Below are 261,384 nucleotides of genomic sequence, written 5' to 3'. Positions count from 1 at the left end.
AATTAAGTACTTCACACTGCCTCAGCCTATACTTGCAGTTGGCATAAAGAAAGAAGTTAATTCAGCAGTCATGTGGTAATGCCCCTAAATACCAGCTGCTTTCTTTTGACCAAATTCATTGGACCAGTGTACGTATATAACTGGATAGGCTTTATTCTCTCTCTCTATGCAAAGACATTGCGCCTCTTTGCGTATTCTACAAAGTGTACCGTGAAGAATTATTCGGGTTGATCCCTGCTGCTCTGTTTCATGACTGAACGAGTGTATAATTCCAGTTTTCATCTGCACCACCTTAATGGCTGGAAATCTTTGGGTCCGCTTCACAAGGCCTTTCCTTTTCCGGCGAACTTTGGCTATTCTTACGAGAGCAACCTTCAATTGTATAAGATGAGAGTCTACTTCTTCCTCAAAGGCAACACACTAAAACGGTCCATGGGTTGCGATAACTGGCTCACCTGTAGGCTTTGCTTTCCTATCTTATAAAAAAACTGATTTCGTTCTGACTTCGTTCCAATGCTTTTCCCGTGTGGATTTAGTCGTTAGCTAATCTTATAGGTTTCCTATAAGAATAAAAGTCAAGATCAGTAACAGAACAAACTGTTGTCTGAAGTCAAAACTCTGCTACGTGGAGTCGTGTTCCGGGGTCGACTAAATCTAGTTCAATTTAACCACTAGAAGACAAACTACTCCTTCAAGCCACAGCCAGCATTGGAATACTGGGCGTTGACATATTGTACGACGTTCAGTTTTGCAGTCATTTGGAGGGAAAGGCTAAATTAGCCTTAAAGAAGCTCGCTGTGTTCAGGCAAGATAGTACTTTACTTCGGGCCATCGCTTGCAGTTGGAGAAAGCGCTATTCAATGAGAACTGTTCACCCCAGGACCAGCTCCTACCACTATTATTACTAGTAGTAGTTTCCGAGCGGTTTGAGCCCTTAGCGTTACGTAGAGTTGTCGGGTCCCTCTGTATCTTCTACCGAATTTACCATGCTCTTTATATTGAGAGGAGTTGTTCGGATAACGATTCACTTTTATCATATTGGTATAGACTGCAATTGACACGACAATCAATTTTGATTCCCACAGATATTTTTGTCTAAAATTGCTAATCATAATTTTGTCTACATATAAAAATATTACTGTATGTATATACTGTACGTACACAGGGTGTCACGTGACTACTAGTTTTAAAGCCGGTCTTCTAAGTTTGAACAGTAATACGCAAAATTAGCCTAAATTACACATCTTAGCGTACAAACGCGCCAGCGAGTTATTTGTATACTATGTAGTGATACATCAACTTTTTTACTTATAACTAAAAGTTTATATACGTACAGACGACAGTAAAATAAACAAATCGCACCCTTTACTATTGTAAAATATAAGACCTCGGACGATAACCACTCATTTAGAAGTTCAATAAAAACTTATCACGACTGAATATCGCTTAAACTGTTATTTCGTTTCGCAATCCCGCAGCAAAAAAGTTCACTAGCCAGACTCAAGTCAGTGACTTCTTCTATAAATACTATATTCTTTGCAATCATTTGAGGATCTTAATATATTGTTCTATTTACAATTATGACACTTTATTGACAGATCCTTAGCATGTTCATAATTAATTGTGTGTCGCCTGGCGCTACATATGTCTCGTCAATAATTAGTTGGGTACTAAAGTTTATTAATCATATATCTATGGCATACGAAAGGACAGACTGAGGTGGAAATAGAAAGGATTAAGTCTGTAAGGAAGCTGGTATTTCTATAATAAGATTATCCTACTTTGCATACTTACAGTATGGACAAAAAATTCTACAATAAAGGCGCAATTTTCTAGTCTACAAGATTTTACAAGTCATTACAGATTATGCAGTCTTCAGTGAATTTTTTTAAGCTTTGTGACTAATGGCCTATGTTTAGACTACGGTAGAATAAAGACAACAACAGAGGCCATTCATTTAATTTCATTCTTTGACCTTATTCGAACTATTCTGTAATTTCCAATTGGTTTTAGTATTTAGATTCGAATTATAATTAGATTCTACAGTAGCACTCTTAATTTCTGAAGGTTAGTGGCGCTGCACAACGTCCTCCACTCTCGCCTGTCTTCGGAAAGCCTCTGCGCCTTACTTGATCGCTCCAGCGAGTAGGAGATCAGCCTGAAGGTCTTGTGATATTTAGCACATTTATGACGCTCTAACCAAAATTTTGAGTTGATATATTATGTACATATTAGTGTCATGTATATATCACATACCGATATCTTGCCGATTTGCAGAATGGATGGACCAAATGGTTTCTCTGCATTATTAAGATAATGCATAGGATATTATTGGATTAGTCCTACTTGCAGTAACTATAGACTACGTATAGAAGTTAAAACATCAAAATATTCAAAGTATAAGTATAAACTTTTTTTATATTTATGTAAAAACATCAACATTATTTAATGAATAACTTAGCATATTATAGGCATTTTCTTAATACAATTTTCGGGTAGAATTTGACATATAGTTTATTTTTATGTCGTGCCAAATAGCTTTAAAATTCGGCGTTGAATGAAAGGGTATCAATTTTTTTAATCTTAGAAGCGTGTATGTTATGACCTCATAAAATTTGGAGTTATCTGTAATTGCCTTTAAGTGTTTCAAGATCTCTGTTAGCGTTGTCTATGTTATTGTTATATTCGCGCGCAAACGTGTTTTGTTTAATTGACATTACGTTTGATGGGGTCAAAAAATTACAGCGTGTTGTATACATGGCTCGCCAGTGTTATAATGGTTCACGTTCCTCACAGCAACACCAACTATGCAAAAAAACTCAACGCAACAACCACTATTTAGGCATCGACTTGCATAAAAAGAGTATTAAGAATAACCATAGTTATATAATATGTACCGTAAATATGTCCCATAAACACACCCTCACGTACTCTCACTTTGACACCATTATACAATACACCCGAATTAGGTATTACTTAGTTAAATGTATTTAATCATTATTTTTTTTTTACTTTTGTGAATGTTTTCTTTGCCTATGTTTTTGTATAATTGTTTTTTGTTAATATATGTTATACGATTACGAAATAAATAAATTGAGTCCCAATTTGAGTCTTGGGATTTAATGCCTTTATTATTTAAACCAAATTAAAACATCATTTCTTTATGTAGCCAACTTGATGATTATAAATGTCAGTAAAAATACTTCTCGAGCGTGTGGGAAGGACGAGAAGAACTGGTGATAATGTTTTAAATCAAGGTTTACAACATCTTTCTCTTTCAGATTTTCTTTGTAATTAATTTGAAGAAAAATTTTGCTCCTTAATTTATGTTTGACACACACAGCGCCTAATGTCTTTCTTAAATTGCCAAGGTTGTTTACATTTCTCTAACAAAATGATTATACTACTGACAAAACTTAGTTATTTATTGCAATTAATTAAAAGAAAGAAAATGAATGCTGCTAAATTTCTATTTACTGCCAGTTCACAAAGATTGTAGAACGGATGAGAACAAATGGTGTTAATGTCACTCTTAAATAGCCAAGGTTGTTTAGATCTCTCTAAGCACCCGATTTTTCTCCTGACATATTAAAGCAGTTATTTATTGTTATTACATATATAAAAAATCGCTATTGAATATAAATTATAAACACGTGTAAATTGTGCCAGCTTTACTATCTTGTCGGCGTTCACTTCAATTTTAATGATAAACAGCTCGTAACTGACATGTGGCGCCATCCGACATATTTGGGGATCGCTTGAGTATTTAGGTTATTGATTTATTTCAGGATAATTCGCGATTTCATTATACTACTACTACTACGATAAGCTATACAATGTATATATACTACGTAGTAGTGTTAGTGAGATATAAAACAAAAGACGACCGGTGAATTTGGTTCCTATGTGATTGGTCAAGATTTGCAACTGTTTTTGTTTAATTGTCTCACCTCCCTGATCATGTCCTTCGTAGCTAAGTGATCAACACACGCGATGCTGTTTACCATTTACGTAGTACAAAAGACGGTCAATTTGGTTTCGTTGTTATTGCTCAAGGTCTCTGATAGTTTTTGTTTCTCAGTCTCACCTCCCTGATCACGTACTTCGTAGCTAAATGACAAACACAAGTAACTCAATGGCCCGAGCTACCGGTGATAAATTATTTTAAAAAATATAGATGAAACAAGACGAAAATATAGTTATAGATTATCCACAGCTTTTTTAAAGATAATATATGTATTTTTTAAAATTATAAATAAAACATTATATATCTACGAAGCAACAGAATTTACTAATAATTTGTTGGTTAGGGTGTGTGTGGGAATGTGTAATGTATGAGGGTGTGTAAGTGTAGGTGAGTGTACGTTTTAATATTAACCAGGTCCCAGGTTGGTTTCTGAACTTTAAAAATATTGACCGTTACCATCCGAAAACAATGATTATAGTGGAACTCTTAACCTTGAAGTGAATCATCTATAATATATATGTGGAGAAATGTTGAAAATTCCATAGACGTTAGACGCTAACTAGACTTATCAATTTGTGTTATCTTAATAAGCCATTTACCATTGCCCCAATTTAACAAAATATGATTTATTAAGCTGTATCATTGTTAGAAGTTCATTTAAGATATAAAATATTCAATGTAATAGAATAATTACTTTATCATAGACTATAAATAGCGTACGGACCGATTATACGGACATAAAAAAAATACAATAATTTGGGATATCACCAATTTTACTGCTTCAATAATGTGTTTTTACTCCATTTAACATACATTTTTGTTCTCACTAAAACAAGAAATAAATCCAGAGATTACCCCCTACAACCTTACAAACTTTACCTCGTTATAATAAAATGTATTGCTAAAAGAGAAAGCCCTAGAACCTACACTAGGATTCACTCTGCCGTGGGCAGGTAGTCTATACCATTGGAATTTAATGAATTGAAGTACTTGACATAATATATTCTACATAACACTTACAATTTTATAATAAAACTACTTTTGTACAATAAGAATGAAGAAAGAATAATAATGAATACTTTCCGTTTCAGTACAGGACAGGTTGAGAACATATTGGTTTAGATTGTGAATGAATCTATAAAGTTTTGAATCTGTAGTGAAACATTGGTTTTAAGAAAATGGTTAAAGATGAAAGGTCCTCTGAAAGAGCAAAAGCGTCGGGCGTAGAAAGTGTGTTTTGTAGGTAATATATATAATATATTAGTAGATATATTTTAGGTTTAGTCTATGCCAAGTGAACGAACGAGAGACTAAGCTGCGAATTTGGCGCAACCTTACGGACAATCATAGAATTAAAAATACAGAAAACTCATCATTTATCTAATTAAGAATAAAGAATGATAATGTCACATGCAAATAAATTTTTAAATGTTTTCTTACGCTAATAAATAAATAAATATTTAATATTAAAACTTGTATTTTATTGTTATATTTTACTACACATTCAATTTTATGTTTCTTGCAGTAGCTATAATTTTTAAACATATTCTTATGATTGACACTAAAACCTTTTTATATCTTCACAGATTAGTAAAAAAGTTTTCTCTACAACCAATAGACAACAGAGTTTGAAAAGAAAAACATTTCACCCCTTCCTGTTGTTTAGTAACAAATTCACGGACCATGTACTTTCTAACTAAATATTTTCTATGAAAATTGAATCTAGGTCCTCCGAAATAAGCATTTAAAAACCATACGCTAGCCAGAGATAAAAATAAAATCGTCAATCGCATTTAAGAAATAATTTAATTATAAGCAATACATCGCGTAATTTCTAGAATATGACAAGGCCAGCCATCACATTTGTTTCGTGCATCAATTAATATCAAACAAGGACGCATTAAATGCAACAAAGATGGAAATTGCTTAGCAACTGCCCTCTTGACTCTGATTTTGCTTATAAATAGAATAGATTTTCCTTATGTCGAGCGCTTTAAATTCTTTTCTAAGACAATGTTGAACCAGGAAATATTCTGGAAATTATCCAATTTGAAAAAAAATCTAGCCAGCTCAACTCGTGTGACTACACTCTAGACAACTGTCTAAGTAAAAAGCCTCAGTGTTATTAACAAGGGCGTCCAAAGCAATCCTTTGGTAAACTGTATAGAATGATTGAATTTTGTTTCGAATTCTTTGCGAGTTTAACGGATTAAACAGTACTTATCCGGTATATTTTGTAGTTGGCTGATCGGTTTTAAAGAAAGCATTTGCTGGTAAAAAATCTACTTAACAAAAGTTTCAGGTATTTTTATTCTATTTTATTTTATATTGTACTAGAGGACCCGACAGACGTTGTCCTGTCTTAACTATGAATATTGATTTCGAATTAGTATAATGAACTAAAAATGCTTTATGATATACAATATTCTTTGTTTGTTTTTCTGTCGGGTATATAATTAGTTTTGTTAGTTTTGTTTTGGTGAAAAACATGGATTTTCAAGATTAATGCCACAAACAATTAGCGACTGTAATTATTTTATATATGTATTTTATCAATATAATAACTCCGATCGAAGCATTTGTTTTAAACGATATTCATTTTTCTTACATCCTCTTTGATCATATTTGCAACACGCATTCTGTCAATATTATGTCAAACGCCATAACATGAAAAGTTTGAATTGTAAAAGCGCTATGCACTGAAAAAATAAATATTTGCTATCGTAACTAAAGTCATGATTACTTAATATGGTGGTTAAATATTGTAATTTTCTTATATTTTTCTGACAATAACTAATACAATAAAAAAAGAATTAGCGAAATCGGTCCAGCCGTTGACGCGTGATGCCGTGACCAAGGGAAATAGGGATTAATTTTTATATATATATAGGTATTTAAATATTTTTTTAAACATTTATGTTTACCTAAATTATCATACATTTTGGACAAAAGAGGTTGTAATTAAATGTAACAAAATACCGTAGATTAAATAATATTTATGATGTGATAATTAACGTGTATGGTATTATAGGATTGACATAATATAGGTGATAGATTGTATAGATTTGTATGTTTGTAATAAATGAATCCAACAACTAATGAGCCGACTACAAAAATTAGTGGTGGTGTGATGTGGTGGTACATTTTTTTCTATGTATCTGCAATGTACAAATCTCAATAAAATCTTTCAAAAGGGAAATAATTTTATACAATTCAGCGAAAGCTACAAGTATAGCAAAACTTTTTGTTTATTTAGTACAAACACCGTTTTAGTCATTTACGAGTTTATTTTGAGCGTTTTAATGTCTTTTTACTTTGATGTGTTTTTAAACTTAAGATTTAAGTATCTGTAGTATATGTTTAAGATTAATCTAGACTTTATTAGTCAGGCAGAAAGGAAAATTAGAAAAAAAACATAATTTTATTAATTAGCTTTTTATTCCGGTTAGACCTAAACAATTTAACTGTTGTTCGTAGTATGTCCCTGAAGTGAGCCATATCTATATATTAAGTAAACACTTTTTAAACGGATGGAAGCCATGTATTATTATTATGAATATATATTTATAATACATAGCTTCAATCCGTTTAAAAAGTGTTTTCTTAATGTGTAAAAGCCATATTAACAAAAGACAATACGATATCTATATATTTTATGAGTATTTAAAAGAAAGTCGTGTTAGTTTCACTATTTATAACTCAAGAACGGTTGAACCGATTTGGCTGAAATTTGGTGGGGAGATCCAGGAGACAGACATAGAATGATTATGTGTAACGTGACATAAACGCAACTGACAGCTAAATGTTGACATGACAGTAATGTTGTCTATGGTTTAGTATGATTGAAACTTTAACATATATAAGTGCTGAAATTGATCGGTTGATGTGTTCATTTCGAGTTTCTATATACTTATCGCGCCGATTATCATTAACAATGCCACTACCAAGAAGATCGAATCTTCCTCAACAAAGATGTAATGCAATAAATGATTCGAGAATAGTTCAGATTATTTACAATTAGATGTATTATGTGTAAGGAGAATCGGTTGGGTCCTCTTAGTAATTTATATATTCGTAATACGAGACATGATGTTGCCACCGCCCAACATGATGTGGATTGCCCGGCTCGTGAGTACTGCATTTTTAAAATGTATGCTACGATTTTTCCTTGAAGTCAAATTGGTTCGGAAATTCCGCTATGGGCAAGTGTCCTGCTACGCGTCAATTCATAATTTTAATTAATTAAAGTATTAGATATAACAATATAACTTATAATATTAAACGCATTTTTTCTTATACTTTACAAGGAACGAGTATTAGTAAGTTTAGTTATTCATGTCGAAGAAATATTTAGTTAGTTTATTTATGGACCAGTTACAAGGTAGTGCATAAATAACAGATTAGGTTTATAGAGCAAATTGCTGCAGCAAAAATAGGTCTGAAGATTTCTTGATTGGTTTATTAGTTACGTTGGTATTTTAAAAGATTCCTGGACCCGGGGTTTAAAGTATATTCAATTCGTTTATTTAAAAATTTGATCTGATCTGATAGATAGATAGATTTAATGTATTTATTTATTAAAGCTTGCCAACGCTCAGTACACTGATGCATTGGTACAAGATAAATTAAAAACAATACCTAACAAGCACTTATAGGCAAACATCGAACACGCAGAGAGAATGAAAATAGTAAAGACAGCAACAGGCAACGTATATCCAGACCTAGCAGAATGTTCAATATAGGTGTATTGTAACATTTTCTGTGACCTCATTAACAATTATTATATTTCAGGCTAACTTAAGAAAAAAGAACATTATCCAGGTCTGATGAGTTGCCTGGATAGAACGGCTCAACGGCTGGGATTCGGTCGGTGTCAGGGTCCAGGGAAAGGTTTAATGTTGATTATTAAGTTTAACCTGCGTCACCTGCATTTATTCTTATTGTGAAAGGTATGTTTAAACCGGTAAGTTAAGTTGAAACATCGATACGATCTCCTGATAATATTTTCGCAGCAACTAATATTTTTATTTTATTTTCTAATAATTTGATAATATGATGTACACAATTAATCTATCTTAAATTTTTTCACTTAGTAAATGTAATTTTTTGAGTAAAATAATCTTTGAAATAAAATTATTATACGATTGAAGTTAAAAAGTTTAAATAGTTACTGATACAAGCCGCCGACTTTTAGGGTCTAAGACAAGCCAGTTTCTTCGCGATGTTTTCCGTCACAGTTCGAGCGAATGTTAAATGCCGGGGCTGATCGATCCTACGTCCTCAGGGATAAGAGTAGCACGCCGAAGCTACTGGGCCAACGCTGCTCTATGAGAAATATAAACAATACTTAATAATCATAAACCCCTTATAGCAAATTAGTTATATTATATATAAATTAATTGTTTAGAATTACTGTCTTGAGACCGTTCTCTCGTCTTTTATTATCTTTAGTAGACAGAGAGTATACGCGGCAGTCTATAAATAACCTATTACAATTAATATTGACTAATATTCGTTACTGGATCTTTAATTTTATGTTACTTATAACTAATAACTAAAGATTAAACTATTTGTTCAAATTGTACTTTGACGTAATAATTTTGAAGTTTACAAACCTGTGAATGTGGAATTGTGTGTGTAACATATTATCAAAATTTTAATAGATTTTCATCAATATGTGCTTTTAAAATTAACGATTTTTTTGACACAAATTTTGACAAATAAGTATCGCAATACAACGAGGAATGCTGCCAGCGTAAAGGGACAACTTATTAAATTTGTTTTTTTTCTATTCATTATTATTATTACTATGTACGCCTAGAATGTTGTTTGATTAAAGATATTCGTTTCTCCCACCTAAAGTAGGTGCGAGTCCATAGATTTGACCCACTTTTGTTTTAATTTGAGATAACCTCTTACCCAGCAGGAATGGTCTTTGTCTGTGATTTATTACCAAGATTTCACCGTTTCTAAAATAGCTGTCTGGCTGCAAACTGTCATGTTCCAGTGTTGCCAATTACGGTAGATTTCCAAACATCTTTAATATCTTTTTGTATATGATTTACTGGAGTAATGTTTTCTATGGATTTATATAAGGTTAATAACGTGATTTACTGTTTAAAATATTAAATAATAATAGTCCAGTGGCGCTAAAATCCTAATTGGTTGCTCCAATTTTTAGATTTTCATTGTCATTTTGTAGACAAATGTGATCACACATGTTGATTTTTGGGGTGGGCCTGCCTCGCGATGTTTGACTTCAAGTAAAATTGTCTAACAAGCTTTCGGATACGGATCTTAGCTTAAAAAATTATATTTCATATTTCTTTTTGTATATTATATGTAAATAAGATGTGGACAAGTAAAGGTTTATTATTATTATAATGACTCTTGTCAATTCTAAAAGTCCGCACTATCAACCACACAAAAATAGGCATGCAAATGTTATATTAATTTTCATTAAGACATATAATAAGAACATTAACATAATCTCATATTAATAAGTTAAGATATTTATAATTGTTGTCAAAATTTGGTCCTTGCCCGGGCTAGAAAAGCCTTTAAACCTATTTACTTGGCAATGTCAAATGTATTTGATTGACAACATATTTATACACATAATGCTTAACAATCAGGTACCTATAACGAGAAATTATAAAATTTGGTAAACTAAGATCAACTGCCTAAAAATTTTTGAACAGTTACTAGCAATTATGCTCTCAAAGCATTCAGATAAATAACTTTTATTACAGTAAATCTACTGTATTAGCAGCTCAGCATATGTGCCCGAGTTGTTTGTACGAGTGCAGCAAACTCGTGGGCAGCGAGAGTCAATAAAATATTCATTACTCATGTGTCAAAGCGGCATCCTATAGTGGGAACGTAGTTATAAACGACAAATGCATTGTTTTTGTACTCCATTGTTACATGATTTCTATACATTGTACGCGCCAAGGCTAAATATAATGTTTGCCTACTTTTTATTAGTCCTAAGTGGCACATTTATTAAAATTTTTAAGAATTTATTTACGAAGACAGTAGTAGAAGGGTTTCGAAGTTTGTATGACAGTATTGGACAGACAGGACTCATTCGGTAATCGTACACAAACACAGATATATGTGTCATGAAGTATATATATATATATAAGTATATATATATATATAGTTATTCATGACACTTTATGCTAGCTTTATGCTTGCTGTATCTGGAGTCACATTCTCTGATTCTGCACTTTTTCTTTATCATGTCCTGTCGTCCTGATCACTATTTACATAGCTTTAATTACTTTGTTTTGTTCGATTAGTTTTGTCTAAAAAACTATATGTTTAATGTATATTTGCACTCCTTGCTTACTTTATCTAATTTAACTGGATTGTCTGGAAGAGATCGTTCGAAAGCTATACGCCGCAAGTTCCTTTTCATTGGATTATGTCAATTGTATTATATTTGGTTTGATTGGTAAGCAATCAAAAATATAACATTAACAATGTAAGAATTCGTATATATAACATTAACAATATATAGTTGATATGTTTTGGTGCTCTGTTTTCAAGCGCGTTTTATCTCTAAGAATTGCTGCTTACATTTATTATTATTGTATTATTTTTATGTTTAGATTGCTCATTATTGTTAAGCCTTTATTGTATATAAACAATTGTTAAAGTTACATAACCTAATTTGAAATTTAATACATCAGATATGCTGGTTTTGTGATCAGTGTGTCCTGTGACATTGCCACGTGCATATGCCTCTTCTAGCATCCATTCATTTCTATTGTTAGCTCTTCTTGTCCAAGTTCTGGCTCCTATTATTTTTATATCTTGTGCCCATCTCTTCCTCTGTTTTCTTCTTTTCGTTTTCCATGTCGTGGTTTCCATTTTGTTATTATGTTTGTCCATTTTTATCAGCAGGTTAGAGAGACATTAGAGATAACAATCTCTCGTCATGTGACCAGTCCAGCGCCATTTTAATTGCCTTATTTTCTTTATAATGGCGACTACTTATAGGGCCAGATTTGGAAGTCTGGAGACCTCAGGGTAACAAAGGAGTGGAGGCTCCAAATGTATGTAAATGTGTAAAAATGTAAAGATAAAACAGCGAAAAGGAAATATGAAGAGTAAAGTTACTAGTCGGAATTTTAAACATTTTTTTTCCGAAGTCTTTATTGTGTAGAACCAGTTACCCTCCCATAACTCCGGTCCTGTCTACGTTGGTCGTTAATATTATCTCTTCTCCACTTTTGTGATTTCCCAAGTTAGTGTACTCATACTATTAAATAAAACTTATCTGTGAAACAATTTAAGGATATATTTTTTACATATCTTGTAATTGTAATATGTCTTTCATGTTACTTATTGGTAAATAAATAAATAGAGACGTTTTGTCAGAGTATGGCCTCTTGCATGTGGATTATCTGCTTTTTATGCAGAGTTTTATAGAGCATTGTTGGCTAGTGGCTTCAGCGTGAGACCCTCACCCCTGAGGTCGTTGGTACGAACCCCAACTGTGCTCTAATGGACTCTGTTTGTGCGCGCTCGTACAGTGAAAGGAAACAAAGTGAGGAAACCGGCATGCCTTAACTCAAAAAGTCGACGCCAGTGTGTAATTATTATTAGAAAGTCTATTGGTGCACAGTTGGGATGAGAGTCACACGTGGAAAACACTAGGCCATCTGATCAGTATAACTGTATAGGCAATATATATGTGATACACAACTTTTGATTTTAAGACAAATAATTTACAATTGGTTTTTTCTGATCTTTCGAGCACTTTACAGCAATCATGGCCACGGGTTGATTGACATCATGTATCGCGTCGGGTCGGTTTTATGTAAATTTAAAAATACATCAGACATTGTGAATTATAAATTAAAACTGAGTGACTGACAGCGATCTATTATATCAATATCAATATTGTACCAACTGTGCAAAAAACTGCGTTTTGAATCGCTCAGTCCGGATATACAACGAAAACTATTTAAGCCCTAACTTGTCGAAGCTATCGTAGAATATTATGGAGCATGAATATCCATAGTTAAATAACTTGCATCAGCACACATACACACCCTCACTTTCACACCATCACACAACACACCCGAATAAGGTACAACTTATTTTGATGTATTGAATATTTTTTTATATAGTTTATATTAGCTGCAGGACTACTAAATAAATATGTTTATTTTTTATCTAATACTGCTAACATAAATGAATATAACAAAAAATAATAACTAACCTTAATTTAATAACTAAAATATATTATTAAAAGGCAAGGCTCCGAAGATGGCAGCGTTCCCACTTTGAACAGCTAGACTTATTCTTTATACGAGAAAGCTGCCAGCACTTCGATCTCCTGTGATGTCGAGTAACCTTTTTGCTGTTTCCTTAAAAAACCATTATAGCGCTAGGAATAGAAATTTTTAATTATAGTTTAATCTTACATGCCAATGTTAATAAATAAAAGTTTTGTGGACGCTTGATAATTTTTTTTTATCAAAACCTGTCTTGAAGTCCAGTCCTTGTCTTGAAGTTACTGTCGTCATCATTATTCCTTTTTAAACAGCAGCAGTCATAATAAATGTATGATAAACCAAATTGTTTGAATATATATTTTTTTGTTTTTCCAGTGATTTGAATATTTCATTTTAAGTATTTGTTACATTTACAACTATTTATTATATTGTAATTTAAACAACGTATACCGAGGACTCTGGAGCGTAATTTTTTTTAAACACAGATTTGTTATTAGATAAAATTAATGTGATTATAGTACCGTAACAGCCTAATTTATAATTAATAAGAACCGTGAGAACCGTTTTGTGTGCAACATCCTTATTCAGTACAAGTACATTGACAATTGCGTTTTGTTGACGACACTCAAATGCAATTGCAGTTAGAACTACACAGTAACCGAAGATATAAATAGACCACGAGTTAATATGGGTTAGACGTCGCGACCCGGTTAATCCTTCAACTAGTCACGTGGTCAGCTTGTAAACAAACAAATGTTCTTAAATTTTCTTTATAAAACAGGGAGCAAATGGAAGGCTCATCTGATGTTAAGGATGGATGGACACTCTCAATGCCAGAGGGCTCGCGAGTGCATTTTAAGAATCGGAACGATTTTTTCTTGGAGGACCCTATGTCTAATTGGTTCGGAAGTGGGAAGTTTCAATGGGTGCGTGGCAAAAATGGAACGACGGACGTCGAGGTGATACGTGTACCCAATGCTGTATACAAGAGCTCTGTAATAATACTCCAGTAGTGCTAGATCCATTTCGGATACCTCAGATTGATTAGTCACGATCGTTTTTATCAGCGTTCTGACTTGATTTTTGGGTTTTGATACATTCCGATTTCCATTCGATGTTTTGCTTTACAGTAAGAGCGAGTTTTATATATCCATACTGTAACCATTATTGTTTCGATAAGAACATAATTAAGAACATACATATGTGTGTGTTAACCATACGTACATATCGGGGAAATTTTATATATTTAAAGTGAAACTTTTTTATCGGCGTTGGAAAGAAATTTACCGTCACATTTTTCCGTTACGCGCCATCTTTTTCTTGTCCCTACCACGGTTGATTCGAAGTGATTCGTAGCCATTCATAACAAAAATATATAATAACGATAACAATGATAGTAACAAATCTATTACAATTATTGAAATTCTGTAATAATCTTAGTAGTAATAAAGTAAAGTGAAATAATTTTATTATTTGTATTCATGTCCATGATAATAAAGCCTTTTGTTAAACTTTATCTAATTTAACTGTATATAACCAATTTCTGTAAAGTTGCATTTAGTAGATAATTTATCGTTAAAAAATTCATAAAGAAGTTTCATTTCTTACGTGTGTACACTAGTACACGCACATATTTTTTATTTATACATGTATCATATATGCCTTGGTTTTAATATCATTGCGGGATTTTGATTCTGATAAAATACATTTATACAGTTGTTACTGAAGTAAAACTTTTTTGGTTAAAGTTACGAAAGTTGGTTAAAGTAAAGAATTACGTCGTATTTTCCGCGCCTAAAACTTTCAATCATCTTTGTCAAGAGGAGACTAATATAGTAGGGAAATCCGAAAGTCTTACAGTGAAGAAAATCTTGTATACATTTTTAGTTAGTAAAAAAAATATACTTCAACGGTTCATATGGCTGAAAATTTGAATAAAACTTTATATATATTACAATAACCATTAAATATTACGCAAATATCGCCGATCACATAGTAAAGCCCCACATCATCCCTATGACAATAATGTCAGGCCTTTGACCATGGACCATCTTTGTTAGGCAAGTAACAAAAATCAATTAATTTTTTATTTCTTCCACACTCTATCTTACGAATGAACTAAGCTATAAGCCAGACAGTTTATTAAATGTTGTAACAAACGCTACGGCTGAATGTCTTTCAGGCCGTTTAGTTAAAAGGCTAAGCTGTTGATTGATCGGCTTATTAAGCTAGTTGGCTGCGACAGATAAATGCGAACCTAGAGGAACCAGTGAAGCATTAATACTTAGAGAAGTTTCAAGAGTTTCGAGATAAGGTTAAAAAAATCATTTGTATATGCAGCATATGGGTATATGTAAGATCAAGTGTGATGACTATAATAGCCTTTAAAAGCCCACCAGAGCATAGTGTTGATCTATTGGCTACACCATCCGACTCACATCCCTGAGGTCTGACCCCAGCTGTACCACTGGACTTTCAATCTATAATCTAAAATTATTTCCAATCCAGATTTTCGCAAATTTAGTTTTGATAAACATAAGAAACGAATTGAAATATCAATCTCTAGTAGTAAATTGGATTATTTAATCAATTACCGTCTAACATTCGTAGTATTAGCGCGTTTAACCAATTCAAAATGTAGGCTGTTAGGTGTGAGGTAATATTCTTACCTATTAGAAAAAAGAAATGATCACGAAACAGATACTAATAATATCTCTGTGTTCCAGACCTAAACGGGTTATAGCTTTTTTAAATTATTAAAAAAATATCGCACAATTCCCACCGCAGCCTATTTTCTATACTGTTATATAATACATATACTGTTGTATATACAATAGTAAATATATATATATATACTATTTCGCAAGTAATAAAGTACCTGAGCTAAAAGTACTCAGTGGTACAAGCTAAATGAAGTCGATTTCTAAGTCGCTGTTATATTAAGTGGTCTTTAAGTGTAAGCGCTTCAATTACATAAACCAGTACGCTAATCATACTTTGATGGGTTTGTTAATACGTTGCAAGTATAAGTACCTACAATGATGATCATAAGGCTGGCCGCAGATATGCGCGAAGAACGGAATAGTAAGAAACAAGAACGTAATCATTCAAATCAGTCAAAAGCAAATCATTTATGGCCAATTAAAAGGCACTTTTGAAAGTCAAAATTACAAGTTGAAAATATTAAAAAAATGACTCTAGTGGCCCCTTGAAAAAAAGAGAGTTTCACACGGAGGAGAACGGGCAAGAAATTCAAGAAAGAAAAACAAACTAAATTATTATGTAGATAAACAATAGATTTTAATACTGTTTATAAAAAAAGAGACATTTAACATACAGTCAAACAGTGCGTGATGTATGAAAGTTGATTTAAAAAGGAGAAAAATAACAGCAAATATAAACCTATATATGTTGTAGTAAAGTAGTTAAATCAGAGTGTTAATTACTTGTTGTTAACTATTGTTATAGAAATAAATAGAGCAGCGTTGGCCTAAGTGGCTGCAGCGTGCGACTTCACCTCTGAGGTCCTAGGTTCGACCCCGGCTGTGCACCAATGGATTTTTTCTATGTGCGCATTTAACATTAGCTCGAACGGTGAAGGAAAACATCGTGAGGAAACCGGCTTGCCTTAAACCCAAAAATTATACGGCGTGCGTCAGGCACAGAAGGCTGATCACTAACTTGCCTATTCGATTAACAAGTGATCATGAAACAGATACAGAAATCTGAGGCCCAGACCTAAAAAGTCGACGGCGTGCGTCAGGCACAGCAGGCTGATCACCTACTTGCCTATTAGATTAACAAATGATCTTGAAACAGATACAGAAATCTGAGGCCCACAACTAAAAAGGTTGTAGCGCCATTGATTTATTTTTTATACATTTACATTATATACTAGGTCGTTACATATGAAATTGACCTTTTCTCGTCACTTTGACCTCAAATATGTCCTCTTTAGTTAGGAATTCCAAATTATTTTTTTACATTTACATTATTAGGTCCTTACATATGAAATTGACCTTTTCTCGTCACTTTGACCTCAAATATGTCCTCTTTAGTTAGGAATTCCAAATTATTTTTTTTACATTTACATTATATACTAGGTCCTTACATATGAAATTGACCTTTTCTCGTCACTTTGACCTCAAATATGTCCTCTTTAGTTAGGAATTCCAAATTATTTATTTTACATTTACATTATATACTAGGTCCTTACATATGAAATTGACCTTTTCTCGTCACTTTGACCTCAAATATGTCCTCTTTAGTTAGGAATTCCAAATTTTTTTTTTACATTTACATTATATACTAGGTCCTTATATATGAAATTGACCTTTTCTCGTCACTTTGACCTCAAATATGTCCTCTTTAGTTAGAATTCCAAATTATTTTTTTTACATTTACATTATTAGGTCCTTACATATGAAATTGACCTTTTCTCGTCACTTTGACCTCCAATATGTCCTCTTTAGTTAGGAATTCCAAATTATTTTTTTTACATTTACATTATATACTAGGTCCTTACATATGAAATTGACCTTTTCTCGTCACTTTGACCTCAAATATGTCCTCTTTAGTTAGGAATTCCAAATTATTTTTTTTACATTTACATTATATACTAGGTCCTTACATATGAAATTGACCTTTTCTCGTCACTTTGACCTCAAATATGTCCTCTTTAGTTAGGAATTCCAAATTATTTATTTTACATTTACATTATATACTAGGTCCTTACATATGAAATTGACCTTTTCTCGTCACTTTGACCTCAAATATGTCCTCTTTAGTTAGAAATTCCAAATTATTTTTTTACATTTACATTATTAGGTCCTTACATATGAAATTGACCTTTTCTCGTCACTTTGACCTCAAATATGTCCTCTTTAGTTAGGAATTCCAAATTATTTATTTTACATTTACATTATATACTAGGTCCTTACATATGAAATTGACCTTTTCTCTTCACTTTGACCTCAAATATGTCCTCTTTAGTTAGAAATTCCAAATTATTTTTTTACATTTACATTATTAGGTCCTTACATATGAAATTGACCTTTTCTCGTCACTTTGACCTCAAATATGTCCTCTTTAGTTAGGAATTCCAAATTATTTATTTTACATTTACATTATATACTAGGTCCTTACATATGAAATTGACCTTTTCTCTTCACTTTGACCTCAAATATGTCCTCTTTAGTTAGAAATTCCAAATTATTTTTTTACATTTACATTATTAGGTCCTTACATATGAAATTGACCTTTTCTCGTCACTTTGACCTCAAATATGTCCTCTTTAGTTAGGAATTCCAAATTATTTCTTTTACAGCTATTTACTCGTACATTTGTTTTTCTAGTAATTTTATTTTAATTAATTCCATTTTTAATTATTTAAGAAAAAAAAGTTCTTTATCGGCGTTGTAAAAAATTAACCATCTCATTTTTCGGTTACGCGTCACATTCTATGTTCACGGTTATTTCGAAGAGATTCGAAGCTACTAATAACAAAAATATATAATAACGATAACAATGATAGTAAAAATTCTATTACAATTAATGAAATTCTGTAGTAATCTTAGTAGTAATAATGTAAAACTATTTTGTATATTATTATTATACTTTATTTAATCAATTTCTGTAAAGTTGCATATAGTAGATCATTTTCGATAAATAAGGTCATAAAGAAGTTTTACTTCTTACGTGTGTACACTAGTAGTACACGCACACATTTTTTCCTTGTGTCATTCTATTTATAAAATGGACACCATGAAATATCGCGTTATTAACGATTACGAGACTACCGTGGCACCAGTGCTGCAGGAATGGCTCTAAGAATTAATGATGTGAGACGGTGGATGTTAATGTGGTGTCGCAAAAGAAAACACAAGTCTTTCAAAGAAGCTCAGGTGGCAAATGTCCATAGATAGCAATAGTTGTTACTTTGATCAATTAAATATATTATATTTAAAAAAATAAAATTTTCAAATGAATGCTTCAAATTGAATTAAATTTGAAATATACCGTATCAGGCTGCTAGTTTTATCCACAACAATGTTATAACGGGCTTTCATATGCTCAACTATTCGAGAAAAAGATTGCCTTGACAGGGGAACGCCAGATATATAAATGTAAGTTGATGTTATACGTTAAAGCCGGAATTACATTACGAAATTAGTGGCATGAAATGAATTTTGTGACAAGTTTTACCAACAGCTTCACGTGCAATTCAATTTCGTAATGCAAATGAGTTTCGTGTCCTACGCGGTTTTTTGGTGAAAATAATTTCATGCAACTAGTTTTATGATGGAGATGCGACGTGAAACTAGTGTCGCGAAAACACCTGTGCTGTGCGGACGTGTCTATTGATGATGCCACCCCGAATTTCGTATGATAGACTTAAAACTATTTACAGTTGCATTATATTGTTATTCGTTGGTGTGCTGAGTTCATGCGAGGAAGAACATCTATTAACGACGACTCCTGGATGTCGCCCTACATAGTACTGACTGAACAAGTGATTAAAAAGTTTAAAATATTGTCTGGGCGTGTCGTTGTGTCGAATTTCACACAGCTGTTTGTTACAACAAGACCTAGATCGATTTTTGGCTTTAATAATAACTATGGGCGAAAGATGGTTTCACCATTATGAACCGTAAAAGACAGAACAGCTCAAAACTTGGAAGAGACCGTCATTTCCTACTTAAAACTTAAGGCGATTCCATGAAATCATGAGCTGTTTTTTTCTGGAACTTTTTGTTTTTATGATTATAAGTTAACATCTCTTCTATCGAGCTTTAAATACATCAAACCAACACAAAACTGGTGTACTCTGAATTCTACTCTGAGGTCTTAGGTGTGGTCCTCAGATTTTCATATCTGTTTGGAGATCATTTGTTTTTCTAATAGGTTAGTGATCAGGCTTGAAACACGCCGTTGAATATTTGCAGGATTCCTCACGATGTTTTCCTTCGCTTTACCAGTGCATAGACAGTAAGGGCACAGCTGAGAATCAAACCTTATTGGCTCACGCTGAAATCCACTAGACCAACACCTCTTTATTATGTTTTCGGAAGACATGTATTAACGAACTTATGAACGCGAAACAAATGGACCTATGCCACGGTGCAGTTTTATACAAATTTGTATGTTAGAATTCTGTTCAGCAGTTGAAGATCATTCACTTGCTGATATACATATGTACGGTGACTCTAAAGATTGGACTTTGTATCACAATGTTACAAGATTGAGTGATTATTATTTATGAGAAGGGCGTTATGTTGAGGTATAAATGCAGACGTGCTGCAGGGCACAGACGTTGCAACAATTTGTACTTTTATTGCTGACTGGTTCTGTTGAAATAGATTCTATGCTCTTTTCCGGAAACTCATTTGTATCAGTCAAGCATTTACGGGGTCGACACAGGAAATTCTAGATAATCTTCTTATATGAAACATGTTTTTATTTAGTTTATTCCGATTATTTTTTATAATAATAATTAGATATAATTTATTTATGATTATACAGTATTTACAATTTAACCTATATAGGTAATAAAAAACAAATGTAAAACGTTTGGTCTCTGTTGCGGTATGCCTTTAACGCTGGCAGCATTTCCTCGCTTATTTATTGCGATACTTATTCGTTGAGCGTGAAAAACACCAGCTCTGGAGTCACCAGTACTATCTACCAGGTGCCAACTAAAATCTTTAATTGGCGCCGTGCACTTGAACCCCACGGGCCACGAGTCTCTACTCCAAAGGGAACAAAACAGACTTATAACTTACTTGTTCAACAGCGACCTCTACTGTGACAGAGACTAAACTTTAAAATATAAAGTGTTTTATTTACTATCTACAGCTTAGCTATCTTATAGTAAGTAATTAATTACTTTTATTAAATAATAATCTATGAATATTGACCGCGGTTGTCTTAACTTCAAAATGTAATTCTCCATGCTCTTTGTCCTTTATTACATAACGAGGTTTAAGTTTTTAATGCAATCTCTATGATGTACTGTACCTTTAAAGCATATTGTTTTAGAACTAATAAATAAATGTAATATGCAAAGTCATAATTATGATTACACTGCCCACTTTACGAATGTGTATAGAATGTAAAGTAATGAATATTTGCTGAGTTTTCTCAACGGACGTCGAGGCAGAATACGAAATTCCATCCGTATCACCTCGACGTCCGTCGTTTTCTAACATTTTTGTAATAGGTATTGCTTTCTCTTACGTAAACATATATTACTAAACGACATAAAATTAATCTATACACGTGGTGTGATCTTTGACCCTCGTAAATGAGTAGTTTTCCATTTTAGTTACTATGATGTGTTGCCTACCTAGACTTTAATTTCTCTTATACATGTATGATATCTGTGCGACTTGCATTATTATTATTAGTCAGATATAAATAAACGAACCTCCTTCGTTATATCGAAGCAAAGGCACTGGTATCGGCTGCCACTTTCATTATAATTTAATAACAAATTAATTCAAAACAGTTGTAATATTACTTGATTTGCCAATATTAAGAAACCTACAAATTGAAAGAAAACAATTTTTTAACTGGATTAAAGCTATTTGTATTATTATAAACTTATAATTATTATACATAATTTCAAATTTAAATTTTTTCTTTAATTATAAGCTATTAAAAGCTTTAATTCGATTTAGAAATGTTTTCTTTCAATGTGTAAAAGCTATGTTAACCAAAGACAATACAACCTACAAATTAACAGACTTTTTGATAGTCTGTAGTAATTTCATAGTCTTTAATATGTATGTTGAAGCAATGGTGTTACTGTCAGCTGCTATTGTCATTATCATTTAATAACTTCAACGTCAAATTAATTCAAAACCGTTAATACGAAAGTTTTCTATGACGTTCTCCCCCCTAAAGTCTCCCGTCCGTAAGTGTTATGTCCGTATGTTTGTGTATATGTATAGTCCATATTGTAGATTTTTATGTAAATATATAAAAAGCAATAAAATTAAAAAAATATTTATAAATTGTTCATAAATAGGAAATAGTATTTAATAATGTTGTTACTCATATTTGTGTTGTCTGTGGTGTCTAAAAACCAATAATCAAATTTCAACTATCATTTTTAGGTGTATAATCGAAATTAACTGAATTATTATTTTTACCGATCAATCTCCTTGGCACTGGGTACAAGACCCATTTGGCACAAATAAAAGCCATAAACAAGAATTGAATTCAATACAAAAGGTTTATTTAATTTGTCAATATTGCTAGATCTATAAATTAACGACTATTCAATGGTCGATAATAATAATATCAAGTCTGCAAGTAATTTGTAGATTTAATATTGGTAAAACAAATAAACAATATAACTACATATTTTAACTAATTTGACTTTGATGTTGTTAAATTATAATGAACATGGCAGCTATTTTAATCGCGGGTCACAGTGTTTATAATCGAACCACACCAAAGACTTGACATGTGTCAATAGGTTGTAAAATATATTTAACCAAATTAGGTGATTAAGTTTTCAAAAATACTTAGTTATCACAAAAGCCTTTATTCGACTTTTGGCGGATGAAAACGCGAAGCAAAACTATGACAAAGAACAATGTAAATTAATGTACAAAACATTAACGTTTTGAAACAAAATATGTATGATATATAAACGTTGCGTAGAGACGCAAGAGAGTAATTAAATTGAAAGTGAATTAAAATGTTATGGCTGAATAAATGTTTTTCTTTCTTTCAACGAAATTTCCCTGCCTGTTTAAGTAAATTTAACCATCCATGAAAATTTTATCCTTATTACGAAGAATGCTTGTGCACTGTAATAAAAATAAGAGGGAAGATAAAGGAAATATTCAAGTTAAATATTTGGTAAACAGCTGAAAAAAGCTCGATGGAAATTGTGTAAAATGTACATTTTTGTTAGCTGCAATAAATTTATTTTTAACAAAGCACTAGAAGGTGAAATATTTATTGTACTACTAAGTTAATGAAATGTTTATTATTATTTTAAAGATATTACAATTCTGACTTTGAAAGTCCAAAAGTTCAGTAAAACTTTTGAACAGAAACAATAAATCATTCGCATTCCCCAATACCGAAATGGTATACAAAAAGTCGGTGTCAGTATCGCCCTTGGAATTTATATAGTTTAAATTTTTATATACATTGATTGTTAATGATAGTTTTGTTATGAGAGTAATTTACATAAAATATACATAAATTAAAAAGCGTTATGATTTAAGTTAGACACGGTTGTTTATGTGCATTTGAGTAAATTAAGAATCATAATTAACACGTAAAAATAATTATTTGTTTACATGTTAATCCGTAGGTACGTCAAAGGGACTGGGGTCACGCCTTCCTGTACGAAAAAGCGTTTGAAAATTTAATTATAATTTCTAAAGCCAATAATGTAATTAAAACTACATTTGTGTACTAATAAATGTCTTTCAATGGTAATTTATATCTTTTCGAGAAGTTACTGGAAGATAAACTAATACTAATTATCTTTGTTTCGTACTCTCCTCACATCATTTCTTTTTTATGTTGTATGACTGTAAATAGACTCTACGAATCCAAAGAAGTAGCAGATATAAAACTATGAAAATATTGTATAATCATACCTGACAAAAATTTATATCAAACTAGATGACCCGGCAAACGTTTTGCCATGTATATTATATATAGGAAACATTTTTTTAGTTCAATAAAAATAATTATCTACTATAATATAAAAATAGGGGGTTGATCAGAGAGGGGTGTCAATTCGGGGTTGAATTAATAAAAACAAAAAAATTGTCTAAAAAAATAAAAATAATATTTGGGTTGGACAGCCCTTATCACTTAGGAGTTTGAAATATAGATGGTAGCCGATTTATCCGAGTCTCAGACTTACTGAATATGCATAAAAAATATCATAAGAATCGGTCAAGCCGTTTCAGGGGTGTATGGGAACAATTATAAGTGTACAAAATATCGCGATAGTTTTAATTTGTCTTTTAAATAATAGATAATAGAACAATATATTTAATTTAATATGCATTGGAACTATTTCCTCTCATGGCAACACTCATTCTTCTAATAGGCGTATTTGATCCAGAGGTCGGCGGATGCCTAGACCTAGTAGGCCGTGGTGGAAGCCTAGAATCAGTACTTGCTCTTGCTCTAAACTGATCCACGTTTTCACAAGAAGAGTTGGAGTCGCTACGAGTAACACCCTCGATCTCTTCTCTTTCTTCTTCAAAGTCAAATTCGGTCCAGCGGCGACCTGGAATTATTTTTGACATGATTAAAAAACGTTAACAAAAAGTATTATTTAATACCTATAAATAATAAGAAAGCCGTAAACATGGTCAGGCATGTTCCCAATTAAGAACGACAGTGCCCAATGAATAATAATATTTTTTTTTATAAAATAGGGGGCAAACTCTCAGGAGGCTCATCTGATGTTAAATGATACCGCCGCCCATGGACACTCTCAATGCCAGAGGGCTCGCAAGTGCGTTTCTGGTCTTAATATTTTTATTTGTAAGTTTCTTAATAGAACAGGGGCAAACGGGCAAGAGTCTCACCAGATGTTAATTACGCAGGTGGTAATGCGTTACTGGCTTATTAATTTTATCTCGAAGGACACTAGTCGAATTGATTGGGAAATACCTCCATGGGTAGCAACCCAGCAGATCCTATCGAGGTTCCTATCCTATCGATTGCTACGCTCTTTATGTATAGTACTCGTTCGTATGAAATGACACGTGGAGGTGTTTTAGAGCCAAAAATCGACACCTACTTGTCTTTAAAAGCGGAGGATTAAGCGCCACTAATAAGAATAAAATACTGACAATTTAGTATTGTCTTTTGTTAACATAGCTCTTACGCATTGAAAGAAAACACTTCTTTACCGAACTGAAGCTATGTATTATTATAAACTTATAATTATTTTACATAATCCCAAGATTTATTTCCCATAACCAATCCTAAGATACGCGAAGCCATTGAAACAAAAATACGGGGTGTATTTTTATTTCAATGGCTTCGCAATTTCAATAGAGAAGACGGCCTAAAATTATCAAACACCTGGGATTCAAAAACCCGTTCAACACCTCTTCAGTCTTCAGTCACCGTGACCACGCACGCTGTAAAGCACGCAAAACGTCGTAAAATTTAAAATTATGTAAAAGTTTATATATAGTGTTGTTATATTATAAGTTTAAAATAATACATAGCTTCAATCCGGTAAAAAAGTGTTTTCTTTTAGTGACAATTTATTTTAATTAGTTATACATTTGTTGAGCAGTTTTGGCTTTTCTTTGTCCACACTTAACATTCGCTCGTACGGTAAATGAAAAGAGGTTTCCTCATGCTTTAGACCCAATGTTGACGGCGGAAGAAAATTAAATAGTCACGCCACAGAAGAGGTCCAGACCTAAAAGGTTGTACCGCCACAGTTTTCTTTTATGTTTTTAGTTTGTTAAAGTAATATTTAATTCTATAATGTATTAAGTAATATCCTATTAAATATTGTTATCATCATTTTGATGATGATTCCTAGTAAAAAATTTAAACCATGGTATGAAAGTCTTGAGTTCGAATCAGTCTAATTAGCATCATCAATCATAATGATTATATTACATAATTATCGAATACTATTTAAGCTCAGTAGCCAAAAATACTAACACAACGATGTAGCTATGACAGTGCTGGGGTCTGTGGTATCGGAAGCTGCTCGGGAGAGAGGCCTCGTCAGTGCTTTGGTGATGTCTGACTCGCTTCTGCCTCTCGACCACTTGCTGCCCACCCGCCAAAACCTACGTGCATCCCTGAAGACTCCGTATACCTGAAATTGTAAGAATTCTTTTAGATAGCTTTACGTGACTTGTCAGCGATGGAATTGGTATCAGCAATAGCCAAAGCACAGTGTGCGACTCCCATCCTTGAGGTCGTAGGTTCGATCCCCGACTGACCAACTTTCTTCTCGACTTTCTATGTGCGTATTTAACACTCGAACAGTGAAGGAAAACATCGTGAGGAAACCGGCTTGTCTTAAACGACGCGTGTTTCCGGCATGGGAGGCTGATCACCTACTTGCCTATTTGATTGACAAGCAATCATCAAACAGATACAGAAATCTGAGACCTAAAAAGGTTGTAGCGCAACTGATTTATTTTTATTCATCGCTATTGGAAATTCTAAGTTCCCACGCCCGTCAGAATTTAGAAGAAATTAATGGAAATATTTAGAAACGAAAACTCTTAGCCTAGTTCTCAGTAAATCCGGTCTAAGCCAAAGCTAAGTTTATAAATATTCTTAATAGGTGTTTTTTGTATGAGTAAAGAGAAAACGTTTTTATTAATCTGTGAATCCAAATAAAAATTGCATTGCATTGCTTTTCCATTACTCTCGTGTCAGTTTAAGCGTAAATAATTCATTTACTTACAGAAATTTAAAAGTATAAGAAACAAAACTGGACCAAATCCAGGTCTAGAGAAGGAACACGTTAAAAGTAGCTATAACCGACGAGCATGCATGGTGAATGTTATGAAAGTGGATGATGCGAGGTTTGTCTGGACCGTAAGAGATCCGATGTCTAAGGAAAAGGCATGAAAAACATCAATGACGCAAAAAAGAATCAAATCAAACTTTTAAAATTTGTTTCAATTTTCTTTTAATTAATTTTTAAATATAAAAATATTCTATTTATATTTCTATTATTACTATGTAGGTTAAGGAAATTGTAGATACTGTATATTTGATTGTTTGTTTAGGTTTTAATAAACGATAAATCTATATTATAAATTATTATTATGAATATAACGAAATTTCACTTGATGGTTACATGTTAGTGGATAAATTATGTACCACAAAGAACGGTTCGCTGGCCGTCGATACACAATCTTATACTAGAATAATAAGTCCTGAGTACATAACTCGTTACAATATCTTCTTACCAGCAAGAAAGGCACCCAATATTATCAGCCGTAAGGATTTGGAGAAATTCTACTAGTTTGGGAACAAAGAGAGGTTGGACTGATATTAGCTAATACTTTGCCTCACGATAGTTCTCAAAAACGCATTAAACATTCACTATAACATTCTAAATAGTGGACGTAACTATTATCAATTATAATTAACAAAAAGTATATATCAAAATAAAAATGTGTCTAACGTAACCCGAGTAAATCTCAACAATGACTCAACTAACAAATGTGACGATCGGCCGAGAAAAAATATTTGGGACCACCCTCATCAAAAATTATTAAATTGAATTTATCTATTTCGAACATATTATTTAAAGATACACAAGAAAATGTATTTTCTTGGCTGTAATTCATGTTTAATCATTAAATATAACTACGGGTTCCTACGGAGACATCGCTTGTTAGCAATCCATCTTTCGATTTTTCTTTTTTGCTTTTAGAATATTTATGTTTTGTTATTGTAATACAAAGGTAACAAGAAAAACAAACATTATAAAACATATCATAAGATCCCCCGTTTAGGTATAAAAATAAAAACGAATCGCTGCCGAATTTATGTATGCACTTACTGCAACAAATTGCTACAAAAGAATGCGTATATGGGAAACATTATTTATGTTAAATATGAAACGTAAATAAGACAAAAATCGAGTCGTCGAGTTAAGCCTCCTCCAACAGATTTGATGCTGATTAATAGTGATTAGCCAATATATTAAGAAATTATATAGTCTCAATCGCTACGAACGAATCAACGTGAACATGCAGGGCACTAGTATAAAAAAATATAATACGCCTCTGACTTTAAATCTAATTGGACACAATTTATTTTATTTATTAAAACTTCGTTACATTACAATATAAAAAATGAACATAATTAAATTAAAAGGAGGGCAACTGGCCGCCTAATCGCTTTCGAGCGACCTCTTCCAGGCAACCACTGTGAGTAAAGAAAAAAAATGTATTAAATTACATAAGGTAGGCAAAGTGCAAAAATACAGTGCAATAGTTATAAAGAAGAAACTAAACAGGAACAAAAAATAAACTAAACTGATACTGGATACATGAAAAACAAAAAGTAAAAAGTGGACATGAATCACGATAATTCAAGATCAGTCTCACGTCAGTTAGTACGAAAGTTAGGGTAATTTACACAGATTAAAGCTAAAAACAGGACCCGTGTGTGACTGTGAGGAAAGAACCCACCAAGCGGTGGTCCAGTTACTTGTTGACTGTCCGACTTTCAAGCCAAGGGCGGTCTGGAACACGAGACTGGCATGAGGCTATCTCGTGATGGGCATGTTGCTCGAGCACAGATCGTAGCTGACAATTCTGCTAAGAATTAGCAAATATGTCAGTAAATGAATAACGGAAGAGGTGACGAGGGTATGTGAGCGGGATCCGACTCACACATAAATATCATGAGGATATTTCCGGAGTAGTTCTCGCTCACTCTCGGCGGAAGATGCCAAGCCCACCAGACCTAGTTTAAGAAATTAAGACCTAGTTTAAAATTTTAGGATAGGAGATTTGGCACTTTCCTGCGGCTCATCTTCTCGGCTACAGATCTGCCTGATAGGCTATTACAGGTTTTATGTAAAAAAAACTTTAATATCCGCAGTAACTTTCGGCTTGAGAGGCCTTAAAATAAACTCATAAATCGTGACGACGCGGAGACCCGCGATCAAGTTATAAAAACAAATCTGGCCTATTAAGTAAAATATTTTCCTTTGTACCTTTCCGCAGTAAATTGCCAATTAATTTACACAGAACCTATTCCTTGTTGCATTTTACTAGCGGTTTCTTCAATCGAAGTTTAATAACTTGTAAATGAATTTATAGGTAACTCGGGTTGACTGTTTGAAGAGTTTTATGTGAAATAATTTTGTATTAAAATTTTTAACCTGGTATAAATGTTTTATTATGTTATTGTTTGATTAAAAACGTTATCTATTTCTAAAGTGACTTCAATTATTTCGACATCCCCTGCTGAACATGGTCTGGATTTACAGCCATCTGAATCCAACAGCTTCCTTTCTAGGTCATCTGTACATATGTACATTTAGTACTCGGGACATAATATTTTGTCGTTACGTCATCGTAATAAATAGAAGATTGTGAATGAAATCGTTATAAAAATAAAAAGAAAAAGCAAAAAGAATTTTAAATTTCTGATATTTAAATTCAAGAGATTTTTAAACTGTTAATATAAGATAATTTTCTATAATATTTTTCTTATAATACATGAAATTAATTAATTTATTAAGTTCCGATTTTAGTGCACACAAAAGAGTCTTGAATAATAAAGGCAGTAATAAAATAATCTAGAGCAGTGTTGGCCTAGTGGCTTCAGCGTGCGACTCTCATCTCAGGACGTAGGTTCGATCCCCGGCTGTGCACCACTGGATTTTCTTACTATGTGCGCATTTAACATTAACTCGAACGGTGAATGAAAACATCGTGAGGAAACCGGCTTGCCTTAGTCGACGGTTTGTGTCAGGCACAGAAGGCTGATCACCTACTTACCTATTCGATGAACAATCATTAATCATGAAACAGATACAGAAATCTGAGGCCCAGACCTAAAAATCTATACTTGTTTTACATTACATACATTAAATTATTTATTGGAAAACCCGACTTATTTTTTTTTAAATAATTTGGTGCCAGATCCTCTTCATCTTTGTTAGACAGATACCGATCCAGACCTTTAATTGCGACATTGAGTGTAAGAAAGTTTAACAGTCTATTTCAAATAAAAAAGCCTGTTAATAATATAAATAAACTGGTGGGCTTGCCAACTTCGTATGGAAACGGAAAAACACAAATATTGACAGTCGCGTAAAAAACACAAATATAAATCTGTCAAGAATAATGTAGCTAATATTGTTTTTAGTTTGTGCGAGTACTACACATTATTATTATTGATGGTTATAAAGGAGATTTAAGTTTTAAAAATAGATGACCCGGTGAACTTCGTACCTACATATGTATGTGTTAAAACTTAATGCAGAATTTTTAAAACAGACCAAAGAGATACCTCATACTACATCTATGAAACACAAGCTTATATAGGCATCATTCATCATCATTAAATATGTATATAGCAACCAAGTCACAATTTTTATTTCTCGATAAAAGACAGCAAAATTTCCCGGCTAGGAACAGTTTATTTTGGATTTTGATTTGTCGTTTTCAGTATTTTTATTTATTATGTTTACCACCGTTAAACCTTTCCTGAACTTTCACCAATATTTAAATATCGGTTCAACCATTTTCGAGTTTTAGCGAGACAAACGAACAGCAATTTATATATATAGATGGTGTCCAGATTAAACACTAGATATATACGCTATTTTTTATGACGTAAAACTCCTGCTTAACATTGTAAATTTGCGACACTAGATGGCGTTAGTAAGCCAACGTTTAATAGACTATAATCAACCATAACAAGTTATCTGTCAAATGTCAATGTGACAGTCACTCCCTGACTACGTTGCTGGGTTTTGGGAAAAAATTTACGATACAATTCCATTTAAGAAGTATAATTCAAATAGTTTTCAAATATAAGTGTAAATTACCTGATCAATACTCTCTCTCACGGAAATTTCATGAAAACAAACGCAACCGATTTCTTTACTTCGTCGCTGGCCTTCCTCAGTCGTCACCATACGATCACCAACCTGATCCACTTTATTACCAACTAGCACTACGGGTGTCTCGTGAATATTATCCTAAAAACATTATTATGTATAATATAATATGCAAGTACTAAATATACAAATAAAAACATTGTCAATACCAACTTCGCGGCAGTATATAATTGTTAATTGTCTCTGGCTGAGAACTATTTAAGACTTCGAGAAATTTCAGATGCGCACTCAGACACGTGAAACAGAAATGCAGTAACTGTTTCATTAGCAAATTTTGGTTTTGTCGGAAATCGAACTCAGAACTACGTAATATGAATATAAAAAATGAGGTTGGCTGTGTCATGCACACGGTCGTGTGTTGTACGTCAATACGTGTTTGCTATAATCGACAAGTTGATAAGTTGACGACAGCTAGTGATTATAACTTAAACGAACATCGAAGCCGAGGCAACTGTTTTTACTAATAGCAAAACGACCTCAAAATGGCGGCGCTTCCCCCTCCACCACTTATCGCTTATCGCATGAACTTTTTTGATTCTTTAGCTCTCCAATGGTACAATTTAATCTTGTAGAGGATAGTTTGAAACTGTAACGCCAAAATGTTTCCCCCGATTTTGTTATCATTATGTTTTTTTGGATTGCCCCCGTATATAGGTACATATAGTATGGTTATATTACATAATATCACAATGTGAATATAATAGCATATTTCGTAGTATATGGCTCATTGATTCTACCAAAATTAGTTCAATTTGCTTCAGTGCAATACCCAGTCACTAGTTCTTAGCCAGTGTTCAAAACTAGACATAATGAATATTTCCTCGGTAATGAAACAAAAGCCCCTTCTCCTCCAGGGAGCTTCAAACTAACAATAAAATAAATATTCTCCAAATATACCTATTGGAAGTCTTATAATATTTTGAAATTAAAACCTCGGAAAAGTTTTCCTCAAAGTTGGGAAACAATGGAGATTCGAGCTCTGTTGTGTAAATTGAGCCAAAGGAATTTTTATCCAATATATATTTAATGAAAAAGGTTATTTCGATGTAGTTAACATTCATATTTTTTATTTATTTATTCACACTTCGTTACCTTATACACAACATACAAGCAGGTTACTTTAGTAATTAGGCAACGGGCCTTATCGCCATCAAGCGATTTCTTCCTTAATATTATATTTTGTAATCCAGTGCATAGTAGCTTTTAAAAGTGCAAAGCATTTGCCTAGTCTTAGGTGAATTTTGTTACTAAAATGACATGAGAGACAACATTCGAAACCAAAAATAAAGTATTTTCACCATTTTTGTTCCCTTGGGAATAGAGACTCTTGGGTCATGGGGTTCAAGTGTACAGCTAATTCAAGATTTAAGTTGGTGCCTGGTTAGTAGCGGTGAACCCAGAGCTGCTACTTTCCGAATAAGTATCCCAATATAGCGACAGCATTAAAGGTACACAGCCACAGGGACCAAACTTTTAAAATGTTATTTAATTTATCGCAATACAGCGAGCAAATGCTGCCAGCGTTAAAGGAACACTGCCACAGAAGCCAAACTTTTTAAATTTGTTTTAATTTTCTTGTTATTAATTAATTCTATGATTATTATGTAGGTTAAGAGTATTGTAAATTCTGTATATTTTACTGTTTTAATAAACGATTATATGGGTATAGTTCTGCCGTAGAAATTACATTTAATAAATGAATTTAGTTTAGTTTCCTATTTATCCAAGTTTAACAAGTTTTATTTAAATAAATGTACGTAATAAATAATCTTGGACATACATAATCTATATAAATAATAATGAATCGCAAATAAGCGAACTCGGAGACGGAAGGACCAATTAGAGTTTTTTTTTATTATAGATTCCTTGAAATCTCAAAGGTTTTTATCAAAAGAATAATAAGAAAAAAATGTTTAATTTCTTACATAGGGTAATCGTACATTCTGAAAAAAGCGAACAGATTGTATGGGGTAGCATACAAAAATGTTCCATATATTGGTATGGCTCACCTGCTGTTAAGTGCCCATGGACACTCTCATTGCCAGAGGGCTCGCGAGTGCGTTGCTGGCCTTTTACTGTTACTATGTTTTAATAATAATTTTATATAGGACAAATAATTTCATGTATATTTAGATATCATGCCCTCATAACATATTAAATGCGGTGAATACTTAGATAAAAGATAAAAATAGATTGTTTTATTATTAGAAGGCGCCCTTCTATGTTATATCCATATGAAATAGTAACGGTATAGTTTTATATAGTAACCATATCGCTTTATAGTATACAATATATTTGGTTTCTGCGTACTACGAAAATTAAATCAATTAAAAGAGAGAATATTAAGACATTAGGGAGATGGATTTAAGCTGTGACTTTGGCAACAGGAGGTTAGTCACGTTATTATTTGTAAGTTTAATTTAAAAAAGTAAAAATATCTTAAGTTCATTACCGACCAACTGTGGTTTGACCGTGTGTGTGGTTTTAGTAATTTATAACAATTACCAGACTACACTTCCCGCGTATTATTACACGATTGTATACAGATTATATCAGAAAATTAAATTAAATTTATCTAACTGAAATCGACCTTACGTAATTTTACTTAAGTAACCGTTTTTTAGCAAAAGAATTTATATGACCATTAAACTGGATGGTAAAGAATATATTAGTTTTTCTTTTTTTGTAAATCACAGTCAGGGATTAAAAGCCTGCTTTATGTGCCATTGGAGGAATCCTATGCTTTAAATATGCTGTACATCTTTTTATGTTACAGAAGGCAAACGGCCAGGAGGTTCACCTGATGTTAAAGAAGAATTGGTACGCTCAGATCTTGAAGGACCTTAAGTGGAATTGGTTTGGAAATATTGCAGTAGGCAGTTGGTTCCACAGTGGTGGTTCGCTTAAACTATTCTACACATAACTTTTATTCTTTATATACGTGATTGACTCTAAAACAGTGAAAGAATAGCTTGAGGAAATCCAAATATCGTAAATGGCTACTCGTCTAAAGTGTAATGAAAAATACATCAAATGCAATGTGCCTGCCGTGGTGATAAGGGGCAACGTAGCGCTTCTGACGTAATTTAAATACCAAACCTTTGCATTAATTAAATAACAAATAAATGAAACAACTTCTGACTCCCACAAATTCTGTAATATTTTCTGTTAATGAACGGATGTTGGCTCGGTTATATACAGACTTAAATATCTATTCAAAATGTAACCCCAGCGCTTTGGATATTGAAATAAGCTTAGTGGAACTTTATTTAAAAGATAGATAGTATTAGTCATCATAACAATCAAATATACAGTATTTAGTATACTAAAAATAATGTAATAATAATCAACTAAAACAAAATTAAATTTCCTCTATTCTATATATTATAGAGATATTTATTCGTTGAGCGAAGAAAGCACCAGCTCTGGAGTCACCGGTACTATCTACCTCTATCTTAAATCTTTAATTAGCGCCTGTGCATTCGAACCCTAAGGCCCAAGGGAACAAAAGCAAATGAGAAAAGTCCCAAATATTAAAATACATTTAAAGTACACAAACATTTTTGTTGGGTATCGCTTTTGCAAGTTATATAGCGCTTGACTGCGAGTACGCATCGTCCAATGTCTACGCTACGTTGATAGGTGACTATGACAATTGACATTTACAGAACCCATTTCTATAAATGTCAATTATCCGGGGCTGTTTTAGCCTTTACCCACAGATATATATTTTAAAAATAGAACAAAAAGTTTTCTAAGTTGTAGGCTAGGATAACCTTAAAAATTATGAATTAATAATCGTATTAGATTACTGACCTTTAGCGACGAAGCGAGCCTACGCCGCCTCTTATTATAGTTTATTAGAAATTTTAGTCTATGACACTCGTCGAAAGAGCATTTATCTGTCACAGAGTATACCAAGACAAATGCCTCTGCCCATTTTATATGGTTTTCCAAGCTTTCGCATTTCTAGAAAAATAAATCAGTTGATTTAGGTGGTAATTCACATCGTCTGTTCGCAATTAAACATATATTTTTGTAGCTGGGACGGTAGAAGTCGTTAATGGTATACAAAAAAAAACTAGTTATTATAAATTAAAAATAATTATTAAATTTTGATAGAATAATTTGATAAACACGATGAACGGTGGTATCTCGTCATACGTATCAAGTCAATGGATCTTTCCTCCTACCTACTGGCTCGGTAAAGGTAATCTTTGATAAACTCATAATATGTCTGTGACTAAAAAATTCACGAGATGTATCAGGCAGAGAAGGCTGAACACTTATAAGTGTGAATATGTCGTAGCACCACTGGACTCTGTTGTATTATTATAAGGATAATTCACAGTGAAAGAAAATACCTCAGCAATAGTAGACAGTGTTCTGTTCGCAAAAACTTCGCTTTAATGATGCAAGAGTTTTAAATATTATTTTAATTACTATCGCCCTAAATAACATTAATAAGAAAACTTTATATAAACCAAGAACTTACTTGAGGGTCGCCTGCAGAGTCAAGTATCTCAAAGTAAACCATTTCGTTATCAATTACCGTTTGAAAAGTGTATATTTTCTCCAAATTGGGATCATATTCGCCGATGAATCGTCGTGTAATAAATCTTACCACCAAGGCTGTAATGCAAAACACGAATGAACATAGTTTTGAAGTAACTTTCGGGGTTTTGAAAACGTGTTAAATCGTGCTCATAAATGGACTGGCCACAAAACCACCTGATGTTCAGTGAGATGCAGCCTATTGGAGGGCACACGTCGGTAGGAAAGATGGAAGGTGGAGTTCCACTCCTGAGGATGTCGACAACGAAGGGGTGAAACTCTCGTGATTCTGGACTCTCTCTTAGATAATGCGAGAATGGCCTTATGACTTAAATATTACGGCTGATGTCCACTTGCACCTCTTGTATTATAATTTTCTCATATAAAAATATGTTTCGGTATCAGAAATAAAGTTATTTAAACGTTTCGTAATCTATAATAGAAATACATTATTTAGATGTAATATGATTGTTTGGGGATGTCGGTGTGCATCCTGATGATGGACCCCACCCTGCACTGGTTACTTCAACTTTGACTTCAGTTTCTGTATCACGCGAGCTCAAGTGCACCACAGCACAACAGATAAAAAAAGCTTCCTCTCTTCCAATGGAGTCAAACGCCGACGTTTTTGGATGCAGAAGTCGATATCGTAATCGCTACAGATAACCATTGGTATTCAAATACAAGTCAATAAACTGAATTTGGTATAATTTTGGACCTAACAATTCGCAATTCATTGTTGTCATTCACTAGGGTCCCTATAGTAAGTTGTTTTGCGTTAACACTATATAAAGAACTTATCCCCAAAAAACCTATTCTTAATGCTGTATTCTTGAGTATCTGCTTATCTAGGTTCATAGGTTTAAGGATTTTGTCTTCATGAGATTTTATCTTCGTTTCTTTTGCTATATGCTAAAGATCTTAATAATATAATATTAAAGCAATTGAAAATCTTAATACGCAGTGTTGGCCGGCTTCAGTGTGTGACTCTCATCCCTTAGGTCGTAGGTTCGATCCTCGGATCCACCTATGGACTTTCTGTCTATATGCGCATTTATCATTCGCTCGAACGGTGAAAGAAAACATCGTGAGGAAACTGGCTTAGGTTAGACCCAAATGGTTAACGGCGTGTCTCAGAATATCAAGTGAAAAAATCTTCCGACCAGAGTTTTTAAAAATCGACTTAATGTACATAACCACTCGAACTCAGTTTAATTGCATAAAATGCTTCGAAGAACATTTTACAGGAAAAATAAAAAAGTCGCTACATATACGACGAATTTATTGCATGGAGAGAAAAGAAAAAGCAAATAGTTTTATTAAATTGCTTAAATGTTGTTCAGTACACGTGTAGAACCGTCATTGCAACGTGTTCCGACTGTCAACCCTCGCACATCAATATACTATTAATTACGTTTGTACCCTTATACCTTTTCACCAATAATTATGGAACAAATACAGAAATCTTAGGTCTAGAACTAAAAAGGTTGTAGCGCGCCTCATAATGTATTTTTTTAATAATATTTATCAAATTTCATAATTACCAGATTTGCCAACTCCAGACTGTCCTAGGATCATAACTTTAAACGGCTTGACCTTTGGACATAACACAAGTTTAGCCAACGAGGACTTTGGAGAGGTCATCGAAAGCATGACAAACCTGAAAAAAGTTTTAAATTTTTACATAAAATTTGACTTTATAAGATAATTTCGTATTTTTCATGTCGTTACATACATCAACAGACTGTAAGTCAAAACTTCAAAGTAATTTTGTAAATTTCATATTCAAATTGTCATAATTTTACGAGTAAAATTTTGACAAAGCTTTATTTACGGCATCTTTATATCATAATATGAATATATATAGGAGTTTATTCATATATATATATATATATATGAATAAACTGAAATGAAAAAGGTACTGGCAGGCATAGCCCAGATATAATAAAAAAAAGTAATCAATAATACTAGCGTGCAGAGTAGCATTGAGATGCTGGCTTCAAATTGATGAAACATTCTTTATATATGTATCTAGCACCTAGCCATTTTTACCTATCTTCGCAAACATTTCAGGGGCCACTTGAAGATGATATTAAAAAAAGCCTAAGTAATAAAGTGGTACTGTTGAAATATAAAATAACAATTAATAAAAGATATTACGTGATGCTCATCACATTGGACAGTACAAAACGTAGTTGATGACTCAGAAGTCACCACTCGAGTAAACAAATGTAACTTATATCGCATTGCATAGGTATACTAAATTATTATAATTTAGTATACTAGATTACTGTCTAGATTCTAGACTAGATTCTGTCATAGCATGGGTTCAATATAATTCATAGAGATCTTATCCCTGAGACATGTGATTCATGACCATAGGCCTTAAACCTATCCCTTAGTCACTATAATGAAAAAGTAGTTGTAGTAGACGGTACAGTAGACCTATCCTATCATCAAAATAGGAGTTGCAACCTTTGATTGACATGATTTCCCTGCATAACAGAGTTTATCCCACACATTACTCCAGGCAGGGATATTTGCTGCTATGGAAGCCTTGAGCAATAGCCAGCTCGATTGCCCCTTCGATCTTTACCGATTTTTCTATAGTACCAAGATCAGGCATGATCGTTACTTTAAAATTTAAATATCGTATATCAAGCGACGCAAGTGGAAATCCATAGGCCAGACACTCCGAAGAGATTCCAATTATATCCTCAGTCGTTTGATTGGAACCCGCAAGGAAAGCGGAAACGTGGACCTAAGCAAACCTAACGGCCTAAAGATGCAAATGTGACAGCGAGAGCCGGAAAGACTTGGAGCGAGGTGAAATACGAGGCTATAGACCGAACGCGATGGAGACTCCATCTAGGGGTTATACAAATACATAATAAAAATCATAATACCAAACATAAGCTAAAGCATGCAAATACAGCGGTCTAGTTTCGGGGTCGAGACCCTTGGTCCTAGCGCTATAAGGCTTTTTAAGAAAAAAGCAAAAGGATTAGTCGACATCACAAGAGACCGAAGACCTTGGGCAAAGAAGTCTACCTACTGAAAGGGGGAACAGTGCCAGTATTTAAAGGGACTCCATTTAAAAATATATTTTAGTTATTGTTTTTTGTTATATGAATTTCTGTTAGCAATGTTGGTTGTATCTGCATTTTCCGTTTATACATGAAAAATAAATATTGTATGTGTGTGTCGTGCTTTAAGAATAAAAAATACTTTGCCCTATACCCATCGGAATTTAGATAAATTAACCCAAACTGTTTATATCGTGCTACTAATAGCTATAAAATATTAAAGCTATCTTGATTGAAGTGATACAATTTACTATGATTTTTATCGTTCGATACGATAACATTATACATCTGCTCAATTCATGATACTACATCGAATATTAGTAATCGAACTATTTTTGACTCTGATATGAAAACGTCTCGTGCGTAGAATATATTTATGAAGATATATATAACTGTGAGATTAAAAACCTAAAAATACAAGAAACAATTTCGTTATATAAATCTACATATTTAGTATATGTACCAGAATATGTTCTGGTTTAGCGTTCCATGACAGAATCATGCTATTCCAGGTATTTCCTAACAGCTATGACAACGACCTACAAGAGAAGAGCTCACCATTCTTAAAGGACGGCAACGCACTTGCAAGCGTTGCAGGTGCCCCTGGGTAAGCACTCAATTCTAACCGGAAAATGAGGAGCGTTAGCCTCCAGTCGCATAAAAAAAGTCTTCATAGCTATTTTGTGTCCGTTTAAGAAAAAAAATCATCCTTCTCCAAAACGAATTGAGTGTTTTCATGTGTTTTTACACATTAGACTCTGCCATAACTCAGAACTAATATTGTTTCACAGTTCTGTATTTGATTTGAATGTGTTATGCTTAATAATAATGTAAATACATTTAAAATTATTCTGTTTATTACGTACGAGACTTTGTTGAATACGTCTGTCTTTTATATATTCGAGAAATCCGATCAGACTGAAGCTGTTAAAAATATTATGCGTTTCACAAAAGTACTTATAATCGACAAAGAGTCGAGAATAAACAGCTCCTGGTTCTGTTGAAATTACTATTTTCGCGTCTTTAGTTGGAATCAAAACATAATTCAGAAATATTTATTAATACGCACACAATACATTAACAATGAGAGATAAAAATCAATATAGAAAAAGTGTTTGCCGCAGTGTTTGGCCTGACCCACTATGTTTGCCGTGCACACTGTCCTTATGACCACAGCACTGATGATGAGGAATGAATAATCTAATGGAGTATTGAATATGCCCATGGGGAAGGGCTTTTAGTCACACTCGTATATACAGTGAAGAAAAACTTCGTGAGGAAAGAAGATCGGGAAAAGAAACTCTAGTTAATACTAAAAAAAAATGTGTCCGTATTCTAGTGTACATACGTAAGAAGTGAAATTTCTGACCTTATTTTTCGAAAAATGATCTACTATGGAAATTTACAGAAATTGGTTAAATAAAGTTAAATAAGTTAAAGTTTAACAAAAGGCTTTTATTATCATAGACAAATAATACAATTATTTCATTTTACCTTATTACTACTAAGATTATTACAGAATTTCATTAATTGTAATAGAATTATTACTATGTTTGTTATCGTTATTATATATTTTTGTTATTAATGCCTTCGAATCTCTTCGAATCAACCGTGGTAGGGACAAGAAAAACAAGGCGCGTAACGGAATAATGTGGCGCGTAACCGAAAAATGTGACGGATTTTTTTTTCTACAACGCCGATAAAGAAGTTTCACTACAAAAATAAGAAAAACATCTCTTTAATTTTATCTTAATATCAATCTCAAAGTTATGACACGTCAAAATGTTTAAAACTTTTAATAATGGTACCGTGAACTGTAAGAAAGTTGTTTACGGCTTCAATGCTGCAAATAGTATATAAAATACAGCAGTGTTATCTTAGTGGTGAAATGTGTGGCTCTGGATTCTAAAGTAGAACGTTCGAACCCAACCTGGGTTTTCTTTTTTGTAACTGCGCAATTTTTGAACGAAAACATCATGATGTCAACAAAAAAATCAACTGTATATGTTGTAACAGATGCAGTAATCTGTTAGATACATATATGAAACTGTAAGAGGTGTTATTCCATAATTTATATTATTTTTTAATGCTTCACTAATCGTAATATTTAAAAAAATACTATTCGGTATTACGTTGCATGCAAAACTATACAACTAAGTTTATAAATAATAAATATTTGTATTTTAGTATGTTTGTAACAAAACCCATGTCACTAAAAGAATGCCCCAATATCCCTGAATATTAATTTCTAAAATATTTTATATAAAAGTCCAGCCAGACGAAGCTAATTACAAAACAAAAACCACAGTGAAGCTTTCATTTACATTAATAAACACATTGCCAGTAACTGTAAAACTTGTAAATAAAACACAAATGTAGAGACATCTAAACAATACAAAGTACATAATATTAACTTACCATTTAATTAATAGGCGACTTCGAATATTTTACGTAATTGAATTTCTAGCTACGCAAAATATTACGGACGAGTGCGAAGCGTGCGTCTCTGTAAAGCTACCGTAAGCTACTGAATTTACCGTAGTCCGTGGTGCTTTTCTAAGGGCTTTAATCCTAAGTTTAAATAACCATTGACGTCAGAAACACTTATTGAAAGATTCTACAAGATTGAGACATTTTATTAGTTTTGGCTCATTAGTGGATTTAAAGAGCTAATACAAAGATTTTTTTTAAACTTTATTTTACCTAAAGTCCTCCGTATGTTCCTCGGCCAATAATACTGTTGGTACAGGCTGGTGAACTTGTTCTATAAAAAAAACAATACAGTAACTTAAGTAAGATTTCATTCCCATGTGCCTTCGTGCATAGCTAACAATTTCATAAATTTACACGTTTATTAGTAAATCGTAACTGGGGCCTTAGTCAAGATGCGTTAACATTAGTGTATGTAGAAAGTCGAAACAAGATTTGTATGAAAATGACAATTAGTTTTCGACGGTACATGTGAACAGACTGTCACTTTTTAGATTGTAGGGCGCGCATCATAGTGAATATTAAGCGGACATTGAAACTCAATGAGATATGAAGTAATTTAATTAAGTGTTTCTGCCATTATATTAAGGCGGGGAAGAATGATTATTCGAATCCAATTATTATGAATCACCTGGATTTGGAGCATATGGCAACGGAAACTGCGAGCGGTTCACGCGGTGCCAGAGTTGACACCTAACCAAGTCAGAGCTCACGTTCGCCGCAAACGAAAGTACTTGGTGGGCCCAGCTGTGACCAGCATATACGTATATCATGCGTGATTGCTGATCACCACTGGCTGAACCACTGGCTTATTAATATCGTGCGTTGATAATTATTACTTCCTAGAGTGCTGGAAAACCACTCAGTGGAGGCATAGTTTGCCTAGTGGCTACAATGTGCGACTCTCATCGCTGATGTCGTAGGTTCGATCCCGACTGTGCACTGGCACAGGAGGCTGATCACCTACTTGCCTATTAGATTAAAATGATACAGAAATCTGAGGCCCAGACCTAAAAATATTGTAGCGCCACTGATTTTTTTATATTTTAATAATGATAAGATTCTACTAAAGCGAAATGTAGAAGACTCCTTCAAGAAGAGACAGACATGATTTGGAGCTAAAAAATGAGCTCGAATTGAATAGCAATAAATGTGCCACAATGATAGTCAGTCGTGTAACATCTCTGATGCCTATAAAGAATCATCGGAAATAAAGAAAATATCATTGCGAAATTGTGGAAGAACAAATGAATGCACAACTAACGTTCCCGACACCACCACCTTACACAAACTATAAAACGCTTATGAGAGATCAGGATCAGTCATTTGGAGGGGATCAACGTACACCAACACGAAAGCTATTTCAAGCCTGTATAATGCATTGATCGGAAGTATACTTGACTTTAATTCATCAGTCTGGTCTCCGCATAAACATCAAAAACTCAGTTCATATAAAGCAAACGGCTGTTTAAGACGGCGGACAGGAATCTTATTTGCGATCCCTGGGGAAAGAATATGTCACGAGGCCCCGTCACAAAGAGATTGCTCGCGCTTAATACTGTCTCCAAATTATCGACATCTTTGTAGGGTGAATTCGAAAAAGCAACCTCGTTCTGTTAAGGTATATACATTATGTATAAATAAGTTGCAGATATTTAGCATATGCCTATTTAATTATCTTAATATTACCCGTAATAAATATAAAATAAATGATACTTTAAAATATTAATACATAAACTGATCGTGGTTGGCAACAAATAAGGCAAGACCCCGAGGCCGTTCACCAACCAGATTCACTGATCAAGTAAAAGATTCATCGTCCTCGGAACTGTACACTGTCATAAGAGAGGCGCTGGATAGAAACCGGTGGAAACACATAGTCCGTTCCAGATGCCAGGTGCTCCCATGCTTCCGGTTGTCTCTCTCCCTAAAATATGGCGAGGGGGCCGATGGCTGGCCATGCGTCATACTCGTGAACGGGTGCTACTTGTGGTGACTGGTCATACCTGAATTCGTGTATTCGGTGATCGTGGTGTTCCCACGAGAATGTAAGTGCGTGCTCCTATTTCACAATGCCTCCTGCTGATGTCATGTGGAACATAGTGTAATGGTTGCAGCTCCTTACAAACGTTGTGTAATACAAAAAAAAAACTTGGCGATTAAAAAGAGTGAGAGTTTATTGACAGTTCTTCTCTTCCGATCTACGCCCTTGATTTGAGAACTGGCAGTAAATGTAAAAATAGAAGCATTTAATGTATATATCTCTTTTATTGATGTTCATAAGTGTACATTGTGTTACCTATATGAATAAATGATTTTTGACTTTGATGCTTCCTTGCTGACGCTCAGACATGAGCTGTTTAAAGAGAGAGTTAAATATCGATTAAATATTTAAATTAGATCAATTAATGAACAATTATTTTCCCTTTAAACATTTGGATACTACACTTTTTCGTATTATTAAATTTTATAATAAAACTAAGGTAGATTGTACTTTTAATATAACTTTATGACCTAATTGTGGATAAAATGATATTATCAGGTGTTACTGTCCCACGTATAGCCCACTCGTGATAATAAAAGAGCAGTTTCGCGTGGCACTTCAATGTACTAAATAAATCGAATTAGGGCCATCTGTAATAAGAACTGCATTTATATTAAGTCGCGACGACATATAGATGATAGTTTTTAAGCAAAAATATACACGTTATAAATTGTACGTTTTAGTCACTATTTCATGTAAAAAAAAAATTCTTATTAATCAGTTATTTCTTAAAATCTTTTTAAAAGAGATGCTACAATGACGCGTTCTGTTTGTGATTGGTCAATAGCCTCTTTAAGCCATGCGACAACATACGTCATTAAGTTTGACAAATTACATGATTGACTCCCTTTGTTACTTATAATTCTAAATTTTAAACAGTAGAATCCGTTTAAGACGATCACGCTTAATACGATTTCACGCATAATATGCCACTTTACGCCAGTCTCTGCAACTCCAGACATATTTTCAAACATTTCTTAACGCTTAATACGATTCATAATCCCGTTTATTACGCCTAAGCCCTAGCCGAGAGGTTTAACCGAGCGCTCTAATGCGAGCCCCCAAAAATTCCCCCTCCCGCACGTGAAGAACCCGAGATACTGCAGCGTTATCCTCGATATTCTTCCATTGATGACAATGTAGCACCGTACGAAACTCAATCAATTGAGAATGTGAATAACACACAAAACGAGGCCCTGAGTGATAATGATGAAGACGAAGATGAGTTAACTACGGTTTTGTGAAACGCCCAGGCATTGTCAGATTTTAATGATTTATGACGCTATGTAGCTTCTTTGGATCAAAGCGAAGATGAACTGCAAATTTGAATTATTTTGAAAATCTTTTAATTGCTAATGCATCAAAATCTTTCTGTCAAACCAAAATAAGTGATTATTTAAAATAATGTAATTATAATTACAAAACGTATTTAATGTAATTCATAAATATATAATTTAATACCTATATATACCAAAATTAGAACATAATACATACTAGTACGTAGTACGTTTTATTTTTTCTATCCCGTATAATACGCTTTCTCGCTTAAGACGCGTTTTTGGTAGGGTCCCTTAGAAATCGTCTTAAGCGGGTTTTACTAATTGTTAAATTGTCATCTTCATAAACTTCATTACTAAAGGTCCGGCGTGATTTGAAAACTATATCCTCAAATTGTAATAGTACTTGTATAAATTCGGTGTAGTGTGATTCTTTATTATAGAAAGTCTCTTAAACATGTGTTAATATGAATTTTGTTGCCTATTGAAATTAAATCATTGTTAGGCCAATGACCATTATTGATCCGATGCGGCCGGCCTTACTGGAAGTTAACCCTAGTTCCTGTTTTAAATATTATTTACAAACAATTAATCTTGGTACAGAAAACTCATTTAGTTTTTTTTATTTATACCTCGTCATACGTCATGGAACATATAATATTATTAATTTCAATTACTTGTTTTAAATTAAGGTTCTTTGAATACTTACATTATATTTAAATTGGAATAGGGAGATAGGTCGCGCTACAATAAGATCTTCGTCAAATTCGTTTTGTTTTTATTAAGTATTTCTATATATATATGGATAAACTTATGGATTATATTCGACCATTCAAAATGGTCGCCATTACACTATTGTTTTCCGATATTTCATTAAAATTAATGGCCTCCGTTATTTATGTCCGCGTCGTTATCTTAATAACATATATAAGAATTTTCCACCCTAATTGATATAAAAAGTTGTAAAAATACACCAAATATCTATGTACTTTATTGATATAATCTTAAATGTTGATGATATTATAACAACTGACAACGGCTGATGTAAAGCTATCGAAACATCAAGAACTAAACATAAAATTAAATGCACTTAAATGGTTTCAAAATGGTAATTCGTTGTGTGTGCCATAATTTGACAAAATAAAAAATGTATTAGCTTACTAGATCTTAAACTAATATTTCGTTTGCGACATATTGTTGCAAATGAATCTTATCAGCTTTGCCATATTTTAACGAGATCACTGAATCGTCACACTAATATCTAATGAGACAGCCTAATGCAATTTGCATAATTTGTTCATCCACTTAATTTAAAAGACAAGAATCTCTCTCAATCTCCTGTCTATGTCAAATTGAGATAGTCCACTCACGTCATTTGAATTAACTGTATGGTATTTATCACGTATAAGGCGTGAGGTCCATACAATTTTTAATCACGCTTTGGTTGACCTATAATATGTAATATATATGTAATATCGAACTATTAGTAAAAATCTATCGTTTTTATTTTATTATATTATATTATATATGTACTTTATTATATTCAAAGATTTCTGAATAGAAAACCAGAACTGATCTGTAGTAAACTACGTTATTTTAAAATACAAATATAAAAAAAAAATTATATTTAAACTCACTTATCATAAAAATGACGGTGTTTTTCGCCCTCAAGACAACCAGACATTTTTGTACATACAAGCAATGCCTGCTATACTTGCCATTTTTGTTATAATAATAATATACACACTTGATGTAGGCCGAGATTTCTCTCGGCTTTTCAGCCGGTGTAAAAAACTCGGTACGCTTTTAAAATAGCAAATCATCAAATAATATTTATTTTAAAACAAATATCGCAAATTAATTAGAAGTAGCCTGTCTAACACTAGTCCCAGGCCCTTTTATCAACTAAATAATCGATAACTTTGTAAGCCTTTTTACACAGCCTTTCTTTAATGCATTTCTTAGAATTTATTAAAAGGCATAGATAAAAGAGCTTCTGGGATTTTATTAAAAAAGAGTATCCCTTTTCCCAAAAAAGAATTACTAACTTTAGATGGGGAAATTGCAGACTGCGTTTGTTCCGAGTATTAACATTGTGCGTATGTTCTATTCTAGTAAACTTATCATATTTTTTTTATAAATACATAATATTTTCATAAATAAATTGCGAGGGAAAGGTATATACTTAATATTAATTTCCTTGAATTTATCTCTCAGAGATTCCCTACCTTTTAAATGATAGATTGCACGAATAGCTCTCTTGTGCAGGATGAAAATAGTTTTACATCAGCAGCATGACCCCATAACAATAAGCCATAAGTCATTAAGCTGTGAAAGTAACTAAAATTCCAAGAAATACAATTGTATCATACAGATTCAATTCCTCATCATTTATAATTGGTCTAGTATCCATAACCCTTGCATTTTTTGCATTTAGTTTTTTTTATTTCATTAAGTAGAAGGTTATTCATACTAAACCAATGGACAATCGAAAAGAGAGCCTTGTTCACATCGTCAAAATTTGTTATATGTCATTTGATTTAAAAATCAAGGACGTATCATCAGCAAACAAAACTATTTGATGTTTTTCTCTACCATGAAAGGTAGATCTTTTATATAAACAAGAAAGAGGAAAGGCCCAAGAATTGAGCCCTGTGGGACCCATATCTACTGCTGACCCAGAGGACCTCTTACCATTCTCTACGACCTTCTGAGCTCTACCGTGTAAATAAGAAGTCAAAGTTTCAGTGCGGTATTCTTGATGCCATAGTGGCGAAGTTTCCCAATTAATGTCTCGTGTTGGACACAATCAAATGCTTTGGATAAGTCGCAGAAAACACCTAATGCGTCATGTGACTACTTCCAAGTCTTAACGATATATCTATATAACTCAACACCGGCATCAGCTGTCGAGCGAACCTTGGTAAAACCGAACTGATTATTATGTAATGACTTATTAGTTGATTTAAAACAGTTTTTTCAATTATATTACTACATGTAGGTAGTACGGAAATTGGTCTAAAGTTACTGGGGTCGGTCATACTACCTGCTTTAAATAATGGAATTACTTTACTATGTTCCATTAAACCGGGAAACTCGCCACTTTCAATACAATTCACTTTCACGTCGTACGGTCGATTGCTTACTCTGGTCTGTGGTATTACTTTTTCACGGATGATTCCTTCTCCACCATCACAGATTTCGACGACCTCCTGAACATGGTGGCTTTGGAAAAGTTTATGCCCTATATTTTTAAAATAAATTTAACATCCCGTTACTAGTAATACGATGATCTGAATCTGAAAGAATATTTCATGGTTCGTGTAATTACTTACAAAAGTCTAGTCTGCGTAAATATTCTGAAATCCACACTTAATAGTTTGGCTCATGATATTGATATTCTGTTACAATAAACAAACATACAAAACGTGCAGTGACTTTTATGCGAATCATATGTTCACATCTATGAGAAAAACGACCTCGAGTTGCCGCCGTTAACCGACCGATGGCGTTGTTCTTAATGTCTATGGTTCTAAATATTCTTATAAGATAAGATATATAATATATATCCTATAATATAAGATATAATTTCGGTTTTATAGTAAGCGACTATGGTTTACCTACTATCGGTACGAATGCGGTATGCCCCAATGCTAATTGTAAAAATTGATGTCAGATAGACTGCTGAGTGCTGACTGATGACTGATCATTTCTAAGTCAGATGTCATGATTGATACCCCGCAGTCCCGGTCCTCGTCACTGTGTAGACTGTACTCTGTAGAAACTATTTTATTTTTACATAAGTCTATATTTAGTTATATTAGAAATTAGAAATTTATTCAGTACTTTGAACTAAAATGAGTCCTGAAGAAAGTATAGAAAATTTTAAAAAGATTGGTTTAAGTGAACAAAAAGCAAAAGAAACCCTTAAAAATGGCAACGTAACAAAATTTCTTCTACTAGTAATAAATGAGGTTAGAAAAACACCGCAACAGCAAATAAAAAAAACCTTCCAAGTATTAATATATTAATTTTATTAGCTATATCATTCTGAGCACATATTGGTTTATTTCTAGGTCGACGTAGATAATTTGCAACCTGGAGTGGGTTTACTATTGTACCATCTGGCTACTAAAATCAAACCACAAATTGCTGGTAAAATTTCCTTTATTTCTAAATATATAGCAAGCGGAAAATTAGACTCAACATTAAGAATTGATGCTGCATTAGAATACGCTTTGAGCCATGTTAATGAAGAGAGTTTGAACATCAAGGAGTTTGAAGAGGCGTGTGGTGTTGGAATTGTAGTGACACCAGAACAAGTTGAACAATTTGTTGAGAAACATATGGCCAAATACAAAAATGAATTGATTGAGAAAAGATACAGATTCAACTCTGGGATTGTTATGCAAGCTGTCAGAGCTGAGTTAAAATGGGCAGATGGGAAAGCAATTAAGAATGAAGTTGATGTTCAGGTAAAAAGTTCTATTTAAAAGACAAAAAGATAACTCAAACAAAATACAGCCCAATCTTTTTGACCTAGGTTTACAAGTTACTTAAACTCTTGACTTTGATTCCATTAAAGGGAATCTTTGTATTTTAACATTTCCTATATATATAAATTATAAATATCAGTCCTCAATACTATGTTTATAAAATAATAATGTTATGTTGTTATTGTCAGAGTCCTGGATTCATAAAGTTTTCTACTGGTTGTGATTATGGGATCTGATACTTCATATTGTTAATATTAAATGTAGGGCATGCATATAATGATATAGCTTAGGCAGATAATGATTGCGTAAGATAAAGATGTCGTGTAATAATAGAAATACATTTAATAGTCATAAAATAATAAAAATCAATTTGAAAAGAAAATCCCTAACAATAAAAATAAAATTCCAGATATTGGATCTGTTGGGGCCTAAAACAGAGGCTGACCTAGCACCTGTACCTAAAGTGAAAAAAGAGGCAAAAACTAGTAATGAAAGTAGTAAGAAGCCCAAAAAGGAAGAATCTCGGGGTGAGTTATGATTTTTATTAAAAATAAATAAATCAGTATAACATTTTCAACTTCCATAGATAGAAAACCATGGTCTTGTCAGTGTATTTTTTTATTATTCATTGTAGTATATAGTAGTAGGTAATGCACAGTTTGGATGTGATTCCCAGTAACTATATTTTAGTACATAAAAAGAGAAATTATATAATATTATATTGTAAAAAAGAATGCTCATTTATTGTGAATTTATTACAGGTACTAAAGTGACTACAGATGCAACTGATATTGGAGGAGCTGCCTCAATATCTGAACTAATGAAAAAATTACCATTCCATGCTCCTGGTGATAACTTTAAAACCGATGGCTATGTTGTTACTCCAAACACCAAGAAACTATTAGAGGATCATCTGAAAATAACTGGAGGGAAAGTACGTACAAGATTTCCACCTGAACCAAATGGTATTTTGCATATTGGCCATGCTAAGGCAATAAATATAAATTTTGGTTATGCTGCAGCACATGACGGTATCTGCTTCTTAAGATATGATGATACAAATCCTGAGAAGGAAGAAGAAAAATTCTTTGTTGGAATCAAAGATATGGTTGAATGGCTGGGTGAGCTATCTTTTCTATACTAAGGTGATAAACATTACGAGTTTTTGAATGTTCTAATCTCAATAACTGGTTCTAATTGATTCTAATGTTGGTTACAGAATAACATAATAGACAGCACGGCGCAGATATTTATAAATATAATTTTTTTTTGTTACTTGAGTTTAATATTTTATGTTATATATTGTTTTGTAAACAACATTGGTTCTGGTTACGCACCCTGACACAGTTTCCCAAATGATTGAATATTATTATTATTATAAAGATTCAGTTTTATATTCTATTTTCAGATACGAAAATAATTGAATATTTATACTAACATTGCCAATAAAATTTTCAGGATACAAACCATATAAAATAACACATTCATCTGACTATTTCAATCAGTTGTATGAGTGGGCAGTGAAATTAATAAATAAGGATATGGCGTATGTCTGCCACCAGCAAGCGGAGGAAATAAAAGGCTTCAACCCACCTCCGTCACCATGGCGCAACCGACCTATTGAAGAAAGTCTACAATTGTTTGAGGTTATTATTTCAAATTTGCAAAGCTTTAGATAAGTGTTTCTATGAACCACTGAACCAATTTCAGTTGCTGCAGTTGCAGTGTTGTCACTTATGTCCCTTAACATCAAATAAAAATGTAACTAGGACCTAAATGTGTTCGGACATGTTAATTAAACTCAAATTTTAAGATTGTTGGTTCACAAGAGTGCCATGCCTTACATTCTGAAATAGATTAACTTTGATCAGTTGTGTAAATATGAAAATATATTAAAAGTAAATTTAATATCCGTTGATGCAAATGCCTAAATTGAATTGTATATTGTATCCTATACCTGAAATACAACGTCAGGCACGAACTACTACATATTACTTATTACAATTAACCAGCAACTATCCCAGCTAGACATGTTTTGTCTTAAGTTATAGATGCTGGTTATCAAGGTAGAAATTAAAAAAAAAATATTTTGAATTTTAGACCAAATTGGGTTGATGTACTAATATTATAAAGATGTGTAATTCTGTTGTATCTGTAACAAATAAAGCTAACTATTGGACCAACCCAAAAATACCATTAGAATGCTACATCATAATAATATTTAACCTAAAGCGAAAATACTTTAAAAATAAACATCCACCTCGACATGAGTACTGAAAATGTTATTTTTAAATAACTTCATAATTATAGCCCAAGAATTAGGTTATCTTTTTTGATATATTTTTACATTAATTTATTAATTTCTAACACACAAATAAACAGTACTTACAATATTCCCAGCCTTTATAGTAATAATAATAAATAGAAAATTAAACAAATTTAAAAAGTTTGGTTCCATCTGGCAGCAGTTAAGAGAAGAAAGCACCAGCTCTGGAGTCACCGGTACTATCTACCAGCTTTTTTGCTTGTTTGAGGGAGTTGAGACGGGGTTAAACATAACTTTAACATTCAACCCTCATTTAGTTTAATAAACAATAAAATTATTAACATCTAATAACAAAAAACTAAACCAATTTCTTATTGGCACTGGAAGGAACTAGCGTTTAAGATACAGGCTAGGCCTAGTTTAAACGCTAGTGCTCATAGAAGCATATTATGTGTAAGGTTAACCAAAATGAATATTGTATCTAAACGTTTCGTTGCCTATTGTATGTTTACCTTTAAAATGTGAGTTCAAAATGTAATGTTTTTTTTTTTACTTAACGTTTTCCTTCTCATTACAGGATATGAAAAATGGAAAAATAGATGAAGGTGATGCGACTTTAAGAATGAAAATAACACTGGAGGAGGGCAAACAGGATCCCGTGGCTTATAGGATAAAATTCAAGCCACACCATCGTACTGGCAACAAATGGTGTATTTATCCAACATATGATTATACACATTGTCTGTGTGATAGCATTGAGCATATTACACATTCTCTGTGCACCAAGGAGTTCCAGTCCAGAAGGTAACAAGTAATTTTCAATATAGATAATTATTTTTCTGAATCAAGTCGTTAAATTGTTTATATCATTAGGAAGTTATGAAAATACTATTGTCATAGTATTGTCTTTTGTTAACATAGCTTTTACACATTAATAAAAACACTTTTTGAATGGATTGATATAACACTACATAGCTATGTATTATTATTAAAAACTTTGTTTACATAATTTTAAAAAAAATATATTCATATACAGTACAGTTGGTGATCTTCTGTCTGACATGTTTTTTGGCTTTGCTAGTTTCCTCACGATATCCTTCAGCCAGCGAGTGTTAAATCCGCATAAAGAATGTCCATTAGTACTCTGTTGGGGCTCCTCCTGAGGTTGTGACCTCTGGTACTAGAGTAGCACTCTGAAGCTGCACTGTTTGGACGTAACTTAGATCAACTCGTGCGAGCGAGTTGTAAAAAGAAGTTGTCGAAAGTAGCATCAGGGTTTTGTTTGTTGTCGCTCCTCCGCTATGCTCACCAGGCAGTTCACACAGCAGCAGTTGAGTTTCCCATCGTTAGGACACAGCAGCTCGCCAGTCTCAGTGGGACTGTTTTAAGCGGTGCTAGTGTTTCAAGAGGCATTTTCCAATTCCTGACATTACTATGTCAGGATGTTGTTGTCATATCACCTTTAACCTTTTGTTTGTACTTCATGCAGTGTCTTAGTTTTTTTCCTTAATTGCGTCGAATCGCTTGTTTAGCGATAACGCTGGGGCCTCTTCCATTGTACTCTTGAAGCTAATGAGGTCATAATTATTTTACAATATTTTAGATCATCCTACTACTGGTTATGTAATGCGTTGGATATCTATTGTCCGGTTCAATGGGAATATGGACGGCTCAATGTGAATTATACAGTTGTGTCAAAGAGAAAAATTGCAAAACTAATTGAGGAAGGATTTGTCAATGGTATGTTGTACCTTTTGTTACATATTATAGTATACAATTATATTATAAAGAAAAACTTAATATTTAAGCTCAAAAACAGTTTGGTTACATTAGCTTGAATTTGATGCATTAAATGTAAAGACAAAAAACAAATTCTCATTCTCACATGCACACACACACTGACCACACTCCACATAGCACAGTAATTGTGTTAACATAGGAAAAGCTAGTTTTCCCAATACAAGTATCCATTGATTACTTCAAGTAAGCCTCAACTGAACTGTTATGAAGTTTACAGAATATTTGGAAATAGTCTACTAAAATTAAAACATTTATATTCATCTGTTAAAGAGGTTTTATTACAATTTGTGATACATGTTCAAGTCAAAGACAATTAGTTATTTATATGTATTTTTTTGTATTGTTTTTGGTCTAGTTTGTCTTTTAATTTTAATGTTTAAGTTATTATCTCTTTGTCATTGTAATGTTTCCCTTTAAATGTTGTGCACACTTGTTATTGCACAACATTTAAAGCATATTGCACATGTATGTATCTTGTTTTGTATGGCATGTGTTTTCTGTAATGTTTGTATGTGTTTCGTTAATGTGCATTTTAAAATAAAATAAAAACAATGTTAATATTTGTATGTGCTTAATATATAAATAACATATATGGGTTAAGAAATTGTGATTATTGTGATATTCTTAAGAATCTTTTCCTGACTTCTTTTGGGGTCATTCAATCATTTTATTTTCATTAATTTGGATATTTATTAACATGGATGAAATTTTTTTTTAATAATTGTAGTTTAAAGGCGTTCCTGTTAAATTTTGTGTTAATCACGTCACATTTTTTCTGCTCAATTTAGTAAATTCGCTTGTTTTTTAGCAAAAGTTATTCCATTTGATTTGTTTTTACAATCTTTATTTGTGCAACAATCCCATACTCTGTGGCTCATCATTCTATAGAAAATTAACTATTATAGTCTGTGCACAGTCACAGACTATACTCCTTCCAAAATAATAAAAAAATAAACGAAATCGAACCCATACATTTTTTAAATAAAAATGAATATGAATCTTCTAAATTTGACGTGGTAAATTTAATATGACTATTTTTTTATTGTTTGAAAAGAACTGTCGCAAAAATTAATTTCGAAGACCTGTGTAATACATTTCAAGTATGTTTACGTAAGTGTTATGTATGTTTGCATGTTCGTTCGCAGACTAAAGATCATGTGGAAAAAATGGGCCCGCGCAATTCTTCAGACATGTTTTATATTGGTTACTTATGGACACATGTTCTTGGATGATATTTGATATATTGCTCATTTTGTTATCTTTATATGACTATCATTTTCACACAAATCGAGCCCAATACAATTCAAGTAATTTTGAATTTCAGACTGGGACGATCCTCGCCTATTCACATTAACCGCGTTACGTCGCCGCGGGGTACCATCAGCCGCTGTTAATGCGTTCTGTGCGGGTTTGGGTGTAACTGGCGCAGTGGGCGCCGTTGACCCCGCGTTGTTGGATGCTGCTGTGAGAGACCATCTCAATACTTCTGCACCTAGGTATTTATTTTATTTATATACAAATCCTATATATTATACCCTAAAGATCTTATATATATCCTTTTCAGCCAATTAGTTGAATAAAAATAGAAATATTGCTGATAATGTTCGAAGCTTATTTTATAATACAAAAAATTATAATAACTTTAGGCTTAGGTTGTCGAATATGTCAAATTTTATGCTTTTGAAAGAGAACTAGGTTGTCAAATATGTTAAACTTCATACTTTTAAAAGTAGATTTGGGTTGTCAAATATTTCCTACTTCATGCGTTTCAAAGAAAACATGGTTATCAAATATGTCAAAGTTCATGCTTTTAAAAGAAAATTTGGTTGTGAAATATTTCAGACTTCATGCTTTTGAAGAAAACTTGGTTGTCAAATATGTCAAAAGTTAAGTTACAAAAATACTCTCTCACTTAAAACAAGACATAAAGTACATTAGGGCTCTCAATTACCTAAATAAGAAACAGTTATTGGCATGTCTTGACTTTCATTTTGTTTCCAGAACAATGGTAGTTCTAGACCCACTTAAGATCACAATAACAAACTTCCCAAATCAAGCTATATCAGTGAAAGTTCCCGATTTCCCAAACGAACCAGACAAGAGCTTCCATAACGTCGTCTTAGCTAAAACGCTATATATTGAAGCAAACGACTTCAAAGAACAACCAGAAAAGGGTTATAGAAGATTGACACCAAATCAAACAGTTGGATTACGCCATGCTGGATTCATTATTAAGGTAAGATTTTTACTTGAGTACATTTGGCCTGTCGTAGGTTGTGCACATGAGGACGTTCCGTTCATTCATTCAATCATTCATTCATTCATTCAATCATTCATTCATTCAATCATTCATTCATTCAATCATTCATTCATTCAATCATTCATTCATTCATTCATTTATTCAATCAATCATTCAATCATTCATTCATTCATTTATTCATTCAATCATTCATTCATTCATTTATTTAATACCGTACGAGACAGGTACAGTGAAAGGAAAAATTCTGGCGCATGCCTTAAATGGCGACGTGTGTCAGGTATAAAAGGCTGACGCCGTATTGTTTAACAAAATTGGGTCACAACACTGACACATATCTGAGGGCCAGACCTAAAAGGTTGTACCGCTGGTTATATATTTCTTAACTAATTGTTTCTGTATTTTGGTTTGTAAGTCTGTTATAAGCTTTACGTACAATGACCTGAAATTGGATATTTATAACGGTCTATTAGGTTCTGTGTGCTCATGAATTTTAGAATTAGAAAGATTAGAATTAATAGGTTTAATAGGTAAGGGATGGGATTTGGAGAAAATTTCGACAGATCAAACTTTTCGCATGACATAATCTAATAGTTTTTATTACCTTTAATTGTTGAATCTTATAATCTTAACTGACATTAGTCTTTTAGAGAAATTATTATTGTCATATAATATCATTGTAATTAATGTCGGCGCTTTGGTTGACGGAGAAATTGTATTTGTGTTGCACCGTTAGTTAAATGTGTGTGAGTTAAATAACTTTACCAGTGTGAGCTTTGAGTGCAGTTCTCTATCCGATAAAAGGTGCATTGTAAAAAAAATAACAAGTGTGCTTGTAAATTAAAAGATAATCCTGCATTTAAGTTTATCAAATTCTTGAAGATGTGGTGAAGAGTTAGTCCTTGGGTTTAGCATACAAAACCCTGATTCAAATACAAATTATAAAGAATCTCTGTTTTTTTGGAGGTATCTTATATAGTAATACTCGACGGACGGTTAGGTCTGTGCTGTCTGTCTATGAAATATCAATCTACTTCGCTCACTACATACTTCGCTCACTACAGTGAGCTTCCGTCCTGCCCTTCAGGCGATTGACCACCCCGCGACGGCCCAAGCCGAGGTTCGAGTCTCACAGGAGACGCCCTTGCGCTAGCCGCGGGAAAACAAGCCATTCTGGCCGAGCTACGCTCGCCAAAACAGCCCGAGCTGAGCTGTAAAGGCCCTTAAGGCCAACAGCGAGATTCCATTCTAAAAAAAAAAAAAATATTTTTTAATAAAAATTACATTAGTGTTCATCACTTGGTGAACTTTTAGGTTGGCAACACCTTTTCATCTTTCACAAAATAAATATCCAAAGTATTGAATTTTTGGTCTGCAACAGCCTTTCGTACCTCATAGATCAAATTTTATAGGAAGCAATCATTAAATGTCAAATTTCTTTAGGTGTCCAAAGTGATCAAAGACAACGGAAAAGTGGTAGAAGTGGAATGTACTGCGGAGTCCACTGACTCGGCAGAAAAACCGAAAGCCTTTATTCATTGGGTTTCAAAACCGATAGCTGTTGAAGTCCGATTGTATGAACCTCTGTAAGTATTTTTACCTCTGTAAATTTAAATATGTGTTGCTTCAGTCTGGATAAATCACTATTTACCCTGTGTAAAATCTGTGTAGTGTTTGATCGTGCGACACTCTTTATATACGCCTCCGGTTATGTTATATGTATAAATTTTCTGACCTTGTCTCTTAAAAGCATAGATTTTTCGTTTTGTGATTTAATAAAAACTCCTACTCTTAAAAGAAAATAGCGTGTCAATTCTTAAAAAGTCGGCAAAGCACTTGCGAGCTACCTGACAATGTAAGTATTCATGGTCGGTATCACTCAACATCAGGCAATCCCATTTGTTACATAAAAAATAATACATAAATACAGATTTAAGTGGGCTATACGTTATTATAATCAAGTATGTTTAAATAAATTATTGTTATTTACACGTATTTTAGTATAGTATATTATTTATAGAACAACACAGACAAATATTTATATTTAAAAATAATTAAATTTATTTCAGATTCAAGCACAAAAATCCAGAAGATCCCGTAGAAGTACCGGGAGGCTTCTTGTCCGACTGTCGCACGGATACGTTGAGCGTCGTACGCGCGTACGCAGACGCGTACTTAAAACGCGCTCAACCCCACGACAAGTTCCAGTTTGAGAGAATTGGATTCTTCTCTGTGGATTCGGACACTAATGCGTCAAATGTAAGATTTGTTTAATATTATAAATATCAAATATTCACTTAATTAAATTTAAAATGTTTAGTTTGGGTTATTATGTAGAAACAGTGTTAGCCTAGTGACTCAAGCGTGCGTCTCTCATACCTGAGGTCGTAGAATGAACGAGCGTAAATGCATACGTAAACTACGTACGCTCGCTCGTGCGGTGAAGGAAAAGATCGTGAGAGATTTAGACCCAAATAGTCGGCGCGTGTCAGATTCAAAAGGCAAAGCATCTACTTGTCTATTAAAAAAATTGATACAGAAATCTGAGTTCCAATCCTAAATGGCGGTAGTGTCTGATTATAAACCCATGTGAGGGTACACTACATTTGAATTTCCTTAACTTTTGCCTATCCAAAAGCTATATACTTTGATAAATATGTAGACATTATCAGCAATTAAAACCTTCGTATACACAAAAAAATGGTTGTCTGTAATCGGTTTACGAACGAAAGTGTTGATGAAATGATTGCATACTTTTATGAATAAAATTGAATTATTTTTAATGAATTTACACTATTTTGTATGGATAAGAAGAAAAGTTATTCTGACGCATAAGCCAATCAAGTGGGAAAGAGATAGATAAGGCGTAAGCGTACAATGAGCGTAACGGGACAATGAGCCACGCTTTTACGCGAATTTTATTTTAATTACGGACGGTTGGGTAACAACTGACTTTAATGGTTTAAAATATGAGGTTATAACAATAAAAAAATTAAAGACTGGGTTGCGATGCTAACAAAAGAAATTTGGCTTATCTAAGAGTTCACAAATCTAAAGGACACTTATGTTATTGGACATTTTCGGAAATGATAATGTTAAAATACAATTTATGAGTGTGGTAAAAACTAAAGGGTTTTTCTTGGCTACAATTGTGCGATTATTGTATACATTTTGATTGCGCTTCTAATTATTACCTATATGTTATAAAATATTTATATGTAACTTAAACGTCAAACGTCAGGTCGAAAATATTTCTACATACTTTATCTATATTATTCAATTTCAAACGAAGACTACACGCATTAACCAGGCACTGACATAGTATTGTCTTTTGTTAACATAGCTTTTACACATTAAGAAAACACTTTTCAAACGTATTGAAGCTACTATTTACATAATTTTAAATTTTTCCGACATTTAAAAAAAATATAAGTTTTTAATAATAATACATTGCGTCAATCCGAATATCTCTATATATATAAAATTCTCCTGTCAAAATGTTCGTTCCAATAATCCTCCGAAACGGCTCGACCGATGTTTATGAATTTTTTTAAGCATATTCAGTAAGTCTGAGAATCGGCTACTGTCTTCATTTCAAACCCCTAAGTGATAAGTGTCCACCTCAAAAAAAATTTTTTTTTTTGTTTTTATTTTTTTATGATACAGCATACATACATACATCCCTGAATAGTCACCCCGTTACGATCAACCCCTACTTGAAATTATAGTAGATAGTTATTTTTATTGAACTAAAAACATGTTTCCTTAAAATAATATACATGGCAAAGTGACGTTCGCCGGGTCAGCTAGTATAATATATGAAAAACTATCGTAAAAGTCATCCAGAACAATAATTTAATAAAATTTGGGTCATTTATCCAATGACTACTTAGTTTATAAATTAGAATATTTAATTATATTAAAAAAAAATATGGTTATAGACAATTACAAAGTTAAAGTTTTTTTTTTCAGATCGTTTTCAACAGAACCGTGTCGCTGAAGGAAGATAGTGGAAAGTAATGATGGATATGCAATAAAGTTTTATAATATTTATACGAAATAAATTATTTGTTAAATAATAGTTTTTTTTAATACCCGTAATACAAATATTTTTAAATGACATCCAATCCAGGTGTATTTTTAAATGAGCGTCATATAAAAATTCTGCACATTCTAAACTTAATAAATTTCTATAAAAATTAGGAATGGAATATTAAGAAAAGCCACTTTATGACCGGATTAATGCTATATATTATTAAAACTTATCGTTATTTACATAATTCTAAATTTTAAATTTTTCAAAAAGTGTTTTTCTTAATGTGTAAAAGCTATTTTAACAAAAGACAATAATAAGATAATATTGGTATTCCAGAGACGGTAATTGGCAAACGTATATATTTACGAGTAACTCAAAAAAAACATATAATAGATATCCGTATATTAAAACTCTCGTTAAACGTAAATTAATTAAGCTTTTTATGACAAATATTTAAATTATTCTAACCATTTGCTCCAGTTACAAATATTCTGCTCTGCCTAACAAACAATGTGTATGACAGAAAACTTGGCGATTAAAAAGAGTGGCGGAGAGTTCCTTGCCAGTTCTTCCTGCCCGCTCTACGCCCTTGACTTGCGTAAAAGTAAATTTAGAATCAATTTAACTTCTTTTCTGACGTTCATAAGTGTACCTGTTTTCGTATATGCATAAAGTTTATATATTCAGAATAAGAATAAAGAACAAATTTAATAGGCGGCAGAAACGCTTCGTAGCAATTACGACAGGTATTTTACTTGTTCTCAGTTCGAATTACCTAGTAGTCGGTTCCATATCTCGGCAAAAAGTGCCTTAAAGTTGCTTAGTTATGAAACAGTTGATGCGAGTGGAATTAAGAAGGAATCGTAACTTGCCTCGAAGCGTAAGTCTTCTAACGATAACGTAAATCAGGAACTTTCAATCTTTAGTTTAAAACTTCTGCGTATTATAATAAAGTTACTTATTATTAAGCAACTGTCAGTGGCTATATTTAACTAATTGTAACCTGAAGTATCGAAAATTTTAGATACTCAATAAATAAATTCTGGTATAGCTTAGTACAGTGTATTTCACATAGAGGCCGCCACATTTCGGCCCTCAGGGCGCAAGGGCGGGCTTATCGAGCGTGGGCGGCGCGCAAGTCATTTTCACAAACTACATTTGCACTACGCGGCATCTAAAATTCTAACCGCACGCGAGCGTAATGCCGCTAGTTAACTCGTAGGTAAGTCTTTAGCGATTAAGTTTATTTATAAGTGCCATTTTTAACAAAATTTTACTTTTCTATTTCCGTAATTGTCGATATGACGTATGACATTTAGATTATTATAAAATTGCAATATGTAATAGTTCGTGCGTAGACACTTAATGAAGTGTAAATCAAAAATATATCTTAAACCATGACCTTGATGGTGTGCTAGCCGTATGCGGCTCATCTTTGATCTTGTCTAAGTATCTATTCCATCTATATATCTATTAGCTTGTCAAATTGAATTACAGACTGACGTCGTACATTTAATTTTACAAAAAATACTATATTAACTATTTTGGGAAAATTAACATAAATTGTTTGTAGTTCAATGTATACTTACTATAGCTACAAATTTATCAATCTGCTTGTTACTTATATAGCGAATATACTTGGTTATAATATTTATCTAATAACACAAAAGACTTGATATTGTCTACAAAGTTGCCAAAAATTTCTGGTAAATCAATAACGCTTCTAACGAAATTGCTCTCATCTTTTCCGCAAGGAATGAACGCCTAATTGATAAATTAATTGGCTCCATTTAATAAGAAATTGAATTATAAGTACAATTAGTATGAAGAGGTTAACATTTGTCGAAAAAATAACTTTTTAGCGGATATTTTATTTATTATTAATTATGTGATTTTGTGACAAACATTAATGTTCATCGAATCACAAATTTATATATATTAAAACTATTCACCTGTACAAAGCATTGATTAATTTCCGCTCATTATAAATATCATAATTCTGTAATAAAATCCACAGCACTATCGTATGTACCTACAATAAATTCTGAAAAATTTGCTAAATAATCTTTGCATTGGGAAGCATTTTTTACAAACATTAAGTGCCGCTGACGTAAAAGACTTAGTAGGGCTGCTTATCTTACAGTTACGAAACTTTTACTTACAAAGAAAACCAATCAAGCCTGTGGTACAAGTTAATAGGTAGGTAAGGCAAGCTTGATAAATTAAAACCGAATAACATTTTTTGTTGACGCATTTTAAAACAGATAAAACCTTCCGGTTGTTACCGTATATCACTTATCTGCGTGCGTTGAAACCACAATTGCGATTACTCAAGTAGGGCAAAATTAGCATAACATTTATTTTTAGTTTAGGCAACTTTTCTACTATGAAGGACGTATATTTTTAGTTGATCTGAAATTTGTGATATGTAATATCCAAAACCGATTTCTCTAGTATAACTTGCACCATATTGTTTGACAAATGTTTATAATAACGTTTACTTCGAGAGAGTTCTATAATTGTTCAATTTTGATAATAAAATACGTTTTCTAAAATATCTATAGGAAGCAGTATTTCCTGTAAATCTTGACTTTACTTAATCTCTTATAACCCCTAGATGGATAGAGGGCGTCCACAGTGACTCTCCATCGCGTTCGGCCTAGAGCCTCGTATTTCACATTGCTCCAAGTTTTCGGATTTTGCCTCATTTTCAACTGTACGACGCCAGGTCTGCATGGGACGGCCTCGCTTCCACTTTCCTTGCGGGTTCCAAGCAATCGCTTGCTTGGGGATATAATTGGAATCCCTTCGGCGTCGCCTATTCCACTTCCATTGTTCTGCTGGCTAATCGGTGTTTCACGGTAGCCCTCCAGAGAAGCTCGTAAATTTCTGTACAAGACTACTCTTTACAATAACGAATATGTTCGATATAGAAACTAGCGGAGATAATGTAAAAAATGTTACGTGTATTGCAATTTCAGCTGGAACAAATTAACAATTAAAATTGCCTTTATTTTGTCTAATACTCCAGAAAGTCAAGTTGAGTGGAGTAGAAACCGTTTCTTCTATGTTGTTCTTTCTATGTTGCTCTTGCGTCATAGATCGTGAGGAAACTCAGGAGGAGGAGTATTCTGATCACCTACTTATCAATAAAATGACCAAACCAGATTCAATCAGAAGTCAGGACCTGAAGGGTGCGTTGAGACGTGGAGTGGATTCTCTCGGCATCTTCTACTTTATTTATAATGACGAGTGCTTAGAGGAGTTGTACGAATACCTGTAACTGAGTTTCGTCACCGGACGTCAAGGCAGAATACGAAATTCCACCCGTATCACCTCAGCGTCAGTCGTTCCACAACTGAGCGTTCAGGCAGGCTATGGCAATGTGGAACCGGCTGCCCACTGAAGTATTACCGAACCAATTCGATCTGGTTCAAGATATGAGCTTACCAATTCGTGCTTGCGAGCCTTCTGGCTATGTGAGTGTACATCGTATTACTGAACAACAAATGAGCCACCTGGTGGTTTGCCCTCTGTACTATAAAAAAATAGTTAATACGTATAGGTACATTGATTTGTGTCCTTAAAACACCGGTCCGACTCGAATGTTTTGAATAGCTTTTAAAGACGGTTTTGATTAAAACTTGAGTTGTAAATTTACCTCGAACGACTCGATACACCCACATTGCCAGACGTCATAGTTATACAGTGACACAGCGTGGCTAATCGTGTGGATTGTTTTCACTTTATCTCGCCTATTGACGTATAAATACTATGGATTGACGTCAATCGATGCATATAGGCTTTATGATGGACCTAAATATGTTTATTGATATATCATGTATGTATTGTATTTATATATTTAGTGCTAAACGTCTTCAGAGTATAGAACTGTGTGTGTATAGGTATTTTCAGTTACAACGATAGTGATTTTGGTTGTTTGATTTCAGACAAAATACTGCTTGCTTATGAATCTTTACGGTTCCTAATATTCTAACTAAACTAACTTTATTTTCGCAAACAGTTATGGCCGTAATCGTCCTGTCAATATCGCACCAAATTAAATTCACACATACGAATGTAAACAAAACATAACATTATAAAATTAATTTTTGATCCCACAAGCAAACTTCGTTCATTAAAAAATATTTTTGTGAAAGAAATTGATCTGATTATTAAACACGCCTTCAAGCAATACAACGATTATAGCGGTCATACAATTTTTCGATACCATTTTTATATATACGATTTGACTTTAGCCACAAAATAGGCAAGTGTCGGCTCTGAACGCATTTTATTTATCACTAAAAAAAATTGGAAAATTAACCCAAAGTCAAAAATCATTCATTCATATAGGTAACACAATATACACTTATGAACGTCAATAATTTTACATTTACTGCCAGTTCTCAAATCAATCTCAAAGGGCGTAGAACGGACGAGAAGAACTGTTTGTAAGAAGCAGCAACCATCACTCCTTGTTCCACATGACATCAGCAGGAGGCATGGTGAAATAGGAGCACGCACTTACATTCTCATCACTGCAAATACGAATTCAAGTACGAACATTCACCACAAATAGCCCTACAGCAACAATAAGGGTTCACCTTGAATGGACGCGCAACTTATAACTCACAGGATGTCTTCATTAAAAATGGTATAATCTTGTTGACTGCGACATAAAACATTTATTGTAATATCTTAACTTTAATAACACGGTTTATGGCACGTTTACGGCCACTGCGGAGTATGGATCGTAAAGTATCTAATAAACTCAATATCGACCTGCGATGTTAAACTATTGGTATAGTCTTTAGTCAGGCGAAAGCGTTTCGTCCCAATGGCTATTACGAATTTAGTCCAAGGACCTGTTTGATATTTTTTTGGAATTTTATAGGTATACTATATCTAATAACTGTATATAAATAAATCACTGGCGCTACAACATTTTTACGTCTAGGCCTCAGATTTCTGTATCTGTTTCATGTCAATCTAATAGGCAATTACTGTGACTGACATATGCCGTCGACTTTTTGGGTTTAAAGGAAGTCGGTTTCCTCACGATGTTTTCATTCACCGTTCGAGCGAATGTTAAATGTACATAGAAAGACAGTCTTTTGGTGCATAGCCAGGGATCAAACCTACGACCTCAGAGATGAGAGTAGCACGTTGAAGCCACTAGACCAATACGACCCAATTAATGATAATTAATGTAATTAATTCACGTTAATTGGACTTTATTGGGTATAATGAAAAATCCATAATTGCATTATTGCTCACATGCACTTAACCAAGGATATGCGTATATGGGTTACTTAAATTATTCGATTTAGGCTCATATCCCGCACACCGGTAGGGGACGTAATTGGGTCAGGGAAATTGGGCCAAGGGCAGGTTGCCGTTCAATGTTATAAGGGTCGTATTTCGAAGAATCAGTTTGTATACTACGGCATATATTTGTTTAAACTTTGGCAACTTTAAAGTAAAATATGATATCTAGGTATCTAGAACAAACAATAAAGTACAGATAACTTAATAACTATTACACACTAATACTTTAAATATTTTTCGCAAATTGAGTTAAAATTTTGGTAGTAATTATAATGGACTAACATTTTAAGTGAAGTATGTTAAAAAAGTATTTTTTATAGATCGATGTGCTTAAGAAACGAGGTTTAGAAATAATAAATATCATCTGTATCTTAAGGCAATTTTTGCCGTTTTTGCAATTTTTACCAGCACCATGTGGAACCAGCTGTCCACTGAAAAAAAGAAATCACCTATTTGAAATTCATAAGAGTCCCCGGGTAGGTCTGTACCTGGAAGATCTTTTTTTGACTAATTAATTAATTTATTCTACAGAATAATGTTATCTAAATCATGGTATTTGAAAACCACTGTGATTTGTATTAATGTAAAAATAGCAGTTTGTTGGAGCGTTCCAATTGCATATAGAATTTTCCAGCCAATATAGCCCACCCAAGAAGATTAAGTTACCAATCCAATAATAGGCTGACTCTGAAAAATTATTCTACATACCAAAAATTATAGAGTTAAAAAAAACAACAAAACTCAATTTGTACAGCTCATAAGATTTCTTCCTATGACACAATTTATTATTAAAAAAATTACGAAACAGCTATTTAATCTTACAAAAGACCCCTTTCCCCCAAAATGGATTCCAATAACAATTTCATTACAATACTTCAAGAAGGCTTTAGACGACGCAACATTCAATTTATGTTATAACGAGTTTACTTTGAATTTAAGTGGAATCTCATTTTATTGGGCATACATTTTTATATAAAATAATTGAAATTGAAAATATCAATTTGCTTGTGATTGTTTTGTATTTAAAATCTTGAACCTAGAACATAGACTTCAACAACATGTCTGCGGGCAATAAACTTAGTTTGTTATAATATTTTTTTTATTTGATTACCAGTATCCTACAATTACATTAATATCTACATTTACACAATACATTACAGCCAAAAACGGAATACTAATTGAAAACAATAATAATATTTTAAAATTAAACATTGTAACAATAATTAATATACATTTTATCGATTTCCTTTTTTACTAGTAGATTAAAGTATACTTTTACAGCCTATTTGAAATATATGCACAACCCACATACACACGCTCACTATTAACACCATCACACAACATGGTTAGAGAAAGTTAAACTTTGTACAAACTTTGTTTCTGTATATTTTGTTGTTGTATATAATTCGTGTTAGCTTACGAAATAATAAATAAATATTTTCCACTCGACATTTGACACACGACTATGCTGCAAAGCATTGCATAGATTTGATAAACTCTAAATAACTTTATACATATAGGTAAACAAGTACATTTATGAACGTCAGAAAAGAAATTAAATTAATTGTAAATTTACATTTACTACCAGTTCGTAAGTCAAAGGTGTAGAGCGGGCAAGAAGAACTGGCAAGAAACTTTTCCCCACTCCTTTTAATCGCTAAGTATTGAGACAAATTATTTGAACTGGAGCAAATCAATCCCAAGGATTAGGATCATTTTATATCAGTAATATCTTATTTTATACACATCATATTGTGAATTAAAATTGTCCAGATCGTATCCCTAACTTTCATTACTCAACTAACCAAAATTATCGTGTTTTATGTTTTCATCGTCGAGATAAGTTTTAATTGCTTTGTTTTGGCCAAGTAGTTTTATATCTTATGTAGTTTTGCACTTCTCGCGATTATCTCATTTTATTATTTTCACCTTTTTATTTATTCTCATTATAGTGGATGCCTGAAAGAGATCGCTGGAAAGCGACGAGGCCTTCCGCATAATTAATGATTTGTGTAAACGAAGTGTAAATAAATAACTTTGATGTTACGTTGATTATAAAGTTTGTTTAAATCTTTTTCTCCTATAGTGGTACCAATCCAGTAATAGTACATTTCTTCCAGGTATTCCAAGACAATCATGAAAAGCAATATTTAAGATATGACTGCAGTAGCTAGACGGAAAACACAAGAAGATGGACGTCCAGAAGCAACAATTATGCCCTCGGCTTGTGGACTACTTGACAATCGTCGGGGCACGACCATATACCACTGGGAAGGGTATGGCTCCAGTTCAGGTAATAAAGGTCAAGACGGCCTCGTCGGTTCTATTGATAATGGCCCATAGATGGACTCCAAAATGGACTAAACAGTATTGAAGAACAATACTTCTTATTTGTATTGATTTACTATGAAAAAAACATATATAATTACTTTATTTATATACGAGTTATAAGGATCTTTAGAAAGACGGAACACTACAAAACCAACGGGACTAATTCGCTGTAAACACGAATCATTTGATCTTTGTCCACGGACGGGAGAGCTGTAATTGAAAAATATACATCAAATAGTAAATCTCTTTTTGAAATGTTAATAAGCTATCCTTAATTCTCTAAATAAAGCTCGCTCCGTTATATGTGTTTAACCTGAGTCTCATACTAAGTTAGCCTGTAAAAAATATTTTCTAAAGAAATTGCTACAGAGAATTTATATGCCAGCATAAAAATCCCTAACAATAGAATTGTATATTGTCTGGTCTTGACATTTATATTGAACAAGCGTTGCAATTTCTTTTATAAAATTTCTATTGATGTATTAAGTCGTAACTATTTTAAACTATTTCTTTGCTTTCAACTATCGTCACTTACATTATATATTGACTTAGGGGCCTGCAAAAGAATACCAATCCTTCAAGTTCGGCAACAAACCCCTTAACCACCACCTTATTTAAAGCCTGCCTGATAATTGCACTATCATACAAAATAGGATACTTTTAAATTATTCCGCGCACTAAGGAATAACTAACAAATGAAACGCTGTTTAAAAACAGGATCTACAATTTCAGTTGCGTTATTTTGCTCGTAGCGGTGAACATTACCTTCCTGGATGAAAAGGCTCTACACTTATCGATTCGAAGTAGTTTGTTTAATCGATTTGAAGTAACAAATTATTAATTTATAAAATGAGTACAACTTAATTTATATAAAAAAAACGTGTGTTATGTATGTATTAGAATTTATACTTCTTTGGCTTCTTTTGGCTATTAAAATGAACTGCATATTGGACCATTGGACACAAAAATCTCTGTTTTCGGCCTCTCGTTTTTAATCGTAATATAAAAATATTTTAAACAGTGTCAAGCAAATAAAGATGAATTCTTACAAGGACAATTTCACAGGCCCCAGAGCTGTTGCGTCGCTACCCGTTAACAAATCACGACGACTTTCCACTTCCCCTGGACATGGTGTACTTCTGTCAACCCGAAGGTTGTGTTTCCGTAGCTCAGCGAAGGCAGTTGGCCCATTTGTCTGCTAGAGATACCACTTCTTTCGTCTTCACGCTTACTGATAAGGATTCAGGTAAGGTTTAACATATTAATAACTGGAAACTTAACCAAGCGTTTTATGAAAAATAACTTGCTGGCAATAGAAAAGTCGCTACTAAAAAAGGAAAAAAAAAACACAATAGTTTTGATTAAAATAATTTCTTATCTATAATACTGTGGATTTCGGGTTTAATGACAGTGAAGTTACTCTAATTAAGTCGTTATATCCGGGCGTCGATTAAGGCACAGGTTTTCCGACATATTTTCTGAGTAGGAACACAGTTGCTATTTGTAATATCACTTTGTAACTGGACCTATAAACGCAAAGTACAAAAGATAAGAAAGCTCTATGGCGCCCCATCTCAGTGGAATATCTGTTTGGAATTTATATGAATTTATTACAAATGATAAATTTAAATATGTCGCATGTTTAATTACAATACTATATGCTTTAAATTCAAGACTTCGATTTTACGTCGGCGTCACTATACCTAAATAATGGCCGCTACAAACAAGGTCATCAATAAAATCCTGTGTATATAATAATAATGTTTTATTAGTAACAAAATACTCATCTTTGTTCGTGAGATCTACTAAACTATGTTTTTAGTCAAATTCATGTAGATATTTTATAAATGTCTCTACTTCGCGCTTCTATGTACCAGTGTCTAATGCTAAAGAGCGAAGTCATTTACAACAAAATTCTTTGATTACAAGAATAATAAAAAGTAGTTAAAGAAAATAGAGATAGGTGTTCTGGTGAGCTTTCTTGATAGAACTTTCCAAGGCGATAGTAACATAAAACTTGATGACTTCTTTGTAAAAACTTTGAACAAAGTTTATACTTTGAATGTCTAAAGAAATTTCTTTCCAAGATAAAAAGAAAAAATCAAGTCAGAATCTTTTACGTAATAATGTACGTACATCGTTACACAAGCGAGAGTTTCTTGAGGCAGTTTTTGCGCACCACCACTGTGTGGAACCAGCTGCCCACTGAAGTATTTCCGAACCAATTTGACTTAGGGTCCTTTAAGAAAAGAGCGTAACTGTTCTTACACTTGCAAGCCTTCTGCCAATGGGTGGCGTTATCACTTCTGTTACAGAATATATTAGATTTTCTTACTTCTGTGTATATCTAACACATTTTATTTTAAGTGACTGAGCTTTGTAATCATTAATTTAACGAATGGGTTGGGTTGAATGACCTAAGACATTTGTCTGCTACTACCCACAGCGATACCGATTTCATGAATTAGTTTTTGTACCACACTATGGCAAGATTTCGGAGCAGTGTTGGTCGTAGCGTGTGACTTTCATTCGTGAGGTCGTAGGATTGATCCACCGGCTATGCAACAATAGTCTTTCGGTCTATGTGCATTTAACAATCGCTCGAACGGTGAAGGAAAACATCGTGAGGAAACCGGCTTGTCTTAGACCCAAAAAAGTGTGCGTGTATCAGGTAAGGTAAGGTACTCAATTTCCGCACTTAGACGCGTAGTCGGTCCATTGTGCGTAAAAGCCCTGGCTAATTTAGTCAGCCTAACTCCTTCCAGAAGCACAGAAGTGCTTCCCGGGCACTTCACAGGCTTCGCGGAGCGACCTCACTGTTCCGAGGATTTTTGTACGTTGATTAGCCACAGCCTCGCATTCCAGGACTACGTGGCGTGTATCAGGTATAAAAGGCTTTTCACGGATACGGATATTTGAGGCCCAGACTTTGAAGGTTAAAGCGTCAGCAGATTTTTTTAAGACCAAGGTTGGTTTATCAGCGCTATCGGGATCGGTATTGCTGTTGTAATTGGGAGTTACAAAGTATGGTAGCTGTCCTCATTGCAATGGAATATCAAATCAAATGTGTTCTGGTCTCTTAGGAAGAACGCGTTACGGTATATGCGTGAACTTCTACCGAGCTGTGGAGCGGGCTCCCGTCCCGGGTCCACGAGACCGTGGTCTTCTGAGACGGGAGTCCTGGCGGAAGTCGATGGAGAAAAGTTCAGACTCTGCCTTTTCCAGGTGATCATTTATTTCTACCATATACCTATTAATTACTATAAACATTTCTTAATTTGGGATGGTTACCAACATTATTTCGGTATGATTGCTTTCTTGACTTGACTTGTTGTGACTTGATCTCTTTAACCAAAACAATTTTTAAAATCAAGTAAAAATTCAGTTTTAAAGCATATTTCCTGTTCTATGAACACTAAAACTTTGTTGTAAGTGGTTTTTTGATGGTGACGAATGTAACTTTAAAGTAGATATTCGTTTGAATATATGATCGCATCAGAATTCCAAACTAAATAGGCCTGCTAATTCGTTGGTTATCGCTTTGTTCCAAATATTGATGTATTACAAGAAAAGTTATTACTTTTAGAATAAATGAACGAAATGTCTCTTACTGTTATTTTCTAAGAAAAAAAACCTTCGAAAGGTGCTTGCTCAATGAAAAGCAGATACTTATCAGCTAAACAGTCAAAGACAGTGATGACCGAAGTGGTCTCGCCTCTAAAATCAAACCTAAGGCAAGAACTTGTTCCAGTGACTATAGGAGCAGCAATTTAGCGCCGAGTGATTCGGAGAGAGAATGCAGTGCACCACGTTTCGCACCAGCTCCAGATTCTGAAAGCGGTGGAGAACATACCCCAAGCCCTAGAGCTACCAGGAAACGACAGGTATGTTAATCTGCTTTTGTTTCTTCTTAGGACGGTTCAGACCAGTGGTTGTAGAAGAAGTTTAATGGACTACAACTTGAAATGGAAATTAAATCTGGTCTTATTACAGCAGTGATGGATTAATGGCTTGAGCGTACGATTCTGAGGCCATATCTTCTATCTTCGAACCCTGGGCGATTGTGCTCCAATGGACTGTTCTGTTAATGTGTGCATTTAACTCCACTGTGAAATCGTCTCCCGGTGAGGTTCTTCCCTGAGATTCCACCTCCAACAGTTTTAAACGGACCATACGTAACGCACCTTCTAAAATGGATGTCCATGATGGTTGCCTTTTTGGGGCATCCCGTAGGCTCGTTTGCCTATCAAATTTTAATTTAAAGATTTTAATTTAAAGGCCTTTAAAATAAAATCCTCGCTTATATGGTGAAATAAATGAAACCGGCTTTCCTTAGACCCAAAAAGTCATCTGTGTGTCTGGCACTTATCTATTAGAAAAAGCTAATTATTACAAAAATACGTTGAAATCTGAGGCTGTGAATGAAGTTAGGTTGGACAATTAGTATTTTAAAATCTATTCTCTAAGCAATACTATCTTAGGGCGAAGCAGACTAACGTATTTTTCTGCGCGTATACGGTCGTTACACCATACGAGCTTACACGCGCGCTACAATACGCGCTCCAAAAAACCGTATGCGCGTAAACTGGCATATTTCAGCGTGTTAGCTTCAACCGGTAGTGGCGTCGTGTCAGATACTAACACGGATTCTGACAAAGAAACGTTGCTATTTGCTTATATGAGATTAGAAGCTCGTCAATGCTGGTACTAGTTGAGCGTGTGCCAAAAGGCGCGCCTTTACGTGCGCTCTTAAAGACGAGCTTATACGCGCGTAAAAAACGCTAAGCTGTGACCGTCCTTGTCGCAAATAATCAAAACCGTTGTTTGTTTAAATATTTGCATAAACTAGGTCACCCTGGTAGTCCTGATATGATTGCCCCATCATATGACAACGGCACGCGATTTGGCATGACGTAACAATTAAGTGATTCGAAAATATAATAGTAAAATCGAAATCTCTATAAAAGCTTGCTTTCTAATGGAGTTATTTTTTCAAATATTATAAAGATAAAGACTAAAGAGACGACCTGGTATTTTACCCTTTTAGTATGAAGTAGGTGTCTGATACAACTGTCCACTTCTTGGCATCTAAGGCAAGCCAGAGCCGGGGATTAATCCTACAAAAGCGATGTTTTCCTTCACTGAGCGACCGAATGTTAAACACCCACATAGACAGGAAGTTCATTGGTGCACAGCAGAGGATCGAACCTAAGCCAATACTGCTCAAATGTAATATGTGAAATATCATAGATTATTGGCGGCTTTTCTACATAAAAGTGAAACTGTCTATTGTTTCAGCGTATACGAAACCATTCCTTAACCTCTCTCTGCCTCCTGTCCCATCATCCCTTCTTTTCCACGTTCCGCGAGTGCCTCTTCATCCTCAAGAAATTGATCGATGCCTGCAACGAGTCTTCCAGTCCACGCCGCGTTGGTGCGTCCAGACAAATATTTAGGTAAGTTAAAAGTGATAATGACTATGACGTAATTATCTTTTATCTTTTAATAGTAGCTTCATGATTAAGATCATTACTAACCCTTGGCTGTCCCAGCTGGCCTTAAATTACCTCGGAGATGGTGATGACAGTCGTACGAGTCATCAGATTGTTTTTTCGATTGCGGTTCATAATGGTGAAGCCACATTTTGTCCATATTTATGAATCGATGTAATGCCAGCCATGATCTTGAAATCCAAACATGTTTGTGAAAGAAAACAATTTTTTAACCGGATTAAAGCTAACGAAACGTCGGGAATTTTTTTTTTCAATGTGTAAAAGCTATGGTAACCAAGGACAATACTATGTTTGTGAAATTCAAGTTTGTATTGGAGCGTCAGAAAGTAGTCTGGACACATGCTCACCTCCTATAGAATTTTTTTTTAAAGAAAATTTAAGAAAACCTTCGATACTCAAACAAATGACTACTATTTATAAAAAGTTAAACGGAATTGATTGTTTCTTTTTTTATTATTATATCTAATGTCTATGCTATGTCTGCCAGTATTTATTGATTTTCCTTCCAAGGAGAATGTATCGACATATCACTATTTATAAAACACCTATAGTATGTAACATAAACACGAATTCTATGGTAATTTCCTCAGTACGATAATGACAGTTTAACAGCTCAAACGTAGGATTTTACAATGCACTTAGTCACGAACTGTATTCGTTAAATGTATCTTTATACTTACAAAAACACGCGGTGCTGTTTCAAATAAATATATACATAATAATAAATAAAAATATGTACTCCATTTAAATCAATACATATTAGTAAAGGTGGATCGCGACCCAAATGAAAGAAAAATTACATTTAGAAACTTGATCTTTGACTCCAACGCTGTTTAATTGAAATACTTTTAATAACTCCTGTAGATCATATACGTATTGGTTTCAACCTATATTTACTTCAATTAAATTTTCACAACTATGTTTAGATAACATTAGAGGATAATAAATACTGCCGTGCCCTAGTTGTAGGCTGTAGCCAGGGATCGAACCTACGACTATTTTCCTATTTGCTACTTATTTATTGAAATGAAACTTCTTTATCGGCGTTGAAAAAAAATTACCGTCAAATTTTTCAGTTACGCGCCATCTTTTTCTTGTAGGGACAAGGTTGGTTCGAAGAGATTTGAAGCCATTAGCAAAAATATATAATAACGATAACAATGATAGTAATAATTATATTACAATTAATGAAATTCTGTAATAATCTTAGTACTAATAAGGTAAAAAGATATAATTGTATTATTTGTATTCATGTCTATAATAATGAAAACCTTTTATTAAACTTTATTTAACCAATTTCTGTAAAGTTGCATATAGTAGATCCTTTTTCAAAAAAAAGGGCATAAAAAAGTTTCACCTTCATGTACACTAGTACACGCTCACGTTTCTTTCGTAATCCAGCAACTAACATAAAATCCTACAACTAATATAAGACAAAAAACAATTATACTAAAGATATAGTCAAAGATGGAAAACACAATGTATACAAAAAAGTTCAAACATCAGTAAAATTATTCAATAAATTTGACTAACAATATTTTGTTCTTATGTTACTTACACTTTCCCTCTGCAATGTGAGCGTACATTATGCTTGGGGGCGAATCTATACATCTTTCAGAAAGCTCACGTATTAACCGAATCAATTGCGAGGTTTTCTCGTAGCCATACATACTCTCTAACTAAAGAATAAAGCAAACATTATTAAAACCTAAATCATAAAAAAATCAGTATATACTATTTTCTTAACCTACATAGTAATAATAAAAATTCAGGAAAAAGAAAAACAAATTTAATTATTACTGTCCCGAATTTAATGCTTGTCCCAGGGAGGTAAAATCCTTAAGAATTGAAGATCACAGATTTTAATTCTTTCAGAGATACAGTATGGTCAGTATTAACGGGCCAAGCGTACGACAATACACCTACAATAGTATTACACGATGTAAAAGAGATAGAGACGTGGATTTTGCGTCTTCTATCGGCACCGGTACCAGTTCCAGGAAAAACAAGAGTGGAGCTAGAGGTTTTATCGCCGACTGCGCATGCGCCGCTAGTATTTGCCCTGCCCGATCATACCAGATTCACCCTTGTGGATTTTCCGTTACATTTGCCGTTGGAATTACTGGGTACGTACTACAAATTTTAAGTAGCGAGCAAGTTCATTATTAGATTGTGAACCAATAGATATTGTTTATCTCTAGGTGTAGACACCTGTCTGAAGGTCCTCACGCTGATAATCTTGGAGAACAAAGTGGTTGTACAGTCACGTGACTACAACGCTTTATCAATGTCTGTGATGGCATTGGTATCTATGTTATACCCACTTGAATATATGTTCCCGGCAATACCATTGTTGCCGTGTTGTATGAGCTTTGCGGAACAGTTGCTATTGGCGCCTACGCCCTTTTTGATCGGAATACCAGCGACATTTCTCACTTATAAGAAGAATTTTAGGTAAGTATTAAAATAACTGTATGTTCGATAGTATCAAATTAGTCTAGACACTTAGTTACATATATAATATATGAAAATGCACCAGGCACACGCCGTCAAGTTTTTGGGTCTAACAAGCCGGTTTCCTCACGATGTTTTCCTGCACCGTTTCAGAAAATGTTAAATAGGCACATAAGTGCCCATTTAGATCACTTTAGATCATATAGAGAAGATACAAACTATAATAATAACAAAATTCCAAAGATTTTTGTATATTGTTAATACAGACTAAAAATAACTGGATTTTAATGCAGCTTTCATGTAACAATAGCATACTGTTAAATATAAATGGGATTACCGCAAGGGTCTAATAATTTTATGATAGTCCATCTTTGTTTCATGCATATAAATAAAATAAATTATAAACTTCTATTAACAAGATTACCTGACGATATCTGGCTGGTGGATTTAGACGCGACAAAACTAACCAGTCCCACGGGGGATGATCAAGATTTGCCACCCCTACCGGAACCAGAAAGCTCAGTTCTAAAAAGCCATTTGAAACAGGTATGACTTCATAATTAGCCCATATTAATAAACATAGTTTAAGCTAATACAGAGTCGCAATCAATGACTCACTAATGTCAAAAAATTGTTAATTGTCAATCCTGACAAATTTGACAGACATTAAAACTAAGGTGTAGACTAAGTATTTGGGTCACATTTAACATCAACATAAATGTTATTTCAATCAAAAATTTATCAATGAAAACTATTTTAAGTAGAACTCCTTTTTATGTAATCATTGTCTCTGTCACTCTGTCATCTCCAACACTGTATCCTCGGTATGCTGTGTTTATGTATAGAAGATTTATAACCTATTTTCCTCAAGTATTTTTCTTATACAATAATGAATATTTTTTTAATTATTACATATAGTAGCGTGTTTAATGTGGCATTATACACATCAAGCTGAGCCCCACTAAAATTAGGACGCCTGTCCGATTGCGACGAGCATAAAATATAAGTTCTTTAAATATCAAAGATCAGTAAATTGTTGAAACCTTTATAAACATTTAATGTCAAAACACTTTAAAAGTTTCTGTATGTAAAGTCTTAATTCGTTGTAAATCTTTTAATTACAAGCTAAATTCATAAAATTGTTGGTGAACATAAATTGTTAACATGTCTTCTGTGTAAACGTTCTATTTTTGAATTTGACTGAAAATATAAAAATCATCTAAATTGACACAGACATTTAATCTATTTTCCTAATTTAAATTTGGAATATCTTTTGAATCAATGGTATAGCTTTATTAGTTTGAAAGAGGCGTCTCGAATCATTTTTGACAAAGAAGCTAATTACAACGTTCTGCGACCTGTTACTTTCAAATACAGAACACGTGTACCATAGTTTTAGAAATATAAAATATTTTTTAAATTGATACAGAACTAGTATCGGTAAGAAAAATAACTTGAGGTATCTTTTCTGGCATTCTCTTTCTTGACTCACTAACCAAACACTTTCCTATCGCACTAGGGTATGCAACTCATGGGGACAGCTGGAACCGGAGTAAATATCTCTATTTTTACATGCACACTCACTTTACCTAGTATACACTTGCATTGTATGCCAGTTAATATAACAAAAGCAACTAAAACTTAACTGAAATTGATGTCTTTAGAGATTGTATTGTTCAAAGTAAAGACTTAAAAAAACTATGTAAATATAGGAACGTAAGTTTCTTATGCTTGCCTTACACCTAACTTAACAGATAAATTTAAAAGACCTATAATTTTTCCACAACTGCAAGTGTAATACACAATATAGCAAGCTTACTCCATATTAGCGATTCGAAATATTAAATTTTCTACCATGAAAATCCTAGTTTGCGACAGCCCTAAGAATGTCTTATAATTTTGGTCAGTTACGCGACTTCCGTCAGACCAATCTTCGAACTTCCGTCTGACCAACTTTGACCAAGCCCGAATTTCGTTTAAAGACTAAAAGACATTGATTTCAGTATAAAATAATACATAAGCATGTAAATAAATATAATTATACGCGTTAAAGTATATTTTGTTAAGTTTAATATGTAGTCCTACTTTTATAACGTAGGTAAGTAGATTAGCATACATAGCTATATAAACTATAAGATTATGCTTTGTTTGTCCCATGCCCCACTGGGGACAAGGGATTTAATCATCATAATGTTTTTCATAGAATGCTAGGTTACAATAAATAATGATACTACGTTAATCTAATTTAGGTATATTTTTATATATTTTAAACGAAATACAGTTTTCACACAAATTGTTTGCGTGATATTATGATGATGATATTAATTTATCCCTAATAGTAAAGGCAAAGGACTTTAGACCATACATCCAGGTCTTGTTCTAGGTAATAATTGGAGAATTTTGGTAGGTTTAAAGCCACGTATTCACTGTTCTTGATCAAAAGGCCGAAGCCATGTCTTGTCTTATTGTTGTCATGTCTTATTATTCTCGGTCATAAGGCCTAAGCCACTTCTTCGATGTTTTGATTTTTACGTGATAGATTACAGCGTTAATTGTATTTTTTTGTATAAATTAGCCCCTATTCGCCAACGTCAAGACAATAATGTCAATCTGACAGTTCGAACGCTTATACGATTTACAACACGGAGACCAATGTCATTTGAATAATAACGTCCGTTTAGTGTCAAATACTATTCGGTTTGTCGTGTTATATCCGAAAACTGTATTTCGTTCATTAATATAATACGTATAAATACTTATATAGTTTTTAATATAGCATACAATGTTTGCGCTTAGTATGCAAGACTGAAGTTTCAAAGTAGGCTTTATGAGCTTGTTTGAGCTATTTTCAGTCAGAATTTTGAATACAACAGCGATGACGCTTTGCCTCGTGTTCGTAAACTGGACGAGTGCGCAATAATTACTCGGCCCCAAGTCTACTATACGGTCTGGTAATATTCAACGTCAACAAAACCAATTGTTCGTAGTTATTAACGACGTTTAAAACATTTTTTTTATGGTTCTTATAATATAAGATTGAGCAGGTCAATTGTCATAGTGATAACTGCTTATCAACCTGGGTAACATTTGACAAATCAAATGTTTATTATTTATATTATATTTTATCTTTAATAACTCGGCATACTTCAATTGCGAATCCGATACGTGATGTGAAATTAGTTTCAATTTTTTTTGTAGATTTTATAGCTTGGTAACAAGACCAAATCAAGTCTCATCTTCGGGTTCTAATTTTCACTAAAATTGCGTGTATTTTCACCTGTCCTGTTATTATAATAATGGATAAACATACTATAAAATACATAAAGATTCTAACCCACATATTTTAGAAACAAAAATATTGGCATTTGACGTATTTTTACAAATTCAATAGCTATTTAAAAAAGCTATCTAGCTTTTTTATTTGCTTAAAAGTTAACCATACGCCACCTTCATTTAGGACTGAAGTAGAAGACACTGGGGCCTCAGTTCTAACTCGTGTGTAAAATATTTGACATATGGAAGACTCTCGGTCTCAGTCTCGACTTCGAATCAAAATTGTTTACAGACACGAGTATAAAAACTCTGACATATTTACCCTAGGTGTTTTATTAAACTTATAACTATTACAATTCCTAGGCTTTAAGCAGTCTTACGAGCACATCAGCGGAACAAGCTACTGCTCCAATAATGCCATCTAGACGAGATAGCGTCGGTGGTGCAACACTAAAGTAAGTATAAATACGTAGTCTATATGTATGGCCACGTCAATCTATTTATTGAAAACATAAATACCACATTGTAATTAGTGAGATATTGAGTTAAAATAAAGTAACATAAATTATAACTACAAACAATGACTAACCTTAAAATATAATAACTAACATATATTATTAGACAAGGTCCGGAGATCCTGGCAGCGTTCCCCCTTTGAATAGCTAGACTAATGTCGACATAAAGTATTTGTAATATTGATATGGTCATTATAAGATGTTGTTAGGTTAGCTACTTATGTAATAACTTAAGACGAAAGGTCCCTTAAGTTGGGACTGAATACATAACCCTGGATCTCACAACTACGTTGCCAGACTTGTATTTTTTACAGGCAATGTTTTTAATGGCATATAATGATTAAAAACATTGCCTGTAAAAAAAACAATGGCATATAATGATACGATAAAAACATCAACATCCAGGCGCCATCCATCGGACTTTGGTCTGGTCCAGCAATACAATACAAACCTCGAGCTGGTCCGGATATTAGAAATAAGACATAACACTTTGTCTAAGCTCATAATATGTATATGGTTTACTCAAACACCGTACTCTTAAATATATTATAATTAATTAGAAAAGATACAGACACTAAAATATCTGTAATCCCTGCACCATCATAAATACACATTTTATGAGACTTAAAAAAAAACTCTTAGCCGACTAACTTTGTAGTTCAGTACGAGACAGAATTCTGCTGCTGCTATGCTATGCTGTTATTTTATTTTTATTACCACGCCTTTTTCCTGAAGGTTTTTTTTTTATAAAATAGGGGGCAAACGGGCAGGAGGCTCACCTGATGTTAAGTGATACCGCCGCCCATGGACACTCTCAATGCCAGAGGGCTCGCGAGTGCGCTGCCGGCCTTTAAGGTGTAGGTAGAGAACTCTGAACTCCACTTGCTACATTCCGGACATAACTTTCTCGCTTCATATACATTCATGACATGCATGCTCTTCGGTTATGGGTACTTTTAACTTGTCCCTTGAAGTTGAATGAGTCGTAGAAAAAAATATTCATTTCTTTTTTTTCAGAGTCCAGACACCGTCGTTTAAAGACAACACACACGGCTCTCACAGCACACCGGAAAGCCGGCGTGTGTCCGTGGGGAGTGCTACTCATTCCCAGAGACATTCTTTTGCATCCGCCCATACCCCGCAATCACAACCACACTCTCCACAGCAGCCTTTTAACCCACTCATATATGGAAATGATGTGGACTCGGTTGATATAGCTACCAGAGTTGCTATGGTTCGTATACGATTACTATTCAATTACATATTAAACAAAAATATTTACTTCTCTAGCGATAATATTCATAATTTGAAAATATAGGTGACAATTGACTCGGGCAAGTTTTTTTTTCCGACATGCCATTAATTATAACTCTATAACAAACAACAGCGTCGCGGCAAAATTTCATAGATCGTAAACAGATCATAAAACCCCTAAGTAATAAGGGTGGACATGATTTTTTTACAACAGATAAATTATTATTGTATTAACATAGAACACTTTTCCACCAACACCGACAGTAGTAGTAGTGTGTGGAAGAAACTGCTTTTAGCAGTACTGTGTAAAGGTTATAAGGATATTTATAGAAACATTCTCGACAATTTGCAATAAAAACATGACCTTAAACTAAAAATGTATCTAAGCGACACAAAGATGTTTGCGTGGGCGAGACTGGCTCTGGCGTGACACAAGGTCATGGTCACGTGCACTAACTACGTAGGGACAGATTTTCGCTGGAAATATTAGAAATGCTCACGGCGTTTATTTATCCAAACATTCTGTTTGTAGTTTTTGGTCACCTAACTCGAAATGTCTCTGAAAAAATAATATTTCACACTGATAGAAATATGAATACGTTTATACACTAAAGCCCCAAAACTATTCTTGAGAGTATTGTATTCCTCTGTTTCACTTTGTGTCGCTGTTATCATTTTTAATAATTTTTATAATCATGTATTTATCTTCATGATTATTTTCTTTTCTCTGTTTTGTTAAGTTTTATAAGTTATGAGGTGTCATTATTAATATTAAGATTTCATTGATTTTTTTGTATCATTTCTCACTCTTACATTTCGTCACAATTATATTCTTTTTGACTGTTTTCTTCATGACTAAATGTAAATGTTAAGAGAATCGCAAAGCTATTATTTATCCGTTTTAAGATTTCGAAGTGTTTCACGCACTTTGATGATTCTGTGTCTCCATCTGGCACTTATATCACAAATCTACTTTAAAACAATAATTAAATGAAGCTAAATATAATCAAAAAAGTTAAGAATATTCGTGCGTTGTGTGGAATACAATTCTATACTTTTGTTATTCAATCTATTCAGATACACATCAACTGTTAAAAAGATTCTTCTATTTGTCCAATCTTGTTTGTTTCATTTACTATTGAGTATTTAAGGAATCCTTCAGTCGTTTTTTAGTAACTAAATAAAGTAGGATTTTATTTAAATATAATCTAGTTTCTTAAGGCCGTCCGTCATGGGCGGCGGTATCTCTTAACATCAGGTGAGCCTCTTGCGTCTTCTTACTACATAAAAAAATTGATAGGTTTTAAAAGTACGCATATATTTTGTGTACTAGATATTTATAATTAAATATGTAGTAAAAAATTGATTAAATTGCTTCCAGGTCCGGTTTTTCAACTCCCAGAATGTGTTGGCGAACTTTATGGAACACACACGGACATTGCGACTGTATCCTCGACCCGTGGTCGCCTTCCAAATCAACAGCTTCCTACGCTCCAGACCAAGGACTTCCGCTTTTCTTAATAAATTTGCTAGAACACAGGTAATTTTTTTAAATCTTTATCTTTTTGAATCCGAGTATATTCATCCGCAAATACATACGCTATAATTTGCTGAACTTAAACGAACTTTAACGCGCTTTAGCGCATTCGTGATTTGCTTTTGTATTTACATTTTTTTAAATCTAAGTTACTTAATTAATTAAAGACACTATAATAAGGAATACATTAAGTTTAAGTTATCATGTTGAATATTAGTTCTCGACCTCGGACGGAGTGATGGCCTCCTCCAAATTTGTTCAATTGTCTCTCATCTTCACTATTATTTTCCAAAGTTTCCCCGCTATCTCATTTATTTTATTCCATATTTTGTGTATAAATTTTATTAAACTTCCATTACCAACATACTTGAAAACTAAACCCAATAAAGTTTTTTAAATATGTATTTATTCCAAACATTATCCTTTATGTGGAAAAAATACTAAAAATTAAATACATAAGACTCACAATATTGCTACAGTGAACTCACTCTAGAAACATATAAAGATGTCGATAGTAATATTTAGTATAATTTAAATATTTCAGGCAGTGGAATTCTTAGCAGAGTGGTCACTGACTCCACACAATGTAGCCTTTCTACGGGTTCAAACGGGCGTGTTCGACCCACGTCAAGTTGGAGACAAGCCGAAGTGGTTCGCAGACACATTACAACCAGTACGATTTGCGGTTTGGGATGATGGGAGCTCACTAAATGGCGCCTTACGACAGTTGCAGCGTCAGGAAAATCAACCTACCGGTAACAACTCCATAATATATCGTGTTTCGGTTCAATGTTTTTATTTATTTTTATTAATTTTCTTAGGTCTTTCGTTTTATGTTGAATATTTAGTATGGCTCTTTAGTGTATCTAAAGATTATTTATATATTTACACTTTGTTTATAAACAAATTAAAAAAAACTGGTTACATAAGTTAGTATCGAAAAATAAATAAAGCAATACCTACTGAGGTTCATTGTAAGAAGTGCATAAATGAACATAAAATTTCATGTAACACTAGAATTATAGATTATATTTTATATTAATGAATGAAAATGTCTTTTTTGTACTTTCGCGAACGCTCGGCGGACCATAGAAGCAGACCCCTCGGGATTTGAGTGCCGCTATATCGCGCTACTCGATTACGAGGAAGATGCACGGATCTTGTTAGCACTGTACATCTATTACATATGTCACAATTATCGAACCAAATACATACATTTATATAATTTTAGCCTAAGCGATAACAAACATTTTAACAAAAAAATTATAATATAAATGAATATAACAAAAAAACAATACCGAACCTTAAAATATAATAACTAAAATATATTTTAAAAAGGAGTCCTTTTAGGCAAGGTTCTGAAGATTTATATATATATATATATATATATAAGATATATCTTTGTCCGAGGTAGCTGCTAGCTCTTCGGTCTCCTGTGATGAACCTTTTTCCTATTTCCTTAAAAAGCTTTATAACCCTAGGACCCCACGGACCAAGCGTCTCGACATCAGACATCTTATTCAGAGCCTAGACAAAAGGCTCCTAAAGTTATCTTCATTTTGACATATGTTTGAGACCATAATTAATAAGTTAAAATTAAATTCATTTCAAGTAATAAGGTCTGATCAGACGTGTTTTTATCTATATGTTAATCTAATTATGTTATTTTGTTTAATATGGTAGTTAAAATATACGACCATAATCCTAAATATACAATATCCATTAATAAGATAAAAATTCAATGGTTATTATTTTAAACAAAACAATTCAAGTATAAATTGTTATTTTAACATTTACAACCAACCATTTACAACCTCTAACGGTGAAGTTTACAACCACTATAAATAAAAAGATTAAATAGATCCTTTTTTTTCAGACGAAAGTGGTTCAGATTCTGACGGCGCTGAAAGTACCAGCTCTTCATATTCGTCTCTAAGTGATTTCGTCTCTGAAATGGCATCATCAGATCTATCCCCAGGTTGAATTTTAATAATGTCTTTAAAAATTGTTAATTTGGCTTCAGGGTGGGACTCTCATCCCTGAGGTTGTAGGTATCCTGGCTGTGAACCAATGGACTGTATGTGGGCATTTAACACACTTAGGGAAAAGATCGTGAGGATTGTCCTGTCTCACCAAAAAGTTGGTCTGCCACAGAAAGCCGATCAAATAGTATTCTGCTAGAAAAAACTAATAATTAAGAAACAAATACAGAAATTAGAGGACCACTGGATTTACACAGTGACAGCCGTAGTAAAGTGTTGTTAATCTGATCGTTAATAATAATGATTTGTTCACAACATATAACAATTTTAATATATTTTATAATTTTAATGATAGGAGGAGGCATGCAGCATGTAGTTGGCGAAACATATAACGCAGTAGTCCAAGTACCGATGACGCTTTCATCATCTTTGGATCCTAAAACAGTAAGTTTCTATATAAATAGTTAATGTTTCAAAAAGGGCCGTAATTTTAATATTAAGGAGGCCGTATATAATTAAATAATAATCTGCATACCATGGAGAGTGTTCAGAGGAGTTGTTCGGATACTTGTAGCTGAGCTTCTTCACAGGATGTCGAGGCAGAATACGAAAACACCCGTATCACCTCGACGTTCTGTCGTTCCACAACTGAGCGGTTTTAAAGCAGTTTTTGTCGTTCACCACCGTTATGCTGCTCACTAATTTCCGAACCACTTCGACTTAGGATCCTCAATAAACGTACCAATTCTTAAAAGATCGGAAACGTAGTCGCAAGCCAGCTGGCATTGAGAGTGTCCAGTTGCGGCGGTATCACTTAACATCAGGTGAGCCTCCTGCCCGTTTGTCCCCCCCTGTTCTACGAAAAAAAAATTCTTTTGAATAAAGAATAGCCACATCAACATTAAAAGCAGTTTTGTATACATGATATTCCTAAAAATATACATTATACATTTAAAATTCGTTCATTCGTTTTACAGGTGTACAGTCCACCCTCATCACTAATGTACGGTGAAGAAGGTGAAGAACAAAAGGGTCAAGCGCGTGAGTCCACGTCTCCATCGCCATCACCATCCAGTTCGGAACACAGTGATCTCTCTGACGATGAAGTGCCAGCCAATACAGATATAGGGCAACCTACGCCTGTCAAAAAAAGTGTAAGTCGTAATTTTATAATATGTATTTTAATTTTGGTTTACAGTTGTCATATGTGATATTAATTACTTTAAATATATGTTTATTATATCAATACACAAAAGCAGCTTAACAAGGTGATGCCCGCGTATTTGGGGAATTTAGAGAAACTATCCAACCTATTTTTAAAGGAGTCCAAAGTGGGTACGGGATTGTTCAAGTATTACGTCACGCAATTTTTGGAGATTCCTCCCCCCCCCCCTCATGAAACGCACCGTAATCTTTTCGGTATCCAATAGTAAAACGTTTCGTGACCACCCCCAGTGACTCTTTATACCTAAAACCTACCATTATGTGGTTTAAAGTACTGGAAAGTCGACAATAATATTAACAATAAAGCGTAATTAAATTACTTACAATACATTTAATCCGCGTTTATATCCGTTTAGGAGGTTGTATTTAAAGGTCCGAGCTTAAACCTAGTATAACCCTGTAATAATTTAATTAATTAATTTGCATAATCTAACTATATATATAGGATACAGACAGTGGTAGTTTTGGTCGCGAATCCGACTCAAATTCAACAACAACCCCAGCGACAGTAGTGCGTGCGAGACGCGAGCCAAGCCCCGCCCACGACAATACGGCTCATGCGCGTACGCAGTTTGCTAACCGAACTAAGGTAAGACTTTATAATGAATTCCAGTTTTTTATAAATCCAGTGCTACAATACTACTTTTATGGGTTTTGGCTGGTAATTGCGGCTGTTCCTTGATCATTTTTTATTCACAAATCCTTTAGTGCAACTAGGATATGAACGCACGACCTCACGGTTGTTTGCCCCACTATTAATTCTTAGGGTAAGAGTCGGGCGTTCTTAGTTTTATAAGCTTGGCGTTCACCTAAATCGTCGGGGTTACGCCCCGAGAGTATATCCAGACGTAGGCCCTGTGTGTGTGTATAACTGTTACATTGCATACATTCGTTACATAGCAATTAACATTTCATTGAGAAAACATTTTTTAAACGGATTGAAGCTATGTATTATTAGTATAAACTTATAATTATTTACATAATTTGGTGCAAAAGCTATGTTAACAAAAGACAATACTAAATAACATTTCATTATTCCGCTTATATTCTATTGTTGTACTCAAGTGGTTAATATGGAGTAAAAATAAAATCCTCTAATCTTAGCATTTATTTCAGAGTTCAGGTGGTGTATCAAGACAGGCGTCTCAAACTTCACTATTAGAACAATTTGCAGCTCAAGCGAAAGAGTTAGTAAGAGAGACAACGCGACAAAGTAGTCAAGAAGGTTTATTAGCCCACATGGATAAGGTTAGCCAAATTATAGTTAAAAACCTCGTCAAATTGCCGTAAAAGATTTTACGTAAACTTTACAATTACGTAAATTTTATAATAAAATATTAAGATTTATAGTCGATTAAGCAAGGTCAACAATTCTATAAATACATAATGACAAATTGTTTATTTTAATTTTTTGCTTTATCAAAAAGAAAGGACAGGAACATGGAGAGGATAAGAAAATATTCGCTCCTTTTGATAAGGTATCAGAATGGAAGTGATAGTCTAGTTACCTTTTTGTATTTAGTCGTTCGACACGTTTGGTCACAACACTGCATTGTCAACTATGCCTGGTTTCGGTCAAAGAAAACTCTATTCACTAAAAACACTGAATTTTAAATATTTTTCATTGAACAGGACTACGTTAAAATACTTAAAGTAATATATTATCAACTGTTAAATAGTCAATTTCCTCCATTAAATTTAGTAATCTTTAAAAACTAAGAAAAACACGTATTGAACGGATTAAAGCTATGGATTATTTTTAAAACTTATAGTTATTTACATAATTCTAAATTTTTTCCGACGTGTCGCGTACTTTTCTGTGTGCGTGGTCACGGTCACGGTGACGGAGACGAAAGGTGTTAAATGTCAAAAGTATCACAGCTGCAGAGAAATTTGTAACTAAAAGATAGATGACGATTTTGCAAAAACCCGTCATCTATCTTTTAGTCGATACCAACTTCGGGGAAATAAGTCATTCGTCTTCAGTCACCGTGACCACGCACACTGAAAAGTACGCGAAACGTCGGAAAAAATTTAAAATTTAGAATTATGTAAATAACTATAAGTTTTAAAAATAATACATAGCTTTAATCTGTTCAAAAAGTTTTTTTCTCAATAATACATAGCTTCAAAGTGTTTTCTTTAAATTTGTAAAAGCTATATTAGCAAAAGACAATCTTTAAAAACTGTTTGGCAATAACAAATTTACCAATATTCTACTGTGAAACCGAAACCAGGGATAAATATTCTCAAATCACACACCAAATCCTACATATCGGGACAGTTTCATAGATTAAAAGCATTCTAAGTAATTGCACGTCTCGAACATTTTTATGCACGTGTACATATACTTAAAATGTAGCATATTATATATATATAGTAAATTCATTACATTTAGAAATCGCTACAATATTTGAATGATCTTAGCGCTTGGTAACCAATCAGTAGCTAGTTAGACAAAGTTCCGATGCGTCTGTGTCAAATTTATGAATTCAAAAAGAGAGCTTGACGTTGTCAGCCTTCTTACGTCAAGATGACGTGTGTATAAGAAACTAATTTTCACATCTGTCAAACATCAAAGTTTACTTGAAACTGGTAAAAGTTAAAATTATTGCCATAGAATAAATAGAATATTTAAAAAAAACAAAGTTGGTCTATTCTTCGTTCGGTCTTAGGGTAAGTCTGAGTCACGTACGTCATTTTATTGACTTAATTCGTTTCTGAATTTCACCCATAGCACCAATTGAAATCTTTATAAGTTAAAAACGAAAACATCAATATTATGGTTATAGGAATTAATCAATTTGGCTAAATTTTTGTGGTAAACAACATGTGGTTATAACTTCACAGGCGGTATAACGTAGTGTAAATTTGATCTAAATTGTAACTTTATCTGTGTAAACTTTTTAATTACGTAATTTTATGCACTCCGTTCGCACCTCTTAGCAAGACAACATTTTTAATTTGTGCAAACTATTTTTTATTCTGTATGACATTGGTGCCGGTATAAAGAAATAGATGTCGGAAAATGTATCGGCTATTGTCATTGTCATACATCGTTTAAGCTGTTTTTGACTATTTACATGCGCGTAAAAAGTGGCGGAGAGTTTATTGCCAGTTCTTTGGATACGATTCAGGGTTAAAAGTTGGACCTAAATCCCTTATTTAAAACCGTTTTGAATACCTTAACACTAAGTCTAGATTCTGAATCTTATCCGAACATTCATAAAGTGACAAGTTATTTGTCGTTTCCATAGAAAACTTATTTTCGCCTTTTCAAGCCTTTACAAGTTGAGACGAGTAAATCATAATATTGAATATTTTTACTTAGCTGACTTCGCACGCTAAAAAGGCGGCAGAAGAAGCATCAAAAAGTGTCCAGGAAGCGTCGAAATCTGCGCTGGAAGCGAGTAAAACAGCAACCGCGGTTAGCAAAAATACCTTTGAAGATCTCACATATGTTGGAAAGTCGACTTTAGGTGATTTAACTAAGAGTGCAAAGGAAGTTGCGGCAAAGAAAGGTTTGCTTAAGGTTAGTGAATGTTCGTTCCTTCAAAGTTATACTTGTGTAAAATTTATATAAATATATTATGGAACGATTGGAGCTTTATTTTAAATAAAATTTCGCATCTTGTTACTAATACTATGATCATTCTGCTATTGTAAAGTTTGAAGAATATTAAAAAATGTTATGAATTTGTTACATTTAATTATTAGTATTGCGTATAAATTAGACTTTAGACGATAAACCTTCTAGTTAAAAGGATCGACTTTTGAAGGATCTTTTAACTTACATCTGGATTGTCTAAAGAAACTGACGTTCTTTACATCCTTTGTGCGATTTGATCGAAATCAAGTGTTATTATAGTTCTGTTTATGTCAACTATAATGCGTACTTTTGCTTTCTAGCCAATAAAAATAAACAACGCGCTACAACAATTTTGGGGCTGGACCTCAGTTTTATATATTTGTTTTATGATCATTTGTCAATCTAATAGGCAAGTAGGTTATCAGCCTCCTGTACCAAACACGCCATCGACTTATCCTCGCGATGTTTTCCGTCAGTGTTCGAGCGAATTTTTTAGAAAGAAAGTACAGTTGTGCACAGCTAGGATCGAACCTACGACCTCAGGGATGAGAGTCTCGCGCTGAAGCTACTGGGCCATTCTAGCCTATAGTGTAATTAAATAATGTTTTAGGGCGAAAGCCAGGACGGTTCTGGTCCCATGGGTCGGCGAGAGTCAGGTGCTCTACAGACAACAACTCTGCTACAAACAACGCATAGAGATTTCTTCTCAAACATAAGTTCAGATTTAAACGGACTCGCCGCTTCCACGTCTAGCATGTTCAGTGATTTCTTTGGGTCTAAAGGTATTTAATTTATTTTTTATTAATAGAATTGAATACCTTACATTCGAAATTATTCTCGAACATTTAATAAAAGTTAATGACACAAAAACATTCATAGTAAATATTTGTTCACTAAATATAACAAATCTACAGTATTAACAATTATAATTATTGTTATATATTACAATTAATAAAAAGGAAATTAACGAATACGTATCGCAAATCGCAATACAATTAAAATTTTATATATATATATATTTTTTTTTTACTTAGCTTATATATTTTTTTTCTGTCTTATTAAATTTAACTTTTAAAGTTTTATAAGAATATCGAGTAAAGTATTATCTGTGTATCTATATGTTTCTGCTCGTGGCATCATTTCTTAGTTTTATACAATCAGATATATAAACTCACTTTAAATATATATATATATGTTTGTACTTGTATATTGAATCATTATTTAAACTCAACTGTTATTTTTGGTCGTTCGAGCCGGATTTGGCAAAAGTAGGAACATAATTTTTTTTAAATTTTGCTATAATTTAAACGTTCAAGTACGTCAAAAATCAGTATCCAAGGTTTCTAAATGTTTAATTATTACAGGAAAACCAACAAAACCTCCCGAACCAACAGGTACGCATTTGGCAGCAAACTTTGGTCCGTTCTCGCAAGGTGCCAGGGGCTTAGTACAACGTTCGCCATTAATTCGTCACTCTGCGCCTACTTCACCTGCGCAAGCGCAGCCCCCTCGGTCACCTAATACTGAAAACCAGGCTTTCCTTAATGACGTAAGTTTACTTAACAAATTTTTATGTTTACTAAAACCCTTAAATTATATTCTTGTTGTAAGACCCAAATTTAATAGTTTACTCTTAAATATGTCATAATTTAATATGAAAATGGAATGGATATTTTAGTATATTTGCTTTTTCACATTTTTCACAAACTCGGAAACTAAAAGTCAAATCGAGATAATCCTTTTTGAGTATATTTGCCGATTTGGTTTGTATAAAATACTACATTTGTTTCAGAAGTTGAGATTAACTTTCTCAAATAACAAGATTTATTTACAGTTGATCCAACACGTCTTGGAAGGTGAAGGAGTTGGATGGCTGAAATTAAACCGCCTAAAGAAACTGATGGAAGACGAGTCGTATAGAAATATGGTGCTTAGCAAACTCAATCGCAATATTAACAGGAAGACCACGCCCACGGATAAAGTGGAAGATGTGGTAAGATCAACTTCTAAGCATTTGTATTTTATATATGATAATGTTTCATGTAACACCAGCCACATGTGAAATTTGACAGAATTTAAGAAAAGAGCGTACTAATTCCTATAAAGCCGGGCACTTGCGAGCCTTCTGGAAATGTGAGTGTCCTGATGTTGGTACCACTTAACATCAGGTAACTTATGCCCGCTTGAATCCTGTTACTTAAAAAAATTGAAATAAAGTATAACATGTCTATCGTCGTGATGAGGATCTGAACTTTTTTAGGTTTGTTTGTTTTTTCGTTGTTGTTTGTTCCTCTTGATAAAAATATTGTAGCTCGTTTCACGTATGTTGAATACTCTCGCTCCGTATTCTGTATAGTACGTTTAATTTGCTATGTATTACGATCATATTCGTTGAGAGAAGAAAGCACCAGCTCTCGGATCACTGGTACTATAAACCAGTCGCCAACTTAAATCTTTAATTAGCGCACTTGAACCCCACGACACAAGAGACTTTACTCCTAAGGGAACAAAATCGAAGTTGGAGGAAAGACTCTTATATTTGAGCCATTTATTATGTTCCGCCTGCTCATCTGAGGCCCCAGCTTTTTTGCTTGACTAAGGTAGGTGAGTCGCGGGGTCGAGTTGTAAATACTGTATTATACATTGTTATACAGTTATTATTATAAATATTTTATCCTTACAGAACTAAGCCAAATTAAACAAAAATAATAATTTGGCAAAAATCGTCTATTGTTAACAGTTTGTAAGCAAGCCAGTCTGGAAAGGGATGTTAAAAGTCCTACAAGCCGTGATTCATGGGTTAGAATTCACGTACTCCAATTTCGGATTGGGCGGGATGGCTTCAGTGTTCCAGTTGACAGAAATGGCTCATACGCACTACTGGAGCAAGGAAGTGGCTGGATTGGAGCAAGGCGGGATGGGAGGCTCATCTCTTACTGATTATCGACAGGATCTGGACACACCCTCGACGCCGTCTTCGAGGAAAAGCTCGCAATCTGGTAATTAGGTTTTATTCAATTAAAAATAGTATTCTACAGACCATTACATATATGTAATAGTATCTCTTTTACCTCAATGGAGTAGGGGCACAAGTTTTATCAAAAAATCCTCAAAACATATAAAGAATTTTATTTTGAATTATTATTATTAGCCAATTACAGATTGCTACTTTGTTATAAGTAATATTGTGAAGTACATAACCAAAAATGTTACGAGTTAGGCTATTAACGTAATGAGCGTACAAATATAAATATTTTATCCAGATATGCCAGTGCTTAACTACCCAGAAATGGATACAAACGACGCACAGACCACAACAGAAATGTTCAAGGACATGTTGAATTCAAAGAGAAATCTACTTTTCAGCAAATTAACATCGTATGATTCCGATGTAAGTATTGAATATATTATCGCATGATATGTGTGTAAATTAGCATGGCTTAATACCTATTACCCATTATGTGTCACTTAAATTTAAAAGCTTAATTAAATTTATGAATATATTTTTTTAAATAAGCTTCTAAATTTAAGTGTATTCGAGTCGGTAATTATCTTCTTCTAATACTTGAATTTTCACCTAACCGACTCATGTATAAAATACAAATGTATAGTTATATACTTATAAAGATGTAGTACATTTGCATGGACGTGTCATTGTTGACCATGCACTGGATACCAGTGCGTATATAAAGGTGTTTAATTGGCGACAGGTGCAATCAGAGTGCTCGGTGGGCGAAGGCTCTATCACGACCAACAGAGTTCTTCACGAACATCAATATAAATCAAATCTCTCTGATACTGAAGTCATGTATCTTGATGTAAGTCGTCACGCTATCGTCGCTTTCGATGTGAGACACCTCTCAACTAGAAATATTTTAATGTAGGTAACATCGTATCAGATAGATGTCAGTGATGCCAACTTAGGGGCTTTACCCCCGAATTTAGGAGGAATCAAGATGTCCATGGGGGGAAAATGGGTTTAGAGTACTTTATTCATTTTTTTTAAATGCACGATTCTATAAAGTTTATATCAACCAACAAATTAAACCAAATATAAACTCCAAACTATAAAACCAGTTCACCCTCTCAAATCCAGTGTACATCAAAAACTTAAGTATTGTGGTCCCAGGGAGATCATTCTGAACATTGAGTTGGCACCACTGAAAGATGTCAGTGTTCACTGACAGCTGTCAGTTGTCGGTTGTCAATTCGGTTTGCCTTATAAGTATTGATTTGTAATTTTTTTGTACATCTTTGGATTAAATTGGTTTAGTAATGAATTGTGCCACTTAAATGATAACTAATCGTTAATCATAATGGAAGCAATTGCAACATCAGTGTGAATGTTTAAATTGCTCCAAATAACAAAACATTCAAAGTTTATTAGGTATAGTTTTAAAATAAAAAATTCTTTGACATACTTCGAACATTAAATATTTTGTTTAGCTCATAATTTGCGCACTACAAGTGACAAATGAAACCACGGAATCGGACACTGGCATACTTTTCTCTAGCGATCGTATAAGTAACAATCTTATGCAATTTATACAGTTGAGAGATGTTATCTTCATAATCTTCCGCTTTAAGCGTCCACACCTCACTAGTTTTCAAATGCGTGACATTTTATTATCACTGCCTTGCTTATTGTCTATGTACAGTCATTATCATTAAAATAATACTTCCTAAAATCAGAATATCATCGTAGGTTCTCCAAATATTAAGCACATCTCTTTGTATTACGTCTTCATGTAATTTCAATATTTTTTTAAAGCATCTCTTTTTTTCATTAGTACAAGTTCCAAGCGCAAAATGGTCTATGCACGGCTATTTTAGTCATGTTAAAGCACAAGAGGTGTCCAACTTAATTCATTAGCTATGTATTCACATTATTGTGACTGTCCAAAATTTATTTAGGAAATTTTTGCTGAATTTATGTGTATTTAAACCGAATTTTATCACAAATTAAAGGGTCCGAGATAGTGCTCTCAGCACTTGTTATGGGTAAAACTTTTAAATAAGCATCACGACTAAAGGCAAAAATTATAGAAAAAACAGTTTACGCAGGCCGGTCGCGGTGGAGGCAAGCCTAGAGCAGCGAGCGTTTTCTCTTCGAAGTCTGGTACAACCTTTAAGGCACCAGTTGGAGTACCAACGACTTCTCCTCTTACATCACCTGATACAGCTCGAACTTATTTATACCAGGGGCTAATAGGTACGTCATCCTATTTTTTACAAATATGTATTGTATTGTATACAATGCCAGCCAGTCAAGCCAGTGTTGCCAACAAAAAAAAGCACTACAGTGACCTCAAATTCATGGTTTCTATTCTGACTATCAAAGCATATATTTATCTTTGTATCAACATTCATGATCATCAAATAGTAACTGTTTAAATTTATGAATAAGACAATTAATTGCTGTACAGGTAAAGAAAGATCAAACTTATGGGACCAAATGCAATTTTGGGAGGATGCGTTCCTCGATGCTGTGAGCCAAGAACGCGATATGATAGGAATGGACCAAGGAGCGAACGAAATGATGGAACGTTACAAATGTTTAAGTGAAACAGAAAGGAAGAGATTGGAACATGAAGAGGATAGATTGTTATCAACGGCTCTATATAATTTGACGGCTGCTATGGTTCTGTTTGGTGTTGAAGCAGATATTGTGAGGAATAAAGTGCGGAGGCTTCTGGCTAAAAGTCATATTGGTCTGGTTTATAGCCAGGAAGTCAATCATCTCCTGGATGTGGTGCATACTTTGGTACGCTTTTCTTATTATCCTCGTTTTCTATTTATTTTGGAAAAACGAAAGTAATAATTTGTTGGCCTCCAAGTGTTTCTGATGTTAGGTTTATAATTGTTGAAATCAAATATTTTTAATTAAACCTTACGATAGGCAAGCATTCAGGAGATATAAAACCAGTGGCACTACAAATATTTCTAGCTCTCAGATATGTTTCGTAATCAATAGGTTTTTTTTAAAGACAAGTAATCAGCCTTCTGTGCCTAACATACGCTATCGATACGCCGCTATCCGATGTCTTTGCCGTACGTTGAGCGTGCAAATTAACACAAAGTCCTTCGATACATGAATTTGAATCTCCGACCTCAGTGATAAGAGTCGCACCGTGAAACAACTTGCTAACTGCTCTTGCATACAACAAAAAGTATAACATTTAAAAAAAATCTAAATTTCAGCACGGCAACGATATAGAGTTAAAAGCTTTGGGCTCGCGTCAGGCCCGCCGTGCGTCGTTCACAGTGCATGAACGCGACGCCAGTGGCCCATTGCGTTTTATGGAGGTACGCACTGACGGCCTGGTACTACGGTCAACGCAAGGTTAGTGTATCTTATTATACATGCTTAGTTTTGCTCTCTCAGGCTTTCTTAGTTTTATAAGCATGGTCGTTTCCTAAATCGACGGAGTTACGTCCCGAGAGTACAGCTATACCTTGGCTCTGAGCATTACATTATATATCAACTAGCATTGTTTTGTAATAGTTTAGAGTAAAATCATATTTGAAGCATTGAGAATTTTTTGGTGGGTACGGTGGTACCCCCAAAAAATCCATCTCAATAACAACTTAACAGATTTAGATAAAACTTGAACAATTATGATTATTATCAATTTTAATTTCAGAGAAATTGTAATTCAAATGTCATCGAATTCCACAATATCTGATCTGCAAACCTTAATTTTGAAGTTGACTTAAAAGAAGTTAACAGTTTTATTCAAAATACCCGCACTCTGGGATCTTTAAAATTTAAATATTATTTACAGGTACAATAATAGAACGATGGTGGTACGAGCGACTAGTAAATATGACATATAGTCCAAAAATTCGCGTCTTATGTCTATGGAGGAAGAATGGTGGTCAAACACAGTTACATAAATATTATACGAAAAAGGTGGGTAGTACGGCAGTTTTTGCAGCTGCCCACTGAACTAATTCACCTTAGGGTTCTTCAAGATCGTATCAATTTCTAAAAGGCTGGTAACACACTTGACTTCTGGCGATGTGAATGTTCATGAGTATCAATTAAAATCGGGTCAGCCTTCTGAACATTTCCCTCCCCCCTTATATTTAACAAAGATTGGTGAGTACGTTTTTTAAAGGTCGATTTACGAAACTAAAATGCCACGAATCGTAGAATCCTATTTCCTACAGAGAAAAATCTGGGGGCGTACTAGCTAGATGTTTACGTGGCTTTAGAAGATTACGTCTACTAAATTTGCATGAAAATTCATACCATATTTTGTTCATAGTGCAAAGCACTGTACTACAGTATTAAGGAGGCAATGGAGAAGAGTGGGCGGAAACAGGAAGCAGCGGAACTGGGCGGAGAGTTTCCGGTCCAAGACTGTGCTTCAGGAGAGGGGGGACTCATACAGGTCTATCACTGTCTTCTTTCATTCCCCTTTATACAATTATATTGTAAAAAATCGTATATGAAAAATTTACGTTATGAATGACACTTGCTTAAAATTTATCAGCCATTTTCCTGGCTTTATTATAAAACTGCGATACAGGCAACAAGCGTCAAAACAAGATATACGTACGTATATAAATATATATTAGTGGCTTTAGTACATAGAAAAGTATCTTCGGACTTTTCTATGTACTGTACTGTAAAATGCTCAGAAACACCACCAAAAGGTAAACTTTACAACCGGTACGATCCCAATACTTATCCGTCCGTACGTCCGCACCCTACGGCGGTAGACTGTTGACTGCCTCCCACTACTGTACTTCAGTATACTACAGGAATCTTGCCTGTAAATAATATATTTAGTTTTTATATTGTTTTTATTATAATAAAGCAGTATTTTATTTTAATTTTACGAAAAACATTTTTTGAACGGATTGAAGCTATGTATTATTATTAATGAATATTATTATAACTTATAATATTAATTTTTTCCGACATTTCGCCTGCTTTACAGCGTGCGTGGTCACGGTGACAGTCACTTTAATCCGTTAAAAAAGTGTTTTTCTTAATGTGAAAAAGCTATGTTAACAAAAGACAATACTAGAAAATATATTTTCAACATATTAAACAAAGTATTGTTTACACATTCAAGGTTTGCATGGAAGGCGTTGGGCTACTGTTTCATCATAGCAAGGTATGTCGCTTTTTCACTTACATATAAATATGTTGTCTGCTTTTTAAATTAACACCTATATTGATAGGTACATTGTAAGGTAAGGATCTCTATCCGTCAATGTTTTCGCTTTTGGGAATCTTTGAAATTTTTATAGAATATCGTCAACACAATGCAATGGACTCGGCCCGCGCTGGCTTATCTGTCACTATGTTCTAAGCATTGCAAATCTGCTGAATTTCGACTTAATTAGATGAACCCAGATTATACGTTAGACCCATTGTATATCGATACCATGCAAGGACCACTCAAACTTTCCTATTCTCATTTTCCCTTAATTGATCCTACGAAACTTTGATGTCCAACAAGAGAACGACTAAGATTTTTTTAATATAACGCAGCTTTGCTAAATCATTTTTTTTCGTATTTTCTATTACTATTTCGATGTAATAGCTAGTCATTTGTTTATTTTATTTACATTTTAAGGTTAACCGTTGTCCGATTTACATATGATTTGTGCATGTGCTATCTGTCTGCATCATTACGCTGCGGCGCTCCGCTAGGAACTTTTGAGATGGTCCTTGGGTAGCTCGGCCCTCAACTAATATAAATTTTTTGTTCTCTCTGCGGACCCGCTGCCGTCGCCTGAAGGATTTCGAGGTACACAGTGGTTTAGAAGCCGGTCGGTAGCGATAGACCGCCCGAGCTCGTAGGGCTTTACTTGTAGTTTGAGGCTTTCAATTGTTTTAGCCGTTAGCGTTGTTTAGTTACCCGAGTGCGGCTGGCGCACGCGCCGTCGTGCATGCACTTTCGCCCTTTTTGTTCATACGCACCCGATAGCTTGCATTTACGGATTGTCCGGCGTCCGTCAGATCCGTCATTCGCCCGAGGTTAGTCTCCGGAGGCCGTAGCGAAAGCCGTGACGAGGTCAGTCGTAGAGCATTGCCATCTCACAAGTTCTGAGTACTGCCTTCAGCCCTGGCACCGCGCTCTCGCTCACCGCACCTCACACTTCGACACTTGGGCCCGTATTCCACCATCCGACTCCATCACTTCGATGTTTATGGAATACGGATCTTAGTTTCCGGTTCATCGATGTCACACTTGTGATATGGGCGAATCGTGTTCTTGCTGATGTTGCAGCTATTTATTTTCTGACAATATCTGTATGGCTAATTTTATATTCATTTATAGCTGTTTAGTGGCCTTGTCAGCATGTTAGCATTGTAGATTTGTAGTGTTTATGCATATTTTGTTCCCAGCTTTAGAGTTCAAACGGAAGTTGTTTTTGGCTCGCAAAGGATCCTATTGGCTTAACGCATGCACTATGTACGCTAAGAACAATTTTGTGTCAGAACTATACTGCAGTAGTGTAAAAAATTTAACAGTAGATCAAATTATTGATGTTACAAATTATCTTTCAGTTCTTTGTGAGGCTGGATCATATCCGCAAGTGCTTCACACAGAACGGAGGTATCTTCGTTTTAGAAGAATTCAGTAAGTATTAATACTTCAAGTATTATTTTCAACTATTTTTAATTACCGAAACAAACAAAGGAACAACTTTTAATTACCTATTGTAATTGTATATTTGTAGTAAATCTACTTCGCCTAGCCAAATTAAATTATGCTTTATTTTCTAAATCAAATATAAAATAACATATTTTGGTTTAATTTAAGTCTCTTACCAACAGCATTCTTGTTAAACTGATCAAGTTAACCGCGGCAGCGGCAGCGACAACGACTAATCGGTTAAATTGTGATCTAATTTCACCGAAAACGTTATAATGAAGAATATTTAAACTAATATAAATAATAAAAACAAATAAACGGACAAATACCTTTACAGATCCCAAGACAAGGCAAATAACTCAAAGAAAGTACAAGTCGGTAATGGTAAGCATTGAATATTTATGATCACAGTAAGATGAATTTTGTAATTATATGTGGATTTTTCTTGTTTAATGTTGGCTGTCCGTAGCTTTAGACTGTAATTTTCCTTTTTATCAATTTTTTTTAAAGAAACAAAAGTGAACTATATTAAACACGTGTCTTTTAAAGGTTTGGGCTAACTAAATCATATTAATATAATACTAGAAATGCGAAATTTTTATCAAACATTTTAATGTAGTCCCTAATTACAAACTTTTGTCATTCACGTGCAGTATAGGCGGAATTAATTATAACAAATTTGTATTTTGACTGGGATGCTACGTTCCCGGTTTTATTGTTTAAAACCTTTCCCTTTAAGTATTTTAACTCAACCATTTCTCCAATTAACTCGTTAGGCTGTCATTTCGCGCTCTTGTAGTACGAGAGAAGAGTCGAGTTGTTTCTACGTACACACTTATGTTTTATGAACACTTCCTGAAAAATATACATTTACATACATACAAAACAATATTTTCAACTTGTTAAATAATTTGTTCAGTCACAACCGATATAGGTATCCGGAAGCCTATATCCAGGATGCTCCCTTTCCTCGGTGAAATAATATGCGCTGGTTCGGCTGTCGCGTTTCAGTATAATAAAAAAAGAAATCCAATAATCAATAAGACTAAAACTAGCAAAACTATCAACGGTGGCGTATCTCACTCCAAACACTGGATCCTTCAATGATGAATTAAAAAAAAGTAAATGCTATATGGTATATATTTCGTGCGCACGCGACAGTGGTTAAAATTTAACTCTCTTGTGCCATTACGCCGGGATCTACCATCTGCGGTTCGTGTGTCAAAGTCAAATCGACAATTGTCATCCTTCCTTGACTGAGACCGATTTAGCGCGAACAGGGCGTCAATGAAAGGGTTTATCAATGAAAGTTCTTGCTTTCAAGTCTTGCTTTACCAGCTCCATCGTTAAGTTTTAAAAGCACATATATTTTTATACACACATAAAATTGTAACGCTTCTACTGAACAAAAAGAGATGATTGGTTGCTTTTTATTATATCAAATTTCTGGGCTATTGTTTGCCTGGGCCTGTTATTGTTTTTTCTTGTCAAAGAGAATGTAAACTATTTATTGAACAACCCTCGTGCCACATGCCAGTGTGACAGCTCAAACGACTTCAATTTTTAAATATAAAACAGTTTTTTTTTATTAAAGTATTCCTACAGCTACTCATTAAACAATATTCAAACAATTACATTATACACAAAAGCCAAAAACGGAATACACATTAAAACATAAACATAAAGCACAGTTTTACCTATTCATACTAAAAAAATATAACAAAGTACAAATTCATACTTCTAGATTATAAGTTCTAAGTTTCATTATTATTTATTTGTTATTATTAAATCCATCGTTGCCTGAGTATTTTGTGTTTGCATTATCACTGTTTATTGAACACTGTTTATGGAACACTCCTTGTAGCACTGATGAATATCTTGTTGTAGGCAGAGAAAGTAGTGCTTGATCTTCATCGTATCTTCACCATTTGGCTTTCTCGGTATTATCTGTATGTTCGCGAAACCGAATTGACATACGCACCCTATGTTTCATGATGTATGTAATCTTTATGTTTTTCGCTTTTATTTTTTTTACGCTTGTTGCTAACGATTGTTACCAATTTAGATAGAATGGCCCTTCGAGAATATTGAGTTTTTTGTTACAATTTTCGAAAATATAATAATCTTTTTAAACTTATCAGTTATATATATAATAATAATATTTAAAAGATTTCTGTTTCAGATAATGCGATTATAAGTTTCGTCATTCGATCTTTTGTAGTTGAATCTCGAAAGATTTATACTGCAATACATTTAAAACTTACTGTATATTTTTCACATAGTTTTATTGTTTTTAATTAGTGTTTTTTTTTAATTACTCAAATACTAAATTTCCCAAACTAATTTTAGTATTATAAATGCGTGGTTTGTTGTGAAAATCTATCTAAATTAGTCAATCCTATAATTCATTTTGCCTGCGCACACGCATCAAGATTTACCTTCAACTTTATGTATCTTCTATCAAAATTTCAGGCGGACCAAATTTGTTACGCGGTTCTGTGCGTGTTCTCATACTTTGCAGCGGGGCAGGAGCAGAAAAAGGCGATTCTGGAGCAAGCGGCGAAATTACCGCCTTCACCACAGCATCTACCCGGTGCTACCTCAAAACAGGTATTATTGTCGTGATTGGTGAATTTTAATCAAAATTATTTTTGTACCATAATATAATTTTTTTTGTTTCAATTATATATGTTAAGTAAAACTCTTAAAAGTGTCCTTGACTGCCTCTGAAAGAAAACAAATGATCACGAAATAGATAGACAAGGCTGAGGTTAAAAGGATGTAGTGTTCTAATTCATTCTAATTCTTATTAATAAAATTCCAGGAGAAGTCCGAATCAGTTAGTCGAGAGGAGAAATTTTCAAGGGATTCAGAAGCAAGTCGTGATCGTCCACGTGTGCCTCCCGACAGGCAGACCTCACGGACACTGCCTGAACGGCCACATCAGGCTGAATTTAAGCCTGAAAGAACTGATAGGCCTCCAGACCGGAATTACCCTGAAAAGGCCTCTGATAAGTCTTACCAAACTCAAAGGACTCTGCCGGAAAGGCCTGACGCTAAAACTGTAAGTTTTTCTCATGACGGTATGCGTCTAGCTCAGTGATTACCGAACTTTTTTGTCTTGTCTTTCTAAAATTCTTATTATGCATAATTTTCAATAATAAAAATAAATCATTGTTAAGTTAAGAAACTTAAATGATAGGTTTTAAGAATTAGGGCAAGCTCGGGCAAGAAGCGTAGTGCGGGCAAGAAGAATAACTGCTTTTTCTATAAATCTATAATAGATAGCGCTTTGGCAATTTTTTTTATTCGTTTCATGTACGACCGATTATGCCGTGACAGTTTAACCAAACCAATACGCGAGTGGATTTGTTGTAAAAAGAAAAAAAAGCTATATCGTTGTTTTATTACGATTTTTGACCAGGTTTGTACATTAAAATTTTTATATTAGTCATTAGTTATCTACGAAATGTTTTATCAAGCCAATTGCACGTTTATTTAAGTATTATTTGTGTTAATTAACTTTTGTTTACCGATCTGATCGTTCGTTCAACATTATTCTTCCTGCCCTTGGAGCGTATCCGTTTTGCCCGGGCGGTTCGGGCAAAATGAATTGATACTTTTTCATTCAAAAATCATTAAAGTTTTTAAGTTTATGTGATTATTTTCCAAAGATGATTAACCATAGTACAAATTAAATATACAAAGAGTTCTATTGACTATCACATTGCGGTTTTATTTACATTATCCCTTAACATATGCGGCTTGCCCGGGCTTCCCATACTAGAAAATTGTAAACGAAACACAGTAAGTAAATTTTCAAAACATAAAATGAAAAACTGTCATTCAAATGCGAAATAATTATATTGAATTTTCTGATAGCTCACCCTAACAAAACAATCGCCAATATGCGGCGTGGACCCCACTTTGGGGAACGTTGGTCTATGTAATATATGGCACAATTTGCTTAAAAAAGTAATATTTTTCTCAATAAATTACGTATTTAAGATGTTGACAACGCTGTTTATATGAAAATTATTTATTACTTACGAAAAATTGCGCCATTTCTGTCCAGTTATCTATGTTGTTGTATTAGTTGCAATTTTAATTTGCAAAAACAAACTTTCCGTTGACTTTATTCTAAAGAAATTATTGAAGAACTAAAATGCCGTGTTTGTTACCATTGTAAAGCGATCAAAAATATTTCTTTATGGAATTCTTGATAAATTATTTGAAATAATCTTTCGTATCTTACTTAATGTCCTATAAGCCCTTTGGGGAAGAGGTTTGGTCTGAAGCCTTGTATTTCACCTCGCTCCAAGTCTTTCCGGCACTCTTTGCTTCCTCTGCAACAGTACGAAGCCAGGATTGCTTGAGATAGCCACGCTTCTACTTACCTTGCGGGTTCCCATCAAGCGCCTGCTTGCTTATGACTGGAATCTCTTCGGAGTGTATGGTCTATCTATTTCCACTTGCGTCAAGGTTTCTCGTCATCGCTCCCAAAGTTGCTCGTTAGAGGTCTTCTTAGGCCAGTAGATACCCAGAATACGGCGAAGACAGCGGGAGTTTTTTTACCTACAATTCCTTTATTCACATTTTACAGGATTACGTGATATCCCGTGTGGGCCAGATTGAGAGTATAGAAAGGCGAGGCGAGGTTAGGGAAAGCCCCGAAAGAGACGGCAACAGTATTCGCAAGGAGAGTGAGCGAGATAGAGTGCATCGCACGGAGAGCCTCCCCCCTCGCCGCCCCCCGCCTCCAGCGCCCCAACATCGACTGGCGAGAACTATGTCGCATTCATCGCCGCCAAAAAATCATGATCCGCCGACGGTGAGAAAAAAAATAATTATTATAGAATCTGTAAGGGATACAACTTCTCGTTAACATAAGAAATGAGAGGAATGCCCCAGGACCCTGAACATTTGGTCAATAATTTATTAATAGGCTATTTGACAAGATTTTAAAAACCATTTCAGATGTTTTCTGTTTGGCTATTGGCTTTAAATTTTCATAATTTCAAGACCTCGTCTTTCTCTGTCCAAGATGGAGTCGCACCTATGACGTAACATAGTTGTAAACACACAAACGTCACGTTGTTTAAGATTACTGTTTCTACTACACATTTTTAACACAGAAACATTTATTAATAATTAAATTGTGTGCATACTAACAGTTATACAACACAAAAAAGAAAACAAGATAAAATGATACAAAGAACCAAGAACGAGGAATGATAAAAAGAAGTAATTTAACAAATAACACACAAATCTATAGTTTATTGTCAGTGATAACAATTGTTATCGACACACGCAGGCAACTTCGTATGTAGTAAATTTTCAAATTCATCTGTAAAAAGCCCCGATAAAGATATTGAAATGTGATGTGTATATGAATGAATGTCTAAATTCTTCGAAACTTGTGGTCAGAACAAATTAAACACTTTACAAAGACTTGATTCCCTGATGTAGGATTCTCTTGCTGGCTTACGAAGAGAAACCAATTATTATTAACACCACATTTGGTCAAAATTAACCTTAAATTACTCTGTAGTGAATGAGAAAGTCCTGAAATGATATATGAATGCTCCAATTTTAGTCAATTTACTGTATATTATATGAAAAACAACCTCCAACAGTGAGACTCCACAACAGGATTAGTATACATACGCCAACATCTTTATAACGTATCCTGACGGTGTCACGTGATATAAAACAATTGTTTTCTGTGAGGTTGTTTGATATGTTTTACTTAATAATAAGAACCTTTAATAAAACACTTTTTTCTGGATTGAAGCTATGTATTACTATAAACTTATAATTATTTGACTGTAGACAAAATAGGTGTTGAATGTCAAAAGTATCACAGCTGTAGAGAAAGTTGTATTATCTGTATTTATTTCCCCGGAATTGGTATCGACTAAAAGATGATGATGAGATGAAAAATTTAAAGTTATGTAAAATAATTATAAGTTTATAATAATACATAGCATTGTCTTTTGTTAAAATAGCTTTTACACATTAAATTCGTCACCGTTTCCGTCGTTCACCGTGACCACGCACGCTGAAAAGCACGCGAAACGTCGGAAAAAAATTAAAATTGAGAATTATGTAAACAACAATAATAATGTTTTAATAATAATACATAGCTTTAATCCGTTCAAAAAGTGTTTTTCTTAATAATACATAGCTTCAAAGTGTTTTCTTTAAATGTGTAAAAGCTATATTAACAAAAAACACTACAATAATAACCTTTTATTTCAGATACTTTTACACACTTATATTTCTGTCTCTTTCTTTTTAAATATCTGTATCCTTTTTTGGCCAAGATCTCCTCTAAATTCTGTCTGCACTGTGCCACTGCCATGATATCTGTATGATGGCAGTGGCACGGCGCATGAAAGTAATCTACTTTCATATAGATGAACAATTTCATATAGATGAACACTTTCATATAGATTAACAATTTCATATAGATGAACAATTTCATATAGATTAACAATTTCATATAGATGAACAATTTCATATAGATGAACACTTTCATATAGATTAACAATTTCATATAGATTAACAATTTCATATAGATGAACAATTTCATATAGATGAACAATTTCATATAGATGAACAATTTCATATAGATGAACAATTTCATATAGATGAACAATTTCATATAGATTAACAATTTCATATAGATGAACAATTTCATATAGATGAACAATTTCATATAGATTAACAATTTCATATAGATGAACAATTTCATATAGATGAACAATTTCATATAGATGAACAATTTCATATAGATGAACAATTTCATATAGATGAACAATTTCATATAGATTAACAATTTCATATAGATGAACAATTTCATATAGATGAACAATTTTATATAGATTAACAATTTCATATAGATTAACAATTTCATATAGATTAACAATTTCATATAGATTAACAATTTCATATAGATTAACAATTTCATATAGATTAACAATTTCATATAGATGAACAATTTCATATAGATTAACAATTTCATATAGCTGAACAATTTCATATAGATGAACAATTTCATATAGATTAACAATTTCATATAGCTGAACAATTTCATATAGATTAACAATTTCATATAGATTAACAATTTCATATAGATGAACAATTTCATATAGATGAACAATTTCATATAGATGAACAATTTCATATAGATGAACAATTTCATATAGATGAACAATTTCATATAGATTAACAATTTCATATAGATGAACAATTTCATATAGATGAACAATTTCATATAGATGAACAATTTCATATAGATTAACAATTTCATATAGATGAACAATTTCATATAGATTAACAATTTCATATAGATGAACAATTTCATATAGATGAACAATTTCATATAGATTAACAATTTCATATAGATGAACAATTTCATATAGATGAACAATTTTATATAGATTAACAATTTCATATAGATTAACAATTTCATATAGATTAACAATTTCATATAGATTAACAATTTCATATAGATTAACAATTTCATATAGATGAACAATTTCATATAGATTAACAATTTCATATAGCTGAACAATTTCATATAGATGAACAATTTCATATAGATTAACAATTTCATATAGATGAACAATTTCATATAGATGAACAATTTCATATAGATTAACAATTTCATATAGATTAACAATTTCATACAGATTAACAATTTCATATAGATGAACAATTTCATATAGATTAACAATTTCATACAGATTAACAATTTCATATAGATTAACAATTTCATATAGATGAACAATTTCATATAGTTTCACAATAATTGGCGGATTTACAAAATTTCAATGTGTTTGCGCCCTTGCCTCTACAATTGTGTCTAGACTATTTTAAGAATCTAACGTAATTCATCCAGTTGGCAACCCCCCACCAGTAGTACAACTGACATGAATATGAAGAGGGAAATACACTTTCTGTAATTCCGCTCGTTATTCATACAAAGTGTGATAAAGGGCGCAGAGGTCCATAACTGGTTGGGGGATTGGGCAAAATTGTCCGGGCACCTTCTTGATTTTTGTGACGTGGCAAAAAAAGTTGCCGCCCTACTCCAGCCGGCAGCCTGCAAGTAAATCCGCCACTGCCTCTCTCCAGAATATTTAGAATCAATAGAAGTTAGGAGAACACTTCGTGACCTCGAACTAATAGTACTACTAAAAATGCAGTCGTTCTCTTGTGAATATTGCGTATATACGCAGATACCACCCCGTGTCGGGGCCAGTGTGGTACCGAGCGCGGGCCGCGGTGTGCCGCCCGCGTTACCGCCCAGGCAAATGTCCGCCGTCGAATTCAACACCTCACCCAAGTATGACCGAATACTCACGCCACTTATATAGATGCTTTATTGAGTCGGCTTCGAGTATTTGTACGTTAGATGGTGTATATAGGGTCCAATGTTATGTTGCTGTCCGCTTTTGTTTGCATTGTTTCTAGAACGTACTTTTTTGTCTGTTATATTATTTTTATTAGAGCGAAAATTTACTGCGGCAGACATGTTTCCTAAACTCCTTGTTTTTTGTTGTCTTATGGAAGACTAGACGCATTGTGAAATAGTTATTGAATGTTTTAACCATTACGCTAAATATTTGTGTGAATGTTCTGTTTGTCTTTATTAGTCCTCAATTGACGTTGTCGTGACGTTAGTGAAATTGGACGCAGTATATATGTCAGTTGCCACAGTTGACAGTTGTCCTTGAAAAACATCTCCCTACAAATATCAGCTGCGATCCTTTGTAATAACATATATTATTCTATCAAATTAAACTATATCGGCCTTAAAATATTCATACAAATATTTTTATAATGTATTAATTGTTAGCGATTAACATCTTTTTTCATCACAGCGTAAAAACAATTTGACAGAAAGAGAGGAAAAGGAGTTTAGTATAAGGAAGCCCCTAGAGCTGACTTTGAAACTTCCTATGGCAATAGACGTTTCTATATGCCATGTGAATATTTTTTCTTAATATCCGGATTAGTGATATTATGATGAAGCAAGGCATCGCGATTTTTATGGAGTACCGCTGGTTAGACAAGTAAAAGAAATCAAGGTGGTGGTGCCCCCTGAATATGCCATGCTCGCATAGAAGAAGTGATGCTTTCAGTGAAGCACTGCTTTTTAGTTAAGTCTCAAATTGACATTAACGTATATACTATATAATACTCGCGTTTAATTATTTAAGAATTTCCATTTATTCATAAATGTTAGATTAGTCTAATTGCGTAAACCTACAATTTCTCAATTCGTAACGTATTTTGCAAGCGCGTTTCAATTAGCGTATTGCGCCATCTATTGGTAAGTAGTTGAACTATTTCGCGTTAAATTCTAGGCTCAAACTAGTGTAGGAGCTGTCAATTACTCGTAAGTGACAAATAAAATGCGATAAATGCCATGCAGTTTCGTTTATTTCTGTCATACGCTGTGATGGTAAGAGACATATAAGTACTTTAGTTAATACGGTGCACCTAAAGAATATGTATTTATGAATGTTTGGTATAATTTTTTTTTATCACACTCATGCGTTCATTAAGAGTAAATGTAAGATTAAACAATTAATTGTCGGCTCGTAGGCTGTGGGTATATCGATAAATACAGTTCTTACCGTCTGTAGTATTTCCAGATCGTCACCACAGCGCCGGGCACCTGCTCCCCAGCGGCAAGCGTCAACTTCGGGCTTCGCTCAGAGCAACCCCTTCGTTGCTCCCCCCCACCACGAGTTCGTCATTCCCCCTCGCCCCACTCGTCGCCCCTCCACAGACCGCACTTAGAACACTAATTATAAATAAGGCTCTGTTCTTATACGTACGTGTGACTCCAAGGCAAATAGACCCCTTCCGATAACAAAAATTCTTTAAATTTATAAAACATTTTAAGTTGCAGTGAAAAGTTAATATATTTAGATATAGTATTGTCTTTTGTTAACATAGCTTTTACGCAATAAGAAAACACTTTTTAAATGGATTGAAGCTATGTATTATTATTATAAACTTTTAATTATTTACATAATTTTAATTTTTTCCGACGTTTCGCGTGCTTACAGCGTGCGTGGTCACGGTGACCACTTTATAATAATACATAGCTTCAATCCGTTTCAAAAGTGTTTTCTTAATATTTAGATATTACAAAAACATGTAACAACGCCGGAATTAATAAAAGACGATCGTTGCCTAGCAACGCATTAGGGGAAGCGGCAAACAAAGTTGGACTTTATTACACTCCAGTTATATCTTATTTTTATATATTTTAAACAATGAATAATCGGAATCGGTCTATTTACTAAATATAGACAATATTATTATTATATTTTACTTCAACATCCTTTGTCGTATGAGACTGACCATTCATAAAGCTTATAGCTTCAAAACAGGACTGATGTGCATTGTAATATGCACTTTAATACTCAGCAATAAAGTCAACTTAAGAGTATCAATCAGTCCTGTCATATATGCCCTGTTCTGTTTTAGTGTCGAATTGAGACTAAGTCTTCTTGTCTAAAGACCTACGACTCAAAGATTGGGCCCGTATTCCTGAATCATACTTAAATGTAATCTCAATATGGCATGCTCTTTTACAATTTGTCAGTGTCGCAAAATTTTCTGGTATCAAATCACCTTCAGGGTATTACAAACAGCACAGCTATTCTGTAATATGATCCCGAATTCTTGTAATCACGTGTGCCATACCTCGAAATTGGCTGCAAACCTATAACCGCTAAACCTGCTAACCGGCTCGAAACCAGTACTGTTAGGAAATACTGACACAAGAGGTGCAAGCAAGAGCATAGCCATAAATCTGCTGGGAGAATAAGCGATACACAGTGTAAGCTGTATATAACGACACTGAAAGGATGCACAGTGCATTTGGCGTTAAATGGGGAAGAACGAAACGAAAAGATATTCCATGACGCCTACTTATTAGTCATAGTCAACAACAGTCTACACGTGCAAGCAATCTCAACTTGTAAACAAAAGAACGAATTCCTTAAAAAAATTCAAATGCATGATGCCGACAGTCGAGTTTATTGCGGCCTAGAATAATGAAGCAACAAAAGAACGTACACAGTTGCGCAGTTTTTTCTCATAGCAACTAAAAAAGTGCTTTATTGCAATTGTTGTCGTTATTGGTGGGTGTAATGCTATGTAGTGTTTATCATTGTATGGAAAATAAGCTAAATCAACCAAAGCCATTTGATTTCGACGCTTTAGGGAATTCGTTTAATCGAGGGACGTTAAATGGAGTTCACACTGTATATACCTTATACCGAAAAGATACCTTAACGAATACGGGCTTAGAATCTTGCATCGATGACAAAATATATTAAAAATAAAAGTATCGAGCAACATGTAGTTCCTATTCACACGATCATCACCCATTTATTTGCCATCATTCTAAATATACAGATACAATATTTTCATAGATAATTATAATAGATTTCAAAGTATAGTATTTTAATAATTGAGAATTTGTGATTGCTGTTTTCGCTGATGTTAATAGATTGTAGACAAAATTACCACTTGACATACGAATTATAAAGCATTGTCCTGAAATAATAGATAATATATAAAAAAAAGGTTTTGTTTCATTTCGTACACTATAATATTTTTATTTTATTTCGGTAGCCAACAGCTTTTATAAAAATTACAAAACCAAATTAAATATTTAAGAAGTAATTGCCATGAACGGCATACCCAAGTAAAATATAAACACTTATAAATATTGGTGTGTTTGTGCGTATATGAGACAGTATATGTGACTATTAACTGAAGTGGTAGTGTGTTTTAATAAATAAATACATACTTCATTCGTTCTACCCTGGCCATGCTTTCTGCGGCTCGTTCTTAAATTGTATAAAACAGGGTCAACTCTGCACGATTTCTGGCGCCAAAATTAACACAATTTCAGAAGACAAACGTGACAAATTTGAAATTATAATAATACGGCGTTCGAATAAAATTTATTTAAATTTCGAATTGCCCGCTAATCCATAGATATTTAAATCATGAAATGTTTGTTTTTTTTTTGGAGTTTGTGGCCCGGTATCTAACCCTTTAGGCCAAAAAAGTGCTTGTTATATAATCTTGAATTACATAGACCTATTATTATTAATGATTACAAACATCATTCGTTGTTCCGCTTTGGCCAAACACGCAAGTTTTTTTTCACCTAGGACTGATTTTTGTAGCCTATCGTGTGATATGATAGATCTTAATCTAGATGCTTGTACGTAATCTAAAATTGGGTTGACTCTGAATAGATATTAGAAACACTTGCGAGTAACGCTTATATTATTAATAATTATTATTTCCTACCTTGATGTTTTGTCATGTTGTTCCCATAGTAATGTACGCTCCAATTTCACCGAGCTTTCTTGATAGAGGTGAAACCATACGTTTTCTCATTTATTTATTGCTTGTTACAATAATTACGTTGTTGTGATAAAAATCATATAATGGTTGCTTACTGTTTTAGTAACGTTTTGGCGTTTTAAAAGAGGGATGGAGTGTTTATTGCTTGTATTAAATAATAAATCAGATTAGATTGTTTGCTTTATGTCTCAGTCAAGAAATTCATTAAATTTTCCTCGTTTACGTGTTTTATTATTTGTAATAAAAATTCCATACCGCATAAGTGGTAAGGAATTCCATTCAACGCTACAGTAACGCGGAGAAAAATAGCAATTTATATTGTCTTATACAATGCAAATCTTTTTACTATTACACAAGTCAGAAATAAAACAAATATTTTTCATAATAGATGTATTATCACAGATAATTTGTTGATACAAACAACACGCCTACAATCAAAACAATAAAATATTTACAACGCATTTAAAACTAGGCGCCTTAGTGTAACGTACTATTCGATAGGCGAGACCGACTATCGAATACTGTTTACAGAATTAATATAAAAATACTCACGTTAATGTGAGCTGATTGATACGATAGCGGGTCAGTCCTGTCGAGTAGTCTTAACTGAATTAAAATCTACTCTGAACACTTGCGACGTATGACCTTCTCATGACCTTGTATAAACATATACCAGGGCAATAAAATTACAAAAAAACCTAATAACGAAATATTTTACACTTCAATCTCAATGACAACAAAATCTTTACCTTCAATTAAACAATAAAAAGGAAACCAAACAAGAATATTAGCTTAAAATACAATTTTAGGTAAACATTTAGTTCGATTTGGGTCAACTTTCACAAAGGAATCAATGTTAAGCGTTGTTTGAGATCAATTCTAGACAAGGAATTAAAAATAAAAACAGTCTCAATTTCATCAGTCGATGTTGTGTAACCCGATAATATAAAAAGAACGCTGTGACTGCGATGACCAAGCTCCGACAGTCTTTACTTTATTGTCGCTGTTGGACCTCACAGAGTTGATTCAAAACGTTCCAAATCTTGTATTTGTTCAATATGAATGGCTCTTTATTAATATAGGCAAGAGGATCAGCTTGTACAGAATGGGAAAAGTATGACTTTTAAAGACCTCAAATTTCTGCATCTGTTTCACGATTATTTGTTAATCAAGTAAGGCAAGTAAGTGATCAGCCTCCTGTGCCTGATACACGCCCATTTTTTGGGTCTAAGGCAAGCCGGTTTCCTCACGATGTTTTCCTTCACCGTTCGATTGACATTTGGTCAATTAGGCACATAGAAAGAATATCTTAGAATAGATTTAGAACTAAACAGATTTACCAAGCAATACGTTTTGAGAAGTTAATAATTAAAAAAGGTTTTGTCTATTAAAAGGGGCACATTACGACCACCTTCCCTTGATTAGAGACACAGAACCGTTATAACAAGACAGTTCCAATCACTTATATTTTACCAGCAGAATGACTTCCCTGACATAGATTTAAAATATCTAGCAGCAGCACGTCTGAAAAGTAAAACGTCTGAAGAAAAATCCCGTTCCGTGATTGCTATTAGAATATCAACATATAAAATATATAACGTATTTAGTGTGACTCTGATTTGGATAGAATCAAACTCAACCTGTCAGCCATGTTTTGTCTCTCTTTGTCATCTGCTTTAGACAGAGCCAGCATTATATCTTCTTTCTTGGAAACCAATTTTTTTGTATACTCCAAATGATCACTGTAAGGCACAGTCTCTTTTGTTTTCTACAACAAAATTTATGGGATAAATGTGATTTATCAATTAACTTATTAAACAATGAAAACCTCAAATTTTATCGTAATAAAATTTGTTCTAAAATAATCGTCTTTTAAGAGAAGTTGTCAAGGTAATTTCGATGGCTATAGCCCTCTCTGCATAGCAGAAATTCTGGCGTGGACCTACATATCTTTCGGGGGGCAAGCAGAACTTCACCTCGAATTAAAAAAAAAACATATTTCAATACGATTTACTAAAGATATAGTCAAAGATACTAAATACATTGACGGTACTACCAAATTCGGCTGTGTTGTGACGTTGGGAAAGTGAGTGTGTTTATGTGGGTATATTAGTAGTCTGGGCTATAAAAATCGGAAAATAACTGCTAAGGGAACTTACCTTTTTCTTAATATTTTTTTTACTAACAGGACTTTGAAGTTTCTTTTTCAATTTAACCACCTTTATTATCTCAGCTCGTTTTTTGAGACCTTGCTTTGTCAATACCTGAAATTTTGTATTAAAGGTAACATTAAATAAACAATAAATAGACGTAATTGTCTATTCTTAACCAGGTTCCATAGAGAACAAAAGTATAGTACAAATTCGGATAAAATCCAAATAAACAAATGAATATTATTATTGTCACGAATTTTTGAAGTGAAACTTCTTTAAGCGCATGAGTTCTCTTGTTGATTCGAAGAGATTCGAAGCCATTAATAACATAAATATATAATAACGATAACAATGATTGTAATAATTCTATTACAATTAATGAAATTCTGTAATAATCTTAGTAGTATAAGGTAACATGAAATAATTGTATTATTTGTATTCATGTCTATTATAATAAAAGCCGTTCGTTTAACTCTTATTGGTTAAATAAAATAAAATTAGATAAAGTTTCTGTAAAGTTGCATATAGTAGAACATACTTTTTAAATAAGGTGATAAAGATGTCAATCCTTACGTGTGTACACAAGCAGACGCACACATTTTAATTTATATTATGATTAACACGTATACAGTGTGTAAACAGTGTGAATATAGATATACAAATACATGGAGTGATTATATACTGGTACATGATCATCTATTGGGGCTTTTACCTTAGTAATAATTAATTTATAAACAAGTTTAACTTCTGACATGTACTTTGTACGCACGTACTTTTTTCTAACGTAGCCAGGTTCAACAAACCTGTAGGGTGGTGCGACCTAACAACACTGATAGAGTTTTCATATAAATATATGCACATTGAATACTTCATATTACACAGAAGATTGCTATTAGCCGACAAAAAAATAATCAAGAAAACATACAGAATTAGGACCGCCGGGTTTAGATAAATATTTTATTATCTGTATCGCGTTATGATGTTATTTCTGTGTAAATGTCAAATTATATTATACTTAATAGCAATATGCAGAATTTTATAAGCAATCAAAAAAAACGCACTTCCATCGCCCAACGATTTCTCTCCTTGCGAGGCCCTTTCATGTTTACCAATTTCTTAAAAACAATATTATCACTAACACATCAAAAGTCACAATACATTCACTAAAAATCTCAAACAATATCTTGTATACCTGTCCTATGCTCAGACTCAGATAATATTATTTTTGTACAATTTTTTTAAAATTATTGATTGTATTATTTAAAAATTATTGTCGAGTACAGTTTCCATGTAAAGCTAGCCGCCCACAATACAGGGAATCCTAGAGTTTATAATAAAGTTTTTTCGTTCTTTACAATTGTCATATATAACTATACTTGTCAAACTGTAATATATATGTTTGCTCATTACTTTTTTTAATTAAGTAGAACATAAACAACATACTTTTTATCAATTTTTTAAACCTTTTTCTTATATTGTGTTTTTTATGGTCCGAAGCAAATCGAGAGATGTTATATGAGTTTGTTAGTTTATCTACCTAAACGGGTGATAAGATTTTTTGTAAGACAGCACCAGCTGTGGTTTTTTATCGAAATCTACTCTTTAGATTAAAACAGTGTTGCTACAACTTTTTTAGGGCTGGGCCTGAGGTTTCTATATCTGTTTCAAGAATTGTCAATCTAATAGGTAAGTAGGTGATCTGCCTCTTGTGCCTGACACACCGTCGACTTTTTGTGTCTAAGGCAACCTAGTTTCCTCACAATACTTCATTCTTTGAGCCAATGTTTAATGCTCACATAGATAGAAACAACATTGCTGGACAGCCGGTTATTGAACCTTCGACCTCAGGATCTTTATCCTAGAGGTCTCGTAAGCTCAATGCCAACACGAGTAGTATATTAACATTAGATTAAAATAATAATATTTATATTTAAGCAGATTTTTTTAAACTATATTTTTTTTATTAATTACTTACCAAATCCGCATTTAAATCTCCTTTCTCTAATTTTTTTGTATCTTCGATGTCTTCTACAATTTCCCATTCAATTTTCAGTTGTTTAGGAACGTAGACTTTTCTTGATAGTACACTAAAATATTCAAAATTTGCGTTACTATAATATTTTTGGACAAATAATTTATGACTAAACAGTATAAAGTGATTGTGTAGATTAATATTATAATACAATAGATTCTGTATCGGTTTTAGAAGTTAAGCTAAACAAGGCTATATACTCAGGCGAAGACTATAGAAGTTCAAGCCGTTATAGCCGTTCAAGTACTACGCAAGCAGATTTACTACTGTTATGAAAAGTAAGCAAAGCTTTCAAAAATAACAGAACAAAAATGTATAAACTTTTTGTAGGAATCCACGAAAATGCATTTCTTTTTCAAGCATAGACAACGTAAAAAGTAAATAATTACTGTTGACGTAATCACCATGTACGAAAATCAAACACACCCCAATAGTGCTTACGTAATAGTTGTATATACCACATGAATGAATTTCTCCCAATACTTACAGATTTATTTTACGATATGCTTCTTCTTTTCGATAAAAGTCTGTGTATTTAAATCCAGGAAATTCAAAACTTATATGATCATCGCTGTTAATCTTTGCTGGTATACAACCGAGGGACGGAATATTTTTCGATTTTATCCATACATCCTTTACTTCATCAATAGTTTCATCATCTGATATGATGTACACTTCTTCTTCATCATGAAGGGTGCATACGGATGCCGTTGCCAGGAAATTCTCTATGTCTTTATCCAGATTGTTATATAAACTGCCCAGTTCAATACTTGGGCCAGGCATTTTTTCCATAACACGTTTATTAATCTCTTCCGGTTTTAAAATACTCATTCCTCCTTCAAACTTTTTCGTGGTGGTGCTCTGGCTAGTTTTAATTTGGGGAGCAATTTCAGCGACTGGCTTTGGTGTATTTTGAGATTGAGAACATATTGAAACTGCTCCTGGAGCTCCTGGAGCTCCTGCTCCAAACTGTTGGATTGGATGTGAATTTGATAGACACGCTTTTGGTATAATTGCTAATCCGGGATTATTTGAAGAATGTATAAACTTTGGATAAACACAGTAAAACCCATCTGATTTCCGAATTTTTATAGGTTTAATGGGTTTGGTGACATTAGGGGCTTTAATTTGGGTTTCTGGATTAGTTATATCTTTTATTTCATCTTCATGGGATGTGGTTGGAGTTGTGTTATCCGGAGTAGATGGTATGGTATTATTTTCAGTATTGTTTGATACTTCATTTTTTAGTGGAATCATAGGTCGAGATTGAATTTTTGATGGAATAAATGATAACGGATCGTCTATCAATTTATTGATATACTTTTTATTTATGGTTATGCACAAACCTCTCGTTTGTTTTGCGTTACCTTCTGGTTCGGATTTCTTAACTATTTCAATACCTAGAGGTTCATCAAGTTCGTAAGGTCCAACAACTACGTTGCGATTATCATTAGGAATGGCATAGATTCCAAAATGTATCAAATCCTCGACATTTGAGTTTCGTTTCTGACAATATAATTTGACGGTTTTTTTAGATGTTTGTGACACGTTTATTGCTTGCACTACATGATCATACTGTACAAAGAAGCCTTTTTTGAAAAAATGAAGTTCATTAAAATCGTTTTCCACAGTCATCAAATACCATTTAGTCATAGAGTCTACGTTTTCGTTTATTTTAGATTCGGACTCGTCGTTCACTAATAATTGAACTTCTTCCACATCGGTAACTATATCTTCATCGTATCTTTCTAATATTGGCGAGTCATTCTTTTCAACATCTACGCAAATATTATTAGAATTACTTTCTTCTGTCTCGTCATCGGAAAATCCATAACATATGCTCAATGGTCCCTTACCAAGGTCTAATGGCTCTTGTTCATCACAGTTTAAGGAACAAACAATGTCTTCATCTTCCATGTCGTCACTGATTTTTTTCTTTACAACGCCATATAACTCCCAGCAATACGGCAAACCACGCAATATCCAAAACGTGTCTTCTTTGACAATTGCATTTGTTCGAAGATTTTGAACCTCGTTAGGATAATTTTGGACGTCATCCAAGCTTAAATCTTTTATGTTAATATACGATAGAAGCTTAGGGTGCTTTTGGTTTATCGCTACAAATATTTTATGTGGTTTATCTGGCGTAACTAAAAAAAAGTTTTTTGTCTCCCGATATCTAGAGAGTATAAACTCCCAAGTGTAAAATCCAATTCTCATAAAACGTGGAGGCCTTAGAAATTTTTCTATTTTTCCTTGAGTTTTACACTTTTTGCAGTGTTTATAACATGCAATAATCCAGGCCACCATTTTTGGGTTATAAGGCAGTTGATCGAAAAACTCTTTAGAAAATTTTCGAACACACTTAGTTTCATTAGGAATCTTTTCGTCGGCCGTTACAAGTTGAAGTTGTGTTTCGGTTGGTTTCGGGTCCTCACTTTCTATGTCCATGTTCATTAAACTTTCCATCTTTTTCAGAAGTCTGCGATCATTTTTTTCCATTTCAATGATTTTTTTATTTGTTTCCAAGTAATACTCATTGCTATACTTTCTACCGCTATACGGGTTTGCCCTAGCGCATCGAAAACTGTCACATTCAACAATTTCTATTGGTTTTGCAACTTCATTTACAATAGACGCGATGTTATTTGTGGAAGATATATCAGTTTTACTCTCGTTTATACGGAGGCTTGATCTAGTTTTTGGGGGATCATTCGAGGGCCTTTCAATCAAGTCAACATCCGTTGGTTGATAAACGTCCGTTACCTGATTAGAAATTTCACTTTGTTCAGTTGGAGTTGATTTTCGTTCAGTGAATTTTCCTTTACAAAAACATTTATACAAATTGTGAACCATACACCAAGGTTCACAATTATCACAAGTTAATTTAGGTATAAGTACAAATAATTCTTTTTTTAATTCCGTCTCAGATTTAAGACACATGTTGCTATAAAATTCCGCATATCTTTTAGAAGATTTCCAATTTCTGCGCCGTGGTTTTAACATAATACTTTTTTCGCCGGATAGAATGACAGTTTGTCGAAACTTTTGTTCTTCTTTTGCCAGCCTTGAATTCAGTTTTTTATTTAAGTCTTCAAGACCAGAAAACGTCTGCGAACCGTGTGTGGACGGCGCATACCATCGTTTAGAATTGATGCACTTGCATACAAACATACAATCGACGCGGCCACAATGTGTTTTTAAGTTATAGGAACATTCTAAAGAATTACAAATACAACCGAATGAGCAACAATCTCTTGCGCATTTAGTCTTTTCTGTCTCTGCAGTCGATAATTTAATAACTGTAACGTCCAGACGATCTAGCTCACAAAATTTTCTTTTACTTTTATCTTTTGTTATTAAGTCTACCTTTCCACCCGAATCAGATAAAACACATTCTTCCTTGGTATACAGTTTTTCTTCCTCAAGTTTTATTTCTACATAATCTAATATTTTATTTAAAACAATATCAATATCAGCCTCTGGTGATAAGGGTTTCTCATCCTCAAGCGACATTGTTTCGCTTTTATTATAACTAGTCCCATTACGCATTAGGATACGATTTTGGTTACATTTGTATTCTAAATCAAATGATACACTTGCACCTTTTTCGGACTGTTGAGCACCACCCTTTTTATTCACACCGAGTGTAGACAGTGAAAACTCTGCCCATTTCTCTGTTATTTGTCCTTCAGCATTTCGCATAAAATTCTCACTTAGAAAATTAATCATTGATGGGCTTAGTTGTGTTCCATACAAGGATTTAACATCTAAACCTGGTTTAGGTAACTTAACTATGGTAGAATCGCCATATTGAAACTTTTGATATGAGGAATCTAGAAACTTTTTCTTTGAAAGTGGACCGGGTTTAAATTTGACGTGTAAGGAATTTTGGAGAATTTTCTTTCTGTGTGAGATGCTAGGTGATTTCACGAAGGACTCATTCAAATTTTTGATGCTATCTTTGCCAATATCGAAACTGCAGATAAATTTGTTTTTACCGCCTTTACTGCCATTTATTTGGATAGATTTATGATTCCAAAGAACGTATTGCGCTGAATGTGAATGGCCTTCTGGGTTTAAGTTAGTTAACATTTGCCAAACATCTTTACATATAGGAGAGCTGCTACGAAGAATATTTTTGGCCAATTTTTTCGTAGCTTCTTCTCTAGATGAACCAATCCTTATTTTACGTAATAAAATATTTTTGTGTCTCTCCATTTCTGAATTCAGCACTACGTACACGGCTTTTTCCATAACTTCTCTTATATTTCGAACGGTTTTTACTTTTAATTTACTTTTTTTCTTTGGTACGTAGTATTTATCAGTTTTTGGAATAAAGTTACATGAGATTGGCGTATCAGAATCATCTTTGGGTAACGGTTTTGCTGGTTTCACTTTTAATAGGTCACATAAATTATTATTTAATGCCCTGTTCTGCCTTATAATACCTGAACGAAAAACTTTCGATACCTCCTCCATTATGCTGAAACAGAAAATAAAACTTTGTTACTATTAAGTCTATATATATATAGCCTCGGATTTACGAATATAGCGTGTTTAGTTTCTACTTTCTAATTACTTTATCCCCACTATACACATATATTAAAATATTTAGATTTCTTCAGTATAATAGTATAGCCTTTCTTACTTGAGGAGTTTTGCATTTTAAATATAAATTTACTCATAAGATATCAAAAGGATTTACTATTTATTACCAAACAGGTTTATTTTCTACACTGGCAAGGCAGACATAAAAAATAATAATATAAAAACGATTCCATATTTGATTGATTTATTTAGAACTATCAAAAAACAGAAAAATATAAATATATTGCAATATAATATGAACATTAGTGTGTCTGTGTGTGCGTGTGTGTTTACTACACAAACACACTTACGCACAGATTTTTTTATTTTTTACATCATTCCTGTAGGAGTCTTTTGTTTTATTAAAAACGATACACTTATATGCTGAATAGGTCACGTGATACGGTTGAAGCTTTCGACTTTACACACAATTTGTGTGACTTTCATAAAAATAGTTGTATAAAATGCGTTATTTTATTCGCACATGTTCTGTTTGGTTTACAATACGCCGACGGAGTTTTTTTTTTTGTTGAAGTTTTAATTTACAAATGTTCTTGTACGTTCGTTATCAGATTGTTTGAACGCAACCCGTTTTGACTGTTGATTTATGAAATGGAAAGCACTCATATTTTGACATAGAATTTTTAGTGTCAATTAATTCACGAAATATTTGTTAGTGGTACCTTTACCAACCGAAGAATGTCATGTACACCTATTGAGTCACTGCAAGTTGTAGGAATAATTAAATACCTACCGACTACCTAAACTAAATAACTACCTGGAGAACTACTAGACTATTTTAAGCTGACTTGGTTTAAACGAGTATTATTTATAATTTATTATATATGTGTAGGATTTCAAATACATGTTTTGAATTTTTTTTCGTGTGTAGAGTTGAGATTAGGCTAGACCAAGAATTTATTCTTTTTATTATCTGTAATATGTTCATTTTAGAAATAGAATTTTTTGTTCAGTCAATTATTTTCCATTACTAATCTATCTTTCTGGCCCATAATTTGATTGACAAATGATCATGAAACATATTCAAAATCTGATGCCCAAAACTTACAAAGGTTATGATGCACTGATTTATTATTTTTTATTTATTAATAATCTACTTAAAAACTACAATTATTATTTTTATACTGGATCAAGTAAATGTAATATGCCATTACATTGATTTACCTTCATTCAAAAACTTAAATTACCACGTTGTCACAACATGTCTGCGTTGTCGGTGTTTAGTATATATTACAATCACGCTCATGTCACAAAATGGCTGACAAAACAACGTTCTATTTTTTAACGCAGATTATCGTATTGTTGGGTAGAAAAAATACATTGTGTTTGATAACTTTTAATTTAATTAAATTTTAGGTTATAGTTTCTTTTAACATATCCGTAATCTAGCACAGATAAACAAACTACTAATGTAGTCCTTCTTTCGCTCTTAAATCCGGGAATACCAAATGTCAAAAGAAATATACATTTCACGCCTAAATGGAAAAATATTTACAAATATTAAATGACTTTTATGGGATAGTGAAATAAATAATAAAATTAAATATTTTTTAATACTATTAAACACTTACTTCTTTAATTTACTAACTTAGAGCTATAGGTTTGGTAGTTGTTATTCGTTAGTTGCACAGACTAACAGTGTTAATTGTATACTGTCAAAAATCAAAACAATTTCAAAATGGTGGAAATCAGAACGTCACTTTTTACCTTATCTGAACTGCATATATCTTTATAAAATATGCTAGCCAAGCTAAAGATTATGTAATTGTAATATTTTTAATTTGTTACTTCAACTAAATACTATAAAAACATAACTGGTTGTCAATTGTCACAATTGTATTTGTCGGCGCAACGGATATTATTTTTATAGTTAATTAAATAACGTGATCTAAGTATATTGCAAAAATAAAACTTACATTAATAGTTAAATTCGGCCCATTAAATCCTACTTTGATAGAAGAAATTCAGAAATATTCTAGAAAAGTCACGTGACCCATTCTTAAATGGCCGACGTCTGACATGAGACATCTTCCATTTCCAATTCTTAAGCTCGAAATCTCCTTGAATCTCTTGTAATGAAATGTATAATCATATTTTCACTTAATATTCACTTGAATTCTTATACGGTAATCTTTAAATTCCTTGTATTTTGAGGAAAAATATAAAAGCACAACACTTTGTTATGAGTTTGTTTTGAACGTCATCATCCACAGATAGTTCTTTGTTCAATGACATATTTTAATAACAGATAATTTATTATGCGTATTCTTTTTACAAAATGAACTAGAAACTCGTAATTATATAATAAAATCATAAAATATTTTGAATAAATAATATTAAAATGTATTTAAGTAGTCCAAAAAGTAGTATGTTCTGTGGTCCACACTACATAACATCTCATATTTAAATAATTGGATAAAAAACGAAGTGATTATATTGTTATATGTACTCTTTGATTCATATGGCAAGATTGGGTATTAAAGTTAAAACGTGATTTTCAAAATATTGTGCATTGTAACTGTTACCAGTAGCCTCGGCTTCAGATTTGTTTTACATTGTAGGCCTATCTAAGTCACAGAATTATCTTTAAATAGTTCATGTAATTTCTGAATGTGTGAATAAATCTATAAAATATTTACTTTACTAACACTAATTACGTTTATATACGTTATTTTAACCACATAACTACTTTGAGCGAAAGTATTTCGTTGCTGGTTGTTTAAACCCCGTCGAAGATGGGTGTTATTGAGTTTAACGTTGCCTATGCGACTGTCTGTAGTATCCCAAGTCTCATCTAAAAAGAATGCACCGATTATGATGTGGAGTAAATTATGAATTTACAATGAAATATTTATGTATTACTGAAACTTTTTTCATTTTAAATTAGCATGTGTCACTTATCTAGAAATATTTTGCATTCAAAGATTGTGAGTCATTAATGCTTTGACTTGGAGATTAAAGGTTTAATAAATAACCAATGTTTGGACAGTCATAATTTTCACTATGTTGTATACTTGTAAATAGGGGCCAAAAAGTGTTTGTCCAGAAGAAAACTCTTAAACTGTTTTAAAAATTTAATTTATTTAATTACAGAATCTTAAAGTACAATCATTTGTTTGTCAGTAATGTAGTATCTTAAAAAGATTATTATAACATAATTCTATTATTTCATGGTGCCAGCTCCATTCGACTATCTTCTGATTTTTGACTCATTGGAGCGTCTAGTGTGGATGAGTTAAGGAAATCCAAATCAAATAAAAATTCTACTTAATCAACAAAAACAGATGTGTCTATTAAATGAAGCTATACTTATTTAAACAAATCATGTATTTGTTCTATAAAAGACAAGTGCTATAGGCACAGATATTTCCACCTTAGAGGACTAAATTTATAACGGATGGATAATATAGTTATTTGTAAAATTTCTAATAATTTAAAAGAAAAAATAACTGTTAATAATTAACATATGTTTAAAAAAGGTAATTTATATAAATATAGGTAATTTAATTTAAAAAGGATATTGTTTGTCTCTTGGCTCTTCTAGTGAGCGATCCCGGAATGGTGACTTTTCCTAAAAATGTTGTATGGTCATTAGAACTAATTTGTTATAGAAGTGAAACAAATATTGTTGGCTGAAAACAATTGATTTGGTTTTAGTGAAAATTGTCTATATTAGTGAATTAACTTATAAATTACCCTTTTATGGTACTTTTCATAATGGTGATCCTCTTGAGAACCATTTTGATGACTGGTCATCTTCAATATCGCTGAAACAAATTCATAGTAAATTTCACCGCCGCGATAAATTCGCCTAACTTCACCACTGAAATATTTTGAGATAAAACTTTTCAGTTGGCAAATAAAAGGTCAGAGTCAATTATTAAAATTCAAATTCTTCAAATGTTTTTGAGATAAAATATAACTAAATTATTTCATACAAAGCTAAGCTATTCAACTATTTCACATCTACTTTATATATAAATGGAGACTTGGAGTAACATTTTAAAATTATTTTCCACTTCTAATATGTAAGGGTTTAAAAAGATTGTATGTTGATGGAATTGTTTGTAACATAGAAGTTGATTGAAATGTTTCTATGTTTGTAACATAGAAAAAATTCAATGAAGTTGCCTTTGTCAACGTTACAGGGCGAAAAAATCCATGTTCTTGATCCCAGATTTCCGTATCCATTTCGTGATCATTGGCTAGTTTTATCACGGGGATCGAACTTACGCTCGAATCACTAGGCCAAGCTACATCAGAATTCAGATATTTTATGTACCTTTTTGTTCGTCTCTTCGTCGCTTTTGTTCCAATATAGGTGACTCTTCAATTCTCTCCTGCTAAAAGAAATATAATGAATGCTGGCTATAAAATCCTGCCATACAGCATGTGTACATAAACTAAAATACTTTAAACATCAGATATACACATATTTGTAAGGTAAAGAATACTAAAACCCGAAAAAACTTGTTTGTCAGAATATTTTTTTATAGATTTAAGTATTCCATCTCAAAAACTAAAAGGGGTTTGAGCTATTTAATAAACTGATATATAGTATTAAAATAATATAGAATTATAACAAATCAACATATAAGGCATCTTATATATAATAGTCTTTATTGTTTCTGCGATGTCGTTTTATCACCGGTACATATAAACCGAAGCTGCCCTGCTATTTCATTCCGCGAAACGTACGGTTCTAATTAATATGAGGTCAACTTAAAATTACGATTCCACCTGTGCGCTTGCGGCACAGCATACGGCACATATGTTTGTTTTGGTCGACTCACTCAAGCGATCGATAGGTCGTCAAGTAATTTTTTTAATGATCACGAAAATTTTCGTTCGTGAACAAGCGTACAACACTGCTCAGTGTACTCACAAACGTTACACACAGCATTGCCAGTTAAGGCAGAAGACAAACGCGACACTAGCTTAATACGAGTTGTACTATAGCTTTGCACAAAATGCAAGTTATTTTGCTGGAATCGTACCTTAATCGTTCTATATGAGTATTCAAAATAAAGTTCCGATATATATTATTTAGATATGTTTATATATCGTATCGTCTTGTTTCCAGCGAGAACGTGCTCGTTTATAATTTTTACAAAAGCTTTATGCGGCTAAACTAAAACCTGACAGTTCTATTACCATTTGACCTGTCTGGAACATAGGCTTTAATATGACGGTAGGCCACTTGATACATTTTTCTAAATGTATATGAAAGATGGGTCACAAAATATAAGACAGCCAAGTAACACGACAAATTTGTAGACATATTGGTATAAACTTACCCGTTTTCTGCTCATCTTACGCTCTTTCCGATCATCACCTCTAAGTTTAGACTTTCTTTTCTCTTTTTCTGGCGAACGTTCTTCAAACTCTTTACTACCCTGCTTATAAAACAGCATATTAAAAACTACACTAACAACATTAAAATGATGATATTTTAGCTATGTGAGCCAAACGAAACACAGAATTAAATATGATCTTCGTATACTTCTGGTTTGTTCTTAATTACGATGTCTCGAGGTCCATATAAAGCCTTCTTCAAGATTATAACTTCTGTCGATAATTCTTCTATTCTACTTTGTGCTTGTTGATATTCTTCTTTGGTTCTTGATGGTGTTGTAATTCTGTATGTTTCGTTTATTTACAATATGTCTAAGGTTCCGAGTTGAATATCTTGTTTATCAATCTATATCTTCTATCTTGCGTAGCACTGAATAATTATATATCAATATTCTTCAAAACTATAAGTTTATTTAGTGTTTAGTTTTGTTTACGGGGCAGTTTTTTTAAGATACTGCAATATTTGTTTGTATATAAAGGATGTAATTTTGTTCATTTTTTAAATTCTCTTCTATTTTGGGTAGTATCACGTCTTCTTTTAAGCTAATAGGATTGCTGCATAACCATTTTCTTTTATTAGATGTCTGGATTCAATTATGATACCAAGTGGTGCGGGCTCTATTTCTTCTTTAATAAGTGCTGATAGAGCTGGTATAGTTAAATAAAATAACTGTAATAAATCCCTGGGGCTGCCTATCTGCAACTGTTTTTGATATGCAAGTCGATGAAATCAGCCTTTTGCTGACGCTCCTTGCCTTGAGTTTCTTGATTCTTCTAGACAGCTTCGCTTCCATCTTCCGTCACATTTTAATTCTGTGAACGTTTGGACCCACTTGATAAAAAATGAAAAACCTTACCACTGCTCGACTGGGCTGGGCTGACTTACGCATTACCTTTGTCTTGGAAATAATTTATTAATGTTCCTAAATAAAGTCCCCGTTTCACTATACACACTGTTGAGTTCTTCATGTGTTCTCTTGATGTCGTGTCTTCTAAAGTAACTATATTTTTAATTTTTTCATTGTTTCTTCTGTGGATACTGAAGATTCTTCGCTTTTTTTTTTAAATTAAAAGTTCGTAATTTTGTACACTTATTCACAGTTCGCTTAGATCAGCAGTCGCCTCGTGTTGGGCCGTGGGCGCCCAATCGTCAGTCCGGCGCCAGTGCGATGCAAGGTCGGTTTATTACAACGATACTCACCTTGCCATTGCCGCTGCTTTCAACTTTACGTCGTTTCACATCTAAAAAATATATGAATAATATTTACTCATTAAACTTTGCAACTGGGTAGAACGTTGCAAGAAAACAATCAGGATAATTTGTAAGAAAACCAAATAAATACATCTATTGTGTTCTAGTTACACGCGATGATAGTGTTTTTACGTAACTCAAGTCATAATCTTGAGTATTGTCAAATATCTTAGACTGGAGTTTTTTTGGGACTAGTGGCATACGGCTAGGAGGGGTATCTGATGTTATCTGATACCGCCCATGGATTCTCACACTACTAAAAAATTCCACAATGCATTGCCGGCCTTTAGTACGCCCTGTTCTTCAACGACCCTAAGTTGAATTTATTTCCAGTATATAAGGCCGAGTCTTTACTTATTCCTAACAAAACTTACCACGATCAACGTCATCAGACGGATGCCTGTGTTCATGAGGCGGAGATATTGCCTCCAAATAGCGGTCTTCCTACAAAAAAACTTGGCTCATAAAACATTTAATTATATTTTATATGTATGCATTCAGATACGTTAAAGAGGCAACTAACAAGCAATCTCTTCCAGGCAACTCTAGCAAGAAAAGAGAAAACAAGAAATACATAGAGAAAATAAATATGCGTACAACAACAAAAAAACTAAAAATCAATCTTAAAGAGTCATGAATCACGATGCTAGCTTGCAAAATACATAAAAATAATTATAAAAGTCAGTGTTAAACATTACGACACACAAAGAATATTTTATTTTATAAAAGATGTCAACTGTCAATGCCAATATTTTTTGTTTGACACCTCAAAGGATTAGAATGGAACAATGTGCGTTTCATTTCATTAATTGTAGAAAAGCGTAAAAAAAAGTAAACGCGTTTCGCTCCGTATATATATTTTTAAAGTTAGTAGTTAAATTTTAACGAAATGAAGGTGACATATTATAAAAACTTACTCGATGCGATCTTTCTCTCGGCGACTTGTCTTTGCTTCTTAATTCTTCTTTATTTCTTTCTTTGTTTGACCTGTTTGAAGATACGAATCATTAAAAACTAATTTATAGCTGACAATTAACTAACACTTTTTGTTAGCTTTATTAAACATTTTTATGAAATATATTCTTAAGAATCTTGCTACAAGCACATGCTTGTAGCATAACTTTTAACTCGTTCGGTTGTTTAAAAATTGACTTCGAACATCTGCCCGAAGTAGGATGGTCAAGTCAGAGTAGGGAATAAATAGATTAAAAAGGATGTTGTGTCATGCGCACGAGCAATGCATTTGTTTAACTTTGAAGTTATATAGTTTATGTAAAGTCAATGAAGTCAAAGAAGTGAATTATAGTTAATCGAGTAATTATAGGAGTTTTTAATTTTTCTACCCTTAGAACTGGATCACCTAGCTCTTTTACTGTCATTGAACATAATTTGCGACAATTTCTTGTTCAAAAGATTCTGAAATTAACTTAATATAAATAAAAAAGCAGCAGCAATAGAGAGCAGTGTTGGCCTATCATCCCTGAGGTCGTAGGTTCAATCCCCGGCTGTGCACCAATGGATTTTCTTTCTATGTGCGCATTTGACATTAGCTCGAACAGTAAAGGAAAACATCGTGAGGTAACCGGCTTGCTTTAGACCCAAAAAGTCGACGGCGTGCGTCAGGCACAGAAGGCTGATCACCTACTTGCCTATTCGATTGACAGATGATCATGTAACAGATATAGAAATCTGAGGCCCAGACCTAAAAAGGTTGTAGCGCCATTGATTTATTTTATTTTTTAATAAAAATCGCATTAAGAAGACTCTTTAGTCAGCTAGTATATAATACAAGGCAACGATGGATGGAGATCAGGTTGGGTAGGCCTTGTCACCATTTGCAGGAGGTGGAACGTACAAGACAAGTATAAGCATGCATAAAGCAAGTAAGAGCATGCATGAAAGTCATTGAAAGTGGACGAAGCCAGAGAGGTTGTCAGGGCCGTAGTGGAGCCCCGAGGTGTCCCGGGAAAAAGGTGTAATAAAAATTTTGATTTGATTTGACAGGCCTTAATTTTCATACTTACGATCTCGATTCACGTTTTGACTCCTTCTCGCGATCCGGCTCTTCACGTCTTCTATCACTGCTTTTTGATTCCTTTTTGTCACTTTCTATTTTAAAAAAAATGTTTAATTTAAAACATGTATTTGCGTGTTGTTCCCGCGAGAATGCAAGTGCTGCGTTCTGCTGAGAGAGGACAAATCTGTGTTGTTTTTAATTTTTTTTACCATTAATTAACTATTAATTGCTTAAAGATGTAATATGAAACGTGGTGGAATGAATACGGCTCCTTACAAACATTTTAAAAAACAAAAAAACATGGCGGAGAGTTTAGAAGCAATGAATACATATTGTTACGAGCTAGGGGATCGGATAGAAAATGCCGTAAATTTATTCAAGGGTTTATTTCTTGAAAAATCAATGTGGAATTTATGGACACAAATAAATCGCAGAAATGCACTTATAACACGCACAAAAACACAGTCACTAATTACTTCACTTATGCACACTTCACACAGTACTTTATCACTTATATTCACTTTATTCGCACTTTATCGCTTCGGTGTTTCGCTCTTGTTATCGCATTCAAAACTAAAGGCGACTAGTCGCGTTTCGGCTCGCTTATATATCCCTGGGAATAATTCTAAACAATATTCGAGAACTTTCTAGGCGGGCTTGCTACTGAGTAGCGATTGCACAATTCTAGAACGTCCGCACTCTTTGTCTCTTTCGCACGTTGCTCCGTCCTTGTCGTACGGCGTTCTAGAGTGCTCAGTCTAGTTTCGAGAAAGTTCTGATCTTCTCTCTCTCTCTCGTATCATTTCGTCCTTGTCTCACACCTAGAAAGTTTGGTCTAGAATATTCCTTTATCAAAGGGGTATACCTAGGCCTGAAAACGCCTGAAAACGGGTCTCCTGAAAACCGCACCACTCGACTACACATGTTCTGAAACCGACTGAAAAAAGGTTTCAGCTTCCTGAAAACTAGGGTAACATTATGAAAATTACAATTTTCTAATATGTGATTGACCCTCTCCTGAAACGGTCAGAAATCATATTACAGCCTGCTGAAAAGTCCTCTAAGTAGTGGAAAAATCTAGACATTTTCAATCTAAACATTGCAGTCGACCCGTCTTCGTAACACTATTTCTTTTTTACGTTCATAAGAGTACATTGTTTTACCTAAATTAAGAAATAATTTTGATTTGTTTTGATAAAACTAGCACATATTAATACAGGCCCCAGTCCTTTGTAACTTCCAATAGCGAATTCCCGATTCCAATAAATTATTTGAGATCGATTATATTTGTTTGTATTGTAAGTGTCTCTGACTACTTACGGGGGCTGTCTCAACTCATGTATTTAATATAAAATTTGAGACACAATAAACATTTGATTTAGATTTAATTTAGATCACTTTCGTAACATTCTCTTCTAATTTGGGTTAAATCTTCTTTTTGAATTAGATAATACGGATAGGGATTGCTCCAAACAGTTTTCTTTTATTATGTTTCTGGACCCAATTCTGGTACCAAGGTGGTTTAGGCCCTATTTTATTATTTGATTAAGTTCTGCCGGCAGAGTTAACAACGAAAAGAAATCCTTGGGTCTTTCTGAAACTGGTTCATGTTGATATGAAAATAGGTGATTATCCTTCTGTGTCCGCACGTTACGTTAGCGACTACGGATATTATATTCGGGAGTATCCCTCTCGCCGCGTAAGTTACCGGGTAAAGGTTTCCGTTAATTTCCCAGTTAAAGTTTTAAAAGAACTGATATTTTAAACTCTAACTCAATAAAGCCACATCCAACTTGAACTTAGGTGACTTTAATCACGCCTGTCCAGCAGATGCATTTTTAAACCGCCGCTTAAAATAACCCATATTAAGCTGTCTAGGCCAAGGAGTCCTACTACTTAGCTATTTTACAAGTAACGACGAACTAAATCGTGTAGTACGGCACTTGGGGATGTCGACAACGAAGGGTTGAATATATTAATTTCACCTTATTAATAACTAAAATAGTGTTACGAGCTAGGGGATCGGATAGAAAATGCCGTGGATTTATTCAAGGGTTTATTTCTTGATAAATCAATGAGGAATTTATGGGCACAAAATTAATTGCAGAGATTCACTAATAACACACAAAAACACAGTCACTAATTACTTCACTTATGCACACTTCACACAGTACTTTATCACTTATATTCACTTTATTCGCACTTTATCGCTTCGGTGTTTCGCTCTTGTTATCGCATTCAAAACTAAGTGACTAGTCGCGTTTCGGCTCGCTTATATATCCCTGGGAATAATTCTAAACAATATTCGAGAACTTTCTAGGCGGGCTTGCTACTGAGTAGCGATTGCACAATTCTAGAACGTTCGCACTCTTTGTCTCTTTCGCACGTTGCTCCGTCCTTGTCGTACGGCGTTCTAGAGTGCTCGTCTAGTTTCGAGAAAGTTCTGATCTTCTCTCTCTCTCGTATCATTTCGTCCTTGTCTCACACCTAGAAAGTTCGGTCTAGAATATTCCTTCACCAAAGGGGTATAACTAGGCCTGAAAACGCCTGAAAACGGGTCTCCTGAAAACTGCACTACTCGACTACACATGTTCTGAAACCGACTGAAAAAAAGGTTTCAGCTTCCTGAAAACTAGGGTAACATTATGAAAATTACAATTTTCTAATATGTGATTGACCCTCTCCTGAAACGGTCAGAAATCATATTACAGCTTGCTGAAAAGTTCTCTAACTAGTGGAAAAATCTAGAAACATTGCAGTCGACCCGTCTTCGTAACACTACCCCTTCCTTAGACATGCTCGTCCCGAGCATCATTACATCCTTTATAGGGAGCCAATCGATTTATGTGAACGACTTTCGGTTTGCTCCTTAAACCACCCACTTTCTTTATGCGATAGGTAACGTCATTTATCTTCGTGACTATCGTGTATGGACCATCCCAGTCAGCTTGAAGCTTTGGTGATTTGCCTTTTCGTTTTGTTGGGTTATGGAGCCATACTTGCGAGCCTTCTTTAAATTCTATGTGATTCGTCTTTCTGTCATACCTAATCTTCGTAGTCTCACTTATTTTACTTTGTGATGCTCGTACGTGTTCATGGATTTCGTCCAGTTTATTACGCAGATCCGCAGCATATTCTGTAACACTCTCCGGTGTGTCAGGTGGTCGCCCAGTTACAATATCCGCTGGTAATCTAAGTTGTCTCCCAAACATGGCTAAAGCAGGAGTAACATTTGTGGTTTCATGAACCGCAGACCGGTATGACATTAGAAATAATGGAATATACTTGTCCCAGTCTTTTTGATGGTTGTCCACCAGTTTTGCCAAGTGCCTTTCCAAAGTTTGATTGAAGCGTTCCACCATTCCATCTGACTGTGGGTGATATGGAGTAGTCCGCGTCTTATGAATTCCCATTAATCGGCACAATTCTTGAAATAGTAGAGACTCAAAATTTCTTCCCTGATCACTGTGCATTTCCAAAGGTACTCCAAATCTAGAGAATACGTCATTTACAAGTATCTCAGCTACTGTAACTGCCTCTTGATTGGGAATAGGGAATACTTCGGGCCACTTCGTAAAATAATCCATAACAACCATGATGTACTTATTTCCTTTTTCTGTTAACGGAAATGGTCCAGCTATGTCAACTGCTATCCTCTCCCATGGAGCTCCGACATTGTATTTCTTCATACTCGCTCTAGTTCTCGACTGTGGGCCTTTAACAGCTGCACAAGCTTTACATTTCCGAATCCAGTCTTCTACATCTTCGCGGCAATGTATCCAATAAAATCTCTCTTTAATTTTCAAAAGAGTCCTTTTTACACCTAAGTGTCCGCCTGATGAGCCGTCATGAAACATTTCCAATATGTTGCGAATCTTGGCTCTTGGCACAACTAACTGTAGATGAGATGCATCCCCACGAGCGTTTTCCCATTTGCGACATAACACCCCATTATGGAGAACTAAGCTATCCCATTGAGCCCAGTAACTCTTGGTCGTGGTACTAGTAGATGCAACATCATTCCATCGCGGCTTTATAGCTGAAGATTTCATCCAGTCCAGAATTGGTTTAATATCAGAGTCTTGTTGTTGCTCTTCCTGAATTAATTTACCACACCAATCTGGACTAATGGTATCCGTTCTTAGTATCCTCACATGGGCAACCTCTCTACCTTCGTGTCTTGTACAATGTTTACAGTCTTCCTCACATGGCCTACGAGACAATGCATCTGCGTTCCCGTGTGCTCTACCCTTGCGATGTTCAGTAGCAAAGTCATACTCTTGCAATTGTTCGATCCATCGAGCCACTTGTCCTTCTGGGTTCTTGAACTGAAGTAGCCATTTTAAGGCAGCATGATCTGTTCTAAGACGGAACTTGCGACCTAGTAAGTATTTACTAAAATGCTGCAGCGTCTTCACAACAGCCAGTAGTTCCCTCCGAGTGACACAGTAGTTTCGTTCTGGTTTCGATAACGACTTGCTGAAGTAGGCTATTACTTCCTCGCGCTCACCTTTTACCTGTGATAGTACACCTCCGATGCCAATTCCACTGGCATCTGTATCTACCACATATTCGCCATCATGTTCCGGGTATCCTAGTATCGGAGTCGCACATAGTCGGTTCTTGAGCTCATTAAATGCAACTTCACACTCTCCATCCCATGTGAATTTCCTCTTCTCTTCAGTGAGTTTGTGAAGAGGTTTTGCAATATCCGCGAAATTTTTCACGAATCTTCGGTAGTAAGAGCATAAACCTAAGAAAGCACGGACTTCAGTTTTATCTTTAGGTACTGGCCATTCCTTCACCGCCACTATCTTCTCGGGATCTGTTCGAACTCCGTCCTGAGATATAATGTGACCCAAGTAGCTCACTTCTCTTTTGAAAAATAAACATTTCTTTGGACTTAATTTCAGGTTGGCTTTATGAAGTCTGGTGAGCACCCGTTGCAGATTCCGTATGTGATCTTCAAAATTTCTCCCAATGATGACTACATCATCCAAGTACACTAAGCAGGCTTGTCCTATCAGTCCTGACAGTACTTTCTCCATTAGTCTTTCAAAGGTAGCAGGCGCATTGCAAAGCCCAAACGGCATAACTTTAAACTGCCATAGTCCTTTTCCAGTTGAGAACGCTGTCTTCTCTTTATGACTTGGGTCTATCTCCACTTGCCAGTACCCACTTTTCAAGTCTAAAGTTGTAAACCATTTTGCCCCACTTAAGGTATCCAAGGTGTCATCTATTCTAGGTAAGGGGTAACTGTCCTTCTTTGTGATATCGTTAAGACGACGGTAGTCGACGCAGAACCTTAAACTGTTATCCTTTTTCTTGACTAAAACTACTGGAGAGCACCAAGGGCTGGAAGATGATTCGATGACATTATGGTTTGACATTTCCGCAATCATCTTGTCTATATTTTTTTCATATGCGACAGGTACTCGTCGCGGTCGCAAACGTATCGGTCTTTCGGTTCCAGTCTCAATTCGATGTTTAACTACACCTGTCCTTCCTAGATCTCCATCGTGTGTAGCAAACATGTCTGAAAATGACTTTAATAGTTCCTTTGCTTTCAACATTTCTCCTTTCGACAAGGTTTCCTTACAGCCCTCTAATACTTCTTGAACTATATCTCGTTTACTAACTGTACTATTTTCAGTGATAGATCTATAGACGTCGTACCCTCCCTTCAATGTATTACCTTTTAGAGAAACTACCTCATCTCTACACTTGAACATTCCTTTTTCTAGATCTATCTTACATTTATAGAACTTCATAAAGTCCAAACCGATTATACAGTCATCTACTATGTCAGCAAGAACAACTTTATGTCTGTATGATCTTCCCCCAATCTTGAAGGTAGCGATACCTTCCCCTCGAACGGTTATGTGCTGACCTGTAGCTGTAAGGAGCTCTACATTTCCACCAGAAAGGCTTTTGTAAAATGACTTCAGAAGTTGGTATCTAATTACTGTCCGGGAAGCTCCAGTATCAAGGGTTAACTCACACCTACATCCGTTTACTTCTCCGTCGATAACAATGGTATTCCCATCCTGAGTTTGAGTGATCATAACTTTTGGGGCCTTCCTTACAGAACCGGCCAGCACCCGCCCCGTGGTCCTGGCTTCTACTCGTTTCCCTGCCGCTGTTCAGCGGCAGTCACACCCGCTGCTTCCGGTTCCCCACGTCTAGTCTTTATTTCGCCTCTGAGATCTTTTTTAGGGCATGAAAACCTCATATGCCCTATTTCCCCACAGAGGTAACAGGTGGGTCCACGTTGGGTACTTGGTTTTTCCGTGACAGCCCTAATGCGGTTAGGTCGATGATCCTTGCAAAATGCTTCCACCTCCAACGCATGGGCAAGAGCATCCTTAAGTTCCTTATGGTGACCGAGGTTCACAGCCATTCGAATTTCACGGTCTCGAATACCGTCGACAAAAGCTTGAACCAGCATCTTGTCTGCAACATCTGGTGAGGATGCGTAGGCCTTCCTTACCAGCTTCTCTATTTCAAGTCCCCATTTTTGCAAACTTTCATTTGTCTGCTGTATTCTATCTTTCAATTGAGCCCTGTAAACGTGCTCTAAATGTGCGTCTCCATACCGTGATTCCAGGGCATCTAGCAGTTGCTTCAACGTCACCTTACCTTTCTTGGTATCTAATATGGAGAGGGCTTCGTCTCGCAATCCCAGAATAAGGGCGGTAACTGCTTGATCGTCAGTCCACCCGTTTGACTGTGCTACAGTCTCAAATTGAAGCTTGTACGCGCCCCAAGAAGATGTACCATCAAAGGGAGGCACTTTCACATTTCCAGGTGGTGCTACAGTCGTGACAACACCAGAGGTCTTCAGGCATTGGATTTCATTTTCTAATCCAAGGATACGTTTATCCTGCTTGGATTCCAAATTCTCGATCTTTTCATCTACCTGTATTTTCAGGTCACAAAGTTTTTCTCCTATACGGCGAGCCTGCTCCTCTTGACGTCGTGCCTGCTCCTCTATCATGCGACGTGTCTGAGCCTGTTCTTCCATCATTTGGCGTGTATGTTCGTCTTGACGGCGTGCCTGTTCTTCTTGACGGCGTGCCTGTTCTTCCATCATTTGTTTTGTCTGTTCTTCCTGACGGCGTGCCTGTTCTTCTTGACGGCGTGCCTGTTCTTCTTGACGGCGTGCCTGTTCTTCCTGACGGCATGCCTGTTCTTCTTGCCGGCGTGTCTGTTCTTCAATCATTTGGCGTGTCTGTTCTTCTGACGGCGTGCCTGTTCTTCCTGACGGCGTGCCTGTTCTTCCTGACGGCGTGCCTGTTCTTCCATCATTTGTCGTGTCTGTTCTTCTTGACGGCGTGCCTGTGCTTCCATCATTTGCTGCAGAGCAAGGAGGATGTTGCCATCGTTACTTTCACCCATCCCGCGGTTTGCATCGAAACTTTGTCGCCGGGCGGCGTCGCGTGCTGATTGCGCCCTTGTCTGCACTCCCTCCGCAGCTGAAGACTCTGCCACAGACTCCTCTTGATTCTCCCTTGGAGTAATTGGCATGTTTCTATCCCACTTCTGACACCAAAATGTTACGAGCTAGGGGATCGGATAGAAAATGCCGTGGATTTATTCAAGGGTTTATTTCTTGATAAATCAATGAGGAATTTATGGGCACAAAATTAATTGCAGAGATTCACTAATAACACACAAAAACACAGTCACTAATTACTTCACTTATGCACACTTCACACAGTACTTTATCACTTATATTCACTTTATTCGCACTTTATCGCTTCGGTGTTTCGCTCTTGTTATCGCATTCAAAACTAAGTGACTAGTCGCGTTTCGGCTCGCTTATATATCCCTGGGAATAATTCTAAACAATATTCGAGAACTTTCTAGGCGGGCTTGCTACTGAGTAGCGATTGCACAATTCTAGAACGTTCGCACTCTTTGTCTCTTTCGCACGTTGCTCCGTCCTTGTCGTACGGCGTTCTAGAGTGCTCGTCTAGTTTCGAGAAAGTTCTGATCTTCTCTCTCTCTCTCTCGTATCATTTCGTCCTTGTCTCACACCTAGAAAGTTCGGTCTAGAATATTCCTTCACCAAAGGGGTATAACTAGGCCTGAAAACGCCTGAAAACGGGTCTCCTGAAAACTGCACTACTCGACTACACATGTTCTGAAACCGACTGAAAAAAGGTTTCAGCTTCCTGAAAACTAGGGTAACATTATGAAAATTACAATTTTCTAATATGTGATTGACCCTCTCCTGAAACGGTCAGAAATCATATTACAGCTTGCTGAAAAGTTCTCTAACTAGTGGAAAAATCTAGAAACATTGCAGTCGACCCGTCTTCGTAACAATAGGTTTTATTTAACATGAGTGAAGTGAAAACATACTATCATAATATATACATTTTTAAATAAAACAAACCTGGAGTTTGAACTGGTGAGGCGGCCGTGTCACTCTTATGGGTGTCCTCTTTGACGCTGACGGGCTGAGTCGGTTTCTGTTCTACCACCTGTGAAACATTTCATCAGCTTTCTGACTATAGCTAACAATTGACGATTCAACCATTACAAGACGATTAGCATGTCACTTTAAAAGCCGGCTTCCTACCCGTTATATAGAAAAAAAACTATCGAAACGTTCTGTCTTATAAAACGTGTTTATTCATATATTTGAATATATTTTATATATATCCAAAAAAAAAAACGGGAAATATATTGTTTAGATCTCTATGGTCCTACATTCAACACTCGTCTAGAGCGCTGTCAAATGTCAAACTTCATACGGAAACAATATTTTGACAGCTCGTGAAACTTAAGTTCGTAATATAACCTCCTTTCTGAATTCCTTGCAATAAGTACATGTTCATATTCCGACTAAAATCTTTATCCTATATTGTATTATCTTTCATAATAAATACTATTAAGATTTAATGTTTATATAAATATTTTCTTTTAAACTAGCTTATCAATTTGTTTCCTTTTGATTTCCTGTTTATTTTTTATCGCGTAAGTTTCCCAACCTTTTATTTGAAACTGTCAAGTTAAAACTATTGCCATAGCAAAAACATTAACTTAACAAAACTTACTTGATGAAAATCGCTTTCATTCATCAGATTCGGTGCTTTATACCTCAATTGGCCACTATAACCTGTAGCCAACACATACAAGTCTGGCCTTTGAATTTTCTCCTCTTCTTTAACCTAAAAATATTAACTTTTGAACCATTGCTTGACAACTATTTTACACAATTCAACAATTTTATTATGCAATTACTAAATATATGTGATTGTTTGCAAGAGATCTAATTGCCCTTTCGTGTTGTTCCCACGGGAATGTATGTGCGCCTCCTGCTGATAGAGAGACAAATATTTGTGTCTAATTTATTTTATTGACTATTAATTACTTGAGAAGTCATGTCCTGTAATTGTTGCAGCACCTTACAAATATTGTAAGGACGAGTGGTGGAGAGTTTATTGCCAGTTAATCCATTCCGTACGCCCTTGATTTGAGAACTGGCAATAAATTTTATGATAACTTAGAAGCATTTAATATATATTACTATAAATTGTGTTACCTAAATGAATAAATGATTTTGAATTTGAATTACATTTTTATTATTTTAATTGTAATGTAGTTCTTGCAGTGTAAATAAATAAATTAAAACAAAAATGGCGCCTTTCAGGTGTGGGCCTAAAATTTCTGTAAATGTTTCGTGATCATTTGCTTTCCTAGTAGACAAGTAGGTGAACAGCCTTTCCTTCAACGAGCCAATGTTATGCTCAATTAGAACGTCGATTCTACGACCAAAGGGTTGAGAATCCGAAGCCACTAAGCCAACACTGCATTGAAGTGTTTACCTTATCAATTTTCCTTTCAATAATCTGAGCCAGCTTAGCGAGGACTGGAAAGTGGGGCAATATCTTGATGAGGACAATCAACGCGTTCCGTATTTGAACGTAGTCACCGGAATCCAGGCAAACCACCATCGCCTTCGTTATTTTGTAGTGCCATTTGTGGCATACGTGTCTGAAAATAATTTATGATTATATAAAAAATAAATAAAAATGTGTTTTTAAAGTGAAACTTCATTATAGGCGTTGGAAACAAAATTACCGTCACATTTTTCGGTTACGTGTCACATTTTTCCGTTACACGTTTGCTTGTCCCTACCACGGTAGATTCGAAGCCAATAATAACAAAAATATATAATAACGTTAACAATCATAGTAATCGTAATTCTATTACGATTAGTAAAATTGTGTAATAATCTTACTAGTAATAAGGTAAAATGAAATAATTGTATTCATGTCTATGGGAGCATTCAAGTATTATATCATATATCACGCAATTTTCGAAGATTCTTCCCCCCCCCCCCCCATGAAACACACCGTAACGTTTTCTGTATCCAATAGCAAAACGTTACGTGACCACTCCTAGTGACTCTTTACACCTAAATTTACCATAAAGCCGAAAGTAATATTACAAACAAGATTGTAACATTTTACAAGAGGACCCCCCCCCCCCTTCAAAAATCCGTTACGTAATACTTGAACGCTCCCTATGATAATAAAAGCCTTTTGTTAAACTTTATCTTATTTAACTTTATTTCTGTAAATTTGCATATAGTAGATCATTTCTCGAAAAATAAGGTCATAAAGAAGTTTTATTTATATTAAGAAGTTTTCGTGTGTACACGCACACATATTTTTTTTTTATTATAACAATGCGTAAGATTTGTTGATAATTGAAATATCCCCTGTCAGGCTTCCCAGTTAATATGTCAGGGAATGCTTGGATTATCAGGAGATTTCTGATGGAGTCATTGATTTTTATTGTTGCTTTGGTTAATCATTGAGATTACTTCTATTACTTTTAAGACTCATAATATAGTGATTCGATTTGTTTTGATATTATTTAATCTTAATATATATAAATCTCCTGTCACGATGTTGGTCCGCGATGGACTCCTAAACTACTTAACCGATTTTAAATTAAATTGGCACACCGTGAGCAGTCTGGTCCAACTTAAGAGATAGGATAGCTTAGATCTTTAATTATAGTCGCAATTTTATTTTATTGCAAATTATTTGTCTATAATTAATTGACAGTCACAATTATCTGTTAACTCCAAAAGATTCTATCAAATGTCGATAATTTTCGACTGGATTGAGTAAGTAATCAATAGATGACACTGCTATGGTAAACCGATAAACGTGTCATATAAGCTACAATTCAATATCATAATTACCACGTGTTATTGAGAGTAAAATATAAATTAAATTTATTTTGTAGTAAACGAAATACCGAGAAATTCAATTATTTCAATTTTTTTTTAATTTTTGGTGTTAGCATAGCCAACCACGTGTTACTTAGACCGAAGTGTAGATCAAATTCAAATTATAGTGACAATAATACAGTGAAATTATTATTTCGTGTCACGGTATTAAGGCTAACTAAAACCACATTAAGAAGAAACGAAGTTCGCGGGGCAGCTAGTTATTTTATAGTTTATAATGTACAGTACCTTCAGTGTCCTTATATAGAGTTTACACTGTATTTATTACGTATATACTTATCTACTGCACACTGAACACATCGCATTATTCATTATTTGTTATAAAAAATATACTGTAACAATAGAAGAGGCTCTCTTCGGAGAGCCTAAATATTATTTTAAAAGACCCACAAAACGTTGGCAATACACAAAAATACTGAAAAAGAGTTGGTTGGTGGCATTCACATTACAAATAACACAAGTTTATAAAGGGCTGGACACACTTTGACGATTTTTTTTTGATTCGAGAATGGTTTAGTTTTACAAATGATTTTTTTAAAGACGCGTGTACAGGAAAAAAGGTCCATTTAAAAAAATACTTTTGTAGCATTTATACATATTATTAATTTAAATAGACGTTTTACATCGACATCTTTTATCGTTACTTGCACATAACTACAAGAAAACTGGTTTAGCACGTTTCGCGCGTATGCGTGCGTGTACGCAGGTAACTAGGATGTGGTACGTAGTCAGTGCGCTTGGTGCTTCGTTATTGAATACACATATGTTTACATCTTTATATTATTTTTGTAATCGTAACCAAAACATTAAATAAATTAATTATATAATAATAATCAATCTACCGTACTTTTGTTTCACAACAACTTACAAAATAATTTAAGAATAAACGTTCTTACCTATAATTCTCATATCCAACGTGGTCATTGGCCTCTCTGAACTGGTTGGAAACACGATACTTGGTCACAAAGCCAGGGTAATGCGCACACTCCGCGTGGAAGGAGGCTCTGTCCGCGTGCCAACGCATAGCTGTGCCCAAAACCCGGCAGAGGAACTGACCGTACCGACCAGCTTCCGCCTCAGTACAGGACATCACTGAGTACGTGATATCGCAGAATAACTGTAATATTTTTAATAGATGAAATAAAAGGGATAGCGGGGAAACATTGGACATTGTCTCAAGGAATAGGGACAAATGGAAGAAGCTGGATGAGGCGTTCACTCCGTCGGAGGTCGAGTACTAGTGAAATCATAAATGACACGGATTTAGTGTACTCGAATAAAGGCTATTTTTTTTGTTATATTTTTAATGCTATATCATCAAAATTAAGCTTAAATTACAAAAAAATATGATTGTCATGTCATCTGTCAAAGTGTGGTGTATTCGTATATTAGCAAATGTATAACTATAGTCTTGCTATATCAAAGTTACTTTAGCTTAAATTACAACAAATTTAAGATTATCACTGTCGTCTATCAAAGTGGGGTGTGTTCTTACACTAGCAAATGTATAACTATAGTGTTGCTATATCAAAGTTAATTTAGCTTAAATTACAACAAATTTAAGATTATCACTGTCGTCTATCAAAGTGGGGTGTGTTCGTACACTAGCAAATGTATAACTATAGTGTTGCTATATCAAAGTTAATTTAGCTTAAATTACAACAAATTTAAGATTATCACTGTCGTCTATCAAAGTGGGGTGTGTTCGTACACTAGCAAATGTATAACTATAGTGTTGCTATATCAAAGTTAATTTAGCTTAAATTACAACAAATTTAAGATTATCACTGTCATCTATCAAAGTGTGGTGTGTTCGTACACTAGCAAATGTATAACTATAGTGTTGCTATATCAAAGTTAATTTAGCTTAAATTACAACAAATTTAAGATTATCACTGTCGTCTATCAAAGTGGGGTGTGTTCTTACACTAGCAAATGTATAACTATAGTGTTGCTATATCAAAGTTAATTTAGCTTAAATTACAACAAATTTAAGATTATCACTGTCATCTATCAAATTGTGGTGTATTCGTATACTAGCAAATGTATAACTATAGTCTTGCTATATCAAAGTTAATTTAGCTTAAATTACAACAAATTTAAGATTATCACTGTCATCTATCAAAGTGTGGTGTGTTCGTACACTAGCAAATGTATAACTATAGTGTTGCTATATCAAAGTTAATTTAGCTTAAATTACAACAAATTTAAGATTGTCACTGTCATCTGTCAAAGTGTGGTGTATTCGTATACTAGCAAATGTATAACTATAGTCTTGCTATATCAAAGTTAATTTAGCTTAAATTACAACAAATTTAAGATTATCACTGTCATCTATCAAAGTGTGGGCTATTTCAAAATTAATTTAGTTTCCCCAAAGCAGATTTTATTGGAATAAGGAATTTTACACAATAATATCCGCACTTACCCGATCATAACACAGCAACGTAGAAAAGTTGGGCGTCTTCAGAGAGTGGACTGTATGCACAAATTGGGCGCAGTACAATGCATCCGTCGCCGTAAACACGCAACGCGGAAACAGACACAATTGCATCAGCCGCGTGACAGTTTCGTTTTTGGCAGATTTGACGGCTCTCGCTGGGAACCAGCCACTACACTCGCGGGACAAACGCGCGTGAACGCGGGACACGTGGTCTTCTTGACGACGACGTTCATCCTAATTTTAAAAATACCTTTTGAACTTATGATTCCAGTGCTTTTAGCATTGGTTATATTTAGTTGGGTTCACAGATGTATAGGGAGTGTTAACTTGATTGAAGCTATGTATTATTATAAACTTATAATTATTTTACATCATTTTAAGTTTTTCCCGACTCAACCCGTGTCACTCTATAGAGGACACGGTGAGTCATTTCTTCTAATTTTGTTTTTAGTAACCGTGACCACGCACGCTGTAAAGCACGCGAATCGTCGGGAAATAAAATTATGTAAACAATTATAAGTTTATAATAATATATATCTTCAATCCGGTAAAAACGTCAATATTAAATTAAAAGACAATATTAATTGTCGTACTTTGATACCCTCAACCCTGATATCAAGCGTTCAAATTGCGGCTTTTATGATAAAGATCTACTAAGTATCCACTTTCATTCCACCGACCGTACAATTTCTTACTATTTAAGCAAGAAGGTGTATTGCTTCTGTAGCCCATCATAAAACAACAATAGCACCGTTATAACTGAAGTCACTCTCTTTTCATCACAGCCTTAACACAATTTGCCAGAAAGAGACGAAAGAGTTTCGTACTAAATCAGACTATATTAATACAGACTGATTTAGTTTTATGAGGGGTTCATATCTGTATCACTTAACATTAGGTGAGCCATTAGCCCGTTATATATATAAGAAATACCTGTAATTTTTCAATAAGGCTGTTAAAGCGTTCCTGTTCCTTCTTCCCCTTGGTCCCTTGGGAGTCCTTGGTGGCAGCCGAGGCAGCCAGCTTCAATCTATCAATTTCCCTTTCGTAGCTCTCCACCGGCACGCGCAAGTCGTACATAGATAGTGACCTTAAATAAAAAAAATATACGGGTAAAGTAAATTATTTAAGAGCAGTGTTGGCCTAGTAGGTTCGATCCGCGGCTGTGCACCAATGGATTTGCTTTCTATGTGCGCATTTAATGAGCTCGAACGGTGAAGGAAAACATCGTGAGGAAACCGGCTTGCCTTAGACCCAAAAAGTCAACGGCGTGCGTCAGGCACAGAGGGCTGATCCCCTACTTGCCTATTCGATTAAAAAATGATCATGAAACAGATACAGAAATCTGAGGCCCAGACCTAAAAAGTCGACGGCGTTCGTCAGGCACAGAAGGCTGATCACCTACTTGCCTATTCGATTAACAAGTGATCATGAAACAGATACAGAAATCTGAGGCCCAGACCTAAAAAGTCGACGGCGTTCGTCAGGCACAGAAGGCTGATCACCTACTTGCCTATTCGATTAACAAGTGATCATGAAACAGATACAGAAATCTGAGGCCCAGACCTAAAAAGTCGACGGCGTGCGCCAGGCACAGAAGGCTGATCACCTACTTGCCTATTCGATTAACAAATGATCATGAAACAGATACAGAAATCTGAGGCCCAGACCTAAAAAGTCGACGGCGTGTGTCAGGAACAGAAGGCCGATCACCTACTTGCCTATTACATTGACAAATTATCATGAAACAGATACAGAAATCTGAGGCCCAGACCTAAAAAGTCGACGGCGTGCGCCAGGCACAGAAGGCTGATCACCTACTTGCCTATTCGATTAACAAATGATCATGAAACAGATACAGAAATCTGAGGCCCAGACCTAAAAAGTCGACGGCGTGTGTCAGGAACAGAAGGCCGATCACCTACTTGCCTATTACATTGACAAATTATCATGAAACAGATACAGAAATCTGAGGCCCAGACCTAAAAAGTCGACGGCGTGTGTCAGGAACAGAAGGCCGATCACCTACTTGTCTATTACATTGACAAATTATCATGAAACAGATACAGAAATCTGAGGCCCAGACCTAAAAAGTCGACGGCGTGTGTCAGGAACAGAAGGCCGATCACCTACTTGCCTATTACATTGACAAATTATCATGAAACAGATACAGAAATCTGAGGGCCAGACCTAAAAAGTAAATTATTTAGTGTTGGTTTAAAAAATATTTACAGATTACTCACCAAAACGTAACGTAGAACTCTGGCGAAATATCTTCCCATACTTTATTCGGCAGGAGGGGTGTTATGGATGTTACAATTGGTTCTAGGGCTTCCTTGGAGGCAATGCTGTACCGCGTTATGCTCTTCTCGAGAGAATCCGATTTACTATCAGAGGCTTTGCGAAGGGACTCGACCCTCGCAGCGATTATTTGAGCTATAACTGGACGATGCAGGAAGAACGCCACATCTGCGTCTACGTGGTAGTCCCGAAGCAGTTCCTGTTAAAAGGTGAGGAGGTTTTAAAGGAGTTTTTGCTTACTCATGTTACTAGCATGAGAAAAAACCTATGTACACTACAGATCAGCTTTCCCTTGGAGAGGAAGATGCTACTTCTCCATCATCACCAAAAGGCGATCAACCGGCTGATTGATAGATTATCTTGGCGAAGTCACTTAAGAAAAACACTTTTTGAACGGATTAAAGCTATGTATTATTATTAAAAACATATAATTATTTACATAATTTTAATTTTTTTCCGACGTTTCGCGTGCTTTTCACCGTGCGTGGTCACGGTGACTGAAGACAAAAGGTGTTAAATGTCAAAAGTATCACAGCTGCAGAGAAAGTTGTTTTATCTGTATTTATTGCCCCGAAGTTGATATCGACTAAGTCACTTGTGAAATTTAGATTTAAAAAGTCGGTTGTCCGTAAAGTTTTACTGACGATAGTTGAACGTGACAACGACAAGAAAATACTGACGGAATGGTTGCTTTTTCACAAGAAAATTTTAATTTTATTTGTTTGATAGATATTTTGTATGGATATAGAGAAGTAGGTAAGTGGAAATCACAAATGAATTGATCAAGTTGGATTTATTTGTACGCATAAATACAATTGTGTAAATTTTTTTCATCGCTCACTCAAGTAGGAGAGAGACAGATGTCGAACGCTGCCGATTGTGCCTCTTTGTCGCTCGTGCCGCGCTCTCGCTAGCACTTCAAGCCTTAAATGAAACGACTCAGAGCGAGGTAACGTCGGATGAGTCATATTTTTTCGAGCGTCTCCATCGAATTATAAGACGTTGTCACGTCAAAAAAGTTTATTCTCATAGAAAACGTACATGACACTTGCATGAGAAAAACAAGAAATAATATAGTATTGTCTTTTGTTAAAATAGCTTTTACACATTAAGAAAAACACTTTTTGAACGGATTAAAGCTATGTATTATTATTATGTGCGTGGTCACGGTGACCACGCACGCTCAAAAGCACGCGAAACGTCGGAAAAAAATTAAAATTATGTAAATAATTATAAGTTTTTAATAATAATACATAGCTTTAATCCGTTCAAAAAGTGTTTTTCTTAAGTAATAATATTTTAAAACATAACAAGAGAAATATACACACGCTGTTATTTCACTAAAGTCCATTTACCAAAAAAAAAACTGTCATGCATAGTCGGTACGGATACTCCGAAATTGCGACTGATATTTTTGCGACCGTTTTCGCTTCTGATTAGTGTTATCTCGTGTGGGATTGTAGTTAAATTTAGTTGGATTTTAATTCATTTATTTTGTAGAACCTGAAGTTGTTTAAGTTTACTAGTTGATGCGCTACCCCATACATAATGATTTTACTAAGGAATTGTACATTCGAACTGTTTTAGAACGCAACTTTACGTAACTCCACTTGACGTGATGTATGTATACTCGAAGGATATCAAATGATTTCGTTTTATTAAGAACCGTGAAAAGCTAGAATAATTATTATTGACTCTACAGTTACGGCAGTAAGAGATAGAGAAAATAGGTCTGTACCATGAAAATTCTTAACTACACTAATATTATAAAAAACAAAGATTTAATTTGTTTGTTCCGGGCTCTTAAACTACAGGACTGGTTTATACAATTCTTTCGCCATTAGAATCCTTTCCCTGACATAAACATAGACAATAGAATATTGTCAAACAAATTAAAAATCTATTGGTGTGAAAAATAATATGAAAATTCCTAAATCGCGTACGCTACGGAAACTATTGACAATAGAGAAAAGTGATGTACTACAGTTTTCTAGACATCGATATCTACAAAATAGGCCGCGATACAACGTCAAACAAAATGCGTTCAGTTACGACCGAATAATGTAGGTGTAACCGCAGAGCATATCTAATTCATATATGTATATATACGTGTGTTTATGAGCTCTTCGTAAACGGCTTAACCAAGTTTGAATTTTAAGTTCGGGGTTTAAACGGTGAAAAGGAAAATACGGACTGTTGAATGAAGCATTTGAAGTATTCGTAGAAATATATTGTTTTAACATGTTTGTAAAAACAAATGCGTTTAAAAGAATTTAGTATAAAGTTTTGACCGCATTATACACAAATATATAAATAGTTCACCTGTATGTAGAAAAAGATAAAACAATAAAATTATTAAAGTACAATACAGATTTCAATTGTATGTAAAACTCTTACCGGTAAAGCCGGTAATCTCGCAGCGTACTCGTCGGGCGCGTGCGAAGACGCAAGGAACGTGCCAAGCTGAACGAGCGCGTCCTGACATTGGTCCGCCAAACGTCCCACTACTTTTAACTGAGACCCACTCGATTCCCCGCTTATTTCCTCACCTTCTGTAATTGTCAAGGGATTTTTGCTTTAGTATTAAGATTTATATGACCATAAATTATTGAGAAACATATTATTCAATATTCACAAGCACATGCTGTTTTATTACCTGTATCAAGCTATAGATTATATTTGTAAATGTCCAATTATATGGACAATTGTCATGTATGTCAAATGTCATTCCCCTGTTAATACAACAGAATATTGTCCAGAATAACTTTATTATCAGTATAACTATATTATGAGATTAGGTTTTCTATACATTTTCTTTAATTAGTTAAATGTGACAGCTAAAAGAGTTCAAATAAGCCAAGGATAGTAAAACTGTGTCTACACAAAAGACTTTAAGTATTATATAAGCTTCACATTAGTTTACCTAAGTTTTTTTGAAAATTTAAAATACATTATTACAATTTTTTTAATTTTTTACTTCATAGTGGATCGCTAAGTTTAAGATTTGAGTTCAGACTTAGCTTTCAGCCACACGTCTTGGATTTTGTCATAGGGAAGTAAGATCCACACATAATTTATATCTAAAACATTTAAAAGAAGCCATATATATAAATATTTTTATTTTGTTTGACAAATTTAGTAAATATATATTATTTAATCATTAATAAACATAATATATACCTTTCCAAACACAACAATGTCTTTGTTGGGCGGACAAAATGCAAAGGGCAATATCTAAATTGTTGCCCACGACTGCGTCTTTTAGCCTCGCTGAAGACCGTCTTGTGTTTCGCACTTGTGAGAAGTATCCAGCCTGTAAATGTTCAAAAATAAAATTTCCTTTGTACATATTATTTACTATATTAACTATTTACATTTCAAATATATTATAATTCAATCTTTATCGATATCTTTTTATGTTCGGTACGTAACCACAAAAACTGGTCTTGCTTGTTTCGAGCGTATGTGTGCGTGTACGCAGGTAGCTTTTATATAATATTTTCGTAATTGTTAAAACGTTAAATCGATTAATTAATTAAAAGTTTGTTGTTATATACCTATATATATCATTGGATAAACAGTAGTACTAGTATTTATAAGGAAAGGCTCATGAGTTTGCATTCGATTTATATCCGACAGACGTATAATGTCGCTTGAGATGCTGTTGACCAATCACACAACGGAGCTAGCAATCGTGTTTTGTTTTACATTCTCATCGGGTCTTAGGGAGCGTTCAAGTATTACGTTACGCAATTTTTGGATATTCTTGGAGATCCCCCCCCCCACCCCATGAAACGCGCCGTAACCTTTTCTGTATCCAATAGTAAAACGTTTCGTGTGTGTGACTCTTTTTACCTAAAACTAACAATTATATGGTATAAAGTATTGGAATGTGGAAAATAATACTAAGCAATAACGCGTAATTCAATCCCCGCCCCGCATCGTAACGTTTTACAAGAGGATCCCCCCCCCCCAAATTCATTACGTAATACTTGAACGCTCCCTTATTCAGTATTCAAAAACATCTACTAAGTTTACTAGGTTTACTACTAAGTTTCTAGAAGTTTCTCAGGTTTCCGTTTCGTGATCATTTTTTATGGACAAGTAGGTGATCAGCCTTCCGTGCCCGACACACGCCATATGGAACTAAGGAATGCCGCTTTCCTCACAATTTTATCCTTCACCGTACGAACGAGTGTTAAGTACATAGAAAGTTCCATTGGTGCACAGCTGTGATTCGAACGCCTGACCTCAGGGACATCTAAACCTCTGGAACCTCTATAATTTAACCAGAAATCCTACCTCCCCCTTGAGTAATTCACCGCCCGCCATTGCATCTAATTGTTCAGGTGTCATCTCCTCAGCGGCTTCAATTCCAGCCATTTTTTGAACTATCTCCTTAAGTATTAGCAAATCTTGACTGAAATATAAAAAAAATCGTTAAATATTTTGCTTTTTTGTCAATTTTAAGTTAGTAAAAACACTTGAATTTATTATACTACATAATCGATAAGTAAAAATCTTATTTATTATTTTGCTTAATTATTTATTTTATCTTTTATTAATTATCTCTTTTTTTGGTTCACGTATCAGAATGTAGGGAATCTATACTGCTAGATTTGCCAACCTTTTTTGTTTACCACCACTTTACGCATTCTAAAACTCTTATACCCTAAGTAACATACGTAATTTTTAATATAAAAAAACTTGGAAATGTTTAGTTAAAAAACATACACTAAAATCGAAATTACAAATATTTTTACTAAATTTTCGAATAGCCCGCCTTAACCACGTGTATTCAATAATAACACTATTCATATAATATTAAAAAAAATAGGCACTTACTAAAGCACAATGTGAAAGATTAAGTGTAACGTACAGAGCCATGGAAAGAAGTATTATAAAGAAAAGTATAATTGACAAAATAAGTAACTAGAATTTCAAAGACACAACAGGCTTTGCTGACGTTACATATAAAAACAACTAACATGGAAATGGGCTGGACATACCATAAGAGGAGCAGATAAATGGAACAAAATGGCAGCCAAGAGGCCATAAAAGATGGTGCACCTCTTTAGGTGGACCGATGAAATCATAGAAATGGCTGGAAAGACCTGGACGAAATTTGTGTTCAATAAAGAAAACTGGAGGAAATTGGGAGAGGCCTTTGACACAGGACACAGAATCAGTTGTCGTAGATTAATAAAAGCAATATTTATAATGTATATACTTTGTATTTCTGATATAAATAAATAAAATTAGGACAACGAGACACCTATATAAAGTGTTTGTTATTAAAGTGTAAATAATAAAATAAATACATTACCTCTGTTGAGCCTTTAAGCGATTAGCGACGAACTGCAATAATCCCGTCAATTCAATGTTGTGTTTCTTAAAGGCCGCGCCTGCAAACGCGGCTAACGCCTGTAGCCATGGCGGATGTGCCGCACCACTTGCGCCGATACCTCTCCCCGCACAGAGTGCTTCCACAAGACAATAACCCAGAACATCGAGTGACAGTGACGTCAAATATTTGAGGGATTCCACCACTGGTCCTATTAGGTTATCATAAGTTTGTATCTGCAAGAGATGAAGTTAATGAAATACTGTTTCTCGCTAAAACTCGGGAATGGCCGGACCGAATTTGATATATTTATGGAAGTTCAGATAAAGTTCAATCGGTTAGAAACGTGTATACTCATTAAAAAAAACAATGAATGTATATACAAAGCGTACTGGTGCATACTAATTATACATTAAACATACTAATTCCTGGTTACCTGCGTGCACGCACACATACGCGCCAAACAAGCAAGACCAGTTGTCACAAGAGTGTCGATAGTTGAATAAAAATAAATTTAAAATGAAATATAAATTCTGACATTTCATAAGTGTTGCTACTAAAAAGTTTTCTACCAAAAAGGAAATTAGAACCATTTGACGGTAATAGAAAATAAAATGCTACGTATTTTTTTATATTTTACCTATAAAAAGGTAAATCTTAATGTTTACATACTCAAGTGACCCAATACAAAAATAACAAATATCACGAACAATATATCGAATTAACTTTAATTACTTTATTTTATTTTTTTGCTGCCATCACTGCCTATTAATTCAAGGTTTAATAAACCTTACAAAAACAAATATTATCTTTATTATTGTGATGAAAAAGTACGTAATAATCACTCGCCGTAAAATTACTGATGTGTGTAAACTAAATAAAATGGACTTAGACGTTCAGACTCGTACTGAAATTGAAAAATGTGCCCGGCTATTAGGTTTGTAATCTCTTACATGTCAAAAAATGAAATCTGTCAGAATTCTACGGCATTACAAATCAATGTATAAATATGGGAAATTTATAATAAAAAAATTATGTGCATATAATATATATATGCTACAAAAGCAAAAATAATTTGACTTTGAGTGGTTGCCTAGAAGAGATCGCTCGAAACCTATAAGGCCGCCAGTTGCCCTCCTCATCATTCAATTGTGTTAATAAATAAATAATTTTATTTTCCAATACAATTCGTTTCTAGCTTCAAAACATTTGTTGTCTTGTTTTTCTAGACGTATAAATCTTTTAAGTTTGTAGATACACACTTATATGACCATCTAATTATTTACAATTAGATATTTTTTTAAAGTTTAAAAATATTATATTTAAATCGTTTGAATGGTTTGATTGTTATAATTTACAGTTTATATGTCACTGGCCTTAGTATATATATGTTAATGATTTAAATATGTTCGACGTCCTGGTGGATAGAAAAACTGTGTACAGTTTGTGTTTCCACCACACCAACTTGCTTTATATTAACACTTATAAAAAAAAAATAAACACGTATACAGGACGTGTGTCCATTAGCTTTATAAAAAAATAATATGTTTAATTCTTCAGTACGTACAACGTACGCGATGTCGCGGACGCTGCGTTCGTTCGTGCACGTAGTCGACTCTACTATTTATAAACTTTTGGATGTTGCGCGCGCGCATTCCAACTTGGTTAGCAAAGCGCAACTCACGCGAACAATACGAATATTTAACAAAAATTTTACTGAGGTAGACCTATTTGTTTGTACACAAGCTGAGTTCACAAGAGTTGCTTGCTATATTGTTAATTATAAGATTTAGGCATATAAATGTACATTTTTTAAATGTTCTTTATGTAGGATAATCGGTGTGAGTATTATTTTGACGATCTAAAGAATTAGGTTAAGGTAAAATAATGACGTGAAAATAAAAACTGGTAATTCAAGTTTGGTTAATAAACATCTGCCTCTATTCATCATAGCGTAAACATAATTTGCTAGAAAGAGACAAAAATACCTTTAAAATTATATTCCAATTAGACTTATTTCTTTATAACGAATAAGATAAACCTTTTTTCCCGATCATAACCAAGCTTGCAATTGCGTTTGTGGTAACAAAATTAGGTTATTTACGTTCCTTTAACTATCGGACGAGTTTTAGATACTAAACCTTAGGGCCTTTTTCTTTATCGAGCTTTATTAAGTTTTTTTTAAAAATGTTATTCATTATTTTTAATACGTACATGTACACGTACGTTGATATATCAAAATTACCTGTAAAAGCATGTAATCGAAGAGGAAAGCGGGCGCCGCGTGCGACAATTTTCCAATAAGTCGTCCTTGAGGTTTTATATTTTCTTTTGATACTCTTTTCATTATGTGTTTTATGCGTTGTAATGAATTCCCTCTCACGCGCATAAGTGATGGAATTTTTTCACCAGACTCATTCTTCCATCTGGCATATATGCAGTATCTACGATAAAAAACTTTTATAAATATTTTGGTTAAAATGAGAAAACTTATGATGAGATTTGGTTAAATTTGAATATCACCGATTGAAAATACAGAAAAAAAAACAGCAAAAATATAAGACATTTTTATAATACATCTTGTGTCTAATGTTTAAAAATAATCAAAATATATTAAAAAAAATAATTTATGATTATAATTGATTTCATTTGAGAATGTAAGTGCGTGCTCCTATTTCGCCATGCTGATAGAGGATCTTTGATAACCTGAGTTCCAAATCTTTGTTTTTAATTTATTTTGTTATTATTAACTACTTAAGATGTCGTTGCAGCTCCTTACAAACGTTGTGTAATACAAAAACAACTTGGCGATTAAAAAGAGTGGCGGAGAGCTTATTGCCAGTTCTTCTCTTCCGTTCTACGCCCTTGATTTGAGAACTGGCAGTAAATGTAAAATTAGAAGCATTTATTGTATATGAATTTGATACTATATAATCACTATCCAAGAAGTTAATTTCAAGTTGAAGGTGATGTGTATGGTTTTTAGGTGTGAGCCTCAGATTTCTGTAACTGTTTCAAGATCATTTGTAAATCTAGGCAAGTAGGTGATCAACTTGTTCCTAACACACACTGTCGACATTATGGGTATAGCGCAAATGGGTTTTCCTACAACTTTCGAGCGAATGTTATATACGCACATAGAAAGAATGTCTATTGGTGCAAAGCCGGGGATCGCACGCTGAAGCCAATAGGCCAACAAATACATAATTAAATTGCTTTAAATTTGACATTTGCAAGCTAGTTTCATTGTGATGTTTTCTGACAGCCAAAATATTGGGTATAATCTCAATCAACGGAGTCTCGAGATGGAGTTTATAGTAATCATAGTAATTGAATGAAAATAAAAATTTATGATAACAAAGCTAAATGACAGAAATCATTTCGCGCGCTTTTTTTTTTAATGTGGTCTCCGAACTTGTTTGACAGCCAGTAATATTTTCATACCATTGATATCGATCTCTTTGGTTGAAATATTTACTAATAATATCCACATTCCAAATTCAAATTTCTTTAAATCTTAATGAAGTTAATATGTAGCGCCAATTTAAGAGACCACATTGCTCTTACGTATTATCTATGTATTTAACATGTGATAAAAACAATTTTTTCTCACCTGCATTGGTATGAATATAACTTGAGTAACGTATAAACCTCCTCGGCCATACAACAGTTGCCTTCCATGAGTGTAAGAGCTGGCAATATTGCCGCATCTAATACGGTCAACGCTTCGTGTTCGAGGGGATCGCCTACTGCCGAACGGGACGTTCGTAGTATACGTATAACCTATAAAAATAATTTTAAGTTAAATGGCATCAGTATTTTATAACAATAATATGACGAACAATTTATTTACTAGTATTTTTGTTATATAAACTCTAAACTACTGGACCAATTTTAAAATATCATAGACTATTTTAATTACGACAATATTTAAAAAATCCGTTAATTTTTTTTTACATTTAAATAAAAAGTTACGTTATTAACAGATCGTCCTTATAACAATAACAGTACTTTTTAACTTAAAATGTAATCAATTTTAATACCTTATACATCAAAATGGGATCGTGATGAAGTGCTGGTCCAAGTAAGATTAGCGCTGGTATCACCGTCTCCTTCATATCCTCAAATGTTTTACATGCTTTTGGTGCTAATTTTGATTTCAATGGCGGAATGGGAATACCCATTATTTTCGGAGCCACGCGGCATTTTCTGTTAACATAGTACGGAATGTATATTTTGCCCCAAAGGACTTGTATTTGGTCATTTAAAAAGTCAATTTAAAAAAAGTTACATTTTCCGAATTCTTTAACTTTTTTAACATATTGTATTGATGTTTTAGTTTGAACGGCTTCTTGTCCATACTTTAGATAAAAATAATAGTCATTTTTTCGATTATCTAACTCAGTCTAGACTCTTCGAGAAGTTACCATTTGGATCACAAATTTGCTTCTTCCATCCATTTAACCCTCGAAATCTAGACGTCTACCCGCATTTAAGTGCCTTTGTTTTACGCGAGTAATACTAATTAAGCATATTTAAGAGTTATAAAACCAATTCTTTAACTATACAAACTCAATGTTTTGCCTAATTTTGATATTAATAATGTAAAAAAGGATATAATGTAAGTTCTTATTCTGAATAATTATACAATAAAAATGTGTTTATTCAATATGCATTACAATGTGTTAGATTTGGGAACCCTTTTAAGTAAAAAAATCTTCCATAACTAAAACTCAACTATAAATTTCTTAAAATATATATATATAGTTTATTTACATCTTTTATTTTTGTTTTGGATTATTTTCAACACGCATGAGTGCATGAGTGAATGAGTAAGTGCAACTACGTATTAGGTCTCAGAAGAAGTGCAAGTGTGTGAGTGATGTATGAATTGTGTAACTACGTTTTAGGTCTCAGAAGCAGTGCAAGTGTGTGAGTGATGTATGCATTGTGTAACTACGTTTGAGGTCTCAGAAGCAGTGCAAGTGTGTGAGTGATGTATGCATTGTGTAACTACGTTTTAGGTCTCAGAAGCAGTGCAAGTGTGTGAGTGATGTATGAATTGTGTAACTACGTTTTAGGTCTCAGAAGCAGTGCAAGTGTGTGAGTGATGTATGAATTGTGTAACTACGTTTTAGGTCTCAGAAGCATCTCCAACACTAAGGTAAGGTGTGTTAATAAGTCAGTCATTTAATTGTATTTTAGTTTGTAGATGGTGAGCGGGTAGATATTAATCACCCTATTTAAAATACATATATACTCCGATTTCTGATTTAATTCCGTAGAATTCTGACAGCTATCATTTTTTGACATGTCAGAGATTGCAACCCTTTTTGGCCGGGCACATTTTTCAATTTAAATACGAGAGAACATCTTAGTCTATGCGTACATTTTATTTGTTAGTGAATGTATCAATTTTATGAAGTGGTTCACAATAAAGGTGGATTTACGGCGAGTGATTACGCCCTCTTTCATCACAAACAGTAAAAAACGCAAAGTAAAGATAATATTTGTTTTTGTAAGGTTTATTAAACCTTGAATTAATAGGCAGTGATGGCAGCAAAAAAAAAAAAAAAAAAGTAATTAAAGTCAATTCGATATATTGTTCGTGATATTGAAATATTAGTTATTTTTGTATTTGGTCACTTGCGTAAGTAAATATTGAGATTTACGTTTTTGTAGGTAAAACATTCTATTGCCCTAAATTTTGTCAAATTTGTCCCCTTTTCGGTAGAAAACTTTTTAGTAGCAACACTTATGAAATGTCAGAATTCTTCGGAATGAAAAATCTGAGTATAGCCTGCTTGCATATTGCGTCTGACAAAGTCAATCTTTATGGTTCTTTTTGAAAACAGCCTGCCATCATAGGGGAGCGTTGTGCGCTTTTAAAATAACACTGAGGATTACATACTTTTACTCTCCTTATTAGCCTTTGAAGAAAGTGCTTCGGGACCAGTTGTACATTTGTGAATTTAAGTATATTTCTAGTGCAATTTATTACGGCATATTTAAAATGAACTTACGTTCTATACAATGGCTCAATAACGGCATGAAGCATATCGCACAACGCTTTGGCAGGTCGAGGTGGCATGGCTGATACCTGTATCCGACTGAACAGTGCTGAGAACTCACGCCAAGCGCATACTCTTATCAATGCCTCACTGAGAACTAGCTTTTGATTGGACCAATATTCCTGAAAAAAAATCATCAAATACTAGTATTGTCTTTTGTTAACATAACTTTTACACATTTAAAGAAAACATACAACAACAACTTTAAATACCAGTGGGCGGTCACAGCTTTGCAATTGGAAATAATTTTAGATTTATTAAATTGCAAGTTCTAGAGATTATTATATAAATACCATGTATAAATGAGAGAAGAGGAACGAGATCAATCTACCTGGAATGAGCTACGCATATATAGGGATGGCTAACAAATAGGGTGTGGCTCCAGCGCTAGCATATTCTCTCTTGATCTCAACATCAACATACACCTATCTCTAGGCACACACAGCTCGATTTTGTTTTCAATGTGAATGTGTCAATCTAATCGAAGCAGCTAGAGCGGTGATTAAACTATTGAATTAAGTTCATATCAGACAGTGCATCTGTGCTGATGGTGCTAGTAAGCAAAAACCAGCTAACTGATACTTGAGTGTCACAATGCATTGGAGGCAATAAACCTGCCAAACAGAGTTACCCTACAGTGGATAAAGGGACACAGTGGATCTGTCGGCAATGATGCTGAGGAACTTGCGAGGAGAGGCTCCGGAATGGTGCCTGCTGACCCGTCTCGTAAGTGCGAACCTGGATTCACCAAAGATCTGCAGAACTCCAACATCAACGATGATCAGGAATTACAGACTACAGACAGTCCTAAACGGTACTGCCAGCAGTTAAACGGCTAATGACAAAGCGACTTCTAGACCTAAACAGAACTAATCTCAAAACAATGATAGAGACAATTACGGGCCGTTGTCTCCTCAATAAACATCTTTTTATCCTAGGCGCGAAAGACAGCCCCTTGTGCAGAGGCTGTTTCAGCATAGAGGAATCAGTCACTTATGTACTCCTGGAATGCTAGGCTGTGGCTAAACAAAGTCCAGAAATGCTCGGAACAGTGAGGTCGTTCCTTGAATCCTGCGAAGTGCCTAGAAGAGACTTTTGGAAGGAGTCAGGCTGGCATAGTTGCCTAAGACTTTACGCACAACAGACCTAGTGAGTCTAAGTGCGGAAACTGAGTCCACAAAGTAATAACCCATACTAGATATAATTGATTACAAACATTTGCAAGCATTTTCAATAGTTCCTAATTTTTTATGTGTAGATTTACCCCTTTATAAAAAAGTAAGTGAATTTGATTATCTACTTATAACAAATTGTATTTACGCTGAATTAAAGACTAATAATTATTTTTTAAGAAATTATTATATATATTAAAAAGAATAATAAAATATAAAACCTTCTTATATAAATAAAATATATTTACTTGTGGATCTGATTTCTCCTCTATAAATTCTGTTGCTCCGTTTGCTTGAGGTCCTTTTGTGGAAACTATATTTAGCTTACGTAGAAAATCTTGGACAGATTTCAATTCCTTATCGGCTTCTTTGGCCATTATTATGTCATCAGGTCGTAGCTACAATAAATGATTCATTATAAATGGTTTGTTTTTTGACAATAAAATTATTAAATTTGTGTAAATAGGTTAAATATGAATAAACTTCTTTACATGAGATAAACATAAGTTTTTTTATATTATATACAGTGTAAACTCAATTCCATACAATGATACACTCTACCAAGCATAACACACACTCTCAATAATGAAAACAATTGAGTAATAATGTACTTTTTTAGTTGCTAAAATGAATAGAAACTGCCCAGCTGTGTACATTCTTTAGCCCCTTTATTATCCTAGCCCGTAATACACTCAACTACCGGCAACATACATACCGAACTTAAGAAAACAGTTCTATTGTTTATAAATTGGGATAGCTTGCAGATGCTTTAAACACGAAGATGCCTTAATAACGCATGATAAAAAAGTAAAAAAAAACAACAATACTGGTCCACCAAAAGACCTCAGGTGAAAATAATAGGCTATGCGCAATAGTTCAAATAAGAATTGTTTTTTTATGTACTAGTATGAAATAAACATTTTCTTTTTCTAATACAGATTTTTCTAATTTCCATTTAACAACTCTTTATAATGTCAAAATGTGCACAGTCCGTTTATATATAGTTTACACTGTATATTCAATGAAACATGCTCTTTAATACATACATATAATAATAATAGTCAATGTTTTACCTTACAATCTGCGAATACAAATAATGTGTTATACATCTGAATGGTAGTATAAGCATCTTTTTTTATTAATTACACTTACCCAAGGATATATGTCATCTAAAGAAATAACTTGATGTTGTAATAATAAAGCTATGACGGTCATTAAGTGTGGCGGTTCTTTATAGTTATCCAATACATCCATATTTCCAAGTTTAAATCCGAGAACCTCTGATATAACTCGTGGATCACACATATAGTGTTTAATAAGCGAAATAAACAATTTATCTAAATGTGGACGTGCTTCAAATGACTCCAGTATTATGTCTAAAACTCTGTTTGGGTCTAGATTAAAACAACCTGAAAAAACATTAGTAGTATAAAGTGTTGTTTTAATATCCATCAGCCTCCTCTTAACAAATCTCCACTCACCACAAAAATCATTTAAGAATTAATTAGTAACAAAGTAAAATACTTAATCAACATATTCATCTAAACAAAAATTTTAGTTCCTTATCTTAAAGTTACACAAATAATTAAGAATGTAAGGATATATAAATAATAATTACCAATAAGTGATTGTATTATTTCCAAAATAGATTTCCATTCCGTGTCTTCTGAAATTTCTTGATTTAGTTCAACAATTAATTTGGCATATCCTTCACTTTCTTCTCTAAAAAGATTGAATTTACGCTGCTTATAACTGAAACCAAAGAAAGATGTTGTTAACAGATAAAATGAATTTAACATCTTTGTTGTAATTTCATAGACATTACATAGGTGAGAAAACTTACTATAGTTTAGTTTTTATTTTTATGAATTTAGTATAAAAGTTTTTGTTTTTCAGTGTTCCAACATCCTGCAAAGTGTCTATCTCTAGTCTTTCTTTTAATAGTTTGTCAGATAAGAAAGATTCTAAATCCCGGACTAAATAGCAGAAGTTTGATCGCTCCTCTGTTTGCACATCAAGTGAAGTTTCTGCATCCAAAACACAGACAACATCTAATAATATAGATGGCATATCTGCATGAATCATCTGAAATTTCCAAAATAATATTTAAAGTAGCACAACTAAAAACATAAAAGGTTTAAACATTATTAGATAGATATTTCATATTTTTGAGAATAGAGTATGTTTATGTGACATTTATTATTGTTTTATCTTATCTAATAAAACCAATTTTATAAATAAATATTAAGTTATATAATTTGTCATACATACAGTTATTTCACGCAATGCCGAAATCACAGCATCTTTCTTAAGGTATCCTTTAAGCTCAGAGAGCAACAAATCATAGATACTTTGTGAAAGGCCAGACAATTTGCCTGACTTTGTAAATAGGGGACTCTTTCCTTCATCTTTGATATATTGTGTGATTAGCTTGATACTGCAAAGAAGAAAAAACGATTATTAGAGTATATATTTCCTGAATATTGATTGGTTATGAATATGAAAAATAAAGTATTATTACAGAACTATATTAAAAGCTGTTTTGAAAACATAAGTGTAGCTTTTTATAATTCAAACACTACAAGATAAAATATATATTTGCAAATTATTAATGCAATCGTTACAAAATCAACATGTGGCTAAAGGACTTAAAACACAATTTTTATACAAGTGATATCTTACTATGAGTCTCTGCCTGATTTTTCCCATGTCTTGCAGTACTCTGATATGAATTTTGTCAGAGTACTCATGATGAAATTGTGTTAAGACGCCAGTTTTTTACAACAAACTACAAAGACAAAAATAAAACATACGCCGCAGCCATGACCGACTCAGCCACAGAGTAATAAATAAAATTGATTTTTAATTTTGAAGTATGACAACAAGTCTACGGGCACTAATGCCAAAGCTACAAGAATAAAAATAAACTAAGTCGCGCTAAAATAGTAGATAAATAATGTTAATATGTAATGTTTTGTTTTACATAGGTCACGTTTCTTTACGACTATTTTATTAAGGAAATATTATGTTTTGTTTTTTGCAGTAAATATTATCGATAGAAAAAACGTCACTATGCAATGTTTAGATTTATTGGATCGTGCATCACTATCCGAAATCGGAAGTCATATCTAATATTTTGATTGTTATAAATAACCTATAAAAATCAGCTGTATATTTATTTTTATTCCCTGCTGTTTGAGTGCTTCCGAAATAACTATTGGAAAAGACTAGAAAAGAAATGCCTAGTTACGAAATGGCTATGATAATACGGGCTATGCCCAAAGTTGAACTTAAAAATGCTCTTATGAGAATATCTAACGGAATATTTGATAGAGGTGGTATTATAAGAAAAATTGAAAATTTAGGATATCGACCACTGCCGTACAAAACAAGTGCTCATGGTCTGGTGCATAAAGAAGCAAATTTTTTTGTTTTTAAAATTGATACCGCAACCACAGTGGTTTCTGATTTGAAAGAAGAGTATAGTCGGGATGTAGATGTAGTCAGACAACGTGTTTTCAAAGTGAATGAGGAGTCGGAGCATGCATGTACGTTGGAAACGGAATTATTGCCGCCAGCATATCGCAAAGAAGTTCAAGAAATGATCAAAATGGGAAAGTCACAAGTGAATCGATTTAGACACAAATTCTCTTATAACTCAGGGTTGGATTACTATCCTTTCCAAAAGTAAATATTTAGACACATAGTCCATAATTGTATGTAGTTATTATTAGGAATTATAAGTAATGAAATAAACATTTAAGCATTCATTATTTATTTCATTTCTCCACTGATACACCTGAACAGATTTCAGTGCAATGTAAGTATATTTTTCACTTCTTCTATTCTCCCATTCTCTAAGGATTCATGAAGTTCGGCTAGGATTTGGCTGTCAGGCTGCCCATGTGATAATTTCTTCCAATTTGTATACCATTTTTCTATTTCAGCTAAAAATTATACGTCATTTTCATAGAGTCCTGTTATATTTCTATACTTTATCTACATAATATTATTAAACAAAATATATTCACTAAATGATAAGAAACATTGCTTTGCTGATTATTAATATTGGAAAGCAAAATATGTTATGGAGTTATATCTTTCTTAATTTACTGGGCTAGGGCTAATGTAAATTTTAAATATGTAGGTGTTTTGAAACATAAACTTAGAATCCTAGACTTGTCAAAAATCTCACAGGTTTTTTATCATAACTTATTGAAACTAAATCCTCTACTCTATTTGTAATAAACTCAAAAATTACTGTATAAACACACAAATAGATAGCTCATAACCATCCATATGAACAAAAATACTTACATGTTAATTGATCAAAACATGTTTCATTCAAGTTTTCTGGCAGTTCCCAAACTCTCAAATAATCTGTACAAAGTTGTAATTTACCTTCACTATTTATCAAATTAGTATCTAAATCTAGAGCACTGAAATGCAAAATATGATTCTTTAATCCTGTTATTTTTAAGTGGTATTTTTAAATAAGTAACCCACCTTAAACAGTTTTTTAATTTTGACTCATTTTTCCATTTGTATTGTATTTGAAATTCATTAGTTAAATTTTCAAAAGCCAGTGCACAGCAGTTATCAGGAATATCTATAAAAAGGAACAAACATAGATAAGTTACATTACATATAAATACCTGTCACGATTTCTTAACCTATCGGTAGGTATAATAACCATAAACTGATTTTATAAATATAATTTAAACAACATTGTTTTGTTGATTGTTCTTAGTTCAAGACGCGAGAAATCAACTTTATAATAAAATTATTTTTTCAGTTTTAATCCCATGAATGACCGTGTGATATTTAGTTGAATAAAACGAAATTTTGTTCAATATTTTTTAAAGAATAAGGGCAAATGGGTAGGATACTTACTTAATGTTAAGTATTACCACTGGACACACACTATTAGAAGGCTCGCAAGTGCAAAGCCGGTCTTTTAGAAAATGGTACGCAATTTTTTTTAAATGTAATCTCGCTGTTGACCTTAAGGGCCTTAGGGCTGTTTTAGCGAGAGTAGCTCGGCCTGAATTGGCGTTTATCCCGCGACTAGCGCAAGGGCGTCTCCTGTAAGACTCGAACCTCGGCTTGGGCCGTCGCGGAGTGGTCAATTTCCTGAAGGTCAGGACGGAAGCTCACTGGAGTGAGCGAAGTACGTAGTAAAGGTCCTCGCCTTCGCTGATGAAGGCGGATTTTCACTCTAATCTGATATTATTATTGGCCGCGCGGGCGGCTTTTTAATTTGTCATTGGATCGTTCGGATCCGTTAATATGTATCGGGGCCTCCTACGAGCCTTTTTTGTCGGGGAGCGGTTACCAATGCTATATCCCTAAGTCGAATTAGACCGGAGATACTTCAGTGGGCGTCCGGTTTCACATCGTGATGGAACATTATAATGTTAATGACATACCATAAGTTATATCAACTTTTAATCCTTTTTTTATAGTTAAGTTTGAAATTATGTCCTTCAAGTCTGCTATTGTTGATATGTTATCTGATTTGAATATTGCAGAGCCACGTCTGTGAACATAATAGAAACTTAATATATCCTGTACTGTTATATAGTTGTGAATCTCTAACCTCAAAATTTGTTTGAAAGCCAGAGAGGCTTATTCCATTAATCAATTTTCTCAGAAACAGCAAATCATTTGACACCACACTGTTTTGTCATATTTCTTTAGAACATAAAATTACGCCAAATAATTATTAATTAGACTGCATCGCCCACTATATAATAAAATATTATTTAAAGCCGTTGTATTTACTAGCTGCGCCATAATAATCTTTTCGCCGAATCGTTTTAGAAACCTAGCGGTGTTAATGTATTTGCTATTACCTATTGTTATTTTCTAAACACATCATAATCATGTATTTACAGTGTATATATATGTCGCAGCCAACTTAATTAGTCGTTCAATTAACAGCCTAGCTTTTTAACTAAACGGCGTCGTTCAACTAACGGCCTAAAAGATATTCAGCCGTAGCGTTTGTTACATTTGATAAACTGGCTGGCGTAACAGTCATTATTTGGCATAAATAAAATAGATGAAACACGACGATAAAAAATATTTTCTTGAAAATTTAATTGCTTAAGTAAAATTCACATTTTTATCACTACACTTATCGTTTTTCATGAAACTTTAGGAAACATTATCAAAGTTGTGGTTTACCGAAGCCATATTGACAGTTAGAAGAGTTTCGTTTCGAGTTTGAGAGTGGCAGAAAGTGGAATTAAATTAAAATTATTAGCCAACAGGCTAGGCTAGTAATGAAACCTCATGGATCCAAGTCATTTGCCTGTCTATGGCTGAATATCATTCAGGCCGCGAGTTAAACCGCACCGTTAAGTTTACCGGCTTGGCTGTTAATTGAACGGCTAAGCTAGCTGGCTGCGATATATACATGATGTTCTAAGATATTGCGGGCTAATCGTTTGTAATGGAAGGAAAGTTCTAATGTTATTTTCACACATGTTATATCTTTTCTATAACATAAAATCATGAGTATCTGATATAAAATAATATTAATAAGTCATTTAAAGCAAAAAAAATTGAACTAGTGTGTTTTTATGTTAATATAACGTTCAAACAAGTAAAGCCTTTATAATATTAGTATTAATTAATACTCACTGATACTGACAAAACAGATAAGTCCCCATAAGTGTATGCGAACGAACGAAATTCACATAGCTGGCAGGCTTAGGCAATTCACCTGGTAGAGCTTCATTGAGCCATGAGGTAACTTCAACCACAGAGAATGTACCAAGCACTCGTAACTCACATAGACATCTGAAATTATCTTCATTTATTTACAAACCATCATAATGAGGTTTTTTAAGGCGCGATCCTACGTGCCCAACAGCGCTGGATATTGAAAGACCTTACAAAAACGTAAGGATTGGTAACGCTATTTCTATCCGATAAAGAAACTCGGCTGCCAGGTATTAGTCCGAACAATTCCTCTGAACACTCTCCATGGTAAATGCGGTAGAAGATGCAGAGAGGTCCACAGCTGCAAAAAAGAAAGTGACTGGTCGTTGACGATTCTACTCGAATACGTCGTACTGCGTTGAATACAGTCAAACGGAAGGAGCTGGTATTGGGGAGCTCCCCCCCCCCTACCAGTGGCGAGAACAGTTCTCCACGCGGGGTCGAATTTGCGCTTTATAGAGTTACAGGCGTCTCACCTTGAACACTAAGCTTTTTGTTGTGCTTACATCATTCTTTAGTGTGTGATTATTATTAATTAGATATCCATCTTAACGGAACTTATCGTTAAAACCTACCTTTTTGATTCGTTAACATCGATTTCTTCATGTTTAGAATAGTAGGGTAGAATTGCTAAGTTAAATTTTATTAGTCTAGCTACCCTCGGTGCTCCCGCTGGTAGAACATAAACCAGCACTTTAGTGCTTTCAAGGAGAATGGTTTCTATATTTCGCAAACCTATCCATAACCGCCTAGTACCGGCCTGGCATCTTATAGTGGCTAACAGATCTGATTCTTGATCCTAGAAATTAATATTGAACTTGAAAAGTTACAGCGTACGATTCGCTTGTCGTCATATGTTTTAAGTTGTGAAATAAATAAACACTTTTTTATTTTTATAGGTTTTTTTTATAAAGAATGTTCGACTGTGACAATTAACACAAGATTGATTTGAGACATCGTTTAAAAACTATATACGCTTGTGCAATATACACTATTATTACTTCAAATCAAAGGCATTTTAAGTATTAAACCGAGTGATTATATATAATAACATATCTCATTAGTCTGAAGAAAATGTACACATAACTTTTGACGCAGTTGTAAGTAATGCAGGAGTATAGTAGAGTACAGATAATATTCAATAGTTTATCTAACCTGTGGTGGGCAGAGACTGAGCACAGCCGCCGTGTCAGTTTGTATGACCAATTTGTTATTACAATAAATAAATAACATGTCAAGAGGCATGGCTGATGTTATTCTCGCTTCTATCCAACCATTTTTATTTGCTCCTGTTAACTGATATTATAGTTTTATTAGTCTCCATACAGCATACGCTCATTGATTCGTTATATAATTGGAAACAATTGTGTCACTGGATATTGAATCCTAGACCTAACAGCGCTAACTGACCACCGAATGTCAGTCTCCAAGGCATTTTGACGTTTGAAGGACCTTCAAGAAAAGAAGGTACCAATTCTTAAAATGCAGGCATTGGCCATTGCACTTGCCTTTTGACAATGCAAATGTCTACCAGTTGCATCATTTCACAGCAGATAAGGCTTCTGTTAACCCTCCCCCCTGGCTTCAGCGCGGCTCTCATCCCTGCGGTCGAAGGTTCGATCCCCGGCCTTTCCACCGAAGGACTTTCTATGTGCACATTTGACATTTACACGAACAGTGAAGGAAAACATCGTGAGGAAACCGGCATGCCTTAGACCCAAAAAGTCGAACACGTGCGTCAGGCACAGAAGACTGATCTAGGTGCCTATTAGAATAACAAATGATCATGAAACGGATACGGAAATCTGAGGCCTAGACCTAAAAAAGGTTGTAGCGCCATTGATTATTTTTTTCATTCTTAAAGGTAAGATTTTACCTAACTAAGGTAACCAGCCTTTTCTGACACCCGTGCGTTTTTCATCTGACATTGTCAAACGGGCAAGACTTTTTTGTATTCTATATGCTATTTTAAAAGAGTACCAAGAGTTTTATACGCCGGCTTTTTCTCTCGGCCTACACCCTCTGTCTTCTTTGCACTTCATCCCTACTCATCCTAGGGATGTCTAACTGTTCAAATTTAATGATGTGGAATAAGTGATACCTGTATCTTATATTCCATAATAAACATTTTTTTATTTGAAGATAATTTGCTGTTAAGTGATACCGCCGCTCTTTTCTTAAAGGACCCTAAGGGTGCGTCCACATCTGGCGATTATGCCGCGAATGAGCAGCTCGCGAGGCGTTTGCGAGATGCGCGCGTGCATTTTTGTTCGTGCGATGCCCACGCGCAGTCCGCTCGCAACCTCAGCGCAGTACGCGATCAGCACGCGGGCGGCGCGCTAGTGGCTTGCGTCTTCCTTCCGCCCGCGCCTCAAGCCCCTAACTTACCCGCTCAGTTCGTTTCAGGATTACTGGAGCCTAAGTATGTGTTGTCATGGAGTGGACGGAGGAGATTGTTTACGCTTAATTAACTACTGCAAGCTTGTGTAGGAATCTCCAGTGGCCAAGAATCGTAATGTCAAATTTAATTTATTTTCAACTGAAATTGGTAGCCTAAAATGCGTTTCCTTTTTAGCAATCTTGAAACTAACCATCTCTAGTAGATTTTGATATCATTCGGTGACAATTTAAAAAAAAAATTACATAGTGTCCGCTTAATTGATGGCTTTTCAACACCTGGATGGCTATTCTGTTTTCTTTTAAAAATAGGATTTTGCCACCAACGCCGTTGTCTCTTTTTTCCTCTTTATCAGTTATATTAGCTAATAATGCAGCAATTATGTTAAAATACACTAGTGTCGTCCGACATCTTCGAAAGTACTGAGCCAGTACTGAACTGTAAGCGCGAGAATAGAGTGCGCGCTGCGCGCACGCCTTATACGAGGCTTGCATGAGTTGCGCTAAAGAGACGCACCAAACCATTGCCTTGCAGTATATTCGCCAGATGTGGACGCACCCTAAGAGACAACATGACACACCATAACCCTTCCAGTAGGAAAGGGCTAACTGATTGCGCTAGTGAAACCCTCTGTTACAGTTTATTTCACACAGCGTCGTCACGTCAACAAAGACACATACTAATATTGTCTGGCTCCATATAGTCCCTGGCACTGCTATTTGTGAATACTTACTTCATGTTGAATGTCCAACAATGGTGGCATAGACAGACCGGTCTGTAGTGATCTTGTGCTTTTCTGGTATTTATCCCTTTCATTTGCTGTTTGCTTCTCTAAGCGAGTTATTTCATTTCTAAAATAATTATCAAAACGTCTATGTACCAATCTTTTAGTAGTTAGGTAACGAAAGTTACTTTGTAACTAATCTTGGAACTTAGCGGTCTCATTAAATATTTACGTTAATTAATAATAATAAAATATATATTCCGAGACTTGAACCTATTGTGAAGAGCCTGATTCATAAATTTAATTTAAAAAAAAAAACATGTGTGCAATTCACACGTGTTAGAAGTGAAACCTTCAAAAACAATGTTTTTATTATTAATAATATGTAAATTGGACGTTTTTCAATGTCTAAAAGTAGGATAAAACTTTTAATTAAAAAAATAACACACCACGCTATCTTACTAAAACGCTGTAATACGCAGCCGCATACAGTGTACAGTAAGCTCACGTAGTTTTCACATGCACTACACACGTTAAATGCTCAAATACAAGCACGTATTAAACAGTGTGCAATATACATACACACTGACATCTGCTCTCTCGCTCTGGCTCACAAATTACAGGCGACTATGCTTAGAAGACGGGAGTGGGGACGCTACGAAGTATGGCACAAAGAGGAGAGACCGATAATATACAAATTGTATGTATATTTCTGTCTCATTCTTTCCCCTGGCTTCATCCTACACATTTTTGTATTTGTGTCTCTTACCTGTCGTTTTTTCGTTGCATCCGGTTTGAAATCACAACGATTCTAAAGAAGTTTCACTTCAAAAAATATGTGCGTGTACTAGTGTACACACGTAAGAAGTGAAACTATTATTATATATTTATGACTTTATTTTTCTAGAAATGATCTACTATATGCAACGTTACAGAAATTGGTTAAATAAAGTTAAATTAGATAAAATTAACAAAAGGCTTTTATTGTCATAGACATGAAATACAAATAATACAATTATTTCATTTTACCTTATTACTACTAAGATTATTACAGAATTTCATTAATTGTAATAGAATTGTTACTGTCATTGTTATTGTTAATATAAATGTTTGTTATTAATGGCTTCGAATATCTTCAAATCAATCGGTATCGCGTAACCGAAAAATGTGACGGTATTTTTTTTCCAACGCCGATAAAGAAGTTTCACTTTAAAGTGTTTCGGTTTAAACAAACTACTAAGAAAATTATCAATAAGACAGACGCAAATGTGCACAGTGAGTTTTTCTTGAGAAAAAGAAGAGAAAGAAAGAAAATCTTAAAATATATTAAATAAGTAAGAATAAACTTACTCTAGTTTCGCCCTACGCGACGCAAGCGCATCGGCAGGAACATTTACAACTGCTGCCGACTGCAAACTGCGAGGTCTCAAGCCAAAAATCCTGCCAGAGAATGTAGAGGCCAGTATTTCTGGTTCATCAGAGCCAATAAAACCACCGCAAACGGATGTAATCGGTTCACCACAGAACTAAAATAAATTTCTAACTTAGAAAAAAAATTCTGCAATCTTTTCTCGATCTCTATTTTAATTTTTTTTTATGTAATAGGCAAACGGGCACGAGGCTCATCTGATGTTAAGGGATAAAGCGCCCCTGGTCACTTGTAATGCTAGAGTGCTCCCGAGTGTGTTACCGGCCTTTTAAGATTTGGCACGCTCTTTCATTGAAGGACCCTAAGTCGAATTGGTTCGGTTCAGTGGTGGTGCGCGGCAAAAACTGCCTTAAAAACATCAGACATCGAGGTGATACGGGAGGAATTTCGTATTCTGCCTCGACATCCGATGACGAAACCCAATTGCAGGTTCATTCGAACTCCTCTGAACACTCTTTATGGTAAAAGCAGTAGAAGATGCAGACTGAGACCACACCTTTACGAGACGGCGTTACTCTATTAATGTTGTTAAGCTTTTGATCAACTAAGTGATAAATACATACGTAGGTGTACTTGAGCTGTAACTTTTCCTCGTAATTTTCCAAATTAGTTAGGTATAACTGTATTGAGCCGTCATGACGACCCACTACGAGATGGGTCCCCCTATAATTACGGAACCAGCCAACGCACACAACAGATCCCAATCCTTGGCCGTCGACTAAGCATTTGCTTATTAAATTAGAACTGTAGGTTTAATATTTCATTAAAAATAAAGCAAATATCATTTGTTAAACGCAAAACTCAAACACGGCTTGACTAATTCGAGATTTTTTATATATTTATTTATTGAAGACTGAGAAAAGATTTTATGATAGAAAAATAAAACAAATTGTTCATACATCATTCAGCCCTTAAGTTTTTAATCCGTAAAAGCAAACTGTATATATACGCTATGGTAGCAAAGGACCTCTTTAGGTCCGGGCCTCAGGTTTCTGAATCTCATGATTATTTTTCAATATAATAGGCAAGTAGGTGATCAGCCTCCTGTGCCTGACACACCGGCGACTTTTTGGGTGTCGGTTTCCTCACGATGTTTCCCTTCAGCGTTCGAGCGATGTTTAATGTGCAGATTAAAAGTCCAAAAACAGCCGGGGATCGAAGTTACGACCTCAGGGATGAAAGGCGCACGCTGAAAACGCTTAGCCAACACTGCTCTCCATATATTGGTACGTAGCTACTAAAAAGGAAGAAAGAAGCGGTTTCCCCTCAGATACGGTCTTTCCCATTTTTGAACCAAATAAAGGCGTTACAACCTTTCAGGTATAAACAATTTCTGTATCTGTTCCGTCGGTTGTCGTGTTGTCGGTTTCCAGCACGACATGCTCGCTTTAGCATGGTAGCATAGGTGCAAACCCACCCTACCACATCCTTCTGATGGGTAGGGAGGCGTGGTCTTGGGGGTAGCGCAGGTCGCTGTGATCCCCAAGGCAAGTTTGGTGGACTAACCTTCCCGAGGTTGCCAACCCTGTTTTTGGTCTAATACCCTATGTATTAGACGTAACTAAAACCACCAAGCGAACTTTTGCAGGGATGTAGAGGTCATGTCCTTGCGAGTTCATCGTCCAAAATAAAAGGACGGTGGACAGTAAATGACCTCCCGCGTGTTTGTGCCGTGCGCGGGGACCCGTACGGGGGGATGAAGGAGTCCTGGAGGTTGAGTGGAGTAGTGCGCCGGTACAGTTGTGCGCTGCACACAACACACCTCTTTGGTCTGGATTTCCCCTCACACGGGAGGCCGTGGATTAGCTGACCACGGTCAACCGGCTGTGGTATCCCGTAAGAGGGCTACCAAGCGAGAGTCGGGGTGTGGGTGGGGGGGGCGGCGGCGTGGCACGGGACTCGGGGTGAGTTTGCGTCATCGTCTCGGGATGCGAACAGCTCCGTACTCTCTTGCGGCGTGCGGGCGCGCCTGCCCCTCTACACGCTGACTCTATACCGAAGGAGTAGCTCTGACGTCGCTTGCTGAGCAAGGGACGTCCCCGACTTGAGGGCTCCGTGGCGGGTGGAGAGCTCCGACGGTGAATCTTTTTCATACCACCACATGGATAGAGAGACAAAACACACAAACCAACAAAAGGCTGCATCCACAGATGCGCCTAAAACTAACATAAACAGGGTTGCGTCGCAGGACGTGTTGAGGTGCAAGTCACCAGTGACACGATACTCTGATGCCCCTATCTCGCAAACGGATGCACCCAATAGGGCAGCGTCCGAGGCACCAAAGGAGAGGGCAGCGGCTGAGGAAGCGCCAAACCGGGATGCACCCTTAACCGTGCCCACTCCAATGGTATCTCATACACCACCACACAAGGATGCGTCCACTGTTGCGGCCAGGCTGACTGCGTCGGTCGAGCAGAAGATAGCAACTCCGAAGGATGATACAGCAATGTCTGCGTCCATAGGGGGGGCATCCGAAGCAAGATCGATGCGGAAGACCGAGGCTGCGACGATGAGCACGTCCAGTGCACAAACCTCGACCATGGACATGTCGGCCCTGAAATCAGCGATTCAGGAATCGACTCCCAGGATGGTCCTAAGCTCCTCAAAAAGGCGACGGCTCAGGAAGGCCAAAAGAGCGACGGAACAGCAACAGCTGATTACCGGCTCTCAGAGGATACCTGAGAACCCTGGAACTGCCCCCGCGGTTACCACAACTGCAGGACGCGGGAAAAGGGCACCGAAGCCGACTGGGTCCTCTGCCGCGCTCAAGCCTATTGGCTCTAGGTGCGGTAAAGGACCTAGAGGGGGGTACCAAACCAAAAACCCAAACCAAACCAAACAACAAACAAAGGGCCAGAAACGCGATCGGCCAGAGGAAACCGTGACACCGACTGGGGAGAGTAAAAGGGTTAAACCTAACAAACTCCGGCTGGAGTCAGGGACCTCGGCCAGTTACGCGGAAGCGGCAGCATCCTACAAAGCCAACGAGCTTTGTGTTGCCGTGATGACTGAGCCCTTTATAGACATGACACAAGAACAGGCAGATAACATCCGCCTACAAATCGAGGGTAAAATCCAAGATGAGCTCATGGCGGATCTTGAAGCTACCCTAGCAACTGAACCCAACGACATCAGATTCCGGGGAAGAGCCCACTTCTCAGATGGTGTCCTCAAAACTTGGTGCGAGGATACCTACACGCTGGGATGGCTTACCGGAGCATGTGATGTCATCAATAATCCGATACCGGACACCAAACTGGTGGTACGGCCTCAGTCAGACATTCCGAAGAAGGTGCCGTGCTTACTGCATGTTCCAGGGTTCACTGGTAGCACGGAAACTTTACGGAAACTGATCACCAGGCAAAACCGCCACCTAAACATCAGATCTTGGACCCTGACTCACGAACGTAGAACACAGGACCCGACAGGCGTATCTTTGTTCCTTCGTGTTCCGGAATATGAGATCTCAAAGATCAAGGCTCACGAACGTCGCATCTACTATCTGATGGGGAACATCTATATCCGAATTCTGGAAAAGGATGAACCCTCAGTGGTAGCTGCCGCCACAGTAACTACTGCCAGTACATCGGGGACGGGATCCTCGGGGCCAAAGCCGCCCTCGTCAACGACGGAGATAGCCGCGGTTGCCGAGGTAAACGTCCCCATGGAGACAGCTCAACAACCACCCTCACCGGTGCAACTAACCTCGGATGACGAGTTCTTTCAGGAGACAGGGGGGAGTGAATTCAGCGACAGCTGTTTGCGCTCCTCCCCCTAACCGGACTGACCTTATCCAGACCAACCTCCAGCACAGCCAAACAGCGTCGGCTTCACTACGCAGACTGCTGGAGACCAACCCGAAGACCATTGCCGCGATCCAGGAGCCGTGGATCAGGAATGGCAAGGTATGCGGCCTGGGTAACACCGGTGGTAAACTTTTGCTGGATACCTCAGTAAGTAACCCAAGAACCTGCATTATCATACCTAAACATGTACCAGCATACCTAATTAACGAACTGTGTTCAAGGGACCTTACAACCATTAGGTTACCTAGGGACGCACATCCAGACATCGTCCTGGCGTCCGCCTACCTACCGGGTGACGAGGACGTGCCCACTCCAGAACTCGGCCTTCTGGCTGACTACTGTGAGAGGGAGAAACTGGAGCTTATAATCGCAGCAGACTCCAACGCGCACCACACGCTATGGGGTAATGCAAATACCAACGCTCGAGGTGAGAATATGCTTAACTTCATTCTTAGCAATAATCTTATCTTAGCAAACAGCGGCTCTGAACCAACCTTTATCAACGCACGCTCGCAAACCATAATCGATCTAACAATGGTGACCTCTGGTCTGTCAGATCACATACAGGATTGGCATGTCTCCAGAGAGCTATCATGCTCAGATCACAGGTGGATCCGCTTTACAATCAAAGGGGAGCTACCTAAACCACAACCACGACGCATACCTCGGAGAACTGATTCAGTAAAATTTTACAATATAATCGACTCAGAGGTAAGCAAACTAACAATACCAACCACCATTGATGTACAAGACATAGACAAACATGTAAATAACCTAACGTCCCTACTCCAGACCAGCTTTGAACGGTCGTGTCCCCTTACCATGCCTAGGTGGGGGAGTAGACATAACTGGTGGTGCCCCGAACTGGAGAGACACCGAAAGAAGGTCAGGAAGCTGTTCAATAGAGCAGGAAATACCCGTTTACCTGCCGACTGGGACAAGTACACAATCGCGAGAAGACGATTCAAAAAACTTTTACGCTCTAGGAAGCAAGAGTGCTGGAGACACTTCTGCACCAGCATTGAAAGCAACAACCAGGCAACCAGAGTGAAATCATGCCTCTCTAGTGAGCCTTATCACTCAATTGGTTGTCTTAAAAAACCTGATAAATCATTTACAAAAACCGATGCAGAAACATGTGAACTACTGATGGAAACACACTTTCCAGGCTGCATAATTGCCAACGACCAAGCATGGCAACCCTACTCAGAAAGTGCCACCACCGACTCAGACTGGAATGTAGCTCACAAAATAATCACAAATGAAAAAGTAACATGGGCAATCAACTCCTTCCTACCATTCAAAGCGGCTGGCCTGGATGGCATCTTCCCAGGCCTACTAAGATGGAGTAGAAACCTTTTGGTGGACTATCTTGTCTCAATCTTCCGAGCATGTATAGCCCACCGCTACATACCCTTGAAATGGAGGGAAGTGAAAATAATATTCATCCCAAAACCAGGCAGAGAGGACTATACCCAGGCAAAATCCTTCAGACCCATAAGCCTCACATCTTTCCTGTTAAAAACAATGGAGAGGCTTGGAGATCTGGAAATACGTAGCCAGGTATCGCTATCCAAATTCCTGCACCCAAATCAGCATGCCTACAGCCCAGGCAAGTCAACGGATTCATCACTCCACAACGTTGTGTCTCGCATTGGCGACTCCCTGAAGTTAAAACAGTCAACCCTTGGTGCATTTATTGACATCGAAGGCGCTTTTGACAAAACAAACTTCACGAGCATTACCAGAGCACTCGTTACATGTGGAGTATCATCAACCCTGATAGAGTGGATAAACAACATGCTAAAACAACGAGCTATACAGTTCACTGTTAATTCCACGACACGGGGCATTGTCAGCAGAGGCTGCCCGCAAGGTGGTGTCTTATCGCCGCTACTGTGGAACCTTGTAGTTAACGAGCTCATCACAGAACTCAACGCTGGCAACCTCTACACAGTGGGTTATGCGGACGACATAGCTATCTTGATATCGGGAAGCTTTGAAAGTACCCTATGCGATCTCATGGGAAGGGCTTTCAAAGTAATTGAGAGATGGTGCATCAAGCACGAGCTATCTGTCAACCCATCAAAAACAGAGCTAATACTCTTTACAAACCGGAGGGTTCTGGGACCACACAGGCTTCCAAAACTCTTCAACACACAACTCAAACTCAAAAATGAAATAAAGTACCTGGGTGTGATTCTGGACAGTAAACTGCTCTGGAACAAACACCTAGAACACAAACTGAGCAAAGCAACGATCGCCTTCTATCAATGCAAAAAGATGCTAGGCGTGAAATGGGGCTTATCGCCTAAAATAACATTATGGCTATACACTGCCATAATCAGGCCAATGCTGGCCTATGGAGCCCTGGTTTGGTGGCCAAGATCTGAACTTCAAATGGCGATCACGAAACTGGGACGCTTCCAAAGGCTTGCCTTGTCCGCTGCTAGCGGTTGTATGAGAACAACTCCGACCGCAGCAATGGAGATAGCCCTGCAAATCTTACCTCTAGACCTACACATACAGCAGGAGGCGGCACTTGCGGCCATCAGGCTTATGGTATTGGACCTATGGGGAAAAAACCACTATAGTTCACACACAGTGATTCTCAACAGGGCAATAGAGTACCAACCTCTTATAGCTGCGCCATGTGACAGAATCACAAATCAATTAATATTCAACAAGAAATATCTTATACAACTGAGAGAAGAGGAGCAAGATCAGTCGCCCCTGAATGAGCTACGTATATACACTGATGGCTCAAAAACAGGGTGTGGCTCAGGCGCTGGTATTTTCTCCTTTGATCTCAACATCAACATACACCTACCTCTGGGCACACAAAGCACAATCTTCCAATGTGAATGTGTCGCTCTAACCGAAGCAGCCAGAGCCGTACAGCGGATGGGAGTCAACGACTTTCACATTAAGCTCATATCGGACAGTGCATCCGTGCTGATGGCGCTCGGTAACGAAAACACAAACAGCAAACTAATACTGGAGTGTCACGAGGCACTGGAGGCAATAGCTCTAACAAATAGAGTTACCTTACAGTGGATTAAGGGACACAGTGGCTCTCTCGGCAACGACGCAGCCGACGAGCTTGCGAGAAGAGGCTCTGGTATGATACCTGCTGGCCCGCATCCGCTTCTCCCCTTGCCCTTCTCGCTAGTTCGAACCTGGATTCGCCAGAGATCCACTGTACTCCAGAATCAACGATGGTCGCGAAGTGTAGATTGCAAACAGTCCAAAATAGCTCTGCCGGCTGTGAACCCGCAACTTACTAAGCGACTTCTAAACCTGAACAGAACCAATCTCAAAACAATCATAGGGACAATCACGGGCCATTGTCTCCTTAACAAACATCTTTTCGTCCTAGGCGCAACAGACAGCCCCTTGTGCAGAGGCTGTTTCAGCGCAGAGGAATCAGTCACCCACGTAGTCCTGGAATGCGAGGCTGTGGCTAATCAACGTACAAAAATCCTCGGAACAGTGAGGTCGCTCCGCGAAGCCTGTGAAGTGCCCGGGAGACTTCTGTGCTTCTGGAAGGAGTTGGGCTGGCTAAATTAGCCAGGGCTTCTACGCACAACGGACCGACTACGTGTCTAAGTGCGGAAACTGAGTCCACCTACCTAAACCTAAACCTAATCTGTTCCGTCGTCATTTGTTTTTTCTAATACTATATTGAGACATCTGTGCCTGACACACGCCGTTTTTTTTTTCCTCGCGATGTTTTCCTTCAACGTACGAGCGGGTGTTGAATTCAACACATTGTGTAGAATTAATATTGAAAGTCAATTGAACCTAACCCCTCAATGACGAGAGTCGAACGCTGAAGACACTAGACCAGGGCTGCCTAGGATCTAAGGAATACACTGTCTGAGGAGACTCACTCATGATACAAAATCAATCCAATTGAACCGTCAGCAGCTCCATAAAAAGCACATATTTCAGTAGGCCTCTGCGATTGTGGGACTGCAAGACGAGATGGACCCGAGTTCATATATACTCTCGTGATAAATTTACCGTTTTCAACAATTGCTGCTCCCTTATTGGCTATTAAGAGAAGAAGTCTTATGCGAGTGCTCTGAAATGTCAAAAATTAAACTGTCATTGATCTTTCCCTCTCTCTATCATCTATACTCTATTCCAATACATAGTTTGTGATACTGTTCTTATTTTAAAAATCCTTTTGTCTATTAGCCACGCTATTTATGAAAACTTTTTCGTGATAGTCGCATTTGTAAAGTAAGTCGGGAGAAAACTAAATTTCATACGCAACCTGCCTTATCGAAGAGAGTTATATAATTGAGTTATAGATAACAGACTAGAGCCTGATAATGTCTTTTATATTATATACAAAAACATGTCCTTGGCGTTTATCTCTCTGTGTCTTTGCGATTAACTAAAAAACGAATACACGCCATTTATCGCGGTTTCCACTGTATAAAATGATTCATGCGGAAGGCTGTTACATTTTTCAATATACGATTGAAGCCGGAGCCTGTCGTATATACTAGGGGATCAAAGGGGTATAACTAGTCCTGAAAACGCCTGAAATCTGCATGTTCTGAAAAGTTCTGAAAGTGCCTGAAATTTTTTTCCGCTTCCTGAAAACTAGGGTAACTGAAACAGCCAGAAATCATTTTTCAGCCTGCTGAAAAGTTCTCTAAGTAGTGGAACAATCTAGAAACATTGCAGTCGACCCGCCTTCGTAACAATATGCAAGAAGCATCAAAGCAAATAATTGAAGTATTTTTTATTAATTTAATTGTTTTCACTCAATCACGTATATATTTCACCGAATATGTGTATTAATAACTGAGAGGCTTTTTGTAAATCTCTATTGATTTATATATTGGATAGTTATATGTATATGTACCAATGCAAATAATACGTAATACTGAAAATAATCAAATTAATATCTACGTCCAGTTTCACAGTAGAAACTGTGAATTATTTACTCGGCTCGGATGTATTAGATTTTTGTTTACGGCCGTATACTATATCTGATATACAATAATAAACAATACAAATGATATCGTAGGAAAGCATTACATGTGCTAAGGTTTCCCAACGTGGGGCCCACACCACACAAGGGTCATTTCATTATTAAGGGACTATTCGTAAAGTTATTAAATTTAAAAATTTACTTACCGTGTTTCGTTAACAATATTTTTTCTAGAAGCACCTACTTTGTTAAGTGAACAATTAATTTTTTTAATATTAAAAATTATGTATGTTACATAAGAATTTTAGAAAGGTAAAACAGGGTGCGAGCTAGCCGTAACATTTTCCTCCGCATGATCGCGGACCGAGTCGATTGCCCATACCTCAATCACTGTTCCGCCATTTCATGCGGAATGATTCGGGTATGAACAATTGAAGCGGTATTAATGTTTTTAAATTTCTCCAATTCCTGCATTTTGTGTGTTCTATTATGTAAACCTACTAACCCTTAGATTTAAGTTATTAAATTGTAATTACTAACATAGTTATGGAACCATGTTTTCCGAAATAAACAAATTTTATTTATTTTATTTAACACTACCAACTAAATTGCTACCTACTTACATTAGCTGTCATAAATGCAGCCACGTCGAGTACTCTATCCTCACACATGAACGATGTTAGCTGATTTAAGTCCTTACAATACGTAACTGTTCGTCCACTGCATAGAATCAAATCATTACCAATTATCCACCTATAAAAAAATACATATATAATGTACCAGACATGTAACATGTACAATGTATAGGACCTGCAGAAGAAGCCCATTCCTCCCAATAAGTTTTTAAATAAGTGATACTTTATAGCGTATATACCTAGGTAACACTGAAAATGTTTTGAAAATGAAAAACGGCTTAATGTAGAAAGTTGTCAATACTATTATTGTTTTTCAAAGTAATCTCCATTTCTCTCTACACATCTTGGCATTCGATGGAATCACTGAGAAGAGCAATGGGTCCATTCTTCCTTAGGTGTCTCTTCTATCAATGGCATTTTCGTACGCTTTCACCACATCTTCAGGACTCAAAAAGCGAATACCTCGAATTTTATCACTAGTTCTTGGGAATATGTGAAAGTCGCAGGGTGCTAGGTGACTCATTATCTCGACACCTGCCACAGTCAAATATTCAACAGTCCGTTTTGCGGAGTGCGCTGAAGCATTGTCGCAGTGAAGAAGGATCCTGCTTCGAGGGCGCTGCTGTCGATTTTTTCCAAGACAACAGGCAAACAGCGATTGACCTACCAGTCTGCAGTAACTGTCCTTCCATCTTCTAGCACAACACAAACTGAACGTCTAAATGTTCGTGTAATATTTTTGAACTTGACTCATACCAATGCCTAAGCTTGCCCAAATCTGCTGATAGGTCACTCTTATGTTAAAGGACGTCCCTCACGCAGATCATCATTAAGATTGCTACGTCCACGCTTAAACTCCTTAAAGCAACAATTGTAAATAATGGCACGATATAGGGCTTCATTAAGAAATGCTAATCGCGGCCAATCATAGCTTTGTCGTTGAGTAAGCCCACAACGAAAGTCATAATAAATCATTGACCGAAAATTTTCTCGCGTTAGGTTCATTTTCACGTGTAACAAGAGTTTTTTTTATTTTTTATTATAGCAATAGATAACAAGAGCTTTAGATTTGCCGCCAATTCACAAAAACAAATGACAAATGGATGCAATATACTACATTTGGTTACCAAAGAGTTCTAAAATTCAAATTCAAAAAAAGTTTTAATTAGCAATGTTTCTAACTGGCCAGTTCTAAACATTTTCAGTGTTACACGTGTGTATATATATATATAGCTGTGTTGTGTGGTGGTGTGAATCAGAGGGTATATACGTGATATACATACACACCGTATGTGGATTGTGATAGTGATGATACAGGATATTTGTTTCTTTAAAAATCTAATCTAATTACTTACATGGAAGTTATAACTTCCGACACCAATGTCTCAACTGTTAGGAATACTTTCCCCTTCCTTGTATAACCCTTCACTTCGTTCCCCGATGCGGCATATATTTTATCGTCATTTGTGCCTAGAAAAACAAGTAAATGTTGCTTTTTGACGTGTGAAGTATCTGGTATCTCAAGAGGCCTCCATTACTTGAGTATTTATTTTAACGTAATTACTGTTAATTCATTCAAAGAACCAGTGGCGCTACAACCTTTTAGATATATTTGGCCTCAGACTGTATCTGTTTCGTGATGCCTGTGCCCTCGACCTTTTGAGTCTAAGGCCGGTTCCACGAAGATTTCCTTCGCCTTACAAATGTCAGTTGAACTTCGAAACTGCAACCTAGATAAGAGTCACACGAAGAAGCCAACACTGTTCTTGTACGGTTCCTGAGTCATCAGGTGCTTTAAATAGTAGAGGTTTTATTTTTCTCTATTTGAACCACTCGCGTGCAACAAGCGAAATATTGAAATGCTAATTGCTATATAAGGAATGAATGCAATGCACTTGTTGAAGAGGGTGCCTACGTCTGGCTCTACACTCGAGGCGTGATGCTGTCGGTTTAGTAAATCGCCACGTCTATAAAACTAAGAAAACCAGAGTGAGCAAACCAGCCTTGACTCCTACAATTAATAATGATTGAATTAAATTATTATCCTGATTTACCTGAAGATGACGAATGTACAATAACTGATGTGATAGACTTGCTTGGTAGGGTTTTAAATTGAACCACCGGTTCTTCATCTTTTATTCCTAAACACTGCAAAACTCCGTTCTTATCACCAACTACAAACTAAAAATACATAAAAGATTTAATATCGGCGTTCGATATTATTTGCTTTCGCAAAACTCGAAAATGTTTCTATTTCATTACTCACTTAAGCCGTAATTTAAGAGTTACTTTATCAATTATAGCCGTAGTATAAGATTCCCAGTCGTGACAGCGTTGAGTACGACTCATCACAAAAGCCAATACGTTTTTGACGTGCGTCCTTAGTACCACCCGTACTCTGAATATACCCCCGTAAACTGTATCTCAATTCAGCGTGAACTACGACTTCTATATGTCAAAATACATTGTAACAATACAGATTTGCCAAGTCTTGTTCCTTCTTATCCAGAGATAGGAAGAAAATGTAATTCCGCACTATTAATTAATGTATTACAACTCCGAATAAATAATCATTAAATTAAAGAAGCTTAGGACTTTGATAGGTTTTATTTAGCTTCTAATTAGCGCGCACTTGCGAGTCTTTTGGCTATGTGAGTGTCCATGGGCAGCGGTATTACTTAACCTCAGATGAGCCTCCTGTCCGTTGCCCGCCTCCTATTACATAAAAAAAAATCTCTTTTGTGAATTTCAATTTGCGGCTCTTGACTTTGACAGTCTCATTAATCGAATTCGGAATTTTAAAAATAAGTAGAAAATTACATACTTTTTGTTGAACCTTTTCGTTTACACTTTGTAATACTTTCAATGTTTCCGGATATGTAATCCCGCATAATGTATAATCAATACGTGACAAATCGTATTCCATTTGTAGCAAGTAGTAGTTAAATCAAAAATAAGTTATGTCTTGCTCGTAACACTAATACTATTAATACAAAATTCAAATGTTTATACATATACTTTTGTTGAAAATCGATGCCGGTATCATAGTTACGAAAACTAACAACATACGTGACTTTCAAACTCTCCAAGAACACACTGTTTGACATTGACATTAGGTGCTCACAGCAGATTGCTTAATTTTCTTCCCCTTAGGAGAAATGCACAATGCACACGTAGTCGATAATCCAAACTTCGATTCTCAACTGAATGGTTTGATTGATTGATTCTCTTTATGGTAGACATAAAAGATCGTTGATATTATTTACTCACCCAAAAAATATATAATTAAAACAAATACTTTGTGGATGCGCTTTTAGATTATGGTCCATATTATAATATTTATAATACAATTCGTATTACGAATTCTAAGTCACAATCTCGTCTTGAGTGCTGTCAAACATAATAGAGAAAAATACTTTGACAGCTCATTAAACTAGATTTAAATTAGATTTTCGTTCTTGAATACAAGCTTATGAATTTATACAGATTGTTAAAAGTTTGATCAATAGAATAGTATTATTTTTTATTAAAATTATTCCACTTCAGCAGTTTAATAGCATATTGGTTTGAATATTAAATAGTAAAAATTTCAAAACAATATTCTTATAGTGATAATAGCTTTGTGTCAAATAAGTCAAAACTCTAGTCTGATTGATTAGTCTGTGTACTGCTACAATTTACAAATGTTCCAACTTCCAATTCCCAAAATTCATTCATAACCAAAAATTAAAAAAAAACAAACAAGTTCTTAAATAAAAGTCCACATATCTGACTGATCTTTTTGCGAATTCATCAAACTGAAAATGGATGGCGATAAAGAAAATGTTGTTCAAGCTGTTGTAATAATGGATACATTTAATAGCAATCTAAATCCCATATGCGCTGATAAACCTACAGTAAGTGCGCTAATTGATTTAAATTTAAGTTTACTTTACAGTGACACTTAACTTAAAAATAAACATTTTGTCAGGGTTTACTAGCTCTAGCTGGGGTACCTCTTATCGATTATGTTCTGGAGTCGCTTGTGGCTGGAGGAGTAGGAGAAGTTATATTGTTCTCTTGTCAAGAACCATCAAAAGTTAGAGAATATGTCAAGTAGGTAACTTAAAATAGTCTGAATCAAAAACTTGTGTTTATACCGAATTATAATAAATTTCAATATTAATAGGAAACGTAAGGGAGAAAAAGTGCCATGGACATTTACACTAGATGTACAGATATTGTCCTCTGAAACATGTCAGACAATGGGTGATGTGATGCGGGAAATAGATGCAGCGGGTCTTATTAGAGGATACTTCATACTACTAAATGTTAATACTATAACTAATGTTAACTTCGCTCAATTATTGGAACAACACAAGTGAGTATTAAGAAAAGAAATAATAAAATTTTTGTGTTTGTAGATATTATTTTAGTCTCTTATTTTTTGGATTATTAATGGTAGACTGTTTATCTATCTGTAGGTGGAATCTATCTCTGCACTGGCTTATACATGATTGATCAACTAACTTATAGAGTAATTTAATATTTCAGACAAACCTGTAAAAAAGATAAAGGTGCAGCAATGACATTAGTCTATAAAGAAGTTGCATGGGATCATCCTCTTATAAGTAATAATAATCCTATTTTTGTGGCAGCTGATGGTAATACTAACAAAATTTTGCTGTATCAGAAGTATAAAATAAAATGTAGGGATAATACATTATCTTTACCTTTGGTAAGTACTGACAGTTTTCAACTATGGTGAGTGTACATGAAAAATGCTTTCTGATTATCCTTTGCTTGCTTCATGTTTTGTCCTTTATTATATTATATTTATAGGTTATTACACTGTGATAAAAAGAAACAGATTAACATTTAGGTTTGATGAATATGGGCTGACTGATCTTCCCTTATGGATAATACGGAAATAATGGAATTCAGACTTAGTTAGGACTAATATATTAATTTTGACATAAGATATTCAAAATATATTGTTTTAAATTTTTGTTTATTAATTAAATAAATGATTGTTTCAGGAGAGTGTATTGCATCATTCAGAAGTAAAATTGCATCATAATCTACTTGACGCAAATATTGCCCTCTGTTCACCTTCAGTTCCTCCACTTTTTTCTGATAATTTTGATTTCCAAAACAGAAATGATTTTATACATGGAATTCTTATAAATGAAGATATTCTAGCCAGCTCTTTATATTACACTTTATTGAAGGGAAATCAATATGCAGCAGCTGTAACAAATTGGAAAACTTATCATATTATATGGTTTGTTTAATTCAAATTTATTGCAAAATAGCCTTTGATTTGTGCAACTAGATTAATTGTGGCTTAAAATAATTTTTGCCTGCAAACAGTATGTTAAAAAAATGAATATTTATTTATTTTTCAGCTTGGATGTACTTCACCGTTGGGTTCATCCATTATCTATTGAAACTGGATCCTTTTACCAGAATAGTTATATCTTTATGGGCAAGCACAATTATATTAAAACAAATTCTGTGCTCAGCAGGTAGTATTTTTTTAACTTAGTAAAATATTTGATGGATTTAAGACACATTAACAAAATTTGAAAAAATGTGATATTTTTATGAGTAAGTAATTTTTATTTTTAGGTCTTGTTCACTCATTGAGGATGTTATAATTGGATCAGAATCCCATATAAGTGACATGTCATCACTACGTAAAAGTATAATTGGTGATAAAAGTCTTATTGGAAAAAATGTTACACTACAAGGAAGTCATATTATGAATAATGTTGTTGTAAAGGATAATTGTAAAATTATAAATAGTTTTATTGATGATGGCTGCATTATAGAAGATAATTGCATTCTCGAGGGTGTAATAATTGCTTGTGGAGCAAAAGTAAATACTGATTCAAAATTAAAGGGAAACATAATTGAAAAGTCACTTAATGACAAAAATGGTAACAAATTTTGTATACTTTTTGAGTTGTTAGCTCTATAAATTCCTTAGAAGCATTATAATATTTGATCTCTTATTGTATAATGTAAAGCTAGCTTAGTTTAGAAATATTTGTATTCTTATGTAAGGGAATTAATAAATTCTTAATGAGAGATAACAATCCATATACATAATATTTAATTAAACTCTGGTCAGGTACATAAAACATTACCAAAACATTTTTTCATTATGTTATATGTTGCTTCATTTTCTATATTGCAGAAAAAACATTATCTAAATCTACATCTGAAAGTGGAACAGAGTGGGAAAATGAATCATCTGGTGATGGGGATGAGGAGTTTGTTGGTTTTGAGAAACAGTGGAGTGATAGTGAATCATGTTATTCATCAGACTCTAGTGCTGAATCCTCATTACGTAATTCACCAGTTCCTGATGATATAAACAGTAAGTTTCTATTTGTTACAATTCCAAAAAGTAACCAGCAAGCAAGCTAGCCATTAATTTCAAGTATGGTTTGGGCACTTACCTCAAATAGAACCCTAATGATGTCATGTACTGATGATTAGTGCAAACATTCTCTGTTACAAAAACTTAATATTGAAGTTAGAATTACTATTTAAGGTATTTTATAATTGATACAAATGCTTTTTGTTGAACAGTCACTTGTTATAATTGTATACTAAAACAAATTTTATTTTCTAGTTTTCCTTCAAGAGGTGATTGACAGTTTAGCAAGAGGTTATGAAGAGAAATTAAAGTGTGATTACCTCATATTAGAAATCAACTCCTCAAGATATGCTTACAATATTCAATTAAATGAAGTCAATTTCTTTGTTGTGAGAGCATTACTCAGTTTGCCTATTCTGGTGGACAGCAAGAATGTTCTTGTCACAGTGAAAGATATATTGAAGTTTTTCCATCCTGTTTTATCTAACTATATTAAGACAAAATCATCAACAATGGACTGTCTACGAGCTGTTGAGGTAAATAATAAATAATAGTTAATTTAACAGTTACTTTTCTTCTACTTAACAGTTAATTTTCTAAGTCTTTCAATTTGATACCTGTTTGAATGGGAGCTAAGAATCTCTATAATTTAGTATTTTTATTCTCCACATTTTTATATAACTAAATAAAAAATAGAAGTTCAAATGTCATTGTTATTTATCATTAAAATACTGGTTATAAGCTATATTTTATTACAGGACAGCTGCATTAAAAATGAATGGCTTAATGATAAAGCAGGTCAAGTTATACATTTGCTCTATAATGCAGATGTTATAGATGAAGATTCTTTATTAGAATGGTATGAGGATTTGAAAGAGGAGGAAAGTGAAATTGTAAATCAAACATCACTTGTTAAGTTCTTTGAGTGGCTCAATCAAGCTAGTGAAGAAAGCGATGAATCTGAGTAATGAAAAATGTTTATTTATATTATTATGTTGTAAATAAATTGATGTACATGTTTTAAGTTTAAATAATTTAATTGCCCAGTTATCATCTTATTGTGGCATATTGCTGGCACTGTACAGTAGTAAATTTGCTGAACTTAGAAATGTCTAAATTTGTTGGCTCACATGGAGAATGAATCTTTATTTGTCTCATGTGAGTATCACGTCCATTTTGGTGATTACTTAGAATCGCTATTTGTATCATATAAGTCCGTATTGGGCTATCATCTAGATCTTTAATAGGAATCATTTCCCAACCTGGAAAACATAAATAGATATCAGATATCATGTGGTATCAGTAACAAAACCCACAGCATGCATAAAATATAACATATTTACCACTAGGTTCTATTAATTCTATCACTTCAATTTCCTGTAGATCATTAAAATGTGTTCCAGCGCGAATGGAAATTCTACTTGGTGTGTAACTTTCATCAAGTTTATAGTCTGTATAGATATAAATGTGTGATACCATGGTTTTCCGTTGAAATTGAATGTTTACTAAATGTGGTAATTGACCATCAGATTGCCAATAGGTGTCCATGCAATCATCTCTTAATTGATCAATACCAAAACCTATAAATACAAAACAATATATATCTTTAAAAGTGTTGTTAGTGTTAATGCTAATTAACAAAAAACACATGACTAGATACTTACCAGGTTTGCAGGAGGATAGACTCCAAATAGCATTATTTCCTACTTCACGTACTGTTCCGGATCTTTCGCTAACCAAAGGGTCCTTTTCCGATGTCATTGTAAATTATTTTCTCAGTTGATTTAATATACTGAATTCTTTTTTCTAATATTTAATTTTGTTATCAGTATCATTTATTATTATTTATTAAACAACCGCCACAGGCTACCGCAATAGATCGTTGATTTCTGTCAATAAACTGCTACTATCAAAGTCAAATATAGGAAATCCTCGCTGTTGTCTATTTCACTTTTTAAAACTGCGTGATTTATCTGTGGTTTGATGCGTTTAAGCGGCATTTTTAAAATGTTTGAAGAAACATTGGAAATTGCAGAGTCGGTAGTTTTTATCATTAAACATTATTATTGATACTATCGATTTTTGATATGAGAGAGACATCAAGTAAGAGCAATATATGCTGTTAAAAATTACTGGTATTATGGATATTGACATAGCTTTTGGCTATTAACTACACTATCTTACATTTTAGTTTTTATTAAAAAAATACAGACATTTATCTTTATAATCTATAACTACGCAATCTTTCATTTAACGCGTAGTTTCGTGGGAATAAAACACATATAATTGGTAAAATTGACCCATAGCTACCCAGATCATTTAGTTTTATTAGAAAAACAATGGGAACGGGTTGACAAATTGATAACTTTATAATTAGTGGTTACATAGGCCATGAAATAATTGACCGATGGTTTCGTTGGCGCATGCGATCAAGCCATTAGACCAAGCGAGGGAATTTTTACTAAAATATGAAAATGCTATTAACAGTGCAAGTTTATTCTCAATTGATCAATAAACAGAGTAATGCGTAATTATTATCGTCTATAAATTTTCGCGCAGATAAAATAAAATATTCAGTCAAAAATTATTTAAGCTAGTAATCAGAGATTTAAATTCTGTATCAGACAGTTATATTCTTTTTTTTGCATTTGTATAAAGGTATATTTTAGTTTATAGTTATTTTGTATTGTTTTTTCTTTATTCACTTATTATATTCGGCGTAATTTTCACAATTACGATATTTTTATACATTACAAATTTGGTTTAATAAAGACTCTGCCATAGACTAGACCCAATTTAATTAATCTGTGTCGCCTTAAACATGCCTAGATGCTTACCTAGAGACAAGCATAAAGTTTTTTTTGCCCAGTATTGTTTATGTCTACGTCAAAATTAGAGGTACATAAATAACTAATTGTAATATTTAATGATTAAATTATTTACGTAAAAATGTTGAACAAGAAACAAATTGAACAATTAACTGCGTTTGTCGGGACCTTAGCAACGTTTGGTAGTACGGGATTCATGAGTTTAATTTATCTGACTGATTGGAAATGTATCTGCAGATATATTCCTTTCTATAACAGTAAATTTACGGATTAAATGCATATATTGTTACCAGTCTACGACTGAGTTAATGTGCCTTGATTTTAATACTTGGGCACGTGTAAGCACAAAAGAAATAAGAGTGAATGGAATTAAAATAATGACTACTTTCGATGATCAGGTGTGTCAGGATTTCGTTGTGTCAACCGGATCGCGCACAGCCGGCACACGCGCACCTGGCCCTCTGGCCCTCCTGCCCTCTGAATAAACAAGACCTCTGTTGAGTTATTGTTATTGTAAATTTATTAAAGAGCTGTAATAAAATTTTAAAGGCAATGGTTCTATTAATTTTATTGTTGTATTGTTAGTTAGATTTTCGGTATTAAAAATTAATATGTCATTTGTTTAATTTATATAAACGAAGTAGTATTTCACTCGTTTCAGAAATGAGACTAACCTCATTATAGTTTTACTGATAATTTTGTTTAAAACGCTATATTTAGCTAACAAAAAAAAGGTAACATCACAGGAATTTAAGAAATATATTTTTTAGTAAAGCAATCAGTGTTACATACTTTTTTTTCCTAATATGATGTATTTATATAACATACTTTTTAATAAACATAATTACAATACTCAATACATTTTTAGTAGGTAGGCACTATAAAATATAATATGGTGAAAATGCGTGCGATTAAAAAATATATGTTAGAAGTAATAGTTACTCGTATTTTAATTAACTATCTAAGAAAATATCTATTTAGGCATACCAATATCATTGTTTATTTTTATAAATAATACTAACTACCAGACCATGTCTTATAAAAAATTCTTAGCAAATATTGTTTTTATTTCGCGACCTAAGATATTTTACAAAAGGGTGCGTTTTCAACTAGAAAGCAAAGGTAGGGTGGGGTGCGATGCGCACGCGCTTACAACACAGGGCTTCGCATTCCGACAAAGTACAAACATTCGTGAGTTCGGTCTGAAGCGGGCTGGCCGTGTCGCTTGCGTCGCCCACTTCCCATATATTTCGCGATTAAATTTATGCCTATGAAATCATCGTTATTGTTAAAGAAACTGTTGGACATTGTGAAACAAAGTGTTTCGGTGTTCAAAATGGATTTGTCGTGTGGCGAAAATCTGGAGAACTCAGGAAACAGCAACGGTGGAAGGCCAGATGTCTGCATCGCAGGCACTGATCCAGCCCTCGACCGTAATCCACACTTGTTGACGAATCTCCTTGCATTGGAAAGGTTTCATGGATTGCATACAGATTATTTTCAACACGTCCAAATAGATATACAGCCGTTTATGCGGAAGGTTGTCACAGTATGGATGTTGGAGGTAAGAATTATGATTCATAGTAGGGTCTTCAATCATGTTAATTACTTCCCTTTGTGGAAGCTTGAAGCTTTCGCCTACTGCTTCCGTCAACAGCTGATTAAAGTGCGATCAACGACCTGTTATTTGTAAGGGCCTCCGAACTTTCTAAAGTTTTGTAGATGTCCACAAAACACTCAACAGATGATTCATTATGCTACCCTCATGTGTAATGTCAGAATAAATAAAATTGGTTAACTAATATTTTAGTCGTAACTGTTACTGACTAGCTAATATATTTATAAAAATACTGACTTAAATTGAATATCTCAATTTATAGGTATAAAAACGATTTCTCTCATATATAATTTTTTAGTTCGCAATCCTACAGTTACACTTATATATATAACAAAAACATTAATACGGAAGATATAGCCAAATATGGAATATATAATATTTAAAAAGTTCAAATTACAAAATAAGATTTATTGGTAGGCAGACATTTAATCTTTTGTGTGAAGCTTTTTTTAACTATCGAAAAGGGGATTAGCTTGCCACTTTTAAAATAAATTTTGTGCAATATTAATATTTAATCATGAATTTGTTGAGATCGAGTGAAATCACATATTTAACAAGAATAGTTATTAGATTCTTAAGTTGTTGGTTAGTTTTGCAACAATAATGTAAAACAGATAAATAATTGTTCTGAAAAGACAATCATCGACTAGCACGTGTTTGGTATCTAGTACCTATAAGCCCTTTATGTTCGAGCGGAAGCTTTTTTACCTCACTTTTTGTTACGTTCAAGTTCGATGAGCAAGGGAACCTTAAGCTCTTTTAAGGTTCTATTTCTTAATGTTCAACTTCACCTGCGTAGAATAAATATTGTGAGCATAGATTAAACATAAAATCGCGGACTTAATCAATTATAAAATTTTATGTATATGTAATTTTTTTATGTATTTACTTGGCGAGTGATGACCTGTGTTTGACAGTTTCGTCTTCCTATATCTAATACTTATCTTACTCATCTTAAATATAACATTTTTGGAAGAACAAGATTAAATATTAATTATGCTTATTCCAAAGACACGTGAATGAATGTTGAGCACTCTCGGTGATTAGCAAGGGTTACGATAACCTTTTTTTTAATCCATGTAAAACGAATAAAATGAATATAAAAACGATTCTCTTACATAACATAGTTTTTCCTATCATGTACATTCATTGAAATTTACTGGTTTCGTAGATTGGCTTAACATTGGCTTTCTTTAATCCACGGTTTCTATATACCAATCATAAAATTAAACGCATTTGTTGCATTCAAAATACAGATTTATACACTGTATTTGATATTGAACTTGTAGCAATTTCCCGAGGATTTGAATTTGGTAATCCGCATAAGGGTACCAAGCGCGTAGGTAATGCGTAGAAAACATAATTGTATGAGATTGCAGTTATTAATTCTAATATAACATTTAAGGTATGCGAGGAGCAGCGTTGCGAAGAGCAGGTGTTCTCCCTGGCCGTCAGCTATCTGGACAGGTTCCTCGCACAGGTCGCAATCTCCAGGAAGCAGCTGCAATTGCTGGCTGTCACAGCATTGCTGGTAGCATCTAAATTCCGACAGTGCCATGCCCTATCCATCGACCTGCTGTGCGCTTACACAGACAACTCAATTCTGCCACAAGAAGTTCGTGTGAGTAATGTATTGTTCGTAACTAATATCCATATTCATAAAAGCCTAAAAATCTTTTGTCCTACTCGCATGCCAACATTTGTTATAGTAATCGAGGCTTCTACGTGAACAAGATATCTGCAGATACAATAACTTTATAATAATAATTTGCTCTAGAATGCATGGTTTTGATAAAGAAATTTATTCACAGCGCGACTTTATGAGTTCATTAATAATTTTTGTTTTTAAACAAGTAGGTTCAGTATATTTCACGATATTTCCCTTTCAAAGGCTTATAATATTTCGTTGCTAGGGGGAATGGACTCTTTAGTCTTTTACTTTATTTTTAAAACGGTTCAAAGACAAGAATTTTTATTATTGGTATCATAACCCTCTTACGATAAAGAAGTAATATAGTTACAAGGTTAAGTATTCCAAACGATAACGATCCCCTTACAAAAGCTCCATAATTAATTATAGAACTTGTCTGTAACTTTAATTACTATAATGAGATTAACACTTTCGTTATAAACTCTGATATAAAATTTGGTGCAAATTTACTTCACCTGAAGAAGTAGGTACGCGATGTTTATACATTTGTATTCAAAGCCGCATTTATTGTAAGATTATTTTATTAAAATAAGCTTAGATGTAGCCGTCGATTTAAACTTGTCTATGGTCAAGCCTAAGCTTACATAATATCTTTGCGGATTTTATCCGGGTTTCAATGCCGGGTACAGTTTTGTTCAACCAAACATATGAAAGTTAACCCGTAACTATCTTAAACTGGGTGGTGTTAAATTAAATTCCTTAAAAAAGTCTTCAAGTAATTATATACGTTTAAACGATTTTTGATATTACGACAAAGATATCACGCTATAAGGCACCTTATATCCTGCTCATATTGTTTTGTAGGCACTCGATTAGTTGACTCAAATGACACTGTTTACTTCACCCCTTGGAGGACGCCTTATATTGCCCGTTTCCTTAGAGTTTCCTGTAATTATTACTTCCGCGACATTATTGTATGAGGACATTTCTTACATCTTTACTGTAGCGTGTGAAGACACTTTACAATTAGGCGCTCCTTCCGACGGAAATGTAGGAAGTGTTACATAGACCACTATGAGTAATTTTGTTTCTTCTCGCAACTTATAATATTAAATGGTACATTACATTTTATTTCAAGTTTTTAAATCTATAAAAAATACATGTAATTGCGTAGTTTATTAATTGAAGTGTTTAAATGCTATGCGGTTTCGCGCCTAATCGCGGGATATGGCAGGCGCCATTTTAGCTTATTGAAAGATTGGTTTGCGTTCATATATTTGACAGATGACACAGATTAGATAAAGCTGTAATACTTAGCGTAAAAACAACACATTCGTTATGTATTAATTTATTTATTTCAATAAGGAATAAAATAGTAGCGAGCATATTACGACAAAAAAAGGTATAATTCTAATAGATGAAACAATTTTTCTATAGTTATCTGTGGTCATTGTGGTGTAACACAAATGATAATTTTGAATGTTGTGGCAGGTGTGATTCGAGCAATTAGTTCAATAGCTGTGAGTTTTTGACTTGTCACTCAATTCTCACGCTATTGGGACCCTCAAAAAAATGTACCTACCACAAGGTCTACATTAAAGCAACCAGATTTTAACAGCGTTCGTATAGAAGTTAATGTTATTTTAATATAATACTGCTTAGGGTTTTTAATTGTTTAATACCAGAAATGATACTTTGTTCGCGTATATGTGTACACAAAGTAAATGAATAAAATATATCAACTTAACTCGTGTAGCTTTCTATTGGACTAATATTGCTAGTGGAGCAACTTAAAGCTCAGTTGGTCCCATTTTTTTTATTTTTTCCTACAATAATAAATGTGGTAACAGTTAAATTTGGAGTTAATTTGAATATATAAAATTTCGTACCGTGAGAACAACTTCAGAGTAGTGTACCGTATGGCACCTCCGCCTACTCGTCCTTGCAATTAATTCGTTCGATGTCATAGATAAGTCGAATGTGCATGATAATGAGGACACTTTGTGGTGTATTCCCATGTCTTCGCCCACCTTTTGAACAGTTGGTCCCAAATTATAATAAACGTGTCGTGGGAACTTAATAATAAGAACATTGCACCTTTTGGAGATACCGGAACAGTTGAAATGACTGGAAATCTACTATGTATGCTTTCTTTCACCGTAGCCAAGGTTAATTGTTAATAAGTTTAGTTTGAATCTCAGGGTTAAAGTGAATCCTTCAAATGCTAGGTTGTTCGTCTAAACATCCTTTGCGGGTTTATTTTAAAAGGTTTCGCAGTGATTCTTGGTCAATTACCACCCCTGAATTGAAGAGCTTCCCTCGCGAACATCGCCCATCAGTGGTTCCCTGGTATCGCCCTTTTCTTTTACTTTTGTTGAATTTGCTACTTTTGCGGTTTCCGTCGTGTCTTTCATATGAATTCCCATTAAGAAAATTAGTGTTCTTTCATCGGTAATTCCTGTCAATGGTTTAAGAACTACTTGAATGTATTTTTCCGTAGTGTGCTTGAAAAATTTACGCAGTCCGCTAAATAAGAATTCAGACGGAGATTTTTCTTTTAGATGATTACAATACTTTTTTTAATACGGAAGAGTGTTGTCATTCACAACACACCAGTGTTATATACTAATTATAGTATAAATGTTATAGTTATTATTAAACTTTTACTCTATATATATTTTTTTTTGTTTCGAGTGAATTTGTAAAGTGTATTAGTAATCATAACAATCAAATATACAGCATTCACAATGTTCTTAACCTACATAGTAATAATAATTTTTTAAACAAATATAAGCAAATTTAAAAAGTTTGGTCCCTGTGTTTAATTAACGCCGGCAGCATTTCGCGTTTTTCAAATTAGTTAATATGTATGTATATTATATATATATATATTGTTTGGATTTATATTCGTTTTTTATCTTAATTAATTCACACGCTATTAGTAGTGTGATATCTTAACGTTTAAAAAAGCCATAAACATTTTATGTATGGATAAATTAAATTAAATATTCTTTTGTTTCAGCAATGGGAATTAATGTTGGTGCAACGACTAAACTGGCAGTTGTCTATTGCAACAGCGTTTGATTTTGTCGACCCCATTTTGGCCAGGGTACCTTGGGGCCGGACGAATTCTTTGGTCCGAATACACGCCATAACTCTAAGCTCCGTCTGCTATACAGGTAAGAACAATTTAGTCTTTGTACTTGGTGATGCGGGTTAATGGCCTTGAATTTTGATAGGGAAATATAATCTATGTAAATGGAACGAAGTATTTGTTATCTGTAAATTTCATGTATGTCTAAACACCTGGGACTAAAATGTTTATTTTAATAGAAAACTATTAAACCGTCCAGCATCGCATTCTTTATTTTCTATGGAATAGGAATTACATATATTCTATGGCATTCAAGATTTATAATTCATTATTTTTATTTGATTGAAACATTATTATTAATTTGATGACGTAATGATACATTTACAGTAATACACTATGATATGACATATAAGGTAATATATAACTTCTTTGTAAAATTCTACCTTTTTAGACAAACTTGCAAAAAATTATGTGTGACAGAATATGCGTTATATATATATAAGTTATAGTATAAGTTTATATTGTACCACCATCATATTTTTGTACCCATATTCAATGTAAGGTTCCCGGTTCATCGGGGTGCTTTAAACAATAGAGGATTTTGTTATAGAATATAAGCGAAATGAATGCAATGTTAAAAGAGCGCTTATATCTGGCTATACTCTCGGGACGTAATTCCGACGATTTAGTATACAAAATAATATAATCAAATATGTTACATTAGAAAACCGCTGTGTTTTGTATTAATGTAACCTAGTTTTGTTTGGGAGCGCGACAATTGCATATAAAAGTAGTTTTTTAATTTACTGTTTATGTTGGTTAGCGTTAGGTTATCTATCTGATTGGGTAGAACATTTATTAGCCGCGGTAACTATCCCTAACGTTCTCTCGCCATATACGTTGTTTGCTCTCGATGTACAGAGCCGAATCTTTGTTACCGAGTCTTTCCTAAAGTCCACTCGTTTTTTGTATGTCATCTCGGAAAAAGTGCTCGACTAGAAGATATTTATATAACTAAGAAAGCCTAAGTGACAAATATAAAGCCATAGCTCATACAGTCAAAAAGTAACCGAAACAATTTCTGTTGTATAGCTAGCTAGCTAAACGTGTTTGACACTTTTTTACCAATTATTAATTGATGTGTCTCCCTTTGTTAATGTGATTATGGTGCAGTGGTCATGTATGAGTATTTACGGAGGGCGAGAGTGCCAGAGGGTGTATTGGAACGCACATGCCAATGCTGTGATATCGCACACCTTGCCGGCACCCTTCTTTCGCTGACCCTTTTATTGTACACATGAAAAAAAACTTGCAATAATTATATTCTAAATTTGGACCGCACGCTTCGGGGATAGTTTATATAATATATAGTGCTCAGCGTTATTTCTTTCGCATTCAAATTTCTCTGGTTATAAACAAGGTACTTATGTTGGCATAATTCGAAGGAGAAATCGCCTTTAAAGATTTTGTTTCATTCGCGCTTGTATTTTGAATAAAGCGCTTTTTATTAAAGTTATGAAACTTTACAAATTTGTTCTTTGCTAATGTTTGTAAGTATACGTCCCAAGACTATTGGACATCAAGGGAAAGTTACTTAAATATCGTAGGATCGATCGATAGGATATATTGCTGAAAGCTGACTTTATTTTATTTTGAAATGTAAACAATACAGCATTTAATGATTTTATACACATTACGTGTCTCGTCTGGGAATCGAAACGAATCAAATGTGAAAGAAAAAAAACAGTCCTTATTGTTTTGATGCCAATCAAGAGAATGGACAAAAAATAATAATTCTTCTTAAGTAACATAGTATTTTAAAAGAAAGGAACAACGTAAAATGAGTCTTATTTCAAGAAAATTGTCAATTATAAGACATATACCTTTTTAAAATAAAATAAAGTCTTTAAGCAACATATCCTGTCTATGATAATTAAGTTACGTTCTCTTGATGTCCCATAGACTTGGGACGCATGTAGACTTGCTTTTTAAACAATATTTTTATTTCGTCATCGTCATTATGTAGATAAACACAGTAGAAGCTTAACTAGATAATGCGTGCGTATTTGCGGATTTGAAGAAGTAATAACTATTTTTAAAAGAGTTCAAAGAAGGTGCACTTTTATTAAGCTATTATACATATTAGAGTCCAGATTGAGGTCTCCCTAGTAAGTCATTGACCTTTGAGAGGAAAGCTTCTAATTACATTCCGGAAGCCTATTGCTCCCGTATGTTAAAATACATTTGTGATGATAGTAATACTTAGTCAATTTCTGAATCATCTGCAAATATATTTTAAATGAAATGCTTATCTACTACACTAACACTTTCTTATAATAAAACAAAAAATAATAAACAATTAAAATTAATACTTACCTTTACCTAAAAAAATTAATAATTAAAATTAGGACTTAACTAAAACTAAAAAGATTAAACATAACAATAAAATAATAAGCAAACTTAAATGAAAGTCATTTTAACGTAATCAGTTTACTGTTGACTACTATAATAACGAAAATGCGGTAAAAACGTGCTTCATAAAAAGTTTACTCTTAAACTGGAATTTAAAATCAGTACAATTGATCCCCAGTGATATTTTGGGGTGTTGTTATCTGATTTATAGGCCATAGACCATATGCCCAATTGAAGTTGAACATAAACGAAACGACCGGTCTTTAAAAATATATACGTATGTGTAACAACTTAAAAAAGCTCATTACACGATAATAGAAAAATTATTATTTTGCTACCGCGCGCCTTACGCGAGCATATTCCATTTTTAAAATCAAAAATAGAGTTATCCCTCAGACAGATAATAAACAAGAATATAAAGGTTACCTCTTCACTACAAAAGTTTTTTTCCAAATCAAGCTTTTGCAGCTAAAAAACGACACGAACAAATATTAAAAGGTTGATCGGAACTGAAGAATTCCGGTCCTTATTGAGTGAATTTTACAGAATCGTAACTTCTATATGTCATCAGCTGTGCCCCTATAGTCCGAGTGAAAAGATAAAATGTTATTTATTGCTTTAAGTTCTGTAGCTTAAATTTAATGCTCAATTATAATTATATCGTCTTAAGTGGTATTTGTTTTAAAGGGTGAAACAATAAGTGGAATTATTAATATATATTTTTCTTTTGTCGTACCTGCATGAAAATGCATGTTTCCAACAATGGCTGGATTTTTGTATCGGTCAACGGAAGTTTAAGTTATAATTACCGGTATTAAAAGGCGTTAACAGGTCAATAACAATTCTTAACCCATAACCCTTGGGAAATACGATATTTTAAATGGCTATTTTGATATGGTATCTGCAAATTAAGTTTTATAAACTCGCTCTTTGTTTATTATTTCCACGTTTTTCTCAATTGACATTCTTGTTATTACGACCCGTAAGAAACCAAGTGTGTTATTAACCTTCATTTGTTTTGATCTATTGAAATATGACATTATTTAAACTACAAACATCAATAATTAAAATAATAAAGAATTTTTAATATGCATGTGTTAAAGGCCGGCTACGCACTAGCGAGCCTTCTGGCAATGTGGGTGTGAGTATTACTTAACAGTTTCCTGCCGGCTTGGCCCCTGTTTAAAAATAGTTCTCAAATCAAGGACGGAGGCCATTAAACTAGCACAATCCTAATCGTAAAACACAAATAATATATAGTGGAATCTCGATAACTCGATTGTCAAGGAAACGGCAAAAAAATCGAGTTAACGAGTTTTCGACTAACAAGAACTTCGAGATACATATGATTTAACTGCTGAAATTTCGAGTTACAGAGGCGCGAATACAATTATATTGTATTTTACGATTTGTACAGTCGAATTTGAAAAAAAAAATAACTTACGTTTATATATTTGTTCGTGAATGTATTCCTTCATTGCACGAGTATAAGACAAAAACCGTATTTGTATATCATTTAAATAATGTCTAGACTGAAAAAATTGCTTTCCTTATCTGAACTTTCTTTCTTTCTCTCATATAAAGAGATAATATTCCAGTAATATAATATAATAAAGCCTTCTTTATTTCCACATCGTTAAGTTCTATTTCAAATGTGGTTGGCAGCGTTATTAGCGTAGACTTATAGCTAAATGTTAGTAGTAATATGTTACTTGTGGATCTGGACCCCTGAGTGAAGTCCTACTCCAACCATTTCCAGATCTTCTAGTTCCATAGTTTCTATCTTTGCCCAATAGTCTGCCCGTCTTTTCCTGCTATTTCTATTGTCATCAGCCCAGCTTCGTGAGATAATATATACACAGCGCTACAATCAGGTCTGCGCCTCAGATTTCTTGTATGTTTCATGAGCTTAGAGTTCAGGTTGCTGAGGTTGCATCAGACTGCTGTGCCTGAAACACGCCGTCAACTTTTCGGGCCGGTTTCCTCATGATGTTTTTCTTCACCGTTCAAGCTAATGTTAGATGTGCACATCGCTGGTGATCGACCTTACGACATCAGGGATGACAGACACGCTGAAGCCTCTAGGCCAAGACTGCTTTCTTCGTGTGTGAAACCATCGTTAATTAGACTGGACTATTTATGTCATGCGATCCAATAGAAAAAGTTTAAAGTGGCTATCGTATCAAATTTGGACTAACGAGAGATTCAATATCCAATTTCTTGCGAAGCTTATTGAGGCAAATAATTCAAGTAACCGTGTCACGGTCGCGGTGACTTATGAGTAACAGGGGAGCACGCCAGCTGAGCAACGACAATATACGAAGACGTCCTACGGCCATTGTTATTCTTAAGTCGGCAAAGGGCTCCCGACAAAACGTCTACACCTGGCAAAGGGTGTCTCGAATCACGTTGACGATTTAAAAATGTATGTCCTATGAACAACTAGTTATGCATTTCAAATCGTAACAAATTACAGATAAACGTTAGGCTCTAGCGAACTGTGTTAAACAAGGCGTTACTCGGACCACAAATGTTGCTCGATTGTATCTTTTGTAAGGTAATGGAAATCGGAATAAAACTTCACCACTAAGAACAAATAATTGATGGCGATAGCCGCAGAACACTACTTGCCTTAAATCATAGAGGATATAGACAGAAATCTGAAGCTAGGACTGAGAGTAGTAGGAGTAGGTTTTCTTTCTGTAACATCACTTTGGGTTTAGCCATTTTAAGGGGGCTCAATATACCCGACCAGGAAATATATGAATGCGCTTCTTTGATTGTCGACGATAGAATTGTTAACGACCAGTCACTATCCATGCGGCTTGATCCCTTGGCGTTGCTAAGAGATGTGGGGTCTCTCTGCATCTTTTACCGCATTTACCACAGAGTAATCATCATGAGTTTCATCATTGGACGTAGAGGCAGAATACGAAATGCCACCTCGACGTCCGTCGTTCCACAACTAAGTGCTTTTTAAGGCAGTTTTTTCAGCACACCACTATGTGGAACGTGCTGGCTGGGATGGAAGTATTTCCAAACCAATTCGACTGATAACGAATTGGTACGCGGTGATGGGAAATTTTTAAAAGTCCGGCAAAGTACTCATGAGCTTTCTGGCGTTAAGAGTGTCCATGTATAACTTAATATCAGGTAAGGTTCTATAAAAAAGGAAATTTTATGCGCTATGTAAGAGAAACCATTCGGTCGTGTCCTCTCAACCTATCAGATTATACGTTATAATAAAAATAAGATACCAATGACATTTAAGACTATGCCCTTTATGTCTAAGGCAAAAACACATTTCTATAACCCATTCATTGACGCACTGGTGCATTTCAGCGATGCCTAATAAGGACATGTCTACTTTAATAGACCCATATTGTAAGGGAGCCAAGTTTAAAATTATGATTGTATAGAGAATTGAGAACGTGTTGTGTTATAGATTAACTGTCGTAAGATTTATATAAATACTATAACTTAAGGCATAGAGATACAAGAGATATAACATTTATTACCAACGAAACATACAATAATAATGATAAACAAAAAATGGAAATAACAAAAAATTATGTAAAGAACGAAAAAAAAAATTATTTTAAGCGTGTCTGGCTCTAGCTGAGCAGCGCTTGTCATTCTACCAGAGACCACAACAGTTTGGTCATTGGATATTCTCTTCAATTTATTGAGATTTCGTTACATTAAAATAAAAACCAATATCATAAATTAAAAGGGAGTAAATGGGGCCTTATCGCTAACAAGCGATACAGGCAACCCTAGTAAGAAAAAAAATACTCACCAAATAAACAAAAAATAAATTACAAGTAATTGTACGGTTCATCTTTTACTACTTACTATGAAGGGCAAAAATCTTAAGTTTTCAAAGCCGTTGTCATTTAATCTTAGATAATACCTCCAAATAATTCATACACATCCGTTTATCGCCTCGTCCATTCCTTTTAACGTGACTAGACATGTGGCTTGATCCCCTTCTAATCTCTCACGTGGTAGCATCTAAACACCTCTTAACTTTAAAAGCGGTCTACTTATTTAAGTTTAACGTGCACAAGATTTAGCTGGGCGAGCTTTATAACGAATAAAATATAGTCAATACAAATTTGCGTTAAACTTAACAGTACGCTGTTTGCGAAGGATTGAAGATGCGAAGGAAGGAAGTTATTTAGTTACAGCTAAATAAGTATTGCATAATAAATCGCGTATGAAGTGATTACATATCAAACATTGCATATCCCCTGCAAAAAGTAGACACAAATGTCATTAAAACTAGTTCCACACAATTAGATAATGACATTAGCTATTTGCAACCCCTGGGGTGAGACAGGTTTTGAAAACCGAACTTAACGGTTCTCGAAGTCTGTTGGTTTAAGACGGGGGTGTCTTAGAAGTGTGGTCTTTGGGCCACATGTTGAGACCAACTGTCGGCCAACCTGTCGCGCAACGGAACGCCGCGGTCCGCTGACCGGTCGTACCTGATACGATCAATGTTTCGTGTATGTTTGATTTATTCATTAAGCTATTGCTAACGGTGATCACGTAACATGCACGCTTTTAAATACGTGAAAAATATGACAAATTGAATACACATACTCATGAATTAGGTCGTAGATATTAACTTAAAAACCTTATAATTTGTTGAAGCATCTTTAATGATTTCTTCACTTACCACAGATAAGAACGAGAAGCAAAAAGGTTTGTGTTCTACAGTTATCCAACGTTAACGTGACCTTTCGTAATATTCTGATATAAAAATCTATTTCAATACTCACTCGTATTTATAAACATCACATTCTTCATCATTCAGCCTATTTAATCCCGTTTAACCCCTAGACGCAATCTGCCCGCGTCCACAGTGAGTCTCCATCGCGTTCGGTCTTCAGCCCCGTATATCACATCGCTCCAAGTTTTCCTGCTTTGCCTCTTCTTCAACTGTTCGACGCCAGATTTGCATGGGATGCACTTCCAGTTTCCTTGCGGGATCTCTCCTGAGTGTACGGCTTATCTATTTCCATTTGCGTTACATGATCTGCTGGCTATTCGGGGTTCTTCCAGCCTAGAACAGTTTCTAATTATATTGATGATGATGTAAAAGTGCTGTGCCTAGTGTCTTGACGTTTCAACCCTGAGTTTCGAATCACATCTGTAGATTTTTCACGAACTAGATAAAGAAATCTGAGGTCCAGAACTAAAAGGTTGTAGCCACTGCTTAATGTGATAATGGCCTCTTTGAAAGAATTATAGTATTTATTTGCTCGGTTCCAGGGATAATATATGTTTTATATATTTTATCATTAATAAGTCTGAACTTCCATAAAAGGAAAACAAATCGTTACGAGCAGTTCTCGAAATCAGTAAAACTGTTAATGACCTAGGTTACGTTGACATTTAGTAGACGGTGTGTTTTCATGTTTTTCTTTATCGTAAGGGTGTAGGTGGGCAGTGACCCTACGCTACTTAAGGTAGCGGAAGGGTCTTGCCAGGTGTTGGTACATCTGTCGTCTTACCCTACACCCAGTTATACTTAAATTGCCTCAAGTTATGCTCCATCGCGCCGTAAACCAAGTTCACTGACTGTTAAGAATAACATATTTCTTGTACAAACTGGACCAATGCCACATCAAACACAAACTCAAAATGACATTATTGCACAGAATATATTCCATATAATGTGAAGGCATTAAAAGGCCGGAAACACACGTGCGAGCCTTCTGGCAATGGGCGGCGAATAATAAGATGTTTAATATCACTTATCCTACTAGTTTGTATTTAGTATTACTACTAGTAATACTACAGTTAACAACTACAAACTTTCTACTAAAAGTTCTCAAAAGCTTAAATATGTATTGCAATTATTAAACATATACATATTAATCGCTTAAAATATATTTATAAGTTTCGGAATTTCCAACATGGATTATTTTGTATAAAATCACCGATGTTAATGCAATTCGGCGGCAATTTTTTTGCCCTAGCGAAATCGCAGCTGTGAACTTGACTGGTAAGATGTAAATTACTATTATACTCCGTCCATTGTAAGCAATTCAAAGATGCAGTCGGGGATTGCACAAGCAGCTGTTCACATTTCCTTATTCTTAGACAACAATAGTATTGTGCAAAATGTAACGTGATTTAGGGACATTTGGGATTTTGACAAGCTATTTCGACCTTTTTTAAACCGGCGTAAAATCGTATAGTAAAACTGTGGCTTGTTATTTATACAAATTGAATGACCACTCGCGTTCCGTCAATCAGAATTCGATACATTTATCGTGTCGATAAGAAAACCTGGCCTGGATTTAGTCTCGACTTAAAGAAATATATGTGTGTAAAAACCCCGTCATACCAGTGGTTAAATGCTGAATATTTATTGATTAAAGTACTCCACATCATATATAATGCATTATTACAGTATGTTACTAGCTATTCTAAGAATAAATAATTGTTAACCTACATAGTAATAATTAAAACTTATTCTGTGAGTGAGGAAGGCACCAGGTCTGGGGTTTTTTTTTAAATTGATCAGCCCAATACCGAACATATCAATATCTGGATTAGTCGTGTTAGCGAATAATTCGAATGAGAGGTGTCTAAACTTAGGTTATTTTTTGCAGGCGGATTTTGGAAAATTCTGCTAGGGATCGTCAATGTTAATGTTTTGAATTTTTCAAATTCTTTGGAAATACGCATTCCCTCCGTCAGAATTTGATACATTTGTAAGGGGTTACACGCACATACCTAAACATTTATGGATGTTAAAACATGGCGTGGATTCGGAGTACAGACTTAACGAAACGTTATAACCAGATTTTTACATACATATGAATCCTGTACGTAAAAATGGGATAATTTAAGGATGGGAACAGGATTTTTAATATATTTATTTATTAAGGTCCACACACATATGTACAATATGTATTGTATATGTTACAAGCGGTCTATTCTAAAATATATGACAATTATGGTAAAACAAAAAATACAAATATTTTCTAGGCTCAAAAAAAATCAATTAATTTTCCTAAAATATATATATTATGGGTTAAAGTTAAATTTGTTCTGATGCAAGAAATAAAATTTTATTTTATTACAGAATGATTTTATTGCAACTTTATATTCGCAATTAAAATCATGGAATGTATTAAATATCAAAGTAATATTGTAAACCAACGAGAGGCAAGGCCACTGAGATGCAAGGTGTATATGCCACCTGTCCACGGCAGGTAATTGTCTCAACAGATGCGCTTACCTGCGATCTGCGTCCGCGCACCTACGCGTATTCTTTTAATGTTACATTATAAATCTCGTGACCACCTTTCGCTCATTACCTTCCCGTTCCAATATTTATTGTTTAATATTTTACGTATTGAATATATTTAAGTGTCTAAAAAACTTTAATTTTTATTTGTTTATATAATATTTATTTGTGTATAAAGCCTTAAGCCTTAATAACCAGATATAAGACCATGATATTTTTGGTTGATTTAAATTAAATTTATAACTAATTGATTTTTCCTTTGTCCACAGAAACGGAGCTACTTTTAGTGCCACCGTCGCTAATAGCAGTGGCCTGCATTACGGCAGCGGCTCGTGGTCTCCGTGTGCGGATGTCTGTAAACGACTTATGCTATCTCACAAGATCTCCTCCCGTTTCCACGGAGCTCGTAGCTCGCCACGTGGAAACAGTCCTCGCCAGAGAGACCCAGGCGCAAGAACCTCGCACTAGATACGCACAACCAACGAAACAGGCAACCTCAGATCAAACACAACTACCCAATACACCAACAGATGTTCAGGACGTTCGTTTTTAACATATTTAGGCCTTAATCGTCAAAGCATTTGACTTAGCGTCGACTTTTGAATTGATATCAATTTGTTAGTATAGGTTTCGATACATTCCAAATTAAACATAAATGTTTGGATAGCTAAGTTCAAATGCTAAACACGTGATCTAATATTTTGTGTAATATTAAGGATCTCAACAATTTCAATATAAATGGTGTTCGAATCAAATTTTGTACGTAGGCTTACCCATATATAATAGCAATTCGAACTTATAAAAAAATCATTGTTACTTTTTTTCCCGCGCACCTGGGTCCACAGAGTAAAAAAAAGTACGCAGTAAAAACTTTTTTTCAATAACGGGCCCTAAACGTCCATTGATCTCAAATTGTGTAAATTATTCTATTTATTAATTAAAGTTAAGGTTAGTGTACGAAACAATATTCAATATATAAAATTATGATCTCCGAATAATCCAAAAATATACAGACTCGTCATGCATTTTTAGCTAAATATTCTAGCGTAAGCTTGTTAGCCGATACCAGAGGTTGTGTTATTTCACAATTTTTGTCATTTAGTTAAATAAGATCTCAGCAACAATATTGCTACCAAAACATGTTTAGTTTGTAGGCACTGACTTCGGTTAAAATTGTTATACTATTTATTAGGTCGATGTTAAGTTTTAGTAAATTCTAGTCAATGTTTCTCACATTCCTGTTAATCGACCAAACCTATATGTAGATAAATGTTAGATTTAACACTTAGATTTATGGTGTAATCTTTAAGTCACACAAATATTTTTAATTTAAAAAATATGGGAGAAATTCTCACAGATAATAAACATACATTTTTCTATGGTCATTGGATTTACCTATGCGTCTATAACTCCCACAGTATATAAGATTTTAATAAGATAATTGTCAGAATTACAAAATTGTAATGTTATAGAAATTATAATACTCGGAAAGAATAATGTCCATACTTTGTAGATGAGTTTTATACTTGTAAAATCAACTTATGTCTTAATATTGTTATTAATACAGAGTGGTCACCATTTAGTGTTTTTTTTGTTTGTATCACAAATAATATTTGTGTTGAGACTCGTTTATTATTTAATTAGATGGTTTTGCCATATCAAATTTAAGATCCCTTTACTGTATATACACCTAAAGGAAACTGCTTTCTTGGTATTTTTATAAAAAATATTTTAACGAGTCTCTGTGCAAGTATAAAAGAAATAAAGTGTAAATGTATTGCTGAAAGGTTGTTAATAGTTTAAGTGTGATCGTCAAGCTATTTATAAGAAATAAATAAATTATAATAAAATATAAAAGACTTTTTCGTCCTGAGGGCCATGAACTGACAAATATTTTTAACAATCAAAATTATTATTAATATCAATTCTGGCAACACCAATGAAAGTTGGTTCACCACAGTGCATAAATGTATTAGCAAATAATTGGCTTACCACAAAAGTTGTCAGATCTAATTATTATTTTTAATTCAAACAATGACTCGGCAATAGTAACGGAATAGTTATAACAAAATCTAATATTTTTCTTTCGCCCGGGTCAATGAATCATTACTTTGTAGAAAGCTTCTAACTATTCAACAAAGCAAGCAATGCATTACGTCATAGTCTTTACCAAAACTTTAAGAACATAAAGTCAAAACTATTGCCATAATATTAAAAAAAAACTAAGAAAATAGTTCAAGGCATGGAAGGTATACCATAAATCACCAAAGGAAGTGATTAAACATTTTTACTTTGTTAAGTCCCACTTATTTTGCGTAGTTAACGTAACAACCACAGAGTTAAGACTACAAAAAAAAATATTACATGATTTTTATTAGGTACTATAACTGAACCCGGTGAACTTAATATCGGCTAGGTACATATATTTGTGTCAAAACTTAATACAAAATTTTCAAAACAGACCATAATACCGCTATGAACTAAATTTCTAAACATCTATATATCATGACAGCCAAATAACAGCAGCTAGGACCAGTTTTTATTGGAAATTTCAATTGTGGTTTTTAGAACATGTCTTTACGTTTTATAAATGTTTTTAATTGTTTAAGCATTCCATGAACTTCTATAAATATTTTAAGATCATAATTAGCCAAATTGGTCCTGCCATTCTCGAGTTTGGATGAGATAAACGAACATAATACTACAACTAATTGAACAACTTTCTAAACAAAACTAAAAAGTATTAGGATTATTTCAGAAAGAGACGTCTACGTATGTTGGAAAAATCTCCAAACAACTATTGTTAATTAATTTTGGTAAGCGACCTCTGTAGTTATATATTCATAACAACTTCAAATTGTCACTAATCGTAGATTAAATCGGACCCTTTTTTACAGATGCTACTTTAAGCCACGTGCGTAAGATGGCGCTGTTGCGCAAAACTTACGTAAAATAATAATGTCTTTACAAAGTCAATGTTGTGAAAATATATTTATTTACTTCTGCCATTTATTTTGGTCTCGATGATTTATATCTTTTCTCACATTTAATTATTTTTATTTGTTTATAGTATTTCCCGATAAAACTTTAATGTATCGTTAAGATTTTTCCGGATAAAAATGATTCCGCTTATTTTTATAATTTGCAATGTATACATTTTGAATTCTATAACAAAACACTTGTAACATACATGCAAATATATATTAATTATTATTCAAAAAAGCAAACACATGCTTTACTCTGTCAACATGGTATTAATGTCGGTAGAAATAAAATTATTAGTAGCAACGATGCTTAATATAGCAATGGTTCCCGTCACATTAAATAGTAGATTCGAGATAAAATAAAAGATGGCGCTGCACTAAGAAATGTATGTGCTTTTGTCTAAAACTAATTAATAATAGTTATAAATTGTTTTTATTATTAAAACATAGTCCTTTCCTAGGATAAGCCCGTATTAGGTAACCGTACCTCAAGTTTAGTAGTCGTTATTAAGACTTCTTGGGTATTATCAGCAACAAAAAATGGTATGTTAGCTTTGATATTTAATTTTACAGTTTTATTCGCCCTTCTGGGGGGAAGTACACATGGCAGAAGTAAATAGACATTTGCACAACATTGACTTTGTAAAGACTTATTAAAACATGAAATGATTTGCGACATCCACACATAGAAACGGTTTCATAAAAATATAACTTTGACTAGGTACATGTCAGTCGATGTATTTTCAAACCAATTTGGCTTAGGGTCAAGAAAGGAGTGAACCAATTCTTAAAAGGCCGTCAGGTGCATTGTGTCACCTAACATCAAGTGAAACTCCTGATCCTCGGTTTCTTTCTGCCGGACGGATATACTCGACACGGACTAGGCGATGAGACGAGCGGGTACTGCATAAAGAAAATGACGCCTACAAATTGCAAAGTGTATATAAGGGACTGCATAACCAGTGTACAGCTTGCCAACGAGTGGAATATGTATATAAATTTTTATGTAAAAAATATTAGGATTATCTGTATAGTATATAGTTATATGTAGTGTATGTATTAGCAAGCTGGTCAAGATAACTAAATATCTAAGAGAGAGAGAACTCAGAACCTAACAACCTGGATCTTTTTTCCCTACAGATTGTATCCTAACACATAAATGGTGAATATATAAATATAAACATAATTCTCAAAGCTATCGGGCAGGCTCACCGTGATAATTAAGCGAGAACTGAATAGGACAGAGCAATATTCAAATCTAATTTATTGTTAATAACCTTTTTAAAATAAAATAAAATCAATGGCGCTACAACCTTTTTAGGTCTTGGCCTCAGATTTTTGTATCTGTTTCATGTATTAACAAAACATCAAAAAAAACCTTTTCTGGCATTTATTTATATCTGTGAACGAGAGTCTAAGAAATTATCTCTATTCGATGCAAGTTGTAACACCAATGCGACCTACCAAGACTAATATTTTTATTTTATATAGCTTATTTTAAAATAATTTCATAACACATACATACTCTACATTTTCCCGCTAAGTGAATTTAATTCTTCCAACCGGTCTTAAATACTAATTACTTATTCACATATTAAGACTACTGTCGTGAGCTTTTGGTGTATCACATATTTTCAGCTATAAAATTGGAACAATCGCGTGAGCGTGAGCAGTGAATGTTCTATTGAAAGTGTAATTGCACTTCTGTAATTAACAAGCTTTTAACAACGCGAATTTAGGTTCTAGGTTATTGCTTAATAAATAAATACAATATTTTTAATGTGTATTATATATTTTTGTAAGGAATATTTGTTCGTCTATTGCATATAAATATTATTTGTATAACAAAACCTAAATATACTTTGCCCTTAATATAATTTAAAAATGGAATATGGACAGTGTAGGCTGAAAATTAAGGATTTTTCACATATTTTTTCCACTCAGGATTATACAAAAATTTCAAAAAATTTGTCTCCAATTAGGTTACAAACACGAGAATTTTATTTAGCTTAATACAAAATTATTTCAAACTATGATACGTTCGGAGTAAATAGGAGGGGTTTCGGTACATCGAAAAAGCTTGGGGCGGCGGAGACAAACATACCGTCTCCAGGGAGTCGCTCATTACTTGTTCAAACATGCCGTTGGCGGCCACTTTGAGATCCTTTGCCTTGGTCCGTACCCTTAGATAGGTTAACTTCAACCATTGAAAATCGCTTCTGTAAATAGTTCGTTTATACAGTGCGGTTGACTTATACCTATGTTCAGCAATAATTAAGATACTTTATTGATTTGCGTTGGTTCTCTCCTATCAATAATGTTTTTAAGAGATTTTATTAATGATAATATACGTATCTATCGCCACTCCTGTTATAAGTGATGATATACACGCGATTGGGTTGAAAACTCACCATATGTAATGTTTTGAATGAATGAATGAATTGAAATCTTCGGTGAAAGAAAACATCGTAAGGAAACCGGCTTGCTTTAGGCCAAAAAAGTCAACGGCGTGGCTGAAGGCTGATCACCTATTTGCCGATAAGATTGAGAATGGTAAATGATCATAAAACAGATATAGGAATCAGACCTAAAAAGGCACAACTGATTTGTTATTACTTATTTATCCTTATCAGACAACCACAAAAGTTTAAATAATAAACAACATTACATAACCAAGTACTATTCGGAAAGCTCATTATTATCTAAGATATTGCACCAACTTACGTTCGAGTTCTGTGTCTCTGTCTGTAAATGCCTCTCGTAAGTGAAATTCCTAAACATTTTTGACGTACGGAAATGCTTAGAGGTGAGTCTTGTGTCTGAATCTCCTGTTAGCTCTCTTATCTATCTCATATAGATAAACCAGTGTTTACTTTACAGTGTTTACCAGACTCACCATCCCTAAGGCTGCAGGTTCTCTGGCTGTGCACCAATAGGCTTTCTGTCTTTGTGCGCATTTAACATTTACTCGAATCGTGAAGGAAAACAACGTAAGGAAAGCGGTTTGCCTTAGACCCAAAGAGTCGTTGGCTTGGCTGGCCTTGCCTATTATTAAGTATATCCATAGAGCTATATCACCTGCATAATGAGCACACAAACACGTACATACTGCACTTTCACACCACCACAAAACACAGCCGGATAATGTATTTAATAATTTTCTTCCGTTTATGCCTATATAATTGTTTTTTGTTATATATAATTTATGTTAGCTGTACATTAACGAAATAAATAAATAACTAATTCACATTTCTGTTCAAATAAACTTTACGTTCAAATAAACATGTAACACTAATACGAAAATATTACCGTATAAACTCAATATCAGCCATAGGCCATATAAAATTGTCAATAAAAATCACTTAGAAAATCAAAAGTTTCATGAATCTAACTGTTTAACAGGTGTAGGCAAAGTGATGGGGACGAAAAGCGCGGGACGGGGGCTGACATGCACCTGAGCCAGTGATTGATGAGTTCATCCATTGCCATGATTGCTCCCAATACCTCCCCAAACGTCAAAAGAATTTAACTTATCAAATATAGATGATAGTTAAGCTTTTATAGAGTCTTGAACTAGGTGATTTGTAGCCCTCAAATTTAGAGCATTTGTGATACGCATTCGAGACGCATTAATTCGATCATAACACGTTCTATAGCTTAAAGCTTTTTGCGGTAAATAAACTTTTAAATGCAAAACTTTTTGGTTAGACATATCATAGTATCGCGGACTTTTTTGTAGAGGTTGATGTCTTTCATAAAACACTTTGCTCTATGAATAGTTTCCGCAGTAAATAAATTTTTATTGGTCATTACACACCTTCTGTTACAATAGCGTAATTTCATACAGAAACCCAACATTTTTGAAAATATTTTACGCCTATGTTCACCACAGATAACGTAGGGTTCTAATGGTGAAAGAATTTTTCGAATCAGGTTTGTTGTTTTGGAGCATATTCAATGAAATTTTAATGAAAAAAAATTCGGTTTTCATTTTGAGGTTGCTTGTTTAATTCCTTGCTTATGTTCTAAATTCTAATATAATTTGTGTGTGTATGTGTGTAAAATTTGTAATGTAATATTTTCTGAAATACTTTTATACATACACGTTGATTTAGAACTTATTAATACAAAATCAATCAAATATATCCTCTTTATTATATTAGTGAAGAAATATTTCAAAATCCAATAAGTACGTATTCACATACAGATACCATTTGTTACCATGGTAACAGCTTTTCTTTTATATAGAAATTGCAACAATGTTATTCTCTTTACTACTATTTATTCTATATATTTTTTAAGCATGTATAAGCAGCGACACCAACGATCTACGGCTACGATCACAGCGAATATTACCCCCTGAAACGCGTAAACCAGTCCGGCCGCTAAAGGTACACTACGTGTATATATTCGTTAGCCACTGGTGCAGTGGTTAGACTGGACAATGATCCTCCCTGTATATCGATGAAAGAGCAGCACCTTTCTTCCTCCACACACGTATATTTATGCTTAAACTTTATACTTTCTGGTTCTTGTCTATAATGTCCATTTAATAAGCATAGACTCGTTACCAGGCCATAAAATTAATAAAAAAATACGCATAGAAACATGTCTGTTTTATTTCTTAATAAATGGGATGAGGCTTCTGTGCCAATTATTTATACGGATATTGACCCAGAGCCTCAGGGTTAGCGTTCCAAAGCTAATATTTTGCTTAACTTACGCAAGTTGCATATATTTTATAATGGCTTAAAACACATTTGAAAGTTTGGACCTTTACAGCACGACACCTACAGTATGATCAGTGAATCAGTTCGAAATATATTTAAATTATTGAAGTCCCTTTCCCAATAGGGCATGGGAGAGCATAATTCTGTATGTTATTTTTCTTTAGAAGAGGACGTTATGACAAGGATACGAGAGGAGAAGGTGGTTTGGCCATCTAGAATGCATGAATAAGAAGAGTTTAACAAGTAGGATATACGTGGATTGTGAGATCAGGTTGGGCAGGCCTTGTCGTATCTACCTGGACCGTCCAGGAGGTGCTAGAGAAGGGACAAGTTAAAAGTACCCTGAGTGAGTGTCATGAATGTCGATGAAGCGAGAGAGGTGTACCAGGACCGAAGAAGTGGAGATCTGTGGTCTCTGCCTACCCCTTTGGGAAAAAGGAGTGATAATATAAATAAAGGAGGAATTTGTACGATTCCTCACGATGTCGATTACGCAGAATTCGCACAGAGAAATTAAAATCATCTAGACATTATAGAATTGTGTGTTTTAAGACATATATAAGACGTAATGTCGGTCCTTACGCTTAACTCAAAATTACACCATCATACACTTGAGGCATATCATATAGTTGACAAAGACATAATAACAAAATAGGAATTATTTTTTTGACTTTGATTAACTTTGGATCAATCTTTAATTACTAACTTAGATCAATATAAATGTTATAGAACTATATATTTGGATAGTATTTCAGTATAAAACCTACACAGTTTACACTGCGACTGCACTTTTGTTCTAATATTATTTATATTTAAAAGAAAAACTTTATTACACATAATAGAACGATATATTCCCTGTGTCGTGGGCAGCTAGTCTCTTCTTTTTGATACTTAAAGTAATAAATTGTAACAAATAGTTTGTCACCTTCCTAGAAGTTATCATTCACTGCCGTGTAAGTCTTTTATAATGTGGATGTGTATTAAGACCATAACTTTTGGCAACCATTCTAAATAAATGTATGAAATTATGATAATTAATATGAATCTTAATGTACATAGTGATGATAAAAAAACAAAATCAAACAAATTTAAAAAGTTTGGTCCCTGCAGTGTTTAACGCTGGAAGCACTTCCGGTATTGCGATTCTTATTCGTTAATTTCCTTTTTATTATAATTATCACTAAGTAGGTTAAAATTTTAAATACTGTATATATGATTGTGATGTTTAGGTATAAATAAACGATGTAACTTCATATATGACATTTGCATGCCTTTTTTATATGGCTGATTGTGCGTTTTTTTTAATAATTAATCAATCTGAATGTACCTTTGCAAATAAACAATATTTTATTACTATTACTTAAGCTCAGTATTGAATCAATTAATCCTCGTACTCTTTTGCACAAGACGTATAGTATAGTCTCGGTTTGAGTATAAGATGGGTTTAGTTGACGTTGCTAAAGATTATTAGTGAATTATTTATTTATTTATAAAAGCTTGCCAACGGTCGGCACACTGATCAATGGTATAAACAAAATAAAATACTACGAGTATATTTAATTTGACAAGAATTTATAGGCAAATACATACAAGAGATAAAAATATGAACAAAAACATTTAATGATAAAAACGGAAAATTTATTTCAAAGGAGGTGGCTAGGACCCATTATGAACATCTAGACCTAGCTCATTTATATGTAAATCATTGTCTTTCGTTCCCGCCTCATTTAAACAAAAATAAAATTTATTTATTTATAACAGAAATAATTATCCTTCAGACTATGCCAATACGATAATTAAAATACCTATATAATATTAAACACATAACTTACAAAATATCGCTACTGTGAATTCACTCTGCGAACATATAAATATATCAATAAATTAATGGCGCTACAACTTTTTCAGGTCTGGGCCTCAGATTTCTGTATCTGTGTCATGATAATTTGTAAATTGAATAGGCAAGTAGGTGATCAGCCTTCTGTGCCTGACGCACGCCGTCGCAAGTGGGTTTCCTCACGATGTTTTCCTTCACCGTTCGCTCTAATGTTAAATGCGCACATAGAAAGAAAATCCATTGGTGCACAGTCCGGGATCGAACCTACGACTTCAGGGCTGAGAGTTGCACGCTGAAGCCTCCAGGCGAACACTGCTCTTGTAGCTTGCTGCCTCATTTAAGTAGCGTTCGATTTCATTTTCATAAGATCAGTAGACACTTGGCCGTTAATTAAAAACAGTGTGGGGACACTGCAACTCAGCATGTGGCTGGAGGGCGCAAATTGAATTACGAAAGACGCACGCACTATAACCACCGCATTATCAGATTACATCTCGCTGAAGATCACAGCAAAGTGCATTAATTACGGTTTAATCTTTGTTTATGTTTTGATGATTTATTTAACCTAGTAACATCGTGAATTTTGCAAATTCTTATAGTTTTTATTCTTCATCATCATACTATTTTTATAAATGTGGAATTTACGAAAGCAGAAACAGTTCCTTTTTTGTTCTTAGTTTTTGCTGAAGGAAATTTTATGGAATCAGCTGAAGGTAAAGTTTGACATATAAAACTTTTTATTTAATCTCGTTATTAATCCCTAACAAATTCATGCATAACGAAATTTACGAAATAAAATACCATAACGGAGTTCCATCAATATCTGATAAGAGGCGCGAAAATTTTGTAGTCTGTGGCAAATTCTATTTGTACTTCTCTGTGGTCGCCTATAGAACGCGTTTCGATTGTTTTGTTTACATTATCATATTATATTAGGTTCAATACTTGTTCGCGCTAAATCGGTGTCAATCAAAGCAGGATGACAATTGTCGATTTGACTTTGACACACGAACCGGAGATGGTAGGTGGTGTCCCGGGCTAATGGCGCAAGGGAGTTAAATTTGAACCGCTGTCGCGTGCGCACTAAATGTATACCGCATACCGTATAGCATTTACCTTTTTTTTGATTCATCATTGAAGGATCCAGTGTTCGGAGTGAAATACGCCACCGTTGATAGTTTTGCTAGTTTTAGTCTTATCGATCATTGGATTTCTTTTCTTATTAAACTGACACGCGACAGCCGAACCAGCGCATATAATTTCACCAAGGGAAGGGAGCATCCTGGATATAGCTTCCCAATAACCAGGCCCACACAATACTAAGTTTTGAAGTTAGAGGAAGTAGTGTATAAAACTATGTAACTAATTAAACTACTTATTAAACTTTTGTACCCCTGTACTAAATGACCATGCAGATGGAGGCTGAGTTGTTGGTTCTGATTTTACGATTATTAATTACTTCAAGATGTCGCATTTCTTTTGACTGTTCCAATCAAGGCGATTTAAGAACAGGTAAAAATTGAAATATTTTTATAATCATATGTACATAATATATGAAAAGTGTTAACTACATGAATAAATAAGTTAAGCATATGAAAGTGGAATAAAAAAAAAATGTGATAAGTCATTATAAGTATGCATTACAGTGTGTAAGATTTGGGAACCCTTTTAAGAAAAAAAATATCTGTGTCATTTTATAACAAAGTGAATATTTTAATTTCTTTTTCTTTATTACTTGACTTTTTAAAAATAAATTATATAAAAATACTGTTATGGAACAATTATCAATACGACGACTACCACACACTGTCTATACTGTAATAATAATTAACATACTCAGCACAGGACAAAGACCTTCGCATTAGTGAAAATGTCAGGGAAAATTAAGTAATAAAGGAAAAATCGTCAAGGAAAGTGAAAAACTACGCAGTTGTTTGGATTGCAGGTCGCTAAGTGATCACATATATTATCCCAGACATTGTTTTCTATATTCTGCTTGTTTTTGCTAGATAAGTTCCATTTCTCAAAGGTTTAATTTTCTTCAGTGCTGAGAGCCATAAGACAGCGTTGCCTTTTAATCGTTCTCTTCTTTGGAACCGGTTCTTCGATAGGCAAATGATTCACGAGGCCTTAAATTGCTGTTGACGATCCAGATAATAAGATATTGAACAAATTTTATAAAATATTGAGACATAACCTATAATTCGATTTTTGAAATTATTTTTTTTGACAATTGCCTAGGACAAATCTAGTTTTTCTGCACACTTATCTATTTAAATAAAAATTCTATAATACAAATATTATTTAGTTGTTTTCAGCGAATGCTTATATTAGTATGAACGTAGTTATAAATGAGCTTCATCTTAAATTTAACAGATGATAACTTTTAAGACACTATTGTAATAAAGACGCTTTACTAAATTTGGGGTCTTAATCATATACCTGGAGCAGTGTTGGCCTTGTAGCATCTGCGTGCGACTCTCATCTGTGAGGTCGTAGGTTCGATCCCCGGCTGTGCACCAATAGACATTCTTTCTTTGTTGCGCATTTAACATTCGCTCGAACGGTGAATTAAAACATCGTGAAGACCTTAAAGACTAACAAAGAAGACCCAAAAAGTTGACCTACTTGCCAATGAGATTGACAAATTATCAAAGAACAGTTACAGAAATCTGATGCCCAGACCTAAAAAGGTTGTAGAACCACTGATTAATGTAAAAAGTGAATTTATACCGAATCTGTTGTTATGCATATGTAGTTTCCATAGAAATCACGGTAACCATGGTAACAGATACCGAACAAACGATTATATTCAAGATAATTTTTATATCGTATATAAATTATCCACGAGCAAGACCAAAGATATTAAGCCTTCCAAACTGCAGGAGCAGGGTCAATCCCAGCGACATTTTTTTTCGATGTAACAGTATTCAGAGTGTCCCACAGCGAAGACGCACAAATGTTAGGTACATCTCTCTATGGATTACAGGACAACAAAATGAATGTTTAATTTCTTGCTAAAATTATCCACATTTCGTGAAAGAAATCAGATTAGCATCAAGAATGTCACTGTTTAGCATCGTTGGATATTCAAAAATTAAAAAAAGAGAAATAAAACAAGGGAAGCGGGCGTAGTAAAATTAATATAAATAATAAATAAGGTCGCGAGTCGCGGAGCGTGTGGCGAGCTCCCAGGGGACGACGTCAGAAGTCGGTAATTTTGTGAATATTACGCGCGTCACTTTCTCATGAACCCTTTATTTAAAAAAATATTTAGTATTAAGAAAAACACTTTTTGAACGGATTGAAGCTATATATTATTATTAAAAACTTACAATTATTTACATAATTTTAATTATTTTCAGACGTTTCGCGTGCTTTTTACCGTGACCATGCATGCTGAAAAGCACGCGAAACGTCGGTTTTTAATAACCAATACCTTCAATCCGTTCAAAAAGTGTTTTTCTCAATGTGTAAAAGCTATGTTAACCAAAGACAAATATTTAGTAATTGTTTTAGTAAACTTTTAACAGGTTTAAATTGTTACAATAATTAAGGACTGTAATACTATGGTAAATCTAAAAGTGTAGGTTATTAATCATTTAAAGTTAATCATTTCTGTTAAGTTATGTATGTTATTATTATTTCTATGTAGATTAAGATTGTATTTGTATGTTAGAAATATATTAAGTTAAAGGTAGAATGATAGACGAAAAAATGTTTTTAAAACTAAATATTGCAATATGAAAATTTAATTTGAATTTAAAATCTGTAAAGAACCGATTGTACAAATCGACTGCCAGAAATATATTAAAGATCAACAGTCATTAATTAGCAACGTACCTGGATCGTTAATTACAACTTTTTTATTTTCCTCAATGACAAAGGAACTGTCGGCGAAAAGAAAAGTAGAGAAGTGTCGTGACAGGCGCCCCCTAGCGGCGGCGGAGAGGGGCGGCCAATGCGGGGCGGTAGCCATCGCCGTCCCCGGCCATTGGCCTGGCAAGGGGTGCGCGCCCCGCCCTCCTGAACCTCGCCCTTATTGAATTAGGCTTATCATTCGATTTCGAGTGGGGCAAGCGCGCGGTCCTCCACGGCAAAAACTAACTCGAGAAACGATAGCATCTGTAATCGGCATAATTCAATTCGCACTAATTATGCGGTTGTGAGCTCTCGCGGGATCCAATAATTATCGCACGCGCGTGGCGCGATTTTGAGATTTTTTACGTTAGTTAGTGAAATTTAATAATGGAGTACGGGTATCTTAGCGGTGCTGGTGGTGGGTTCGACGGTGGCTGCCTGGGCTCCAGCGGTGGAGAGCTGTCGTGGGGCGAGCTGGCCTCCTGCGGGCAGATGTCGCAGGCGGCTTACAGGTATCAGGGTATGCGTTATCAGCCGCCGCCGCCACAATGTGCCCGACCGCAGGATGCTGCTATGAGAAATCATCATATATTTCCACCTACGATGAATTTACAACGTAAGTAATTTTATTCATATTGTTTTAGTTCTTTACGTATAAATTCTTAAAACTAAATTCCTGTTACAATTCACGCGCTACAGCCTACGGCTACGAAGTTTCGCGTAGCAGTGGTCAATTAAGATTTGACGTTTCGACGAAATTACGTGTTAAAGTTCGACATATGTTTTTCGGTATAAAATGGAATCTTAAGAAGAAACTTAAAACAAGGTTGTTTAACTGTGAATATATGTTTGGTTTTCAAGTGTAGAACATTATGTACGGGTTGATAAAATCAAACTTATGAAGAACGCCTTTGGAGCTGATATATGCAATGAGCAATGTTTTTTTTAATATTAAAACTAATAATCACATTATTTTTTGTGACAAAAATATGTTTCTGTTAATCCAGATACTATGTTATGTCTATTAAAACATACACTTACAGTATTTTCGTTTACGCAATAAAACCCTTTCAAAATCAGTATAGCGGTTAATTAAAGTAACCAAAATATTTTTCATTTTAACGTATTTCGTTTGTCCCTAATAAATTCTTAGGTTGCCTTATGTTTCATATTAAGAGAAAAAATGTGAATTACACTATTAAGCAAAATAACAATTGTACCAAAAAACCGTAGTCATCTTTACCTGTATATATAATTAATTTTAGTTTAGTTAAGTTATAAGATCTATATTGTATAGTATTTTTAGGTTTATATTTGCATTTGGGTTGTATTAAAAAAACTGATTTCCGCAGTAAAACAGCTCAGGTCATTTATATTCTTTATTTTCAATTATTTTTTTCTCCCGTTTTTTGTTAATGTGATATAAATAAATAATTATTTTAAATAAATGACAACCAAATATAGATAGATAGACAATTTCCTGGTGCTATTAGACTAATGTCTCGAACATTAGTTCGCAGATCACCCTCATAACCCATATATATAGAAATAAAATTTTACTACATAGAGCGGCCATTGGCAAACGTATCTTTAGAAATCTTAGAACCCGATATTTTAATTAAAAGTAATAGTAAATAAATATATATTCGTTTCTTTGATTCATTACAATTAATTATCAAGTCTTTAGATTTGAAATTTGTATTAAAACTTGACTTTATACATTATTTCCTTGCATGACATTCGACGATTCAGACTTTTTCCCTGATAATTTTTCCGTACTTCTATTCCAAGGACTACTTCAGTATAACTATACTACACAACTATCTGCTATTTTGTAACGAGACGAACTTTTATCAAAATGGAGGATTCATTATCACGTTACCAATTAAACCCGGCTTAGTATTTTGAGTATTGTTACTAGGCCAGAGCAGTTGGCCCAGTGGCTTCAGCGTGTGACTCTCATCTCTGAGGTCGTAGGTTCGATCCCCAGCTGTGCACCAATGGACTTTTTTTCTAAGTGCACATTTAACATTTGCTCGACCGGTGAAGGAACACATCGTGAGGAAACCGGTTTGCCTTAGACCCAAAACGTCGGCGTCGTGCGTCAGGCACAGAAGGCTGGTCGTCTAGCGACAATTAGATTACCAAATCATGAAACAGATACAAAAATCTGAGGCCCAGACCTAAAAAGGTTGTAGCGCCTTTGATTTTTTTGTTCGCTTTTTTATTAGGCCAGGCGTTTTAACAAGTGTATAGTGTAGAGGCTAATGGTTAATTTTACTTCTGAAGGTATACACTTTATCACCAGCGTACTGTATTATAGTTGAAATTGCAAACGATATTAATTGTATTATGTCAAACTTACACATACTTAGCCTATTTCTGAAGAGCCTTTATTGGATGTTGATGAAATGAACCGGAAAATCTAATATGTATTTAACTGTAGTTGTAATAAAATAAAAAAATAAGGTCCAGTTGTAATTGTTGTATCGTCTTCGATAGATTTGGTATTATGAAATTAGTTTCACATACATTGACTGCCAAAATTATTCTTTTTATTTTCTTTTTGAAGTGGTTTTAGTGTTTTATTTTTTATTATTACCAACATATCTCTTATGACTCCATAGATTATAATTTTATAAAGTATATAAATGTATAGAAAATAAAATTTAAAAGCCATGTGTTGTAGTGGCTTGAAAGATTCGTATCCCGATAATTTGATTATCTGATCTTCTGATTGTAAGATGATATTACCATCATACTTTACAAGAAAGATGTCTTTTATGTTCAATAGATATTATTTTTGTTTACTTTAACTTATTGTAGGATAAATTCCTTAATCACAAATTCAAAATGTAACTCGTTGAACAAGTCTTAGAAGAAAGAATGCTGAATATTTACTTAGTTCAAAAAGGCAATAGACAAGAGGAACTGACAAAAGCTCACCGTCTCTTCAAGCAAGTTCTTTTTGTTTTCGTACGTTGTATAGTTAATAAATATAGTAGCAAGACAAGAAATAATAATGTAACATAAAGCAGTAGCACTGCAACCTTTTCGGTCTGGGCCTCAGGTTTGTGTATCTATATTTCTAATAGGTAAGTCGGTGATCAGACAGGGGCCTTTACCGTACGAGTCAGTATTAAAAGCGCACATAGACAAAGTTCATTGGTGCGCAACTGGGGCTCGAAACTACGAGCCTTTAGGCCAACTTTGGTCGAATAAAATAAACTGAGATATTTAGAGAAACCAGCTTTATATAATTACAATATTTAAAGTGAAATTTTCTTAAAGCATATTGCGACGTTTGTTTCATAGTTGCTTTGGGCGGGGCAGTGGGGTGCCGTGTCTTGCCGCGTGAGCGATTGCGACCGTAATTGGGAGAGGCGTCCGCGAGATTCTTAAGGGGAGGACAAAGTAGAAAGCCAAACTGTATTAGTTAATAGATTTTTGTTTAGTACTCTAATTTCGCTAAAGTAAAGGTACATGTGACCAAAAATTCGTAGGTGCTACAAAGGTGCCCAAATATATCTCTATGTCTTAGAGTCTACGTTTGTCTATGTTTGTCATCTGCCAATCGACACTTGGATGGATTATGGTTAACGAAATGGACGCAAAAATATGTATCCCGTAGGGCTTTTTAATAAATTTTAAAGAAAACAGCGATAAAGCGTACAGTGCGTATTAAACTGACAACCGCATTCTTTTTTCAAAAAGTTCCACTAGACATGTAATACAAAAATGTTATGAGCTTCTTGAATACATACCCTAGCATAAAACTTTGCATTTACACTGTGAGTATTCCCCTTAAGACAAGGGGTTCGTCTTGCACCCACGAAACATAATAACTTACCTCGGGCGTCCATGTAATCTTCAGAAAACCCGGATTATTCCCGTTAATCATACAGAAATTAATTACAACTTGCTATATTAATTGTTGTACGGTAATAAGATTACACAAGGTTTTGGTGTTTACAAATTATATATTTACATGGCTTTGTAATAAAATAAGTTGGACTTCGTTTAAAAGTAGAACAGCTAATTAACAAAAAGAATTAAAATATCATAAAGATATTTTTATACAGATGTGGGATCTGCTCTGATCTGGACCTCGACGTCAGTCGTTCCGTTGTTTAAGGTAGTTTTTGCATGGAACCAGCCACTATGTGGAACCAGCTGGCCACTGAAGTACTTCAGAATCAATTCGACTTAGGGTCCTTAAAAGGGCGGCAATGCCCTCGCGAGGTTTCTGGCATTAAGAGTGTCCATGGTCGGCGGTATCACTTAACATCAGGTGCCTCCTGTCCAATTGTTTTTCGTTTTATATACCACGCTACAGTGTTTTTCGTGTATTCAGCTCAGAACGCCTTCAAATATTTATTAATGTCCCCTTAATTACTAGTTTTCCATAAAGATTTAAGCCGTTAAATAATCAGGATTCCAAATTTAAATTGTAAAAAATTATGCAATGATATTTACTGGAGCGAGACAGGTCTTGGGAACACATGAATCAAATCGATTGATTTTATTGCAGAATTCAAGTTGGCTTGAATAGGGACGTGCTACGGGCATCCATCCTAAACCAATATCGCAATTTCTATTCTCATGTCGCCTCCGCCTTTGCATGCTTTGGGGTTAATTCGATTTGTCAGAGCCGAGAGCAATATTTTATCACATGTGATCTATCCCAACATATACGATAGTTGAGTGTGCTATAAAAAAGGCAATATCTTACAGTTGAACTGACTCGTGTTCGTAACTACAATGTTATTCTAGGGTTTCTCTTCAACTTTTTCGATTGTCACGAATGTTCATTTTTACTATGCTCCTTTATGTGTAAAAATTATGTGTTATTTACTAACTTTATATACTACTTTTGCTAGTTAATAATACACAATATTATACTTTACGTTTAATTTTATATATTTTGTTGTTTAATTGCAAATATTTATAAGTCTCACAGCTACATATATACATATTATAAAAGGAAACACGTAAATAATATACAATCCAATAGATTACTTTGTTAAACAACAAGAAATAGTAAGACGATTAAGTACATAAATTAGATTTTAAAAAGTTAAACACTAAACTAAATTAAAGTGAAAATCTTCCTGCTTCGTAAAATATTTCCTCAAGTCCTCTTTGGTAAGGTGGAAAATGACGACATAATCACAAATTGTTTTGGAGTTAGCTAAAACCCGAAACCCGACATTAATTAATCAGTTAATTCGTGTATTTACAAACACATGGAATAGTTGTGAATTGATAAATATATAAATGATTGTAAAATTTAATATTTTATAAAAAAAAACAATCGTAGTCCCCTTATCGACTGCCTTCATTCGTTCTCCGTACAAAACACTGCCTAATATTAAATTTTAACTCGTAAATGAAGACCTAAAATACGATAAAACCTAAGAAACAAAGACTGATATAATACTGACTGAATACTCCTACCGAGCAGGAGGTTAATTTATCATAAATACAAGTATACAATTCGTATTTATGAGCTTCGAATGACAACACACTTCTGAAAGTATAAATTTTATGACCACCATTACGTTATACCAATATGTTTATTTGGGAATGCATTACGTTAAGAAGGTTTTTATGTGTTTTTTTACGTTACAATATCCAAATTTGGTGCCGATTGCAGTATAAATAAGTTTATTAACTCTTTATGAAATATAAAAATACGTTCAAAGAACTTTATTTCTCAAAACACAGCCGTCCTAATTTTAGGCTTCAAGGCACATGTGTATCTTGCTCTTTTAAATTGATAGCTAATATTTAACATTTTGACCGGTAATTTATTTAATATAAAACAAGTTATGTAACGCTTATAAGCGACCAATTCCACTGTCCTGCAAATAAATCTCAATTTGAACGATTATATTGTAGTTTTATACATTAATCTAACAATATTTGACAGATCTTGCAAAAATCAAGAGATTATTTGATGTCAAATGTACGTAACTGTTAACATTAAAACATTATAGTTAATATTCCTGAAAAATTTAGGTTTTTTAAACGTAAATATTCGTATATTCATTTATTAACCCTTCTCGGGTTGAGCTCAATATGCCGCGATGACGCGTCGACGTTGCCTGCATTATGGATGTCTACGAACTTTTCGTCTGACGCGAGAAAAATGAAGCGAGCCACTTCAATTGATGGTGGAAAGATCTAGTCGGATTCTTTTATTGAAATGTCTGTTGTCATGATGTTGTCTTTATCTATAGATTGGTAGACCAGACAGACGTTGTCCTGTCTTAACTATGAATATTGATTTCGAATTAGTTTAATGAACTAAAAATGCTTTAGGATATAAAACATTCTTTGTTTGTTTTTCTGGTGCGTACGTAAATAGTTTTGTTGATATTCCGACATGGGGACAGGCGACATATAACTGGCCATGTGAAAAACATGGATTTTCAAGATTAATGCCACAAACAATGAGCGACTGTAATTATTTTACATGTATTTTATCAATATAATAACAAGCATTTGTTTTAAACGACATTGATTTGAACTTACATCCTCTTTGACAATATTTGCAGCTCGCATTTTGTCAATGATATAAACGCCATACGGTTACATCAAAAAAGTTAGCTATCGTTTATAGTTATTACAAAAGTAATGATTACGTAATATGGTGGTTAAGTATACTTAAATTTTCTAATTTTCCCACGATATTTTCTAATTTCTTTATTTCATAAGAACCTTCTCCTGACAATAACGAACACAACAAAAAAGAATTAGCGAAATCGGTCCAGCCGTTCACACGTGATGCCGTGACCAAGGGAAATGGGGATTAATTTTTATATATAGATAGGGTAATGGGCATTTGCTGTGTATGGATTATGGTTGGAACAGATTAAGTGCTATACAACATCTATTTATGTTTCAATCATAGATAGTCTTTTGTTAATTTCTTAATATTTATCATTCACAAACGTTGCAATAGGCTTACGGAAACCTAACTTTAAATGTTGTAATTATATAAAACTCGTTTATCTGAACAGTTTATTTCAATCAAGTAGTGTTGGCCTAGTAGCTTCAACGTTCGACTCACATCGCTGAGGTCGTAGGTTAGATCCCCGGCTGTGCACCAATGGACTTGTGCGCCTTAAACATTCGCTCAAACGGCGAAGGAAACATCCTGAGTAAACGGGTTTGCCTTAGACCCAAAAACGTAGACGTCGTGTGTCAGTCAAACGTGGCTTATTATCTGACCATAATATTGTTTATCATGCGTATGGTATGCGTTTATAGTTTAAGTTTATCTAGTGTGTTGGAAAGTTTAATTAGCGTTTTATAGAATGCATAATGTCGTTTCATAATGAAATTTTCAAGAGAAATGAATTACCTAAAATAAAGCGGTACATCTAAAGACTAGCTGGCTACTTTGGAACATAAATGAACTTATAAATAAAACAAATATTTATTACTGATGCAATAACTATTGTCATACTTTTGAGGCACGATTGTTGACTGTTACTAATAAGGGATAAAATTTAGGAAGATTATAACAAAAATGCAGGATATAATACAATAATAATAACCGGACATGTTAATTTTTATATGTTATTTATTTAACATACAAGAAATATAAAAAATGTGTGCGTAATAGTGTACACACAAAAGAAGTGAAACTTCTTTATGACCTTATTTTACGAAAAATTTATCTCTTAAATCCTTTGATTATCATAGACATGACAATAATACAATTATTTCATTTTACCTTATTACTTTTATAAATATTACTATCATTGTTATCGTTATTATATATTTTATTATTAATGGCTACGAATCTCTTCGAATCAACCCTGGTTGGGACAAGAAAAACATGGCATGTAACGGAAAAATGTGACGCGTAACCGAAAAATGTGACGGTATTTTTTTTAAACGCTGATAAAGAAGATTCACTTCAATAATTTAGCATTAAGCGTAACTAAAATGCAACGGTCGGGCTCGCGACCTTTATAAGTATTATCAATATTCGTTAAAATGTCTTCCCATGCCTCGATTACTGAATAGCTTATTTTCAATTCATGTTCTAATTAGGTTTGTGAGATGCTTGAGTCACGGATCATATCACCTGGGAATTAATTGCTCCCTGACGATCAATTAGCGGCACGTGTTCCCCAGTAACGCTGGGAATACATGAAACACTACAGTAACACTGTTGTATAAACTGAAAGAATATATATTTGAAGTGAAACTTTTTTATCGTCGTTAGAAAAAAATTACCGTCACATTTTTCAGTTACGCGTCACATTTTTCGGTTACGCGCCATATTTTTCGGTTACGCGCTTTATTCTTCTTGTACCTAACACGATTGATACGAAGAGACTCGAAGCCATTAATAACAAAAATATATAATAACGATGACAATGATAGTAATAATTCTATTACAATTAATGAAATTATGTAATAATTTTAGTCGTAATAAGGTAAAATGAAAGTAAGATGATACGGTAATGACTTTAGAACACATTTTTTTTAAATGGGACAGAACATATAATAAATACCGTCACACGTAACATAACTGTATGTGGAGTGGGTTATGTTAAAAAAGATGTTTTTATGCACTAAAAACGAGATGAGCGGCGGCCTATGGAAATAGTGGTTGCCTATGCTGCATAGTTCGCGTGGTGACAGAAAAGTCTTTTCTACTTGTAAAAGCAGTTCCTTTGTTTGAGATTCTTAAAAATTCAAAAAAAATACTTTATCGAAATTAGTGTATATAATCTAATTAAAACAATAATTTAACTACCCAAAATCCAACTCCAATACTCTTTTGGTTTGGTTAAAGGTATCGCCTCTAAGCCAGCGATTGATCAGACTCAGCCAATACTGCTATCGGACTTTTGAAACACTTTCACTATCAGTTACATTCACAAAACCATAAAGATAATAGCCGCAATAACAATGAGCGCCCTTTTGACCCAGCAAACTCAAATTAAAGATCATAAGAACAGGCGAAGATCCTCTTCATTAGGTTCTACAAATTGCGAGCGTGCGGAGGGACCCCCCTACCCCCCACCCCCTCTATTAATAATGCAAATGAGACCGCAGCTCGGCCAAGAACCGAGTCTCGATTAATTCCGGTTCATTTGGGGTAATTGTCACTGCGCGGGTGCGGTCTGCGGTCTCCCATAGACCTAATGTAGGCCATAATAGCTTCATGGAATTTCAAATTATTTAGCAGCTCACCGCGGCATGTTTAAGCATTTATTCGTGAAACTTAACTTGGAAACGTTTCAATTAATATAATCACTTTCTGCTAAATTATGTTTTCGCTGTGTGAGACATCGCTATTAAGAAGTTCAGTTGGAAAAGTGTCTTAGCTAAATGGATGCTTCATAGTAAGCATAAAATGCATGAAATGTTATATAGAAAAATATATAAGACGTCTTCAATGGGACATCAAAGGAAAGTACCTCAAATATCGTAGATAAAGATGAAATACCTTATTTTATTTTGAATTGTAAGTATTACTGGATATAATTTCAAATTTAAAAAAAAATCTTGTCTCCTCTGGGAATCGAACCTACTCAAATGTGAAAAAAATACGCTTTATTTTTTGATGCCAATGATATAACATAATATTTTTAATTCTCCTTAAGTAACATAATATTTTTAATGAAAGGAACAACGTGAAATTGATCATTTTAATCAAATCAAAAACATACATGAAACATTAATTTTTTTATATAATATTAAAATATTTCTGATACAAACTAAAATAAGGATACATTTACCAAGAATACAGCGTAAAGATTTCGTACCTACATAAGAAGTGCAGTCTTCAAGCGTAGCACCGCTACGAGGCGTAAGCTACGATCGATAATGCTACGCGACATTCTGTGTTTCAAGAGCCAGTTTTTCTACTGAACGCTATAAAGATATTGTTAAAGATTAAGACATGAAGGCATTATATAATAAATAAATTATCTGACGCTAATATAATTAAACGCTTTATAAATATATGACCGTAGAAAACTTGTCGTTCTTGTAAAAAATCCAAACGTAAATCTAGATATTAATATTTAAATGAAAGATTTGTATTAATTTGCATTAAATATCAACTTTAAAAAGTAATTGTTAGTACTTATAGAAAAGATTATTACATTACAAAAAAAGCGAAAACTGAGTTATGTTAAAAAAAATCGAACGGAAATTCAACTTTACCACACTTAATACTTTAATTAAACTAATGTAGGTTGTGATTCTTAGGTATAAATGTACATTGAATTTGTACCTACAGTGGGTGAGGGCGAACTCGGAGGGGAGACAAAATGGCCGCTTTATACAACCTGCAGCTTTTCTTTCACTTAACATTACGGCTTTATTTATATGTACTTCGCTTTGTTTTTCTAGTTTTGTGGGTTTAGTTCAGACCAAATATAACAGTTTTCTTATAATAAACTATGACGTAAGAATAGCAAAGACTATAGTAAGAACTAGCTAATTATAGAATAACTAAATATAGACCTATAACTTGAATAGAGCTTTATTGTATATAATCTATAGTTACGTGAAACACATTACCTTTTTAATTCTTAAAAAACGTTTTAGTTACACAATGATGAAGACATACTAACTGACAACTTTTAAAATTTATAGCATTTTAAAAACTAAATATACCTCATATATATAAATATACTTTAGTTATATAATATACCTATCCTTACACCTAAGGTATATATTTATGAACCTATTCCTAAGCAAAGACTGCTTAGGAATAGGTACATACCCTGACTACAGAAAAAGCTGTGTTTGTTACCATAGTAACGCAAATTATGAGCCACATTATAAGATCACATATGTAACTCTAAATTTTGACTCTTTCTTACATCTAGTTTAAATTTAGCTCTATTATATTTAATATAATATATTTTTTTAGCGGGACTGCCATACAAGGTATACGGAGGTCACGAGGGTTCATTAACGGAGAAAAGAAAACAGCGGCGCATTAGAACAACGTTTACGTCAGCACAACTGAAGGAATTAGAAAGAGCCTTTCAAGAGACGCACTATCCAGACATCTACACTAGAGAAGAAATCGCTATGAAAATTGATTTGACTGAAGCTAGAGTACAGGTACGTAATTGTTACAAATTAAGATTCTACAGTTCACGGCAGCCTTTATGCAATGGGAAGTCTTGAAGGGAAGGAATCAGTCTTGGGTCCGATACCATAAAGTCATCGAAGAGCTCAATGCTGTATCGTTTTACTATAGTAGTTTTATGGGTAGCTGAGATGGACGTTGGTTACGTAAATCTTTGATTTATGATCTTTGATTGCTTTTGCCTTTTCTAAAACGTTGAATATGGTTATTGTTACGATTGTTTAAAGCCGTTCCATATTACGAAGCTACGTCCAGTAAATATTTTATGTGACATGATTATATAGACATCAAATTTCATGGAACCGGCTAGAAGATATTCCAAATAATAATACAAAATTATACAAATAAAAAAACAAATAGTAATTAAGTAACATAAGTTATTAGGAAACAGGCGGCCTTATCGCTAACAAGCGATTTCTTCCAGACAATAATATGAGACAATAAAAGAGCTACAGAGGGTAAGGTACAAGAAGTGCATAATTAATTAACAAAAAAAATCAAAAAACATGCAACTATAACTAATATTAAATTAAATCCAAAGAAAAAATATAAATAATAATATGTATAAACACACATGTAAAAGTACTGCCAAAAGTTAATTGACTCACAATTAATATATAAAGGTAGCTAATTACGAGGCAGAAGAAAAATGATCAAAAAGAAGATTTTGTAAGTAATTAGAATCTTAACTATGTCCTGTAAGTATTAAGGTAGACTGGGTATTTACCGATCGTTTAAAGGCGATCAGCTTTTTCTATTAATCAGAAGTATAGTTTATATATTGTTATTGTTATGTATATTATTTATATATGCATAATTAATACTAATGTATTAATCGGTGTAATGTACGAAAACAAAATTCTCTTTTTTAATTACATGGCGTCAGCGTTCAACTCTTATCCCTGAGGTTGTAGGTTCGATCCCCGGCTGTGCACCAATGGACTTTCTATCTATGTGCGCATTTAACATTCGCTTGAACGGTGAAGGAAAACGTCGTAAGGATACCGGCTCGCCAAAGACCCAAAATGTCGAAGGCGTGCTCCAGGCACAGAAAGCTGATCACCTACTTCCCTACTAGATTAACAAATAAATGAAACAGATACAGATATCTGAAGCCCGGACCTAAAAAGGTTGTAGCGTCATTAATTTTTTTATATTTTAAAAATATTGGTTATAATATTGTATTATGATTAACGTTATTAGAAATTCATATCATAAAAGTAAGGTTTTTATTATAAGCAATAAAAATATAACATTTCCGTCCATCACTGCATTTCCACAGTCCAATTAGCGTCTGTTAATTCGGCCGCGCCTGACGGAAAATGGGTAAAAAACATATTCCGCGTCTTTCGCTAATTTCATAACGCTCATTTTTATTTAAGGCGGGTTTGCGGTACGTGTATGTGAATATTTTATGGGGTGACTTGCTTCTACCCAATCATGTGGACTCTGTGACAGTTTCTTCTTTGTTTCGAAAGTATATTTTAAAATTTATTTTTCACTAATAAGTGAGGAAGAAGGTTTTATATTTTCGAAAAAGTTTTCATTTTCTCTATAAGACTTATCACTTGGTGTTTTATTTGTAATGTTGTGTATATTTTACTTCGAAAGAAAATAGGCAATTTATTAAAGAACACACGAAATACCTAACCGTTTTAGCAGGCGCTCATTTTATATAATTAATTTATTTGAGAAACGGTTTTAAATCTCGAATTACGAATAAAAACTATGTTTATTTTCTTGTCTGTTACGAGGAACGTGTAAAGCATACAATGTCTCTTTTGTTACATTTTATAAATAAAATACAACGCATCGAAATGCATCTTTAATCTACAGAACTTTGAACTTAATGAGTGTTATGGAACTTGGAAACAAGAACTTTTCATCAAAAAACATTGGCACGAAGTAGCGAAAAGAACAAAAGACAAATTTAAAAACAAAACACGTAAACACATAAACAAAAGCACCACAAACGCATAATATATAATGGAAAAACAATCGTAAAGCAATATACACGCGCCACCCCAGTGTTGCCAGCAACAAGCGCTCATTACGCTAAAAAGTGTATTGGAATTGTTGCCATAAATATTGTGAGCGGTCGCGTAACTCACGCGAACACGACTCTTGATAATTAAAACTCGCCTACAAAATACGAATTCACATATTACAATTAAAATTTGGACCCGCGGTAAATATATTCATTGTAGTATGAAATATAAAATAATTTTTATTTATTCGACGACCGTGAGCTGATTGTTGTTTGTATTGTTTTTTGGTTAAGTTCAATTTTAACTGATGGCTGTTAATTTTTAATTGATTATTTTAATTAAAATATCAAGGGTCGATGATATTTATAAAACTTATTCCATGAAGCTTATGTTTAATAAAATAAAAGGAGATTTTCTTTTCTTAATTATAGTTATTTCACGGATAATATAATAGCATTAAGATGTATTTAAAAGTATTTGTTTATACTGATCCGCCTTGTCAGGAGCGCAAGATATTTAGATTATAGTTGTAGACTATAAACTATAGACTATATAAAAATTTGAAAATATAACTTGTAAAATACGTATTATATTAATGACATAATGCATCACAATAATAAAACACACATCAATAAAACGGATTTTAATCGTCAAATGCAGCGGAAATGTTTTCACTGAAATTCATCACAAAATGGCCGAACGTAATAAAACCACCTGCGCTGAGCAAAAGGAAAAACTGAAAAATGACCAGATGCTGCACACACCTTTTGTTTTTCCGCGTCATAGGGGCAGGGCAATTTAATCCATCACGATAGAAGCCTAGTCGATAAATATCTATGTGATTGTAACTGATTTTTTTTCGAATTAGACGCTATACAGTGGCAGTAAATTATTGATGCAATCAAAACACAGCTAATACATATTACAATGACAAAACAAATTTAATCGTTCTGAAATTATAACTGATTGAAGAAAAACAACATGAGTAAATTTGATATCTAGAATCAATTTTTTTTATCAATAAAAAAATACTGGGGTTAGGACAGTACTTTCTGATTTCCTAAGAAGTGATTAGGTACATTTTCTCTTGCCCGGTTTTGAGGTAATCAAACAGGCGTGAAACCAGGCAACCTTTGACGGGGCTATTGAAGCGCTTTGAAGTCCTTCAAACGCTATTGATACTAAATTTATCGAGCAGATAAACTAGCTTTGAATTTACATTAGAAACCAAGTTAAGACGCTCTTCTTATGAAAAATTGTTATATGTATACACAAGTACTAGTATTTGTTCGAAAATATGTACTTTGAAATTACACATATCGCATAAAGATGCCGCAAAGTGATTTTTAGTCTAGTTAACCTTTCTTATTTAAGAGCCTTGATGCCTGAGGTCTTTAATACTCAGGCTATGTGTTCACAAGCCAGCTCTATCTTTTTCTATATGAGCATTATTAGCTTTATCGGAAAACTTCTTGAATATAAACGCCTGCAACAAAAAACCGACTGTCAACTACCGACCTCCTTGAATATGATTGGTTTTAGAAAAATATACACAAATATCTGGCTGTAAATAAAAAAAAAGAAAATCTGTAGCGCTCCTTATATGACATAACAGTTGATCAACACATCTGTGTTGATATGTATCTACATAACGTCATACCTCATATCATATTTTCTTTCTCAGTTAATGTTTTTCTTTTTCTAAGAAATCCAAAACTGCCTAAATACAAATATAGATTAAAGTTACTATGGTTGCGATGAAAAACCGTTACTCTAAAGCTATCGATTTGTAATACAGTATATGTTCTTTTGCTCACACATAGAGAACATAGATTATGTTAGAGCAATCGTATAAATGGCTAGAGATATTGTTATTGCAACGAATGCGGCGGTCACCTATGACACCTGACGGCCTCTGGGTCCGAGTGAAATAAGGATTGACAGCCACCGGCGGGAATGCAAAATGTCAATCCAGTTATGTCTTAGATTCGCCAGATCCGTTGGGATTTGTCTGCAATGCTTTTCTTGATACATTAGTTGGAACAATACGTGTTAGTATTACGGCACATACGTATCTTGCGTATACGTATATAACGTACGTATCTTGCGTCTACGATAGCGTATTTAGGTTTCATCATGGAATTCCTTTTTGAATCAATAATTATTCACTTAATTATTATTGCCCGTTTTCTAATGTATAGACAGTTTATATTCAATTACTTTTATACTTTATTTCGGTTTTATAGAACAGGTGGCATGGGCGGAAAACTCACTGATAAGTGATACTGACGCCCATGGATTTTTGATATACTGAACTTTTCTAAGAGGTTATTCTTTGCTGTACTATCCAATGATTATAGACGAGGATAAAGAAATATGAATGATTATGGATCCCGAATGTTGTGGTGAGAATTACAGATTAAGTTCAATAAGAAAAATACAATAAACAGATTATATTATCTGTGTTGGATGATCTACAGTCTATGACAGTTGATTTCTCTCCCTAGCGCAAGGTGCCTAGCACGAATGCGATCGTGTGTCGGCCACGTGACGTGACGCGTGTTCGATTAGACGCACTTGCCACAAATTGTTTGTTATAACTTGCTTCAATGGGGTATGAAATTTGTTTGAAGTACCCTAAATTATTTTTGATTAACGATAATATATTGATAAAGTGTTGTATTAACTTTTTAATTTTCTTGTTAATTATTTTTATTTCGTTTAGATAACAGTTCTGTTTGCTGGTTCTTCGTTATGTTATTAATATTTTTCGAGGGTTATTAGATACAGTTACAAGACTTCTTACCGTTGCATATTTTTCAAAGCAGTCCGAAGGGGCGGGGCGTGATCACGGCACGTGATAATGTATTTGTTAGGTGTGTAGGAATGTCTCCCTGTTATGTATTAGTATTAACTATTTATAATAGTTGTTTATACAATAAATGCTTATAGAACGAATTCTAGTGATTATTAATGTATTAACTAAAAGATCACTCTAATTAAACAGCAACCCCACGGTAATCGCTGTGATTGTGGATCGCGATTTGGACCGTAATCAGTTAGCGGTTGACATTTTCATTATACGATGTTACATATGAGCACATATAATAAGTGGTATATTAATGATATTTTCCATAGACAATTATTGTGCAATAATAGCTAAATCAAATACCGCAAACAAGTCAAAAATAAGAGACTGGCAGCCCACGACCTAGAATGGTGGTTAGAGTACTTTATTTATACCTAAATATCCTTTTTATTGTGTATAATAAAGTGTTTTATTTATTTCATAAAATCCTTCATATCATACTGATGGAAAAGTTCAAACGTCCGAGCAATTATTAATTTAGTTCACACTCACCCTCAGATTCTAAATCGATATGATTGTGTCACTCCCGTATGTCAAAAACGTTTTGGATTTGACATCATTAGCAGACATGCTTAGTGCTAATTCTTATCTCGGAATGTGAGCCTTACTTTAGTATAGTAGAGTTTAGTCTTACCGTTGTGCTAGCTTTATAAAATAAGAAAAGTCAAAGTCAGAGTAAAAAATCATTTATTCATATAGGTTACACAATGTACATTTATGAGCGTCAAAAAAACAAATCTACATTAAATGCTTCTAATTTTACATTGACTGCCAGTTCTGAAATCAAGGGCGTAGAACGTTTTTTGTTTGTTTTAGACAACAACACAACTTTTTGTAAGGAGCAGCAACCATTACACCATGTTCCACATGACATCTTAAGTAATTAATAATAATAAAATAAATTAAAAACAAAGATTTGGCTCAGATTATCAATGATCCTCTATCAGCATGGTGAAATAGGAGCACGCACTTACATTCTCGTGGGAACAACGCAAATACATAGTCGACATACCTAACACTCGAAAAATATTCGTAATTTGTGTTAAGAAGAATTATATTTGATTTATTTAATATTATTATGCCAATTCAATGATGATGTAACAAAGGTCTCGTACTAATCGCCATGAAGGGCGTGATATTCGATACGGTAAGTACATTATCGTATGTATTATCGTATCGTGGGAAGCTGCGATCGTCCACGCGATTACCTTCTCGTCCGTGACCTGTCTCCCATGGGATAATACGTGACGGCTAATACTTTCATACATACACTATATATGTAATGTTGTATCTGTAAATATAATACTATTTTTGTAGTAATACAAGTAATCTGTGGAATAAAAACCGAATTAGGCATCTAATCTATTAAGTCAGTTACCTGGCGCGTTAAAAACTATCAGATTACGGATAATATGATAATAAATATATGCCTCTTCACAATATTATACAGCAATTTTACAGGTTTACATGCCGTGGGGATTGACGATCTTTGTGAGAGGCTGCCTATAAATTAACTATAGAAGTCCTGTACTGCAGGCGCCTCAACCAATAAACTAAACTACAGCATGAATTAAATGTTAAAGAATTTAATTTAAATTATTGAGTCCCTTAAGATCCTAGTCAACAATACATGTCCAAAACATATCCCCGGCGTCGGTTTGAAAAAAAAAACTAATTTTGCCAAATGTCAATACTCAAAGTCAGTGAAAGCTTACCTCGTTCAAATTCATTTAGGTAACACAATGCACTCATGAACGTAAATAAAGAAATATATATTGCTTCTAATTTTACAATTACTGCCAGTTCTTAAATCAAGGGTGTAGTACGGGCGAGAAGCACTGTCAATAAACTCTCCGCAACTCTTTTTAATCCCTTTAATTAAGTTTTTTGTTCTACAAAATGTTCGTAAAACTGCAACCATTACACCATCAAAACATAGGAGGCGCTGCCACTAGATCTTGAAGATCTAGTCAGCTTGTAGACCTTAATCATGAAACATTAATACTATTGAATTTTCGCTTGAAAAAAAAATAATATACGCGCGATTCGTTTCGCGTATGTGAAGTGAAGAGGATGTTGTAAGTTTAATATTTATCACAAATATGTGTGCGTGTACTAGTGTACATACGTAAGAAGTGAAACTTCTTTATGACCTTATTTTTCGAATAAAGATATTACAGAAATTGGTTAAACAAAGATAAATTAGATAATGTTTAACAAAAGGCTTTTATCATAGACATGAATACAAATAATACAATTATTTCATTTTACCTTATTACTACTACTAATAATCTTATTATTACAGAATTTCATTAATTGTAATAGAATTATTACTATCATTGTTATCATTATTAGATATTTTTGTTATTGATGATTTCGAATCTCTTCGAATCACCTGGAAAACGTGTAACGGAAAAATGTGACGCGTAACCGAAAAATGTGACGGTTTTTTTTTTCAACGCCGATAAAAAAGTTTCACTTCAAGTATTGCTCTTTACAAAAATGGGATAACGTTATCACTACTATTGTGAGAACAATTCTTCAAAATATTTATAGTAACCTTTACGGAGACCGGTGTTATAAAACAAAATAACTTAATAATCAATACAAAAATCCTTTTTAAACATGTTTATTAATGGAATTCATTGATTTAAGTAAATCGTAAAAACAATTACGCACTAAATATTTTAAACTTATTCATAAAATGGCGCTTATTCCAATATTCTATATACATATATGAAATTATCTGCATAGTACCAAAGATGCTATAAATAAAGTTAGTAAATAAAAGTCACGGGGCACTTAAATTTATTAAATTGGGCGCTGCGATGTCATTTCGCATATCTCAATGCATTCATCATTAACTTATTATCTTCAGCGATCCCTACATACATTTTCATTATTGAATATAAATGATTTTAAAACTCTATGAGCAGTGTTGGCCTAGTGGCTTCGGCGACTCTCATCCCTGAGGTCGTAGGTTCGATCCCCAGCTGTGCACCAATGGACTTTTCTATGTGCGCATTTAACATTGGCTCGAACGGTGGAGGGAAACATCGTGAGGAAACCGGCTTACCTTGCAATACATTGTACGTATATATACATATATAGTTAAATTGCTGTTGTTTTGAAGATCGGTTACTGTTTTCTTTATTTAGGCTAGCCTTGAAGAGAACGCTTGGTATATAAGGCCGTCGTTGAGCAATTTTTTAAAAAGTATTGTTACTATTTCATTCTTGGGCAAAAATGTTTAAATAAAAGAGGTGTTTAGCTTAGTGACTTCATTGCGTAATACTCATTGCAACAATGGACTTTCAGTCTATGAGCGCATGCACTCGCTTGTACGGTGTACATGCCTTAGACCCAAAAAGTCAGGCACAGAAGGCTGATCACTTGCCTATTAAACTAACAATTGATCATGAAACAGATACAGAAATCTGAGGCCCAGACCCCGAAACGTTGTAGCGCCATTGATTTTTTATTTTAACGCACTTGTGAGCCTACTGGCAATGTTGGGCAGCTTTATTACGGCGGATTATCACTTAATTTCAGGTGAGCCTCCTGCCCGTTTGCCTCCTGTTATATTAAAAAAAACATAACCACAGTTTTCGTCTAAATTTGGAACAATTTGGAATCAAATAAAGCTTAAATTCAATATGCTTAAATTCATACCGCGGCCGCGTGTTTATGTACGCAATAACGACGAAACGGGTTTTTTTTATGGTTTTCAATAATAGATTATGATAATATTCCTGAAGAATGTTTAGTGATTCATTATTTTATGTAAGTTTACTGATAGCGTTTGTTGAAGTAGTCGCAAATAAAGCTATGAGGGTGGAAACTTGAACAGTGATCCAAATCACATTTGTTTTGTCTAATTTAAAAGTTAAAGTCGTGTTATTTTATAATTATAATATCAATCACGTTGGCTTGTGTTTATTACTACACAATTACATTAACAATTAATAAAAACTACTAACAAAATATGTAAATATGTTATTAATGTACAGATATATTAACATTATATGTTTACAAAATCCACAAAATATTAAACAATCATCACGCATGCGTTAACACGCCACAGACAATCCAAACTCCTGTAATGCGGTAAAAATTCCTGTCCTGTCAAATCTCATTGGTCACATAAACTTCTTATATATGAACTGTAATATAGTCTGTCTGCTTTCATCACACTGTAAAAACTATTTAGTAGAAAGAGACGAAATTTTTTGGTAAAAACAATTAGACTGATTTAGTTCTACAGAATTTTAGGGAATTTCTACTTTGAAATTTTGATTTTTATTATTGTATTTTGAAAGTAAAACTACGCCTCACGATATATAATACAAATATTTTTATTTTTATTTAGTTACTGCCCGAAACTAGCACTCGCTAAAAATGTTACAATCCGTCTTTTTTCTCATGGCCGAGATTTATTTTTCTATGCGTGGGACGCGTTCCCACAATTATTTTTCATTTACCGATTCGCGCTGTCCCAAGAGACGCGGGGATCAAGTGCATCCCTTATAAATAAAACTGCAATTTGAATGTGAGAAAATTGTTACGGAATTACTATCAAATATCAAGGGATTTGTAATATTTATGTCTTAGTTTCACTGTTCACACGAGAAATTCTTTGCTATAATATTATGTCACAGGCGTGACAGCAATGTTAAAATATTAAATTTCTTGGTATATTTTGGTTAGGTAACTTATAATAACAAATATCTTTATTACTTATATTCTATATGTGTTGTGTTTTCTTTCTTGAGTACGTAAGCAGTATTCTGTGCACATGATATTATTCTGACACATGCCCACTGACTGATTTGGGTCTATGGCATGCCGGTTTCTTAGATGTTTTCCATCACCGTGCTAGCGAGTGTTAATGCTTGGAAAGAAAGATTCTTTTTTATCAAATAGGAATCGAGCAGGCGTCAAATGGGTGGAGTTTTGCATTCTATCTTGACGTCCGGTGATGATATTAAGTCGAAGTCACTGTTAAGGAACACAATATGCGATGGAAGATGCAGGCCTTCAGAGTTGTTTTAGATGGACATCAAAAAGGAGCTAATATTGTATCCAGAGGTGGGAATAGAACTCCGTGTTGGGCATGATTTGCGCCTTATAGAGTTGTAAGCGATGGCCCGGAGTGAAGTACTCTTGCGCTCTACGAGTTGGTCCTTGGTCCTTCGATCGGATTGGTACATACAGACAATTTGGTATATCCCTGTCAAGAATATGAAAAGTTGAATTACTTAAAAATATTCTCGTCTTTAGATTTGTTTAAACCTGATATTTAACAAATGTAAGTTTTTAATACATAGATTTTACCCCATGTAAAATATTTGTAACGAAATACAATTGTGTAGTATGAAGAAAACTTTGCAGAAATATATTATAAGGGGAACATAGGCAAGATGTCAGAAACTATTCTACGATATTAATATATGGGGATCTGAATTGTTTTTGGGTTTTCGGAGGGAGATCGGCCAGTATTGCTTTTACAAATCATTAGTTTTGTTTATGTAAGTAAATCTATGTACTAAAAAGGAACTATCTATTTTAAAGGCCGGCAACGCACTCGCGACCCCTCTGGTATTGAAAGTATCCGTGGGCGGACAGTATTGATTTTAAATCATTAGTTTTGTTTGTGTAAATCTATGTACTTAAAAGGAACTATGTATTTTAAAGGCCGGCAACGCACTCGCGAGTCCTCTGGTATTGAAAGTATCCGTGGGCGGACACTATTGATTTTAAATGATTAGTTTTGTTTATATTATTAAAATGGAACTATCTATTTTAAAGGCCGGCAACGCACTCGCGAGCTCTCTGGTATTGACTTTTGGGTCAAATGCATGCCTGTTTCTTCACAATGCTTTCCCTCTGCAAAGAAATAGTAGTCCTTTGGTCCACTGTCCAGATGGACCTCAGGGTTGTAAGTCGCACACTCAAGCAATTAAACTATAAAAAAAAATCTTTGTTAAGTTAGTCATAAACTCGTTAAACGTTGTTTTAAAGCTTTAGTAACACCGCGTAAATTTATATGTTGATTATCATTGTCAAACGTCAAACAAAAGAATCCACAGCCCTACATTTACGCGTTTATGGGACACAAGTGCCGGTATTGTATCCGCATTAACAATACTTTTCTTCCCCACTATAACATTTATCACTTAGCTTTCGAATCATTAAACGCTCACTCCGTTCATATACTGGTGTGAGTTTATCAAAATATGAGATATCCATCTGTTACTTATTTTAATTATAACGAATTACTTTAACGCTTTATCTATATTTATCTGACTGGAGCAGTTTTAGTGTTGATTTGCAATTTGTAAAAATTCAAAAATAGAATCGCACAAATATTTAATGTAATTTGGTACAGATTATACGAGCAGTTATAGTTAAAAGTGTTGATGGTGTAATTTGTAAGAATTCAAAAATAGAATCTCACAGATATTTAATACAATCCGGTACATATTATAGGAGAAGTTATAGTTATGTATTGATTTGTAAGAATTCAAAAATAGAATGGCACAAATATTTAATATAATTCAGTACAGATTATAGGAGCAGTTATAGTTGAAAGTGTTGATTTGTAATTTTTAAGAATTCAAAAATAGAATCGCACAAATATGTAATATAATTCAAGTTATAGACAAAAGTTTTGATTTGTAATTTGTAAGAATGTAAAAATGGAATCGTACAGATATTTAAAGTGATTCGATATAGATAATTAAAAAGTTCACACGTTAAGTGTTTTAGAGAAAAAGCAGACGCAAGACGAAATGGTTTTAAGACTTTAGCCTAACCTGAAGGTTTATAATCAATAATAATGCAATTTTTCATTTTGACGAATCTAATTAGGCTTATTTTAATACTCCCGACTTTACTACTTTAACAAGACACCACAACCTTTCTCTTGCAAATTTTGAATCCAGATTATAAATTATCTAATAAAATAAAGTAATAGTGTAATACGTCACGTCAGAACTGCCGATGCATTAATTACGCGTTCAAATTCAAAAATCGAATCATAAGTTATATATGCCATTCCTAACATCTAATGAAACATCGAATTTTAACAAAAAGATCACCAATTTTAGTTTCGCAATTACTAGAGGGTCAGAAAAGGTACCATCTGCCGATCTGTATCAGTTATTTGCCGTGTCACGTGCCGTTATCTGATTAGGATATTGTCTCGCGGAAGCGCGCTCGCACAATCACGGTGATCTGTCAAATTGATTCCTGTTTTTAATTTCAAATGTCGAACGAAAGTATTGGGTAATGATTAATTATCTTCTTTCAACCCTTTTGAATATCGACAGTTACGTTTGTAATTTTTGGATGTTAGCAGTTCTCTAAAAACAATAGAGGTACAGTCCACAGAGCATCAACAAATATATTGATTAAACATTTTTAACACAATATTTTTGGTACATGTCTGCTAGGGCCAGAATAGCTAAGTCCGAGTAAGAAAAAGCCTGAATATTATGTAATTATTATTATGTAGTGTAGTCTGGACTCGTCTGGCGCACTTAGACCCCTATAACGGTCTTTGTGCGTTAAGTCCTGGTTAATAAAACCAGCCTAGGTTCTTCCAGAAGCTCAAAACATTCCTGGGCACGCAGGCTTCACGAGGCGACCTCACTGCTCCAAAAATTGATGTACCACACAGGTACACAAGAATTACATGAGTCACTAATTACTCTACGCTGAAACAGCCTCTGCACAAGGATCTATCGAGATGTTTATCAAGAAGATATTGGCCCATATTATAATTATATACAGCTTAAAATTATTTAATTTTTGTCATAGACAAATAGGTTTTGATTGGACATGGATGTTTTCCTTCACCGTACGAGCGAAAGTTAAATGCACACACACAGAAAGTCCATTGGTGTACAGCTGAGGATCGAACCTCAGTGATGAGAGTCGCACGCAGAACTCACTACAATACGACGATATCAGGTGGCCGGTTGGAAGAAATTATATAAGTGTAAAAAATGTGATATAGTGATGGTGCGTATTTGAGTAACATAAATAAAATTGTTTATGAATGAAGCGATACAGTGAAGTTTAATCGAGCGAAATGCACGAAGGGTCACATCTGTCGAACTTGCTCAGTTTTTGTAAGGACATAATATCATTAAAAATTCATTGACTGCGACTAGCTTGGTCATCGTAGCTTTTTCGCATTCATATATAAAACTCTCTCGGCGCAATGTAAACAAAATCATCCGAAAGTTTACCTACTTTATCAAAAAAAAATAGGACGATATCATTTGACAATTGACTTACATAAGTTTTTTTATGATTTGCTTTAAAAAAATACATAACCCTTAATTTTCACTCTGCTACAACACCCATTTTTAGTTATATTAATAATTTAATCATTTTTATATGACAAAATACCGATTTATTGGTCAAATAAAAATCAATGGAAAATAAATAGAATATATGTAATAATGTAATGCAGCAAATATTAAAATAAAACTCCAAGCGGCTTGATTCCTTGGCGTTGCGTAGATGTGGCATCTGCATCTTCCACCGCATTTACCACAGAGACTGTTCAGAGGAGTAGTTAAGATTAATATCTGGAACAGTGTGTCATCGGTCGTCAAGGCAGAATACGAAATTCCACTACCTCGACATCTGTCGTTCCACTCAAGCGTTATTTACGCGAGGTTTTGCCTCGCACCACCTCTATGTGGAACCAAATACTGAAGTATTTCCGAACCACTTCCATTGGCGGTATGTCTTAACATCCGGTGAGCAACTGTTCTGAAAATTGCTCATTTCAAATATAAATATATCTAAACACTTTTTAAACGGATTGAAGCTATGTATTATTATTAAAAACTTATAATTATTTACATAATTTTAAATTTTAATTTTTTTCCGACGTTTCGCGTGCTTTTCAGCGTGCGTGGTCACCGTGCTTCAATCTTCAATCTAAAGTCTTCAATCCGTTTAAAAAGTGTTTATGTGTAAAAGCTATGTTAACAAAAGACAATACTATCAATATATCTTACAATTGTAAATTAGTTTATTATAAAGGCACTATTATTAACTATTTAGACAATAAGTTTGACAACAATTATAAATAACTTATTACACATTATGTTAATGTTCTTATTATATGACATTTGCAGCCTATTTACATATATAATCATTGCAAATAAACGCTTTATTCATTACATTTTTAATCTAAAATTTTCATAATCATTTCGGAATTTACACTGTCTACCAATTGTAACATATTGTCATTGAAAACACGCAGATTTAAAATAAGCATCAACAAACCCATAGTCCACTAAATACTGTCCAATTGACGCCATACGGACTAAATAAACCCGGTATTCATCTCTTTATTATGATGTGTTAATCCAAGATTATCAGCAAATGTTAACACATGTTACTGCTTACAAAAAAATCACCTAAACTCAACGTTTGTGGGACAATGTGCCCTCTGCTAATAGCAATAAAGATTATTTTCGTATATAATGTCTTGTTCAAATTGGCTGAATATAGAGGGTGGCTAATATTATTCCGGGGCGTTCAGTGTTGCCTTTTCATCCGCTAAGTATAAACAGGAGGGTGTGTTTGGTGTTTGATCGGCCGCTCTGACGATTGATTAACTTTTCGATATCATTGGATAAATTTGAGAGTTGGGTTACCGCTAAGTATGCGACGGTATAAATATTTTGATAATTTTGCATTGAAGATAAAAAAAATATATGCGAAATATGCCTAGAAAACAAAACCCTTACAAACTTTCAGTTTCAAAGAACACGGAAAGAGGTCTCTGAAAGCCGTGGCATCAATAGCTCGAGTTGCTTATGGCATTGTATCAAAGTATCATATTTCTCATTTATTCAAGCGATTATCACAAATAAAATATATTATAATTTAAATGTTATTATAACTAAAGTAAATATGGTTTTATGCTATAACATACATATTAAAAAAAATTACGAGCATAAATATTGAAACATTATTAATTTCTTCAATTGATATTTAATATATATATATCGATATATCGTGCGTTTCAGGTTTCAAGATTTACACGCTAAGTATGACTTTCGTATATCAGATAAGTAGCGGATTTAATAACTCTAAATTATATTTAAAATTGATGAACACGAAAATCTACCAATTCCTTGCCTTGCCAAAGTAACGCAACTTCAAAAACAAATACAATTGCCTTGACTATTTGGTTAGGTAGTTTAAGTAGTTTCGAACCAATTCGGCTTAGGGGCCTACGAATTTTAAAAAAGTCGGTAACGCACTCGCGATCCCTCTGGTATTGAAAGTGTGTCTACCTCAGGTGAGTCAATTAAGTACCCTCGTAATAAAAAGTATACCGTTTAATTTCCACCACACGGACTATGAACCACTTTATTATATGTTATAGAAGATATATTATCTAAATATTGATTAAATTTGACATTTGGTATGGTATGGTATATGGTTTTTACGAAATATCCAACCAAGATTTATCTGCGCTCTATAGATCAAAGGCGTTGGGCGTGCGGGTTGCCCGAGGCGAGTCTTTGCTACTGTCAATATTTGCCCGCCCGGTCCCAGCTAATGAATACAATTAGATCATTCCGCGCGGCCTCTCGTTTTTCATACGCCTCGATGGCTACAACGTGTCAAATAAAGACGCTCTATCCTATGTAAAGTCTCTACATTTTCGTATTTTATATAATAAATGTATTTCAAAAAGCGAATAAGTTTTGCTAGGAGAATTCGAATTTTAAACTAGACTTTTATTAACAATATACTTTAGTGGTATTCCAAGACTTGCTGGGCTGAATTGAAGGCTAGAAAGAAAATTAAATAAATATTGAATGCTGGATAAGATAGTTCCTCGTTTTATGTTAAAGGTTTTACATGGATTTACTTAACGTGGATGGATGGATGAACATGGATTTATTTACGTATAAAAATCTTAGTGACACATCAAATCGCTTGTTAGCCTGTTGCCTAATTACTTATGTAACCTGATTTGTTTCGTTTATGATTTTGTATATTATGAGAACGAAGTTTAAATAAATATTTTCATATTAATTGTTTTTTTAACCATACACCATACTAATGTTAATTATTAGCCACTTTATATTTATGAGCGATTTAAGAGAGTAACGAAGAGTTGCCAGTTCTGCTCGTCAGTTAGCTTGATTTAAGAACTGGCAGAAAATTTAGAATTTAGAATTTTTAAGTTTTCATTACGTGTACATAAAGTTACCCATTTAAATTTATTTAATAAACCAAATAAATAAACGTTATAATTTTATTATTTTCCACGACGAAAACAATGTTTACAGTTAAAATGCAGGTTGTTAAGGAGGTTCGCAAAGTTCGATGTACGGTTGAATAAATTATTCGCTGTTTACACTGCTCCGTCACCGCACATGGCGATGTGAAACTCTGTTTATTTTAATACTAAACCGGAGTTGTTTGCTTGAACTACCCTTGTGTTAGGTGTCCGCATTGTCAACAAACGTTTCTTTCTTAGGCAATTTTGGAGTTAATAATTTTCTAAAGCTAAATTGGATTATTCAAATTAATAACAGTCTTTGTCAATTTGTTAATAGAACACTTTTAGACCACTGGATTTTAACGCAGATTGCAGACAGATATATATTGAATATAAGGACCCACAAATGTATATAAAAATCCTTATACCACAGAAACACATAAGTTTTTTAAAACAATCATAATTAAAATATTATTCAGAACGTTCATGTATAATTTGTGAGTTGACTTAGTTTTGTTACGTTTATCTGTAAATAATAGGTAGGTACAAGGTAATTGGATGACCTATGTATGTGTTTATAAGCCACGCAATTGATAGAAATTAATTATTTTCCAATTCATATAAGTCTAAAATTAATCATAAACTTTTCGCCACAATTCACAATGATCCGAGAGTTATAAGAAACAATTAAATAGATAATAAATGAATCTGCAAATTATTTCATTTGAGATCACCTACTGTGATAACAATTGTATCGCTTAGCATCTGTGCAGGGCGCGTGCATTTCTGTTTAATTACATTTCCCGCCCGCCCCCGCCTGCCCTATCTGCTTCATTTGCAAAGTGCATTTCGATGCCCAGCCGATTGTTCTGACCCCTGCTTAATTGCCCATTGCCATTATTTATTATTGACATTTGTCCGAATATTGTTGGCGTTAAAGGACATTTGATTGAAATGCAGTTTCGTTTCATAGGTCTTGGGTGGTTTTTGTTCTAGTTTTGTTTCTAGTAAACGTACAAACGAGATGAGCAGTGTTGGCCTCAGCATGCGACTCTCATCTTTGAGGTCGTAGGTTCGATCCCCAGCTGTGCACCAATGGATTTTCTTTCTATTTACCATTAGCTCGAACGGTGAAGGAAAACATCGTGAGGAAACCGGCTTGTCTTAGACCCAAAAAGTCGACGGCGTGCGTCAGGCAAAGAAGGCTGATCACCTACTTGCCTATTCGTTTAACAAATTATCATGAAACAGATACAGAATCTGAGGCCCAGAGCTAAAAGGTTGAAGCGCCATTGATTTTTTTTAATCGTACAAACGTACGTTTATTGAAAAATAATCGAAATGTTCTATTATATATTTTTTTTTATAAAAAGAGCAAACGGGCAGGAGCCTCACCTTATGTTAAATAATGCCACCCCCATGGACACTCAATGCCAGAGGGCTTGCGAATGCGTTGCCAGCCTTTTAAGAATTTGTACGCTCTTTTCTTGAAGGACTCTAAGTATAATTGGTACTTTCCGTACTTCAATGGGCGGCTGGGCCCTCATAGTGAACAACTCCTCAAAACACTCCATATTCTAAGTATATATGTGTATATTGTGATCTAATACTTTATTTTACATATAAAAACTAATAAAATCTTTTCCCAATCCATGTCAGCGTCCGCGCTGGAAGGACGCTAACGAACGCGGGATTTTATATTTATCGTCCCACTAACACAAAGCATCTTATATTAATATTCCGTTCCATAAAATCCATAATGAGTCTATCCAGTCATTAGTGGATAAATGAAAATACATATTTTAAATTTAGTAATCATACATTATTGCTTTCGAGAAATGAAACGGCTTAAAGCAGTAACACTGTTCCTAGTACAACTTTTAACCAAACCTAGACCAGCTACTCTGTGATTATTTATATACTAACGTTATATTAGATACAATGCTCGCATAGAAACTTATAAACGAGGCGGGTGTATTTTGTTTCAATCAATTATTTGTATAGGTAACATAACTTGTGGGTGTACATAAATATGAAAACGAGAGAATTGCATGAACTCCTCTACTAATAATAGTATAACATAACTGAAATTATAAACTAAATTAATTTCGAACACAAAATTACAAAATTTAATTTAATACAAAAAAGTTTATTGGTAAATTAAACTCGTAATAAAATATTAACATTAGTAAAACGCTCGTCTCGATAAACACCGCAACAAAATTCAACAAACACATTCGCGTATATTTGCTCCGGGCCCACGCTCGATTCCACATTCCGTTGGCCATATTGCTTCTCATTTGTATTGGCAATGCTGTATTTGTTTGCTGGTACGAGCTCAGATTTTTTCCAATTCGAGTAATGCCCGGGGCCAACCGTGACCCAGCTCCAATGGAGCATAGGGTTCGTTAGGCGCCTTCCCAGTTAGCTTGGTTAAACTGAGCACGTACGTGGGACCTTTACACTTGGAGTAACAGAGATTTCATAGAACTTAAGAAATCTTTGTTATACGAAGTGAACCGTGACGTGATCAGTTTGGGAATATATAGCAAATATTTTTACGGATTACAGATGTATTGTTTACGCGTGTTGAGTCTCTACAAACGCATTTTATATAAAATATTTTAAACGTCTTTGTTTTTAGTATTGTCTTTTGTTAAAATAGCTTTTACACATTGACAGAAAACATCTTTTAACCGAATTGAAGCTATGTATTATTATTATAGACTTATAATTATTTACATCATTTTAAATTTAGTTTGTCTTTGTTTTTATCAAAGTAATAATATTTTTATAATACCCTAAAATAGATATGATATCTCTGCTCTTGATGAGTTTAAAAACATAATTAATTACACTCTGACAAGACAATAATAATAGGACAGTACGTAGGTAATAATATTCTCAACACACAGTAATAATAATAATAATTAAAAATTTATAAAAAATAAAATTATTTAAAAAATCCCTGTGGCTAACTTTAACGCTGGCATTTCCTCGCTGTATTGCGGTTTTTATTCCTTGAGCGAGAACATCAACAGCGCTGTGGTCTCCGGTAACTAAATGGTATACATTTTTAGCACATAATACTTTAATAATCCATAAGCCTACCCCCACTTTGTAATGCTACCGGAATATCGCGCGCAGCGGTTTGCCGCAACCCCCAGAAGAGGGAAGAACCCTAGACAGTCATATGTAAAGAACCTGTGCTGGACAGAATCAACAAGCCTGTTAGTAGCTTTCATTATTGACACTAACAATTTAGTACCATGCACCGTCTTGAGGGTCCTGAAGAGAGCAAAAATGCCTTACACCCCGCTCAAGGCATCTTCATCTCTTTATTCTTCTATTAATAATACAGTCCACTTCATTATTTTCATATCTTTTTCATATTTTCTTCAAATATAGATCTGGTTACTCTTCTTCTTCTTCGGAGTCTTCATTACTAAAGGTAGGCTGTGTTGTAAAGCCATAACCGAGACGACTTGCCTGCCTTTACATCGCTCTATCCTCAGCTTGTCTCAGTGCATTAGGGATCTTGAGAACGATATCTTAATTACTTAAGATGCTAGTTATAAAAAAAACATGTGTGCAATTCACACGTGGTAGAAATGAAACCTTCAAAAATTTTGGTTTTAAGATGAGTCGAATGTAATTTTTAAGTTTAGTATCAATTATTAATTTTGATAAATTGTACGATTTAAAAAGTTTTTATAATAAATAACATGTAAATAAAATTATTTTCACTATATAAATGTACTGAGCAGAGTTGGCCTAGTGGCACCAGCGTTCGACTCTCATCCCTGAGGTCGTAGGTTCGATCCCCGGCTGTGCACCAATGGATTTTTCTATGTGCGCATTTAACATTCCAAAAAGGCGACGGCGTATGTCAGGCACAGAAGGATGATCACCCACTTGCCTAATTGATTAACAAATGATCATGAAACATATAGAAATCTGAGGCCCAGACATAAAAAGGTTGTAGCGCCATTGATTTATTTTATCTATTTACTAGACTTTTTTTGTAAATTATTTTTGTTATGGGACAAAAAAAGAAATGAAGCATTATAGTGTGTAAACTTTAAATTAGTGTTGTAAAAAGTTTTCACTTCAAAAGTTTTTATAACAAATGACATGTAAATAAAATTGATAAATTTCATCTAATCTTACAATTGAATTAAATTAATTATTATTTTTTCTGTTCATCTATTTTAAAGTTAAAACACTATATATAATGCTTCCTATCTCATTTTCTCCCACAATAAATCTTATGAATGTATGTGTCTGTCTCTTTTTACTATTTCGTTTCATCGACTTTCAGATCACTAATGTATATTTCACTTCAAAAATCTAACAACTAATTGTATTAGCCTGAGATTTCTGTATCTCTTGATCGTGTTACTTTATAGACAAACAGTGATCATCCTTCTGCAGCAACGTCTCCATTTTTGCGTGACCGACGCTGGCTGGATATTACGCCATAAAAGTTATTGCTTACATGGATCTGCTTTTCAGTACTTTTATATGTATATAGACGAATATAAATATACTTTATCGGTACTAGGAATAGTAATAAATAATATGGGTGTGAGACGAGCCAAATATTCGCATCATAATTGTGATAGTCACATGTCATATATGATGAAGCATGTACTATGATGCATAGCAGCTGTTTGCGACACGACAATTTACAGACTGTATATTTTGATTCCAATGTCATTTCCCACCAAATCAGTATTGACACTTGACTTGATCCTTCCTATCTTATATATTCAAGTGGAATGCTTGCGTTCCTATGTTGGAACTAAATCTTTTAATACTTGTAACATATACGTATATCTATGACTATATATATAGAAATAGCTCCTTTTCAAATATTTTTATTTTTCTGTTGTGTAATGAATAAATAGAGTATACCTTTGTTTATGAGTTTTACTATAATAAACGAAAAAAGTCTTGTCTTCAAGGCTAAGACTCACTTTGTGCGTCAACAAAGTAAGTGAATGTGATAGCAATATAGAGAAATATGCTGAAAAGGTCAAAGAATGTACAGGCGCGGTGCCCAGTGACCCAAGAACTGGTCGATGAACGAATATGTTTTGCAATACAACGAGAAATTACTGTCAGCAATGTACACAGGCACCAAATTTGTTAAATTTATTTTAATTTATCAATTTTTAATATTATTATTACTATGTAGGTTAAGAATATTATGAATACAGTGTTGTACATAAATCAGTCGCAGTTAAAAAGTTATGTGTATAGTATATATACATTGTGTATGAAATTTAACATGAAAATACGCACACATAGTAATAAATCATAGTTTTTATGCTGTCAGCGACAAATGACGAACTGAAGCCAAAATTGTATGACGAGTTGAATAACTATTACGGTTTTCGAGAAAACTAAGTTCATTAACGTCTTTCAATATCGCTGCCAAGAATACGAGGGCTAATATAAAACTAAATTGTAATTATTATCTTTTGAAGCTCGTCTATTCAGAAGAACCAAAAAAAATTAAAGAATTGATATAAGCAAGACATAGTATCGGATGTGTGTCTGATATTGCCTATCTGGGAATTGTGGTTGCCTGTTTGAAACATGCAAATGGAAACATTAAATAATCACAAAAGGATTTTTAGTTATTAGTTTTTCTAATTATTAAGGCCATTTACCAATCAAAGATAAATCACGCATTAAAGCTATTAAAACGCCAATCTCGTATTCTACTAAATAGTAGTTTCAATCAAATGCAAATTCAATTTAAACAAAAGAATGCAACTCATTGAAGCAGCATCGTTGATTCGCGACATCCTTTATTAAAAGCATAAAATTGTTACACTACACCGCTTTTATAACAGACGGGTCATTTAAAAAAGAAACGAGCAAACATCATCAACGTGTACGTGGATGAACAAACAGTGCGTGCGTATGATTGCGATAGTCCGATATTCGTGAAGCATTTTTTGAGGATTGCCCAATCAGCACCCGTGGCAGTTGCAATTATCGCTCGCATGAAATTGGATTACGATCAATTCGGATTTGCGCGCTTTCGAACGAAAACGTTGTGTTAAACGATATGTTTTTAAAATAATGCTTTGTTTTTAAAGTTTAATTTAATATAATTAGGAATTTGACAACTTTAACACATCAATAAAGCGCTATACAACACCGCTGATACACGACTTGACAAAGCTAATAAGTTTTTTAGTTAGGAAACTTCGATTTGAAGGATACATTTGTTTATATTAAACAACTTAAAAAAAACGTGTATTTTTTTGACATGAAGGTCCTGTGGTTCTCCAACCTAAAGAAAGGATCCTCAGTGCTTGAGCAGTTGTATATACGACATCAACGCTGTTATTATAGCCGTAGGGTGTCGCAACACAAATAAATTTGTTTTAATTTTTAGTTAGGTCTTTGCCTTAATTTTCATTCATATTAATATTCATTCATAAGCCTACTCGCACATAACGCGCAGCAGTTTGCCGCTACCTTCCAGAATCTAGGTTAGACAACCCTATGCAAAAGTCTTCCACAAAGTAAGCGCCACAATGGAGTGTCCGTAAAGATGTGCTAGTCGACTACATTGTTAAAATTTACTCTTAAAATTTACTGCCATGCACCACTTAAGCGGAAAGCGCTTTATTTTCAAATATATATGTTTTATGTTACATTATCTTACTTTTCAGGTATGGTTTCAAAACCGAAGAGCGAAGTTCCGTAAACAGGAACGCTTAGCTCAACAGAAGGCTGGCGAGACACCTGTGAAGGCTGAAGGCAAGAGGGACAAGCAGGGATCACCATCGTCTTCCCCCCACCCCGCGCCACCTTCACAGACAACGCACCATTCATTGCCGCATCTCTCACCGCCTGATCTCAAACCATTGACTTCTGGTAAGTAATGGAATTCATTGACTAGTTTTAGTTAAGCATACTGAACGTTTTACTCTTTAGTTATTATATCTTCGTAATTACGAAATACATTTTCTAAATTAGGCTGCAGTGAATCGACGCGAGCAATTTCCGAGTGCCTTACCTTTATATTTTTTGGATACCTTCGAAAAATTGATGAATGTGGCTAAACAAATCAAATATATTGGTTTTATTGGACAACGTTTCACAGTTTTTCCATAAGCAGGTCTGCTAGTTTGTAATTACCAAACATTGTCGCACATGTACAATGATCACCATCATCATTAATGGCTGTTCCCCTTATGGGCCTTAGCCTCAATATCTTTGGCCATCTCATTCTATCTCGTGCTTCTTGCGTCCAACATCAAACACCAAGGCCTTTTCAACGTCCTTGAAAACTCCACATGTACAATAATTGCAATAAATACCGCCTATATACAATTGTCACATCAGGCCAAGTTATATACAATAACGTCGGGATACCTGGCGCTATTAGAAGTTACAAAACGCTGCTTGTTAACATAGTACTGTATATAGTCCATTAAAAGCTCTATAAATAACTTTAATACATCTATTTATGTGTAAAACATTGTGGAATTTGCACACAAATGTAACATTATATTTGGTTTGCTGCGAAGAAGCAGGAAAATTTAGAACTTATAATTTTAAATAAGAATTTGTTGATGTTAATGATGCGGTACAAATGCGAGCTAGGTCTCGTTTTCTTCTTCTATACCTTTATGGAAATGTGTTTTATTTTAGAGACCAGGCATTTAATCAATAGTATAGATATAAATGAAATAAAACATGTTTTTGTGTTTTAAGCCAAATGTTATAAAAATACTAAATGTAGATCTATATATATACCAAAGGCGTAACAACTTTTAGGTCTTTGCCTCAAATTTCTGTATCGGTTCCGTGTTTATTTGTAATAGATACGTGCCTGACACACACTGTCGACTTTTTGGGTGTAAGGCATGCCGGCTCACAATATTTTTTTTCACCGTACAAGCGAATGCATGCGCACATAGACTGAAAGTCCATTGTTGCAATGAGTATTACGCAATGAAGTCACTAAGCTAAACACCTCTTTTATTTAAACATTTTTGTCCAAGAATGAAATAGTAACAATACTTTTTAAAAAATTGCTCCACGGCGCCCTTATATACTAAGCGTTCTCTTTAAGGCTACCCTAATGAAAGAAACATTAGTAATTTAACTGTATATGTATATATACGTACAATGTATTCTTGCAAGGTATTTTAAGACGTAATTCTAAAAATCTATGGTTGAAATCACAGAGCAATGAATCACCAAACAAACTAAAAAGCAAGCGTGGGCGATAACAAGGCTGATTACATCTTTATAAATATAATCTCGAAATAGATTTTAAATTTAGCGTAAGAGGACTTCAATGATAACAGTTAAAATAGAATTGAGGAATTTGGGTCAAGTTCGATTGGCGTTTAACGAATTGGTGGCATTCGAATACATTACGCTTAATGATTAGAAAAAATTCAAACAAAAGGTAATTTTGGTTAGAAGAAAGTATTTTTTTTTTCTATTTGTATAATAAAGTGAATTGTTGGTCTAGTCTTTGATGTGCGACTCTCATTCCTGAGGTCGTTGATGCAATCCTCGGCTGTGAACAATTGGATTTTCTGTATGCGCATTTAACATTCGCTCGAACGGTGAAGGATAACAACGTTAAGAAATCGGCTTGCCTTAGACCCAAAAGTCGACGGCGTGTATAAGGCTCAGGAGGGTGACCTACTTGCCTATTAAATTGTCAAATGATCATGAAACTTATACAGAATTCGTAGGCACAGAGGTAAAAGGGTCCACAGTTTTTTTACAGATTAAAGATAACAAATAAAAATATTTTTATACGTCAGTCACCTGAAGACAACACTCACAGACGTAAAAGGGTCCACAGTTTTTTTTACAGATTAAAGATAACAAATAAAAATATTTTTATACGTCAGTCACGTGAAGACAACACTCACAGATTAGTCAAATCGACAATATGATTGTGAGTGTAATTTCGTCGAAGACTATTTTTGATAGAAATATAATATTTTTGTAAAAAAGCAAAATGATAGAGACGCTTGACGTTGGTTTACGATTAACTCACATTTTAAAATAAAGCCATAAGTGGTTGGTTGAACCAGCTCTCTGAAAACTACTGAAATTGAAATGGTTTAATACCGCAGGTTATTCCGAAATATCGACGGCTCATGTCAGCATATTCTATTAGAAAAGTAATAACAAAATACATGTTATTACGGAAAAGATTTGCAGCTTGTGGCATACTCTAAACGCTAATATACGTTGGTGGGTGAACGCGCGTAATGGCGGAGTTGTGGTTGCATTAATCACATTATCGCGCCCGCCATCCAGATTTTCACTTCGGCTCATTTGCGCTAATTGTTCGCGTGATTGTCACTCAGGCTGAATAAACAACGCCGCATAGCAAGGATTAGGTGATTAAGCCTTAATTGCGTTACGGCGATTATTTCATATAAACTGTAGATTCTATGAAATGCATACACATATGTGTGTGTAGAATTTGTGGAGTCATATGTCTTGTCTCAACAAATGTTATTTTAGAATTTATAAATAAATATACAGTCACCCGGGAGCCATATCTAAAATAATTATTGAGTTCTCTATTTATAACGAGTACATTTGTTGAAAAATGAAAACTACTAGTCTGTGATCTGCATACATTGTTATTATTGTAAGAAAATTTATTTTTAAATTATATTTAAAATAATGTAATGTTCTTGATGCCTTTATTATAGACCACATCTGGAACCCACTTAGGATGTGTGTACAAATAGGTCTTAGGGATGGTGGGGTACAACAAAATAGAAACAAGACGGGAATTGTATTGTCTTTTATTAACATACCACATTTAAAGAAAACACTTTTTTACCAGATTAAAGCTATGTATTATTATAAACTTATAATTATTTTACATAATTTTAATTTTTCCCGACGTTTCGCGTGCTTTACAGCGTCCGTGGTCACGGTGACTGAAGACAAAAGGTGTTGAATGTCAAAAAGTATCACAGCTGTAGAGAAAGTTGTATTATCTGTATTTATTTCCCCGGAGTTGATATTGATTGAAAGATGAAGGGTTTTGCAGAAATGACTTACGGATACAATTTTCGCGGAAGACGGGAATTACAATAGGCCCACTATGTACTTAACGTCTTGCAGGGGGCGGTGATCAACCCAAGTTTTCTTCAAGAACTCGGGTTTTATGTACCAAGGGGATATGTTCAACAGTGACCGCTAGGTTGTTTGCGATACTAAGAGCCAGAATCAGTCTGTTACACAGATCCCTGTTTACGAAGACGTTGGGCTTACTGTTGTGTCCACTATAGACATCTTTACATGTGTAAAGATAGCGACTTTGTGTAATCAACACAATCAAATATACAGTATTTACAATTTTATTAACCTAAATAGTAATGATAAAAATAAATATGAATTAATAAATAATTATTATTTGTTTTTTTCGCCTTCATATTGGCATTTTTGTGAATAAATAAAAGTGTCACTCCTATTTAATTACTCTAGTTGTAATTCTTTTTATAAGTTTAATTTTAGAACATTTAAATTAATTAAAACTTTCGTCTTTCAGGCAACAAACTGTGCGACGAGCTGAACGTGGGCGGCGGTGAGCCCCCAGTGAGCGGCGTGGGCGGCAGCAAGTGGGCGGGCGGGTGCGGTCTGCTGCGACAGCCGTCAGGCTTCCCACTTCTCGGTGTCGCACCACCCAACTACTTACTGTCCGACCATCTCGGGAGCCTGGCGAAATCGAACAACCACCTTTTCTAATCCACATTTTACTTCTAGATTGCTTGCCCCGGGCATGTTACGATATAGGACAATTCTTGGCCATGGTGATGTGAACTAGAAAGTGTATAAGACTGCAAATAATATAAGTGCCAAAACTTTTGTGTCCATTTAATTGTAGATGTATGATAGATATAGCTTAGTTCTGTCTTTATCGTGCGTATGTAACGGGCAGTTAAATTTAACATAATCGAATTTTGTGTGTTGTAAATACAGTGTATACGCTCGTATACCGTAAGATAAAACATTCCAGTACGCAACAGCGTTAAGGCATTTTAAATTTTCTAGTCATAATGAAATAGTCAATACGTAGAAGCTTATGTTAACGCATTGAATTGTTTTATCAGAGATTTATTTATTGCAACACTTCGTTCACAATAACGTGAACTATATCTAGTGTAAATACATGTAAACTTGTTGTAAATAAACTGTTGTGCATAATACTGCGGTTGTAATAAGAATTGTGGAGGGTGTTTTAATAAAGAAATAAAGGATATATGTTTTATTTATTACTAAGAATAACTTATACTAACCAATCAATCTTGGATTCAACTCAGAGTTCGTTCGTACGAGACTCAAGCATGCTATAGAAGAATTCTAACATACTTCGAAGAATTCTAACATTCATATCGCCCGTCGCAAACCTTGTCGTCTTCGGCAATGTGAAAGACAAAAGTAACAATATCTGCCCTTAGGAAGCTATAGACCGAACAAAGTGAAGAGATATCACAAGCAGGAGATATCGAACCTTACCTTCAGCAATGAAGAATACGACTGAGAAGAAGATGTTAAGAATAAAATCAAGGAAACCTTTACACACGAAATATTTACATTATATCTTCTGTTTAGTCATCTAAAGGACGGCCTGTCGTAAAAAGGCTTAACTGAAACGTCGATTTGCTGCCTCCACATCGCTCTATCCTCGTTTATCTCAGGCTATTAGAGATGTTGTAACCTATATTGTCTGAATTTGGTTAGACCAACAAGTAGGCTGTCCCCTGTCATTACTCGTCCCTACCATCAGCTATTCGAAAACAGCTAAGCATCCGTTTGTGTTGGATCATCTTTTGTTGGTTGAGGATGGATTAACTATGTTTTTTAAACACACAGTAAAACAAATACATATATAATATATAGTATACATAGTATAAGAGTATTTTTCATATAGTCCTAATATTTGGTCTGATATATCTGAAACCCCTAATTATCTCTTCGATTGGCATATGATCATGAAACAGATACAGAAATCTGAGGCCCAGACCTAAAAAGGTAGTAGCACCACTGATTTATTTTATTTTCTACTTTCAATAGATTAGTCAGGTGTAAAAAATAGATATCTAAAACTTAAGAATTTAAAAGAAGCTTAATTAAGATTTAAGACTATCGTATTAGTACCGTGCGCATGCTTCGATTTACGCGCAACGTGGGCTTTCGCGACAGCGACAAGTCAACGTGTAACGAAAAAAGCTCACGTGGGCGGGCGTTAGATTTAAAACAAATGCCAGCTCAAAATTACACTAAATACTATTATGGAACTCGGATTTATAATTATTGACTTTCATTAATAACTCGTGAGTCACACCCCGTTTGAGATTTCGGTGTAAGACAGAGCGGTTTCCTCACGATGTTTTCGTTAACAGTACGACCGAGTGTTAAATCCGCACTTAGCAATATAATGTGTATCAAAGCATGTTTTATGTAATCTTTACAAAATTTATGTTAGAAATCATTGCGTCATCTAGCGAATTTTTTTTTATTATAAAATACTTAGGCCTTTATTACCTTATAGGAGTATGTATTTGGCACAATTTGAAACATAGCCAACTCCATATAATGTAAGAATTGGGCTCTTACGCGAATTAGTTTTCCAGCGGCGACTTTTGTATGTATGTTACGTTTACTCAAGGGAAAATGAAGCTAAGTTTTTAAACACGTGGGACTGCAAGGTACAAATTTCAGTAACTGATGTGGTTGCAGTAAATCTGGAAGTAGTTTGGGCAGAATTACATACATGCACGACATCTTGTATGCATACTTATACTGTAATATACTATTGGGGCTGTGGAAATTAGATTTCATTTAAAAGTGGCTTCAGGTTGGTCAGGTCAGGTAATCTACATATGACTATATATATTAGATTTTATTTACAAAATAAAAACGTTACAATTTAATTGACTATAAAATTAATTGTTTACGTAGATACCTATATGCATCTCTCTCCCACCCATAGATTTCAAATCTGTACTATTTTCTAACATGAAATAAACTATATTTAAATCATCATGACTTATAAAATTTAGTACAACTACTGGTAAATCTAAATAAATTATAAATAAACCTCTTATATATCTTGACACATTTACAAAAGTGTGTGTATAACACTTAAAATAAATAAACTAGAGTTTTTTTCAAGGACCTCTAAGAGTATAGACCTCCAATTGGCTCCATCTCTCAAATCAATACTGATATATAATTACAACTAAATTAGGTCTAACTACGACGTATAATAAACAAATATATAATTACATAACTACATACATAGATAACTACAATATATTAACTCTAGACATTAAAAGTATATGATGTTTATTAAAAAAAGTACCATGAGAGGCAGTTCATCCTCTTTAATTTATAATCAAGTCTAATGTCGCTCGACAGTTCAGTGTCTAAGTCAACCTTGTGTCTGAAGTCGAAATTCTGCTACTTGGGGTCGCGGACTAAGGATGACTAAATCTAGTCCAATTTATCACACACAATTCCGCATTTTCCGCAAATAATACAGCCTTTGTCGCTACTCCTCCCTTCGGAGACACTCTCCTGAAACGCTCAGCATGTATTGGAACACTGGTTGATATATCAAATGACGTTCAGATTTGTATTCTTTTGGGAGGCTTTTAAAATTAGCCTCTAAGAAGCTTGATGTGGTCAGCAAGGCGGTAAATATTTCCGAATCAATTCGACTTCAAGAAAAGAGCGTACTAAATTAAAGGCCTACTACGCACTCGCGAGCCCTCCGGCATGGATGGACACTCCATGAATATCTTAACATTCCAATGCGATGGATAACACATCGTGCGCTTCGTGTCCGTTTGGCCCCTGATATATAAAAAGTATTAGTATGCCATGGTTTGAAAGTACCTCGAATGTTAGTCACGTTTACAATACATACATGTACCCTTTGTCCACCCCCTCCGCTTACGCTTACTGACAAAATTAATTTAGATCGCCAATGTTAAACATTTGTCACTGCATCGTAATATTTGCTTCTAATTTTAAACAAAAATATAACCGAATCGAAACGTATACAATTTTGCAATTGTATCGAATTTATTTTAAATTGTTATTCTAGAAGAACATTTAGAACAATTTATACTCTTACTCCACGTGTCACAATGCACTGGAAGCAATAACTCTGACAAACAGTGCATAAAAGGACACTGTATCTCTCGGTGCTGATGACGAGCTTGCGTGGAGAGGCTCCGGATTGATGCCTGCTGACCCGTATACGCTCCTTCCTTTGCCCTTCTCGCAAGAGCGAACCTGGATTCGACAAAGATCTAAAGAACTTTGACATCACCGATGGTGGCGAAACAGACAGTCGAAAATCTCTCTGCTAGCCTTTATCGGATAATGACACAGCGACTTTTAATCCTCAACAGAACTAATCTCAAACTCAAAATAACTTTATTCATATAGGTAACCTTAGTTGGTTAAGTACGAATAGGGAATATAGGGAAAAAACATGATCACAAAACAGATACAAACCAAATCAAATCAAAATCATTTATTCATATAGATAACACAATGTACACTTATGAACGTCAATAAGAAATACATATTAAATGTTTCAAATTTTACATTAGAAGAGAAGAACTGGCAATAAACTCTTAGCCACTTAGATTCTTTTAAATCACTAAGTTTTTTTTGTTTTTTACAATGTTTGTAAAGAGCTGCAACCATTACACCATGTTCCACATGACATTACTAGGAGGCATGGTGAAATAAATGTCGTTTCACAACTGAGTGTTTTTTAAGGCAGATTTTGAACCCAGCCACTGAAGTATTTTCAAACCAATTTGTCAAATGGTCTCGTCGTTGAGTCTCCATGGTCACTTAATGTCAGGGGCCCATGCTCATACCCATGGACTATCAATACCAGAGGGCTCTCAGGTGCGTTGCCGGCGTTTAAGATATAGATAAATCTAAAAATTTAATTTTATGGGAATCATGTAAAAATCAAAATTAGCTCAAGGCTCTCATCAAGGCCGAGTTAACTTAAACTATCATTAGTAACAAAAATATATCAAACGTAATATGATTTCAATAGATCAATTTAAAAATGTTTTTCGATGAGAATCAATGCTATTTTCATAATCCACGCCTTCAGATGAGGCTGTTGAGTCAGAAGCATATTTGTAGCGGATTCGACATCGGGTATGAAATGCGCAAGAGTTTTCCAGAAGGGCGCAACCTGAACTATAAATACGATGGTTCAGCTTTCAGGAGATCAGTCTCGCAGTGCTTTTTGGAACGAATTGACCTATTTGCAAGCCAACATGTCTCTTGAACGTCAAGTCCGGGCTAAAGTGAGTACAAATTTATAAAAATTAATATTTTAAGTATCATACTTAACAAAAAACTGTTTGATTTAATAGTAAGTGGAATTGTTTTTATCACTTTATTTAATAGTTTATATTAAACAAAAGATAAAAGTGTTTCTAGTGTATTATATTTTTGTAGTTTATTTTCCACATTATATTTTGAATCGGAAATATTATTTATTGTATTCTGTGCCTGTTGCCTTGTTGTAGTACGTTGTAATCTCTTTAAAATGTAATATTTAGAGTCAGTAATAATAATTTTAAGTCGAGTTAAATCTCTCATTTCGTGAAATGTAAAGATCGTACTTGGCTTACGAGTAAAGAGTGCGTATTGTAAGACGTTCCAGAAATATTTCGATCTGTAAATTGTTAAAACTCGTAAAAACTTCCTGTAATGAAAGTTTAATTAAGGATCATATAGTGTTAAAATATAAAACAAAAGACGATTTCGCGTTTTGCATGATATTGATTTGTCATTAGCATCTCTACTTCAATAGCTTTTGTTGTAACCCCTGTGAAGATGCAGTTCGACGCAGCCGGTAAACTCCAAATCAAATTATATATCTGATAATTACCATTTTCTAACAGCTCGCCTCCAAGCGCAACCCAGATCAAGAAAAGGAATGCCAGGGTTGGATTGAAACCATTCTCGGTGCTAGGTTCCCACCTGGTGAGGCATTTGAAGATGTCCTCAAGGACGGAACTGTACTCTGCCAACTCATCAACAAAATCAAGCCTGGCTCCGTCAACAAAATCAACACCTCAGGTGGACAATTCAAAATGATGGAGAACATCACAAAGTAAGCAAATAGGAAATACGAAATACTCTGAAGTACTTAAAATAATTCCTTTATGTATAAGATTATTTATAAACAAAAAATATTTTTACCATAAACGGTAAAAGTCAAAGGCAATTTTAATCTAATTTCTATAGGCTCTCTAATCTTTGTCGTAATTCAGTAAGTAGTTATTATAAGTGTTTAAAAAGATCATAACAAGATTTTAACGCGTATTATTACAATTGTTTTTACATTTAATACGCCAATTAATAACATATAAACATTTTTAACAAGTCTTGCGCAAAATCTTGGTGTTGAATTTTATCCAAACTTTTCTGACGTTTTTCGTGTGATAGATCGATTCGAAAACTTTTATAAATGTAAAAAAATCTTAGTATTTCTTAGCTCTCGTAAGGTATAATATTTTTAATCACCTAATACTAAAGGTTAAAGTGGAGGAACGCGTTTGAAATTGTATTAATTGAATGTGGTTTTTAGCTTCCAAGGAGCAATCAAAGCTTATGGAGTCCCAGATATCGATGTATTCCAAACAGTGGACCTCTGGGAGAAGAAAGATATCGCTCAAGTAGTCAGCACACTATATGCTTTGGGCCGTGAGGTAATTATCAAACATTAAATCTTTTCACAAATACGTGATAAACTATTTCGTTAAAATTTTATTTTATATGAAATATTTATTTTCATGTTTGCTGCTCCATCGGCCTTCCCTATTTACCTTAGAATACATTAAAGCAAAAAAAAAACCATTCAAAGATTTATGCACTCGCATATATACTCATCTTGACTAATTTTGATATTAAGAGTCATTACTTTAATTGTTATGTCTTCAATTGATCAGCGTGACTTATTATTTTGCCATTTTATTATTTAAGCTTGTCTTGAGGTTGATAACTGGATATCTGCTGTTCTAATAATTTTCCAATTCAATGAAAAGTTTCGTAAATATTTAACATTAATATGTCTTTGTTAGTAAGCTAGGTATGTGGAAATGAACTAGACAGTTTTAAAAATAAAAGTGATTTTCATAAATAACTATTAAAATGTCGAATGGTAATACACAAGCGCGTTACAGAATATTTTCTTAAGACATGTTTAGAATTTGAGAACTTGAATCTTTGCCAATATCAACAGATTTACGACCTCGCAACATTACCTCACTTTTCACAAATATACAAGGTCGTGTGTTGAGGCCGAATGAGGTTTACATTATATTACAGAAATTCAATTCAATGCTGACTGAATAAAAAAATATTATTTTATGATTAATATCTTTTGGACTTTTGGTATAAATACGAGCCCTGTCTTAGAAATACTGATGCCGGGCGAGTTACGCTGGCCAAATCAACCCGAACTGAGCTATCAACGACCTTCAGGCTAACATAATAAAAATAATAATTTCAAAGTATTTAAGGATTTGTCGCAAATGACATTAATTTATTAGATTCAGAGAACTATAATGTAAAAATTCGGTTGTTACGGGAACATCGGATCTTTCAGACATGTACTCTTTATCATTATACTAATTATTAAAACTAGTTTTACAAAAAACAATCTCGTCAAGTAACAAAACATTTGTAATAAACACTATTATTATTATAAGTCTAAACCAATCCGCGATTTTTAACACGAACATTTTTCCAGACCTACAGACACGCCGAATGGAGTGGCCCCTACCTCGGACCCAAGCCAGCTGATGAATGCAAGCGTGACTTCTCCGACGAGGTGCTGAAGGCTGGTCAGACCATGATTGGTCTCCAGGCTGGATCAAACAAAGGTGCCACCCAGGCAGGCCAAAACCTTGGTGCCGGCCGCAAAATCCTGCTCGGAAAGTGAAAAGTGATATTAATTTTAAGCTCGGTACAAAATGAGTGGATATGAGACTGTTTGGTTCTTTAGACTAGCCAATATGTAAGGTTGTGTGTTCTCTTGTTTGGACAAGATGACATAGTGTTGCCAGTGGTAATAACATCTTATATATTGATCTGAATTCGTTTTGTATTAGTCATAAGATAAGTTTCCATTTTATTATCTTTTGTAATAAAATATATTTATTTATTAAGGTTTATTGAATTATTTGATCTCTAAATATCCCTTAAAAGCTCTTGTACGTATTTGTTCGTCACTTATTTATTAGTAATTTGAAAATACTTATACAACACCTAGACAATATACAAATCCAAAACAGGTTATAGAAATAAACAATATATGTATTATAAGTAAGTACATTAATAGACATTAAACAAACGACAATTAATACATAATATTGTTACAACAGTGCAAAACAAAGTCAAAGTATTCCCGCCTCTTCAAATACTTCCTGACATCATCTTTGGTGAGGTGGAAAATATAAATATCCTCATAATTAGTTTCATAGTTAGATAAATTTTGCTGACTCCGC

The 261,384-nt window shown here is 34.2% G+C and overlaps 13 protein-coding genes across 27 annotated transcripts; 8 read left to right on the top strand and 5 right to left on the bottom strand.

Annotated features, from left to right (window-relative positions):
* Window positions 1-24,215: 24,215 nt before the first annotated feature.
* Window positions 24,216-45,056, bottom strand: LOC123715349 (ras-related and estrogen-regulated growth inhibitor). 2 transcript variants are annotated; one of them, XM_045670322.1, is made up of 7 exons: window positions 45,005-45,056; window positions 36,943-37,058; window positions 35,340-35,476; window positions 34,661-34,813; window positions 30,773-30,925; window positions 25,894-26,053; window positions 24,216-24,487 (listed from the first exon to the last, which is right to left on the bottom strand). In XM_045670322.1, coding segments are annotated over exons 1-7 (957 nt in total). In that variant the 5' UTR covers window positions 45,007-45,056; the 3' UTR covers window positions 24,216-24,251. The 2 variants fall into 2 exon arrangements, with proteins under 2 accessions (XP_045526278.1, XP_045526279.1); XM_045670323.1 differs by lacking the exon at window positions 45,005-45,056 and adding an exon at window positions 40,903-41,061.
* A 2,974-nt stretch (window positions 45,057-48,030) lies between these two features.
* On the top strand, window positions 48,031-59,195 carry LOC123715461 (probable glutamine--tRNA ligase). Its single transcript, XM_045670470.1, has 12 exons — window positions 48,031-48,269; window positions 48,372-48,770; window positions 49,201-49,318; window positions 49,553-49,912; window positions 50,250-50,437; window positions 51,635-51,861; window positions 52,661-52,797; window positions 54,182-54,353; window positions 54,859-55,093; window positions 56,558-56,700; window positions 57,184-57,373; window positions 59,087-59,195. Exons 1-12 carry the CDS (start codon window positions 48,153-48,155, stop codon window positions 59,132-59,134), a joined length of 2,334 nt encoding a protein of 777 aa, XP_045526426.1. The 5' UTR covers window positions 48,031-48,152; the 3' UTR covers window positions 59,135-59,195.
* Window positions 59,196-60,296: 1,101 nt separating this feature from the next.
* LOC123715123 (MAP kinase-activating death domain protein) lies at window positions 60,297-107,702 on the top strand. 7 transcript variants are annotated; one of them, XM_045669957.1, is made up of 41 exons: window positions 60,297-60,372; window positions 66,602-66,774; window positions 67,878-68,058; window positions 69,896-70,037; window positions 70,564-70,696; window positions 72,111-72,268; window positions 74,201-74,451; window positions 74,527-74,779; window positions 75,199-75,325; window positions 76,299-76,331; window positions 78,416-78,507; window positions 79,585-79,801; window positions 81,203-81,361; window positions 81,903-82,113; window positions 83,235-83,336; window positions 83,696-83,784; window positions 84,318-84,494; window positions 85,010-85,153; window positions 85,681-85,812; window positions 85,992-86,042; window positions 87,896-88,096; window positions 88,764-88,935; window positions 89,518-89,702; window positions 89,988-90,146; window positions 90,894-91,152; window positions 91,417-91,544; window positions 91,864-91,971; window positions 93,209-93,365; window positions 93,580-93,917; window positions 94,355-94,496; window positions 94,939-95,066; window positions 95,425-95,550; window positions 96,241-96,282; window positions 96,913-96,921; window positions 97,686-97,758; window positions 98,111-98,157; window positions 100,246-100,383; window positions 100,598-100,837; window positions 102,377-102,604; window positions 106,020-106,126; window positions 107,442-107,702. In XM_045669957.1, exons 2-41 carry the CDS (start codon window positions 66,673-66,675, stop codon window positions 107,587-107,589), a joined length of 5,889 nt encoding a protein of 1,962 aa, XP_045525913.1. In that variant the 5' UTR covers window positions 60,297-60,372; window positions 66,602-66,672; the 3' UTR covers window positions 107,590-107,702. The 7 variants fall into 7 exon arrangements, with proteins under 7 accessions (XP_045525913.1, XP_045525916.1, XP_045525914.1 ...); XM_045669960.1 differs by lacking the exon at window positions 106,020-106,126; XM_045669958.1 differs by lacking the exon at window positions 106,020-106,126 and having other exon boundaries at window positions 107,433-107,702.
* Window positions 107,703-110,596: 2,894 nt separating this feature from the next.
* On the bottom strand, window positions 110,597-121,170 carry LOC123715224. Of its 3 annotated transcripts, none has more exons than XM_045670152.1 (5): window positions 120,900-121,170; window positions 114,860-118,858; window positions 114,316-114,427; window positions 112,347-112,451; window positions 110,597-111,955 (listed from the first exon to the last, which is right to left on the bottom strand). In XM_045670152.1, the coding sequence occupies exons 2-5, from the start codon at window positions 118,852-118,854 to the stop codon at window positions 111,791-111,793; spliced, it is 4,377 nt and encodes a 1,458-aa protein (XP_045526108.1). In that variant the 5' UTR covers window positions 118,855-118,858; window positions 120,900-121,170; the 3' UTR covers window positions 110,597-111,790. The 3 variants fall into 3 exon arrangements, with proteins under 3 accessions (XP_045526108.1, XP_045526109.1, XP_045526110.1); XM_045670153.1 differs by lacking the exon at window positions 120,900-121,170 and adding an exon at window positions 120,555-120,599; XM_045670154.1 differs by lacking the exon at window positions 120,900-121,170 and adding an exon at window positions 120,148-120,259.
* Window positions 121,171-122,044: 874 nt separating this feature from the next.
* LOC123715816 (THO complex subunit 2) lies at window positions 122,045-159,040 on the bottom strand. Of its 3 annotated transcripts, none has more exons than XM_045671137.1 (30): window positions 158,896-159,040; window positions 158,485-158,650; window positions 158,057-158,298; window positions 157,832-157,965; window positions 157,366-157,622; window positions 156,462-156,611; window positions 154,994-155,163; window positions 153,014-153,179; window positions 152,584-152,753; window positions 151,216-151,414; window positions 148,953-149,206; window positions 147,929-148,046; window positions 146,807-146,939; window positions 146,024-146,178; window positions 143,569-143,825; window positions 142,259-142,415; window positions 141,311-141,559; window positions 139,779-139,999; window positions 137,444-137,612; window positions 136,673-136,786; window positions 136,009-136,096; window positions 127,615-127,699; window positions 126,508-126,577; window positions 125,965-126,034; window positions 125,540-125,580; window positions 124,281-124,379; window positions 123,266-123,326; window positions 122,680-122,750; window positions 122,505-122,554; window positions 122,045-122,207 (listed from the first exon to the last, which is right to left on the bottom strand). In XM_045671137.1, the coding sequence occupies exons 1-30, from the start codon at window positions 158,961-158,963 to the stop codon at window positions 122,174-122,176; spliced, it is 4,218 nt and encodes a 1,405-aa protein (XP_045527093.1). In that variant the 5' UTR covers window positions 158,964-159,040; the 3' UTR covers window positions 122,045-122,173. The 3 variants fall into 3 exon arrangements, 2 of the variants coding, with proteins under 2 accessions (XP_045527093.1, XP_045527094.1); XM_045671138.1 differs by having other exon boundaries at window positions 123,266-123,323; XR_006754485.1 differs by lacking the exons at window positions 122,045-122,207; window positions 122,505-122,554; window positions 122,680-122,750; window positions 123,266-123,326 and having other exon boundaries at window positions 124,298-124,379; window positions 125,196-125,580.
* A 251-nt stretch (window positions 159,041-159,291) lies between these two features.
* LOC123714900 (probable 28S ribosomal protein S6, mitochondrial) lies at window positions 159,292-159,983 on the top strand. The gene has a single exon (XM_045669554.1). The coding sequence runs from the start codon at window positions 159,452-159,454 to the stop codon at window positions 159,902-159,904; it is 453 nt and encodes a 150-aa protein (XP_045525510.1). The 5' UTR covers window positions 159,292-159,451; the 3' UTR covers window positions 159,905-159,983.
* Window positions 159,978-179,941, bottom strand: LOC123714897 (Bardet-Biedl syndrome 7 protein homolog). 3 transcript variants are annotated; one of them, XM_045669548.1, is made up of 15 exons: window positions 179,710-179,941; window positions 178,940-179,066; window positions 178,241-178,355; window positions 176,874-177,003; window positions 175,193-175,386; window positions 168,057-168,237; window positions 167,415-167,590; window positions 166,074-166,191; window positions 164,098-164,238; window positions 163,518-163,741; window positions 162,862-163,020; window positions 161,643-161,752; window positions 160,720-160,822; window positions 160,531-160,652; window positions 159,978-160,160 (listed from the first exon to the last, which is right to left on the bottom strand). In XM_045669548.1, exons 1-15 carry the CDS (start codon window positions 179,809-179,811, stop codon window positions 160,024-160,026), a joined length of 2,139 nt encoding a protein of 712 aa, XP_045525504.1. In that variant the 5' UTR covers window positions 179,812-179,941; the 3' UTR covers window positions 159,978-160,023. The 3 variants fall into 3 exon arrangements, with proteins under 3 accessions (XP_045525504.1, XP_045525506.1, XP_045525505.1); XM_045669549.1 differs by having other exon boundaries at window positions 160,046-160,160; window positions 160,531-160,593; XM_045669550.1 differs by lacking the exons at window positions 178,940-179,066; window positions 179,710-179,941 and adding an exon at window positions 178,485-178,590.
* LOC123714899 lies at window positions 169,386-173,579 on the top strand. 2 transcript variants are annotated; one of them, XM_045669552.1, is made up of 3 exons: window positions 169,386-171,145; window positions 171,221-171,446; window positions 171,521-173,579. In XM_045669552.1, exons 1-2 carry the CDS (start codon window positions 169,595-169,597, stop codon window positions 171,269-171,271), a joined length of 1,602 nt encoding a protein of 533 aa, XP_045525508.1. In that variant the 5' UTR covers window positions 169,386-169,594; the 3' UTR covers window positions 171,272-171,446; window positions 171,521-173,579. The 2 variants fall into 2 exon arrangements, with proteins under 2 accessions (XP_045525508.1, XP_045525507.1); XM_045669551.1 differs by having other exon boundaries at window positions 169,386-171,446.
* Window positions 179,942-180,548: 607 nt separating the features above from the next.
* Window positions 180,549-184,220, top strand: LOC123715401 (translation initiation factor eIF-2B subunit epsilon). Its single transcript, XM_045670392.1, has 10 exons — window positions 180,549-180,781; window positions 180,856-180,980; window positions 181,054-181,245; window positions 181,419-181,602; window positions 181,904-182,148; window positions 182,273-182,392; window positions 182,496-182,806; window positions 183,067-183,249; window positions 183,508-183,788; window positions 184,011-184,220. Exons 1-10 carry the CDS (start codon window positions 180,689-180,691, stop codon window positions 184,218-184,220), a joined length of 1,944 nt encoding a protein of 647 aa, XP_045526348.1. The 5' UTR covers window positions 180,549-180,688.
* LOC123715402 (anaphase-promoting complex subunit 10) lies at window positions 182,965-185,128 on the bottom strand. Its single transcript, XM_045670393.1, has 3 exons — window positions 184,917-185,128; window positions 184,596-184,832; window positions 182,965-184,514 (listed from the first exon to the last, which is right to left on the bottom strand). Exons 1-3 carry the CDS (start codon window positions 185,011-185,013, stop codon window positions 184,303-184,305), a joined length of 546 nt encoding a protein of 181 aa, XP_045526349.1. The 5' UTR covers window positions 185,014-185,128; the 3' UTR covers window positions 182,965-184,302.
* A 2,158-nt stretch (window positions 185,129-187,286) lies between these two features.
* On the top strand, window positions 187,287-203,934 carry LOC123715232 (G1/S-specific cyclin-D2-like). Its single transcript, XM_045670163.1, has 4 exons — window positions 187,287-187,644; window positions 189,104-189,319; window positions 192,372-192,528; window positions 202,395-203,934. Exons 1-4 carry the CDS (start codon window positions 187,345-187,347, stop codon window positions 202,676-202,678), a joined length of 957 nt encoding a protein of 318 aa, XP_045526119.1. The 5' UTR covers window positions 187,287-187,344; the 3' UTR covers window positions 202,679-203,934.
* An 11,990-nt stretch (window positions 203,935-215,924) lies between these two features.
* LOC123715291 (paired mesoderm homeobox protein 2B-like) lies at window positions 215,925-254,081 on the top strand. The gene is made up of 5 exons (XM_045670248.1): window positions 215,925-216,153; window positions 226,450-226,646; window positions 249,496-249,700; window positions 249,942-249,944; window positions 253,371-254,081. The coding sequence occupies exons 1-5, from the start codon at window positions 215,925-215,927 to the stop codon at window positions 253,565-253,567; spliced, it is 831 nt and encodes a 276-aa protein (XP_045526204.1). The 3' UTR covers window positions 253,568-254,081.
* Window positions 254,082-258,046: 3,965 nt separating this feature from the next.
* On the top strand, window positions 258,047-261,051 carry LOC123715422 (muscle-specific protein 20). Its single transcript, XM_045670417.1, has 4 exons — window positions 258,047-258,171; window positions 258,775-258,986; window positions 259,464-259,584; window positions 260,628-261,051. Exons 1-4 carry the CDS (start codon window positions 258,073-258,075, stop codon window positions 260,817-260,819), a joined length of 624 nt encoding a protein of 207 aa, XP_045526373.1. The 5' UTR covers window positions 258,047-258,072; the 3' UTR covers window positions 260,820-261,051.
* The last annotated feature ends 333 nt before the right edge of the window (window positions 261,052-261,384 follow it).

The sequence above is a fragment of the Pieris brassicae genome, chromosome 10 (assembly GCF_905147105.1).
Source record: "Pieris brassicae chromosome 10, ilPieBrab1.1, whole genome shotgun sequence".
In the NCBI taxonomy this organism is placed as follows: Eukaryota; Metazoa; Arthropoda; class Insecta; order Lepidoptera; family Pieridae; genus Pieris; species Pieris brassicae.
Note: the sequence above shows the minus strand (reverse complement) of the source record. Positions and strands in the feature narration are given on the sequence as shown.

Excerpts from the sequence above, each read along its gene's own strand:
- LOC123715461 (XM_045670470.1), top strand. The coding sequence starts at position 48,153 with ATGAGTCCTGAAGAAAGTATAGAAAATTTTAAAAAGATTGGTTTAAGT. Across the intron at positions 49,913-50,249 it reads AGATATGGTTGAATGGCTGG|GATACAAACCATATAAAATA; the intron begins GTGAGCTATCTT and ends TAAAATTTTCAG. Across the intron at positions 52,798-54,181 it reads TGAGGAAGGATTTGTCAATG|ACTGGGACGATCCTCGCCTA; the intron begins GTATGTTGTACC and ends TTTGAATTTCAG.
- LOC123715123 (XM_045669957.1), top strand. The coding sequence starts at position 66,673 with ATGGACGTCCAGAAGCAACAATTATGCCCTCGGCTTGTGGACTACTTG. Across the intron at positions 66,775-67,877 it reads AGGGTATGGCTCCAGTTCAG|GCCCCAGAGCTGTTGCGTCG; the intron begins GTAATAAAGGTC and ends ACAATTTCACAG. Across the intron at positions 95,067-95,424 it reads ATAAATATTATACGAAAAAG|TGCAAAGCACTGTACTACAG; the intron begins GTGGGTAGTACG and ends TTTTGTTCATAG.
- LOC123715291 (XM_045670248.1), top strand. The coding sequence starts at position 215,925 with ATGGAGTACGGGTATCTTAGCGGTGCTGGTGGTGGGTTCGACGGTGGC. Across the intron at positions 216,154-226,449 it reads ACCTACGATGAATTTACAAC|CGGGACTGCCATACAAGGTA; the intron begins GTAAGTAATTTT and ends ATATTTTTTTAG. Across the intron at positions 226,647-249,495 it reads TGACTGAAGCTAGAGTACAG|GTATGGTTTCAAAACCGAAG; the intron begins GTACGTAATTGT and ends CTTACTTTTCAG.
- LOC123714899 (XM_045669551.1), top strand. The coding sequence starts at position 169,595 with ATGGATAGAGAGACAAAACACACAAACCAACAAAAGGCTGCATCCACA.
- LOC123715224 (XM_045670152.1), bottom strand. The coding sequence starts at position 118,854 with ATGGAGGAGGTATCGAAAGTTTTTCGTTCAGGTATTATAAGGCAGAAC. Across the intron at positions 114,428-114,859 it reads GCATATCGTAAAATAAATCT|TGTACTATCAAGAAAAGTCT; the intron begins GTAAGTATTGGG and ends TGAATATTTTAG. Across the intron at positions 111,956-112,346 it reads AAAAAAATATTAAGAAAAAG|AAAACAAAAGAGACTGTGCC; the intron begins GTAAGTTCCCTT and ends ATTTTGTTGTAG.
- LOC123715232 (XM_045670163.1), top strand. The coding sequence starts at position 187,345 with ATGCCTATGAAATCATCGTTATTGTTAAAGAAACTGTTGGACATTGTG. Across the intron at positions 189,320-192,371 it reads TTCTGCCACAAGAAGTTCGT|CAATGGGAATTAATGTTGGT; the intron begins GTGAGTAATGTA and ends CTTTTGTTTCAG. Across the intron at positions 192,529-202,394 it reads AAGCTCCGTCTGCTATACAG|AAACGGAGCTACTTTTAGTG; the intron begins GTAAGAACAATT and ends CTTTGTCCACAG.
- LOC123714900 (XM_045669554.1), top strand. The coding sequence starts at position 159,452 with ATGCCTAGTTACGAAATGGCTATGATAATACGGGCTATGCCCAAAGTT.
- LOC123715816 (XM_045671137.1), bottom strand. The coding sequence starts at position 158,963 with ATGAGTACTCTGACAAAATTCATATCAGAGTACTGCAAGACATGGGAA. Across the intron at positions 146,940-147,928 it reads GTGAATTACTCAAGGGGGAG|GCTGGATACTTCTCACAAGT; the intron begins GTAGGATTTCTG and ends GAACATTTACAG. Across the intron at positions 126,035-126,507 it reads CGAGAGAAAGATCGCATCGA|GAAGACCGCTATTTGGAGGC; the intron begins GTAAGTTTTTAT and ends GTTTTTTTGTAG.
- LOC123715402 (XM_045670393.1), bottom strand. The coding sequence starts at position 185,013 with ATGACATCGGAAAAGGACCCTTTGGTTAGCGAAAGATCCGGAACAGTA. Across the intron at positions 184,833-184,916 it reads TCTATCCTCCTGCAAACCTG|GTTTTGGTATTGATCAATTA; the intron begins GTAAGTATCTAG and ends TTGTATTTATAG. Across the intron at positions 184,515-184,595 it reads AGAATTAATAGAACCTAGTG|GTTGGGAAATGATTCCTATT; the intron begins GTAAATATGTTA and ends TATGTTTTCCAG.
- LOC123715422 (XM_045670417.1), top strand. The coding sequence starts at position 258,073 with ATGGTTCAGCTTTCAGGAGATCAGTCTCGCAGTGCTTTTTGGAACGAA. Across the intron at positions 258,172-258,774 it reads AACGTCAAGTCCGGGCTAAA|CTCGCCTCCAAGCGCAACCC; the intron begins GTGAGTACAAAT and ends ATTTTCTAACAG. Across the intron at positions 258,987-259,463 it reads ATGATGGAGAACATCACAAA|CTTCCAAGGAGCAATCAAAG; the intron begins GTAAGCAAATAG and ends TGTGGTTTTTAG.
- LOC123715349 (XM_045670322.1), bottom strand. Across the intron at positions 35,477-36,942 it reads GTCTGGAGTTGGCAAATCTG|CCTTGGTGGTAAGATTTATT; the intron begins GTAATTATGAAA and ends TTTGCATTACAG. Across the intron at positions 34,814-35,339 it reads ACTCTGCAGGCGACCCTCAA|AAATGCGAAAGCTTGGAAAA; the intron begins GTAAGTTCTTGG and ends TTATTTTTCTAG.
- LOC123715401 (XM_045670392.1), top strand. The coding sequence starts at position 180,689 with ATGGATGGCGATAAAGAAAATGTTGTTCAAGCTGTTGTAATAATGGAT. Across the intron at positions 180,782-180,855 it reads TATGCGCTGATAAACCTACA|GGTTTACTAGCTCTAGCTGG; the intron begins GTAAGTGCGCTA and ends ACATTTTGTCAG. Across the intron at positions 183,789-184,010 it reads ACTGTCTACGAGCTGTTGAG|GACAGCTGCATTAAAAATGA; the intron begins GTAAATAATAAA and ends ATTTTATTACAG.
- LOC123714897 (XM_045669548.1), bottom strand. The coding sequence starts at position 179,811 with ATGGAATACGATTTGTCACGTATTGATTATACATTATGCGGGATTACA. Across the intron at positions 178,356-178,939 it reads TGTACATTCGTCATCTTCAG|GCACAAATGACGATAAAATA; the intron begins GTAAATCAGGAT and ends TTGTTTTTCTAG. Across the intron at positions 175,387-176,873 it reads CTGCATTTATGACAGCTAAT|AGCACTCGCATAAGACTTCT; the intron begins GTAAGTAGGTAG and ends TTGACATTTCAG.